At 41.7% G+C, this 243,793-nt stretch overlaps 2 protein-coding genes and 1 pseudogene across 4 annotated transcripts; 1 reads left to right on the top strand and 2 right to left on the bottom strand.

Annotated features, from left to right (window-relative positions):
* The first annotated feature begins 15,709 nt into the window (after positions 1 to 15,709).
* LOC307187412 (small ribosomal subunit protein uS2-like) lies at positions 15,710 to 16,836 on the top strand (annotated as a pseudogene). Its single transcript has one exon. The product of its transcript is annotated as a small ribosomal subunit protein uS2-like (transcript).
* Positions 16,837 to 91,814: 74,978 nt separating this feature from the next.
* On the bottom strand, positions 91,815 to 104,139 carry PSMG1 (proteasome assembly chaperone 1; the record flags this gene model as incomplete). Its single annotated transcript, XM_079923447.1, has 7 exons — positions 91,815 to 92,476; positions 95,241 to 95,377; positions 96,264 to 96,462; positions 99,099 to 99,161; positions 101,480 to 101,631; positions 102,595 to 102,701; positions 104,003 to 104,139. The coding sequence occupies 7 exons, from the start codon at positions 104,137 to 104,139 to the stop codon at positions 92,402 to 92,404; spliced, it is 870 nt and encodes a 289-aa protein (XP_079779573.1). The 3' UTR covers positions 91,815 to 92,401.
* An 8,611-nt stretch (positions 104,140 to 112,750) lies between these two features.
* Positions 112,751 to 233,206, bottom strand: BRWD1 (bromodomain and WD repeat domain containing 1). Of its 2 annotated transcripts, XM_079923445.1 has the most exons (41): positions 232,954 to 233,206; positions 232,802 to 232,860; positions 232,635 to 232,664; positions 232,422 to 232,481; positions 207,730 to 207,880; positions 205,566 to 205,664; positions 205,062 to 205,222; positions 203,686 to 203,907; positions 193,817 to 193,917; positions 192,591 to 192,661; positions 190,872 to 190,972; positions 190,031 to 190,071; positions 188,720 to 188,818; positions 185,702 to 185,852; positions 185,331 to 185,465; positions 181,416 to 181,544; positions 181,012 to 181,237; positions 175,510 to 175,695; positions 170,690 to 170,873; positions 168,291 to 168,384; positions 163,614 to 163,745; positions 156,976 to 157,070; positions 154,584 to 154,773; positions 152,814 to 152,939; positions 152,612 to 152,719; positions 149,855 to 149,979; positions 149,107 to 149,189; positions 145,806 to 145,917; positions 144,708 to 144,769; positions 141,919 to 142,074; positions 141,572 to 141,692; positions 140,531 to 140,656; positions 138,982 to 139,054; positions 137,840 to 137,881; positions 135,898 to 136,044; positions 134,990 to 135,142; positions 128,435 to 128,601; positions 124,955 to 125,181; positions 123,260 to 123,418; positions 120,255 to 121,157; positions 112,751 to 118,856 (listed from the first exon to the last, which is right to left on the bottom strand). In XM_079923445.1, exons 1-41 carry the CDS (start codon positions 233,000 to 233,002, stop codon positions 117,691 to 117,693), a joined length of 6,822 nt encoding a protein of 2,273 aa, XP_079779571.1. In that variant the 5' UTR covers positions 233,003 to 233,206; the 3' UTR covers positions 112,751 to 117,690. The 2 variants fall into 2 exon arrangements, with proteins under 2 accessions (XP_079779571.1, XP_079779572.1); XM_079923446.1 differs by lacking the exons at positions 232,635 to 232,664; positions 232,802 to 232,860; positions 232,954 to 233,206 and having other exon boundaries at positions 207,730 to 214,592.
* Between the last annotated feature and the right edge of the window lie 10,587 nt (positions 233,207 to 243,793).

Below are 243,793 nucleotides of genomic sequence, written 5' to 3' on the forward strand. Positions count from 1 at the left end.
AATCAAAATGAACCAACTTTGTTTGGATTTCAATTCAAATAAACTGTCGAAAAACGAAATAACATTCACAAGACATTAGGGAAAGGTAAACATTGACTCATTGACTGGGTATTTGGTGATTAAAGTTCTGATTTTAATTTGATTAAAACTTCGTCATTGTTTTTAGATGAGATAATGGTACTGTGGTTTTCTTGGTATTATTTAAGTTCTCAGTCTTTTCCTTATCTTTCAGTTACATACTGAAATATTTAGAGATGACATTATATGATTCCTGAAAAGTGCTTCAAGATAACTTTGGGGGCAGGGTGTTGATTAGAGGGGTTAAAAGAAACAAGACTGGCCACATTCTGATCATTGTCAGTGTTTCCAGTTCATGATAAACTGCTCTCAAATTTGGTACGCTTTTAAATTTCCACAGTAAAAAGTTTTAAAACCATGCTTACAAATAATCTTCAGTGACCTGAGAAAAATGTCATTATATACTATACACCATATTAAGCAGAAAAGCAAAAAAAAAAAATCAATACAGTAAGATCCAAGCTATATAAATCAAATGTTCTAGACCAAAATGTTCACAGTGGCTATCTTGGCTGGTGGGATTATTATTGTAAATTTCATTCATTACTCTATGCTCTAACTTTCCAGCCTCCTACCGTGGGCATGTATAACGGATAATTAGAGAAAACATATGTTTTTTAAATTTTAAGAGTAGAGAGCGATGAGCCACTTGAAGTAACACTCTTGAGTCTTCAGCCATGTGTTTGGGGAACATTCTCTCAGGAAGGGCTAATGCCATCCCATAATGTACCTTAGCACTTAAAATTCACACCTGGTGAACGTATCACTTGATTTTTAAAATAAGCCACCGTATCATGGAATTAAGGACTTATTTATGCTTCCAGAATTCCACTTCACGTTACCAAAGTCAGATTTGAGTACCTAGATGTCCCCAGAGGACCAGAATCTGGTTAATTATTATTAGGGAATCATCTTTCTAGAGATTTCTGTCCAGAGATGACTTGGGCATTTCACCTTTTTTGTTTTGCAGAAAGATATGATGCTGAGGATTCTACACACTCTTCTGACGCCTTTCTCCACAAGAAATCAGCCTTTGTGTCCCTGCACCATGGGGGAAACCTGCCTAGTGATATTTCTGCTGGCAGCCGTGCCCTCAGAGACCCGGCCCTGAGACACCTCCTACAGCAGGGAACTTGTTTTCCAGTGGGGTGTTTAGGTAAAAGGAATTTGTATGCCAGTGGCTTCTTAGGAATCTTTCTTTAAAATCATATGAAAGGAATACTGACAGAGACCTGAGCAAGGCTTTGTTACGCACCAGCCTCAAAAGTTCCAGAAGGGTTCGAAACGTTCCTACAGCCAACAGCAGCCTGGTCTACTCCCATGGGGTCATTTATACCCTGGGAGGGTCTGGCTGGAGTTTTTCCATTATCTCTTGGATTTCTTTATGTTTTTGTTTAATTTTGTTTTCCTCTTTTTCTCTACACTGCCTGAGGATCATATGACCTTTCTGATAAAATTTAAATTTGGGAGGTTCTTGGATTTCCTACTTGGAGATTATTACCGCAACATCTCTGTATCCCATCTGTGCGTGTGTGTTGTTTCCAGCACCTGCACTTCATTCCTTCTCTCCCTGGGTGGCCCTCAAATGTCTTCTCCAATCTCAGGAGAGACCCTCCAGGAATGTAAATTCCGTGTCATCGATGGGAAAACAGAGACACCAAGAGGCTAAGCGATTTGCTAGGCTCTCGGTTGCCTGCTTTTGCGGCTGGCTGTCCTTAGCGAGGGCCGACACCCACACACAGGAGCGTCTCTGACTGACCTCCAGGGAAGCCTACATTTACACGCTCCATCATCCCAAACGGGAGACCCTGGTATCTCCCCACCAGGCTTCATTTCCCAACCACGGCACGTCTGCTGTGACCACACCTACCCCGGGATCAGCAAGCAAATGAGTCAAAGTCACAGCCCTTAGACCGATTTTCCAACAAATTTTGCAAGATGGAATTTCCATTTACAAGGGTCCGGTATATGGGAATCTAAACTTACCCACGAAAGGGAGAAAACCGCACTGTGAAGTTCAAGCAGGGGAGAGCATCGTTCTTCAGGGAAGTAGAAGAAAAGCTTAGATGACCCACCCACCTCCCTGACCTCACCCAGATGCGATGAAAGAGCCGGTTTCCCGTGACCCAGGACACAGACATGGCTTTCCACACGCCAGGGCAGCCTCCTCTCCGCCTTGGTGCTAACAGCAAACAACAGTCCATTCACAGTTGCCGAATGTCCTGAACCAAAGTCCAGCCGGCTGAAGCCCCCATCGGAGGAGGAGGGAATGGAACATTTCTTTTCCCTTTTGCTGTCTGCAGGCCAGCTTTCATCCTCAGCCATCAGATAGGAGGGGGCACCTTCCGCAGAGAGCCCAGGGCAGTAGGGCTTCAACAGAGAGGCAGCTGAGTTGGGGGAGCCCAGAGTCCGGGTTGAGAAGCTGGGGATTGGAAAGCAGCTGCTGGGAGAGAGACACTGTCTCATCTCTCTGCACAGGAGGGTTCTGCCTCAAGGTAAAGGGACTGGGCAGGTGAAATGTACCACAGAGACACATCTGGCTAAAATGCAGGGGTTAACCCAGCAAGTGTGGGTGGGCCCTGAGGTTCTGCATGTAAACAGCTAACAGCCAGGGAATTCCCTGGTGGTCCAGTGGTTAGGACTCCATGCTTTCACTGCCGAGGGCACAGTTTCAATCCCTGGTGGGGGAACAAAGATCCCACAAGCCTCGTGACCAAAATTAATTAATTAACTTTAAAAAACAACTAAATTCTAGTTGATGCAGATACCACCAGTTGACCTGGACCATACCGACCACACTTAGAGGAACAAAGGTCCAGGGCTGTACCATCCAGTATAGCTAGGTAGCTCTAGCTACCTTGGCTTTGAGCATTTGAAGTGTTGTTGGTCAGAAATGAGAGTTGAAATGTGCTATAGGTATAAAAGACACAATGGACTTTCATTTAGAATAAAACAACGAATGCAAAAATCTCCATTTTTAGAGTGAATATATGATGCGATGATAATATTTTGGGTATACTGGGTTAAATAAGCTATATGATTAAAATTAACTTCACTGTTTCTTTTTTCCTTTTTTGGAATGTGGTCACTAAAAAATTTTAGACAACAAAAGGGCTCAGATTCTCTTTCTCTTGGGCAGCCCTGATCTACAGCTCTCCCCAAACTTTAAAGCTATGATTCTTGGAAGTATTCTTAAAGACCATTTTATATCCGATTGCCTCTTTTTCGAAAATCCACACAATTTCTCGGCGTGTCAAAACGGTCTTGTCATCCCACCTCTTCTCGCTAGAAAGGAGAAGGAAAGGGCTAATGGGACCAGATATTTATCTGCCACAAGTTATCCCTCAGCCTCGCCAAGGCTTCCTTTGAAAATTATCATGGTGGCCATTGATTGAACATATCCAGTTCCAGGTATCAGAGGCTCATCCTTTAAATTGATCTTTACGTCTATCCAACAAAATACTAACCTGCTATCACCCTCTGATAAAAGTGACAAGCGTGATTGGAGTCCCCAGCTGATACTTTGCTTGACCAACGTGATCAAGCAAATTGTTTTTTCCTAATGATACCTTCTCCTGTCCCTTTTGTTACCAAGTCCAAGCTTATACTGCTCTCTGCACAACAGGCCAATAAATCAAGAGCCAAGTTGATGGGGCAAGGAATATTGACTTTATTCAGAAAGCCAGCAGACCTAGCAGATGGTGGACTAGTGTCCCAAAGAACCATCTTGCCTGAGCTAGAATTCAGGCTCCTTTCATACTAAAAGAGGAAGGGGTAAAGTCCAACATTTCTGAGTTCTGGCCAGACTCTAGAGAGGATGTGTTACTTTCTTCCTTCCTGCAGCCATTCACAGGTAGGCCTGGTCAGGGTGTTTCCTGTGAGCTAAACAAAGGTACTGTAGCTTAATGCTCATTATCTGGGAGGCAGGGTTCCCAGAGATGGGCCGCTATGTATAATTTAAGCTTATAGGCAATATCCCTTTAGTGATTAACTTGTAAATAGAACACAAGGGCTCTTCCCTATTACAGGTTCAGCTGAAAATGAACAAAACATCTCATTAGCTGAGATTTTTTTTTTCATTTTAACATCTTTATTGGAATATAATTGCTTTACAATGGTATGTTAGTTTCAGCTTCACAACAAAATGAATCAGTTATATATATACATATGTTCCCATATCTCTTCCCGCTTGCGTCTCCCTCCCTCCCACCCTCCCTATCCCACCCCTCCAGGCGGTCACAAAGCACCGAGCTGATCTCCCTGTGCTATGCGGCTGCTTCCCACTACATTAGCTGACATTTTTATTGAAGTATAGTTGATTTACAATATTGTGTTAGTTTCAGGTGTACCGCATAGTGATTCAATATCTTTGCAGATTATACTCCATTATAGGTTATTACAAGGTAATAGGTAGAATTCCCTGTGCTATACAGTGAATCCTTGTTGCTTATCTATTTTATATATAACCAACGTTTCTGAAGCAGAAGGATTGTTTGTTTTAGGCTTCAAGACTGAGGCAAACATTTGTTATAAGGCTCCAAGAGATTTTGCAAACAGTTTCCACCCATGACTTCCAAAGCTTATGCAACATTTTGTGCAAAATGCGTGGGCCGCTTCCATGAAGAAAGAGTTTCCAGAGATGTTTACTTTGCAGAAGTAAGCATGCATGTTCGCCCATTCCCTTGAAAACTTCCACATGTCCACACAACAGCTGGAGTGTCGAGTAGACACACGCTCTCCTCTCCACAGATGGCCCTGGCCCTCTCCATGCCTGTCCTCTAATGAGCTGACTTCCTGTGACTTGACCCCTCTGGACTGGCCGTGGCTGTCACCTTGTGAACTGTCATCAGTTAAGACTGATTGTTCACAGGCCAGATACAGATGGGCTCTCCAGCCCTCTGAATGTAAGCCATCCAACCAAGTCTCAGAAAGGAAAGGCCCTGGACAGTCCTAGGGCCGTGTTATGGATCGAACTGTGTTCCCAAAAGAGATATGCTGAAGTCCTAACACCTATGCTATAGACTGAATATCTGTGTCTGCCCAAAATTCATATGTTGAAATCCTAACCCCCAAGGTGATGATATTAGCAGGTCAGGCCTTCAGAGGATGATTAGGTCATGAGGGTGGAACCCTCTTGAATGGGATTAGTGACCTTATAAAGAGACCCCAGAGAGCTCCTTCACCTCTTCCACCACGTGAGGACACAGCAAGAAGGTGTGGTCTGTGAACCAGGAATCCGGCCCTCGCCAGGTGCCTTGCTTTTGAACTTCCCAGCCTCCAGATGGTGAGAAATAAATTTCTGTTGTTTACAAGCCACTCAGTTTATAGTATTCTGTTATAGCCACCCAAACAGACTAAGACATCCCTGTACCTCAGAATGTGACCTTATTAAGAGAGCAGGTCTTCACAGAGGTAATCAAGTTAAAATGAGGTCGTGAGGGTGGGCCATAATCCAATATGACTGGCGTCCTTATAAAAAGGGGAAATTTGGACACAGACACACACAGAGGGAGAGCTGTGAAGAGATGAAGGAGAATAACATGAGAAAACTGGAGTTATGCTGCCACAAGCCAAGGACCATCTGTGGCCCCAGAAACTGGGAGAGATGCATGCATGGACCCTTCCCCAGCGCCATCAGAGAGAGCACAGTCCCACCGACACCTTGATCTCAGACTTCTACCCTCCAGAACTGTAAAAGAATAAACATCTGTTGTTCTAAGCCACCAAGTTTATGGTACTTTGTTACAAAAGCCCTAGGAAACTAACACAGACCAGAATTCCAACAGTTCCCATTATTGGTTTATTTTCCATCACTCAGACGTGTCAGCCCAGCTTGGGCTCCAGACCCACATCAGTGATTTGGCAGCTCCCATATATAGCCCTAGGTGTCCTAAGAATGCATTAGATATGGAGTTATCAACTTCATGAATAAAAACACAGGATACCCAGTTAAATTTGAATTTCAGACAAATAGTCAATACATTTTTAGTATAAGTATATCCCATGCAATATTTGGGATATACTTATGCTAAAAAATTATTGGTTGTTTTTTCTGAAATTCAACTTCAACTGAGCATCCTGTATTTTATCTGGCAACCCTGGAGAGGGAGCATCTTCGGAATACTTCCGACTCCCTAGAAAAGACATGTACTTGGTGCCACAAGACGAACTGGGAAAATTTCCACAAAGCTGGGCCAGAAGACAAGGCTTGTTGTTTGGCATCAGGTCACTGATGTTCACAAGATGAATGGCAGAAACTTAAGTGCTCTCAACTCTGGCATTTTCCATTTAGGCGACACATTTCTGTTGTTGCCATTTATCTTTTTTTTTTTTTTTTTGGCCATGCCACATGGCTTGTGGGATCTTAGGTCCCCGACCAGGGATTGAACCTGTGCCCCCTGCAGTGGACACACAGAGTCTTAACCACTGGACAGCAAAGGAATCCCCTGTTGCCATTTATCTAATACCTGTGGTGTAGTTCAAATTATAGAGCCCATCTCTGTGACCAAGTTATTCCACCTCAAATGAGAATAATCACCCTAGCCTGTTCAGAACAGACAGGGCCAGTCACACAGGGCCCCACGCTCAGAAGGGCCCACACAGCTGTTGCCATAGTGAAGTTCTTAATTTTTGATCAAGAGTCCCTGCATTTTTCTTTTGCATGGGGCCCACAAATTACATAACAGGTCCTGAAGACAAGTGTAAAGACAAGGAAGCAGGCTACACTAAATGCTTTCACGACGAACAACTGCCAGGTTGTGGCTTTTAAAGCACTGTTGTTGCTGGTAGCAACTTGGAGGCTGGGTGGAGATTCTCCTAAAGTCCCCTGAACCTGCAGATTTGGACTCTTTGTCTTCCCACCAGTGTTGATTCCCAAGCTGTGTTACACGGAACCAAGTCTCTACCATCAGCTATGATGGTTTTCCAATCTCTGCTTTCCCTTCCTTCCACACACAGCTTTCTGTTTTCCTCTCTTTCTCCCAGCCTTTCTCTCTAAATTTCTGACACACCCCTTTCCTTGTCCTTTCCCCATTACTAACCCCTTCTGTTATGCCTGTCTTTTTGCTTGGTTCTCTCTCCAACAAAGAAAACCAAAAGATGAAATTCAAGTGTTTTCTGCTGAATGTTAGCGTCCCTTAGTGTCTTGTCAAGGGCACAGTTCATGGGCAGAAATTATGAAAGTTGATTTTCCAATTCATTCCATTTCTATACCAACCTCTTCAGTGATTATATCATATGAAGGGCATCAGAAAAGAAAGACAGAATTATGACTCAAAGTCGCTGCTATGTAACCTTGGATAAGGCACTTAACCTCTTAGGATCCTGGTTTCTTCAGTTCTCAAATAAGGGTGTTAGATGAGATAATGATCTCAGATGAGTCTATAATTTGAACATCAAAGTTAAAGCTAATCAGTCTGGTGAATTTGTTTTCTCCCAAGACCACTATGTACAGTTGCTCAGGTTGTGCACTACCCAAACCCAGGGACTCCACGCATGTAGCCATTGTGTTATGGTGCCTAAAAACTGCACAACTCAGCAAGCATCCCTTCAACAAATTATCCCTCCCTGGTCTTCATGCTAACTGTCCACAGGGACCTTCTCTCTGACCACAGTTCTCAGCCTCTCCCATTCCCAGTGCCATCCCCATCCTGTCCCTTACAGAACCCTGCAACTGCTGTGTTAATGTATTTCCACCCCATTCTCTGCCTTCCCTGCCTGCCTACACCTCCCAGAAATGTACATACATCTAACATGGATGAACTGTGGAAAATAGGCTTCTATCTAAGCAAGGAAACTTTAAGGAGCATGAAGGTTGGAATGGGGAAATTAGTTGGTAATTGATGGGATCTACATGATGGAGAGATTCTGAAGAGGGATAATGAGACTCTGGTTGCCTACCTAATAGAACTCCACCCAGAGGAAACCATGTATATGGTGTTGCATTGAAAGGGACTTGGGGTTATCATAGACGCACAAGCACAAATGCATCTCAGACGCGGGGAGGCTGGCGCACCAAGGACTCTGAGGCTGCAGGTGCCCCTCTGGGATATACCGTACTGTTTAGCATCCCTGTCATTTTTTTCAGTTGAGGTGAAATTCACACAATATAAAATTAACCATTTGAAAGTGAACAACTCAGTGGCACTTAGTACATTCACAGTGTTATACAATCATCACTTCTATGTAGTTCCAGAGCATTTTCATCATCCCGAAAATAAAACCCCACACCCATTAAGCAGTCCTTCCCTCTTCCCCTCCCACACAGCCCCTGCAAAGCACTAATTATTTCTGTCTCTTTGGATTTACCTATTCTGGACATTTCATATAAATAGAATTATACAATGTATGACCTTCTATACCTGACTTCTTCCATTTAGCATAATATTTTCAAGGTTCATCCATGTTGTAGCGTGTGTCAGTACTTCATTCTTTGCTATGACTGAATAATATTCTATTGTATGGATATGTTACATTTCGTCCGTTGATGGACATTTGGGTTATGTCCACCTTTTGGCTATTGGGAATAATGCCACCATGATTGTTCGTGAACGACTATTTGTGGAGTCCTTGTTTTCAATTCTTTGGGGTCTATATACCTAAGGATGAAATTGCTCTGCATCCCCATCATTTTGATTTCACAGCAGACCCTGCTGAGACCTTACGTTTCAGTGTATTCTGTGTAATATCTGCTCATATTTTCAACATTTATCTTGAATCTTTTTGCTGTAGATCAAAGGTCAGCAAACTTTTCCTCTAAGGGCCAGATAAGTAAGTAGTTTAGGTTTCATGAGCCTTGTGACCTCTGTTGCAACTACTCAGCTCTGCCTTTGTAGCATGAAGCAACCACAGACCATACGTAAAATATTCATGGTGCTCCAATAAAACTTCATTCACAAAACTAGGCAGCAGGCCAGATGTGGCCCTCGCACGGGAGTGTGCCAACCTCAGCTCCAGGACGAGCACAAAAGGATGTGACCTCCTTCCAAGTGCTGCATCCTCCAAGGATGGACGGGACAGGATAGGACAGAACGCATGTACATATACACATATGGGTACAGGCGCAATTACATCTCCACTGCCAGGGAGGATGCCAAGGGAAGTGAACTTCACTTGTGGCAGATGGGTCTCGAGACAGCACCTTAAGAACTTCTTGATCATGAAACATCTGAAGTCCTGGGGTGTGTTCCCGACATGAACAGCTGAGTGAGTTTGAGGAAATGTGGCCACCCTCTGGCTGGGCTGGTTTTGAAAATGAAAGGCCAATGACTTCATTGACAAATCCCTCAATGTCTTTTCTAACATTCACCCTGTCTAAGATTCCTCAGGGCAGGAAAGGGGCGCCCAAGCTCAGAAACTCATTCATCCAACAAGCATTTATTGAGTGCCGACTGTATATAGGCACCATGCTACATTGAGTATTCCAAATCATGCATTCCAGGCGGTCTTCTTGGGCAATTTGGTTACTTCCAGTAGCGAGGAGCTCATGACTTGCACAGAGCAGCCTACCCCATGGCTGGACAGTGCTTTGCTTCCTCAGAAACACCTAAGCCTCCACAGCATGATTCCACGCTTGCCTCCCACCAGTCAAATATCAACAGGCACCCCCGCCATATACAGGTTTAAAGAGAACAGGCAAGGAAACAAGGAAATAGCAGGCAAACAAAGGCACACTGACAACAGCTTTTATCACTCCCGATGTTTTTAAAAGCAAAATCGATTTCACATCTGATGACTTCCTGGGAAGTTCCCTAACTCGGGCTGTTTCCCACGAAGAAGAGCACATCCTCCCTCCAAGGACACTGTCAGAGCCCTTCCCTTAAACAGTGGTTTCCGGGCTTCCCTGGTGGCACAGTAGTTGAGAGTCCGCCTGCCAATGCAGGGGACACAGGTTCGTGCCCTGGTCCAGGAAGATCCCACGTGCCGCGGAGCAGCTGGGCCCATGAGCCATGGCCGCTGAGCCTGCGCGTCCGGAGCCTGTGCTCTGCAAGGGGAGAGGCCACAACAGGGAGAGGCCCACGTACTGCAAAAAAACAAAACAAACAAACAAAAAAATGTGGTATCCAAAAAAGGCAAAGAGAGTCTGGATAACAGAGATGAAAACCACAGGCCTGGGGGCCAGGCAGGTCTGGGCTGGAGGGGCTGCCCTTTCCCCTACTTGCTGCAGGACCTGGACCCGGGGCGAGTTAGCAGCTGGAGAACTGGGTGACAACCGAGCAGCTTCACAGAGTTGCCTGGATGAGCCACCCCATCTGCAGGGGCCGCGAGGCTAGGCGCTAACAGTCAGAGGCCTTTCCCACCTGGCCGCTCACGAGAGGCTAAAGAGAATCCAGTGCAGGCCTGGGCAGAGGGGACCCCATGGAAACCAAGCAGCCGTGGGGTGAGGGATTAGGCTGACAGCCTGAGGTTAAAACAAAAAAAGTAAGCGTGATGGAAACAGGCAGACAGAGGTCAAGGCCAGGAGACAAGGGGAGGCGCCCCAGTGCTGAAGCCACAAGAAGCAGGCCCACCCCCCAGTCCAGGAATTCCTTGCCTGCATCACAAGCCTCCATGCATCCTGCCCACGCCTGTAAGGTCTGTTCCCCAGCAGCCATCTGTACGGGGGCTCAACCCACCAGTAAGTCATGAAACCAACTGAGATATCACAGCCAGCAATTGACAAAAATGAAACAAGAATGGACTAGAATAGAATATGTAAGAATGCATAGCATATGTAGGGTGAGTGTGTCGTGTTACACGGTTTCATGCACATGCACATGCATGTACATGTACATACATGTGTATACATACATGTACATACATGGATACATACATGGATACAGGTATACTCACATGGCCTAGAACCAAAAATGTCAGCATGTGTGTGTACTTTAATTTGCAGAAACCTCCCCAATTATACACACACACACACACACACACACGTATATGCGTATGTATGTATACACATATTTTGCTAAACTTTTCTCAGTTACAGCTGGGAAGGATTGGAAGCCTCTGTCTAATGCATCCTTCAGGACCTCTGGGAGCCAGTGAAGGGAAACACCTGTGGTTCAATTTCATGACCCCATCGTGCTGTCTGGGGAAGGTGGACAGGGCAGCAGAAGCAGACGGTAGAGCCAATCAACAAGTATTTTATGTATGGGGAGCCGTGAGGTGTTCATTTATTTCCTGAAGAGACAGGTTCATGAAATTAATTCTAAAGGCAACAATGAAATTCCACAGTCAATAGAAAAATGTGGAAAAGAGCTCTAATTGTTACCAGCCAGTGCCGCTTTGCATCTTTCCCAGTCCCATTGGCGTAAAGTGTAAGCCAAGCTTGTACCCGAGAAAAATCTGCATTTTCATAAACCCAGTGTTCACATGCTCAGGAAGCACAGATTAGAATATTGACTTTTCTAGCTTTCAGCAACAGCTAGCAGCACCTGGCAGGGGGCGGTGGGCGTATAAACTGCAACAAATCCACTAAAATATCGGCGCGAAGAATTGAATCCTGATTTTACAACACTCATGTAGAGATACCAAAACGTGTGGGCTTGTGAAGAATTTTCTAGTCACCAATCAGCCTGTTGTTACAGCAAAATACCCAAGTCTGAGGACCCCAGGCAGATGTCACCAGCCTGGGAAGCCCACAGCGAAGCAGGGCCCATGCAGGTGGTGCCCAGGGCTCCCTCTCAACCTGTCCGTTCATCGTGCTAGGGTTCTGAGGTTTGGGCTTTACGTCTTCCCTCTTTTGAGGCACTCGATTTTAAATCAGGTGACAAAGGGTGGGCCTCCTTTTAAGTGAGTTGCGAAGAAAATCAAAATCCCACAGGACTCCCTCCCCTTGAAGGTCAGGCTTGCAGCCTCCCACCCTCCACTGTCACCTGCCTTTCCTTTCCTCCTGCTTGTGCCCTGCCAATGCCATCCCACAGGGTGACGGTAGCTAATGCTTGCTGAGCACCCAATGGGGTGACCAACTCATCCCCATTTGCCTGGGACTATCGAAGTTCTAACCCTGGAAGCCCGGTTTCCAGAGAACTTCAGTCCCTTCAGGAAACCCCAGGAAGATCAAACAACTGGTCACCCTGACCATGTACCCAACGTTCTAAGCACTCCTGAGATATCAGCTCATTTGACCTGGGCCACCCATGGATCAGCCCCGATCTCCTCTCCTCTTAACAGGTATGGAATTGAGACAGCAGGCGGTGATGGGACTAGAAGAAATGATAATTATGGGATGTGGTGGAAGTGTTAGCTGATGCTACAGTGGTAATCAAACTGCAATATAAATGTATCAGATCAGTCTGCTGTACACCTGAAACTTACACAATCTGTCAACTATATCTCAATTTTTTAAAAAACAGACGTGTCTGGGTCACACCAGTGGTAAGGATGGAGTTGGGATTCTGACCCGGAGCCCAGAGCTCTACGGCAGGGCTCCTTCTCCTCTGCCTCCAACCCTGGCCAGCTGGGACCATGCCCCAGCCGCAGAGCTCCACGTGGAGGGCGGGGACCATGGTAGAACTCTTCTTTATCCATACCTGACATGGCACTGGGCTCACACGACACAAGCTGCCCTCATGCCTATAATCGAAGGAATTCGTTCCTTCCAGAAATATTTATTAAGGGCTATTTTGTATCAGCCTGGGAAAAATAGTGGGGAAGGAAGGGAGGGAGGGAAAGAAATGCACAACATGGTTGCAGGAAGCCAGGAGACATTCCTAGTGAGTAAGCTCTAGTTCCAGGGGTCCTAGTCAGGAGTGTCCATGGGCAGAACTTAGGGGGTCTTTGAAATTGCATAGGAAAATAATGACATTTATATTTTCACTAATCTCCAACTGAAAATCAGCATTTTCTTCATTACAAATGGACACAACAAACAGCACAGACAGAACCTGGTACTTGGTCATGGATTTGAAATCATAGATACTTTGATGGAACATTACAGGAGTTCCAGAAATCTCAGAACAGCACTGATTGCCCACCACTACTTTCGTATGACTGGTTATCAAAACTGCTGGTAGGTCTTATTACAACATACAGTAAAAATAAGAGCACAAGTTTTTTAATTTGATAACTGTATCGATACACTAATTGATTTCTTTCGCAATCCAGAGTGTTTTATTATTTTCTTTATTTTATGCATTTAAAAACATTATGCTAACAAAGGGTCCACAGGCTTCGTCAAAGACGTCATGGCACCCGGAGAGGGAAGAACCCCTGTCCTAATCAGAACCCAGCTCACAATAGCTGGGAGTACACCCAGGAGACCCCGAAGCGAGGCTTCGCCCCTCCAGGTGAGCAACTGAGCAGCTCAGACTCCAGGGAAGGCGGCGCGAAACGGCTGCTCCTGGGGCTTCCATCAAAATCTTCGCCACGTTCACACTTTGGTGTAACTAAACTGTCTCAAAGCTTTTCTGCAGAGCGGAGATGGCTGGTTATAAAGTGTTTCATTCTCACCTAACAGTTTACAGACAGCACGCGCGCCACGGCGCTACAACCCCGTAACTGCGAGGCTGGCAGCTTGGAGATTTTGCCATTTTTTAAATAAAGAAATCGAAACAAAGAAATACATTTGTGTCTTGCCCAGCATCACGCAATCCACGTGCCAGTGGTGGGGCGAAGCCTCACGCCTCGGCCTGCGTGGAGCTAAGCCCTGGACCTGGCGCTGGCCGCCCTCCGCCGGGGCATCCTTCATGCCTGCCTGCGCCGCGCATGCGCTCTGTGCGGCCGCCCAGCACCCCGGCCTCCCAGCACACCTGACTTTGACCGCCCCTCCGCCTGAACTTAGGTGGATGTGACACCACGTGACAAGGTCTGTTAGGACAAGTATGCCCTTGTTTATCAGCCTGGGTGTCCCTTGGTTTCTCAAAGCATGGTGCTACCTCCCCGTCTTCCGTTCGGGTGCCCTTGAGGATGCCATGAAAGCCAGGCAATGACAAATAGAATTGATGAAAATAACAACGGGGGAAGCACCCGGCCAGTCTCCCACTTCCTCCAGGATATTCGTAAAAGTACACATAAAAGGTCAGAAAGCATTTTGATTTCCAGATCCACTGCTGTCCTTAGACTCCTCGGGCTTCTCCAGATGGGTTCCCCATTAAAATCCGACACCTGAAGGTGTGTGGGAGGGGCGGGGGGGCTGCCTGATCCCAGCCACTGTCACTGGGGAAGACCCAGCAGGCAGCCTAGTGATGGTAACCCTCCCAGGAAGCAGCCTCAAGTACAGCGCATCCTCTCAGATGGCGCTCTTCAAGGAGCCAGAGAGACAGTTTCCTCTCGTTTTACAGATGTAGAAACTGAGGGACTCCACTCGGGTATGGGCGAGACAGGTTGGCGCCTGCCCCCTGTCCTGAGCTCTCTTTCTGCCCCCTCCCCCCCCATTGGCTCTGCAGAGGGGAGAGAGAGAGCGCACACAGGCTTCAGCGTTCTGCATGAAGCTCTGTGATCTACAGTCGTGATTGCCCCAAAATAGTCTGGCAGCAGCAAAGCTGCCCTTTGCCCTCTTACCCTGCCCTCTGACCTCTTAAATCTCCCTTCAGCCTCTGCGACTTCCTTGGAGGAATGTCCCTGAAGTACTAGTCACAGGATTGCATGGGGTGGAGCCGGAACATTTTGCTTAGGAAACCAGATCCTGTTTAAACTGCACAGTTTTGCAAGCACCCGCGTTTAGCATCCTTCAATCTCCTGAGTGCTGGGGTGGGGCACGGGGGGTGGGGAGGTCACTCAGTCCGCTAGGTTGCATAAACCTTGCACAGGAAAGATGAGAGAGAAGCCAGGAACACATATGTGCATGCGCATCTTCATATCATCAGCCGTTGGATAGCATCTCTGTTTTCTTGCGGATTGGAGGTAAGGATTCAAAATGCTGCAAATGGGCTCGCTGAGCCTCTTACCGAGGAAACAGTCAACAGCCACTGAAGTTGGGGGGCAGGGAGCACTGGGAGGTCCAGGACCCAGCCCTAATGAGCTTGAGCCAGGTCGAAATTTTCCTCACAGCTGCTGGGCATTTCCACAGTTGAGAATACCAAAGGGTGTGGGCAACTTACTAAGTGCCAAGCATAACAGGATGGACAATGGGCACCTCCTGGACCCACACTAGTGGCTGCACTGCTGCCATTGGGCGGGGAGGGGGAGGGGGGCTGGCAGTGGGAGGTGGGAGGCAACCAAGGCTTGACAAAGGGACAACAGATGCTTCCTCCCTGGTGAAGTAGGAGCTCCCACTCCGACTCTTTCTCCCCCACCTGGCCAGTGTCATCTGGTCCTTTGTAAGAGGCACAGGCGTGCTTGTTAAAGATGCAGGTTTGACCTTGAGGGGTAGGGTAGGGAGGGTGGGAGGGAGACGCAAGAGGGAGGAGATATGGGGATGTATGTATATGTATAGCTGATTCACTTCGTTATACAGCAGAAATTAACACACCATTGTAAAGCAATTACACTCCAATAAAGATGTTAAAAAAAAATAAATTTAAATAAATTTTTAAAAAAATGCAGGTTTGGACCCTGCCCCAGAGCTCCAGAATCCAGCTCTCCAGTGGCAGGACCTGGGGTGCTGCAGCAACAAGCACCCCCGTCCATATGCCGGTGGCTCACAGATATCAGATTCCCCAGGAACATTGTCAAAATGCACACACCTTCTTTCCACGCCAGATAAGGGTCCATACGGCTTTGTTCTGGATTCCCGTCATAACTTAAAGGGAAACTTTCACAATGTCCGGGGCCCTTGATGTCCTGCAAATGAAGGAGGAGGATGTCCTCAAATTCCTTGCAGCAGGAACCCACTTAGGTGGCACCAACCTTGGCTTCCAAATGGAACAGTACATCTACAAAAGGAAAAGTGATGGCATCTACATCATAAATCTGAAGAGAACCTGGGAGAAGCTTCTGTTGGCAGCTCGTGCCATTGTTGCCATTGAAAACCCAGCTGATGTCAGTGTCATATCCTCCAGGAATACCGGCCAGCGAGCTGCCGCCACTGAAGCCACTCCTATGGCTGGCCGCTTCTCTCCTGGAAACTTCACTAACCAGATCCTTCCGGGAGCCAAGACTTCCGGTGGTTACTGATCCCAGGGCTGACCACCTGCCTCTCCCGGAGGCCTCTTACGTTAACCTGTCTACCATGGCTCTGTGTAACGCAGACTCTCCTCTGCGGTATGTGGACATTGCCATCCCATGCAACAACAAGGGAGCTCACTCAGGGGGTCTGACGTGGTGGATGCTTGCCCGGGAAGTTCTGCGCATGCGTGGCACCATCTCCCGTGAGCACCCACGGGAGGTCATGCCTGACCTCTACTTCTACAGAGACCCTGAAGAGATTGAAAAGGACGAGCAGGCGGCAGCTGAGAAGCCTGCGACCGAGGAGGAATTTCAGGGTGAATTGACCGCCCCACCTCCTGAGTTCACTGCTACTCAGCCTGAGGTGGCGGACTGGTCCGAAGGTGTGCAGGTGCCCCCGTGCCTGTTCAGCGGTTCCCCGCTGAAGACTGGAGTGCTCAGCCTGCTGCTGAAGACTGGTCTGCAGTTCCCACCGCTCAGGCCTCTGAGTGGGTAGGAACAACCACTGAGTGGTCTTAAACTATTCTTCCACAAACTCTTAAAATGGAAATAGGTTGACGGAAAATAAAGAGTTTCTAAAAAAAATGCATGCATTTACCCCAATACATGACAGACTTACTGAAGTCGAAATCTCCAGAAACTAGGCCCAGATGAGTCTCAGGCGTCCAAAGTTTGGGACCCCATCTTAGACGTGTGGTTCTCAAAGTGTGGTCCCCAGACAAGCAGCATCAGCATCACCTGGGAACTTGTTAGACATGCAGGTTCTCAGGCCCCACCCCAGACTGGCTGAATCTGAAACTCTGAGGGTGCGGCCCCACCCTCCAGGTGATTCTGATGCAGCTGAAGTGTGAGAATCTCAGGGGAGACTGTGAGCTCCCAAGGGCATGGACGTGTCCATGGCTGCTCCAGAGGGGGCTGTCTGTGCCTCCCAGCTCCCAGGGCAGCTGTGTCTGCAGGGGAGACACTGCTGTGAGGGGAGAGAGCTGCCTGCCTACTGCTGTGGCAACCTCTTGAAGGTTCTGGTTTGGTCTGTCTTGCACCACATAGGCCCTAAAACCTGACCAGCGCCTTATGCATTTCCAGAGTCCCAGGAGTGCAAAGTCCAGCGTGGAATGTGCTTTCTCTACTTGTTTGACGAGTAGAACAGATATCCCCAGCTCCCAAATTCACACTCAGGGCCAGTTCTAGGGACAGCTCTGAACGAAATAGTGAACCCTATGTGGTCCCCATTGAATTGACTTGGACTTCACATTCCTGCTGCAATTCTGCTCATCCCCTGGGAATCACATGACACGTGGAGCCTCCCATCCCACACCCACCTGTCCCTTGTGCTTTGAAGCCCCGCTCAAGCTCTCCTGTCCATGAATCTTCTCTGGCTCTTTCCAGCCCTCACTGACCTGTCCATTCTCCACTCATGGAGACTCAGTTACCCTCAGCATTTGGCTCTTCTGGGGCTCTTGGACTTCTGTTTTATTTCCCCACTGAAAATACCAAGTCTGTGAGAGCAGGCCCGATATTCATATACTGGTTTTTTTCCCCTTCCTTCGAATTGTTCAGTACCCAGAAAGTCATTACCTAGGTGCTCAGCAAAGATCTGCTGATGACAGTAAAATCCTCATCACGAAAGGCAAGAAACCTGTGTCACTCTTGCTGCACGAAGAGCTCTAGCTTTACATGCACCTTAGGACGGTTCCAGATCAACAGGGCATTTGTCCTGAGGCCTGTGGGTGAGCTTTGGGTCCTTTATAAAGACAGGAAAGCAGTACCACCCGCTGAAAACCATGCCTCACGGTCAACCTGGCTCCGAGGGACTTCACACAAGCCCCCACACGTGCTCCTGTCGACAACGTAACAAGGGCTTGGGCGTCCACAGACACGGGTTCAAGTCCCAGCCTCACAGCTTATTAATAATATTAATATAACTGTTAACCAAAGGGGACCTGCTTCTCCCTGGAAGAGTCTGGCTTCACACACCTGGTGTCTCCCCTTCCTGCACCCATCCAGGCAGGTGTCCTGCTCTGGGAGGCATCTGAGTTTGGGAATCAAGAACTGGGAAAGCATTTCAGAGAGGAGACTCGGGCATTGGAAAGGTGTCCAGAGAAGAAAGCTGCAGTGCCCGGGAGAGGAGGAAACAGCAGGGTTGCTGGACGTGATCGACTGCAGCTCTTTCAAGTCTTTCCAGACCATGGATAAAGAATGGCATTTCCGGGCTTTCCTGGTGGCGCAGTGGTTGAGAGTCCGCCTGCCGATGCAGGGGACACGGGTTCGTGCCCCAGTCTGGGAAGATCCCACATGCCGCGGAGCGGCTGGGCCCTTGAGCCATGGCCGCTGAGCCTGCACATCTGGAGCCTGTGCTCCGCAACAGGAGAGGCCCCAACAGTGAGAGGCCCGCATACCGCAAAAAAAAAAAAAAGAATGGCATTTCCTGTACATGATCTTTGATGACCAGACTGTGCCTTCCACAGCGAAGCAACAAGAGGTCAGAGTGATGTAAGGGCTGTGAGTCAAGAATTGAAGGCACATCTGGAAGCTGACAAGGGGAAGAAAGGGGATTCTCCCCTTGAAGTCTCCAGAAGAAATGCAGCCCAGCCCATGGCTTGATTTTAGGCTTTTGACCTCCAGAAAGGTAGATGGAAGCAGATTACGAACAAGAACAGGAACAAGAAATGTGAACTTGAACGTGTTTGAGGGATAAGTCCTTAGATGCTACTGATTTTGGTGACCAGCCGGATGATCTGCCGGAAACCGATCGGTATATTCTGTCGAAGTAAATCGCGGTGGGTTGTTAAAGTAACGGAACCGATGAATTACACCTCCCAATGTTTAACTCCACATGTGGGCCCCCTCTCCTATTTAACTCCTGGTCGGGCCATATGATTTGCTTTGGCCAATGGGATGCTGGCAGACGTAACACAAGCGAAAGGTTAAAAAGAACTTGTAGTATATATCACATCTCTGAGATTGCCACGAGAAGGAGCCCAAGCTACCTCTTGGAGGATAAGAACACAGGGAGCAGAGACAAGCCATCTCAATGGAGACTCCATAGCCCGGGCAGCCCCAGCTTACGCACCAGGAGATCACAGCGTCGATAGTGACCCAGGCAGAAGAGCACAGCTGCCCAATGACCCCAGCCCAGGTGCTGGCCTACAAAAGCTAAGCAAATAAAATGGTTGTTGTTTGGCGGTAGTTTGTTATACAGCAGCAGATAACTGACATACTCCATTTCCCTAAATTTCAGGTCAAAGCTTAAGTAAGTTGAAATTATCCTTTAAAAATAGAAAAATTCTCAGGCAGACTCACAGCTTCAGTAAGGCCCCAGCATTGATAGCGAGCATTTACTGGGCATGGGAGCTAAGGGTCACACGTGATCACCCCTTGTCATAAGCACATTAAGGGGGTTCAAGGAAGCACAGAGAGGTTAAGAAATTGCTCCAGGTCCCACAGCTTGGCATGGCAAAGCTGGGCTGCGAGCACAAGCCTGTCCCGAGGGCTGTGCTCTGGGGCGGGCAGAGATGTGGACCCCACAAGCCAGCCCTGTCCACGTGGGGCTTCACCAGTTTCTCTTCTCCCTTCCCTAGAAGTGAGCCAGGTCCAGGATTGAAAGCCTGAGGCCGCCAGCCCTGGAAACTAAGCCCCGAGCTGACGTCTAAGGATCCTGTTTGCTCCGGTTCCGCCCCATGAGAAGCCAGCTGAGGTCTGAGCTGGGGCAGTGGGGACAGAGCCCCCCGGGGGGTCTGGTGCCAGTGAGGCTCCCACAAGGAGGGGATGCAGCCCTCGGGTGGAACGGAAACCAAACGGGGCTGTCAGAGCCGCAGGGTCTGCTGTCCAAGGGCCTGCAATTAATTAAGACAGAGGGGAGCGCTGAATGGCCCTTTTGTGGGTCAAAAGCCTTCACTTGGAAACCCAGCTGACAAACCCAAGAAAACCGACTTCACGGTTTCTTATAAGAAAACCATTAATACATCGTCGAGGACTGAAGAAACGCTTTGTTCCAACCTTCGTGTGACCACCAAAGATGCGGATTACAAAGCAGCTGGTACTGCCCAGTGACAACAGACATCACCTCGCAAAGCCAAGGCTGCCCAGGTATAAGAAAGCCAGAAATAACACATGACAGCTGACGCCAAAGCTAGGGTGCCCGCAACTGCCCTTTCACGATGTTTCATTTACCCAAAAAAAGATACACACACACCCTACAACTAAGGACCCAGCAAGGCTAGAAATTGCATCGACCCCCTCCACCAGGTGGATCCCCAACTGAGCCTGTCTCGGTTTAGATTTCTCAGTATAAAAGGCAACTGAAAACACAAGACTCCCTTGGGTTTTTCAACCAAGGCTGCATGTTGGAATCACCAGGAACTTTGAAAACTCCCAGGTCTGTGTCCCGGTCCCAGGTCTGGTGTAACTGACTTGGGGTGAGCCTGGACAGCAGGAGTTTTAAAACCCTCCAGGTGTCGTGAGCTGAGTGGTGTTGCCCACCAGAAGATATGTCCCCCGGAACCTCAGAATGTGACCTGATTGGGAATAAGGACCTTTACAGATGTAGTTAAGGTAAAGCTCTCTAGATGAGATTATCCTACATGAGGGTGGGCCTTCCATCCAATGACTAGTGTCCTTATAAGAGACAGAAAAGAAGACACACAGAGACACAGGACGAAGGCCATGTGAAGATGGAGGCAGAGATTGGAGTGAGGCGTCTACAAGCTGAGGGATGCAAGGATTGTGGGAGCCACCAGGAGCTGGGGGAGAGCCTGGGACAGAAGGAACCAGCCCCGCGGACACCTGGACTTTAGCCTCCAGAACCATGAAAGAATACCTTTCTGCTGTTCTGAGCACCAGTCTGTGGTTCTTTGCTACTCGTAGCAGCCACAGGACAGGATTCCGTGGATGAATGTCAGGTGCAGCAAAGGCTGAGAATGGCTGGCAGGTCAGGACTGAAGGTGACGCCTGGAGAGGCTGGGGGTCAGGGGGTGGCCAGGTTGTTGGCCGGATCTAAAACGCGCCGCCCACAGCTCCTAGACCAGTGACCTCTAAGCCTGGCTGTGCACTAGAATCCACTTTGTAAAATCTTGCTGTCCAGGCCCCCCTGGAGATTCTGATGACACTGGTCTGTGTCGGACTCTTTTGGGGGCACTTTTTTTTTTTTTTTCGGTACGCGGGCCTCTCACTGTTGGGGCCTCTCCCGTTGCGGAGCACAGGCTCCGGACGCGCAGGCTCAGCGGCCGTGGCTCACAGGCCCGGCCGCTCCGCGGCATGTGGGATCTTCCCGGACCGGGGCACGAACCCGCGTCCCCTGCATCGGCAAGCGGACTCTCAACCACTGCGCCACCAGGGAAGCCCGGGGGCACATTTTTAAAGCCCCCGAGGTGACACTAACGTCCAGCCAGGGTCAGTAGCACCTGCCAGAAGCTCAAGGCCGTTTGAAAGCAAAGCTTGGCTGTGTCCACATGCTGGACACCAGCGATCTGGCCCTTAACTAGCACGACGCACACAGAGGGACAGTTCCGGGCTTTCTTTGCTGAATTTCCCACAGCTTTTGCTGAGTTGAGCAACCTTAACAGCTGGAGAGGAAGCTTCTCTCCCCAGCCACTTCCCCAGTGGAGCTGGACCCAGAAGGTGTCCAGTTGTCGTTTCTTTGCTTTTTGCTGCTGCTGTACGGTTGGTTGGTTTTTGTGGGGTTTTTTCTTTGGATTCTGAGATGCTCCAAAGAAGCGGTGCCTGAAAGCAAAGCAGAAGAGCCGGGAAAGCAGAGCCGGTCAGTTTTCCCAGGCGGTCAACGCAGGCAGGCACCTGGCTGCCAAACAGTGTCCCACAGACTGAGGGGCTTAAACGACAGAAATGTACTGACTCAGGCTCTGGAGGCCAGAAGTCCGAGGTGAAGGTGTGGGCAGGGCTGGGTCCCCCGAGGGCTAGCAGGGGGGTCTGTGCCAGGCCTCCCCAAGTTTCCGGTGGTTTTCTGACAATCTTTGGCTTGGGAAGCATCACCCCAACTTCTGTCTTCCTCTTCACGTGGCCTTCTCCCTCTGCTTGTCTGTGTCCAAATTTCCCCTTTTAATAGGACACAGTCCTATTGGATTAGGGCCACCCTAATGAGCTCACTGTAACTTGATCACCTCCATAAAGAACCTGTCTCCACATCGTCACTTCTGAGGTACCAGGGGCTAGCATTCCAACATATCTTTTGGGGAACACAAGGCAACGCTTAACAGGCCCCGAGCTCACACACCCGCCCAGACCCCAGAGGCTGGCACTGGTCCTTTCAGGGTGGAGGAGAACAGGGCCCAAAGGACTTGTGGGATGATTGAAGGCCTCCAGGCTCTGGCCGGCTCCTGACTCATGGGAACCAGCAGCTTTGTTCGGGCTGTCCACAGGTCCCGGGGCCTCGGCCTAAGACCCCTAGCTTCGTCTTCAGGATCTCTGGTCCCAGGTTGAGGGTGAGTGAAAGAGGGGGTACCCTGAGCTCAAAATGGAGGTGACCCAGCTCCTTGGCAGGTGTTCGGGGGCAAGGAAACCTCGAGAAGGGGCTTCTTCCAGGGGAAACCAGAAGGTACATTCACTTACAACAGGGACTAGATTTCAGCTCTTTTAATCCCAACAAAACTCCCCACATTTTATACTGAAATAAGCTGTTCTCAAGCACTCTTACCAAAAGTATCTATTTTGATCCTTAAAACAGGCCAGACTCAAAAAAAAGTAGGTGCTCAGCTAAAGGCCACGAATGGGGATATTAAGCTCAAGGTCTGGTGCTGATTAGAGACAAATCCAGGTCCAGGTCCCCTGGGTTCTAGAAATCTCTGTGCTCAACACACCACTCACCTCACCCCACTTTTTTAGGAAGTTGACTCATGGCTCGGATGACACACTCTCCCTCCCCTTCCTCCCTCACAGCCCCTGGATGCTGACCATGCCCCCCCCCCCCCGCTCTCCCCCCTCCCATACTTCTACCCTTCCTGGGCTGGGGAGTGGGGAGCCAGCAGAGGGCAGCTCCCCTGGCATCTGACTGGTTCCTTGGCCGCAGAGAGAGTTTGTGAGTTTGGGCTGAAATTGTTCATGAATGGGCAACTAGCCCAGCTGGTTACTTGGAAGGTTCAATTTTGATTTTAATTTCTACGTCTCACAGTATTGCCAGAAAGAAACAAAAGCCTCTTTTATAGATTGAGACCCAAAAACACAGACCTACTCCTGAGCTAAACAAATACTGATTCATGGACACAAGGTGGGCATCATTTATAATAGTAAAAAAAATCACTGTGCTAACACCAGGACGTTGAACAAATACATCGGGGATAAAAATTAATTCCATATTGACAAAGTAAGTCGTATTGAAGGAATAGTAGCATAGCAAAACATTTTAACGTGGGAAGATGTTCATAATACAGCTAAGCAAGAAGAAAAGCAGGTTACAAGCATTGTGGGTAAGATGGAAATATCAACCCCACATCCTGGGCAGAGTATTTGACAGAAAGCAATGTTGACAGTTTTCCTTTTAATTGATCTATTTTCTGCAGTGAACAAACATTAATACTTTCATAACAAAATAGCTCTTTTCAAATAAAGTTAAAGGAAAAAAAAACTTCCATTCATCTCACTGACCCCTTTGGTTGTCCAGGGACCTCTCAGTGGAGGGGATTTAGAAACGCGACACCAGTCGAAAGACCAGCCGCCTTGGAGGGGTCTGAGTTCGAAGTGCAGCCTTGAAGAGGAAACCAAAGGAATGCCAAGTCCAAGACGAGCCTTTCATCCGCTCCCCGGGCACCCGGTCCCCATGCTGACCGAGCCTCTGACCCTTCCCACTGCCGGGGTTTTGCCATCCTGGCCTGGAAGGCAACGCCACCCTCCGCCCAGCTTGGTGCTGATTCCCCGTGAAGCGTGGGATCGGGTTCCAGCTGAGGCAGCCCCAGAGTCTCCGTGAGAAGAGTGCAGTGTTGGACGCTGAGGCCAAAGGGAAGGAAAAAGTCCTCTGTATCCAAGGCTCCTGATGCGGGTGGCCGTGTGGGGGGAGCCTCTGGACCCCTTCACGAAAGAATGTTCTCAAATACGTAAAATAAAACACGCACGAGTACAAAGGAAGCCCGTGATACCGACACATACGGTCTGATCAGAACAGTGTTTCCTTTTCTGGTATAGAAATAGATGTGCTATCTCTTAAAGATAGTTTTTCCTTGATTGTCCTACTAGCCTAACTTAGTCCCAATTTATCAGATTACCTTACTTCTTTCACAGAATAATAATAAAAACAAATATTATCTTTGGTGGGAAAAAAAAAAAATAGATGTGCTCCTTTCACTCATTGGATAACAAGGGCAGGCAGTGAGTCTAACACGCCCGCCCGATGTTTTGAAGGAGTAAAGGGTAAACCCAATTTCTCTAACTCTGTAGCAAGTGTACCACAGCGGGAAGTGACCTGGGGTTTCCGTGGGGACAATGTGGCAGGAAGTCCTGCCACCACTGCTGCTGGGCACTGGCTCCACCATGCAAGGAGATGCCAAATTTGGTCCAATTGCTGGTGGTGGTGAAAATAGGGATATGGTTTGTTCCCAAGCGGGTCCAGGACCCTTGAATTGGATCTGTGGTTGAGAAGGGCTCCCCAAGGAGGAGGGTGAGGGGCCCGCTGTGCTTCCTGGCCCCTCATCCGCCTTCCCAGCATCGCTACCGTCTCACGTCTCCTCCACCAGCCTGGCCGGGCACTCATGTACACGTGGGCCCCGGCTGAGCCCTGCCTGTAACCATGAGACCATAACGATGACTGGCCAGTGGCCCTGTGTGGACAGCATCTTTCCCAGAGATTCCTATAGTCTGTGCCCTCACAACCAACTCCAACCCTCAGCGAGATGGGGCAGCCAACAGGTGCAGATGCTACCCAACTTACCTGCCGCTGTGACAACAGGTGAAGTAGCCGCCCTTCCTGGTGACCCTGAGAAAAACTCAGGAGTTATCAAGGGAATAAGAAAGTGTCCAAGAGACACCTCTCCTTGTCCCCTTCTTGTCCCCCGTACATTGTAGCCCACTTGTAGAAACTGGCCAACATACACTTAGGAACTCCTGTTTCCCCAGGTGAAGGGAGCCTGTCCAGGTGAGGAACCCATGGAAAGGGCGACCCATTTTGGAAGCAGCTGAGAACAGTAGAAATGGCAGCTTGCCTGTCTTGAATTAAACTGAATAAGCAAAGCCATGACATCATTCGAAGCCACAAACAAGACACGCAGTGCTTAAGAGGACTTTTCTCAGCTTCTTTAATGTCAGTGGCCCATGGGCAGTGTTCCAACCATGGACCGTGGCTCTAGGTTTGGCAGGGGTGATCTTCAAACACCACAAGCAAGGCAAGCCCTGAACCCCAGGAGCCCAGGATGACACCTCATTGCCTCATTCCGTTCTTAAAAAGCCCTCTCAGAATCTGTGCTGAGTACCATCCTTATTTTAGATGCCTGGTTCACTGAAGGCATACGTCATAGTTCTATAGGCAGTTTGGGGTTTTTTTTTTTTCTTGAATTGAATTGTTCTGCTCGTTTGTTTCACTTCCTCTTTGGGGAATACCAGGGAATACAAGTTCCCCTTTTCCTGGTATTCAAAGTACGTCAAGTCTGATTAAATGACAAGTGAAGAATAAGAGGTTGGCTTCATTGTTTGGCAAATCACATCCGCTGTGAGATTTGGGAAACTACGGTTTGTCACTGCTTTCCTTTGTTTTCTTTTCCAAAGTGCCCTCAGAATATGAGTGAGTCTCTGAAGAGACGTCTGCACCTGGCAACACGCGGCTTCGATGGCAGGATGGGGGTCCAGGGACGTGTCTGCCCACTAAACTCCACAGCCTTGCAACCTCCAAGTTATAACCGAACAGAGCGTTCAGCTCAGCAGTGACCCTCTGTGCTTTCTCTGTCCCTTTAGGACCTTGAACCTTCTGAAAGCTTCGGTGTGAATAATGAATTCTGCACAGGAAGAGGACGGCTTCTGATCTATTCGTTTATACCATCTCAACATGATTCAAAAATAGAGTAGCAAGTATATTGATAAGAAAGACTGTTTAAATACACTATTAGAGTCAGAGAACATGGGAGGTATACGTGGACGGCAATTTGCATAAAACTGACATTTTTCGTGAGAGTTTTAGATTATGATTTTATTTTGTATTTTTGCCCAGAACACCACAGAAGTGATAACGTGTCTTGTGTGCTTCCAGCACCTGATATTCATTTGTTCCCTAGTTCAGGTGCTTTCTGCAAGGTTCCTCCACTATGCAGTTCATATATTGTATCTTTAGTAAATGTTTGATGTGATTCACTGAGAAATGTGCATGAACCGTCAAGGTAAATGTGGAAAATCCCGGTTCTTCTTAGTTTTGCTTTTTTTTTCTGCTTGTAGTTGGTTTGGAACATTGTCACCTTTGTCTACTAAAGATATTGGCTTTTCAAAAAAAAAATAAAGCCGAGTAGCAAAAACATATTTACCCCAGGAATTCCCTGGTGGTATAGTGGTCAGTGCTCTGCGCTCTCACTGCCGAGGGGCCGGGTTTGATCTCTGGTCGAGGAATTAGGATCCCACAGGCCATGCGATGCGGCCAAAAATTTTTAAAATGTACCCCTCAAAATGCCACATTATCCAATGTGAATGGCAACATGGATTTCCTCCCTAGTCCAGGACGGAGAAACAGAAGGGCTGTCAGGGCTGGATACACAGGCCCAGTATGACGGCAGATAAGAATATAATGTCTACGCGAAGAGCACAGTGTCACAGAGAGCTTCAGTGGATGAGATCCATGAACTCCAGTATCACACAACATATAAAGGCGCACCGTACATGTATGCATCACTTTACACAGGACCTGACAGACAGGGTCCTCCTGGGTGTCGGCGACCTTCAGATGAGGCCAAGTTCTAATCCTCCTTCACCAAGTCCTCACGAGCTTAAAATAATTGCATTTTTAAAAATCTGTCCCCTTTTGAAGTTTTCCCAAGCTCTCCCTCTCCTCTGGAAGAGGCTGTTTCATGTAGACCCCTACACGCTTCTCCCATCCAAAGGCTGGGGGCTTCCACGTGGGCCACCAGGGCTGCTCTGACAGGTGATTTTCTTCTACGTGTTCTCTTCCTTGGTATTTATCTCTACATTAACCTGGTAGTATAGGAACTCAGGACATGGGAGTCCCTTGTGCTGTGTAGCTGAGTGAGATATAGGAAAGCATGAGCACAGAGGTGAAGGGAGAAGATTTGGAAGCCAGACACACACGGCAGGCCTGGCTCTCACCGTCCTGCCTGACCATGGGCGACTCCTCTGTTTTCTCTGATGAAGGCAGATGACTCGTGTAAAGCCCTGACCTCTCTTTCCCTCCTGAGTCAGGACTCAGTAACAGCAAGCCATGTCCAGTGCTGAGTATTAACACCAAGCAGCCCAGGGAAAGGCTACAGGGGGGCCCCGTCAAGAGGCAGGGTCCTCCCCAGGCCAGGTCACCGTGGGAGACCCAAAAGCATCCCCAGGGTGAGTTTGCGATTGGAGGGGCCTGCTGTCCGGGCGGAGCCACCCTCAGAGCTCTCAGGGGCCAGATCGGAGGGTACTAAGGTTTGCTCTGGCTTCATAGAAGTCACCGCACACCTGGAAAAGTCACTGTCTCTCCAAGCAGTGGAACCACATACAAACGCCCTTGGCGGGAGCATGTCTAGATCCTTCAGAATCTCACTCTGTGCAGAGGCTGCCAACGAAAACGCATCGTACCACATCACAGTATGGATTTCAGAAGTGAAGACGGGGAGTAGGGGGGGTCCTGCTTCACAGGACCACCAGCGGGGGAACGGCAGCAGATAAAATGAGAGGTTCGAGAGACACGCGGTGGAAGGTGCCCATGGGGAAACTGTGACATCGAATATTAAACTGCAAAGGATGTGCAGCCCAGATATACACGATGAGCTAAGATCAGCTGAGGAAAGTGTGGTTTGCCTGGAGGAAACTGGCCCATTCACATTAATGCTTGTAAACGGGCCTCTTAATAATTTCTCCCAAAGGAAGGACCTTGAGAGCTGATTCTTCAGGGTGGCCACAGGTGAGATGACGTTCTTTCAAGTGACTGACTTGAAGTCTTTGGGCTCCTCTCCAGGCTCCCAACAGGGGGTCCGGAGGAGCTCACCAGCAAAGCCCACCCAGGTTTAATCTGGTTGGAAACAGACAGAAGCATCTGAAAAAAAATTAAAAGAATATACATGTGTTTGTATATATATAGATGTGTTTATATGTATATATGTGTGTGTGTTTATAATATTTGATTTTGTGTATTTATTTTATACATACACACTTTCTTTTTTTTTTTAATCACAGAAAGACATATCGGAACAGTTCTCAGAGCTTTCTGAGATGCTCTTCCCAGGTTATAATCCTCAAATTTGGCTCAAATAAAATTTTCCAATTATTTCTTTAAAAAAAAAAAGAGAGACAGTATATCTTTCCTGTAATATGGAATAAACTCTACTGATATAGATTCAAGTGGTCCAAAGGAAGGAAGGGGAACATGGAAGAAATTTCTGCAAAAGCATTCTGCTTGGTGAGAATGGGAAATGCAGGGAGAATGAGCTCATTAGGGAAGATGGGAGATGCACAGAAGTGCAATGAAGAAGACGAATCACCCATACCCCATTGCTCGAGCTGCTGCTCACATTTGTGTCTACATCCTTCCAGACTTTTTTCTGCGGTATGTGGGCCTCTCACTGTTGTGGCCTCTCCCGTTGCGGAGCACAGGCTCCGGACGCGCAGGCTCAGCGGCCATGGCTCACAGGCCCAGCCGCTCCGCGGCATGTGGGATCCTCCCGGACCGGGGCACGAACCCGTGTCCCCTGCATCGGCAGGCGGACTCTCAACCACTGCACCACCAGGGAAGCCCCTTTCCAGACTTTTTTATTGACTATATTTATTTCAAATGTTATATACACTTTTTCACCTAATATTCTATCACACAATCTCCCATATTATTGCCTGACCTTAGCAGCCATCATTTTCAGGGCCATGTAACATTTCATCAAGGGATACACCAGTGGACATTATCCATTCCCCTACTTTCAAATTTTGTTTTGAAATTTCTCCTGGTATTAATCACATAGCCATGAAAATCTCTAAGAAAAAAAAAATCTAGATAATTCTCAAGCCTGGAAGCTTGTCTTATATGTTTTCATATTCTCATCAGTATTGGGGGGAAATGAAGGGAAATAAATACATGAATAAAGGTTTGGATGGATGATTTGATAGATGGATAAATGAATGGATGGATGGATAAATTGATGGTTTGATATGGATAAATGGGTGGATGGATGGATAAATGGATGGGTGGGTGGATGGATGAATGGCCTGAAGGCTTCTTAGGCTTCTTTTGACTCAAAATTCTCTAACAAAATATCATCTCTCCAGCTAGGATATGGGTCACCTCCTATTTCTGATATGAGAGCCAAACCTCCTAGATATTTCTTTTGGAACACAACCTTCACGTACTCTTTTTTGAAGGTGAACTCTCTTGATCCCTTGAAAATCTGGAAGAGGATTCCACCATGTAACCCTTTTGTTCCTCCAGCTGACGTGTATTAAACACCTGTTGTTTATACTTGTTTGGACCAAGTACAAAGAGATGAAGGTGAAGAAAACCAGGCTGGTCTCTGGATAGCTGAGCAGCCCCTGGAACACCAGGTAGATCAAGGCTGGCTCCAACGTGCTTTCTGAGAAGGAGGGTAGTGGCTCTGGTGGCTAGAGAACTGAGCTATGGTCACACAGATGGGGGTCACAGAATTGACCTTTGGTCTGCGCCTGACGAACACAGAGGGCGCTGCTGGGCGTGGAGGGTAGTGAGGGCATCAGACAATGAAAAGCTGGCTGTAAAGACCAGGAGCGTCCAGAACACCCCAAGCGCCCAGTTAGGTGGAGCACGGGAACCATGGAAGGAGGGGGTGACACAGGGGAGGCCAGCAAATTGAGGCGGATCACGAGGGCTGCACAGAACAGGCGACGGGATCCCACCAAGCCTCGGAGCATGCGTACGAGCCCTGGGACTGTTCCCAACCCTCCCCGCAGAGGTCCTGGGCTATGAAAGGGAGGTTCTTCAAAGTCAGGCCAAGACTTGGCCCCTGAGGTGACCATGCCCCCAAAAGAAGGAAGACCCGCTGTCGTGGGTCAGTTGGTGCAGTGTCTGGAGCAGTAAGAGAGAGGACCCGCCTCCCTAAACCGCCACCATCATGGTAAACATAAAGGCAACTGGAATCTGTCCTGATTTCATCCTCTCTCCCCTCCCTCCCCTCCCCATGGCCTTCCTGCCTTGTTATGCTCAGACCTCTGCCGACTCCCAAGGTCCCTCTATATGTTTTCTCTGCCTGGATCATTCAACTCAAAAGTTCGCCAGATCAGTGCATTTCTCCACGGAGGCCAGGAATGCTGCTGCCTTTGAAAGCCAAATGTGCTTCTACAAAAGATGACCTTTGGCAAGAAACAATGTTTTCTTTTTCCTGTGGTTTTAACAAGATATTAGGGAAGTGAAAAAGAACAGTCGGCCGAGGAAGTGGAAGTAAACTTTGAGGGGAATCAAACAAGACTTGTAAGCCTCCAACTTAAGCAATAAACCTGAATGTGCAGTTTTCGTTTCTTGCCAAAGTGGTCTGGGCCCACCTGTGGGCTGGACACGCTCCAAGCCAGCAAGACATGTCCCCCGATGGCGTCCCAAGTTCACACAGGACCCATGTCAGAAAGTCATGAAACTGTCATTCCAAAAGCAAAAGTACCCTCTTATTCTGCCAGCTTGTCCCCTTCCAAGTAAGGAAGTGTCAAACATGCAAAAATCGCTGGCGTGATTTCTTGAACAAGCAACTGCAGGTCATTGGCAGCATTTCAAAGTGCCGATGAAAGAGTCTTCATTTAAAGACAGAACAAAAACAAAGCCTGCCCTTCCCCTGTGTGGCCTCCTCGGCAGAGCCCCCGGTCCTGTTAACGAGCTTTTCTGCAATTACATCAGTTCCATTTGTATCTGGTTTCCATCAGTAGCAGAAGTGTCAGCTCTCTTGCACCGGGGCCAGATGGTCATTACGCCTGGGAGCAGAGCTGTCAGTGACACCCGGCAATCTCTCCCCGTAAGTGCAGGGTCCGTGCTAACCACTCAGGGGACGGCCCCCACGTAACTGGGGTGAAAATCTAATAGAGCACCGTCTGGAAATTTTCCCCATACACCTAAGCCAGGGCTCGGGAATTAAAGTGTCTCTGACGTTACGCTGCCATCAAATCTCGTGCACACCTACTTGCAGAGTGAAAATGATCCTCGGTACAAAACCCGGCCCCGTCTGAAACCTACAAGGGAGTTCAAAAGAGACGTGACAGACTGCAGTTTCAGGTCAGTTGTATCGATGAAAAGAGAGCTTTGTAGGAAGGGGCAGACAGGAGGGGGGCAACGAGCAGGGCATGGCATCTAATTTTTAAATCACAATTTGGTGTGCAGATTCTAGAAAACCCGATTCTAGAACCCTGTGATCATATCCCCACATTGCTGTTCCCAAGTTAGGTCTCAGAAATCTGGAAAATCCTCATGCGTGGGGGACACCAGAGTCATCGATTAGAGGCCAACGTGGTGCATGTCAACCCCAAATTGGCCTTGGGTTTTCCAGCAGCAAAGCCCTGCTTAATTAATTATTCATGATATGAAGTGACCCAGCACAACGTAGGGAGGTATTGTGTGTCAGTGACCCCAGGAAAAGGACAGGGTCAAAAGTCATCCCAAGAGGAAATTTGGCCTTGGCACCCAAGGCCTCCCATCTCTGTCTCCAGGAAACTCACATCTAACAAATCAGAGATTCGTGCCATGAACCCTGAGTGAGACCCAGGCTCTGAACTCACTCAGCAACACTAGAAAACACTTGGAGTCATTTACTCCTCAGTTACCCAAGGGCCGCCACCGAAGACAGAGAGTGAGAAAAGGAACCACGCTGCAGGATCTTGGTGGACATTTTATGGCCATATTCACTTGTTGTTGGCATCTTTATCACTTTACTCCCCAAAGACAATCACTATGGCAACCGATGATTTTGCCTTTAGCCATTCAATAAATAAAAAGCCTTCTTTAAAAAATTGTTTAAATCTCTTTCAAGCTTCATGTCAATTATCTCAGGAAAAAAGTCTCAACTGCATTAACTGGGTCTTTTAAAAAAGATTCATTGGCTGTCGTAAAGTTCTAAATTAATCTGAAAAATCACGAGACATGTAATCCCAGCCAGAGCAAATGTGGACTTTCTGAAAAGGAGCCTTTCATCCCCAAAAGCCTCTGAGAATTTGTATTACACTGTTTCACCTTTATAGCTGGGAGAGTAAGCGTCTTCTACAGGCTGTAAAGAACTGTTTTCCTTGGTAACCTGGGGACTGATCCCCCCTGATGAAGGGATCACCCAACCCTGCAGGAAGTGTCCCCTGATGAATTCATCAGAATGAAGTGCTCTTAGGGTTCTTCCACATGCCTACAGCGCCTACCAAGTGCCGAGCCTTCACTCATTCATTCTTTCATTCATGCCTGCATCCAACAATATTTATTGAGGCTAATTATGGGTTAAGTGCTGACTGTATTCAATACAGGAGTGAAAAAGACACTCCTGCCCTCATGGGGTCGCCATTCCAGTGACAGGGACCAAATAATACATAAATACACATGTAATAATGAGTCAGGTAGTGAAGAAAAATAACACCATGGAAGTAGACAGAGAACCATGGGCAGGGAGCCAAGGGATTCCTAGGGTGGTCAGAGAAACCCTCTCTTAGGAGGTGATGTCTGAGCAAAACCTGATTGATGTGAGGGAAGAGGCCAAACAAATATCTGAGAAGAACTTTCTAAGGAGAGGGAACGGAAGCCCTGACTTGGGAACAAGCTTGTTGTGTTCAAGGAACAGCCAATCAAGAAGGCTGGAGTGACCTCACACCTGTTAGGATAGCTATCATCAAAAAGACAAGAGAAGGGCTTCCCTGGTGGTGCAGTGGTTGAGACTCCGCCTGCCAATGCAGGGGACATGGGTTCGTGCCCCGGTCCGGGAGGATCCCACATGCCGCGGAGCGGCTGGGCCCGTGAGCCATGGCCGCTGAGCCTGCGTGTCCGGGGCCTGTGCTCCGCAACGGGAGAGACCACAACAGTGAGAGGCCCGCGTAGCACAAAAAAAAAAAAAAAAAAAAAAGACAAGAGAAGACAAGTGCTAGTGAGGATGTGGGGAAGAGGGAACCCTCGAGGCTGTTGACGGGACTATGAATCGGTACAGGCTCTATGGAAAATAGTGTGGCAGTTTCTCAAAACATTAAAAATTAGAATTATCTTGTGATCTAGCTATCCTATTTATTTATCCTATTTATCCATTTATTATTTATCCTATTTATTTGGGTATTTATCCAAAGGAAATCAAATCACTGTCTGGAAAAGATATCTGCATCCTGTGTTCAGTACAGCATCTTTTACAATAGCCAAGACATGGAAACATCCTGACTGTTCATTGATGGATAAGTGGATAAAGAAGATGTGAAGATACACACACACACACACACACACACACACACACACACATACACACACATATATATATATATGTACAATGGAATATTATTCAGCCATTAAAAAACAGAGAAGGAAATCTTGCCATTTGTGACATCATGGATGGGCGGGTCTTGAGGGCATTATGCTAAGTGAAGTAAGTCAGAGAGACAAATACTATATGACCTCACTTACATGTAGAATCAAAAAAACTCATAGATACAAAGAACAGATGGGTGGTTGCCAGAGGTACAGTGTGGGTGAGATGGGTGAACGGGGTCAAAAGGTACACATTTCCAGTTATAAGATAAATAAGTCCTAGGGAGGTAATGTACACCTTGGTGACCCTAACCCTAACCAATACTGTACTATATATTTGAAAGCTTCTAAATCTTAAAAGTTATTATCCCAAGAAAAAGAAATTTGTAACTATGTGAGGTATAGTTGTTAACTAAACCTATTGTGGTGATTACTTAGCAATATATACATTCATCAAATTATTATGTTGTACATTGTGGACTAATACAATGTTATATGTCAATTATGTCTCAATAAAACTGAGGGATAAAAGGCTAGAGTGACATAAACAAGGTGGAGGGTTGCAGGAGATGAAATTGAATGGGGGGAACCAGGTCGTGCAGTCTTTGTCAGTCATTGTAGGGAACTTGGATTTGATTCTTTTGAGGTTTCCCTTTGTCTTTGGTGGCCAGCCATTTCACTGTAATGCACTTAGATGTGGTTTTCTTCCTCTTTATCTTGCTTAGGGCTCAGAGTCCTTCTGGAATATGTCATTTGATATCTATTTTGGAATTTTTTCTGTCATTATCTCTTCAAACATTACTTCTGCCTCATTTTCTCCCTTCTCTCCTTCTGAACCTTCAGATATATACATGTTAGAGCTTTCTCTACATTATATGTCTCTGGCTCTCTTCTGGTTTCTTTTCTGAGCTTCCTTCTAGATATTTCTGTTATTTTAATTCACTAATTTTCTCTTTAGCTGTGTCTAATCTGTGAATGAAAACTTAGTGTCTTAATTTGTTACTTTATGTTTCATTTCCAATATTTTCTTTTGATTCTCCTTTATAGTTTCTATTTTTCTACCAAAATCCTCATTTTGTATTCATTTCCTTGAATATATTAAGCATAGTTATTTTCCCTGTTGGTATGTTTCCTTTACCTCTTAATTCTCTCTTTTTTGAATATCATTGTTTTGTCTCCCCATGCACAGGTTATTTTGATTGAATGCCAGACATTGTGTATGAAAAACGAGATCTGGGAAGGTGTTTCCTTGGTCCAGCGAGAAATTGCATCTACTTATGAGAGGCAGCTGTGGGCACTAGCAATGCCTAATCTCCTTAATCCAATCCGGGATTGAAAAAATTCAAAGCTGGGCTTCATTTCTTCAAATGAATTTCTTGTCACCACCTCACTCCTAGACCGAAGCCCTGTGCCATTTTCCCAAACCAAACGCTCTAGGGGAATGGGGGTGTCAAGGGTCTCCAGTTCCTTGTGGGCCCAAAATGCCGATGTTTGTTCTTCTATCCCCATTTGTCTATCAACAGCTCTGTTAGCTTCTTCTTCTCAGCTTCTTTCTTCTTCTGGAAAAAGAACACCTGGGGGAAAGGAGTCACAAATGCTGGCTCACGTTGCTGTACTTTATTCTTCTCCCAGATCCTGGCCCTAAAATTCTTCACTGCTCTGTTAACTCTCCAGTACCTTCAAATACTTTTCCTATTGTCCTCATTTCCAGCTGTTCTCAGGAGGAGAGTTGGATTTCATTCTGTGTGTGTGACGGATTGCTTGCAAAAATAACCCAAATTCTCCACTCCTCCCTCTATAAACATAGACACACACAAACATATTGTTTATAAATTATCAGCATGCTCTGTTTTAGTAATAGATTATGTACATTAGCAAATGTACAATGTGTACATTTTTAAATAGATGGAAGGATGGGAAATGAGAAAATGTAAATAAAAGATTTAAGGGCTTCCTTTCCTCCCTACTCTGGAGACCACTGGTCTAGGAATATTTGAGGGATGGGATGCTAACTACTATAGGTCAGGTGGTGAGGGTGGAGGTGGTGAGAAGTTGTTGGATTCATCATGTGTTTTGAAGGTTGAGTTGAAAAGACTTGCTGATGAATTGGATGTGGAGTGTAAAGGAAAGAGGACAAATCCTGTTTTTGGTCCCAGCAGCTGGATGCAGGTGCTATTGAATGAGATGGGGAGGACAAGGCTCGGGGCGGGCAGTGGGTGGGAAGGGGAGGATGAAGAGTGTATTGTGCACAGTGAATATTAGCTTTCCCCCAAAGAATCCCTCTATCTGAAGTTGAACTCAAGAAAGTTGTTTAGGCCCCTCACCTTCTGAGATGGCCCACACCATGGAATGTGTTTCTCCCAGGCTGCTCTCGCCTTTTAAGATGGACCTCGTTCTGTCTATGGAATGTGTATCTCTCTAAATAAATTCACTTCTTACCTATCAAAAAAAAAAAAAAGTTGTTTAGACTTAAATCCCAGCTTTTCCAAAAACCCTCCTTGGACTCTTCCCACCACTTCCAAACTGTGCTCAACAGGTTTAGGACTTCCAGGCCAACATTTCCCAATCTGGGTTCTTCAGAATACCAGTTCTACAAGGAGTTAATATGTATCCTATGGTGAAGAAGGAGGAGGAGGAAGATTCTCAGGACCAAGTGTGGGAAATGCTGCACTAAGTAAACAGTGGGAAATGCTGCATAGGTTATTCAATTGCAGGACTTCTCAGAATCTTTGTTATGCTAATGTGTACCACGACTCTCTAAGAAGGATACAGAGTCTGTAGTAGTTCCCAAACTTATTTTTCTGCATGCCTATTAATAGCCCATGAAGTAATTTTGTCCTACTAACCAATTCAGGAGACACATCTTTAGACCAGGGATCAGCAACTACAGCCCACAGGTCGTATCCAGCCCACCACTTGTCTTTGTATGGCCAGCAAACTTAGCTGTTACATTTTTTAATGGTTGGAAGAAATCCAAAGAAAAACAGTATTTCATTACAGGTTAAAAGCATATGAAATTCAAATTTAGCATCTGTAATAAAGTTATGCTGAAACACGCCCATGCTCATTTGGTTATATATCATCTAGGGCTGCTTTCTTTATATATATTTATTTATTTATTTATTTATTTATTTAATTTATTTTTGGCTGCATTGGGTCTTTGCTGCTGCACACAGGCTTTCTCTAGTTGCCACAAGCCGGGGCTAATCTTCGTTGCAGTGCGCGGGCTTCTCACTGTGGTGGCTTCTCTTGTTGCGGACCATGGGTTCTAGGTGCATGAGCTTCAGTAGTTGCAGCACATGGGCTCAGTAGTTGTGGCTCGTGGGCTCTAGAGCACAGGCTCAGTAGTTGTGGTGCCCGGGCTTAGTTGCTCCGTGGCATGTGGGATCTTTCTGGACCAGGGTTCAAACCCATGTCCCCTGCATTAGCAGGCAGATTCTTAACCACTGCGCCACTGCACCACCAGGGAAGTCCTAGGGCTGCTTTCTTGCAACAATAGCAGTTGAGTAGCTGAGACAGGGACAGTATGGCTCATTAACCCTAAAATATTTACTAACTTTATAAAAGAAGTTTGCCAACCCCTGCTCTAGACTCCCAACACAATAGAGTATTAAAATATGTGCTCTCAGAGGATTTTTAGGACAACGAGACTGTTTGGTATGATGCTCTCATGGCGGATACATGTCAAACATTTGTCCAAACCCATAGAATGTACTGCACCAAGAGTGAACCCCAATGTAAACTATGGACTCTGGGTGATGATGATGAGTTAGTGTAGGTTCATCAATTGTAAACAACGTACCATCTTGTGGGGGATGTTGATAACGGGACAGATTGTAGGTGTGTGGGGCCAGGGGGTATATGGGAAGCCTCTGTACTTGTGTTCAGTTTTGCTGTGGACCTGAAACTACCTTTAAAATAGTGTACTTTTGATGAAAACTCTAATTCAAAAAGAAAAATGCACCCTAATATTCATAGCAGCGCTATCTGCAGTAACCAAGACATGGAAGCACCCTAAGTGTCCATCAACAGATGAGTGGATAAAGATGTGGCACATATATACAGTGGAATATTACTCAGCCATAAAAAATAATGAAATAATGCCATGGGCAGCAACATGGATGGACATAGAGATTATCATACTAAGTGAAGTAAGTCAGGCACAGAAAGATAAATAGCATATGACATCACTTATATGTGGAATCTAAAAAATGACACAAATGAACTTATCTACGAAACAGAAACAGATTCACAGACACAGAGAACAGACTTGTGGTTGCCAAGGGGGAAAGGGGAAGGGGAGGGAGCCTGGGATTAACAGATACAAACTACTGTATATAAAATAAACAACAAGGGCCTACTGTAGAGCACAGGGAACTATATTCAACATCTTGTAATAACCTATAATGGAAAATAATCTGAAAAAGAATATATATGTATACATATATATGTATATGTATAACAGAATCACTTTGCTGTACACCTGAAGCAAACACAACATTGTAAATCAACTATACCTCAATTTTAAAAGATAGTCTAGGGGCTTCCCTGGTGGCGCAGTGATTGAGAGTCCACCTGCCGATGCAGGGGACACGGGTTTGTGCCCCGGTCCGGGAGGGTCCCACATGCCGCGGGGCAACTGGGCCCGTGGGCCATGGCCGCCAGGCCTGCGCGTCCGGAGCCTGTGCTCCGCAATGGGAGAGGCCACAACACTGAGAGGCCTGCGTACCGCAAAAAAAAAAAGTAGTCTATGTTTTTAAGTGCATAATGTATTACCATTTGTGTAAGAGAGAGAAATGCGTGTATGTGTTTATTATATATATATAGTGCACATGTATATGTATTAACATATGCATATATTAACATGTATATATATATAATATGTAGAAAATACATATACATAAAACATCACTGGAAGAAATTAGCAAGATTGATTGCTTATGGAGAAGAGACCTGGGTGGCTGGAGGATTCGTGTTGAAGGAAGAGCCTTCTGTGGCTTATTAATTTTTTTTTTTTTTTTTTTGCGGTATGCGGGCCTCTCACCATTGTGGCCTCTCCCGTTGCGGAGCACAGGCTCCGGACGCGCAGGCTCAGCGGCCATGGCTCACGGGCCCAGCCGCTCCGCGGCATGTGGGATCTTCCCGGACCGGGGCACGAACCCGTGTCCCCTGCATCGGCAGGCGGACTCTCAACCACTGCGCCACCAGGGAAGCCCTGACTTATTAATTTTGAGCCATGTGATCACATTACCTATTCAATGTTTTTTTTAATTAAAATTGTTGAGAAGTAAATTTTTTAAAAGCATGTGCTCTCTCATACTATATTTCTTCCTCAGTTCTACTCACTACTCAGAGAGCAGGAACCATGTCCTATAATCTTCCATCTTTGGCAGAACCTGGCACAGCCCTGAGCACAAACATCCCTGTCGTGATTTTCTTGCCAAGTGTCCAGCATTTGTTAGGAGGCGGCATTTCCACAGGCCATGAGGAGGCACGTGAAGCATGGCACCTGCCAGAGTAGATCTATTAGGGAATCAAAGCCACTCTGTTCCTCAGGACTCAGGTCTGCTGCACGGAAGAACTCCCAGCGCTGGGTGTACATTGGCCCCATGTGTGCAGTGCCGTGATCATTTTTCTTCCAGGAAAGAAATTTAAACTACATGATGGAATTACGTGACGTGTTAGCTTCAGAGCATTCAATACTGTCAAGTGGGGAGTCATAGTAATACCCCGGTCTGCGGTTGCTTTGATAGTTAATAAGAGCAATCAAACGAGATAATATAAATTAAAATCACTCGGTCGATGGTTGAGGCACCATAACGGCAACTCAGGAGCACCATTCCGATTGGGCCCAGCCTTAACACTGAGGGGAGCCAGGCCGAGAACTAAAGTAGAGACATACAGACCACACATTTAAATATTTTAAAGGGATAAATCCAGTGGACAAAGTGTTCAGTTGAGTCCTAGCCTTCCACCCCAATAAATAGATCTTATAACAACCTGGAAAACTCAGGTTGAATGTAGACCATTCCCTCTCCCAGGGGTTCCAGAATCGGTGGCAGGGGAGCAGAGGGCCTCCATCCACCAGTCCAGGGCCCCTCCCTCACTCTGTCATCTCTATACCCCCACCCGGCTCCCTCCATCCCCTGCGAAACCTCCCAGCCACTGTAGCGGTCCATCTCACTTAGCTGTCCAGCATTCATTTCACAAACAGCCATCCCACAGCCTCCTCCTTGGGCCTAAGGGGGCACAACCTGCCGCAGGTTCACCCTGGGGAGGGGGGCAGACCCCAGGGAGATGCAGTCTTGGGACCACGGGGGTGGGAACTCCAGAGTCCCCGGCACCTGGAACAGGGTCTAGAAGGGGGGCATGGGCTCAGCCCCACAGATTTCTGACCCCACAGGGAAGCCAAGGTGGAGCCCTTCTTGTCCAGACCTCAGGGCAGGACTGATCATGACATGAAGCTCAGTGATCGTCGCTCATAAAAATCATAATGGGGCTTCCCTGGTGGCGCAGTGGTTGGGAGTCCACCTGCCGGTGCAGGGGACGCGGGTTCAGGCCCCAGTCCGGGAAGATCCCACATGCTGCGGAGCGGCTGGGCTCGTGAGCCATGGCCGCTGAGCCTGCGCGTCCAGAGCCTGTGCTCCGCAACGGGAGAGGCCACAGCAGTGAGGGGCCCGCGTAACGCAAAAAAAAAAAAAAAAAAAAAAAATCATAATGTCAGCAGCTACTTCCTGTGGAGGGCTCTATATGCCAGGAACCCGTGTGTGCGCTTCACACAAATTACCTTACTCCATAACAACTCTGACTGTCAAGTGACTTATCTGTTTCCATCTCAGCAAGACTGTCCCTTGGAAGGCTGTTCTCACTGAGAAGAAGGATTTTCTGAGTTCTAAACGGAGGGGGCGGTCAGATCATCACGATGCTTCCCTGGGGAAGGGAGGATCCCCCTTTCCTTGTGGCGACCAAGCCACGAGTAAGAGAAGATTGTGACATTGAAAATGACAAGGGAATTCCCTGGTGGTTAAGACTCCGGGCTTTCACTGCCATGGGCCCGGGTTTGATCCCTGATCAGAGAACTAAGATCCCAAAAGCCATGTGGCACGGCCAAAAAAAAATAAGTTTAAAATAATAAAAATAAAGAAGAGGTCAGAAACCCAGTCCTGCATCATGTGATCAGGGGTTCAGAGAGAGGAGGAAGTGAAAACCTGACCCCTTCTGGCCCACACCTCAGTGGCTGGGACACAGAGCCTTTAGAAAAACCCAGAAAGATACCTGGACGGCTTAGAATATCCCAGGCACAGAGGAAGGATTTCTTCAAGTCCCCTGGAGAACTCCAACCCTCAGCTCAGATAAGAAGAAGATGGAAGAGGAGGGGACCATAGATGGAAACCTAGATGAGACTGAGAAATGGCCCCCACGACCTGTGTACAGCGTGCAGGGGACCAAGTGCCCCAGTGAGGGGTGTGGACTGGCTGGGCGTGTAGGTGAGCTGGAAGGAAACTGGGGAGCAGCAGAGGTATCTTTTCCTCCTTGATAGTCATGTGAGGAGAAATGTGTCTGCTCTAAACAATCTGTATGTTGCAGTGATTGCTGGAGCAGCAGCAGCCATCTTTTGACCAGAAGAGGACAAAGGCTACGGAGCAGCAAATCCAAAGGGGAAAAGGATTCTGGTCTTTGATGACGTCTGTGGGCCACTGAGCCCCAGAAGTGCTGCCTCTGGGCTTTAGAGAAGTGGTGTTTTGTTTTGTTTTGTTTTCATATTTAAGCCTTTGTCACTAGGATTCTCAATGGCTCATAGCCCAAAGCTCCCTAAGGACAATGAACCCTTTCCTGGTCATACGTGGAAAGCTTCTTTCCTGCAAAGGGACTTAACATCTTTGATTTTTCTGGAGAAAGGAAAGGGAAAATAAACAGATCACCAGCAACCACTAGCGTATTTTGTGAGAAAACAATTGTCTAAGCAGGATGATCCTTGTGAGAGAGAAAAACACTTGAAAGTATTTAATGAAAAAGAGGACATCTGGTTGAACAGCAGCTTTGAAGGAGGCAGCCCGGGACGAGTGGTAAAGAAAAGAGGAGGATAAAGTGAGGAAGCCCAGAGCAGCCCGCCTCCTGAGCTGACAGATATGCAAGATGTCAGCTTCCCTCGGATCCCTGGCACTGAGATGCCAAGGGAGGCTGTGCAGGTCCAGTGAGCTCTCTGAGCTTCAATGTCGTCATCTCCAAATTGGGGCTAATGACAAAACCAGCCCTATCTACGGCAGGTGAGTGGGTGTCCCATGGTGAAGGATGAGTTTTCTTCAGCGTCCTTGGATGTGGAACCACTGTGGTCCACACGACAACCCTATCTAGCCACTGAAGGGCATGGGCGTTCATCTTCCAACCTGCTCTGATGAGGACAACTCAGCCGTTCATCACTCCTCCCCAGCGCCAGCCTGGGCCACGCGCTTTCCTGGAGCCCATGCCCCCTCTGATGAGAGCCCACCCCTGCCTCTGCTGCCCACCCAAGGACTTGGTGGGTGGGGGGGTTCTCGGGGTGTCTTGCCCATTCTGTGAACAAATCTTGTCAGATGTCCAATCACCACCACCTACATCAGCTGTTTCCTTCTCAGCTCCTCCTGGGGGCCCAGGTCCAGGCCCTACCATGGCCACCAGGTGCCACCTGCCCCTGGATTTCCTTCCCGCCATGTGTACCAGGTAGCGCAGGACGCCTGCAGCTGCCCCGTGACTGTGCACACTGGACGCTGAGAGCACGGGTCAAAGCCAAGGACTCTCTCACCGACACACACGGTAACACACGTAAAAGGAAGCCGTGAAAACAAATCCGTGTAAAGTACAAACATGGGTTGGCTATTCGAGCTACGGGGTGTTTGCAAGTGTTTATAAACAAGTAAACAAACTTCACAGTCCCTGGTTATTGAAGTAAACCAAGTCACTCTCCACTGGGTTTTGTTTTTAACTTTGCCACGAAGACAGCGGGGATCTCGGGCACAGTGAGGAACAGCAGCTTTCACACTGACCATTTTTCTTATAATCCCCAAATTATAAATTCCGTGTTGAATCAGAAGTCACTCATTTAGAAAATATCCCCGATTGATACAGAGACAGAAAATGCATTGTCCAAGCCTGGGCAGTGCCCGGCATACGGACGGCACACAAGAAAGTTGTGGTGGGAACTTCCCGGCTGGTCCAGTAGTTAAGACTTCTCGCTGCCAATATAGGGGGCACAGGTTCGATCCCTGGTCAGGGAACAAAGATCCCACACGCGTGTGGCCCAGCCAAAAGATTAAAAAAAAAAAAAAAAGATGTGGTGTCTCCTGCAATTTACAACTAATGCCACCAAGGACCAATGACGTGAGCTACCTAGAGGCACACAGTGCCTGCGAAATTTAAAAATAAATAAATAAATAAAAGAAGCTAGGGCTTCCCTGGTGGCGCAGTGGTAGAGAGTCCACCTGCCGATGCAGGGGATGCGGGTTCATGCCCTGGTCCGGGAAGATCCCACATGCCGCGGAGCGGCTGGGCCCGTGAGCCATGGCCGCTGAGCCTGCGCGTCCGGAGCCTGTGCTCCGCAACGGGAGAGGCCACAACAGTGAGAGGCCCGCGCACCGCAAAAAAAAAAAAAAAAAAAGAAGAAGCTAATACATGAATACAGTCAACTGATCTTGTCACCCACCATCTCAGACACACCAGGAAGACAGATAGGGTGGGGACAGAAACAGCAACGCTGATTCATTTCGTCTTGGGCCTCTGTTGTTTTGCTGTCCCAATAATACATTCTTGACTTGCAAGCCTTTCAAGAGAGGCTGAAAAGGAAAGGGGGAAAAGGAACAGCCTTGGATAAAACTTTGGCCACCAAGTCGAGAGGCTGGTCCACATGCATGTCTTTGTGTGGGTTGAAATCTATTTTCTCTGGGTTCCAAGGATGGTTATAGCACCCAACGTTTTCCCAAAACCGTCAGGCGAATTTACCACAGCAGTTAAGCTGTCTGCCATCTGCAAGAGGCCTGGCTTAAGGTTTCCTGAAGTAAAATATATTTTGAAAAGAAAAAAAAGTAAGTCTGTCAGTGTTTTGAGTATCAGTCAAGCCCAGCTGCGTGAGGCCTCGGGATTCTCAAGAGGGGGTCGTTCTCTCTAAAGGGGTAGGTTAGTGTTGGCACGTTGACATTTCAGAACACAAGGAACACTCTGAAAAATGAAGTATTCCTTAAGAAACACTTCACCTAGTCTTGGGATTGGCAAAGTTACAACGTCTCTAGGAAATTCGGCCAAGCAGTTGAGATCAACACTCTTTATCATCTTCCCAAACGGCAAGTTATTTTCAGAAAAAAACCAGACTCGAATGGTAGCTGAATCTCATATTCCCACCCCACGGTCTCTTTAAAGTAAATAAGTGCCTAAAACGATGACAGTAAGACCTGTGGTTTAACATTCTCAGTGTCCGCAAAATCTTATATTCTCTCAGCAAAATCCCGCGGCTGAACAAAAGCTTTCATGAGAAAGGGAGGGGGGAGGAGTGGTTTACATTTCGATAGCACATGTGCCTGGGAATATTATGATTATTTTCAGTTGCCCGTCTTTAACCCAGAGTTATTTATTTCTTTTTATTTTTTTATTTATTGAGAATAAAACGTTTATGCTTTATGGAGAAAGAAAATATTCCAGAAAGCAAAAAAGCATAGTCGATTTTATCCTCTGAACAAACGGGGGCGGGGTACGGGAATCCAAGCGTCTTCCTCATTCTCCTCCGGGAATAAATGACAGGAGATTTTTCTCATCTTCAAGCAGTGGTGTGTAGGTAAACCATCTCTCTGAGAGGAAAATTTGCTGCCTTTGCCAGTTTCCATGATGTAACTATTCCTACCATGGCCAATGTCAAGGCGTCAACAGTTTAACAATCAGATCCCTCAAATTCCTGAATATTTAATAACTGCTTCTCGGAAGAGGGTATAAGCCAGTGTCAGCTCACCGCTGTCTTGAAGAGAATTACTATTATTGTCCACAACATGTATTATTCATCTACGTAGCTAACTTTACGAGGCACTGGTAAAATCCTAATAGGAAAGATAGAATATAGGAAAGGTCCCTGCTGTTAAGAACCTTACAATTTAACGAGAGAAAAGACATACAATAGAGGGCTTGAAAAGCACAGCTGGGTAGCGTCCTCTTTTTATGCTACGTCAGTTTGGAATGTTCTCTCCCCTTCCGGACACAACATTTAAAGACAGTCATAGTATCCAAGAGTGTCCGGGCAATTAAGATGGTGCCAGGCATTGAAACCATATGGTTTGGGGATGATGGAGGAGAGCTAAGTGTGTCTAGCATGGGACGGAGGAGGTACGAACCCAGAGGATGCACTTCAGTACGTCAGGCAAAGACAAATATCACATGATAGCACTTAATGTGGCATCTAATTAAAAAATGATACAGGGCTTCCCTGGTGGCACAGTGGTTGAGAATCTGCCTGCTGGTGCAGGGGACACGGGTTCGAGCCCTGGTCTGGGAGGATCCCACATGCCGCGGGGCAACTGGGCCCGTGAGCCATGGCCGCTGAACCTGCGCGTCCAGAGCCTGTGCTCCGCAACAGGAGAGGCCACAATAGTGAGAGGCCCGCGTACCACAATGAAGAGTGGCCCCTGCTCACCGCAACTGGAGAAAGCCCTCGCACAGAGTCAAAGACCCAGCGCAGCCAAAAATAAATAAATTTTTTTTAAAAATGATACAAGTGAATTTATTTACAAAACAGAAACAGACTGTAATTTGAGAGTTTCTTCTCAGAATAATACTAGAATGTGCCACGTTGAAAGGTGACCACTGCTTAAAGAGCCTGAAGTGAGTGCAGTGCCTGGAGTCCCAGGCCAGGCACCCCCCTCCCAGGCACTGGATTGGGGGTGTGAACTGAATCCAGTCTACATACAGGCACAGTGTGAGTGAAAGAGTGTTCTCCTGGAAAGGGTCCTAACTTAGCGATTTAGACAACCTGAGTGGGAAACGACGAGTCAATGATAAGAGGCTCTGCTGAAGGGCCAAGGCCCCCGTGGACATAGTCCTGCAGGTGCAGGGATGCGTCCACCAGGGATGGCTCGGAACAGCTTTATCCCTCTCCTGGGGACACGTCAAGGTAAACATTCTACACTTGGAGCCACAGTCCACCACAAATGAAAACATTGCTCATTCAAAGATCACGAACATAATTCTGAGGAGAACAGTGGTTTCTTCTCTGGGGGTTGTTAAGGATTGTCACAGATTCAAGAAGTTTCCAGAACAAGGTAGACATTCCTCTCTCCGCACTGGTCCAGCCACTGCCCACCCAGCCGCCTGCATCCCAAGCCCTGCACTTAACCCAGGGCCCAGACGGTAAGACCACAGGCTCCCGACATTGGAGTCTCTCTCGCGAATAACTATCACTTTGTAGATAGAAATTGCAACGCACAAACCGATCTGCAGACCTCAGAATAAAACCTGGAGATCTTTCAGGTGGTGTTTTTAAGCTGCCAAAGGCACCCCTAGTTGGGATAATCGTACAGATGTTGGATGCTTCTTTGAGCTGACCGTGAACTCAGGACGTACAAGGCCAGCTTAGCCCTACGGTCCCCCCTCACCTCCCCACACAGCCATCCCTCAGGGGAGCTGACCCCGGCCAGTGAGCGCTGGTGGCCAAGCTTGCCTCTGGCGACACAGCCAGCCCCCAGCAAGGCTTCAGGGCCCCCTGGCAGGGCTCACCCCTGCTGGCACTCGTGCTGTGAGGTAGTGTCGCCACTCAAGGGCTAAATGTTCAGTGAGTGTCTTATCCTCTCAAAGACGACAAATGCATTACCCTACAGCTTGGGGAGCTCTGGGCCCTTTCGGACAATAGGGGAGTGGTGAGTGGAAAATGAAACCTCGCTGGGAAGGCATTGAACGGTTTCCAGATAACACAGTGGGAACTGACACAGAAAACCAGAATGTTTTCTATGCACACATGGGCAAACCCACACCAGCTCCTGGGGGAAAACAAGTCTGCACCACACTTTGCCCCTAAACAAGGTCTCTCATCTCTCTGGATTTGGGCGTCTGGAGATGGTTCCCCCTGGTGACTTGCCGGGGAGGATGGTGGAGCAGGAATGAGGCCTCCGCTCAGGCTGACGTGCTATCCATCCATCCCAATGTTACACCCCCCCTCTCCCACCTCCAGCCCCTGGGAAGGCAGAAAAGCTGTCGAAAATTTCCAGGCTCTGGGGGAGAGGGCAGCTTTCTACCAGCCTTGCCCTTTGTCGCCAGCTGAGGTGCGCTATGCGTGTCCCCCCTCCAGAGGGTGATGATGCTTCTCCTGCAATCATCGCCTTGCTCAGGATTCTGGAACCTCAGTCCTGCAGCCTCAAGAGCCCAGCGCTGGGGCCGCTATGGCGTCCCTGTGCACAGCACAGCTGCACACGGACCTGCCCACCACAGCAAGCCTCGGGGTCTTTCCCACCCCACCTCCTTGGCGGCCCAGGCCCAAGGCAAAGGCCAGGAGCCTTCCTGCCACCCACCACATGTCAAGCCTAATGAGACTCTCTTCCAAGTGGTTCTCCCCAGGCCCCAGGGGAACTGAGTCCTCAGGCTCCCATGCACTCCCAGCCCAATCATGCCTTGGTTACATTTGATTTTTTAATTTTTAAAATTGTTTAATGGTTACTGGTTGCGATGGTTAATTCCATGTGTCAGGTTGGCTGGGCCACAGCGCCCAGTTGTTTGGTCAAACACAGATGTGGCTGTGAAGGTATTTTTTGTTTTTATTGAAGTATAGTTGACGTACAGTGTTGTGTCAGCTTCAGGAGTACAGCAAAGCGATTCCATTATATATGTACACATATATATTCTTTTTCATATTCTTTTCTGTTATACATTATTATAAGATAATGAATATAGTCCCCTGTGCTATACAGTAGACCCTTGTTGTTTATCTATTTTATATATAGTGTGTATCTGTTAATCCCAAACTCCCAGTTTATCCCTCCCTCTCCCTTTCCCCTTTGGTGACCATAAGTTTGTTCTCTAAGTCTCTGAGTCTGTTTCTGTTTTTGTAAATAAATTCACTTGTGTCATATTTTAGATTCCACATATAAGTGATAGCATATGGTATTTGTCTTTCTCTGTCTGACTTACTTTTAGATGTGATTAACACTTAAATCAGTGCACTCTGAGTAAAGCAGGTTTCCCTCTGCAATGCGGCAGGCCTCGTCCAAGCAGTCGAAGGCCTTAAGAAATAAGACTACGTACGGTCCCCGGGGGAAGAGGCGGCTGCCACCAGACTTCCTTTGGACTCAGGCTGCAGCATCAACTCCTCTGGGAGTCTCCAGCCTGCCAGCCTGCCCTGCAGATTTTAGATTTTTAGAAAGATTAGATGGTTGGATAGATAATCGCTAGGTAGCTAGCTAGCTAAATGGTAAATATATATATTATTCATTAATTACAAAAATCCTTTATATATATGTTCTTTCTCTCCATATATATATGTGTGTGTATATATATGGAGCGAGAGAGAGAGACACGGAGAGACAAGTATTCACATCCTATTTGTTCTGTTTCTCTAGGGAACCCTGACACACATTGGTAGACATATGGGCCTCCCCAAAATGCTATCCGGATAGTAAGTCACGAAGACGCACAAGCTGAGTGTCTTTGACCTCTGTGACCCCCAGCAGGTGCCCAGCCCCCACCTTCCACAGGACAGACCCTCAATAAACACATATTGGACGGGACCGGCACCCAGCCTAGGCCGGGCAGGGTGAAGGGCAGGAGACCGGGCAGGGCAGGTTGACGCCCCGAGAGCCCGGGCGCCTCCCGTGGGGTCTGCGGGGAGGAGTCGCTGGGCCACGTGCACGGACGGCGCCCCTCCCCTCCTCCCCCGCCCACAGGGCCAAGCGCCTGGCTGGCACTGCCCTAAACGCTTGCGGTACCAGCTGGGCATGAACGAGGGCCAGGGATGGTCTGCAAATTTCAGCTGACCACAGTGTCCCAGGGAGTCAGAACCTTCCAGACCGCGCGCAGTTCTGCCCAAAGGCCGAGCGGTGCCCCTTTCCGACAGCCCAGGGCGGCCCGCAGCAGGCGCGGCCCTCAGCACGGGGAACGGGGACCCTGGCCTGGCCGCCCCAGCGCTGAAGCTTCTCCTCCACGAAGGATGTGGCCTCGGGTTCCCTCCATCCCGGCAGCGCTCACTGTTTCCCGCTAATCTGGGAGGAAACGGGTGCTGATACAAAACCCCGGCGTCGTGCCCCAGGGCCTCGCAGCTCCACGCACAGCTCACACCCCCAGGGCGCCCTCGAAGGTGCCTCCTGTCTTGTCACCGCTGCTCGTGGCTTTTCCTGTCCGGAATCCCGACAGTGGACCCACATCCTTCCTGGGGCCTGGAACGCTGGTTCTCCTTGAATCCGCAGCCCTTTGGGGATGGAGCCAGGGAGTCAGAAGCCACCGAGGCCTCCCCTGGCCCCGCCCCCGGCAGACCCCGGGTGTCCCCCTTCCTCCCCCTGCCCGCTCCCGTCACCACCACAGAGTAAGCAGGAGTACACGCGGTGTCGGCACAGCAGTGACTCAGGGATCTGAGGACATCTCACATCACAAGAGGCCATGAATGAAATTCTTGATCTGTTCATCGATTTGTTTGTTTTGGGCCGTCCACGCAAAGTGGAGAACTCTGGGGGCTGCCAGGCGCCTCCTGGGGACCACGCCCTGAGATCAAACAGCTGATAAAAAAAACTTGGCGGGTCTAAGAGCCCCTTCAATGCTGATCAAACAGCTGGTTCGGCCAGGTGGGCATTGAGGGTGGGGTGAGGTGACGGGCAGGTAGGAAAGCCGTCAAGGCCACGGCTCCCACATGGGGGCTGGAAAGGCACCTCGACTTGTGGCTCCTTCTCTCTCCTCAGAGCAATCAGGGCCGACCCCTCCCAGCTCCCCCACCAGACTTGCACTGCTCAGCTGAGGGCCGCAGGGTTTCAGGGTGCTCAGGGCCCCGAGAGACAGAGGGCACAGAGAGAAACCACCGCTATGCGCTCGCAAGCTTGGAGCCTGGGGCCCCAGCGTCCTTGTCCATCCCAGTCTATCCCCAACTCGGGGAGGGGGCTTTGAGCCAGCCTGGCTATCCCTGCAGCCCTGGAGCCAGGCCAGGGGAGCCCCAGCAAAAGTTGCCTTCCCCAGGCCTCCCCAGGGCAATTATTTGCAGGCTGGCTTCCCCCCCACAACATAAAGGGAAATGCTTGGAAGGAGGTGGGAGGGCGTCTGGGGGTGAGGGATGAGGCTGACGAGCCCTTTTCATACTAGAAGCTTCTATCTTCCTAAAACCCCAACGACCTCAAGTAGGCCTTTTATCCAGCCTCTAGGGAGACAATATCAACCTGCTGATAGTAATAAGGAGATAAGGATTAAGGAGAAGGTGAAATTTCAAATCCCCCAAAAGGAAAAAGTAGATTACCTACTGTGTTAGTTTACCTGGGCTGCCCTAAGGAGGTACCACAAACTGGGTGTCTCAGAACAACTGAAATGTCTTCTTTCATAGTTCTAGAAGTCCAAGATGAAGGTGTGAGTAGGACCAGCTTCCCTCTGAAGGGTCTAGGGGAGAACCTTTTCCAGGCCCCTCCCCCAGCTTCTGGTGTTTGCTGGCGCTCCTTGGCGCTCCTTGGTTTGTAAACACATGACTCCCATCTCTGCCTCCATTGTCACATGGCATCTCCCTGTGTGTCTGTGTCTCTTCTACTCTTCCAGTCGTATTGGATTAGGGCCCCCCCTACTTCAGTCTGACCTCATCTTAACTAATTACATCTGCAACAACCCTATTTCTAAATAAGGTCACATTCACAAGGTACCAGGGGCTAGGACTTCAACATATCTTTTTAGGGTACCCAATGCAACCCACAACTCCTACAAAAGGTCAAAACCAAATTTTCACAGAGCTGTCAATGGTGACAGATACAAGAGAACAGCAGAGAATCACTTAAATATTTTGAAGGAAAAGCATTTTCGCCTAAAACGGTATATCCAGGTTTGTGACGAAAACTAAATTATTACTTAACATAATAAGTAACATTATTCTCATACGTACGTGATTTCAAAGAATTTATCCCACAAAATCCTCTTTGAGAAAATCCTTGAGTTGTTGACTCTGGTAAGAAGAAGAAGAAGAAAAAAAAGGAATCCGGAAGAAAGCAGAAAGATACAACAAGTAGGGATCAGGATAAAATCTAGCAAAAGAAAAAAAAATGTTGTCAAAAATCATTAACTGTTACCAAGTCCAAGCTCGTACTGCTCACTACATGGGAGGCCAATAAATCAGGAGACGAGGTGTTGGGGCAAAGAATAGTGGCTTTATTAGAAAAGCCAGCAGACCAAGAAGATGGCATTTGCCCCATCCCAGGGCTGACTTTGGCCAGTGATAACCACCGGTGAGCTGATTAGAGCTGGATTCCGGCCACTCACAGCCTTTCCTGCCACGTACCCTCCCCCCACTCCTCCCGAGCCCCTCATATACCCCTTCCCAAAACCCCCTCTCCAAGGCTCTGCTTCCAGGAACTTGGCCTGAGGCACGAGGAACCTAATTTTATTTTTTGACATTTTAAAAAATTTATTTATTTTATTTATTTATTTTTGGCTGTGTTGGGTTTTCATTGCTGTGCGCAGGCTTTCTCTGGTTGCAGCAAATGGGACTTCTCTTGTTGTGGAACACAGGCTCTAGGTGCGTGGCTTCAGTAGTTGTGGCACGCAGGCTCCGTAGCTGTGGCTCGCGGGCTCTAGAGCACGGGCTCAGTAGTTGTGGGCTCTAGAGCAGGGCTCAGTAGTTGTGGCTTAGCTGCTCCACGGCATGTGGGATCTTCCTGGAGCAGGGCTCGAACCCATGTCCCCTGTATCGGCAGGTGGATTCTCAACCACTGCGCCACCAGGGAAGCCCAGGAACCTCATATTTTGGACTCGTGTAATAGGGAAGAACAAATCTAACTCCATATTGGATCTGTTTCTTTTACTTTAACCTTTGTATTCTGTTGCTTTTGCTTTCAGTTAAGAATGTTGCCTGTAGCCTGAAATATACAGGATAGCCCATCCTCAAGGCTCTGACCTTTAAGAGTATAATACTTTTCCATTCATATAGAGATAAAAAGTTGCTAACAGACAATAACATTTGTCTCATTGGAAGTTTGTGACCTGACCTACTTGGACAGATGAAAAAACAAAGGATTCCTGCACCAAGAAGTTTCCAACAACCAGCCACCCTCCCTCTCCTTTTAATATAAAAGAAGCCTGAATTCTAACTGGGACATCAGTCTGCCATCCTCTCGGTCTGCTGGCTTTTCTAATAGTCACTATTCTTTGCCCCGACACCTCGTCTCCTGATTTATTGGCCTGTCCTGTGGCAAGCAGTACGAGCCTGGACTCGGTAACAGTTGATGATTTTTGACAACATTTTCTTTTCACTCTGGAGCCGAGAAGCTCAGCCCCAAGCCCTCTCCCAGCTCTGCGGGCCTGAGAAGACCACCCTCCCCCAGAAGCAGTTCACCCATTACTTTGATGCCAGCACTGTGTTTGAGGGGCTTGTGAGATCCCCAGATCCCTTACAATCAATACCACACTCAGAAGGTCATCAGGGTCCACCAGTCTTGGGGGAGGAGGTCTGGGGTGCAGCCCTCCCGAGCAGGGGGTCTCACTGTGGATGCAAAGACGCAACCATCTTCAAAGATGCTCACATATTTCATTTTAAGAAAATGGAACCAGCTTGTTTCTGTCGAATTGAGCACACGTGGAACATTTCTTCATGCACCCCAGTCGGCTGATCTGCCAAAGTTAAAGACGTCAGAGGAAACAGAAAACTCACCCACACTCACAGCCAAAGATGTCATGAACATCCATGAAACGCAGGAAGGGTTCAACCAGCATTGCTCAGCCTCATGGTCAAGAAAAAGGCGGGCTTCTTTCCCACTCTGGTAACAACTGCTTTCCTCCAAATTGTCCCCCCAAAATGGTATCAAGACTTCTCAAACACACGCGTGCACGTGCACATGCACACACACCGGATCTGTGTCCCAGGAGAGCATGTCCCACTGGAGGTGGCCATGCACGTGCAGCTGTGAGTCCAGACACAGGCTGACGGGGGCTGCACGCTCGGGTCCCAGCACCTGCCCTGCTGGGAAATGACGAAAGCTGAAAACAGGCTGAAACGGAGACTCTAGTGAAAGAAAGCTGGCCTTTTGCTCCTTAGATAATTTGAGGGCAAGATATGATTTTTTGTCTGAGTATATTTATGGTATTTTTCCATTTGATAAACCATTAACAAAGGAAAAGGAAACAATGCTAAGAAACACTATTTCCGTTTTCAAGGGGGGGTGGGAATTCCTTTCGGAGGGGCTGTGCCCAAATCTGTAAATAGCCAACCTTGGAACGAACACAAGGGAAACCAACGTGCGTGCCTATGTGTGAGTGGGGGGCGGGGATCCTCACCTTCCAGAACGTCCCCACCCCTTGTGGCGGAGGGAAACCATCTACAGCTGGAAGGCTGCAGACCTGACAGGAGCCCAGGCATGAGGAGCTGCTCCTGGGGTCCAGGTAAGACCCTGTCCCACCACCACGAGCTTGCAGGCACGCGCGCACACGCGTGCACGCGCGCACACACACACACACACACACACACACACATTACATACACTTGTTTCACTGTGTTTCTTTCCACTGCAGGAAAGGGACAAGCAGAGGCTGGGGGCACAGTGTAAGGGACACTTGCTTTACACTGTCTATCTCTTTGTGCCTTTTGTGTGTGTGTGTGTGTGTGTGTGTGTGTCCTTCGGATGAACTGTTGTCTTCTAAGAGATTCTGGCTCTACTTCCTAATCTCCAGCAAGGACCCACTCTCCTTCTGGAACACAGCATGCCCTCCCCTCCCCACCCACTCTGACACACACACCACATACAGCACACACACCACCCGCACCCCACGTGCATGTGCACACACCCCTGGCCCGGAGGACACCTCCCGCAGAGTTTCTGAACCCAGGCGCTGGCAGGGCTCAGCTTGCAAAACAGGTCAAGCCAGGTCAGGATGCACCCTCGGATGGGACAGGAAGGGCCCTGCCGAACAAATCTCCAGGGTGCAGTGCCATCTAGAGGCTCCTCTGTGGCGCTATTTCCCAGCTCCGGCGGAAAGGGAACGCCAGCGCTTGGCGTCATGAAGCGGGGGGGCGGGGCTGGGATCCAGAGGAAGGCGCCACGTTTCCTAGGAGGACTCGGGAGCTGAGGCTGCCCCTTCGACGTGCTGGCCTGGCCACCAAGGCAGCCGGATGTGCTCCACACTCCTGCAATTTTGTGGCTCCACCTTTTATATATTTATAACTCCTCCTTTTACACACATGCACACACATATTTACATTTTTTTCGCATTATAAAAGTAAAGCATTTGAAAAGAGGCCAAATGTCATTAGTCACCGAAAAATGCAACCTAAAATCATACACTCCCACCCGAACGCTCATAGGAGGAACACTAAGTATTGGTGAGACCGTGAAGCAGCTAGACTCACACCACACACATCAGGGCATAAACCCAGTCACCGGCAGAAACTATGTAGTGCTTACCTGTGGAAGTCGAGCCCGGGCAGCCCTTGGCACTGCAGTCCCTCTCCTGCTGTACTCCTAACACTCAAGTGGGCACTCAGACCCGCTGCCCCCTCCCAGGTGGATAAAACAAGGATCTGGGGGACTTCAGCCCCCTCACTGGGCCCTTCACCCCTGCTGGGGAAGGTCCCCCCAGGTGCAGTGGCATCACGGGTGTGGCTGGCCCCCTCCACCTGCGATCTCTCCATCCCCTTTCGAGGCAGCAGTCCTCCACCAGGGACGGTTTGGCGCCCAGGGCGTCTGGAGACGTTTCCGGTTGGCAGCACGGGGGAGGACGTGCCTCTGGCATCTAGTAGGTGGAGGCCAGGGATGCTGCCCGACATCTTCCAGTGCACAGGCAGGCCCTCACCATCGAAGGCCCATCTGGCCAAAATACCAATAGCGTGAGGTTGAAAAATGCTGCCTGAAACGCCCAACTGTGGAGCAGTGGTGTAAATTATTACTGCTTTTACATAAATGAACGTTTTTGCTAAAAGTTTAGAATAAAAAACTCCTAAGTAGAATTAAGCAGGACACGGTTATAATATAAATACATTCAGTCTGTATCGAAAAGGACAAAGCTGCAGAACGACAAAGTCAGGGAATGAGAGCACGTGTTTTCTGGGGCTTATGTGCAACTTTTTTTTTTTTTTAAGAGGGATTTGTTTTTTTTTAAGATGTTGGGGGTAGGAGTTTATTAATTTGTTCATTTATTTTTGGCTGTGTTGGGTCTTCGTTTCTGTGCGAGGGCTTTCTCCAGTTGCGGCGAGCGGGGGCCACTCTTCATCGCGGTGCGCGGGCCTCTCACTATCGCGGCCTCTCTTGTTGCGGAGCACAGGCTCCAGACGCGCAGTTTCAGTAGTTGTGGCTCACGGGCCTAGTTGCTCCGCAGCATGTGGGATCCTCCCAGACCGGGGCTCGAACCCGTGTCCCCTGCATTAGCAGGCAGACTCCCAACCACTGCGCCACCAGGAAAGCCCTATGTGCAACTTTTAATGCTTCCTTTATCAGCGGTGGGGCCACTCTGGTCTCCAGCTAATACTTCTCTCCTTCACCTAAGGGCTGTATCTCTTTGGGCTTGTGAGGGTGTCCACATCCAAATGCTTCTATATGGAGCCATTCAAGAAATACATTTCTGTGTATTCTTCCCTCCCCTAAAGAGAGTGTCTTGCTCGACATTCCTTTTGCCTATTTGGGTAATTTGAGTGATTTAATTATTTTAACTCTGAGATTGATGATTGAAAGATCAACATAGTCAAAATGAACTAGTCATATGATCTATTATCATCGACATTAGCCGTGAAAATTGTTTCCACCCACCATGGAGTTATTAAACATTTAACTTAATACTACATAGAATTTACTGAATGCCATGGAAGACACAAAAAGAGTAGAAGACATGGTGTCTACACGTGAGGAATTGTGTGTGTTCATTTTTTGCCAAATGCTGTCTCGATTGTGGCTCTATTTGGTGTCTTAGAAACACTGAAGCCTCTTTCAGTGGCCTTTATTTGTTGATTCACATCATTCAGATACAATCCAACAAAGTTTCAAAATTTATTCTGGCTGTTTTGCTGTTGAAGAATTAAGTATTACCCTCTGGAAAACAGTTTTGTAGAAGAAACCAAAACCCAACAGCTCCAAACATCTCAGCAGAAACCAACATAAGGAATCAGTATAATCCTCAAGGGCTGGCCCCAGAGTAATCTAAGGAATCAATGTAGGAGAAAATCCAATCTCCTCATTAATAATTTGTTTTAAATTTTAGAAGTAAGACATGTACGTCATAAACTAAAATTCCAAACAGCACCAGAAAACATACAAACGTTGGTCTCCCCGTCATCTGATTTCCCAGCCTCCCTACTGTGGGTTTTTTTGTGTATTCTTTCAGAAATTCTTTATGTATACAAGAAACAAGCATACATGTTTTTATAAATTGGGGTTGTGCTACATATTATTTTTGCAACTTGCTTTTTTTCAACTTTTGATACGTATAAAATTTACCATATTAACCATTTTTAAGTATACGGTTCAGTGGCATCAAGTACATTCATATTGCTGTGCAAACGTCACCACCAACCAAATCCAGAACTCTTCTCGTCCTGCAAAACTGAAACTCTGTCCCCATTAAACAACAACTTCTCACTCCTCCCCTGGCACCCACCATTCTGCTTTCTGTCTCTATAAATCTGACTACCTTAGATGCCTCATATAAGTGGAATCATACAGTATTTGTCTCTCTGGGGACTGCCTCATTTCCCTTAGCATTATGTCATCAAGGTTCATCAAGGTTGTAGGATGTGTCAGAACTTCCTTCCTTCCTTTTTAAAGCTGAATAACATTCCATCGTGTGTATAGACCACAGTTTGCTTATCCATTCTTCTGTCTGTGGATAGGCGGGTTGATTGTACACTTTAGCTACTGTGAATAAATAATGCTGCTGTGAACATGAGTGTACAAATATCTCTTCAAGACCCTGCCTTGAGTTCTTTCAGGTATATCTCAGAAATGGAATTGCTGGATCATATAGTAATGCTATGTTTAATTCTTGGAGGAGCTGTCAAACTGTTTTCCTGGGAGGCCATACAATTTTACATTCCCACCAACAGCGTACAAGGGCTCCAGTTTCTCCATATCCTTGCCAACACTGGTTATTTTTTTATAGTAGCCGTCTTAACGGGTACAAGGTGGAATCTCATTGTGATTTCAGTTTGCATTTCCCTGATGACATAAAGATGAGTGATGCTGAGCATCTTTTCGTGTGCTTACTGGCCATTTGTGTGTCGTCTGTTCACATTCTGTAGATTAGAGCTTAGTCACATGGCAACATCTAACTGCAAGGGAGCCTGGGAGATGCAGTATAGTTGGGTTTGCATTAGCTATCTATTATGCCTAATAATGTTGCCATTAATTTAGTATCTTAAAACTAAACATTTCTTAGCTTGCAGTTCCTGTGGGTCAGGAGCTTGGGCACAGCTCAACTGGGTCCTTTGCAAGGTTGCGGTTAAGGTGTTGGCTACGGCTGCAGTCTCATCTGAGTCTGGACTAGGGAAAGATCTGCTTCTGGTTGTTGGCAGCTGTAGAACTGAAGGCTTCAGTTTCTTGCTAACAGCCCCATCTGAAGCTTCCTTCAGCTCCTAGGAGCCATGTTCAATTCTTTGTCATATGGGATTTCCTCGAAGCCAACAAAAGAGAGAGAGACTCCAGCAAGATAGGTGGTGCAATCTTACATACATCATCACTTGCACACAAGCATGTGTGTCCTGCTACCTTTGCCATATTCTATGGCTAGAGACAAGTTGCATGTCCTGCCCACACTCAAGGGGAGGAGACTATGCCAGGGCATGAACATCAGGGATTGTGGGCACAATTCTGGAGTCCTACTGAGGCCTCCCTAGTATTCCACAGCAATGGAAGAAAGAATACAGATTTCAGAGGGCACTGGCTATCAGCCCCCACCACGTTAGGTTGCAAATATTTTTCTTAGCAATGGAAAATTGCTAGATATTTTAGCAATTTTATATTTTAATATAAAATTCATATTTTATTTGATGGTTACTTTTTGGTTGATATTTTAAATTCATTTGTGGTACCCTTGATATAAAATCTTTCAAATTGCGTGAAGTCAAATGTATCAATATTTTCCTTTACAGCTTCTGAATTTTGTCATGATTTGTGTCATGTCATGCAAGACCTCCCCCCTTCCAAGATTATATAAAATCCCATTCACATTTTCTCCTAAAATAACTCATTATTATGGCCAAGCATCCCATTTGGGGGAATTTTTCTTCACTACTAATGTAATTTATGTAGACTGTTTTGCTGCTGACTTGCTTGAAAAGCTATTTGTTCGCAATTTTGCTAATCAGTGACTTTTTAAGGGGAAGAAGTAGGATTTCAGCAAATTATTTTCACCCTTTAATATACAATTCTTAGTGCGGTTCTCAGATAAGCACTAAAATTTGATGGGAAGCTCTTTTTTGGTGCAAAATCAGCATTATTCACATGTAGTCACTGAGACTGTTTATTCCAGTTCTGAGTTCTCAGCCTTTCTTGAACAGGGCATGACTTTATGTGCTCTGGGCTGTTTACCCTCACAGGTCACTCTTTTGCTGAGTGTTTACTTCCAACAGAAACTAATGATTGTGCCCATAGTATTCACTCAAATAAAGTCACCTGCCTCTCAAACAGAGGCTAAATCGTTTGGGAAATCATGAAGAAACAGAGTTTCCTTCTTTTCCCTCAGCAAATATTTAGTGCACCCCCGACTCTGGGCAAAGCAAACTATCCAAAGTGGGTAGCTGCTAGCAAAAAAAGTACTTTGAGAACTTACCACCGGCAAAGGAACCCCATAATTTAGTTCCACAGATTCTACACTCGTGTTAATAGTATAATAGCCCAGCATTCTTCAGACATCCAAGTAGCATGAGACCTTCAAGCGTGGCCACCTTAGGCCCTGGTGGCTTGAGTGGAGAATAAAAGGATAGAAAGAAGAGACCAATGTCTCCTGCATCTCTGTGTCTGTGACAGTTTTTGCATCTGCAATACTCATTATTTCGCCAGGCCCAGAACTGATGTCCATAAAGCCATGTGTAGTAGATACAAATATCGGTTGATAAAAGCAGGTGTAACTCTGTTCATTTCTCTGTAGCTCAGCATAATTTCCACCAATCGAATCCAGGTCCCCGGACTTTCCTGAGTTGCAGCTGAGTTCAAGGAGAAGTTCATGGTTCCCTGGTGTTGCAGAGGGGCTCAGGGGGGGTCATCTGTCCATGCTTGCCCCTGCTGAGGTGGCCTCAGGCCCACCCATCCTGCTGAGTCAGGCCCCTCTCCCCGGCCCAAGGCCCCCAGGGCCCGGTTTTCTGTCTGGGTCTCTCCCAGTGCTCCCACTCAGTGGTCTGCACAGAGGAGTCCTTTCTGACGCCCCCCAGGGTTGGCCCAGACCAGACTCCAGTTTTTTCTCTCTGTGGTCCCCTCCCTTCCCTGAGACAAAAAAAAACCCCACCTGAGTGAAGGATCAGAGGGCAAAAAGGAAAACATCAACTGATATTTCCAAATCATATGCTGCCACACTTGTCAGATAGGCTGACACACCACAGGGAGATTCAGACCCAAGAGCAAACTGGACTGTCAACCTACCGTAATGCAGAAAACTCCTTTTTTAAAAAAGGAGGCTATACACTGTTGCTTAACAATGCAAGGCTAGGTAAGCATTGATTTGGTTAAGTGTGATTAAAGTTAGCTTTCGGGCTTCCCTGGTGGCGCAGTGGTTGAGAGTCTGCCTACCGATGCAGCGGACGCGGGTTCGTGCCCCAGTCCGGGATGATCCCAGATGCCGCGGAGCGGCTGGGCCGGTGAGCCGTGGCCACTGAGCCTGCGCGTCCGGAGCCTGTGCTCCGCAACGGGAGAGGCCACAACAGTGAGAGGCCCGTGTACCGCAAAAAAAAAAAAAAATTTAGCTTTCAAGAGACCCTAAAACTTATTATTTTACATTACGACATAGGCTCATAGCTTTACCAGAGCTGTAGCCACATTAATACTGGTTTAAACAAGAAAGACTTTTCTTTTCTGTCACATCCGGTCTGGGTGTAGGGTCCCTCTGTCTCATCGCTCCATCAGTCCTGGAGGTGGCTTCAGCCGTGGCATCCAAACTGGCTAAGTACCACCATGGCCACCTGCCTGCAGGTAGTAGAGAAAAAAGGGAAGGGTGTCACTCCTGGGAGTTGCGTCTAATGCTTCCTCCCCTTGGCCACACCCAGCTTCAAGGAAAGCTGGGAAAGGTAGTCCTTAGGGAGCCCCAAAACTGGGAGTGTCATTACTGCAGAAGATGGGACAGTGGCTAGTAAAGGACAATTAGCAATCGGTGATGCCCTTCTATAATAAAACAGCTACTTTGCAAAAATGCTATCCATCCTTCAAAGCCTAGATCAGACACCTCCTCCCTCATCAGTTCTCTGAACTAAGTGATTCCTTCCCCCTCCAAACTATACCCACACCATTCATGTGACAATTACCCTCAAACAGCCTCCTCCCCACAAGCTGACCCCTAAACCTCCTCTATGTCCCTATATGGCAGCATCCACCTCTGACAGCACCCACCAGGGGAGGAAGGGTCGCCTTTCCCAATCACGTAAAGGGCCTGTTTATTGAGTTTGTGGCAACAGACCCCTTCTATTACCCGCCAGCATCCATTCAACACACACACACCCACACACTCACACTCACACACTTCTCTGCTAACAACCCCCCATGTCTTCAGCAAGCCCCTGCCCAGTGCTGGGGGGACCACGATGGGTCTAGACCCATCTTAGCAATTTCTTTCCACTCTGATGTCCAGATGTGGCCACGTGACCTGGTTCTGGCCAGTGAGATGTAAGGGGACATTCCCTCCAGGGGCTCCACCAAAAAGGGTGCAGCCTTGGCTGCCAACACCCTCCCCCTTTCCTTTCCCTCTTCCTCTGGCCTCTGTCCTAGAGGCACTTTCTGGAGACGCAACTGCCTCTGCAACCACGAGTGCCCAAGGCAACAGGCTGCAAGGGCAGAGCCAAAAGAGTAACATGGGTCTCTGAGCCCCTGCAGCAGCCCATGACCAACCCACTCGGACCTCTTGATAAACAGGACTATTCCATTCATCAGGCTAAGAAGAAATGCACTAGCACGCCACAAAAAGACATGCATGTTGCTTACTACTGACTGAAAGAAGTCAATCTGAAAAGTCTCACACTGCACCATTCCAACTCATGACGTGCTGGAAAAGGCCAAACTATGAAGACGGTAAAGAGATTAGTCTCCAGGGTCTAGGGGGAGGGAGGCATGAAGATGCGGAGCACACAGGATTCTTAGGTACTGAAAGTTCTATTCTATATGATTCTCTTTTTCTTATCAGAGCATAATTGCCTTACAATGTTGTGTTACTTTCTGCTGTACATTGAAGTGAATCAGCTATATATATATATCTATATCCCCTCCCTCTTGGATGGACCTCCCTCCCACCCCCCTCATCCTACCCATCTAGGTCATCACAGAGCACCGAGCTGAGCTCCCTGTGCTATATAGCAGGTTCCCACTAGCTAGCTATTTCACACATGGTAGTGTATTTATGTCAAACCTAGTCTCCCAATTTGTCCCACCCTCCCCTTCCCCGCCCTCCGCATGTCTGTTCTCTACGTCTATGTCTCTATTCCTGCTCGGCAAATAAGTTCAACTGTTCATTTTTCTAGATTCCACATACATGCGTTAATATACGATATTTGGTTTTTTCTTTCTGACTTACTTCACTCTGTCTGACAGACTCTAGGTCCATCCACATCGCTACAAATGACCCAATTTCATTCCTTTTTATGGCTGAGTAATATTCCATTGTATATGTGTACCACATCTTCTTTATCCATTCATCTGTCATTGGACATTTAGGTTTTCTCCATGTCCTGGCTATTATAAATAGTGCCACAGTGAACATTGGGGTAAATGTGTCATTTTGAATTATGGTTTTCTCAGGGTATATGCCCAGTAGTGGGATTGCTGGGTTGTATGGTAGTTCTGTTTTTAGTTTTTTAAGGAACCTCCTCCATACTGTTTTCCATAGTGCCTGTATCAATTTACATTCCCACCAACAGTGCAAGAGGGTTCCCTTTTCTCCACATCCTCTCCAGCATTTACTGTTTGTAGATTTTTTGATGATGGCCATTCTGACTGGTATGAGGTGTTACTTCATTGTAGTTTTGATTTGCATTTCTCTAATAATTAGTGCTATTGAGCATCTTTTCCTGTGCCTCTTGGCCATCTGTATGTCCTCTTTGCTGAAATGTCTATTTAGGTCTTCTGTCAGTTTTTTAATTGGGTTGTTTGTTTTTTTGATATTGACCTCCATGAGTTGTTTATATATTTGGAGATTAATTCTTCGTCCATTGTTTTGTTTGCAAATATTTTCTCCCATTCTGAGCGTTGTCTTTTAGTGTTGTGTATGGTTTCCTTTGCTGTGCAAAAGATTTTAAGTTTCATTAGGTCCCATTTGTTTATTTTTGGTTTTATTTCCATTTCTCTAGGAGGTGGGTCAAAAAAGATCTTGCTGTGGTTTATGTCAAAGAGTGTTTTTCCTATGTTTTCCTCTAAGAGTTTTATAGTGTCCAGCCTTACATTTAGGTCTTTAATCCATTTTGAGTTTATTTTTGTGTATGGTGTTAGGTAGTGTTCTACTTTCATTCTTTTACTGAAAGATGTAAAATGCAGCGGTCCAGTTTTCCCAGCACCACTTATTGAAAAGGCTGTCTTTTCATCACTGTATATTCTTGCCTCCTTTGTCATAAGTTAGGTGACCATATGTGCATGGGTTTATCTCTGGGCTTTCTATCCTGTTCCATTGATCTATATTTCTGTTTTTGTGCCAGTACCATACTGTCTTGATTACTGTAGCTCTGTAGTATAGTCTGAAGTCAGGGAGTCTGATTCCTCCAGCTCCATTTTTCTTTCTCAAGATTGCTTTTGCTATTCGCAGTCTTTTGTGTTTCCATACAAATTATGAAATTTTTTGTTCTAATTCTATGAAGAATGCCATTGGTAGTTTGATAGGGATTGCATTGAATCTGTAGATTGCTTTGGGTAGTATAATCATTTTCACAATATTGATTCTTCCAATCCACGAACATGGTATATTTCTCCATCTGTTTATGTCATCTTTGATTTCTTTCATCAGTGTTTTATAGTTTTCTGAGTACAAGTCTTTTGCCTCCTTAGGATTTATTCCTGGGTATTTTATTCTTTTTGTTGTGATGGTAAATGGGATTTTTTCCTTAATTTCTCTTTCTGATTTTTCCTCCCTCCCTCCCACAGTTCTAGGACCCACATGGCCCAGAGGGGGCTTCAGAGGGCGGAGGACCCGGCCCGGGAGCCCAGCAGCCTTCCCGGAGCCCGACTGGGCAGGGAAAATGCTAGGCGCACTCCCCCCTGATCCTTCAAGCCCCCGAGCATCCCTCCAGGAGTGGGAACCCCTCCCTCCTCCCAGCCACCCCTCAGGGGTGCTGGTCCTGTCCAGCCTCCACTTCTTGTCCCCCCTTACTCCCCCCCATGTCCTACCCAGTTGCTCGGGGGTTCCTCCCATCTCCTTGGGCGTTGAGGTCCCCCACCAGCATCCAGCAGGTGCCTTAGGTGTGGGCAGACACAAATTCCGCATCCTCCCATGCCCCATCTTGACTCTGCCCCTCTATATGATTCTACAGTGTGGATACATGTCACTGTACATTGGTCTGAACCCACAGAATGTACAGCACCCAGAGTGAACCCTAATGTAAACTATGGAGTCTGGGCGATGATGCCATGTCAATGCAGGTTCATCAATTGTAAAACGTCCCCCTCTGCTGGTGGGTGGTGATAGTGAAGGAGGCTGTGTGTGTGGGAGCAGGGGGTAGATGGAAGACCTCTGTACCTTCTGCTCAATTTTACTGTGAACCTAAATTTGCTCAAAAAAATAAACTCTATTTATTGAAAATAAATGTTTATGACTATTCACCCCTGTTTGCTTCCACCTCTGCCATCAGGTGTTCTGATACGAGCAGCCAGATGTGACACGAGCTGCAACCTGCCTTCTCTCCACCCTGGTGTGAATTCACAGAACCCACCAATCCCCTCCCCAGGCAGAAGGGCTGGGAAACAACCCACCTGAGTCCACTGGCACCCCATCTCCCTTGGCCAACCCCCTCATCTCGGTGGCCGGGGATGGCCCTGGGTTTTGTGGACAAGAGCTGGGACCCAGGTCGGAGCAGACCCAAGAGACCAGACAGCTCCCAGACCACAGCCTCGGGTCTCGTGACCACGTGAGTCCAAGGTGACCCAGGACTCCCTTCGCAGGGAGATCTGAACTCCTGGGGTGCTCCATGCTGGCCTTACTTCTGTGATGATTGGGTTAGCTCGCTGGGCCGCAGGCTCCCAAAGGGCGGGCCCAGGACTGGGCCGGGCATCACATCAGTGTCCGTTAAACAATATCAAGCCCCTATTGAAATTCTGCCGTGGCCTCAGACAAAGAAGAGAGCTCCCACACAGTCGTGAGGCAATTATACTCCAATAAAGATGTGGGGAAAAAAAAAAAAAAAAAGCACTTCCTACACAAAGTGAATATCTAAATGTTTTGAGGACCTTATTTCTTATTTTCATTCTTTTTACATATTAATGTTATAAATAATATAATATTCATTTGATAAAAGATTGCTACCAACCTTGAAAAAAAAAAAGAAGAAGAGAGCTCCCAGCAGGCCAAATGGAAGCCACCAGAGAGAACACGGAAACTGTCACCTTCCGTGTCACCGTGGATCCGGCCTCTTGAGTCTGCAGCCGCTCCAAAGAAAACCCACATTGATGGCTCGAAAGCAGGGCCCTGTGTGGGGTGCAGAGCTACCTGGAAGGAAGCCCAGCAGACACAGACAATTTATGGTTCCCGAGGGGGCAGCTGGAAGCCAGCCTCTTCAGAGGTGGCTGCGGGAGCATGTGGGGTCACATATGGAAACAATCTCGGCATGAGGTGGGGGTGAAGCTGGCCTCTGGAGATGTGGCCGGGCGGGGCGCGCAATTAACCCAAGAAGAAGCCTCGTTAACGGGCCTGCAAAACAGCACACGCAGCCCCGGGGTCCAGCAAGGAAGAAAACGCCTGGCGTTCCAGCAACTCCTAGGTCAGACGTCTCAAAAAGGAGCAGTGCAGGAATCCACGCACTTTGTTTTGATAAACGTCACCATCTGAGACCCATGCAGACCAGCATCGAGGGGGATGTGACGGGGCTCAGTTTGGAACAGGCGGCGGTGGACCAGGACATTGTGTTCTCGGCTGTCCCATTCATCAGTGACCGTTGCCCCTCAGAAGAAACTGAGGCAGCAACTGAAACATCCAAAATAACTCATTCTTGAGTTTCTCAGCCAACAGGCTTCCCCACAGATCAATATCTCCTCGGGAACAAAAATTCCTGAATCTTAAGAATATTAATGTCTCCGGGGCTGGATGTTCCAGCACTGCTGATAAAGAACAGCGTCTTCCAGGAAAGGATCACTTTTTCATCTTTGGTAATAATGAGCTAGAGTCGCATAAAAATTTCAAGAGAAAAAGAGTCCCTAAAAATATTTTTTAAAACAGTCAATAGACATTTTTATAAAGGTCCAATGCCAGATTTGGGGGGCATGTTTTTGATTGCTTCCGGGTCTTCGAAGAAAGAAGAACAAAGAGTATTACTGATACATAGACGTATTTAAAAAGAGCAGGTGACCAGCTCCAGGTTCAGCAGCCGAAATGAAGAATCTTTGTGGGGCAATACTGCCCCCTCGTGACCAACTTTTACTTAACTATTTCAGGACGTTAACCTCCGGAAACCGACACAGGTGCCTGATTTGTACAATCTGCAGGAATATATTTTCACCCGCGGTTAACGCTCCTGTACTCCTAAGGAGGTGGGCAGATACAGCACCACCTCTAAGTAAGGAGAAATTTGATTTAACAATGTCAGCAAAGAGTCACAATGGCGTTCCCAGGACAACTTTAGAAAATGTGGACTCTGCTGACATGGTGAAGAAGGCCTCACCTCCACCCCAGCTGTTTTTTTTGTTTGTTTGTTTGTTTGTTTTTTAACATTCCCCACAAATAAGGGAGCTGCAAATGCCTGAGGGATTTAAAGTGTAAATTCCTTCCAGCCCACATAACTCACCTGCTGGATTGTTTGCTGTAAGGAGAGACTGCTGTTCAAAACATTTCCAGCGATTTTTAAGACTGTGTAAAGAGCATTCACTGTGGTCATTTTGCTTGTTTGTTTGTTGTTGTTTGTATGTTTTTAACTTTTTATTTTATATTGGAGTATCGTTGATTAACAATGCTGCGTTAGTTTCAGGTGTACAGCAAAGTGATTCAGTTATACATATACATGTATCTATTCTTTTTCAAATTCTTTTCCCATTTAGGTTATTACATACTAACTATTAAGCAGAGTTCCCTGTGCTACACAGCAGGTCCTTTTGGGTTATCCATTTTAAATATAGCAGCGTGTACGTGTCAACCCCAAACTCCCTAACTGTGGTCATTTTTACCCTGTGAATAATGGGTAGTCACCCCTATGGCACTTAATCCTCATCTTCACCAAATATTTACCCTATTCACCAGGGACTTAACTGAGCATCTACTCTATGCCAGTGTCGCGGGGACGCCATGCTCAGCTGAGTCCGCCCACCAGCAGAAGCTTCAGCACTGGGAGCTTATGAGAGAGGCAGGATCACAGCCCCGCCCCTCCCCAGCCCCCGACCCCTGAACCCAGAGTCTGAATCTGCATTTCGACAAGATCCCCACATGGTTGAAGTTGAGCGTTTGGGATGCTCTGCGGAGGGGGGTGGGGGGTTCCCAGGTGTGAACAAGCTTCAGAATCATCCGGAAGGCGTGTTAAAACACAGGCTGCTGGACCCGACCCCGGGGTGCCTGACTCAGTGGGTCTGAGGCGAGCCTGAGAATTTCCAGGTCTAACAAGTTCCTGGGTGACGCTGGTGATGGTGGCCTGAAGACCACGTTGGTCCTCCAACCCGGCTGCCTGTTGGCATCTTCTGGGAGTTGTAAAAAATAATGATACCTGGGTCTCACCTACAGAAACGAATGTAAATAGTGTGGTGTGTGGCTTGGGCATCAAGCATTTGAAAAGCTCCCTGGGTGATTCTAAAGGCAGCAAAGTTTGGGAACCCCTGTTCTTTGTTTTGTTGTCTCTTAACCATTTTCTTACTGAAGTACAGTTAATGTACAATGTTGTGTTCCTTTCAGGTGTACAGCAAAGAGATTCAGTTATATATATATATGTATATGTGTATATATGTATTTTTTCAGATTCTTTTCCCTTACAGGTTATTACAAGATATTGAATGTAGTTCCCTGTGCTATAGAGTTGGTACTTGTTGTTTATTTTATATATAGTAATGTGTATTTGTTAATCCGAAACTCCTAACTTATCTCCCCCACCCCCTTTCCCCTTTGGGAACCATCAGTTTGTTTTCTGTGTCTGTGACTCTATTTCTGTTCTGTAAATAAGTTCATTTGTATCATTTTTTTAGATTCCACATATAAGTGATATCATATGATATTTGTCTTTCCCTTTCTGACTTACTTCCCTTAGTATGATAATCTCTAGGTCCATCCATGTTGCTGTCAATGGCATTATTTCGTTCTTTTTTATGGCTGAGAAGTATTCCATTGTGTATCTGTACCACATCTACTCTATCCATTCATCTGTCAATGGACATTTAGGTTGCTTCCATGTCTTGGCTACTGTGAATAGGGCTGCCATGGGGAACCACTGTCTTAAGGGATAAAAGGGAGAAATTAGAAATCCTTTATCACCAAGTTTCACTATGCTCCATGATTTTTTGATGAAAGTATTTCGATGGCTTGGTAAGGGCCCTCCAGGAACCTATATGTACCTCTTTGAGCGATAACACGGGACAAAACACAGTGTTAGCAATAAAGGGCCGTGTGCAATGCTCACCATATCCCACTATTCTCAGTTACAGTGTGTGTGAACTGCTATGTTTCACGCACTGCATGCCGCGGTCCTCACCTTTTTAAGGTGGCAGGTGAAGGACAGGCAGAAGGTTTTACTGGTGTGTCCCTGGATCATCACCTAGATCAATGCAGCCTCTTTTCTGGAACCATGGAATGATGGGCAAGCTTTGTCCTCCTGACTGAGAACCCTGCAACAAAGAAATAGATATGACCAACCCTACGTCACAGAAGAAGAGGTGCAGGAAGAGTAACTGTCCAACATCACTTAAAGTAGCACAATCAGTCTGCAGGGCTGATGGGTGGGCATAAGGCTACTGGGCTGAGGACAGAACAGTGTGGAAAGGCTTTGAGCTAGAAATCAGAGAGCCTGGCTCTGTGAGCTCTTGGGCAATGTAGACCAAGTCCCTTGGTCTCCCCAAACTTCTATTTAATTACTCATAAAATAGTGTTAAGAACTGTCGCCTAGCTCCCTAGGCTGATGCAGAAAGCACGTGGAAAACATCTATGGAAACACTTCATAATTGAGAGAGCATCAATAAAGTGTTTTCTGACTACACAGAGGCAACTAAGTTAAAATAAACACACAGCACATGAAACATAGCTGTTGCATACATTTTAACTAAAAATAGTAGGAAATTATATACTGCATATTCCCTTAAGAATCACTTTTCCCTTACAGTTTAGAAGGTCTTTGGGGGAAATTGTTCAATGGCAATGAGTTTCCAGAAGGTTGTCCAGGATAGTTTGCTTCATTAATTTCTTCATTCAACAAGATTTTATTGAATGGCATCTGTGTGCCAAGTGAAGTGATGTGTCCTTTATTCTTTGTAAATATCTTTATGACAATAACATTCAAACTATTGATGGGGAAATACATACAGAAAGTTCTGTGTAAAACAAGATACAGTTATTTTCCTCCTTCCAAGAACCCATTCAAATGAAAGCAAAGGATATTTAAAAGCAATAAGCCCATAAAAGCATTAAGTTGAGACCTCTCGTGGTAGAAATGAAGCAGACGAATGGTTTTCCCTCCCGGTAAATCCTCGTGAAAGGGAATTTATAGGAATATAGTTCACATAGAAGGCGTGTGATTTCAGATAAGAGGTCTAAAGAATGCAACAGGAACGGAGGACAAAGAAAGTGTTAAATGAGTGGGGAGATTTCAGTGACCATCAGTTATATAAATTGGTAGTAATAATAACCACTGGGTTTTTTAAATTTGTACAGGTAGACCTAAAACCCCATTTGATAGTCACATAAGTCAGGAGCATGAATAGGCTGACTGTTTCCTAAGATCTGTGTATTATCTAGGAGAAGAGTAAAGGTCTTCATACATTTTAAACAATAACTTAATTTTTTACATTGTAATTTCTAAAGTAACCACTAAAAGAATAAAAACAGACAGTATAATTTACAAACCAGTGAATGGGGAAAAAATGGAACAATATAAGAAGAACTCATTAGATGCCCAAAAATGCAACAAAAAAAAAAAAGAGAGAGAGAGAACACAGACAGCACAAAATAAGATGGCAGAAATAATCCAAATATAACAATTACATTAAGTGTAAATGCAGTAAATGTCTCACTTAAAAGGCCGTCCATTTTTTTAAATCCAATTTACAAGAGATGCAGCGAAAATATATATTTATATACAAACACTAAGCAAATACTAACCAAAAGAGAGTGAACGCCACTAATTAATATCAGATGAAATAATATAAGTCAGCCTTGAAATAGAGGGAATTTTGCCTTTTGCAAAAGTATGAATGGACCCTGAGGGCATTATGCTAAGCGAAATAGGTCAGAAAGAAAAAGACAAATGCTGAATGTTCTCACTTTTATGTGGTATCAAAAAAGCCAAACTCAGAGAAATAGTGAGTAAAACAGTGATCACCAGGGGCTGAGGTTGGGAGAAATAGGAAATGTTGGTCAAAGAGTACAAACTCCCAGCTTTAAGATGCATACATTCTGGGATCAAATTTACACACGGGGACTCTAATGAACAATACTGCATGATATACTTGAAAGTTGCTAAGAGAGCAGATTGTAAATAGTCTCACTACACACACACACACACACACACACTAAAAGTGTAACAAGTGAGGGGATAGATGGGTTGACTAACCATTTTTGTGGTAATTATTTGCAATATATACATGCAGAAATCATCACATTGTACACCTTGAACTTACATGTGTTGTATGTCAACGGTATCTCGGTACAGCTGGAGGAAAATAAAAATATAAATAAATAAAAGTAGTGGGTGAGGCACTTCCCTGGTGGCGTAGTGGTTAAGAATGTGCCTGCCAGTGCAGGGGACACGGGTTCGAGCCCTGGTCTGGGAAGATCCCACATGCCGCAGAGCAACTAAGCCCATGCGCAACAACTACTGAGTCTGCGCTCTAGAGCCCACAAGCCACAACTACTGAGTCCGTGTGCCACAACTACTGAGCCCGTGTGCCAGAACTACTGAGCCCGCATGCCACAACTACTGAGCCCACGTGCCACAACTACTGAGCCTGCATGCCACAACTACTGAAGCCCGTGCGCCTAGAGCCCATGCCCCACAAAAAGAGAAGCTACCGCAATGAGAAGCCCGTGCACCACAATGAAGAGTAGCCCCCACTCGCCACAACTAGAGAAAGCCCGCGGGAAGCAATGAAGACCCAATGCAGCCAAAATTTAAATAAATAAATAAATAAATAAAGGTAGTAGGTGAAAGTTAAAAAATATGTATCAGATAAAATATAATTTTAGTCAAAGGCATTTTTAGAGACAGATAAGATTGCTAGTGGAATGCCATTTTGGGGCAACGTCCCTGTATTTGACCTGGGTGTTCACAAGAATGTGTCCACTTGTGGCCGTAGGTTTATGATCTCTGCACTTTCTGTACAGGGGAAGGGGGTGCTGCTCTGGCCACTCCGGCCTCAAGTCTCGTTCCCTCCCCAGTGTGGCTAAAAGAGGACTTTCACAAGTCAGACTTGCACTTCGTGAAAAGACAGCATCTGTTCTGTGTCTAAGGTTTGGGATCCTAGAATCTCCCCCAGGTGTCCCTGAAATGCCTTGTATTACCGCTTATTTGGCTTTGCCTAATTAAGACTGCATTTGTGTGCCAACTGCATATGATAATTAAGGGCATAAACCGCCCCCCCCCCAAAAAAAGCACTAAAAGTGAAAAATAGGCTTCTAAAGTTAGATTTTAAGCCCCTATTTATATAAAAATCTTTTTAAAGAGATATACATGCAGAAAACATTCTAACCCACTGAATTTATAAGGTGATTGAAAGGTACATAATTTGTGGATTGGAGGGCCACATGCCTTGGTTCTCTTCTCGTTTCATGAGCAGAAAAGTGAGGTCACAAAATCCAGGACCTGAGCTCTCCTTGCAAGTCCTCTTTCCCCCTTGAGGACATCAGGGCCTCATGGGTGAGCCCCCTTTACCGAGCCCCACCATCCGTGAGCAGCGCTGCAGGTGCCCCAGAAGGCATGGTCCTCCCTCTATAGGAACTGCAATACCAATATGCTTAATCAACACCATTATCAATTGTGCTATAGGTGGCTGTCTCTAGGTACCTGCCTGTAGATGCAGGAAGATGCTCAGACATCACGACAAGGACCCTCGGGAAAGCAACATGCACACTTCAGAGCCGGCTGGTTTCAACCAGCTAGGAGGGAGACCAGGGGTCTTTGGGATACCCTGATGGAGGAAAGGGGAGCCCAGAGAGTGAGTGCAATCTGTCTCTTCCTCCCCTGTGTTCTACCAGAGCCCAGGTTTCCAAGAAAGCAGAAAGATACCACAGAAAAAGCCTTTGCGCAGGACTAACTAAACCCAAGTTTACATCCTGACTGTGTCACTTGCTAGTTGGTGATGGACAAGTTACTTCTCTGATCTGCAGTTTTCTCAATCATAAAAATGAGGAAACACTTACCTTAGAGAATTGTTACAAGCGTTAAATACATCTGGAATACCAGGAGCTGGGCTCATAGTAGACTCTCAGCTAAAGCAGGTCTCTCTGCTATTGGCTGATGACAAAGGGCCAGCAGACAGACAACCCACCAGCTTTCCTGAGGGTCCCAACACCCCTTTGGGGATCTCTCCAGACTGAAGACCACTGCCCTCCAAACCCATTCTACGTCCCCAGAGCGATCCCTGCCAGCCTGGCTGCTCTCTACCCTAAAGGTAATAGAACTTTCTGTGATCCCGGAAATGTTCTATATTTCCACCACGCAGTAACCCCATGAGGCCACTGAACATGGGCAATGTGACCAGAGCAACTGAGGAACGGAACTTCTCCTTTCCTTCATGTCACTGGAAAGAGCTACATGTGACCAGTGGCTTCTGTTCGGGACCGCTGAATCTTCACGAGCTCCGCTAGGCCCACGTGGTAGCTGGAAGGGTCAGACGAATTCCAAGCAAGGGTAGCCCCGCGTTAATTAAGCAGCTCATCCAGGGTGACGTCTGCACGAAATGCTGGATTCCATGGCTGGGAGTACAGACTTCGGATAAATATTTATTTTTACACTTTCATAAAGCAAGCCATCCTGATCGGACATGAAGCCAAACCCTAGCAGAGCCCAATCTTGATTCGTTGGGTAATTACGTCTAAAACACTTTTGTTTCTATCTGCATTGTTTCATACCCCACGTGTCCAACACACACACACACACACACAGGCACACACAGGCACTTGGAACCTCACACGCTCAGCGCTTGGATGTCCCAGCATCCTCCGTCTGCTCTTCAGCTGATGGCCAAGGCTGCTAAGCAGGCGGGAGCTGGGGTTCTGAGAGCTCGAACCCCGCTCGCCATTAAAAGCTGGGGAGAGTGCGTTTGTCCTGCTTCCTTTCTCAACCCCAGGACCTGCAGGGCCTTCCAGGACTGGCCCGGGCCAGGATGTACTTCTCCGCAACCAGAGTAATTACAAGATTTCGTTTGCTTTAAAGTAAACTGGTTGCCAGCCGCAAAGCGCAGCCTCCACTGTGAGCGAGTGGTCTATCATCTGGCAACTCTGTGAGCTGAGCACGTGCTGGCGCTGTCCTGGGTCGTGGGGTCTGGAGGCGGGCAGCGCAGACAGGGTCTCTACCTTCATGAACCCTCAGGAGGGCCAGGGGGCAACAAACAAGTAATAAATTCCAGGCAGTGATTGGAGTCATTGTGAAAAATAAAGAGGGGTGGTGTGATAGAGAACGACTGGGTAGGGAGGGCTCTCAGGCTCTTCCAGCCGCCATAACGCAATGCCTCGGGCTGGGGGGCTTAAAGGACAGGCGTTTGTCTTCTCACAGTTCTGCAGGCTGGAAGCCCAAGGTCAAGATGTCAGCAGGGTTGGTTTCTCTTCGGCCTGTAGACGGCTGTCTTCTCCCTGTGTCCTCACGTGATCTTTCCTCTGCACGTGTCTGTGTCCTAATCTCCTCTTCTCGTAAGGACACCAGCCAAGTTGGATTAGGGCCCATCCACAGGATCTCATTTTAACTTCCTCATCTCTTTACAGACCCGTGTCTCCAAATAGAGTTCCATTTGTAGGTACACATGAATTTGGCGGGGTGTAGGGGGCCCAGAGTTTCAGCCTACAGCAGAGTTTTAGATAGATGTTATTTGAGGTAGTATGGGAGGCGAAGAGGGAATCAGTTTGCCGTGGACCTAGGGGTAGACGAGGTCAGGCTGACTTCTGAACTTCACCTCTTGGCGGTAACAGATGAACAGAGCTGTGGTGATCAGCCTGGTCCCTGAGGTCAATTTCCTCCATCATCCCTGTGCCCGGAGGGAGATGGTGAACCACGTCTCCCACTGTGGAGGCCAGAGGCTGCCTGCACAGAAAGGGCTGGAGGGAGGATGTCACAGAAAAGGCACACATACCAAATTGCCCTGGGCTGAGGTCTTGGAAACCATCCCGCTTCTTTGTTGCTTAAAGTCTAAAGAAAAAAAACTGGCCCCCAGCAGTGCTTGGCTTTGGTTAAGTTTCACTAGGAAATGCATGCATTTTAGTACCCTTCACTAGAAGCTGAAGGAAGGGAACTTCCAGACACACCAGAGAAAGACCTCGAATGTTGCTGCAAGGATCAGGGGAGCACTGAGGGGGCGCACGGAGAGAGGGTCTCCGAGGTGCCAGAACCACGTGCTGAACGGACACCACAGGGTGGAGCCCAACGGTGCCCACTGGGCCCCCTCAGAACTGCAGCCCAGAGGGAATTCCCCCAACCAAGAGAAAAGGGAGACTCACTCCCAGTGGTTTTGCCATTTGGGGAAGAGGTATATGTTCATTTTGCTGGTTGGAGAGGATGACAAGCAATCAGAGTGGGGCTTCCCAAGCCCTGGGGGCACCTAAAGCTGAAATACCATCCCCACATCCCCACTGCGGGGTGTGGCGGGAACCACAGCGCTGTTCACAATCACCGCCTGCAGTGGTAACAGCAGTACTAAGTTCAGGGTGATTTGTAGAGCAAAATCTAATGCAGTCATAGAAAAATCCCTGTACAGTCCTCCACGTTTGCTCTTCATTCAGCTTCCAGCTGAAAGGAAAGGACTCTGAAGGTCTAGAGGAAGGAGGAGATACAAGACGGAAGAAGCTGGTCCCTGAGTCACCAGGTGAAGCAGAGTCTTCCCTCCCCTCCCCCAACCCACACAGGACTAACATGAGCAAGAAATGAGGGCTTCCCTGGTGGCGCAGTGGTTGAGAGTCCGCCTGCCAATGCAGGGGACACGGGTTTGAGCCCTGGTCCAGGAAGATCCCACATGCCACAGAGCAACTAGGCCCGTGAGCCACAACTACTGAGCCTGCGGGTCTGGAGCCTGTGCTCTGCAACAAGAGAGGCCGCCACAGTGAGAGGCCTGCGCACCGTGATGAAGAGTGGCCCCCATTTGCCACAACTAGAGAAAGCGCTCACACAGAAACGAAGACCCAACACAGCCAAAAATTAATTAATTAATTAAAAAAGAAAAAACTGAAATGAACATGTCTTCTGTCAAGGCCCCCAGGTAAGATGGCAAAAGAGTACCCAGGATCTTTCAGACCATGAACATGGTATATCCCTCCATTTTATTTAGGTCTTCTTTAATTTCTTTCATTAATGTGTTTTAAATTTCAGAGCAGGTTGTTTGTAATATTTTCTTGTTACCCAGTTAATGTTTTTATGATCTGTAGTGATGTTCCCTCTTTCATTCCTAATTGGTAATTTGTGTCTACTCTCAATCCAGATAAAGGTTTGTCAATTTTATTGATCTTTTCAAAGAAACCGCATTTGGTTTTTTTGTTTTTTTCTATTGTTTTTCCATGTTGTATTTTATTGATTTCCCTACTGATCTTTATTATTGCCTTCCTTCTACTTACTCAGTATTTAATTTTCTCTTCATTTTTAGCTTCCTAAGTTGGAAGCATAGTTCACTGATTTTAGAACTGTCTTCTTTTATAACATAAGCTTTTAAAGCTATAAATTTTCCATATAACCACTGCTTTGGCTACATCCCACAAATTTGAATATGTTGTGTTCTCTGTTTCATTGTTTGATGCATTTTCTAATTTTCCTTGTGATCTCTTCTTTGACTCATAAGTTAGTTAGAAGTGTGTTTAGTTTCCCCATATATTAGGATTTCTCAAATTTTGTCTGTTGTAGATTCCTAAAGTTATTTCCATTGTCATCAAAGAGCATGCTATATATGATAGTAATCTTTTTCAATGTACAGACATTTAAAATGTTTTCTCATCCAGCATAGACTTTATTTTGTAAACATTCCATGTACATTTGAAAACAAAAGGTATTCTGCTGTTGTTGGGTGAAGTGTTCTATAGATGTCAGTTTGCTCAATTTGTTTGATAGTGCTGTTCAAGTTTTCTGTTCTTACTGTTCTACTTGTTCTATCACTTACTGAGAGAACAGTATTGATATCTTCAGCTATAATTATTGGTATTTCTATTTTGTCTTTCAATTCTGTCAGTTTTTACTTTATGAATTTTGGAGCTCTATTTTAGGTACAAATAAATCAATAATATTTCATTTCTTTCTCTTGTATTGACACTTTTATCATTATAAAATACTCTGTCTCTAGTAATATTCATTTTTTTAAAGTCTATTTTGTCTGACATTAATAAAAAATCATTCATCTCCCTTCTGATTATTGTTTATGTATTTGCCTCCTATATATTATTCATCCATTTACTTTAACCTCTTTATGTCTTTGAACTTAAAGTGATCTCTTATAGGCAACAGCTCTCTCTTTTTTCCAGTCTGACAGTTTCTGTCTTTTGATTGGAATTTTTAGTTCATTCCCATAGTTATAAGTCTGTCTTTAGCTATTTTTTTCTTATTTGTCTCATCTTTCTCTCTTTTTAATCCCTGTTACTCCTGCATTTTTATATTAAACAAATATGTTTTTGTATTTCATTTTAATTCTTGTATTAATTTTCAAATTTTTTTAAAAATTTTATTTTGTTTTAGCTGCATTGCATCTTCATTGTTGTGCAGGCTTTCTCTAGTTGCAACAAGCGGGGGCTACTCTTCATTGCAGTGCACAGGTTTCTCATTGTGCTGGCTTCTCTTGTTGTGGAGCATAGGATCTAGGCGTACGGGCTCAGTAGTTGTGGCTCCCGGGCTCTAGAGCGCAGGCTAAGTAGTTGTGGTGCAAGGGCTTAGCTGCTCCACGGCATGTGGGATCTTCCCAAACCAGGGATCGAACCCATGTCCCCTGCATTGGCAGGCGGATTCCCAACGACTGCACCACCAGAGAAGTCCCTGTATTGACTTCTTAGCTATATTTCTTTGCATTAATTTTAGTGCTTTACCTAAGTATTACAATATACATCTTTTATTTATCACCATCTATTTCAAGTTAATACTGACTAACTTCAAATAAAATGTAGGAACTTTGCGTTTATATAACTCCATTCCCTTTTGTGCTATCTTTTGTGCTATTGTGGTCATATATATAATCTTTATATGTTAAAGCCCAACAATGTAGTATTATAATTTTTGCTTCCAATAGTCATATGTCTTTTTTAAAAAAGTAATAGAAGAAAAAAATGTATTATTTCCATTTGGGGTATTCTTTAGTCCTTCTTGAATCTAAGTTACTATACAAGTTACCATCCGATGTCACCTCTCTTTAGCAGTTCTTTTAGCACAGGTTTGCCAGCAACAAATTCTCTCAGTTTTATTTTCTCTCTCTTTTTTTAACCTAGAAATGGTTTTATGTTTTGTCTTCAGTTTTGAGAGACGGTTTTGTTGGTTATAGCTTTTTATTTTCTTTTATCATGTCACTAAACAGAATAGGCAATCACTAAAAAAGAATAGGAAGCCACTGTTCTTTCACAGAAAATGCAGCAAATTCACAAAGTATTTTAGGCTTTCAATGTCCTTTGGCTTCTGTTATTTCTATGAAAAGTCAGCAGTAAATTATATTGTTGTTCCCTGTGTAGAATGTAACATTTTTTTTTTTTTGCTCTCTTAAAAATGATTTCTTGGGACTTCCCTGGAAGTCCAGTGGTTAAGACACCATGCTTCCACTGCAGGGTTTTGATTCCTGGTCGGGGAACTAAGATCCCACATGCCACAGGGCATGGCCAAAAAATAGAAAAAAAATGATTTCTTTACTTCTAGCTTTTGGCAGTTTGATCATGAGGTGTTTTCTTTTTGTTCTTTGGATTAAATTATTTCTATCATTCTATGAAATTCAGCAATTCTTTCTTCTCACATCCCAAATAAACTCATGCCATGAATTTTTCATTTCAGTTAGTACAGTTTTAAGGTCTAGAATTTCCATTTGCTTCTTTTTTCCATTTCTCTGTTGAGATTCTTTGTTTATTTGTTGTTGGCATAGTTTCCTTGAATATTTTGAATATATATATTTTTTAACATCTTTATTGGAGTATAATTGCTTTACAATGGTGTGTTAGTTTCTGCTGTATAACAAAGTGAATCAGCTATACATATACATATATCCCCATATCTCCTCCTTCTTGTGTCTTCCTCCCACCCTCCCTATCCCACCCCCTAGGTGGTCAGAAAGCACCGAGCTGATCTCCCTGTGCTATGTGGCTGCTTCCCACTAGCTATCTATCTAGTTTACTGCTTTGAAGACTTCGTCTGCTAGGTGTAAGTCTGAGCTGACTCAGAGTCAGTTTCTATTGAATGATTTCCCTCCTTCCTTCCCTCCCTGGGTATGGAAAATACTTTACGTTTTCTTTGCCTGTCTAATAATTCTTTATTTAAAACCAGACATTGTAGGCAATATGTTGCAGCAATTCTGGATTCTGTTTTGCTCTTCTGAGGGCTCTTATCTTTAGCAGACAAGTAACTTGCCTGGATTCAACCTGAAAATCTATCTCACTTTCAATGGACAGCCACTGAAATCTCTGCTCATTTTTTTAAGGGGGTGGGGTCTGATTCTTAGGGGTTTCCCCTTCACCTGCATGGTTTTATAGTCACACAATGATTTAGGCAGAGATTATGCTCAGACACTTCAAGCCAGTAAGTCTTCCGCTCTCCGCTGCCTAAGCTATGTGTGGACTGAGGCATGTTCTCAAAAGTGCAGTAAAGTCACACATCTCCCAGGCTTTCGATTTTTGCTAGACCTCCTGTGGTTCCCATGTGCCTGCACTGTCTAGCAGTCAACCAGCAATGTGTGGAGAGACTTCCGTCTGTGCTCTTCCTTGGCTCTCTCACTTCCAAAATCTCACCCTTAAATTTCTAGCTGCTCTGTCAACTCCCTGAATCAAATCTGTCAAGTCCAGCTGGTAAAGTTGTAAGTTTTCCTCACCCAAGTTGGGTGAGATGGAAATGCCTCCAGACTAGAAGGTCACAGACTCACCACTCTTACCCAATGTTGTAACAATTTTCATGGGTAAATTCTTCTCAAGTTGTTGCCTATCTTTTGTCTCTTTCCAGTGACCTGAAATGATTGTCTTTAATAATTTTGTCAGTTTTGTACTTATTTTCTGCAGAGGGAAGTCACTTGATTTTCTTTCACCACCATTACCAGAAATAGCCCCTAGATTTTATCTTAAATGGAACAGGAAGTTACTGAAAGAATTCAATCTACAAAGTGACATGAGTCAGCTTTGTATTCTTAAGTGCGCACTCTGACTGCTGTGTGGAAAATCAATTGGTGGGAGAGAGTTCCAGTCAGGATGAGTTCCAGGGACAGGTCACAAGAAACACAACGCATTTAGCTAAAACAATGAAAGCGATTTGTTGTCACATAACTAAAAAGTCCAGAGGTACGACAGTGCAGCTGGGGCCAAATATTCATGATGTCTTCAGAAGCAGTTGTTTCTCTGGGATGCCCCTGGGTCTGTCTCAAGCCCTCAGGGTAGTGAGGTGTGTGTCAGGAGCCTACAGGCTCATGTATCGTCATTTATTTCCAAGCAGAGGGATCTTCTCTTTCTTCAACCATTGAGCAAGAACCCTGGGCTTCTCTCTGGTTGGGTCAATATGCTCAGTCTTAGACTAATCGCCATAACCAAAGAATTCAACGTGCAGATGGCTTTGATTGATCAGAATCAATCCCACCCAGTTCCCACATAGCTGGGAATTTCTGGATCCCATTAGTAAGGGTGGAGGGCTAAGTGGAGGCTGAGGAAGCTCCAGGGTACCAGAGTGGAGAAGCCCTGATTCCATTCTTCATTACCAGAGGTATTAGTCAGCTTGGGCGGCCATAACAAAATACCACAGACTGGGGGCTTAAACAATAAAAAAAAATATTTTCTCACACTTCTGGAAGCTGGAAGTCCAAGACCAAGGCATCAGCAGGGTGAGTTTCTGGTGAAGCCTCTCTCCTTGGCTTGTAGACGGCCACCTTCTCCCTGTGTCCTTACACGGCCTTTCTCTGTGCACGTGCATAGAGAAGGAGAGAGCTCTGGTGTCTCTTCCTCTTCTTAAGAGGACCCCAGTCTTTGTGGATTAGAGCCCACCCTTATGACCTCACTTACCTTAACTATCCTTAGAAGCCCAGTCTTCAGATACAGTCACATTGGGGGTTAGGGCTTCAATGTATGAATTAGGGGGTGAGTGGGGGGGACACAGTTCACTCTAACATCAGACAAGAAGCAAGGCTTTGGACCACCACTGCTCTCCTCCATCCTGGCCAACACAGCTGCAGAAGATCAGTAATGAGACCACACTCTAGCCCAGAGGCTTTGCAGTAGACTCCCAGGCCAGCCTGGTAGGGAAAGGAGGAAGGGAGAGTCACAAAACCCAGCGATTCTAGTAAATATTCCACTCAGTTAAGACTGAAGACTTGGGAAAATAAATCTTTCTTTGGTAATGAAGGGATTAAGATAGTAGTTGCCGTCTGTGACGCAAATGCAGTGGCCGTATCCCAAGAACTGTACGTTCAAGCTCCAAACCATCCGTAAGTCAGGGGGAGAAATGGTAAATGAAAATGAAAAACAAAACCTTATCTTAAAAAATAACTCATTTTTTAACCCACGTAAGAAGTTATAAATATAATTGGATTTACTCACTTGCAATGCGTCGCTGGAGTGGCAGCCTGAGGACTGCTCTCCACACCGTGGAAATGTGTATCCTCAGCAGCCTCCAGTCTCCCTCTCTGCACTTTCTTTCCATTCCTCCCCAAGGGCTGAGTACAGAATTATCCTTCCCTGACTATCTATAACTCCTTTTGCAGGCCTGCCCTGCAGGGCAATTGTTCTCCCTCATTGCTATGGGCTAATTTTTGTGTCCCCCTCCCCCAAATTCACATATTGAAGCCTTAGTCCCCAGTGAGATGGTGTCTGAAAATGGGGCCTTTAAGAGGTAATTAGGGGACTTCCCTGGTGGTGCAGTTGTTAGGAGTCTTCCTGCCAATGCAGGGGACACGGGTTTCAGCCCTGGTCCAGGAAGACCCCACATGCCATGGAGCAACTAAGCCCATGTGCCATAACTACTGAGCCTGCGCTCTAGAGCCTGAGAGCCGCAACTACTGAGCCCACGTGCCACAACTACTGAAGCCCACGTGTCTAGAGCCTGTGCTCCACAGCGAGAGAAACCACTGCAGTGAGAAGGCTGAGCACTGCAACAAAGAGTAGCCCCCGCTCACCGCAACTAGAGAAAGCCCGTGCGCAGCAACATAGACCCAACGCAAACAAAATTTAAAAAAAAAAAAAAAGAATAATATTAGAAAAAAAAAAAAAGATTTGCTGGGCATCCTGAACACACACTCTGAAATGAGATCCAAACCAGACATGTTTAAGATTGAAACAGAGTGGGTCTTTTTTTATAAGTCATTGGTTTGGGTTTTTTTCCCCCTAGTTATAAAAGTAATTCATGTTCAATGTTAAAAAAACTTTAAGTAGAAAACAAAAAACTACCAAATCCCCACCAAACAAAAACAGTTCTAAAATTTAAGTAAATATTCTCCTTTCTGCCCACAGTTTCTTGCAGTTTGACTCAGGTGTGTTTTCCTCGTAGATCCCTGCACCGCGGCCTCCCTCCGGCACTCCCTGCTTCGTGCCTCAGAGAATGGATGACATGGCAGAGCTCAGAGAACAGGAGGCAGGCTGTGGCATCTTGAGTTCTAAAATGTGAAGTCGGGCTTCCCTGGTGGCGCAGTGGTTAAGAGTCCGCCTGCCGATGCAGGGGACACGGGTTCGTGCCCCGGTCCGGGAAGATCCCACGTGCCGCAGAGCGGCTGGGCCCGTGAGCCGTGGCCGCTGAGCCTGCGCGTCCGGAGCCTGTGCTCCGCAACGGGAGAGGCCACAACAGTGAGAGGTCTGCATACCGCAAAAAGAAAAAAAAAAAAAAAAGGCTGAGGATCATATTTTTAGTGCCCAGATTTTTAATTTTTTTTTCAAAAAGACACATGCACCGCAATGTTCATAGCAGCATTATTTACAACAGCCAAGATATGGAAGCAACCTAAGTGTCCATCAACAGATGAGTGGATAAAGAAGATGTGATAGATAGATACGTGTATATATAGATTATATATATATATATATATATATATATATATATATATATATATATATATATATATGTGCAATCCCACTCCTGGGCATACATCTGGAGGAAACTCTTATACACAAACACACACACACACACACACACACACACCATATACAATGGAATATTACTCAGCCATAAAAAAGAATGAAATTCTGCCATTTGCAACAACATGGATGGACCTGGAAGGTATTATGCTTAGTGAAATAAGTCAGATAGAGAAAGATAAATACTGTATGTTATCATTTATATGTGGAATCTAAAAAATAAAGCAAACAAATGAATATAACAAAATAGAAACAGACTCACAGATATAGAGAACAAACTAGTGGTTACCAGTGGGGAGAGGGAAGTGGGGGGCAAGAGAGGGGCAGGGGAGTAAGAGGTACAAACTACTATGTATAAAATAAATAAGCTACAAGGGTATATGGTACAGCACAGGGAATATAGCCAATATTTTATAATGACTTTAAATGTAGTATAATCTATATAAATTTTGAATCACTATGTTGTGTACCTGAAACTAATATAATATTGTAAATCAACTATGCTTCAATTAAAAATTAAAAGAAAAAACACATAAAATAAATAAGCCATGAGGATGTTATACACAGCATAAGGAATATTGTGAATAATACTGTAATAATTTTCTGTGGGGACAGAAGGTTACTAGACTTATCGTGATCATTTCACAGTGTATGCAAATGTCAAATCACTATGTAGTATACCTGAAACTAACAAAATATTGTATAGTAACTATATTTCAATAAAAACCCTAGTTCTTTTTATTCCACACCTTGTGATCTCTGATGAACAGACTTTTCCCCACACTTAAAGATCTGTAAATTAAAATACATTTTAATTTAAAATATATTTATTGAAAATATCTGTGTATAAGTGCACCCATGCAGTACACACACATGCATGTGACCTTCTTCCTTTTCAAAGCTGCCCTGCACTTACAAAGTGTGTTCCGATATTTCTATTCTCACGCTTGCACTTTCACAGACATCTCTGCTCCCGCCCATGAGTTCTCCAAAATCCTCCCAGAGCATCCTGCCCTCACCCTCCAAGGTCTTCCCTCGCAGTGAGGTCCACACAGACAGCCCCGTTTCTAGGTAGACAGTCATACATGCCCTAGGGCTCTGCAAACATCCAAGAGCAGAACAGATGGCTTTCAGCTGAGCAGCTGGGGGCTGCTTTTGGAAAAGGCAGCATGTAGTTGAGTTTTGAAGAAAGGGGGTGATAAGGTGAGAAAGATAAGGTAGATCTAGACCGTTCAGGAGCCTGAAAGGGGACCAGATATTTGGAGTGTATCTTATAAACAAAGGGCTCCCACAGAAAAAAGAACCTTCATACACTGTTGGTGGGAATGTAAACCAGTGCAGCCACTATGGAGAACAGCATGGAGGTTCCTTTAAAAACTAAATATAGGGGGCTTCCCTGGTGGCGCAGTGGTTGAGAGTCCGCCTGCTGATGCAGGGAACACGGGTTCGTGCCCCGGTCTGGGAGGATCCCACATGCCGCGGAGCGGCTGGGCCTGTGAGCCATGGCCGCTGAGCCTGCACGTCCGGAGCCTGTGCTCCGCAGCGGGAGAGGCCGCAGTGGTGAGAGGCCCGCGTACCACAAAAAAAAAAAAAAAAAAAAAAACTAAATATAGGGCTACCGTATGATCCTGCAATCCCACTCCTGGGCGTATATCCGGAGAAAACTCTAATTTGAAAAGATACATCCACCCCAGTATTCATTGCAGCACTATTTACAATAGCCAGGACATGGAAGCAACCTAAATGTCCATCAAAAGACGAATGGATAAAGAAGACGTGGTACATACATACAACGGAATATTACTCAGCCATAAAAAGGAATGAATTTGTGTCATTTGCAGAGACGTGGATGGACCTAGAGACTGTCATACAGAGTGAAGCAAGTCAGAAAGAGGAAAAACAAATATCGTATATTAATCATATATGTGGAATCTAGAAAAATGGTATAGATGATCTCATTTGCAAAGCAGAAACAGAGGCACAGGTGTGACGAACAAACATTGGATACCAAGGGGGAAAGGGGCAGGGGTGGGATGAATTGGGAGATTGGGGTTGACATATATACACTATTGATACTATGTATAGAGTAGATTACTCAGTGCTCTGCGGTGACTTAAAGGGGAAGGAAATCCAAAAAAGAGGGGATATATGTATACGTAGAGCTGAGTCACTTTACTGTGTGGCAGAAACTAACACAACATTGTAAAGCAACTATACTCCAATAAAAATTAATTTAAAAAATAAAAGCCAACTTCAAAAAAAAAGAAAAACTGGGCTCCCACGTCCATGCGGATGTGGGTGGGGAAGGGGAAATGGAGGGGCCCAGGCTGAGAAGGAGACCAACGTGGTGACACGGTGAGCCTTCTGCTCACCTGAGACCCGATTCTCTCCGACGAGGCTCGTCTAAGAAGAGGCGACTGGGTATTTAGGAGGCGCTGAACCTGGTCAGCTAGGTGGTCTGACTGCGGCGTGCACCTCAGCAGACTATTGCTCCAGAAGCGCGAGAGGGCAGAGGACAAGAGAGGGGGTGGGAGCTTCAGGGAACAGCAAGGCTGGAAGAAGCCTGGAGAGTTCTAAAGCAGGGCAGAAGTAACCACGTTTGCTGATGGAAGGACAGCATCCCGGGGAGAGAAACAGAAAAAGGATTTAGTCAAAAATCTAACCAGATCATGAGTCCTAAAGCAGAATTCCTTTTGTGATTATAAATAACATTTCAAATTTTTTAAATTAAAAAGACTGCATCCGTTTAAAGTCCAACCGTTTCTGTGAACTTGCAGCCGTAACTGCAGGGCTTTTTAGCCTTTTCTCAGGATGCCTTTAAAGTGCACTGCACATGTGAGGATTCAGATGTAAATTCCCCGCTTCCCTTGAAATAAATATGCTTTGAGCTATTTTGGTATCAGTCGTGTTTAATATCGGTTTCACAGTGTGTAGATGTGAATCTATGAACCATCTCACATTTTAATATTAAGAGACAGAGCAGATGGCTGAGTTATTAATATGTGTTTAAATCCAGCATTCCAGCCTTTGGAAAACGTGCGCGGGATTTCTGAGTAATCACCGGCCATGCTCAGCAGTCTGGCAGCCACATGGCAACCCGAAAAGCGGGTTGTTTTGTTATAAACGTCAAAGGCCCAGGCTTGACCCGGTGGAGACAGGCACCACCCAGAGCATTCACTGGAGCAAGACCTCCATGGGGAGCTCGGAGTCCAGGGGTCAGAGGCCCGGGCCTTGCCTGCACCTCGAGGACAGGGCAGCCGGGGTATCTGCTCCTCCTGGGGCCTCTCGAAGCTGGAGGCATGCTGGGAGCAGAGAGAGAAACCCCACCTCTCCATGGGCGAGCCCAGAAGCCAGCCTGGGCGGCCAGGCCTGCAGAGAGGCTTGGTCTTGGCAGGCCGGCTGGCAGTCGGCACTGGCCGTCAGGTCTACGGCCAGGCCTAGCGGGTGATGCTGTCTGGATTCAGACTCGACGTGGAGGGTAGGCAAGCCCTGGGACGGCCACCCTGGCACTTCGGCCGCTCCTGGCTGGGCCCCACCGGTCTCGTCTCAGGAGTTGACGTGCCCACCAGACGGACTTCCAAATACCCTTTTGCCGTCGAGAGCCCAGTTCCGCTGCCAGGTCTCTGATCGGCGGTATATCTTACCCTTCACTAAACGCTTGCAGACATCCTCAGCCTGGCAGTGTGTGAGCCACAGCCTACGCGGCCTCTAATTCCCTTTCCACTAGGACCTGAGACTTGGACCCTTGCTCTGTCTGCCCAGCCAACTGCCCACGCTTTTCAAACTGTTGCAGCAGGAAACGGGTTCCTACAGAGACTGCCGTGTTCACACCAGGGAGGGACATCAGCAGAGACAGGCCCAGAGCTCTGAGCACGTGGCCCGCAGGCAGGCACCTGTGATGGGCACCCTCGGGCAGAGCTTGGAGAGGCCAGCACTGGGCAGCCTTGCCCCGTGTCACCCTGGCCTGGCCAGAGGCCGCCAGCCGGCGTCCAAGCGCCCCAGCTGTGGCTGAGATGGAGCTGCCGAGCCTGGGAGCCTGGCGCTTCTGGACGCTTTCCCTCCCAGCAAGGTGGAGCGCAGGCTCCGCTGGCAGCAGGGTTTCCGGTCTGCTGGGTGGTTCCAGCCGCGAGGCCCCCAGGACTTCGCGTCCCCAGCCCCCGGCAGGGCAGGTTGGCAGGATTGAATCCACTCCTTACCAGGGCCCGAGGCTGTGCTACTCGATTCATTTGTATTGTCAGCTAGGCTCTTCCTAGGCCTGTTTCAAGAGTGATATGATATCGGGGGGGGATAACTTAGGAGGTTGGGATAAACACACACACACGACTATATACAAAATAGATAACCAACAAGGACCTACTGTACAGCACAGGGAACTCTACTCAATATCTTGTAATAACCTATAATGGAAAGGATCTAAAAAAGAAGATACATAGATATATAGAGATATGAATCACTTTACTGTACAACTGAAACTAACACAACATTGTAAATCAACTATCAATATATTCCAATAAAATTTTTTTAAAAAAAGAAACAAGGGACTTCCCTGGCAGTCCAGTGGTTAAGACTCTGTGCTTCCAGTGCAGGGGGTGCAGGTTCGATCCCCAGTCAGGGAACATGCTGCACGGTGTGGGGAAAAAAAAAAAAGAGACACACACACACATACAAAACAACAACAGCAACAAAAAGAATGATGTGAAATGGCAAACATAACCCTGCCTAGGCAACGTCACATACAGTGTGAGGATTTAACAAGCATTAGTCCCCTGTGCTCTGGTTAATCGCAGTAGCTTCTTTTTAGGAGGGAATTCAGGTGGAAGGGGAGTAGACGCATCTCCAAACGGCACCGAGGATGGAGAAAGGAGAGGGGGGTTTAGTTCATTCTGTTCATCGTTTTTCTAAATAAGCGAGTCTGATGTTCCTGGCTGGAAGTTATCATTTCCCACAAGGAACAACACTGACCTGGCTTCGTTGGAAACCGTCCCCTCCCACCCCCCGTCTCGGCTCTGCTGGAGGAAAAGCCAGGACGGCCCAGATAACTCTGCAGGGAACTCAGGATCGCCTTTGCCAGACATATGAACAGTCATCAACATGATTTGACGTTCAGCTCCCCTTCTTTGCTTTTCGGAGGCACTAATGAAGAGCGACACTGCCGTGGGGTTTCACAAATTATAAAATATAATTTGCAGATTATGCCGAGACAGGGCTCCTATTTGTGGCCATAATGGAGTGTATTTAAGCAGCGTCAGGTAGTGCTTTGTTAAACAGGTCATGAGATGGGGAGCTGGGGACAGTGTTCATATTGCAAAATGGTTGTGGCGGCCGTATTTAATGGGAGGGGGTGGACCACAGACTGGATTACCAGCACCGAGACATTCTAAAGTTGGATGATTAGCTCAGAGCTGCACAGACGTGGGCGGCATGGCATGCAAACTGAGCTCCTCCTGTTATTGGAGGCTCTCGACCAAGCCGAATCTGAGCTGTTCTTGAGCCCTGATTTATCTGGAAAGTCCCAAAGGGGAATCCAAGCTGCATCACTCATCCCACTTCCCTAAGAACCCAGAATTCCAGGCCGCTCTTTCTCTTTTCATCTTTCTCACACCTTCCCCTTCTCTCTGCCCTCTCCTCTGCCCAAATGAAGATCGCGAAACTTTACAACTCAGAAATGAGTCTCCATTGCATTGAAAAGACAGAAATCAAAATTAGAAGTAATCGTTTGTGTACGTTCTGCTGTTTACTTTTCTTCAGAAACCACCACCATTCACATTCGTGATCCACAAATCCTAAACCTCAGAACAATTATTGATCTGTTACCCTTTATGAATCTCTGTGCAAAGTAAGGACTATGTAACTCATTCAACCAACCACCACACAGAGAAATCCAACCTCAGTTTCCTTGATGTGTCTTCAGCATGAAGCCCAGGTAACAGTTCTTCCTGCTTCAAGCACCTTCTTCACAGGCTTCCAGGAAACCATGGTCTCCCAGCTCCATCCTCCTTTACCGGCGGCCCTTCTCGGTCTCCTGGGATCTCCCTGACCACTGACACTGCAGGGCCCCGGGGCTCAAACCCCAGTCCCTTGTACACATTGCCCGGTGATCTCACCCAGCCCCAAGGCACTAAATGGTCCCTTTGCCGATGACTCCCATCTTTAGCCGCCAGCCGGGACCTGTCTCCCAAACCCCAGCCGGTGTCCAACTCAACATCTCCACCTGAACACCCAGCTGACACCTCAAACTTATACCCAGAACCACACTGAGCTTCTCTCCTTAACCTGCAAGCAGCCCCGCCTCGGCTGATGTAATCCCACTCTACTAGGTGCTCAGAACACAGACCTGGGGTTCACCCCGGCTCCTCCATCCATCTAAGCTGTTAGCAGATCCTACTGGCCGGATTGCTCAGTGGCTGGAGGGGCAGTGTAGATGCGAGGAGTGAATACTATTGGGAGAGAAGTCTCACACATCTGCACTTGTTAAGAGCAGAGATGCTATCTTTTCAAGGCTGTTTGTAGAGCAGACGGTCTTGGAAGACAGAGGTGGTGTCTCCTGGAGCAAAGGGCAAATCTGCTTAACGTCCAGTGAAATAATGTTTCCTACAGAGAAAAGACAGGTTTGCTTGCTGTCCATCATAAAAGATCTGGATTCCCTAAGCCTGAGGGTCCTCAGTGGTGATGCAGACCCACTGCGATCACAGTATCCACCTGGATGGTTCTGCATCATCCTTGTAGGACTTGACGGGGGCAGGTGAAACTGATACAAACAAGAAGCACAGGCTTCATGCTATGCTGTAATACAGTCCTTTGTCCCTATCCCAGGGTCTCAAGTCTATACCAGGATCCAGGACATTGTGGCAGGCTTACCTTTAAGTTTGCAAGTCAGCAAAATCCCTGACCCTTCACAGTTGTTGACAGTGTGATGTTTGGAGCATGGAGCAAACTATGATTATATATATAGAGGGAATTCGTGGTTAGGGCTCCACGCTTCCACTGCAGGGGACATGGGTTCGATCCCTGGTCAGGGAACTAAGATCCCGCAAACTGTGCAGCACAGCCAAAAAAAAAAAAGATACCTAGAAAACCCACAGTGTTTTAAGGGTGTTGTATTTCGGGCACTCATCTTTCTATGAATCAGAAAGCTACAGAGCTGCTAACAAAGCCCATTTCTTTGAGAGTAGACAAGGCATGAGATGAAAAAGGACACCTTAGATAAAGGCTGAGAATGAGACTGAAGAGGCTCTGCCAGAGGACAGAAACTGGGCCTCGTCAAGGAACACTTCTCACTCCCAGGGGAGGGGAGCTGGGCACTATTTGCCCAGCGGAATTTCAGAGTCGGTACAGACCAACGCCTACGGTCTAAGTCCTAGTCTTTCCTAGCCGTTTCAAGTGGAAGCACTTCCTGCAGATGGCCTGTCCCTGTCTCACCGCTGTGCACTGGGTGTGTAGAGAACAGACACCTTGTCTTCTTAGTTTGTTGGTTTCTGTAGAAGATGCATCTAGACCTGATCTAGGTTACAAGATTCTAGACTTCAAGCCGGATACTGGACGAGACGCTGGGTGTCCTAGGACTGGGACGCACATATTTTGCACGTGCAAGGGGCATGAGTAACTGTGGTCAGAGGGCAGACCAGGCAAAATTAACGGCCCCCTCGTCCCCGCCCCATCCACACCTTTTGGTAGTGCCCCCCTCCCCCATACTGTCTGGATGTGACCATGGGGATTACAGCAAACTTGATACAGAAACTTGAAGAAGCACTTGCTAGTTTCTGTTCCCTCTCTTGCAGCTCTGTAATCACCATGAGAAATGCCTAGACAGCCCTGACCCAGGCTTGTCTGCTGGGGGGACAGGAGTGACACATGGAAGAGAGCCAAACCACACCAGCTGAGGCCATCCCAGAGCAGCCAGGACCCCGTCAACTCACATCAGACGCCTGACCACAGATACAGGAGCCAAGACCAGCTGACCAGGATCACTCATCCAACCTGCAGACTCAAGAAATGGATCATGGCTGCATTTAGTCTCCAAGTTCAAGTGTGAGTATTAGGCAGTAATAGCTAGTGGACAAGTTATCATTTTGCTCTTATGTGCCTGGCACTTTGGCCTTTAGGTTCGGTACATCTAGCTTTCTATGTCTTCGTTCTTACCACTGATGGGGCTCTTTTAATTTACAGACTCAAAGTCTTTCTTCACTTCAGAAAAATCTCTGTTGTCGTTCATTACTGTCTTGATCTGATCCCTTCACCAGGACACTACCTACATGTTGGAGGCAAGCTATCTTGTGCCACCTTGGGTCATCTTTCCATTTCTGTCCTTCGGCAACTAAGGACACCACTTCAGCTTAGTCTGCAACATGATGGCGCTGTATGATATACTGTAATTTACATGTAACAGTATATACACTTCAGATGACATACTGCACTCGTTCTGCCCTTCACTTCTATACGATACCGATTTTAGTTCTAAAGTTAAAATCTTCTCTTTCAAAATCTTCTATGCAGTTCTCAAATTTTCCTTTCATCTAGCTTCATCTCATACATTCTCATTCTTTCAGAAAAATCCAAAGTCCCTGAATTCTAAAAAATAGCCGTTTTCTATAGTTTTCAATAGAATGCGCTTCTGTATTTTTAAGGCCGTTTCCTATCCTTTACATCACCAGTTCTCTTCGTGGGGCCCACGTATGTTGTTTCGGCTACTCCCCTTTGAATGGGAACCCTACCCAAGCCCGACGTTTACCCGGAAAAGGCGACCTCCCAAGTCCGCGAGCTCTGAGTCTCCCCCGACACCTCCCGCGCCCCCCGCACAGGGCTGTGGACCCGCACACCCTACACCAAGTCTCTGGTATCTCGCTTTTCACTGCGGCCCCCTCTGCTGCGCGGATGACCCATCTCCCGCAGGTGCCACCTGCTGCTTCTCGCAGAGGCTTATTCCTGGATAGCTGAGGCCGCCTGTGATTCTTTCTTTACCAGAATTAATGAGAAACCACCATCCCAGGGTATCTGTTTTTATGGTTTTCCCAGGATCACGCCTGATGAAACTTTTCCAACTACTCCACTCCTGGCCGCTCTACATCGCCAAGAATTGTGGTTCTCAGATTGGTGGGAGGAGTGCTGAGAAGGAAATGGCCTCCTCCTGGCTGCACCACGAGGTCGGCATCTTCGGCATGTGTGTACACGTGTGTGTGTGTGTGTGTGGAAATACCACTCTACTGTTCACCAAACGCATTTTTATATTTTTATTCTCACAACCACCCAACAATGTAAGCAGAGAACCCTCATCAGGCAGGTGAAAACCTGAGGCTCGAGGGAAGTAACAATGACGGCACATTTACATTAATTCATTAAACTTTGATTTCTAGTTTTGTTTTGTTTTGTTTTTATTTGGTTGTGCCAGTTCTTAGCTGCGGCACGCATGTGGGATCTAGTTGCCTGACCAGGGATCGAACCCAGGCTCCCTGCATTGGGAGCACGGAATCCTAACCACTGCACCACCAGGGAAGTCCCTGATTTCTAGTTTTACCTGCAGTTTACAGATGAGGAAACTGGGCATCTGCCCTGCTTGAAGGCATCTGCCTGAGGTCACCAGCCTGTAGGGGTTGCCCTGAGATCTGAACAGAGGTTCACTCCAGGATGGATCTTCCTTACTTTCCACACTAACCCTCAGGGCAGGAAAAGACTCCAGGTCCAGCTGGGGCCAGAACCCAGTGTTACCTCAGGGCTCTACAAACGCAGTGCCGGATGGATACATACATTCTTGCAAGAAGTAAAATATTTCAGTTTCTATCACCCGGGCACGTTGACGTGTGCTACGCACAAGCCTCACAGCACTTGACTACGAGAGAAACCGAGCTTACTTGGGGAGCCAACAGTCTCCCCTGCCCACCTCCAACCAGTAGCAACAAACACACTGAATCTAGAAGACAGAAATGGGTAAGCTGTCTCAATCTATAACGTATCAATGACTCAATAACGAAATAGGAGGAAAGGAAGAAGACATAAGAAGCACTTCTCCACTCCACCGTCTTAAAATTTATCTTCACTGATGCAGGTTCCAGTTTAGTTTGTGGGTCTGTGAAGCAGTGTGGCTCCTTGGAGCTCACGATCTAGTCACAGTCTAGTGTAATACTCTATCGTAGTAGAGCTGGGGACATCGACACATTAACCCTGCAAAAGAGCCCAGAAAGTCTGCGTAAAGAGGCTTCTGTGAGATATTACTGAAAATGAGGAAACACAAATTTTTTGGTTTCACTTTGAGTAAATTGATTTTTATTCACACACACAAAAAAACCTGAAGAACTCATAAAACAGAACCTTTCCAAATAATAAGAATCACCAATAGATCATCAACTTTCAGGTTTCATACAGAATTTTTGCACCAAAGTATATATTTTTCCATATTATAAAACCTGTCGTTATCTGTAGCTTTTGAACAATTTAACTCTATTACCTTAAAATATTCAAATAAAACAATACTCCCACCTAGTGGATAAAGAAAAACGTCTGACTTATTTCAGGTGTGAACAGTACCACCATAAAAAAGGAACAAAAACTACAATGAATTTAAAATAAGTTTATTCTGTTAACATCCTCAAAACACCTCCCTGAAAAAAAAGTAACCTACAAAACAGTGCACGCCGCTCCCCTTCTAGGAATGGATGGGTAATATACTCTACAAAACAATCTTTGGAATCATGTGTAAATGTTACTCTGAATCTCATTTGTTGTCATCAATTTCTTCAGTATCTCTGTGCTCTGGGGAATATTCTGGAAGGAGAGAAAAAAGGCGTTCATATAGTGAGGCTGAGCATTCAGTCAGGAGCAAGGCACACTCTCGAGGCAGAAGCAGAGAAGGGCACCAAACGTGACAGGCCCTGCCCCTCACCTCCTCGCTCCGCAGACACGACATTGAGCGTGTCCGCCCCCGCCCCCCGCCCGAAGCTCTACCGGGACCTCAGGTCTCCCGGGAGCCTAAAGCCCTCAGACGGACACAACACTCTGCTTGGCCCACCTGAGCTCATGCCCGTCTGCACCCCAATACCACGCTCCCCACCGCTCTCCTCAAACGCACCCTGAACTTGCCAACTTCGTGCTCACGCCGCCTCCCTCTGCACGTTCCTTCCCCTAGGACTCACCCACCCTTCCAGTCCAGCTGGAGGGCCACCCTCCCCGTGGGGCCTCTCCTCGGGTCAGCCTCGCCCCCATACCCCCGCCCTGGCTGGCACCTGGCACAGCGGCCGCCTGCGCCACCTCCAGGCTGTGGACCACCCAGCACCGTGGGGTCCACGGGGCAGGCGTGCAAGAGAATTCCATTTTGTTGACCAAATACCACTTTGAGAAGGACAGAAGAGATGACCTAAGCCAGGATGACTGTATCTGGTCATTAAGAAAACAGCACCCTTCAAAGAGCCACTTTAAAAAAGTTAATTAAATTTCCTCTCCAAAGAATATTTTTAGACACTGGAAGTTGACTTAAACCCCACATGGCAGATGATTTGCAAGTCTGAGAATGAGTGCAGATACTCCTGGAGCATCTGTGCCCTGAGCACCAACTGCACCACGAGCAGAACCCGCCCGGCCCTCCTGCTGAAGCCCCAGCTCCTCTCTACTGTGCGCACCGCGGGGCTAACTGGCCGCACGGCAGTTCAGCTACAAAAGACGAAACAACTGGCCGACAGTCTGGGTCTCTCTGTTGACACAGGACTCTCTAAGTCACTTAAGCCTTGGCCCTCATGATGGTGTGCAGGGTGACGAGCAGACCTGGCGTCTTAAAACAGGGGATCGTGACAACTATGCACATCGACTTGACACAAAATACGGTGACAAAACTTAGGGGAAGTGTGAAACAGGAGAGGATAAAGCCAGATCGTGTACTACACTAGAAAACGGTAACACACCAGTTCACAAATCCTTCGGTGATTTGAAGGTGCAGAGTGGAACGTCCACCAGTGGACATGTGACAACAGGCCAAGAACAAACAGTGCAGAAAAGGTTTCACAAGGCAATAAGGAGGCTCAGGTCACACATATGCATCCCAGGCTTGGAAACTGATATCTCTCTTAATGAAGGAAGAAATTTTGGTGAAAAAGAATAGGTGCAATGCTGAAAGAAGAGACAAATCAACAAGCCTGTGTGTGTGTGTGTGTGTGCACGCACATACAGGCGCACATATATGTATACGTATATATACATACGCACACGTATGCTCACATGTATGTACAACCTGGAAGACAAGAGCTTACGTACAACCCACAGAATCTGTTATTTGCACAGTACCGCCATAAATTTACATATTTAAATGTATTCAAATATTTTGTATTTTGCAATAAAATCTTTCTAAATTTGTTATTCATTTCTCATGTTTCACTATGTCCTTTTTAATGTCCCTCTTTTATTTTTCGTTATTTTATCTTTTATGGCAAACTGCCTTTCAGACAATTAGTTATGTGATGAAAATTTCTGCAGTGAACATGCTTGCAGCCACAATGTCTGTGGCAAAGATGCTCCAGTGAAAGTGCCCAGAAGAGACACAACGGCCATGGCCCCTGCTCTCAACGAAGTGGGAAGAGCCAATCGGTTAACTACAGATGCAAGCAGCACTATTAGTCACTATATCCTCGGAAGGAGATGCTAAATACAAAATAACTCAATTTGTCTGAAAGATTATCCATGACTCTAGCTCATCTGAAAGATATGCTTGAATTATACTAAGCTACAGTTTCACTCTTACTAATTCAACAGATGGTTGAGGGCCTTCTACACATCATATTCAGGATGATCTGGGGACACCAAAAGGGAAAACGTTCCCACGGAGTTGACAATCTAATTTATGACAGCTATGAAATGAGATGACGCCAACAGAACTTACAAGAAAAGCTGCCCTAATACCAATGGCCATTCTAGAATAAAACAAGGCTTCCAACTTGGAACAATGTTGTTATAATCTCTTCCTTTTAAGGAAGAAGTTCTTAAACCAGGAGTCCACGGACTTTCAGCTAATCTCTTAGGGAGAGGATTGGAGTTCCTAAACTACCTGAAATTACTGGCAAAACTTTTCTATACATGTTCCCATATGTATTTTTCTGGGAAAGGAGCCCACAGATATATCCAGACTGAGAACAGGGAACAGATTTATCTCATCTAGTCCCATGTAAAATTAAGTGAATAAACATGACGATAATTTGATCCATACTGTGCTCAAAAATGCCTTCTCAAAAATTACACCTTCCAAATTAATTAGTTACAGAAACTTCTTGAACAGTGAAAACATCTTTCCACACAAACATCTGGGGTTTAAAGCCCTGATCTATCCTGACAAAACATGATCAAAATATTCTCCAAGTTACAGAAGTATATGTAGAAGAATATGCGACAATCAAATTCAAACTGCCAGACCAGCAGTTTTCTCTTCACGTGGAGAAAAAAGGATCTCTACGTGCTGCTTAAGTTTCACACTGATACCATACATTTATGTTTGTTACTAAGTTCATTATAATAACTCAGCTATTAAGTCAATGAGATAAAACCTTACCTTAACCAAACTTTTCAAGCTTCTGGAAGAAAGTACAGGCTTAAAAGCTTCAACTGTGATTAGGTCTAATTTCATCACATCAGTATAACATAAGTACAGAATTGCAGAGATTTTCCATACTTGACAATAACTCAGAACTATGAATATACAAGAAAAAAAAATCACTTAAGTTTTCTGTTATATGATTTTGAAATTAAATACCTCTAACTCATAAAGGCTGCTTTTAAAAAGTCATCTCTGTTGCCTCTTTTAATCAAACCATTTACTGACATTCTGAACCAATTATAATGCACATTTTCTTTCAAAGCCAATTTATTTTCCTAAGTTATCTCTTGCTTTTACAATTATGTTTATTTTGCATTTTCTGAACATACTACTGAGACACAGCTGGGTTAGCTAAGACACAAGATTAAAATTTTGCTGACTACACTAAAGTAAACTAAATAATAAATATACAATGCACAATGTAAAATATTTAGCCAGTTATTCTAGTAAATTTAACATTTAAAGTTAAAAACATTTTATTTATTAACAAATAACACTGAATTATCTATTATAACATATTAGCCACTAAAAAGTGACAATCATAATTTGATATGATGTTAGGGTATAATTGGTAACAGGAATAAAAAATAAACTGTTGAAGCAACTACCAAAATTCAATATCTGAAGCTTCTATTCTGACAATTAAAACGTACTTTACCAACTTCTCATACACCAACAACTTACATCTAACACTGGCTTGCATGATGAGTTATCAAAGACCAAAAAGAAACGGCAACTCGGAAGCTAACAGTTAAGAACTCTGAGCTGCTCTCATACAACTGTGTGTCTGGAAAGTTTCAAGACACAAACCAAACAGAATATACCAGCAACTAGAGCAATTAGTGAGGAGAAACAGCAATACAATGGCATCAATCATCATTAACAAACGGCCTCAAAAAGATCCCTACTGGTCCAACTCATAACTATGAATAAAGTAATAACAAGATAAAATGTGAATGCTATGCACTGTAATACCACCTGCTGCAGGAAGGTCATGCACGATATTTGGTTGTTCTAGCAGTGAACAGCAAGGAGGCTCTCTGAAATTCTGTGTTTTTAGGGCTTTCAGGAAAGGAGTATGAAGACTGCTGGTAGATTCTGAAGTTTTATAGTCAGTAACATGTCGACATGTAAGAATAGTTACTTGCATATTCTTCCTTGGACAAGAGCCAAAAACCTAGCACAAAATTGATTTCAAATTAAAAAAAATATATATATATAATTTTGTGACAGAATAGAAACATCCCTCTAGTTGTTTATCTACACCATTCATATATATATACACACATACACACACACACACCTTGCAGGGGTGGAACTGTCCATGGAAAAACAAAACCCATGCTTTGCTGTGCCCTCACCTAGGTCTGATCTTAATTCTGTCACTTTCTAGTTGGGTAACCTTCTCCAAGTTACCTTCCTCACCTGTGAACTAAGGGCTACTTACCTGAGGGAGGTGTGATCTGGATTAAATGAAGTCAGGAACAAAGGAGGCAGAGCAGCTAACAGCCAGGGATGCCATGGCAGGTAAGGCAGTCACTCAACTATGAGCACCTGTTCGTTTACGCCCTCTCCCGCCCGCCACAGATGCCTGCAAATTATTCTTTTTGGTTTGTTCCAGTTTGTTCTGTTTCTAAGATCACTACTTGCAATCAGTGTTGAGAACAGTGTTACACTGAATAGAAGTGAATGGGAATGACACCCATTCTTTACTGGATAAAGTGACGTGATCAAGATCTCTTCTAACACAGGTATCTCTAAGAACGCTCCACTTAGACTAGTGTTGTATCAGCAACAGGAAGTGATCCTTTCACTAATATAATAGGTTCAAGAACACTGTATTAAGGATGTTTCTAAGAACATCACTTGCAAGTTGCACTCATAAGTGTTTTATCAGTGCAAATGATTCTTAAATTCGCTTTTAAATTTATTTCAATCGTAGACTAAGTTTCAATCGCTCAAGACCTCAATGTCCACCTAAGTTGGTATTTCATGGATTTCCAGGGACCCTTCCAGCTTTTAAAATCTTTGGTGATGGAAGAAAAAAAAAAAAAAGCAGCTATCTTTTAAGGAAAAAAAGAGTAGATTTTAGGTCATTGCACCTTGTTTGAAAATATTTTATGAAGAGAGCAAAATGGCTATTTCAAATAGCAAGGGAACTGAAGATTTTATATTATGTGCCGTAAGTGATTTATAAGGCGACTTTAATTGTAGTGTAGCTTTATAAATAAACACAAAACTTAACACCACATACATTTGTCAGCAGATACGTCCCATTTAAGGGCTATAACGTTACTCACAAGGCCTGATTTATCATCCTCCCTAAAATACTTATCATCTGAAGCCACAATACTTGACACCTGTTGGACTGTGTGTGATTATCAGGATTATGCGGCTGACGTGAACCCAACAGCAGAGGGACCCGAAGAGTATCCCCGGGGCGGGGAAAATACTGATTAAAAAATTCTGTTTTGGAAATGCATAATTCTACATTTTTTCAAGTCTGAGAGAGAACAGCTGTTCCATAGCACAAAAATAATAAAACGTCCTACATAAACTGACAATACAATCAATATGGCAGCTTCCCACCCTTCTGAGATCTGCTGAAAGCTATGGACCCTCTCTCTAGAAAATACACGTAGGTACACAGCATAAAATCATATATACAACCATAAGATTCACAGATCTTATTAGAAAATTCCTCATTTAATAAAATGCATTGAATAACTTTTAATAAATGTTTCTAAGTATGCCAATCTGGTTTAAAGCAGGTGTACATCAAATTTTTTATTTCTAATGAACTTAACTGTAATACCTACATAAAAATATGCCTAAGATTTAAGTTGCAATGTTGAAAAGACGTATATAAAAGGGCTATTTCATTTAAAAATAACCTGCAACTACCAACTGGACTTCCCTGGTGGCGCAGTGGTTAAGAATCCGCCTGTCAGTGCAGGAGGCACGGGTTCGAGCCCTGGTCCAGGAAGATCCCACCTGCCGCGGAGCAACTAAGCCCGTGCGCCACAACTACTGAGCCTGTGCTCTAGAGCCCATGAGCCACAACTACTGAAGCCCACGTGCCACAACTACTGAGCCTGCGTTCTAGAGCCCACGAGCCATAACTACTGAAGTCCGTGCGCCTAGAGCCCATGCTCCGCAACAGGAGGAGCCACCGCAATGAGAAGCCCACGCACCGCAACGAAGAGTAGCCCCCGCTTGCCGCAACTAGAGAAAGTGTGCACAGCAACAAAGACCCAACGCAGCCAAAAATAAGTAAATAAATAATTAAAAAATAATAACCTGCAACTACCAAAATTAATGATTACTCTCTAAAATTTCTAGCTAAGTTCTTCACTGAAAAATTTGTTTTGGTGGACACATACCATGTGCTCAATTTTCCCACAAAATGAAGCCTCAATTGATCCATTCTAATGCGACGAAAAATGGATGAAACCCCGGTGTGAGTGTCAGCTGAGCACCAACCCCAGGAACCCAGTTTCTCACCTCCCGTCCCTGTGCTTCCGGGCAGCATTGTCAGCACAGCCCATTTTCACCCGTGGCTGCAACCCTGCTCTGTTTCATGGGGGTAACTTGTTCCAACTATGTCTTATGTTTTTATGACCAACGATCTTTAGCACATTGCTGATCACATTTGCCAAATGAGTTCTTTTATTCTTTATATTCTGTAACAAACTCCTACTATATTTCTAAGGGAAAAAGCAAATACTTACCCCGCTTCAACATCTGACTACATAGGTTTACGTGTAAAGAAACGGAACCTTGATGAAGTAGCAACCCCAGAATCTCTCTTACCTTTTCCAGCCACTGATACTGCTGATCTTCAGCAACGTAGCAACTACATTGACAGAGCACAACCTGAAAATCAAACCCCGAGTTTTCTGTCAGGTCAAATAAATGTTACACACACCCCACACTGTCATCATATACATATCATGTGAATCCCAACATAACCTCTGGATAACACTTGTTTTGCTTAATCTGCTACTGCCTTCCTTATTTTTCTTTTTAAAATTTAAGAATCAAGCCACTACTGGCAATTAGTATCAGAGAAAAGTGCACATTGACAGAGCAACTGTGATGGCTGGCACAGGAGATTCTAAAGATACTATCAGTAAGTACTACCGGAGTCCTCTTTATAAAACAGAGACGACACCAGGCCTGCTGCCCATCCGGGGGTGGGTGGTGCCGCACACTGTGAAGATCAAACTCAGAAAGCGTTACAAAAACATTAAGTGCTATCAGGACAGCAGCCCAGCAGCATCTCAGCCCAGCGGCACCCTAGGACACTGCTGATGCCTGGAAGGCAATATTATTCTAGACACCATGTCCAGACCATGTGCTTGAAGTGAAAACATGCAATGCACAATGCTGTAAAAGGATGACATTCCGGATTATTAATGCTTGTGGAATGATAGCATCCATAAAAGTCAACTTTGTCTTCTATTGAAATATCGCCAGAAACACTAACACTTAATGACACAAGTGGGAAAAAATGAAACACAAGGACTTCCCTGGTGATCCGGCAGTTAAGACTCTGCACTTCCACTTCGGGGGCACGGGTTCGATCCCTGGTTGGGCGGAACTAAGATCTCGCATGCAGTGTGGTGTGGCCAAAAAAAAAAAAAAATGAAGCAGCAGCACAAGAGGGAAAAAGAGGGCCCAGGGACAGGGGGAAGAGAAAGACTAGATATGGAATTAGCTACACACAAAGATTCTGGATAGTCAAGAGACACTCAACCAATCAATGGTATAACTAAATGCAGTAACAGAAATTTCTACTGCTTGACCTCCATGATGTATTCTAGAGTGAAAACTTCCTACTAAGGATCAGATAAAGAACATGCTTTGGGACTTCCCTGGCAGTCCAGTGGTTAAGACTTCGCCTTCCAACGCAGAGAATACAGGTTCGATCCCTGGTCAGGGAGCTAAGATCCCACATGCCTCGGGACCAAGAAACATAAACCAGAAGCAATGTTGTAACAAATTCAACAAAGACTTTAAAAATGGTCCACATCAAAAAATCTTAAAAAAAAAATGCTTAGTTTCCTTATTACTTATTTCCTATAAATACTGGATGTTTACAAAAATCCTTATGTAAACTTTAATAACTTTGGATAACATATTACAAAAACAAACTGTAAGTATTACAAAATCAAATTTTATAGTTTTCAAGGCTAACATTAAAGTATTATGGAATTACTGACTTCTTGCATTGTCTGAATCCCTGCCCCTGGCCTCTGTTCAAGCACTCAGCAGCTGTGGAACGGCACTCTGTCAGACAAGCAGGTGGCGAGACAGACATCACCTGCCCGGCCACCTCACCTGCCTGACCTGTCTCCCAAACCGCCCAGGACACTCCTTTCTCTCAATGAACCCAAGGATAGGATTAGGACAAACGGTTCCAATGAAACCACTAGGCATCAGCTACAGAGTTATCTTTCATAACTTAAAAAATCGGGATGAATTAGGAATTCGCTGACGGTCCAGTGGTTAAGACTCTGCACTTCCACTGCAGGGTGCACGGGTTTGCTCCCTGGTTGGGGAACTAAGATTCCGAAAGCCGAGGGGAGCGGCCAAAAGAAAAAAAAAAAAAAAATCAGGATGAATCAGGTGAGGATGAAAGCTTAAGGTCAACAGAATTGTATCTAGAATGCACGAAGCATCCATTTGCTCAATGTTAACTGAGTCCCTAGGCTGTGCTCAGCATTGGCTGAATACCGGGTGGGTATACAGCGACAAAGCAGAACTCCCTGCTTCCACAGCGGGTACGCATTTTCCCATGTTTACCTTTGCCAGCTTAAATCATTCTTTGAATGTGGGCAAAGTTTAAATATCTAATGTTTCTGGTTTCTAAAAAAGTTATTTCAGAATTTCCTCAGAAGTTTACCAACACACCACGGTAACATTTATATAAACAAAAAAGTGACGTTGTTGACCAAGTATGCTTCAACAAAAAAAGGTTTTTTAATTAAAATTTTTTTTAAATTTGTTTTTAATTTTAAAAAATAAAAATAAAAAAACAAGAACCAGACAAAAAAGTGGTTACTAACACTGCCTACAGGCAGAAGTCCTCAGCCCAAAAGGAGACATAAAGGAACATGAAATTCAAAGGAACACTACATAAATGATGCCTAAGGAACCCCACTTACACATACAAGTCAGGCCCCACATACCGAGGGATTCGATTTTAGGTGATAAAACACACAAAAAGCCTCTGTGGGGGACAGGTGTGTAGTGTCCACTGTCCTACACCATTCATTCCAGAGTTTAGCACAACCAACTTCCTCCCAGACTCCTGAATTCATGATGAATGATGACAAAAATGCTGTGAAAAACAATTCGCATAAGTTAGTGTTTGGATCCGCAAGTTGCATTTTCTATTCAATAAAAAAGATATTCAGGTTACTTGAGAATCTTAGAGCTGAAAGAGCCATTGAGACCATCAACCTTATGCACACCATCATCTTGCAGGAAAACACGCTGAGGCCTCAAGAAGTTAAAGGCCACACCCTGAGTACAGGTGGTACTGGAGCCAGGAATCGAGAAGACAGGTTTGCTGACAGACTTTACCAGACACACACTGTAACACCCTTGTGGAAAATTTCAGGCCAGGAGAACTTCATGTAAATGAGTCAGCAGTTGTTTACCATGTACTCCTCTACAAGCACTAGGGGTACCTTACAGGGCAAGGAATCTTCACTGGGGTTTCCCAAGGCTCTCCTCCACGCCTGTGAACCCCCTAAAACGATACAGGTTTGTGTACTTGTGTGTGTGTGCGTTGTTCTAGCTGCACTCTGCACCGTTCTGGCTTTAACCTATCAAATGAATTCATATATGTGAAGATCTTAGAAACCAAGTACTGAAAAATGTAGCAATTATTATTGTCATTTTTAGAGTGCTCCATATGTTTTTAAAGGAGCTGGTTAACTCAAAAACATGCAAGGACCACTGTGACACGGGGGCCGTGTTGCACATGCCACCGCTGCCCTCCCAGTCTGGCCACGACAGGCCCAGAAGCCTAAGAAAACCTGTATACTAGAAACCGTGTTTCCTTGACTTCGTAAGTTCCCAAAGCCAAGAACATTTCCTCTAAATCTCATTTTTCAAGCTTATCAAAAAGACAGTGCCGCATGAGCAGGGACAGAATTCACTCAGATACAAAGTTACTCTGCTACGACTTTTTCTAAAAAAGTAACAGACATTAGAAATCTTTTATGGTGGAAATAAATAAGCAACTTCAGCTTTTGCTCTTTCAACAAAATGTGTCGTCTAATGCACTTGCACTTACCTACTGCATTATTTCCTATAGCAATTATAAACTTGGAGCAAGGATATTTTTCTAGCAGAGAAACTTCCAAAGTTGTTTTTGTTTGTCTTCGAAGGAGCCGCACCTCCCTAACACAAGAAACGAAAGACGAAACAAAAGCAATTTAAATGTAATCAGTACTATACTACGACAAAAAGGCTACTATAAGTATGATTTTGTATTAAGTAAAATGCAAACTTTAATTCTGTAAAGAACATAATTATAATCCTAAGGAAACAATGGATTCAGGCGACGATAACTAACAGGTAAAACCCTTTGCTGCAAAGTTCCTGGAGAACTGTACAAGAGGGATCAAGCTGTCCAGCTGACCCACTGATCAATCCATCTTAGAACCCCTAAAAGTGGGACAACTGGGCACAGTGTGCAGTGAGAAACTGCAAATACCACCTCCGAGGCATCCGTGCCAGCAAAATACTGACCAAGCCTCTTAGAAGGAGCTTCCCTTTACAGGAGATGCAGGTGATGGACACACATCTGCATAAATGACACCAAGAGGAAGCAATCAGGCAAATCCAGAGCATGGGACAGTCTGCAGGACAATCAGTCTCTCAGCCAGGGTGAAAAAGGAGGGGGGCTGCTCCAAACGAAAGGAAGCACAAAAGAAGAAACATCTAAATGTAAGGTGCGAGCCTGGCCAGGATTCTGATTTCCAGAAGCCCACTGTAAAATGTCACGTCTGAGACAACTGCATAAATCTGACCACGGACTGGCTATTAAACAGTATCCAAAAAGTATTATTAATTGTTAAGGAGGATGACAGCATACGTAAGACAATGCCTATATCGTTGAGACGCATTCGGAAAACTGTAGCGGTGAAAGGCCACGGTGACTGGGACCCACCTAGGGGGTGGAGGGAGATAAAATGAATGTGGCAAAATCTTCATAACTGTTGAACTTACGTGACTGGATGGGCTTAAAGTGTCATTTTACTATTTTCTCCAGTGTCTGTGTGTTTGGAAATAATCCATTTTTTAAAAAGACATATCCATCTGCTACTGATACATAATACTAACTGAGGTGTGCGGCGGAGAAGAAAGTTCTAAAAGACCTGTCTTATGTCCATAAACCAAAGACACGACAAACCTGGAGCGGGAAGACAGTCCTGCAGCGCTGGAAAACCTAACAAGCCCGCAGGAAACCACCTGCATCAAAGCTAAAGGATGCCTTTAAAGACGCGAGGATCTGACGGCTGCACGGAGCCTGCAGCAAGCCCCGCGAGCCGCCTCCACCCGGCGCCCCCGGAGCTGTCTGGACCCCCTGTGCCCCTCGAGGATCGGTGCCGAGCGCGGAGCAGCCGCGACCCCTGGGCCTGCGCGTCTGCTCCTGCGCCCGCCAGGCCGGGTCTGCGACGTCGCGCCCAAGACCTCACCTCTTCCGCGCCAGTTGCTGCCGGACCTCCCCGTCTTCGGGCGTCTCCCTCCTCCCCTCCTCTTCCTCCTCCTCCTCGTCCTCCGTCCCGGCTCGGCACGGCGCCCTCACCACCTCCCCGAAGAACGTGGCTGCCATAACCGCCCTCACACCCTCCCGGCCGAACTGCGGCTCCACAGCACGACGCAGGCGCCCCGCGCAAGCGCCCCTGATCACCACCGCATACCGCCCCCGCCCCCCCGGGGGGGGGGGGGGCACCACCCCCGCGCATGCGCCCCGGTCCTTGCGGCGGCGCAAGCCCGGAGCGTTTATTCTTCAGCCGCCTGAGCTCGGCGGGGCCACCGAGAGATCGGATGACTGCGGGCTAGAGAGGCGAGAAACGAGAGGCGAGCCAGGGGGCGGGGCCTCCCGTCCGGCAGGTAACGGGCAGGGGCGGGGCTCGGCTGCCCCAGCCCCAGTTTGTAGCGCTCCGGGAAGAGGGCAGCCAGGTTACCTTTCCTTCTTTAAATCCGTTTCCGTTTTCTTCTCCGTTAGGAGTGGCTGGGTGAGCTTTGGTTTATTAAGCACCCGGCTTCAAACCGCGACCGCCCCAGGTAGGTGCCAGCCCGGCGCGTCCTAGGGACAGTGGACAGAGGAGGGCAGGAAGAAATACAGTGCTTCGCGGTGTTGTAAAAATGAGCCTTTACTCTGGCAATAGGAAGTCACATTTCAAAAGCTGATGCTTGTCAAGCTGATCTAAAAGACTTAATGCAAAAATAGTTGCTTCTTTTTTAAGACTTGGCCATTTCTAATACAAAGTTTGTTTTCGTCTTAAATAGCCTTTCATTAATAAGCAAAGTATGTAATTTTTGAATTGGTTCTCATCTTTCAAATTTAATCGAGACAAAGTTAACGGAGCACTAATCCAAGCAGGAGAGAAAAGGGACACTATACCATAGTGTAAATGAAAATACCCAGTATTGCAACGGAAAAAAAAGTCCATTCACCTAGATTTAGTTGTGCTGAAACTAGAGGGCATTGCTTACATTCTGAAACCCTATCAATAAATAGTAACAAAGTTAAGTGCTAATTTGGGGTCGGGGGAGCCTCTTGAGATTAAAAAAAAAATCTCAGAAATCTGTTGCTAGAAACATCTTGTTTAAAGAAGTGGAACAAGCCTTTCCATAAAATCAGTATTTAGCAATTTTACACATTACTGCAAAATAATATATTGAGTTTTGAAGAAATTTGAACATTTAAGTATAAACAATAAGACCAAATTGCTATCCAGTTAGAGCTTAGGAAACTTTGGGTATAGCTAGCAAGCTAGAATATACAAGATTACCAGTGTAATATTTTAAAACTGCATGAACACTCCTGGGTTACTTGGTTTTATAGAATGACTGAATTGCAGAATAAAAGTTTGGGCATCACTTAGTCCTTCTGTTCAATAAAATAGCTTCATTTTTACCAGTAAGATCCTAAATTTGATTTCAATTACATTATGAAAAAAATCACTTGTGGAAAGCTGATTAAAATTATAAACAGGGTAATGATAGCACATTTAGCCATGATTAAAATTCTGCATACATTTCAGAGAGAGAGAGTTTTACAAGAATGTTAAATTTTAAACAAATGCTTACTTCATGCAGTTACAATAAATTTAGGCCAAACACTTAAAAAAAGGCACGTATATGTTCAAATTAAAAAGTCAACCAGAAAAGGGATTCCACTATGAAAGAAGGCTGATGATACAATCTCAAGTACTGACAGAAATTAACCCCACCACAGTAAGTTATAATTTCAAAATGAAATTTTCATGACACTGAACTTGTCAAAACACTTTGAATAAAATAGTCTTAAACTGAGATTTTTAACATTTTCATTTTATGGCATTTGTTGAGGACACAGCATACCCAATAAGAAGTTTCTATGAAATTAAGTGTAAATATGGGACTGAAAATGGGTTTAAACATTTCATTAAAGATCAAAAATCAAACCTCATGCACCTAAAAATATTAGCAGTTTATTAGGAATTCTTCCCTTTCTCACCTGTACTAGTAACAAGTTACTGGTATCAGTATTTCAGATGAAAATATACTATAAACAGAGCAAAGAACACAGACTCCGTAGGTTAGAAATACTCTGGCTTATGCTAAGAAAAAGAAAATGACAACAAAAAGCCTTTTTTTAAGCAGACATGCAACCACAAATTTCTCAAGTAATCAAGACACTCAGTTGATCTGTATAACCAAAAAATATGCACTACATTAGTCTAATGAAAAAGGAATAGAAACCCTTAAGTTTCTATATTTTACTTTCTCAGATTTACACATGCAAATCTTATATTAATATTCACAGATATTTTTAAATGGGAGAACAGCTTGCTTCTAACAATTCAGTTTTCCAATAGCATGTTACCATGTTAAAAAGATTTGACAGTGCGTTCATTTAATCTGGTGATTTTAATTTCAACTATTAACAAATTAAACCTCATTGCAAATAAGTTCTTTATAGTATCAAGACCAGATTTTCCAATCCTAGTGAAGGACTGAAATAGCCCAGACATGCTGCCATTGTGATGAGACTGTAATAAATTTGTAATAAGTTCATAAAGTTCTTTTAAGGTGCTATAGAGAAACATAAGAGGATGTGACTGTATCATCTAAAAATATGACTGTTTTGATCTATACTTTTTATTTTCTATGTCATTAAAACTAAGATCTGCCTCATAGTGAGGCACATTTTGGCCATCTCTGTAAATGCTGCTACATGAAAGTAAAAATGAGAAAAAGTTGTGATAGTCACATTCATAGCTTTCATAGAAAAATATATGTTCCCTGAATTAGTCATATCAAGTGGTCACCATTCAGTATGAATTCCAGTATTATAAACAAAAGAAGAATACTAATGGATTTTCTCTAATTGTCTATTTCCAACGCTCTACTTCAGAACTCATTTATCAACATCCCCATCATTGAACCCCAGGTCCTTCTATAGTTTAAGTTGTTTATACCTTTGGGGGCTGTGAATTATGGGGACTGGATCTTGTTAAAGTATTTGCTTCAATCAAAAGTCAAATAGGCTTGGACGTCCCTGGTGGCGCAGTAGTTGAGAGTCGATGCAGGAGACGCGGGTTCATGCCCCGGTCCCGGAGGATCCCACATGCCGCGGAGCGGCTGGGCCCGTGAGCCGTGGCCGCTGAGCCTGCGCGTCCGGAGCCTGTGCTCCGCAACGGGAGAGGCCACAACAGTGAGAGGCCCGCGTACCGCAAAAAAAAAAAAAAAAAAAGAAAAAAAAAGTCAAATAGGCTCAATGGCACTTCCTCTTGAAATGTGCCTTTTTTTCTCTTATTTCATTAATGACACTATAGTCATGGTGGTCTGAAATTTTATACTGTAGTGCAGAACGCTGAAAATTAGCATCAGGTTGAGATTTTGAAATCTCAAGCCTGTACAATTCCCATTATTTTCTTCCTCTGAAGAATCAAGAGATTTCTTCAAGGCCCTCCCTTTCTGGAAAGGAATAATCTCATGACAGGCCATTTGTCTTTTCTTTCCGCCTCTCCAGCTACAGGCTCCACAATCTATTTCCCCTCCAGAATTCTCTGTAACGTGTGTCTGTACGAGGGCTGACTAGGAGGAAGCCGTCCTCCCACTTTGACCCACTGGATTATGGCTTTTAGAAATTCCTCCGAAGGTGCCAACAAGGGATTAACGTTTAGAGCTAGGAGCAGAATGCAACTGCCAGTTTACTTGTGGCCCCTGGTTTTCAATTCTACTCTACATTTTCATAGTCACTACTGTGCTTTTTCTTTCCAGGATCTGAACCGCCTTAAAAAAGGCATTTTTCTATTAATATCTTCTAGCTCCTTTTCACTTTCAGAATTTATGGTTGTGTCATCCTCTTTATAAACATTCAGGAATTTTTCTTAGCTGCAGCAGCAGCATTTCGACGGGGCAGTCTTCTGCTACTCTCCCTAATCCACCCCTTTTCTGGTCCTGAAATCGTTTCCTTTAGATTACTCATTATTTTATTTGCAGCAACAGTGGCACATCTGCGGGGAACTTCCTCAGGCACCATTTTTGCTTTCAGAGTTTCACTAGGCATTTGCACTGCATCCTTCTGATTATGCATACATGTTCTCATTTTTGTATTGGGGTCTCTGTCTCTAGAACAGATTCTGAAAAATGAGTGAAAGTTCATATAAATGGAAAAATCTTGTAACACAAGATTTTACTACTACTTACATTCCTCAACAATAAATGTTAAAACTACTCACATTGCTAAATTAAAAAACATAAATGATCATCGTCAATGATACGTTTTCGACATTGATACAACCTTCCATTTCCTTATCTACAAAAGGAAGTCTTGGGTAGAAGCTACGATCCCTTGCACCTGGCATACTTTGCAATCTGGAAGGATAACTGTCACTCAAAGCAGTAGCAGACTTGTAAGAATGGAGTTAAGTACGTTCAGTCACTAACCTAAAGCTACTAACCTAAAAGCACTTTTTAAAAATCTGAATTTTTTCAATAGAACTTTGTAGGTTTTAAATTTTTGGTATCATTTCTAATACTCTATGTTGAATTACTTTAAAATACTCAATATGATTTCTGAAATAATTTTCCTAGAACCTAAACAAGGAAATGCCATCATGACTGATGATACAGCATCAGCCCTACTTCAAGATCGTTAAGGTTTTAGTTCCAACACCAATGTTTCCTTCAGTCAAAAAAAATTACATGGGTAACTAGTAGATAAAAAGGAACTGTATATTAGTTTTATATAACTGAAATGTGGTTTTCATCCTAGATTCATTTTTTTTCAAATAATTTCAGCATTTTATATAACTGAAATGATTAAATCCTAGTTTCACTATTATTCAGATACTTTCTGAGCTGGTATATGCTGGGCACACAGAGGATCAGGCTAAATATTCTAAAAGAAATGAACTCTACACACACAAGTATAGTTGCTATAAGGAAGCACAGGGTGCTGTGAGAAATACTCTAGAAACCTAACTTCGTAAGGGACAAGGAAAGCTTCCTTTGAGGAAGTGTAGCTGTGAGCTAGAAACTGTGACGGGATCCACCAGCCAAAAGGCAGGACAAAAGGCACACTAGAGAAGCAGGTCCTTCATGTGGCCTGAGGCAGCCTCCAAGGTAGCTCAGATGGATCTTAGTGGGGCTGTGCTGAGCTGCCCCATGGTGCTGGGCTACCACTGCACATCTACCAGCTTAGATGGGCTCATATCATTTTTATTTTTGCCAACATCTGAATGCTGTATTTTCAAGTTTCAAATACAAGATTAATGAGCAAAAGTATCTGGGGCAAAAATATCTCTTGATAAAAATGCATCTGAAGTTCATCAGCCCCTGAATATTGGGCCTTATCTGTTGGCAATCTAGTCTTGCTGCCACTGAGTCAAACTATCTAAAACTGTCTTAAAGGTTCACAAGTCTTGCTGGGGGGTGAGATTGTAGGACCCTGCCTCATGTTTCCAGACATTCGGCAGTTGATAAGGAAAGGCTGCAGATACTGAAATCACCACACGTCTGGAGGACTCACTTCCACTATATCCTCTTCACTGCTAAGGAGAGAAAGTAAGGGTTTTCTCAGCTATCAACACGGTTACTCTGTAGCAGTGAAACTACACATTACCAGCCTTCTTAGTTTTTCCTTTTGTGAGGGGAGATGTGTATCTTTCTGTCACCAAGGGCAAATGAGTACAGGTGAAAATGGCTTCTGTGGATTGACATGTTCATTAACAACAGAGCAAGGATTATGAGGAAGGTCTTCCACACTCAAAAGAAAAACCCTTCAGATTTTACCTTAAGTCTATGAAACTCGTTTCAAAGATGTGCTTTGTGCTTTCTCCAAGACCCATGAAAGTTCTCCCAAAGTAGATTAGGAACTACTCTGCTAAAAGCAACCCCCCACAAACGCCTCAGTCTTCTATTTGTTTTTCCAGTGAAACTCTATTTCTAAAGACATGATGTGCTCAGTATAAGTCCCACGGCATTGCAAAAATGGCATTTTAGCAGGCTGAGCTACTCAGCAGGGCGGGGCTCCATGCAGCAGGTCCACCCCCACCACCCCCCCCCCGCCCCCACTCCACACCCTTTGTTGGGCTCTGTGGAGTCCCCTGCACATGAAATTGGGGAGTGAAAGGAGGACTGGCTTAAAGTGGTATCTTTACCACTTCAAACAATGTTTTTAAATTATAAACTACTGTCTCAGCAAACCAACCCTGGATTCAAAGTGAATCTTTAGCACATTGAATCAATGTTAAGCAAATGCTAGAATATAAATGTGCTACAACAGATGAAGTTTTTAAAAATATATGGCAAAATTAAGGTGAAATTTGTACTTTATGGTAAGATAAGGATATGCTATTATCAGTCAACAAACTGCATCCATTTGCATGTTGAAAAAAATATTAAAAATAGACAATTGGGGCGTCCCTGGTGGCGCAGTGGTTGGGAGTCCGCCTGCCGATGCAGGGGACACGGGTTCGTGCCCCGTCCGGGAAGATCCCACATGCCGCGGAGCGGCTGGGCCTGTGAGCCATGGCCGCTGAGCCTGCGCATCCGGAGCCTGTGCTCCGCAACGGGAGAGGCCACAACAGTGAGCAGCCCGCGTACCGCAAAAAAAAAAAAAAAAAAGGCAATTGGTTCATTCCCAACAACATATCCAGTTGAATGGTATAGATAAAATCCTATTACACTAAAATTTTCTGTGGGACAAAATGATTTAAATTGCATTAACTAATTCCTTTTTATTTATTTTAATTCCTTTTTAATGTAGTGATGAAAGTACTTATACTGACTGACAACTTAGGAACCTAGTAATACCAACTCTTAAGACATTTGTAATCCAAAATAAGGGAAAAGTTAAGATTCTACAGAAGAAACTATAATTAGCCTTTTAAACATGCTTTAAGGAAATATGAACTATGTCCAGAGGGGAGAGAATACAGGAATAAGTTATACTGTATAAGCAACTTCAACTTGATAAAGCTGTTATCTCTGAAGACTTAGACCATAAAATGGGAATTTCATAAAAACAATCTGAGGAAGACAGAAGAATGACAGTGGTGAACTTTTTAAAATATAATAATAGATACATGTAAGTCAGTGTTAATTTTATTACTGAGAACTTAGTAAATTATAAAGTGTTTTATTGTCCTTGAGAAAATCACAAACAGTTTTTAGAAATATATACAGGATAATTCAGGGTTAGAGAGAAGTCCAATTTATGTATTAGGGTACAAGCTTAAAATTTTTGGAGGATACTGCTCTAAAAATACATCTGTGATCGTGTCATTTACTACTAACAAATCAGTATAATCCCAAAAGTCCTACTGTCCTAGATGGTCTTGGGTCAGCCACAGGTGTTGGAACAGTCACTGAGTGCTAGAGGCATTGTTGCTTTTCTGTAAATGATTCCCTATTTGGGTATGGTAAAAACTTCACTAGTAGAGTGAAAATTTACATCTTTAATAGTGCTCCATCACAGTTTACCTAGATGACCACTTTAAATTATAACTCAGAGATCACTATGTATTCTGATATAGTCTGTAGTGAATAGAAACCTAGATATAGACATTACAGTTCTGATTCAGAGCAGCAATCTCTAGCTTCTGTATTTTAAGGATCATTCATATTCCAATTATGATACTTCATGATACAAAATTGTATTCCTAAATCCAAAATAAACTTCATATCACTGCTACAGAAGCATAAACAATTTTAATCTTATCAGCATTTCAATTGGGAGTATTAGAAACAAATTTGATACTGGAAAAATATAAAAGAATGTCTGAATCAAAATGAAAATATGCTAGCCTATTTCATATACTTTAAGTACAGACATTATTGGTCACTGTGATTGGCGGATAAATCAAATCCCTATAAAGGGGAAACATTTTAGTTGCAAGTCATACCCTCTGTCCTGCAAGCCTCTTATCAGAGCAGATATGAGATGTTCTTTCTTCATTCTCTCCTTCATTGATAGGCAGTGAAATGACCAAAACTCAGGAAGCAAATAGCATTTACTGATATTCCTTACAGCGTAAATTTCCAGAAAGTCTCTTTAGAGAAGGGCTATAGAGTAGTGTTTTCTGTAACTCGCTGGGTTTAACATTTTTCTAGGGGGAGTTGGTAACACTGAGAAGTCAATGTCTGTAGTATGGCAGTGTCAGGTCAAGGGACTGTCAGAAATAATTCTGTAACCAAGAGCTGTTCTCTGTTAGTTTGGTCACTTCTGTGGTTGAACACATGAACTTAAGTCTTTAATTCATTCAATGATGGGTACATAGAACCTTGTTTTGTTTTGCATCTACAGCTAATCTGACTCTAGTTTTCTTTCATCTCTAGGAGCAATTAATTGGTAACAGTCATATAATGATTCTCACAAGAGTTGTGATGGCTACTGCAACTTTTTTTCTAAAAATCTGATAAAGACTATATGAAGTATGAATTCAGGGATCTTACATTTATCTGCTTAATGAATTTTTTCAGAGAGATCTTAACATCATTTCAGACTAACATAGGCAGGATAAGAAGATATCAGAAGTAAATACTGGCTTTTCCATCTACTTTATTAGTTACGAATGAAAAGCAGCAGGGCCACACAGTCCAACGGCAGCCCCTTTGCAAGAACATCTGACTCCCTCCAGTTTCCCCTGGCTCACAACGAACTGTAGCCCTGCATTCTGCCTGCATGAGAAGAAATCACAAATGAATAAAGGTTGGAGAGTTGCTTAAGACAAGAGGTAAAGATGAGCTGCAATGGAAATTGACTGGATGTTGCAGACCTCACAGACTTAACCAGCTAGAAGGCTCGTAGTAGTTTAAAAAAAAAAAAAAAAGCCTTTGCTTATAATTATGATGACTTAAATTTATTATACTCTACTACTTCAGTTGTCTAAAAAATTTGTTCCTAGGTGTCAATGCTGACTCAGTCGTGGTAACGAGCTAATTTAGAAAAAGTTAAAGTAGAGCTCTCATGTGGGAGTGAAAAATTAAAGATGTGCCTTTCTGACAAGCTCCACTAAAATGGTAGAATTTTACAGATGAACTGAATATGTCCATACAGTCCAAGGACTAAGGGTGGATCAAAACTTAGGAAATCAACTTCAACCTATTAAAAATTAAAGATTCCTTTAACATTTAACCACTGATTGAAAAAGGTAATAATTTCTATATAATTTTCCTTGTGGAACCAACAGTAAGTAGGGCTGGCTGCTGCAGTCCACATAGTCTGTGTGATCTCATTTCAATTTTCAGAATGCCTCTTTCTCTTTACAGTCCTAATTCCCATTAAAGATTTTAATAAATGATAAAACTTACCTTAAAATTAATGTAAAAACTAAGGTGTGACCAGACAATATGCTGTAGCACTGATAATTAAATTCAATGAAATGATCGGTCTTGACAAATAGTCTGTAGCGACTTGCATGCTGCCAAAGATAGAGCCTGCAAATCTGTAGGACTCAAATGCTGTGAGTGCCCCCACCCCTCCTCCCTCCATCAAATCCATAAAGGCAATCTTTGAAGAGATACCAAGTAAGAGTCTTGATATTCTTCTACCAAATTAACAACACATTAGGAACCAGTTTGGCAGATTATGAGTGATTGGTAAAAGTTTCTCTTAACTTTGAGAATTCCCATGTATCCTTAGGCAACATATACAATTTTAAGAAACAGCTATAAAAACTTTTCTTAAAATGTGAGAAAACACAACACAGCCCTCACCATTATACTTTTCACACTTCAGTTCGTTCCATTAAATTCACAATTTGAGCTATAAGTAGGATTAGCATTTACAAATCAAGTTGGACTAGATTCTTCCACAATGCTCCATTTTCTCCCTAGCTTTGACAAATGTATTTGAGCTGGTATGTGTGTTCCCGAATACTAGAATAAGAGACAGTCTTATTCTGTTAGGTTGCAAATTTCTTAGGGTTTCTGCTTTATTATTCCCTGATACCCACAGCAGAAGTTGAGAGATATAACTTAAATAATTAACAGGCGGAAAGTTCTTCTACAATGAAGGTGCTTTGTTAAACTCCATCATACTAGAATAAGTGAACTATAATTTCTATACAATGTACGTACTAAAGGATTTGATGACAACCACAAGATACCTGATAAAGTAAATATACTGACTTAGTATCAATGAAAAGAGTGGAGATGGCATTTCAGCTCTAAAAAGGCAGGCAAAAAAACCTTTTCTAGCCATTTAAATATTACTCAAAAAACGAGTACAACTGAGTAGAAAGGAAAACCAAAAATATTGTATGCACCTTTAACAATGTTCTTGCAATCTACTGATATACAAACCTCTCATTTTTTTCAGGTAACACAAATTCAATTTGTACTGACAGGAGAGATTAATAAAATCCTTTCATTTTAGTTTTTAATACCATACAGTGAAGTTAATAAATTCTGTGTTCTGATTATTCTAAAGAAAAAAAGGCTGGAAGAGGGACAGGGAACACAGTATGGACCCAACATTACTCTAAATAACAATTTTTACTTAAGAAGTCATCAAGCAATGGAGTGTGAAGGATTCAGTGACGTGTCTTATTTTTGGACAGTAGTTACCTTCAGATGGCATGTTTATTGGTTTACGTCTCCTTTTCCCATTTGCACTTCTAGGTTTTGAAGAGCCTTTTCCTAAAACATAAGTTATTTCCCCCCATTCTCTTATTATAAAACTAATTTATTTTTTAGGTACAACTCTTAACTATCTAGAAGAAACTTTTTTGTTGTAACTTAGAAGCTGTGAGTAAATAAATGCTTTATCATTCTTTCAAGGATTACTAAATTGACAAAGGGTTTAATCCCTAAAATAAAGGGAGAATGATTACCCTAGGAATTATCTGAAAATGGGATAAACTTTTCCTTTTATTCAGAAGTTACTACACATTGTCAGTATACCCTTTTTAAATAAGCAGGAAGTGGGGGAAAAAAAGCTTTTTTAAACCTCACCTTTTTTTTTTTAACGTCTGAAATCTTTTTGTCTTAATATGCTTGGTAAAATTAGTCTTTCAAAGGAATCAAAAATCAAATCTAAATACACCTCAAACCTTTTTTTTTTTAACCATAAATGAATAAAATCATAGGACTTTGGACATAAACAACCACAGTAGTCTTTTTTTCATATACATCATTAAGTTACTTCAAGTGCAACTGAAAGCTATAGCACTTACTTCTGGATCAGTTCACATTCACTTTGTAACCTTTTGTCTTTTTTCACAAGAAAAATACAAACTGATCCCAAACATATTAAAGTACATCTGTGCATTAAATCCCTGCTCATTTCACATAAAGTAGAAAAAAAGTCAAACATGTTCTAGTGCTCAATGTAAACATTTTGAACTATTAATTATTTATTAATTTTCCTTAAAGGTACTTAGCAGTGTGTGTCACATATTCAAAGTTAACCTTAGGAATAGCACCGTGACCAAAAAAACCCATAAAAATGATTCTTTCTATAATCCCTTAGTTTTACTTCAGAACTTGAGAAGCTACCATTGTCAACCATGCTTTCAAAGTCACCAGGCCAATTTTTGGGGGGGTTTGTTTGTTTGTTTTTCAGATGAAACCAAAATACTGCTTCTACACACAAAGGCCTAACCATTTTGGACAAAATGAACAATTATGAACGGTTGACCAGCCAATCAATTCAGTTAATTCAGTCCAAAAGATAAGACTAGTTCTATTGATGAAGCCTAAATGGTCAAAGTATCATTTTACCAAAAGAACTGATGTATTTATGAATATATTCCATATTTATTTATGGATTTTTTTGGTACCTTTTTCCAGGTGATGGTAAACATGGAGTTATAACCCTGAGAATAGATATAAAACAGAGAAGCTTAAGAAGAGTTAAAATAAATTAATGGATACGACATCTATCACCATTTCTTAAAATTAAGGAAGAGCATGCCATTAATTTTTTTCAGGTCAGTAGTCAAGGACAATTACCCTGACTCAATCTGTTAACAATACAGTTAACACGAGCTTTGAGAAGAAAAGCATCATAGTTTTGAAGTGGTGATAGCTCTCTCAACAACCAAAGGAGAGGTAGGTATACCACCTACCTCAGTTGGTAATGTCTAAGAACATCCTTCCCCTTATACCAGAGTAGAAAGAGAAAGTACCTTCTACCATGTCAACTGGAAAAGATAACTAAAAAGTAGCAACACTTAAGAACACTCTAACACTGATACCAGAGTCTGATGCTTTTCCTTATCTGCCACCTTAAGGATACACAGGAGAAAAGGGTTAATTTTGTCTGAAACCAAACACAGTTAGGGCCAATAAATAACAAAGGGTGGGAGTACTGTAACATACCCCTTTAGCTACGAAATATGTAAACCACTTGAATCAAGTCCATCTTCAGGCACAAACAAGCTAGGAATGGCCACCTATACTGTTTGGAGTAGCACAACCTATCAAGTAAAAATATTTGGCTCGAAAATAAGTGTACTATGGTATTTGATGATGTAAAAGTTACGCTTTAAGTGGATTTCAAAATTATTTTCCAACAACACATGACAGTTTCTTAGATTTAAACTAGAGGTCACTAATAAAGATACTTAGTTGCACCAGCAAAGAATGCTTGGGATTGCACATGGCAGCAGTAGACTAAAAGAGATGGAGAATGACATTTAACTATTTTCCTATATAAATGAGATTTGTGATTGCACTCTTAACAAAAATCAACTCTACAATTTCAAGAGATGGGGGGAAATTACACATAATTTACTCTTTTAGCCCTGTACACTCTATTAAAGAACACACTTTATCTAAATCTAAGGCACACAAACTCCTCTATTTCACAGAGTAAGACTATGGAAGACCAAGATTTTGGTTAAATTCCGTACATGGAAACCAGGAGATCTTGGAAAGACAAATTATATAGCATTTTGTTAGTGCACAATTTAAAAGAAAATGCTAGTACTATGGTCTGGCCTTAGAGGTTTATAATGCACAAACGTTAAAAAAAATAATAATTTACCAGCACTTTATAAATTCAAGTTTATAAAATATAATGGATGATATTTTCCTTAAAAATAAAGAAAAAGAGAAAGACCCAACAGGGCTTTGAAACAAAAATTGGAAACCATTTCAATGAAAATGACCAATCTGGTATAATGCATTCTACTCAAGTAGCCAGGGAAAGAAAAAAGTGGTAGGTACCTTGCCTACTAATCATGGTTACCCCTCCCACAATTGTTATGTCAGTATGCACAGAATATTTATGAAGAATCTGTAAACAAAGGTCACATGAAATTCATACTACAATAGGACTGGGATTAGAAACTACCACCTCTTGACGAATTCTGAAAATAACTGTATGACAATTGCTACCATGAAAGTAATGCTCATTGGTTTTGATAACCAGAATGTCTAGTGTTTAACGTATTTCAAACTCTTGCTATATGTAAATACTGTCAAAGTAGATCTGCCCCCAAAATGAAGCATATTTTGGCACCTGTGCTGAATGCTGCTACAAAGGCAAGCAAGTGCAAATAAAAATAACAGTCATGATTTAGTCACATTCATAACTTTTCATAGAAAAATATAAATATATTCCCTGAATTGTAGGACAAAAAATAATTTCAACAGCCAGCTTTCACTATAAATTCCAGTCCATTCCCTCTTTAAATGAACTGGTTTTCCCTCAAGGTCATAAGGTGCAATCATCAAAATCTAACACATTTTCTAAGCTTCTATCGTCATCCCCATCATGGTATCTCACGGTCCTCCTACCCTGATTTCTCGTCTTTATTTTTGAACGCCGAAGAACTCTTTTAGATTTTGCATAGTCCACATCCTCCCAGTCATTATCATCCACGTTTAACCTAGGACGTTTGCTTTGTCTTTGTCGTCTCACGGTTTTAGATACGTTAGCTGTAAAAGTTTTACCTTTTCTAACTACTTTTGCTTTTCCTTTCATTTTCCTCTTTTTGGTTTTTGTATCATCAGTAAAGTCAGCATCTGATTCAGGGGCAGACCCCAAATCTGAATCAGATTTGGGACTAGTGTCAGGTCCACACTTTGAGCTCCCTGTTGTTTCAGAAGCTTTCACATTTTCCAATTCAGGATGCAGTCTCTTCCTTTTCATTTCTGCCATCTCGGCTGCTTCCTGCGAATCCCGCATCACTTTTGTCTTACTGAAAGGAGCCTTCCCATAGGTCCTGAGTCTTCTGCCATTCCACCTGCGTAGCCCATAATTCAGTTCCTCTTCAAAGTTATTCTCTGCAGTAGCCTTTTGCACCGGAGTTGACTCAGAAGAACATTTTCTACCAGTCTCGTTCCCTGGAATATGGCTTTTTGAATCTTCCTCCGAAGACCCAATCAAGGAATTCTTTGTTTTAGAAGGTGCAACATTTGTTTTGTGACTACTAGTATGCCTGTTCTTGTGTCTTGAATTCAACATACCTTCAGAGTCTGAGTCTTCATTTAAAGACTGATTAATACTTTTTGTACTACCGTCTGAGTCGGCTTCAGGTGGCTTCCCTTCACAGCCATATTGTTCGTTTGGCACGTCACAGTTTACATCTCCCTCAGAATCACTCACTACCTTCTTAGCTGTGGTACATGCAAAATGGAGGGACTTTTTCCTTCCCTTTTTGCTTCTAGTACACACATTTTCTAAACCGACGTCTTCCACATCACTCATTAGCTTGATCCTAGTAGCAGCGGTGGTGGCACATCTTCGAGGAACTCTTAGGAGACCCGTTTTGGCTTTTGATGCTTTCTTAACCACCTTCGAACTGCTGTCTGAGTCACTGGAACAGACCCTCTTCCTGGCAACTTTTCTGCTTTGTCCATGGTCTTGTGATGCAGAGTCTAAAAATTAAAGAGTACTCTTTTAATCTTTAATAGAAGATTAAGTCTAAAGGAATTAAATGTTCAACATTTTAAACAACTGAAGTCCGAGATTCTTTCTAACTTGGAAAGAGGGTGGCGGTGAATGGGTTGGGCTTTTACTACTTTAGAACAGTGACTTTTTCAGCCTCAGCACCATCCACAAGTATAACATACTCCCATCAATAACATCCCATGCCTTTCTGTCTATATACACAAAGCACCTGACACTAGAGTATTTTATTTACATGAATACAAACTGCACTCTCTTCATCACTGCACTAAAGTATGCAAACTCATCACTCTCAGCCTCCCTGAAACTTCTTAACTTCACAGGTTCCATCACACACTACAGTTAGTCTTAGCTTTAGATGCCTCTTGCTCTTTAATACTTTTCAATCTCCATTTACCAGGACAATCTTAATTCAGAAAGTTATCTAAATTCTCCATGCTCCAGAGTTATTATCAGTAAAATGGACATAATAATAATAATAGTACTTATCTCATAAAAGATATGAAGACTAAACTGGTTCATAAATAAATGTAAAGCACTTAGAAAAACTTCCTGATAAGAAATAGCTTGGTAACTTGGTAACTGTTCTTAGCTGCTATTATTATTTTTGTTTGTTTGTTATTTTGTTTTGTGGTACGCGGGCCTCTCACTGTTGTGGCCTCTCCCGTTGTGGAGCACAGTCTCCGGACGCGCAGGCTCAGCGGCCAGGGCTCACGGGCCCAGCCGCTCCGTGGCATGTGGGGTCCTCCCAGACCGGGGCACAAACCCGTGTCCCCCGCATCGGCAGGCAGACTCTCAACCACTGTGCCACCAGGGAAGCTCCTGCTATTATTATTATTACTTATCACATTCCTTTCAACCCTTTTCTTTCCTCTCCTCAAACTATTATCACCAACAGCTTATAAATGTGCCGGCCTCTGCTTTTCTTAAGCCCATAGCCAATACAATATCCCCATTCCATTATAAGAACTGAAATCTCTATTAAAAACAGCTATGAGGCTTCCCTGGTGGCGCAGTGGTTGAGAGTCCGCCTGCTGATGCAGGGGACATGGGTTCGTGCCCTGGTCCGGGAAGATCCCGTATGCTGCAGAGCGGCTGGGCCCGTGGGCCATGGCCGCTGAGCCTGCGCATCCGGAGCCTGTGCTCCGCAACAGGAGAGGCCACAACAGTGAGAAGCCCACGTACCACAAAAAAAAAAAAAAGACAAAAAGAGAAAAAAAACAGCTATGGCCAAGGCTTCCTGTTACATAAGCAAAACTAAACAGGTGGCAAAGAAAAGTTTTATGGGGGGAAAAGACATGTATGCTATAAAAAAAAAAAGGACAGTGAGAAAAATCAGTGAACCAAGGTTAAATGTTTTGAATTACCTTTCATAAAATTGTTTGGTTTTTCTTTTGTTTTCTTGTCATCATCTGAATCCAGATCAGTTTCAGATACATGATCTGAAAAACACTGGGACCCAGCAATAGGTTCACACTTCACATTCCCTGAACTCGGGTTAATTTCCATTTTATGACATCTACCGTCTTCTCCATCTTCTGCTTCAGATTCAGAGTCCTCTGAATCACTGAAGATTTTTGCTTTTTTAAGGAAAGCAGCATTCTTGCGACCTGTGTTGTACCTCCTACCACCATATTTTCTTGGTTCAGAATTTGCTTCCTCCTCTTCCTCTGAGATGCTTTCTGCCTTAGGTTTCTGCGAAGATGTTGATGGGCCAGCAGTTCTGTTACGTCCATTATCTGAATCATGACTTTTAGAGTCTTCCTCAGAAGACTCTATCTTAAGAAATTTTGTTTTAGAAGTTGCTGCAGTTTGGGACTTGTAACCATTAGCATGCCAATTTTTCCGCGCTACCCGCAAATCACTTTCTGACTCTGAATCTCCATTTTCTGTATTCTGGGTAGCATGAGAACTGGACAATGGTGATGGTTGATTTTGATCTTTTAGTTCCTCTTCTTCAAGTTCTGACTTTAAGCTCTGGTCATCCTCAGAATTATGTAGTAACTTTTTTCTAGCTACAGCAGAAGCATTGCGGTGAGGCAGCTTACGGCCAGAACAGACACTTTCAGAGCTAGAATTCTCCTCTACGTCACTCATTAACTTTATCTTATTGGCAGCCACAGCAGCACACTTTCGTAGCACTTTTCGGTTACTTCCAGCTCTGGCTTTTAGATTTTCACCAGTCTCCAAAAAATTGTTATCAGAGTCACTTAAATAGACTCTCTTTCTAGTGGCTCTTCTACCACATCCATTTTCTAAAGAAACTGGACCTAAAAATAAAGTAACAGTAAAATTAGAGAGGTCTTCCTTATTTCAACATTTTTAAATGACTTCATTTTAGTACTGATGTTCCTTATTTTTTTAATGCCAAAACAAGTTTACCTTTCTAAATTTAAAAAGTTTAAAGGACAGAACAGAGAGTCCAGAAATAAACCCATGCATATATGGTCAGATAATTTACGACAAAGGAGCCAAGAATATAAAAATGGTAAGGGACAGTCTTTTCAATAAATGGTGTTGGGAAACTAGACAGCCACATGCAAAAGAATGAAACTAGACTACTATCTTATACCATACACAAAAATTAACTCAAAGTGGATTAAAGAATGTAAGACCTGAAATCATACTACTAGAAGAAAACATGGGTAGAAAAATCCTTGACATCATTCTTGGCAATGATTTTTTAGATCTGACTCCAAAAGCAAAAGCAACAAAAGCAAAAATAAACAAGACTACATCAAACTAAAAAGCAAAGGAAATCATCAACAAAATGAAATGGCAACATACTGAATGGGAGAAGATATTTGCAAATCATATACCTAATCAGGGGTTAATATCCAGAACTCATACAACTCAATAGCAAAAAAACAAACAATCCAATTTAAAAATGAGCAGAGAATCTGAAGAGGCATTTTTCCATAAGAGGCATACAGATGTCCAACAAGCACATGAAAAGATGCTCAACATCACTGATCATTAGGGAAATGCAAATCAAAACCACAGTGAGATATCATTTCACACCTTTTAGAATAGCTATCATCAGAAAGACAAGAAATAACAAGTGTTGGTGAGGATGTGAAGGAGAGGGAGCCCCTGTGCACGGCTGGTGGGAAAGTAAATTGGTGCAGCCACTATAGAAAACAGTATCGAGGTTCCTCAAAAAATTACAAATAGAAATATTATATGATCCAACAATTCCACTTCTGGCTGTTTATCCAAAGAAAACAAAAACATGAATGTGAAAAGATATGTGCACCCCCATGCTCACTGCAGCATTATTCACAATAGCCAAGATACGGAAACAACCTAAGTGTTCGATAATGGATGAATGGATAAAAAAGGTACACACCCACACGAATACTTCTCAGCCATAAAAAAGAATGGACTCTTGCCATGTGCGACAACACAGATGGACCTTGAGGGTATTATGCTAAGTGAAGTAAGTCAGACAGAGAAAGACAAATACCCTATGATCTCACTTATGTGTGGAATCTACAAAAACAAAACAAAAAACAAGCTCATAGATACAGAGAACAGACTGGTGGTTGCCTGAGGGTAGGGTGCATAGGGAGTGAGTGAAATGGGTGAATGGAGTCAAAAGGTACAAACTTCCAGTTATAAAATAAATAAGTTATGAAGATATAATGTACAGCATGGCAAGTATCGTTAATAATACTGTATTGCATATTTGAAAGTTGCTAAGACTAAATCTTAAAAGTCCTCATCACAAGAAAAAAGAAAATTTTGTGACTATGTATGGTGACGCACAGTAACCATTCTGTAAAGTACACAAATGTCAAATCATTACATTGTACACCTGAAATTAATATAATGTTATATGTCAATTATACCTCAAGAAAAAAAAAAGCCTAAAGGACATGTAATCATGTGCAGATGCATTAAGTCAGTAAACCATCCAGGACTTGCCTGGTGGTGCAGTGGTTAAGAATCCACCGGCCAATGCAGGCGACACGGGTTCGATCCCTGGTCCAGGAAGATCCCACATGCTGCAGAGCAACTAAGCCCGTGTGCCACAACTACCAAGCCTGCACTCTAGAGCCCGCGTGCCGCAACTGCTGAGCCCAAGCGCCGCATATACTGAAGCCTGCACACCTAGAGCCCGTGCTCCCTGCAACAAGAGAAGCCACCGCAATGAGAAGCCCATGCACCGCAACGAAGAGTAGCCCCCACTCGCCAAAACTAGAGAAAGCCCACGTGCAGCAACAAAGACCCAATGCAGTCAAAAAATAAATAAAAATTTAAATTAAAAAAAAAATGTTTTTAAGTAAATAAATAAATAAACCATCCAATATTTAGCTTTTGAATTCTCTTGATATACATTTCTCCAAAGTACCACTGAGCCTCTTCTCACCAGTTTTTCTTTTAGCGGCTCTGGTTCTGGTCATCCTGCTCCTGGCCAGCCCACTACGTAAGGAGGATTCACGAGCTCCTGAACTCTCTTTGCTTTCCTCTGAACTATTTGAAGCTGAAGATGATGAAGAGGTACCTAAGGAATCTTCCATTTCACTTTCTAAGAAAAATGAAGCATCAACAGTTCATTACATATATTCTCCTATCTTTACACACAAGCAGTTATTTTGTAACAATAGACTAAAAGCAGATTCTTAAAATACTCTGAAAAGGAGAGTATATTTTTTAAAACCGTTCCAAAGAATAGCTGATAACATTTTGGTATTAAAAGGTACATAATCAGCATCTGAAATCAAGTTTGTTCTCTTATTTCTGAAAGTAACATGTTAATACTGGTTTGGATTCAGAAAATACAATTTATATATTTTATAAACAAGCTTTCATTAAAAATTTAATTAGCTCCACTATCTTCTTCCTTCTGTTATGAGACAGGTATTTCCTATAGAAAAGACAATCATTTCAAGTCCAGTATTTCAGTAGGCTTTCAGGTCTCTTTCTAGTAGCCCTTCCTAACAGCATAGTTGTACCATACAGGCTTCCAAGCTCAAGAAAGAGCATTTCAACACACACACACACACACACAAAAGGTAGAAAAGGTGTGAGATGAATAATTTAAATAGTACAGGTCATTTCCCCCCACCATAATACTTAATGAGTATATGCACAAGTGTAGGCACAAGATAGGAAACCAAATTTCCTGCTCCTTCATCCAGGCTCAGTTCTTGCATGCCTATCACAAAATAAATATTGCATCAAAATGAGTGGGAACATACTGCTGAAAGACAAAATTCTGCTCCATATTACAACCCAACTCTACGTCAAAGAACAGAGTGGCTGTTAGAGGGGTATCAGTCACCAAATCGTGTTCCTTCCTTTGAAATTGCTCTGCAGTTTGCCCACTCTGCCTGCTCCTACTGTATCCCACTTCCCATCATGTTGACTATGTTTCCAGATTCTTCTCCTTCCCCACATATCACTGCCAAACTGATTAATCTTCCTGAAACAGAATTCGTCATGTGATTCCTTCACAACAAGGGACCCTATTAAGTAATCCAAACTTTTCTGCAAGACTTGCCAGTCTCTAAAATTTGGCTGCATTTTACCTGTTTGATCCTACTATTTTAAATCACAACAGTAATCATTATACCATCATCACAAGTCACCAAAATCACTCAGAGCAATATGCAAGTATGTACACACCATGGCCTCATTCGCACAATGCTAACAAAGGGTCAGCGTCAGCTACAGTTATACCACCAAATAGTAATAAAATAAACAGTTTAGAATTTACTAGGTCATCAGCTTTAAACTTACATGATTACCAAGTCCTTTTTTTAATTTAAAGAAATTTTTAAATGTCAAATTTTGCACAAACAGTGGTACTTATATCACATTATTTAAAACCTGAATGATTCAAATTTGCTTAAAATGTGGCTGCACCACTTGCAAAGAACAGTATTTATCAAATATAATCTAATTATTCCATGTATTACTTAAATCTCTTCTGTTAAATTTAAGTTCCTTGAATGTCAAGGTCATGTCTTACTTCTTTATTCTCTCCTCTAAACCCACAGTAACTACCAATGTTACAAACGTGAGTGCTCAACAGGTGAATATATAACATTCCATTTCTCACCAGATAATGTAGAGCCATTTGTTAGAGTGACAGGTGTATTTCTCCTCATTCTTTCTGATGATGCCGCTGAATCTGAAGAATCACCAGAAGTAACACCCGAAGAGACACTAGCACTTGTCTTGTGGCTTGTAGAATAAGCTGCCCTACTTGAGGTAGACTGGACAGGAGAACCTACCAACTCAGGAATTACTTTTGCCTGAGATTTTAAGCGCTTCTGCTTGATATTTCTGGTCAAAGAAAAAATAAAACAATATTTAACAAAACAGAGGATGCCTAAATAAAGTGTATTATTACTTAACCTGAGAATAACTTTATGATCAAGACATTAAAATATTCATTATTAACATCTTATTCTAGCATGGATTACTGTTCTCTTTAAACCTGACATCATTTTATTCCAAATTTGAGTAATGAACAAATGATCCAAGTAAACAGAATTACAGAAAATCATGCTGAATACCTTAGATTCTTTGGATTAAATGCTAAGAGGAGCCAACATTTATGTAATACAGGCATTCATTCATATTACAAATTTTTTTAAAGTTATATCTGCAATAGAGCTTGTGATGTGATGTGATTTTGACTGACTGATTGATTTTTGGCTGCACCACGGCTTGCGGGATTCTCAGTTCCCTGACCAGGGACTGAACCCAGGCCACACCAGTGAAAGCCTGGAATCCTAACCACTTGGCCACCAAGGAACTGCCCATATTACAAATTTGAGTCTCAATACGACAACATTCCCTCTAGGCTCCTATTTATATATTCCTAAAGACAGTATAAAATTAGGAGAAACTGACAAAACCTGAAGAGAAAGAACAGCGAGGCAAAAAAGAGAACAAGCTAGTTTTTTCCTGAGACCAATCTGTTTACATCTAAGGGCCAATTCACCAAAATTGGCCCCTGAGCCATGGATTATGGTGAAAAACAGTGGAAGTTTAAGATAAGACAATCTTTGGGTTTAAATTACAGATCTGAGTAATATTCATGTTTTTTAAAGATAATCCTTTAAAACAAAAGGATTTGGTTTTGTTTTCCTTTAAAACAAAAAGACAAAGGAGCTTTTAGGAGCTTAAAGATAACCACAATTAATCAACTATACTTCAATTTTTAAAAAACACAGTTCTTTTAAGCAGTTATTGTTTATCATAATCAAGAAAATTCAAGTTTCCAAATGTAAACAGACCAGGTTTAAAGACAAGTAGTCTTTCAGTTTCCATGTGTTAAATCCAATCTGTCAGCTACAAATGGGAGGGGGACAAATGACTGTAAAACGTAACATCTTGGTTTCCTCCTTTTATTAAAAAATAAAAATAAAAAAAGGAAAACTCAAACTTGTTATGTCAAAATTTTAACTTCCATTAATATCAGCTGAAGGGTAATACAAAAAGAAATAATTATATGCTTATATACTTATCATAAGTATATACATATTTATTTATTTATTTTTGCGGTACGCGGGCCTCTCACTGTTGTGGTCTCTCCCGTTGCGGAGCATAGGCTCTGGACGCGCAGGCTCAGTGGCTATGGCCCACGGGCCCAGCTGCTCCGCGGCATGTGGGATCTTCCCAGACCGGGGCACGAACCCGTGTCCCCTGCATTGGCAGGCGGGCTCTCAACCACAGCGCAACCAGGGAAGCCCATAAACTTGATTTTTAACAGTAGACAAGGTGATAGTAGCTCAAGAGTGAAAACTTTTCCTTTTCATCCTATCCTTTATGAAGAAAAAAAATGCAGAAGGCCTCAGAGACCTTTGGGAGACCATTAAACATACCAACATATGGGAGCCCCAAAGGAGACAAAAGGAGCAGAACAAAGTATCTGAAGAAATAATGGCTGAAAACCACCCAAATCTGATGAAAAACATTATACATCCACAAAGCTGGACAAATTTCAATAAGGATAAACGGAAAGAAATCCACACCTACAGTCATTTGCAAGATGAAGACAAAAAGAAAATCTTGAAAGCACCAAGAGAAAACTCCATATGCACAAGGAAGGGAACCTCAGTAAGATTAATAGCTGACTTCTCATCAGAAACACTGGAGGTCAGCAGGCAGTAAGATGACATATTCAAAGTGCTAAAAGAAAAACACTGCCAACTAAACTAGTCTTAAATAATAAAAGTGAAATTAAGACATTCCCAGATAAACAAAGATTAAGGGAATTCACTGCTCGCATGTCTGCCTTACAAGAAATATTAAAGGACTTCAGGTTGAAAAGAAAGGACACCAGAGGGTAACTCAAATCTATAAAAAGAAATAAAGACCACTGGGAAAGATAATTACATAAGTAAACATAAATAACAGTATAAGTAATTTGTTTATTCTTATCTGATTTAAAAGACAACTTCATAAAACAACCTATAAAGATATAAACTGTATGACAGTAACAGCACAAATAAGAAGGGGAAGGGAGCTAAACTGGAACAGAATTCTTATATCTATGGGAATTAAATAGTATTAACCTGAAGTAGATTGTTTTCAATTGAGATGCATGGTGTAATCCCAAGAACAACCATGAGGAAATCCATCAAGGGTATAGCGCACATTCAAAATGTACATGATGGGTTTCCCTGGTGGCGCAGTGGTTGAGAATCTGCCTGCCAATGCAGGGGACGTGGGTTTGATCCCTGGTCCGGGAAGATCCCACATACCATGAAGCAACCAAGCCCGTGAGCCACAACTACTGAGCCTGTGCTCTAGAGCCCACGAACCACAACTACTGAGCCTGTGTGCTGCAACTACTGAAGCCTGCGCGCCTAGAGCCCGTGCTCCGCAACAAGAGAAGCCACCACAGTGAGAAGCCTGCGCACCACAACCAAGAGTAGCCCCCGATCGCCACACTAGAGGAAGCCCACGTGCAGCAACAAAGACCCAATGCAGCCAAAAATAAATAAATAAAATAAATTTATAAAAAAAAAAGTACATAAAAACAAACTAAACACTGAAAAACTCAATTTCCATATTTCTACATGTCAAAATATCTATAAATTTGATAGTAATGTAAGCTACATAGTCATAAATGGCAAAATATAAATTAATATTAATTTACTATAAAGAGAATAAATCCTTCATTTTATATTTCTTCTCTACAACTAATCCCCAGTGAAAATAGAGTGCATTACATCTAACTGGCATTTTCCCTTACACGATCAAATGCTCAATAGCCATACAGAGTAATCATTTTATCCTCTGCATTAAAAACAAAAATTCTTATGCAGAAGACAAGAAATATTTTGAATAATCCTTAGTAAGATTTAGTTGATGCTTTTCATTAAATGCTTACAAATGTATATAATTAAAAATTAATGCAACAGCTCTATATGCAGAGAATGCTTTCAAGCCATAAAAAACAATGACTATTCTTTAGTGAATATACTGTAAAATGATTAAGAATTTTTAGCTTAATAAAATCAAAGAGGTATCACAACCTGAAATTTTTAAAAACTGCACACAAAGACTGCAATAACCAATTTACCTGATATTTTTGTTAGACTGATTGACACGGTTACAATTTTGCCGTCTCTTGAACCTCTGGCTTCTTCGAAGTTTTTCACTGAATTTTTGACCAATCTTAAAATCAGAAGAGATTTTCTTCATTTTTTCTTCAAATAAGGCAGACAATCTCAACGTCATACTGTAAATCTGCAAGGACATGAAAGCAAAACTAGTACTATAAAATATCTTTTAAAATATTTTTACAAGTAAAATTATAGTCATTGAGGCTACTTGTAATCTATTATATCACTGTTATAGATAAATGACTGTTCCTTACTTCATTTTCCATCGCTTCCCTGCAAGGACAGTGGAAGTATCAAATACACACTTCTCCGATGAAAAGAAAGTAATTTTAAATCAATCAACCCTAGGGTTGTATCTAGGATTTATGTCTGTATGTCAATGGTTCTCAACTGGTTTTTTCCACATCTACCTGTACAAATCCCCAAAACGCCTCCTTCTCCCAAACGTAGATAGGAAGTTGGTGGTTGTTTTTTTTTTTTTTTTTTTTTTTGCGGTACGCGGGCCTCTCACTGTTGTCACCTCTCCCGTCGCGGATCACAGGCTCCAGATGCGCAGGCTCAGCGGCCATGGCTCATGGGCCCAGCCGCTGCGCGGCATGTGGGATCTTCCCGGACCGGGGCTCGAACCCATGTCCCCTGCATCGGCAGGCTTACTCTCAACCACTGCACCACCAGGGAAGCCCCCTGGTTGGTTTTAAGGCTGCTATTTAGGCAGCAGAAAAGCAGTGTCTCCTTGGGGCAAGGGAACAAAAGCACTTCTACACTACTCTCTACTTGAAATCTGACTGCCTCTGATGCCACTTAGATTATTATTGGGAAAAAAACGATTGCTTACATCCAAAAGGAGACATTATGCCCTACAACTTTATATAAGATTGTGTTCTAATAACTTTTATAATTAAATAACATCAAATCCTCAAAAGAACAGCAATGTAATGTTGAGTGCCGCTATAAATAACTTTTTGGCACAGCTCTGTATTCACAGGAAGTACTCTTTACTCATCCACAATCATTCCTGTAAAGTAAAAATCTAATATTCAAAAGCTAAATATCAATCATTCGGGTGCATGGTAGAGGAGGGTGAAGAGACTAACACTGGGGAACCTTTAAAAAGTATGTAAAATGTATGAATTTGCCATATTCATATATATATATATATATATATACACACACACACACACACACACACACACACACACACATACATATATACACACATACATATACAGGTATCCCCACTTTCAAAAACGCTACTTTCTGCCACTTCACTTTTACAAAAGACGTACTTTATTAGTACTTGTTTTCGCTAACTGAAAAAAAAATCCAAAGGAGATTTTCACTTCTATGAAAAAAGGTGAAAACAGAGTTCAGCATTTGTCTGCAGCAAGCTGTTATAGAGGTAGTGCGTACCCCAAACAGCAAGAGTAGCACCGCCAAGCTCCTTCCCCAGCAACTACACTCAGCATCTCAGCATCAGGTCACCTCAGTTTTTTGTTTGTTTTTTTAGCAACGTCCCAAACCAGAGAGATATATTTATTATGGTTGCTGAGCTTGCATTGACACGTTATCACCCCAAGTCCATCAGAACCATTAGGGTTCATTCTTGGTGTTGAATATTCTATGGGCTTTGACAAAAGTATAATGACAACAGATTTTCCCTTTCGGCACTTTGAATATGTAATTCGACAGCCTTCTGGTCAGCAAAATTCGGGCAGAGAAATCAGCTGACAGCTTTAAGGGGTATCTATTACGTTATGACTCTTTGTTTTTCTCTTGCTGTCTTTAGAATTCTCTCTTTATGCTTAGCTTTTACCATTTTAATTATGATGTGTCTTGGTGTACATCTCTTTGTGACTCATTTTGTTTAGGCAGGTCACCACAGTTTTGAACTGTATCTGTGAGCATCTGTGCTTTATCTTGATCTATTCCGTGTATCTGTTATCAAGATGTGTCCTAAGGTAGCTGGTTCTTCACCTAGAAATGGGGTATGTTCAAATACAGAAGGAAACCTATATACACATACATATAATAAGTATATGTGAAATCTGTAATCCCTCTTTATCTTTGAAGTGGTCTTTAACAGTTATTTCCAGTATTTTGTATATATATTATTCTTTTCCCTCAAACCTGAACTCTAGCATAAGTCACCAATTTTAACAAGAGTGATTTTTTTTCCTCAATCGTATTAAGTTTGAAAGCTCTGATACTCCTGAGTACCACCACTTTCATCTGAAAAATTCAATAATACATTTGAATTAAAAATAAAATTGTTTAACAAAAATGAGTGCTAAAATTATTGGTTCCTCAACATGAAAAAGGGCATGTGTGAAAAACCCACAGTTATCATTATACACAATGGTAAATGACTGAAAATCTTTCCCCCTTAGATCAGGAATGATACAAGAATGCCTGGTTTCACCACTGTTATTCAACACTGTACCTTAAATTCTACCAGAGCAATTAAACAAGAAATAAAAATAATTCAAATTGGAAAGGTAGAAGTAGAACTATCTCTATTTGCAGATGAAATGATCCTATATATAGAAGCAATCAAAGATTCTACAAGAAAGCTATTAGTGCTAACAAATTAATGCAACTAAATTACAGAGTATGAGATTAACACACAAGAATCTGCTCTGTTTCTATACACCAACAATGAACAAGCAAAAAAGGAAATTAAGAAAGCAACTGCAGGGCTTCCCAGGTGGCACAGTGGACAGTGAGAGGCTCGCGTACCACAAAAAAAAAAAAAGAAAGCAACTGCATCTCAAATAGCATCTGAAACAATAAAATATGTGGGAATAAATTTAACCAAGGAGCTGTAAGACTCTCCACTGAAAATTACAAAACATTGCTGGAAGAAATTAGACCTAAATAAATGGAAAGACATCTGGCGTTAAAGGATAGAAAAACAGTAGTCAGGACGTCAATACTGCCCAAAGCAATCTACACATTCAATTCAATCCCTATGAAAACAGACATGGAAAAAGTCAATCCTCAAATTCATAATGAATTGCACCCCCTGAACTGCCAAAACAATCCTGAAAGAGAACAATGTAAGAGGACTCAAATTTCCTTTACTGCCAAACTTACTACTAAAGCTACAGTAAACAAAACATTATAGTACTGACACAGAGACAAACACTCATATGTATAAACCAATGCAACAGAACTGAGTTCAGAAATAAACCCATATATCTATGGCCAACTGATTTTCAAAAAGGGTGCAAGGCCATTTAATAGGGAAAGAATAGTCACTTCAACAGATGTTGCTGGGACAACTGGATTTCTACATGCAAAAGAATAAACTGGACCTCTATCTTACACCATACACAAATATTAACTCAAAATGGATCAATAGCTTACATAAGAACTAAACCATAAAACTCTTAGAACACATGAGGTGAATCTTCATGACACTGAATTTGGCAGTGGATTTTTTTTAAACTATTTTGAACACTATTTCCAAACATTTGCCTCTATAAATTACTCCTTAATATATATGTTTTGTGCAAGTAGTCTTTTCCACAGTTAACACTGTCTATAAAAAATAATTATTAAAATTAGAATTAATGGGGCTTCCCTGGTGGCACAATGGTTGAGAGTCCGCCTGTCGATGCAGGGGACACGGGTTCGTGCCCCGGTCCGGGAGGATCCCACATGCCGTGGAGCGGCTGGGCCCGTGAGCCATGGCCGCTGAGCCTGCGCGTCCGGAGCCTGTGCTCCGCAATGGGAGAGGCCGCAACAGTGAGAGGCCCGCGTACAAAAAAAAAAAAAAAATTAGAATTAATGGGTCAAATGGCACTTAAGTTTCTGACACATATTTTTCAAATTGCTCCATAGTAGTGTTGGGCATCTTACAGGCTGTGTGACGCTAAGTAGCAATGGGTTCTTAAACATGAAACCAAAAGCACAAGAAACCAAAGAAAAAAAATAGATTAATTGGACTTCATCAAAATTAAAAACTTTTCTGCATCAAAGGACATTATCAAAAGTGAAAAGACAACCTACAGACAAAATAACTGGAAAACATTCATCTGATTAGGACTTAATATCCAGAATATATTTAAAAATTCTTACAACTCAACAACAAAAGGACAAAAATCCAATTAAAAATTGGGCAAACCACTTGAATAGATATTTTTCCAAAGAAAATATACAAGTGGTCAATAACCACATGAAAAGATACTCAACATCATTAGTGTACTGACTATATTTTCTTATTTTCTGTATCATTGATGCTCTGGCATTTGGAGCCTTGATCCTGGAGAGACTACCCCATCCCAGGGCTAGTTCCCAGAGATAGCAAGTGGCTTTTTTTTGCAGGTGTACCTCTGATACAGAAAACAATCAATCCAGAGATCAAACACCTAACAGGTCTTCTTTATCAAACTCTCATACACCAAGCCAATATTCCCCCTACCCAAATCACCCCAGGGCCAGGAATCAGACATCTAGAGACCACCCCTACAAATCAAAGCTCCAATTACTACAAACTAGCCAATCCCAGACTGTTTACTCTGCCCTGCCTTGCCGTCCTGTGAAAACCCCAATCTAAGCTCTGCGCCATACTCTTCCCTTCCCTCCTCTCCCCTCTGCCTACTCATCAACCTTGTATCACACACTTCTGTTTCTAGGGATCTGTGAGTATAAACTTCTTCCTTCATGACAATTCATGTCTGCATGTCTTACTATATCTGATTTAAATAAATTCTAGATATAATTTTTAATAAGTCATAACATAAATACAAATCAAAACTACAAGGAGATAACACTTCACAGTTACTACAATGGCTATAATTTTTTTAAAAAACACAGAAAATAACAAATTTTGGCAAGTATGTGGAGAAACTAGAATCCTCGTACATTGCCAGTGGGAATACAAAATGGTGCAGCCATTATGGAATATAGTTTGGTGGTTCCTGAAAAGGCTAAACATAGAATTACTCTATGAACCAGAAATTCCACTCTTAGATATATACCCAAGAAAACTGAGGACAAGAACTCTTACAAATACTTGTATTGCCATTAATCACAATAACCAAAAAGTAGAAACTCAAGTGTCCATCAAAAGATGAATGAGCAAAATGTCATATACCCATACAATGAAATATTATTCAGCCAAAAAAAGGAATGAAGTTCCAATACAGGCAACAACATGGATGAACCTTTAAGATACTATTTTAAGTGAAATATGCCAGACACAAAAGCCAAATATTGTGTGATTCAATTTGTACGAAATATCTACAATAGGCAAATTCAGAGGGATACAAAGTAAATTAGAGGTTACCAAGGGCTGAGGGAAAGGGAGAATGTGGAGTTACTTGCTTACTGGTGACAGAGTTGCTGTTTGGGATGATGAAAGAGTTCTGGAAATAGCAGTGATGGCTGAGCAACACTGTGAATGTAATTAATGCCAGTGAACTATACATTTAAAAATGGTTAAAATGATAAATTTTGTTTTATATATATATGTAACCACAATTTTGAAAATTTGGTAATATACTAAAGCCCACTAAATTGTGCACTTCAAATGCATGAGTTGTATGATGTATCCTCAAACATATTTTAAACAAAAGGGAAAAAGACATGAATGAAATTTATTTTCTGTCTGGAAAGAAAGTCTCGCAAATGGTGAATACTGACAACACAAGCTTGGAAAAATGTTAGACTTGTATGTTAAACTGATCCAATAAGCAATTTGGATACTGAATGCAATGAAAAGGTTCTCAGATTAAGAGAAGAATTAATGCACGCAGTCTGATAATAAGTAATGAGGGAGAAGTGAAATTAAGACAAAATGGTTAATTAGCAGTGATAGTCACTGATGGTAGAGAAAGTGCTGTAACATCAAGCAAGGGCTTTATTTTAAAGTCTTACTCTCAAATTATTGCTTTTTTTTTTAATTACCCAGCACACTGGCTACAAAGGTTTATGAATATTCACTGAGAGTACGTGTATCCTTTTGTGTATTTATTATGTTTCAACAAGTTTTGAAAAGTTATCCAACATAGAACATTTGAACAAAAATTTAGGAATGTCCACTCTACTTGTGTTCTTAACTAATCAGATGGCCGATGTGTTTCTTCTTCAGATAAAAAATGTTAGTATGCCATCAGTAGTCCACGCTCACTTCAGATTTTCCTTTTCTTACTTTTAATATTCTTCCAGCCTCTATCACTAAGTTCCCAATCCACTTTTCAAGATTCCCATATGTAAGAAAACACATTTTTCTCACTCTATACATCAAATACAAATTTGTTCATTTTTCACTGGTGTCCTCACTCGCACCAATACTCTTTTGTTTATAAAACTTGAGGAAAGCGGAACAGTGTCACAAGGAAATGATGTTTCCTAAGCAGATGCCTGGGCAGTGGCACTCTATGCTTAACAGTGGTTTTACTCTACTCACTGATCTTTTATGCTCCCACCTCTACCAAACACTAGAAAATTACCATCTACACAGATCACACGTACTTTTTTTCTTTTTTATAAACCACTTTCAAAATTACCTTTGATCTTTTATTTGGTGTATATGCTTTTGCATTGCTAAATATCAACCGGATGTCTTTGCAAAATTCCAAAGGGCTGTCATAATTTCCCGCTTCTAAAGTTTCCCTTACTGTTCCAAAATCCATTGGAGTATCTATAATATCTCGGTAATCCTAGGTTTTAAAAACAATAATTAGTTCAAAGATTCGATTCCCGTTTTTAGAAATGTAAGTGCATCAAATCTCTAAAATATTCAAAATGACAGAAGAAAAAAGGGTACAAGGATCTTAAGAATCAACAATAATTTTAAAGAAGACATCCAAACATATGGACAAGAAATATAACAAAATTATATACTTGGCAGCAAGATATGAAATTGTTTTTATTTCCTTCTTTATACCCTTCTATAATTTCTAAGCTTCCTACAGTAAATTTGTGCTAATTTTTTTTTTTTTTTAGGTCATTTTCCATTTCCCTATTAGAAAGTAAAGACAGACACTTTTAACCAATTCATAGTTTTCCTGGGGCTGGGCCTACTAATCCTCCAATTATATTACGTAACACTGGTTAACTACGTCTTAACCCAAGTTACAAGGGTGTCTATTAATTCAAGAAAACTGTGTAAAACAACTCTTCCACAGCTGAATTAGTGGTCAGAGACAAAGTTAACAGGAAGCCTAGTCATCTTACTTTTTGGTTGCTGGGGGTTTTTTCTTTCTTTTTTTTTTGGGCCACGCCACGTGGCTTGCAGGATCTCAGTTCCCCGACCAGGGATTGAAGCCGGGTCACGGTAGTGAAAAACCCAGAATCTTAACCACTAGGCCACCAGGGAATTCTAGACATCTTACTTTTTAATTTGAATACCTCTATCCCAATCTCCTCTACACCAGCAAGAAAAGCCCCAAATATTCAAATAATGACAACTTACTGGATATTCAACCAAATCAACAGGTTGTCTAAATGGTTCAGAATCTTCACATTGAAATATTAAGTTCACTAGTTCCTTACACTGTTTCTTCCAGTTGCTTTCAACATAATTGGTTGCTTTGATGCTCCTTGTTTTCCAATCATGAACCTAAAAATACATTCATAACATTAAAAGTTTTTTCAATCTTGGAAAAGCCACACTATGGTATGATATAGTATAATGGTAAGAATGCAACTGAGCTGTTGTCTTCTGTATTATGTCATAATATGTCATTACATGATTTTCTATCTACTTGGGGAAAAAAATCCACTTTTTTAAAAAACCCAGTGTCACATCTGTTACTCTAAAAACATTTTCATTCCACCACTTATCTCCTAAGTTTAGAAAATGTTCTCACAGAACATGAAGTATTACAATGGATAATGCAGTAGGCAGAATAATGCTCCCGAACACGTGTACATCTTAGTCCCAAGAACCTGTGACTATGGCAAAAGGGATTCTGCAGATATGACTAAAAGAGTAGATAGACTTTGAGATGGGGAGACAGTCCTGGATTATCAGGGTGGGCCCAATGTAATCACAAGGGTCCTCATACAAGGGAGGCAGAAGAGTCAGAGGCAGACTGGAAGATGCTATGCTGCTGACTTGAAGATGCAAGGGGACCATGAGGCTCCAGAAGCTGGAAAATGGAAGGAAATGAATTCTACCCTAGAGTTTCCAGAAAGGAACACAGCTATGCTGACACCTTGACTTTAGTCCAGTGAGACCCATGCCAAACTTCTAATCCACAGAACTACAAGGTATTTTTATTGCTTAAGGCACTAGATTTATAATTTGCTACAGCAATCACGACAAATACTAAACAGATACTAAATACTTAGAAGTCTGTTTAGAAATGAAATTATATGAAAATGGTAATAATTCGAATCTTAACTTTTCATTGTTATTTGAGGCAGCATATTATGAAAATTGATGTGATAAACAGCTTAAATTTAAGCATTTGAATGAAATATAAGATAACACTATTAAGCATTTTCCAATTAATAAGCTTTACTTTTAATTAACATTTACATAAGAGCTTCAAGAACTGCTGATGACACCACAATTTTAACTACCCAATATCCAAAGCTTATTTCCCACTTTGTTCTCCCCTATCCTCCCAACAAATCCTCATTTTTAAAAAAGGTTCAGTCACCAAATCCTAGTTAATTTTCCCATTAAAAGGTCTCATCTTCTTTCCTTCCTCTCTATTGCAGGCCAACACTATTCTTTTGTTTTTCTTTTTTAATGGCCACGCCACTGTGCGCTTGTGGGATCTTAGTTCCCTGACCAGGGACTGAACCCGAGCCCTCGGCAGTGAAAGTGCGGAGTCCTAACTGGACCGCAAGGGAATTCCCAGCCAGCACTATTCTTGACTAAGTTTCCCACCTTTTCTCTGAGATTCTTGCAATGAACTCCTAACTTTAATACAAATCTATCTAACTTTAATCAAAATCTGTTTTGGCTATGGAATTGACTCTCTACTGTAAATTTAAAAGAAATCTTTGGTTTACAATATCACCATAATCTGCTCCCAACGTAACAGCCAGACGCAACCACTTTGCTCACTCCAAAATTCAATCCCTACGCCAGTCAGGCCAATGCTCTCAGTAGCCCACTGACATGCCACACTTTCCTACTTTTTTAGCTTGAATCATAATAACCCTTACTTTTCAAGTGTCCTCTTCTTATTCTATCTCATTCTGAGGACACAGTCCAAATCCCAACCCTTCCACTAAACCTTACCTAGCCATCCACCTTACAGTGATTTCTCCCATTTCTCTTATAAAATATTCAATATCAATATCAATGTAACTTTTCAAAGACAACACCTAAAATCTTATGTTGATTTTAAAACACAGAGTAAATAAACAACTAAGGTTAATCACACAAATTAACTTACTCTCCTTCTTCCAGAAGATGTTTTAGGAAGATCACTATCATCCTAGGAATAAAAATCAGAGCATTTTAAGTGTTAATATTTTCATTAGATATGCAATAATCTTAGCATATCAAAGACATTAGGTTTACGAGGGTTATAACTTGTTAACAAAATCTCAAAATACAGACTATCAGATGGTCTTTGTGGCACTCACCCTCCAAGAAACCAACCCTTATTCTTATTCTTAATAACCACTTACATTCCCTAACGTAAACATGCACTAAATCCAAAATATAGCTATAAAAAGTTGCCATGTGCATGTCCACAGAAGACATGCCCAAGGAGCTTTAAATTTGTGTTTTTACCTCTTCCATAAAACTCAGAAGAGTCTCCCACAGATTCCTACATTTTGTACGCTACACATTTTCTTATTCCCTAAATCACATATTAGCATCCCCATTTTTATTCCAATGAAAATCAGTGAAATACAATGATAGTTTGTGTAGAAACTGACACCACACTGTTTTTAAAAAAATATCCTTCCTGCAACTCCATACAACAACCTGATTTTCTCTGAAGTGAAATTACACAACATCAATGATATCTGCCTTTACTTACACTTCAACACCATATTGAGTGAAGGATTTTAGGGTACTTACAGCATGGTAAAGTTCATTAGTTTTTAATTACAATTAAATCCAACTCTCAGATACTGATTTTTTTTTTTTTTTGGCTGTGCCACATGGCTTGTGGAATTCCAGTTCTCCAAACAGGGATTGAACCCAGGCCACAGCAGTGAAAGCACTGAGTCCTAACCACTGGACTGCCAGGGAATTCCCTCAGATGCTGATTTTACCAAAAACATATCCAAGGTACTTCTTATAATACACCTTTCTCTATCTCAAATTTGGAAAGAGAATATATTCCACACCTAAGTTAATTCACTTAGACATAACTTGTTTATTTAATATCAATTATTGGCTATTACCTCATTGATGATCTAGATAATTTTAAAATGTAGTTTTATCAAGTGCCCTATTTTCATAGTTCATTGGAATATAGCAAGAATTGATTTAGGTAACCAACGTTTTCTACTTCACTCTTCATTCTAAGTTATCATTTGAAATTAACAAAAATCATTATAAAATTGACAAACTTCATACCAAATCCCCGGCATTTTGCTCATCATTTTCAGAAGTGTTAGAAAGTTCTGAGATATTTGTACAGTCTTGACTCCTAAAAGACAATTTTTTAATTTAACAGTATGCAAATGTAGTCCCTGTCTCCAAATATTCAAACTACAGATTAAGATACAAACAGTTCCCCAACTATGCAAACAGTTCCTATGCACACCTAATTTCAAGCAGTAGAATATCAGGTTTTTACTCTATCCTCTGTGGAAACAACTGACCATACTAGAACACTGAAAGTTAATTTTTTTTTCAATTTAAGTGTGTACAGAAATACTATATGTATAGCCTCAACTGGATGAATACATGGATGAGTTTTTCAAAGTTATCATCACTAGTAATATTTGTACAGTGAGTACCAGGAAAATGGTTGATTTGAGATAAAAAAGAATAGAAGCAAAAAAGGACGTAAAAACTAAAATAAATTATATCTTAACCTCACTGTAAACACAGCAGAAGAAAGAATCATAAAATAGGGGTATCTAGACACAACGGAGATGAAAATGGGTATGTGACCTTCCTGAAGTAGAAAGAAGAAACTTTGGGAGGAGAGGCAATAAGTTTGAGTCCTCCAGACATCAGACAGATTCAGCCCAGGAGAGTGAAACAGCTGCAATCAGTTATTCCCCAGTTTGTAGCCAGATACTGAAAATGATGTCAGAGTTTATAAATTATCTTCTCCAGTATATAATTCTTTCAAAGAATTTTTATAACTGGGGGAAAGGCATACAAGGTCATATAGCAAAATCATTCATTTTAAAGGAAAGAGGCTGAGTAATGTGTGCAAAGTCACCCAGAAAATTTCACCAGAACAGATTAGGTTAGAACCTGGATCTCAACCTGCAGGTCAGTTTTCATCCTACTAGTCCAAATCGATTTCCAAATGCAAGAAAAGTGTGGAATATTCACAGGATACAATCCAAAACAGATTAAAACTCAATCTAATCATGAGAAAATATCAGACGAGCCAAATTAATTACACACTACAAAATAAGTGTCCAGCACTCATTAAAAAATGATGAAGTGATAAAAGAAAGGAAAGACTAGAGAACAGATTAAAAGAGACTAAGAAAACAAAACAGTGAATGCAGTGGGAATTCTGGATTGGATCCTGAAACAGAAAAAAACATTGATGTAAAAGCTGATGAAATCCAGATAAATTCTACACTTTAGTCAATAGTACTGTATCAAGGATAATTTCTTAACACTTCATAAGGACACCACAGTTGTGTAAAATGTTAACCTAAGGGGAAAACAGGTGAAGGGTATATGTATACATAGGGCAACTCTCTGTAGTATAAAATTATTTCAAAATTTTTAAAAATAGAAAAAATTGGACTATTCAATTTCTCATTCCTTTACCTAAATTACAATCACAAAAGAAGAAATGTAAAGAAATGTCATTTAATGTAACACATTAAAAGGGTATAATTCAGAGAGCACAAATTAAGAACTGGATAGTTTTAAGAGCACAATATGCAAAGGCACTTTTCCACAACATCTATAATATGAGGTCACTTACTTGATAAATTTCAAAAGCTGGTCAGTTATCTTCTTAGCTGATCTTGCAATTACACTCTCAGGTTCATTAAATGTTCTGGCATTATGTTCTATATATCTGACTTCCCAAACTAATGCAGATAGCCTCCTTCAAAGTAAAAAACAGGCAATTTAGGGCTTAAAAAATGAAAAGACAGAAACCAAGTAAAAAAATCCAGCATGTTAAGCCAGCATGATATATTAATTAAACCATAAGTGTAAAGTTATAATGAATAACTTTCTAATACTGTCAACTTGATCACAGTCATAAGCAATTATACTGGAAGCTGAACTGCAGAGAATACATTTAAGCACTGAAAGTCGTAACAGATCACTTAATCACATCCAGAAAACCAAAAGGGCAACCCTCCCTTTTCACACTGCCTATAGGTATATTTGAAGCTACTGAGACTCAATGAAGAAAATGTGTTAAATACCATCAATCCTAAGAAAGTCAATCTGACTATAAACTCACAAACTGGTTTCTGAACGAATGCACTACAGAGGTAAATTAACATCAACAATGTGAACTCAAGAAGTCAGTTTTTTGTAAATATAATTTCTCAAAGCAGCTGAATCATACAGAATACCATCACCTGCTTTAAAAAAAAAAAAAATCACTGAGAATGGGAAATTTTATAGTTTTCAAAGCTCTAGAAGCCAGAGATAAAAAGTTGATGACTCTGGGGATTTAATCTTTCAAAGGCCAAAGTCATTACTAACTAAATTTTATATTTAAATGGAGCAGCTTTTGCAAGAAAACAGACTACTAAAGACTGAGGAATGAAACGTGGTACTTCTCCTTATCCAGGTTCTATCCATACCTACCCACAGGCATCTAACACACTGTCTTACACAGGACCAAGAAATGACTATAACAAAAGAAGAGAATGAAACAGAAAATAATGTCAATCAGCCCCCACTCCACCACTGTCACTATCAGCCACCATTACCTCTGTTAACTCTACCTGGTTAACTGGCCAAATATCTTTTCAAATTTTTTTTAAAGTAGGTTTCTACTGACCTGTAAAATCGATTAACAAGTCTCATTCGAATTGTGTACAGATCAGTTGGATAGGCCACTACAGTACAGTACTTTGGATATGTACACAGATCAACCGGACCTGCAAAAGCTGCTGCTATATCTGTAATGGCAGAAGGAAGAATTTTCATCAAGAAATTCATTACCTCTAAGTGATATTTCTCTACAAATCATTCATAAAACAGAGCTACAATTAGCACTACAGGCTTACCCAAAAAGTAATAAATACAAATTGTAATAAAGAACACAACCACAATTATGCTACTGTTTTAAAATACTTTTGTGGAAAAGAATCTTGAACATAAACTTGTCACCGTAAAAAAACTTACCAAGATTCAAAAGTTGATCTATACCACTAATAATTCGTTCACATTCTTCATCTCTCGATTTCTGACCCCATTCACCATCTTGGGGTTTGTAGAGCAATTTCTCTAGCTCATCTGAAGTGACAGAAATACTGGCTCCTAATTCTTCAGGTGGATCAACTATGAGTCCATCAAAAAAGAAAAAAAAAATCAAACCAAACTAAATATACACTATATTTAAATTCAGTTGTCCAAGTTCACATACAAGATACTAATCAAAGGAAAAAGAAGTTACTTTATAGCAGAAAAACCTGGCAGACACCACCTGAATTAAATGATTAAGGTTAATATTCCCAGTAACAGGACAAACTGCTATCACGTGCCTCCTGATATGATGCACTGAGAAAGACACAACGTCACTTCTCTGACACTCTTGCCAAATATGCAAACTCTGGACTTAATCATGAAATATATCAGACAAACGCAAACTGAGGGAAATTCTGCAAAGTGGCCAGTGCTCTTCAGAAGTGTCATGGTCATGAAAGATAATGGAAAGATTCAGGGATTCCAGACTAAAGGAGACGAAGAAGACATGGCAATGAAATTCAATGTGTGAAAGAACATTAGGACCATGGTCAAAATTTGAAAAAGGTCTATAAGATTAGAATTGTATCAATGGTATTTCCTGATTTTGATAAATGCACTATACTTGTGTTACGATGTTAACATTTGAGAAAATTGGGTGTTCAGAAATGCTTCGTACTCTTTTTGTAATATTCTTAAGTTTGAAATTATTTCAAAATGAAATGTTTAAAAAGTGCAGTAAAAATTGATAATGGAAGAGTATGCACATTTTTAAAAAGAAAAAGAGGCAATGTAAATATTCAGAGAATAGTTTCTTGAAAACTATTTTTTTAAAAAAGAAAAATGTCAACAGAAAGAAGACAAACGTATCAATCTAACAATCTGATAGGTAAAACGATGTTTTAATATTTTAAATTATTTAAAATATTATTATTTTAATATACCTTTCCGAGACTGATAATGCAAATGAGCTTTTCTTCATATGCTTCCAAATTTATTTTTCTGCCTGTTCATGTCTTTTGACAACTCTTCTAAAGACTTATTGGCCTCATTAACATGTAAAATCTCTTTATGCAAGTGCTTTTATTGATTTGGTATCGTTTACAAAGCGGCAGCTATAACTAGCAGTTAAAAGCACTGGTTGGTGCCAGATGGCTTAGGCTAGAATCCAAACTCCTATCCTTTTTAGAGGTGTGTGACTTAGCTAAGTTACTGAAAACGCTCTGAGCCTGAGTTCCTTCATCTGTAAAATTAATAATAGAGCATCACCTCAGAGTAAGATTAAATGAATCGATACATATGAAGTTCTTAGCAGCAGAGTAAGACCTCAAAAAAATGTTGGTTTTCACTTATCTATGTATGTTTTATACAACGCAAAATGTCATTTCATATTGCTAAGTGTAGTTATTTAGAAAACATTTTTTTGAAAAACACTCCTTAGTGGGAAGCAGCCGCATAGCACAGGGAGATCAGCTCAGTGCTTTGTGATCACCTAGAGGGGTGGCAAAGGGAGGGTGGGAGGGAGACGCAAGAGAGAGGAGATATGGGGATATATGTATCTGTATAGCTGATTCACTTTGTTATACAGCAGAAACTAACACACCATTGTAAAGCAATTATACTCCAATAAAGATGTTAAAAAAAAACAAAAAGAGGAAAAAAAAGGAAAAACTCCTTATTTCCAAAGTAAAGCAAGGCAACAGTTGATGGAGATATGTCAGAGAATAAAACACAAAGGGGGCTTCCCTGGTGGCACAGTGGTTGAGAGTCCGCCTGCCGATGCAGGGGACACGGGTTCGTGCCCCGGTCCGGGAGGATCCCACGTGCCGCGGAGCGGCTGGGCCTGTGAGCCATGGCCGCTGAGCCTGCGCGTCCGGAGACTGTGCTCCGCAATGGGAGAGGCCACAACAGTGAGAGGCCTGCGTACCAAAAAAAAAAAAAAAACACAAAGGAAAAAGGGCTTGACCCTTAAGGCAGACACAAGCAAAAAACACAGGGCAAAGATTTCATGTGTCAAAAATGGTGGATGTGGAAGGACACAAGTTCTTGCATGTTTTTATGCTGAATCAACACTAATATAAAAGAAAGCTTGATGGTGGAAAGATGGGAGCCAACAGATATACAGGGTACCCCTTCAAAAAGTTCAACAAGAGTGAAGTAATTCAGTAGCAAAATGTTCAAGAAAATGAAATGAAAGCTGTTTTAAGGTATAAGACACAAATCCAAACTTGAATGGAGATAGGAAGGAGGAAACTAAAATTGTTGGAGGGAATGAACTAAGTGTAAATACCAGGTCCAAGAGAAGTTCAAAGGAGTGGGACAGCAAGCACTGGAGACGATACGGCCTTTGGAACAAAGAACTCTACTTCTCAGACAAGTTGAGGTAATGCAAAAGACAGAAGTCAGGTTAGAGCTCTTCTCTGAAGAAAGAACAAGGGTAAAAGAATAAGGATGAGGAAAGAGAAATGGAGGCTAAGTGAAGGAGATCAAGAAGAGACTAAAGCACAATTACATGAGAAATGACAGTTGGTGACTAAGATACAGCGAGCAACAAGCTGGAAACAGGATAAGAATTAAGGAGCCAGATACACATAATTCTGTTCACTTGTTTTAGTAAAGCTCAGTTACCATAAATTTAAAAATGTTTCTCAAAGACCACAAATGTGCTCTATGTGCATTAGTAGCATAAAAACTTGAAAATGTATTTTCATTGTTTAAAAATTACATACCATTATCAGGTATTGGTTCCATGTCCCATGGGCTAAGTTTTTCAATTTCAGTATTGTCCCACCTGTTAAAACCAAAAAAAAGTCTGGTTAGCCCTTCATAAAGACAATTGATAGCACGTATAAAATAGATAACTAATGAGAACACTGTGTACAGCACAAGGAGCTCTACTCAATGCTCTGTGGTGACCTACATGGGGAGGAAATCCAAAAAAGAGGAGATATATGTATAGTTGATTCACTTTGCTGTACAGCAGAAACTAACACAACATTGTAAAGCAACTATACTCCAATAAAAAATAAAAAATAGGGGCTTCCCTGGTGGCGCAGTGGTTGAGAGACCGCCTGCCGATGCAGGGGACGCGGGTTCGTGCCCCGGTCTGGGAGGATCCCACGTGCCGCGGAGTGGCTGGGCCTGTGAGCCATGGCCGCTGGGCCTGTGCGTCCGGAGCCTGTGCTCCGCAACAGGACAGGCCACAGCAGTGAGAGGCCCGCGTATCACAAAAAAAAATAAATAAATAAAAAATAAACCTGTGGCTAATAACTAGGTACCCACTACAAGAGTAAACAAAAAGATAGAAAATGCAAAAATTAACCTCACTGTAGCAGTAAGTTTAAATAGTATGGTTTTTTTCGAATAGATTATAACAAACAAGTATAAAAATGTATGGTGGATTCAAGGACAAAACCAGAAATGCTGTGTGGCCTGTACCCAGGGTAAGTGAAGAAAGATAGTGTGAAGGCCTTGAATGCCACACTTCAGAATGTGGACTTTGTTTCCACAGCCAATGGAAAGGCAGCAAAGACTTTTTTTGAACAAGGGAAATGAAGTAACATGTGCTCCTGAACAATGATCCTGCAATATTGGGTTGAGGAAATATTAGGAGGCTACAAAAAAGGTCCCAGGGAAGCAAGCAGAACCTGTACCAAGGCGGGTACTAGTAACAGAGGCATTCTAGAGAGATGCTGCAAAGGTGAGACTGACGTGACTTAACAACGAACTCAATGGTGTTTTTTTTAACCTGAAACACGTCATTCATACCACAACCTGCCGCAGCGAACAAATGTTTGCAGATGACTGGTTTTCATCTGCATACATACCTAACAATGTAACACTGGAAATGACTATCAGGGTACTGTGGCTGATACGGCTCTTGACTCAGCACCGTTCCAAACCACCAAGCATCGTCAATGATAGAACGAAACCTGTCACCTGTAAGAGAGACGACCAAGTCTGAGACATCAATTTGCTAACATTAACATTTTTAACTTACAAAATACCTATGACAGATAAAACAAATCAAATAATATTTTTATCTTAAACTTAGCCATTCTTCACCACTTACCTGCAATCTTTAGTGATAAAACATACGTGAAAAAGACATAGTACTACACTCGGCAATTTACCAAAGGTATAAAACCATATAATATAATTGATGAAAACGGTTTATGACTAGGTTCCATTATTTAATGGATCCAAATGCCCACTCCAAAATAAGTTCTATTACAAAGAACAAAATTTAACAAAACTCAAAAATCTTTTACAACGATGTATACAAATCAATAAATATTTAATAAGCATATTAAATGTACTTATGAAATATGTAACTTTTCCTGAATAAAACAAGTTATAAACGTATGATCAGAAGTTAATCCATGATTCTTCTAAAGTTGCTGCTATATAAATATCTCCACATAAAACGGTGTTCTAATTCTTAAGATCTCATAATAAAAATCAGGTCTAAATGTACCCTTAAAAATACGTATTTATTATTTAAAAGATTTAAACATCCACATACCCCATTATCTCAGCATAATATAAAAGCAGACAAGCAGAGCTTAGGAGAGCTCCCTATACAAACCAAAGTAACTGGAAAGAATACTTCAACTGACTTCAGTGATTTTAGATTATACATATACATTTCTAAATATATTCTATAACTGTTAACAACTTCTAGAGAAAGAAACTGTATTCGATCTTTGTTTTACATATATTACAAAAGAAACACAGACTGCTGTAATAACCCTATCTCCTCCTTCCCATCCATCCCATCATTTTCAAAACAAAATCAATATGAAAAAAAGTTACTTATCCTTCATTAATAATTCTTTGGTAGATTAACAATTCCTTCTTTAAGAAAAGTTTTACAGAAATAGTATCAATCAAAATTAAAGCTACATATCACTCCCAAGAAAGAGAATATTCCCCACAAATGGTCTTGACTAAAGAAAGTATGCTTTCAATAAATTCTGTAAAACTGAAAAAAATAGCAATATCACAACTATTGGAGCTACATGTTTTGAGGTTAATGTATTTTCAAATTTATATAAACATGATCTTTAAGTATATTTTACTTCAAAATCATTAGAAACCCATAAGCCCCTCATCCCACCACCCTTCTACCATTAATAAAATTCAACTTTTGACAGTATTTCATTAATACAGATATTCCAAAACACTTTAACTTTAAAAAGAAGTCTTAATAAATTTTAACAACAAACCTTTTTAATAGAAGGAATATACCAAAATTTTGATGTAACACCAGGATTGCTGTCCAATTCTATAATGTAAATAACCTAATTTAACAAATATCAATTATAATATTTGTTACAATAAGTATTACTGTAATAATAACAAATCCAGGGGCTTCATTTTGAGAAACCTAATACAAAAATATATGGTTACTAAGTGAGCCAGTCTTTGACACCAAGAATTAGTTAGGTAATATTTTTCTTCCCTATTTATCTATCATTAGAATACTTTCAGTTGAGATAAAAATAGTTCTTTGGTAAAGACTAAAAACTTTAACTTAAAAGGAGGCTTAAAAAATTCATTTTCTCATGGTAAAAATGGGCATTTCTATTCCATTAAGATTTTTCAAATAAACCTATTTTGGCTAGTCAAAAGCAGGATAAACATCTGCTCAGTAAAAAGTTCTCACAAGCAACTTCCTATAATAACTGCTCAAACTTCAGCAGAAGAGGTAAGATTTTTATGGGGGAGCAAAAACAAATTAATTAGCATAGAAGATATGATACAATAATTTCACAACCTCAAAAATAAAACAAAACCCACCAAATTACAAGGGGTAGTCAGGAATCAATCTCTAGCATTTACTTGTAGAGAATCGAGGTTAAGAAATCTTTTTGAATGGGTATGTTGGTAGAACAAAATGAGAGCTTCTAATTTACACATCATGGGGGTTGAAAACCAGACTGGCTAGGAAACTATAAAGTTCTTTGGAACTTGGCTGTACAACATTAACTTCTACATACTCCAGCTGTTTGGTTTGTTTTTTATTTTGTTCTGTTTTGTCTTTGGTGGCTAAATGCTTCTCTTCAAGAAAACTTTCCTTTACACCTCCAGTCCCCAAAATAACCCTGATTACTTGTGTGGACATTACCATTAAAAATAGTGTACTAAAAAAAAAAGTCTACTAAGAGCAGCCACACTCTCCGATAAGATTTCGTTTCAAATAGGGACAACTCAGGGAATTTATTTACCTGTTTCTACTGCCTGCAGAAAAAGGCTGCAGGAATTACGAAAATTAATGAGGTCTGAACATCATTTATGAATGTGTATACCAGCTGACACAGCCTAGGTAGAACTCAGTATTTCACTAAAATTGATAAAAGGAGAATGACTTTTCATTCTCCTAGGTGACTAAAGTCAAACTCAATACATGAGCTCCCCGGACAGCATTACATACTGGAAAGTAATACATATACACCTGTGAAATAACTATTACAGTTGCTGGCCTAATTACAGTCATCAATTATATCCTGAGGAGATTAATAACCTACACAAGTCTAAGCAAGTGAGCCTATCAGCCTGCCTTAAATAGTCACCATGAAAACCACACTGAAACCACATTCAAAAAGCCACATTCAAAAGTTAGTGCCCACCTTTAGGTGATTTTATTTTTTCTGTCGACCCATACAATGCATGGATATAAAGCGTTAAGTTTTACACAAATTTTTTGTTTTAAAGGAATGGTTACCTCAAGTCAACCTATTTAAGTCTGGGTTGATATGATTATCAAAGGTAAGATATTCTGGCATACCAGAACATTATTGTGTTATTTTTCAAATTTCTTATTGTTTTACATTACAGGTAATTTTGTTAATTATACCAGTGTCACATTAAAGATGGAAGTAATGCAGTGTGGACAAGTCTGAAAGGAAATAGAAGGTCTATTCCAGGAGTAAGAAATCATGCTTCCAAAATGTCACATACCATACCAAGCCCTAAGCAAAATATACTTAGCAGTCTTATATTTCTTTCCAGAATTTACATGTTTGCATCCACCATAATAAGCAGCACCACAATCAAAATATTTAGAGCAATAAAATGAGAGATTCATTTCTCAGGGTATATAAAATTCAGTAAGGACAGACTTACAAGACTGCCAGTTCCTCTGTCTTGCTTCATCGTAAAATTGACGCAATACAAGAAAGTCAATAACATCTGGCATATCATGATATCTAAACAAAAATAAAAGACTGTTAAATTTCCTGCACAACAGGTTATAGTCTAGAGCAGCAATGTCCAAAAGAAATACAATGGGAGCCACATATGTAATATTTAATTTTTGACTAGCCTTATTAAAGTAAAAAGAAACCAGTGAAATTAATCTTAATAGTGTATTTTATTTAACCCAATATATCCTAAATATTGTTTCACCACATAATCAATACAAAACAATGAGATATTTTACATTCTTTGCCTTCATACCAAGCCTTCAAAATCCAATGTGTACACTTACATCACACTCAATTCAAATTAGCGACAGTTCAAGTACTTGGCAGCCACACGTGGCTAACGGCTACCATATTGGACAGCACAGGTTTAGCAAATTATTCTAACATTTTCTCAAAAACAAATGCGGAAGCAATTTCCACTACAGGCCAGAATTCTCTACACATTTAAGTGGCATGAAAAATGTATAAAACACGCTCCCGCCTAATTGCTGCTGCAGTACCAGTATTTTTACTTCCAGTGGGTCCCATCTATCAGAACTTCAACTTACATCTTGGGCTGTCCACAGTGCTCTACTATTTACCCTGCAGCTGAATGCAAAGGACATGCTGATCAGCGAGAGGGAAAATCTAAATTTAAATAATTCCATTTTTTAAAAAGTAACACATACCTAATAGAGAAAGATTTGTCCATAAGTTTTCCAGTCGCAGGATCTATAAATGCTAGTTTGAGGCAACAAAGTGTAGGGGGCCCAACCTCATATCGTATTCCAACTATTTTGACCAACTCTTGATCCTTTAACAGATATTTTTAAAAGAATAAATGGTTAAAATAAAGCAATTCCTCAAGATTATAATTCTCCACATATTGCCAAATTAAGTCAGCTCACAATTTAGGATTCCAAACCAGAAGAGGGGTTTAATTTACCATTAATTACAATTGTTTTTGCTAAATCTTCACATCTTTTTGAAGACCGGTATTTAACACTGTTTCTAACGTAAGGAATATACCAACTTTAGAAAAAAACACAACAAATGTATAAGAAGGAACACACAAATCACCCATCAGCTCAGTATCTAAACATAACCACTGTGCACAATCAGAATTTCCTTCTGGCTTTCTTCTCTTCCTAAAGAAACATTTTCATTTATTTAACTTTGTATTATGCAAATCAAAATATGTAAGCGTTTGGCTTATTATTCTTCAAAAACTTGACAGTAAATTTCTACCTAATACATTTCAATAAATATTTGTTGAAGATCTATGTGCCGTGACCTATTCCAGGCAGTAGGGGTAAGACAGGGAATGGGAGAAACTTCCTACCATGATAGAGCCTCCTACTCATTATACTGTAATTAGCCTTCCCCCAATACTTGTTTCCTTAATACTAAGAATATGAGATGATTCATCCATTTATTCACTGCACAAAATATTATTGTTATAATGTGCCAAAGTGCTAAAAATACAGTTGGTTCTCATTATCTGCAGCATTCTTACTATTCTATAGTGCCACCCAAAATGATGAATTAGTGAGTTCCCAGTGAACACTGAACCACTGCTCCCGGAGGGAATACAAGGCTAGGTGGCTACAGGCCCCCAGTCGTAATATTTCAGTCACCTAATTAAGACAGTATCTTGTGTAATGTGAATTTCTATGTAAAGACACGTCTTTTTTCTTTTTTTGCGGTACGTGGGCCTCTCACTGTTGTGGCCTCTCCCGTTGCGGAGCACAGGCTCCGGACGTGCAGGCTCAGCAGCCATGGCTCACGGGCCCAGCCGCTCCGCGGCATATGGGATCCTCCCGGACTGGGGCACGAACCCGTGTCCCCTGCATCAGCAGGCGGACTCTCAACCACTGCGCCACCAGGGAAGCCCGAGACACGTCATTTAATCTACGTTGTTGAGTCATTAACATTGAACTCACAACCAACAGCACTATGACTCATGCCTAAAAGAAGCTTATCTAACACACAGATTTTCTCCATAAGGTACATCATCACCTTCTTGTACATAGTAACACAAGACAGCACTTTAGCACTATGCTAGGCGGCCATCTTAAACAGCAAGTCACCAACACAAAAATCTGGAAAAAAAAAGCACAAAAATCCGAAAAATGTTTAATGTGGCACTGAATAGACTGCAAAAAGAACATTTATGTACAATATGAGAGCTCAAAAGAAGGAAGTATCACCTTGTTCAACCTCAGCTGAGAACATGCTGGGCAGACAACTTAAATCTTTTGCCACACTGCATGTCTGCAAATGACTAGAAAGCACCTTGAGTAGTGATTTTGGTGTTACAAATAGCAAACAGTGAGAAAGGCAAATTCGTAAATACAGAAAACAAGAAATATGAGGATCAGCTGTCCTCAGGTACACAGTAATAAGTGAAAGAGACACAAATTTGAATGTATCTAAAGCCAAATTCAAAGAAGTAGAGCCATTGAGTTTTTTCATCTTCTAACAGTTAATGAAAGTATCAAAAATATGAAGTATAAAGATTAAAAATCACCTGTAATACTACTCTACATGTAATCACCACTAACATTTTAATGTATTTATTTTGGTTGACCATATATGTCTTTAAATTTTTATCATAACCAAAACCAGAATTTCACATTCCGTTTTTCCTCTTAGTAACACACTGTGAATACGTAACATTCATTCTACAAACATTTTAAAAGCCTCGGTTACGTGGTGGGCTCTACATAGGAGCCAAATGTGTGAATATATCATGGTTTGGTTCGTTCAGTACTGTGGGATATTTGGATTTTTTCCTAATTTTTTGTTTTTATAAACAGTGATATAGAATTTAAATTTGTATGCACTTCTGGTTGTTTCCTAAATTACCAAAAGTAGAACTGCTGATTTAAAAGGTCTAAATATTTTTAGTTTCAATTCCAACTGCCAAGATACCCTGTAGGGAGCCTGCACCTGTTTCATGCACCCTTATCACCAAGTTGAACAACTATTAACAAACCTAAACCTTTGCTACTTGTTAAAACATGGTATTTTCTTTAAGTGTTAAAAATACGTACATACATAAAATTGGTTAAGTACAGAGAAGCTAAAGTTTTTTCTGTATTTTATTACATGTGAGGTTGAACCTTTTTCTCCAATTTGTGTTGGTTTCTTTGAAAACTTGCACTTCTTTTGAAAATCTGTCCTGGGTACAATCATTTTAAGATTAATGATATATACAGCCAAGCTGCCTTCCAATAATGTACAGAGTGCCCAGTGACAAGCATGTCTTCTGACTAGACCTTAATGCTTAGCAGGTAACAGCAGAAATGTTTTTAAGTTGGAAATTAACAGAAAGGTAGTAATGAAGTATGCCTCCAGTAGGTTATTTTTAATGGATTTATAAATAATTTAACTATACATGTATGTGCTAAATGTTTAATGATTTAATAATACCATCATCTTACCCTAAGATCCATTTTCCTCCATGGCTCCTTGTTAGGGTTCAGTTCATAAATGTTATTTCTTCTGACAGCCTCAATATAAGCTTCATGACCCTGTCGAAAATATATTACCTACAAAAGGGAAGTATACGTTTAAAAATAAAAACCTAAGAGTAATATTAATTTTACGTTCCATATTCACATTTTTAAACTTTATTACTCTCACCTCATCACCCATTTGAGGAACAAAAGGAGACTTCCGAAGTGTGGTGTCAGTTATCCAAACCGGAGGATGGAATTCATATAAACGTTCCATGTTTGCAAGCTCTGCCTGAGTCATCCTCCGCAGATTCTGCCAAGGGGAAGAAAACAAAGTTTAGTAGAATAGAAAGGGGCAGCATGCACTGTTTCATTGAAAAACAAAAGACTTCACCATTCAGAATGGCTGTTTTATTAGCATGTCACCTAATGATTAATTTTTAAACAGCATACATAGGAACATTATCAGCTGTGCAAGCATTGTATATCTACCTAGCACTTTCCTAGCATCTCCTGAATTTCTAACAGATTCTGCATAGCACTTTACATCCTATGAAGTGGGTCTAATTTCCAGCTGGATCGTCTTCACACTAAGGCTGCTTTGCCAAGACTCCACAGTGAATTTCACCACAGACTAATCATCTCAGGGAGTCTCCTCTTGATTTGAGGTTTTAAGACTGGTAATCTTACATATGATATCACATGTGGAATCTAAAATATGATACAAATGAACTTTTATGAAATAGAAACAGACTCATGGACATCGAGAACAACTAGTGGTTGCCAAGGGGGAGGGGGGTGGTACAGGGATGGAATGGGAGTTTGGGGTTAGCAAATGCAAACTATTATATTTAGGATGGATAAACAACAAGGTCCTACTGTATAGCACAGGGAACTATATTTAATATTCTGTGATAAACCATAATGGAAAAACATTAAAAAGAAAAGACTGGTAATTTTAAAATACAACCACAAATTATTTGTACTCCTCCTTTCCTCTCTAAGAGGTGGAGCCTAAGTACCCTCCACTCAATGTGGGCTCCAACTACTTCTAACAAATAGAAAAAAGCAGAAGTAACGATGTGCGACTCCTAAGACTAGGTCATAAAAGGCTTAGCCCCTGCTTAATTTTTGGATCACTTGCGCTGGGGACAATCAGCTACCATGTCAAGAAGACACTCAAGCAGCCCTATGGAGAGGCCCATATGGTGAGGAACTGAGGCCAGCAGCCAACTGTCCCATTAACAAACTTCAAAGATCGACCCCCAGTCAAGCCTTTAGACAACTGTGACCCAAGCTAACATGATGACTGCAACCTCATGAGCCAAAAATCAGCTGATCAGTTCCCGAATTCCTGATTCATCAAAACATGAAATAATACATGTTTCTTGTTTTTAAGCTAAGTTCCAAGATGATCTGTTACACAGCAATAGATACCTAATACAAAGACATAGCATCTTTAAATAACAACAGCTACCTATATGACAGGAGCACATGTAGCACTGTACATGGAACAAGGTATAGCAATATTACAATTAGGAGAAAAGTATGAAGACAAAACATGTCAAATGAAAATGGGAAACAGGACAACAGCAGACAAAACAAGAAGAAAGGATCTTAAAATGCCTTGAAGTATATTTTTGGTGTTGGAACTGGAGGACAAAATAAGAGTTATGGTGGGGATCTGAGCAAAATAGAGCTTTCCCTCTAAGTTACAGATTCAGAAAGGTATAAGTGCCAAGTCCAACTCAGAGCAGATTAGAGAAGTTTTAATAACAAAGGAAATTTTCCAAAAATAAGTTTGTTTGCATTGTACATTTGACTCCTGATGATGTATATCGATCAAAAAAATAATAATAATAAAGCCTCCAAATTCCCAAAGATTTCTATTTCTAAATATGGACAGAAACTATAAAAGTGTAGATAGATGGTATTTTTAAAGATATACTTTTCTTACCTCTTTTTTAGGCTTATTTTCTTTCTTTCTCTTTCGTCTCCTTTTTGGAGGAGATAAATTCTCAGTAGACATTTCGTCCTCTGAACTACTACGAAACCGAGTAATTCGTCGACGGGATGACGTTCGTAAAGGAGGCTGCAGATTGATGCCTGCGTCAGCTGTCCAATCAGAATATCTAGATGAAGAGCCACTAGGGAGGAAAACAGTTTCAGTCATACAGAACCAGAATCTAAGCCCTAAGAGTAAATTCATCCTACAACCTTAAGAGAGGAGAGATAACAAGGAGGAAAGAAAAGATCCTGGGAAGATTGGACTGCCCTCCCTATCAGTGCATACTGAAATGACCAAAGACCATGAGAAGGAGAAAAATCTTCACTGACACTGGAAATTAAGGATATAAGCCTGAGAAATTTTTTGAAGTATAATTTGGATGAGACCTCATAGAAGACAACATCTAGCGCCAACTAATAATACCCTTTCCAAAAGTGAAGTGTAGCTACGAAAGCAGGAGAGACTGTGCAGAAAGGCAGCACACCCCCTAAACCGCAGGAGGCTCCAAAATGGGACTAGAATTTGTAAGTAGAATGACAAACTGTCAGTGACTACACTGAGAGCCACAAGGAAAGCACAGAACAGAAAGCTCTAAGTGGACAAAGCTTCTTGCCAACAGGGGGACTCTCCCTGATATGAGAAAAGATCCCAGAGAGGGCCTAGTCCTAACCTACCCTGGAGCAAAAGCAGAGTCAAACAGGAAACTAGGAAACTAGCCCCTGGCCCACTCCCAGCTTTAGCAAACACAGAAAAGGATAAAAATCCTCTACTGGGGCCATCATTGTCCAACCACATACCTCTCAGGCTTGATAACACACAGTTCCAAAAGCTATTTATTACAAATATTATTTTTGTATTATATTTTATGTTATAAAAAGAGCTGTTTTAAAAATCTTAAGAGCATCTGCTTTGTACAATAAAATTCAAGAAAAATTGAATTAAAAGATAGTGAATATAGAGACAGGAAGGACAGTGGTGGTTGCCAGGGGTGGGTGGGGTGGAGTGGCGAACTGCTGTTTAGTAGGTACACAGTCTCGGTTTTGCAAGACGAAGTAAGTTCTGGAGATTGGGTGCACAACACTGTGAATGTACTTAACACTATTGAACTGTACAATTAAAAACAATTAAGATGGTGAATTTTATGTTCTGTATATTTCACCACAATTAAAATTAAGTTAACAAACAAAAATAAGGGTAGACAAGTGCTCTAGAAATCACTCCAGCTCCTAAGCATAATGGAATAAAAGAAGACAAGAAAGGAAGCCAGGAGTATGGGATGGTGTTCTGTAAAGCACAGTATCAATGGAAATTAAAATAATCTGAGTCATATTTAGAAGGGAGAATTTTCTAGACTTGGTGATGGAAATGTTATGAAAAGAGAATGATATCCAGGTTTCTGGCTGAAGCATCTGCCAGGACAAAGTTGACATTTACCAAGACAAGGAACAGATGTTAACATCTTAGTCCCATGAAATTTGGATACCAAAACTAAACAAAAGGTAATACGTATGATAAAATAAAATTTATATTTTAAGGCAGGACAAGAAAAATGAAACATAAAATTCTCTCTCTGTGTCCATTTGGGCCTCCACCCTCCCTAATGTGCAGCGGGCATCGGCATTACACATTAACCAGAGCTGCTCAAAGATGGGAGTGCCTGCTCGACAGCAAAGATCAAATTTTTTCTTTCTTCTGATGTTAGCAATTTAACTTCTTAAAAGAATAACATTCTTTCCCAGCTCTGTAGGGGGTCATAGTGCTTGGTGCTCACTTTGCAAAAGTTTATCTGGACTATGTATCCTTCGTGAACTTTATATAAAATAGCAGTATGTCATCCTGATGTACCATCATTGAAAATGTATATGACTGTGCCTTCAGCTTCTAACAGGTGGAACAGTTCTCAGAGCTTCCTGAGAATCTGCTTCCCGGTTATAATCCTCAGTTTGGCTTGAATAAAAGTCCCTTTTTTTTTTTTCTTCTTGATAGTTAATTGAACTTACATCAAGGTATGCAGTAACTAGTAATAAATTTAACTGTGATTTTACCAAACAGACGTTGTATACTCCTCTTTATAAATGTAGCCCAAGACTAAATTGATGTTTTGAGTACACATACTTACACTGTTGGCTCAAATGTTTTATAGTCCAAAAAAAAATACCCAAAATATTTTCTATAGAAATAGCAGTTAATCCAGCTTTCTTCTCCTTTTAAATGTATTAAAAACTCAATGTTAGTTGTTCCACAGTTGGAAGCTCTTACACCTTGAATGCCATTCAAGTATGATTCCATTCAACGTCATGACTAAAATGCTTAGAAGATTAAAACGAGTAAAAACAGGTACCTTGAACTTTCACTGTCACTTTCACTTCTTCTATCACTTTTCCATTCTTCTTCTTCAGAAGAACAAGAACCTTCACTTTGATCACAGGAAGTCTCCTAATTTTGTGAGGGGGAGAAAAATAAAATAAAAATCTTGATCTCTGAGATTAAATAACACAAGGCAAGAGAAACCACACAGTCATTCTAATCATCTCAGGAGTAAGTATGGTAACCGGGTAATAAAATAGGTAAACTTAAAACAAAAAGCAAGTGTCTTTACTACATCCTTTTTCTTATCAAAAAATTAGACAATAGAAAATATTTGTGAGACTTAACACTACTACTATTAACAAAAGAAACTGATACAAGAGGCCATTCTCTGAGCAAAGTTAATAAGTCAATGTAAATGTTCTCAGTGTTTTGGACTCAAGCCACTGTAATAGGTGGGCAGTGGTATCTCATTTTACTTTCAATTCTCTAATTACATATGATGTTGAGCACCTTTTCATGTGCTTATCTGCCATCTGTATATCTTCTTTAACGAAGTCCCCGTTAGATCTTTTGTCGATTTTTAAATTGGGTTGTGTTCTTATTGAGTTTTAAGAATACAAGTCCTGGGCTTCCCTGGTGGCGCAGTGGTTAAGAATCTGCCTGCCAATGCAAGGGACACAGGTTCGAGCCCTGGCCCGGGAAGATCCCACATGCCGCAGAGCAACTAAGCCCATGCGCCACAACTACTGAGCCTGAGCTCTAGAGACCGCAAGCCACAACTACTGAGCCCATGTGCCACAACTACTGAAGCCTGCACGCCTAGACCCCATGCTCCACAATAAGAGAAGCCACGACAATGAGAAGCCCGCGCACCGCAACGAAGAGCAGCCCCTGCTCACCGCAACTAGAGAAAGCCCGCACACAGCAACAAAGAACCAACACAGCCAAAAATAAGTAAATAAATAAATTTATTTTTTTTTAAAGAAGACCTTCCCAGTCCTTTTCTCAAAAAAATTAAAAAAAAGAAAGAATACAAGTCCTACCACCTAGAGAGGTGGGATAGGGAGGGTGTGGGGAAGACGCAAGAGAGAGGAGATATGGGAATATATGTGTATGTATAACTGATTCACTTTGTTGTAAAGCAGAAACTAACACACCATTGTAAAGCAATTATACTCCAATAAAGATGTTAAAAAAATTTTTTTAATAAAGAAAAAAGAATACAAGTCCTTTATCAGACATGAGTTTTACATGTATTTTCTCCCAGTCCATGGCTTGTCTTTTCATTCTCTTAACAGTATCTTTCAGGCTTTTCTATTTGTCAAGTTTTTCTTTCATGGATCATGCTATTGGAGTTGTATCTAAAAAGTGATCATCACACCCAAGGTCACCTAGATTTTTATTATATGTTATCTTTTAGAAATTTTATAATTTTGTGTTTTACATTTACATTAAGTTTATGAGATATTTTGAGTTAATTTTTGTGAAAAGACTGTGTCTAGATTTTTTTTTTTGCATGTGGATGTCCAGTTGTTCCACACCACTTGTTGAAAAGACAACGCTTTGTCCATTGAGTTGTCTTTGTTCCTCCATCAAACACTAGTTGAGTATATTTGTATTGGTCTACTTCTGGGTTCCTATTCTATTCCATTGATCTATTTGTCTATTTTTTCACCAGTACGACACTGTCTTGAAAACTGGAGATTTATACTAAGTCTTAATGTATCTATCAGTCCTGCACCTTTGTTGTTCTTCAGTATCGTTAGCTATTCTGGGTCATTTTTTTCTCCAAACAAACTTCAGAATCTCTTTGCCAATATCCACAAAATAAACTTGCTGGGATTTTGACTGGAACTGTGTTGAATCTATAGATGAAGTTGGGAAGAAATATCATCTTAAAAAGATGTGAAGCACAGGAACTCTCATTCACTTTTCATCAGAATACAAAATGTAACACAACCACTATGGATAATAGTTGGGCAGTTTCTTACAGAGCTAAATATAGACTTATCATAAAGGAAAATTAAACTCATATTACTAGAAAGTAGTCAATGTGAAATGGCCACCTACTGTTTGATCCAACTATATGACATTCTAGAGAAGTCAAAACTATGGAAACAGTAAAAAGATCAGTGGTTGCCCGTAGCTCAGGAAGAGGGAGAGAGTGATGATTAAGTACAGCAGAGGGGGCGTTTAGGACAGTGGAACTATTCTGTATGATACTATTATGGTAGATACATAACATTATGCATTTGTCTAAACCCATACAACACAGAGTGATCCCTAATGTAAACTACAGAATTTAGTTAATGATAATGTATAAAATTGGTTCATCAGTTGTAGCAAATGTACCACACTAAATCAAGATGTTATTAATAGGAAACACTTAGGGAAACAGTATATGGGAACTCGCTGTACTTACTGTGTAATTTTTTTTAAACCTGAAACACGGAAGTCTTTAAAGGAAGAGAGGGGAACAAGCAGCTAATTCCCACAACCCTAATAGCTGCCATCTACTTTAAATTCTGGTCTTGGATACTAAGCAGGTACTTTTAAATTGAGATACAACCTTTTCCTGTAACAGCTACTTACATTAAGTGAATCATAAACGGATGATGAAAATGCCATGGAGAAACAAAACTAAAAAGATGGAACTGCAAGGAAATAGCTATTTTGTTTACTTCATTTGAGTAGGCAAAATGCAAAGTAAACATATTCTTAAAAAATGTTCCTCAAAATGTGAGCCCAATGCTATTCAAGGAGTACAGATTCCTAGGCCAACCACACTAGATCTACTCAACACGAGTCTGCTTTTTATGCTCAAAATAGACTTCTAAAAAATCACAGTAATAAAATAAACTCTTAAAATCTACTACCTGGAAACCATGCATTCTGGGAAAAAGTTTTAAATGTTTTATCTGCATTAACTCTCAAAATACTTCTGTAAACAGAGGCAGGGTTAAGAAAAAGCTAATGAAACTTAAGTTTCAGAGGTTTTCAATTTAACTTGCCTACCAAGGCCCTGTGTCTATCTGTAACTTTGAATTCTTTTTCTAAAGAACGTCCCTAAAATTATACAAGATTCAAACCCCACAAATCTTGGATCCGTCTTGCCAATTTGTTTTGTATTATCTCAAGTCACTACCTGCCCACTACTACCTTTTCATATATAGAGAAACCCAAGGCTAAGAAATGTAAAGAAATACGCCTGGGGTCACAGAAGAGTAAGTATAAGAAATGGAATCAGAAACCAGGCCAACTCTAAAACCCATACTTTTTCTACTATCAGTGCTTTCCAAACTAAAGCGTAATGGAACCAACATACACATATACACAACCGTCTCCACCCATCTGCAACACTCAGGAGAATGAATTCATACCACTGTAGGAGGTAAACTACCATAACACAAAATTATGACTTATCTTAAAAGATCAAGTAGATTTAACATTCTACATTATACTTGTGTTAATTTAAAAGTACCCCATTAATTGCAAATAAACCAAATTAAGACATAAAATCGTAAGATTAATACTACTGATCTAAAAATTAAAACTCAATCTATAATCATTCCTGATTTTTCAGAAACACTTAAGAAAATAAGAATTAGTTGCTATTTCCCTAGCATAATATATATGTATACTGTAGAAACCTAAAACAAAGCATCTTACTTATTGTGAAAATAGCAGACACATTTCCACTGACAACAGGAATATGGTCCACTATCTCACTAGTATTCAACAATGTACTGGAAGTATTAAACACTGCAATTAGACAAGAAAAATCAATTAAAAGTATAAAAATTAGAAGAGAAGTAGTAAAACTGAATACTGTATAAATGAGAGTGTACCTGGAAAACTTCACAGAATCCAATGATAAAATTAACTCAAAAATACAGTAATGTAGCAGGGTGGAAAAAATTAAAACTTGAAGGGGGAAAAAGGCCAAAAACACGATAGAAAAATGGCCAAAAGACATGACACACAATGCACAAAGATGAAAAAGACTCTAAATATATAAAAATATGTACAACTTCACACATAAGAGAAATGTAAACTACACTGTAAATAAACCAAAGACAAAAGTACAAATATTGTGATTCCACTTAAATGAGGTACCTAAAACAGGCAAATTCATAGAGACAAAGTATAAGAGAGGTTACCAGGGGCTGGGAAGAGAAGGAAATAGGGCGAGTTCTTGTTTAATGAGTACAGAGCTGCTGTCTGGGATGATGAAAAAGTGCTAGAAATGAAGAGTAGTGATGGTTGCATACATCTGTAAATGCAGTTAATGCCACTGAACTGTATACTTAAAAACAGCTAATTGTAAATTTCATGTTACATATAATATTCTATCACATAAAAGAATAGCCAAAACATATAAAAAATAAAACTAAGATACCATCTCTCGCCAATTAATTGGCAAAAATTAGAAATTGTAACACACTGTTAGTAAACAGTAAGAAAACGGACACTCTCCTACGCCACAGGGAGGAAAGCAAGTTGGAATTCTCCTTTATGAGGAATTTTTATCAGCATCTCATAAGATGCAAACGTGTTTATCTTTGGGCCCAGCAATCCCATTTCAAGGAATGCTCCCCCCCGCAATAACATCTCCATCATTAGACAAATACATACATCTACAAGATTATTCATTGTAGCATTATTTAAAATGAAAACGCTGTAAACATCCTACATGCCCATAACCAGGAGAGTGGTTAAATAAACTGTTACAATCAGATAACTTAAATATGATGCAACTCTTTAAAAATAAATAAATAAATAAGGAAGGCACTTATGAACTGATATGAAGTGATTTTAAGAATATTTTAAGTGAAAAAACCCAAGTGCAAAAGACTATCTGTGGTATGCGACATTTTGTGTACAAAAGGAGAAAAAATATACATGTATCTAATTGAGTATATAGGGGAAAGAAGAAAACACAGGAAAGATATGCCAGAAACTAGTGAGGATGGATGGGAACATTTATCGTAATTATCCTGAATCATTAAAGGTTAAAACATGCTCAATACATATAAAGAAGAAGAAAATAAATAAGAAAGGTGTTAACACAAAATCATTTAAGTGAACGGTTAGCAGCTAACATATTGGATATTAGGCACTGTTTTAAACACTTTACATGGTTAACTAAACGAATTCTCACAACACCTCTGAGGGACATACTATTAATTACTTTTACAGATATAGGCAGAGGCACAAAAGTTTAACCAACTTGTCGAAGTAGAAGAATTTGGATTTAAATTCAAACCCTATGTTTGAATACTACCTTAATGCTTTACAGAGGAATTCAAATTGTTCATCCTTATGTAACATTTCAATCCTCAAAACATTACTGATTAGAGAATACTAACATTCTAATATTAACCTTTAAAAACTCTTTACAGAAATACTGGTTTCCCCCCAAAAAATCAAAAAGAACAGTAACTTACATATGATTACTGTAAGTCAAGAAAAGGGTTAAGACAAAGACTTCTTAGATATGATGGCAAAAGCACAAGCAACTAAGGAAAAAACAAACTAGACTTCATCAAAATGTAAAACTTTTGTGCTTCAGTGGAAACAAGCAAAGAAGTGAAAAGACAATCCAATAAATGGGAGAACATATTTCAAAGTCATACATCTGATATAAAGGATTTGTATCCAGAATGTATAAAGAACCCTTATAGCAATAAAAAAGACAACCAAATTGAAAAATGGGCCAGAGATTTGCATAGATATTTCTCCAAAGACATACAAGTGGAAAACAGCACACGAAAACATGTTCAACATCATTAGTCATTAGGAGAATGTATCAAAACCACAGTGAGATACCATTTCACATCCACCAGGACAACTGAAATCAAAAGGACAGAACATAACAAGTGTGGACAAGGATGTGGAGAAACTGGAAACTTCATACATTACTGACTGGGAACATAAAATAATACAGCCACTTTGGAAAACAGTCTGGCAATTCCTCAAAAGGTTAAAATACAGAGTTACCATATGACCCAGCAAACTGACTCACAGATATAAACCCAAATGAATTGAAAACTTATGGCCAAACAAAACCCTGTACATTAATGATGATAAGGAACAACATCCGTAACAGTCAAAAAGTAGAAATAATACAAATATCCACCAGCTGATGAGTGGGTAAACAAATTGTGGTCTATTCATATAATGGAATATTGGGCAATGAAAAAGAATGAAGTATTCATCCATGCTATACATGGAATCAGCCTTAAACATTACATAGTAAGTGAAAAAAGCCAGTCACAAGATCATACTGTATGCTTCCATTAAATGAAATGTCCAGAATACAAAAATCCATGGGGATAGAAAGATTAGTGGTTGCCAGGGGCTTGGGTGGAGTGGGAATGGGAAGTACTTGCAAATGGGTACAGGGTTTCTTTTTAGGTGATTAAAATATTTTGAAATTAAATAGTGGTGGTGATGGTACAATTTTGTTAATATACTAAAACCACCAGATTGTACACTTACATGGTATAACAAAGCTGTTCAAAACTGTTAGAGAAATTCAAATGTGAAATTTCATCTTAATCTCTAGAGAATACTATACTTCCACAAAATTTCAAGGTAGATTCAAAGTAAAGAGTTAAGACAAATTATTCAAGATTATTTTATATATTTTAAAGTTATGAAACTCACATGTCTTACGGAGCTTGAAGATTCATTTCCAGAAGACAACTCAAACCGTCCAAGATTTCTTCTACCATAATTTGGATATTTACGCCTACATGTCCTCTGCCTAGACTGTGACATCAAAGCCACGGAATCAGACTGAAACACAAACATGCAGGTGAAAATCAACTCTTAAATAAGTACAATCTTCAATAAAGTATTTCGCACTCTATCCAATCCCAAAAGGATTTAAGGCAAAAATAATAATAATAGTTCAAAAAATAAAATATTCTTGAATGGGTATTTTTGCCACATACTGTTAACCAAGATTGGTTTTTGTTACTTTTAAGATATTTAGAAAACATGGCTAAATTTAGGCACATTAGATCATCATTTCCCAAACTAAACCGTAAGTTAATTGGCTTACCATAAATTAGATAATAATAACTATAATCCAAAAAAGAAATCACTTTAAAATATATATCTTAGAAGTGAAAATATATATTCATATATTATGATGCAGTAACCAACCTTAAGGAATATATCACTGTGTGAATACACAGGTATAGAGAAATATCTGAAATGATCCTCAAATATCAATCCTAGTTATTTCCAGGTTTTAACTTTTTGGATGATTTGTTGTCAGTACTTTCAGTTGTGCTTGAATTTTTTAAATATCTTTTTTTTAATTAAAACAGAATAATTAAATAATCTTTTAAAATCAGCCAAATAAAATAGCTAGATTGAAACGGCGGGGGGGGGGGGGGGGGCGGGGGAGGGCACATGCTATTCCTCCAACACCAAAGTCACGTATGCGAGATCACTCAGTGAAAGTACATATTCCCAGAACTGATATACAAATCAATTTTCACGTTAGTGCCATCTGTTTGATAATCATTGAGATGTTTTATCATTTCAACATATCCTGAACAATATACCCTGGCTGATTTTAATACAACTCTTCTTTCCTTAATTTGTCAGTACTTTTTTTGTTAGGGCAAAAACTCCTATTAATGAATTTCATGACTAATAATATGTAAATTCAGATGGACCAAAACTACCACTAAGAAGAACAAGAAAATCTGTCAAAATATGTATTTTTTTAAAAAACGGTTTGAGGGCCCTATATACCTAACAAGGCTATGAAGATTTACAGGACCAATACACGAAAAAGGATACAAGCAATAAAAAAGAACCCTAGAATTTCACTCTGGAAGAGGAAGCTGAAAGGTTTAGCAGGTAAGCAAAAAACTGACAGACTAAACTCTTGAGTTATGCTAACAAAAATTACAATTCGGAGTCTCCTATGTATAGGCAAACACCTCAAGCTTCAGCTGTTAGCCCAAAGAGCTATAATCTAGACCTATAGGTAAACTACAGATAAACAGTAATCCCAAGGAACTAAAAGCCCATCCTTGTCTGGGTGAAGGTGATACAGGCTTGAGAGTGGCCTTAGTAGCCTACCAGAAGCAAATTAAAACCTTCTCTGGAGAAGAAATGCCATCCTAGGCTTCAAACCATCTCTAACATCTAATATTCAATCAAAAATACAGGCAACAAAGAAAATGTGATTGTAATAAAATGAGAAAAAAATCAACACAGAATGCAAAGAGATTAACAGGGGAACAAGATAATGAAATAACCAGAAATGGGTTTTTTAAATAACCAGGGCTGATTTTCAAGGAATTAAAATAAAGAGAACTTCAGCAGAAAACTAAAAACTCTGGAAAATTCTGAATAGAAAAATACAATAACTAAAACTAAGAACGCAAGGTTATTAGCAGGATACACACAGCTGAAGAGAACTAACTGAGTGGAATATATTCGGTCAGAAAAAAATTCAGAACAGCAAGAAACAGCCTAAAAACAAAAAAGACAGAAAATAGGGCTTCCCTGGCAGCGCCATGGTTAAGAATCTGCCTGCCAATTCAGGGGACACGGCTTCGAGCCCTGGTCCAGGAAGATCCCACATGCCACGGAGCAACTAAGCCCATGAGCCACAACTACTGAGACTGTGCTCTAGAGCCCGCAAGCCACAACTACTGAGCCCGTGTGCCACAACTACTGAAGCCCGCACACCTAGAGCCTGTGCTCCGCAACAAGAGAAGCCATTGCAATGAGAGGCCCGTGCACCGCAACAAAGAGTAGCCCCCGCTCACCGCAACTAGAGAAAGCAGCGCACAGCAACGAAGAACCAAAGCAGCCAAAAATAAATAAAATAAATTAATTTTTTTTAAAAAAAAGGCAAAAGGGAAAGACAGTAAGTATAAAAACATGTACTATGCAAATGCTAGCCAAAAGAAAGCTAGCATAGCTACATTCATATACAAGAATTTGAAGAATAAAGCATTACTAGAGATAAGTTCATAATGGTAAAAGGTTCAATTCAGTAGGAAAAAGGGAAATTCTAAATTTGTACACACCAAATAACATAGCTTCAAACTACACAAAGCAAAGTAAGTAGAAACAAAGAAATCTACAAACATAGTGAGACTTTAATACTTATCTCACTATAAGCAAGAGTGCAATCGTTTTGAAACCACATGTGGTATTAACTACTAAAGTTGAATATACACATATCCTATGCTCCAATAATTTCACTCCAGTACATATACTCAAAAGAAATACAGACGGGGCTTCCCTGGTGGCGCAGTGATTGAGAGTCCGCCTGCCAATGCAGGGGACACGGGTTCGTGCCCCGGTCCGGGAAGATCCCACATGCTGCGGAGCGGCTGGGCCCGTGAGCCATGGCCGCTGAGCCTGTGCGTCTGGAGCCTGTGCTCCACAATGGGAGAGGCCACAACAGTGAGAGGCCCGCGTACCGCAAAAAAAAAAGTAATAAAAAAAAGAAATACAGACAGATACCAAGAAATATGTACGAAATGTTGTTCCTAACATACTATTCCTAATTCATATTCCTAATATGAAAACAACCCAAATGTCCTTTAAGAATAAACAGCAACATTCTCATTAAGGAATACTATCCAACAGTGAAAACAAATGAACTTCAACTACTCACAACAAAGACAGATCTCACAAGGGCAAATGCAAGCCAGATACAAAAGATTACATATACATACTGTACGACATTTAGATCAGTGTTTCTTATCCTTTTTTTTTCTTTTTTTTTTCTTTTTTTTTGCGGTACGCGGGCCTCTCACTATTGTGGCCTCTCCCATTGCAGAGCACAGGCTCCGGACGCGCAGGCTCAGCAGCCATGGCTCACGGGCCTAGTTGCTCCGCGGCAATGTGGGATCTTCCCGGACTGGGGCACGAACCCGTGTCCCCTGCATCGGCAGGCGGACTCCCAACCACTGTGCCACCAGGGAAGCCCTTCTTACCCTTTTTTTAGCATTACCACTACCCTATAGGAAACTTGACTTTCTCCTAATTTGCTCCCTCGAATTGTAATACCACAGACAATACATACAGTATGTAAACACTTATGTAGTATATCTGTACTTTGTACATCAACAGATTAAGTATAAGGCTTAGCCTTCTTATCCAATACAGGGTTTAAAATAGATAACATTTTTAAGACAAAAGCTAAATTGAAATTTTTAAAGCTCTCTGCATTTAACTTTATAACTTTCTTGAATAACTTTTGATGTATTTAATTACAGATTGTATCAAATTACATATCCAAATTAGAAATTTCTGAATACATAACAGCAATCAAATGTTTAAAAATCTTTCAAAATTTTTCCAGCAAAAATAAAACAAATGAAAAAATTTCTTAAAAATTTTAGTAAATTTAACTTTGAAGGCTTTTTATCATGAGAAAATATTCTAACTATAGCTGAAGATAGTCAACATTTTTTTCTTTTCAGTACTTGACGTAATAGATTTGAATTATTTTTAAATTAAATAAGATAGAAACTATTTTTATTTAATTCTCAAAGCCCAAGTCATAAGCAAAAACACCATGCATCAAGGCAGTTAATGTGGCAGACAGGCATGCACAGGCCATTTCTCACAATATGGCTAAAAAATTGAATGACCAATTGGGAGAATATCTTGCAAACACAACCATTTTCACCATAGTTTTGTAGCACTGATCGTGCATACATTTTGTATAAATTCCATTAACTTGTTAATACTTCACATATCATGGTCAAGAAATTAAACACTAAGGAATAAGATTTTCTCAGGTAGGGTTGGGCTTTGTCGCAAACCATTGTGACATCTAAGATTTTTTATAAATGCATGATTTGGAAAACATCAGAAACAGACAAAGCTAACCAGCATCTTTAAAAGTCAAACAGTTGGTTACCTGCAGGAGAAAGGAGAGAGTAGTGATTGGGAATGGATACAAAATGCTTTTGATGGGCTGGCAATGTTCTAGGGGTTGTTAGACAATAACATTTTGTTTTTAGGCCGTGCCGTGAGGCATGTGGGATCTTAGTTCCCCGGCCAGGGATCAAACCCGTGCCACCTGCATTGGGAGCTCAAGGTCTTAACCACTGGACCGCCAGGGAAATCCCAACAATAATTTTCTAGAATCCTTCATCACTGTTAGGCATCAGGCTACTTCCCGCAAGTTTCAAGCCACTTTTCCTAACACCTGTACAACTTTACGTCTACTACTTTAAATCCCAAACAGAAGACTAATATTACTAATATTCTCAGTGATCAAAAGGAAAACTATAAATTTCAGTTTAATTTCTAATTTGTTTATTCCTAAGGAAATGGAATTTAGGTTACCTTTTGTGAAAGATGGAGAGTCTTCCTCTTTCTTCCAATTATATAAAGATTTCTTTCTTCTTCACCTTTCTCTATTCTGAAGTCTTCCAACTTCCTACAAATTTAAGTACCCAGTTATATTAATTGCTGATAAATAAAGGATATATAGAGAAAAAAACTAATCATTATGATTCTGGGAATCATAACTTAAGTATTTTTTTAATTAATACAGAAAATTCCTAAACTTATAACAAAACTTAAGGCAAACTACACTTTTCTAGAAATTTAATATAACCCAAATCTCAGAGGCAGCTAGTAGGTCCTATTTTTCGTATTTAACACAGAAATATTCATTCATTTGTATTTTAATTGGCCCTATGAGGACCAACTCAAACAGAATCTCTCGTGTTAGCTACTCAGAATGTACCTATGATTTTCCAAGATTGCAAATCCATTCTCTAAAGGATTCTACTGTATCACTCAGCATCTCCTTCATAAAAACTCAAATGTATTTTAGAATAGAGTTCTAGAAAGAGCTATGCTCTTCTTTGGGAAAATTATACTGCAGCGGCTAGCTGACTCACAAAATCCATTCTTCTTTCTTCCTTAGAAGCAAAATCTCAATTTTCATCTAGGCTCTTTGCTGCTCTAAATAGAGACTGTATTACCTTGCCTCCTCTGTAGCTAAGTGTGGCCATATGAGGACATTCTGGTCAATGAGTTATGAGGAGACATGTCATGTGGGACCATTAAGTCTGCTTAAATGAAATCCCTTCAACTAGAAATGTCCTTTTTGCCGCCGGGGAAAATGCTGGGGAACCATGATTCTAGCCTTAAACTACTTCCAGTCTTCCTTTATGTTAACAAAATAAATGCTCGTTTAAGGAACTATTCTTCAGGACTTTCACTCCTGATACCTATTTGCTTCCCTTGATTTTGACAACAAAAAGTATCCTAAAATGACACTTTCAGTTCTGATGAGCACGCAACTCAGACATAATTTTAAGGCTTAATTATAGAATGCTGCATACACGACAGTGATTTTCTGTATTTCTCATCCCAATTCCAGATTTTGCTTTTCATTAGTTTATCATATACTTATAAATATCCTTAAGTTCACTGTATGAAATATAAGTATTATCCAATATTACTCCACCAATCAACTGACTCTTCTGGCTAAACACATGAAAACTTTTACAAAATTATCTTCAAGGTATTAGTTATTGTGAGACACAAACATGACAGAATACTGAAACATTTTAGATATCAATGAAAAACAGTATTTGCTGCCTCCATTCTGATAACTTGAAAATCAGTACATCACAATTCAGTACAAGGAAAACCCTACGATCCACACTATACTTATGAAATATCATTTCTCACTAAAAGAAAATAGGGCTGCTTAAGAGAAAAGACTAATCCTAAGTCTAGGTCAAGAAATTTACAAGAAGAACCTATAACACCCTGCCACGCCTGACAGCAAAGATGCTACACAAGGCTACTATATCATTTCAAAAGGACTCAGGAGCCAACCTGAAGAAGCTCCTCCTGGCCAGAGATAAAAAAAATTTAAACATTAACAAGGACATTAGAAATAAGCTAAATCACAGCAGTGTAATTAATACAGTGAACAACACAAACACACAAATTGGCCACTGCGGGAGAATATAAAGGAATAAATCTTTATTTTGAAGGTAAATAAAGCAAAATGAGCAGGCAGCTATCCTGTTTTTTATACAGAAACTTGTTTATTATATACAAACTTTACTACTGGATAATCAAATAGTAGATGTGGGTAAATTTTTATTTGGAAGTAGCCAAGATAATAAAGACTTCAGAGCTGAAATATCACTATTTATAATCCCTAATGAATTAATGAACCTGGGCAGTGAGTATCAGTTCCTGCTAGCATCACAAAAAAAAGAAAAGAAAAGAAATAAAGAAAAAGATATTATGTGCCTTCTGATGGAATTTTACCACTTACGAAATACTCTTGCAAAAAACTAAAAATATGACATTTGGAACAACTGGAAATTTAAACACTGGCTATTTGGTTCTACTGAGGAATTGTTTGTTTTTTAAGATATGACAATGGCATTATAGTTATATTTTAAGACAATTCCTTATCCTTAGAAATTACATACGAACATACTTTTAGACAAAATGATATTAATGTCTGGAATATCTTTCAAAATAATACTGAAGGGAGAACAGGGGGTGTTTGTATAGATGAAACAAGATTGGTTATGGAGTTAGAGAACAATTTTGACATCTTCCTACCACAATTAAAATACATCCCAACCCATTACTAAAATATATGTATATGATTATTTATACCACTAATGATTAAAATGTGTAAATAACCATATAGATATATTTTCACAGATATAAACAATATTAATAGATATCCTAAAACAAACCTAAATATGCCTAGTGGTACCTCTGGTACAACCACTCTTCGCTTCCAGGCCTGCAGGTCACGCTCTGTAGCCATCTGACTACGTGGAGCATTCTGGTGCATCTGACGAACACCTTCCACTTGACCACTACGACGCAGACCAATATTTGGAGGGGACTGGATGTCTAAGCTTAGTCTTCTAAAACCTAGGGAAAAATTGTCAAGAATGATTACAAAACAAACTTCAATCTAATATGCATATACATTTCTCCTACTAAGACACAAACCAAAAAAAAAAAAGATCTACTGAAAAAACTTTGGAAAAAAGAATCTTAATGTGACTGAGATCAAAATGTAGGCTACATGGGGACTTCCCTGGTAGCGCAGCGGTTAAGAATCCGCCTGCCAGTGCAGGGGACAGGTTCAAGCCCTGGCGCGGGAAGATCCCACATGCCGAGGAGCAACTGAGCCCGTGCGCCACAACGACTGAGCCTGCGCTCTAGAGCCCGTGAGCCACAACTACTGAAGCCCGCACACCTAGAGCCTGTGCTCTACAACAAGAGAAGCCATCGCAATGAGAGGCCCATGCACTGCAATGAAGAGTAGCCCCTGCTCACCACAACTAGAGAAAGCCCGCGCACAGCAACGAAGACCCAACGCAGCCAAAATAAATTTAAACAGATCTCTTTAAAAAATGTAGACTACAAACACTAACATAACTATTAAGCTCAATTTCCATTTTTATTAGACTTTCTGAAATTTAATGTACAAGCATTTTCTATAATAATGTTATATTTGCAGCCCTAAAAACCTCGCCTTCCTCAAAACTGCAAACTAAAAACACATCTTTCTGGAAAAATTAGCACAGCAAATAGATGCCTCAAACTATGGTGGCTTTATAATAAGAGCTCTAACAAAAAACATTATTTATGACCTAAAGAGATAATCTAAGCCACTCAAGCAAGCAAGTTGCCAGAGCCCATTATTAAAAATTCACAAAAATGCAAAGTGGGGAAATGCTGGCAGCACCTGAATTGGAGCTAGAAGAGTGGGTAACAGGGCAATGCAGACCACATCAAGCCCTAAGCCTATGCAGAGCTGATCAGGTAGACACAGGAGGCAGGGCAACCTCCCAAGAGCTGGAAGTCACAAAGGATGGAGACCACCCTGGGGGGATGTGGAGGGAATCCCAGGCAAAGTACTTGTTTTCTTGAACCACAGGGTGAAGGGGATCCTGCTACTAAGGCAACAAAAAAAACCGGGGGCTATATCCTTTCCTACGGGAGGCTATTAAATTTTACTCCAAATACACCAGCTCTCCGTGCTTAGGGTAAAACTCAAATATGAATGAACAAACCTCTGCATTCTTCTATGTACAACATTCTGTTCACCAATCAAATGTGAACCAATTTGCCCTGCACAACATATTATACTCCATCTATTAAAAATGACATTAAATGCCCCTGCTATTAATCCAAAATTTGTATTAAAATATATTGATGTTTAAGAAACACTTTTTGAATTGAGAACTAAAAATAAATTCTAAATTTTATGTGTGTGTGTGTCTGCAATGGGTCTTCGTCGCAGTGCATGGGCTTTCTCTAGTTGCAGCAAGTGGGGGCTACTCTTCATTGCGGTGGGCAGACTTCTCATTGCCGTGGCTTCTCTTGTTGCGGAGCTCGGGCTCTAGGCACATGGGCTTCAGTAGTTGTGGCATGTGGGCGCCGTAGTTGTGGCTGGTGGGCTATAGAGCGCAGGCTCAGTAGTTGTGGCGCACGGGCTTAGCTGCTTTGTGGCATGTGTGATCTTCCCGGACCAGGGCTCGAACCCATGTCCCCTATGTTGGCAGGCAGATTCTTAACCACTGTGCCACCAGGGAAGCCCTAAATTCTAAATTTGACTGCCCAAGTCATAGTATTATTCTCCAACAGTTTGAAGAAAATATATGTATCACAACATTACTTGTAATAGCAAGCATGAAAAATAACTTAAGTGGCCATAAACAGATTAATTACAAAGACTGGTTATTCCACACAGTGGAGTCCTATGAAGCTATAAAAAGTAATGAAGACAAGCTCTGTGAATGGAAAGAGAGTGATTTCTAGAATATGCTGTTAAGTGAAAAAAGCAAGGTGCAGAAAAATGCATACATATCTTGTGCCTCTTGCTCTGATGCGCTGAGAAGAACACAGCAACTATGCAGTATTCTTACCTAAAATGTTTAACCTGAATCCAATTTTGAGATAATCAGACAAATTCAAATTGAGGGAAATTCTGTGAAACAACAGGCCTGAACTCTTCAAAAGTACCAGTGCCATGAGGGAACTGTTCTAAATTAAAAGAGACTCAATAATTAAACACATGGACCAAGGCTTGATTAAACCCTAAAATTTTAAAAAGCCATGAAGGACAATTTTGGGACAAGTGGGGAAATGTAAAGATTGTACATCAGAGAGCAGTACTGTATAGTCTGTACATTGTGTAGTACTGTAAAGTCTGTTGACTGTGACCATTGTATTATGATCATATAAAAGAATGTTCCAGTTCTTGGAAGATATAGAATGAAGCCTAAGGGATAAAGTTCACATCTTACTCTAGAATTTAGGAAAAAAACATACCTGAGAGAGAGAAATTCTTTCAAGTGTATATGAGACCTATACAAGACTGTTAATAGCATTTCTGTTTGAGATTAGCAAAATCTCAAAACTACCCAAAAGCCCATCAAGAGAATGAATTAATAAAATCAGATATACAACAGAGTACACAATAGTCAAAATTAATCCAATGTGACAACTGAGCAATCTTAAAAATACAGCACTATGTGAAAAAAATTAAGTCGCTTTATAAACCTTTTATAAACCTTTTGATAAAGTTAACCTTTATAAACCTTTGGATAAAGTTTAAAAACAAATGTTTTTTATTCATACATTTAAGAGTGTCAAATCTATTTTTTAAAAGGCAAAGAATCAACATGAGATTCAGAATAGTTGTTATCTTGGGATAGGGAAACAGGACAGGACCACATAAAAAGATGTAGATTATTATCATGATTTAAAACAAATAAAAGAGGAGCATGTGTAAATGAAAAATAAGAGTATGTCAATGGGCTTCCCTGGTGGCGCAGTGGCTGAGAGTCCGCCTGCCGATGCAGGGGACGCGGGTTCGTGCCCCGGTCCCGGAAGATACCACATGCCGTGGAGCGGCTGGGCCCATGAGCCATGGCCGCTGAGCCTGCGCGTCCAGAGCCTGTGCTCCACAACAGGAGAGGCCAAGACAGTGAGAGGCCCGCGTACATCAAAAAAAAAAAAAAAAAAAAAAAGAGTATGTGAAGAACAAAGTTTTGATAGACCCAATTCTGTGCTGCTAGAATCCAAAACAGTTAAATGTATAAAAGAAGTAAGACTTAAAGTACAAGGCACTAATTTTAAAGTCATATTTTAAAAAGAAAAAAATGAAACTTGTAGACCTAACAGTCGCTGCAAATAAAAATCTAAAGCACTGCGAGTTCCCTGGCGGACCAGTGATTACGACTCCCTACTTTCATTGCCAAGGGCCTGGGTTCGATCCCTGGTTGGGGAACTACACAAGCTGGGATTTCCTGGTGGCACAATGGTTAAGAATCCACCTGCTAATGCAGAGGACATGGGTTCGATGCCTGGTCCGGGAAGATCCCACATGCCACAGAGCAACTAGGTCTGTGCGCCACAACTACTGAGCCTGCGCTCTCGAGCCCGTGAGCCACAACTACTGAGCCCACGCGCCCAGAGCCCATGCTCCACAAGAGAAGTCACCACAATGAGAAGCCTGCGCACCACAACAAAGAGTAGCCCCCACTCACCGCAACTAGAGAAAGCCTGCGCACAGCAATGAATACCCAACGCAGCCAAAAAGAAATTAAAAACAAACAAAAAAGATCCCACAAGCCATGCAGTCAAAATAAAAAACAAATAATAATAAAAAAATCTAAAGCCCAGTTACGAGGCAGATTAGATGAAAGGAAGATCAAGAGTGAAAGGGCAGGGCTTCACTGGTGGCGCAGTGGTTGAGAGTACGCCTGCCAATGCAGGGGACATGGGTTCGTGCCCCGGTCCAGGAAGATCCCACATGCCGCGGAGCGGCTAGGCCTGTGAGCCATGGCCGCTGAGCCTGCACGTCCGGAGCCTGTGCTCCGCAACGGGAGAGGCCACAACAGTGAGAGGCCCGCGTACCGCAAAGAAAAAAAAAAAGAGTGAAAGGGCAGAAAGAGCTGAAGAAACTGTTCAGAACACAGCACTGAGCGATAAAGAGACAGGAAATTTTATAGCATTTTACAGCCTCTCAAATCTTCTCTTATCTTCCACAAGGTTTTAGCTTTTCTAGAGTAAGTTTTCAGTTGCATAACAATCGCCCATCTCTTCTAGATTATTTCCACTAACATAATTATTACCACATTCCAATATCAAGTACTTTGCCCTGAAAACTCACTTCAAGCTTTCTGATTCAGTAAGAAACGTTAGGGCTCTACTCAATTCAGTTTTTTAAGGATTATAAAGGAAAGGAAATCTAGTGTTTCCTTTAGAAAACACTTTGTTCTTTACTCTTATTTATTTAATGTAATTTTGTAAATACTCTTATTTTAGAGCAAAAAGATTTCAATAGCCTTTCATAGTACTTGAAATTCAAATGTCCATTTGTTAGCCCATCAACCTTACACCTAATAAAGCTACCTCCAGACTACTACTCAAGTTGTAAGCGTACATTGCTTAAGGCTTTTTACACTGCATGTAGGGGACAATGACTTCATTTATTCTTCAATTTCAATCCAGCCATATTAAGGCAAAATACCTCTCATATATTTATTACCTCTTCGGGGTGTTTCTTCCCCATTTGAAAGTCCACTTTGAACAGCATCTTGACCTGCTCCCATTCTCTGATCTTGCTGCTGCTGCAACTGTCTTATCATTCCATCAAGAACACTGGACTCTGGGCTTCGTTCACCATTGTCATTGGTTTGTAGGCTTATAATTTGTTCAATTACCTCTCCATCACCTGCAAATTCAATGAATGAATATGAAATCATAATACATATGAAGAGGAAAAAACTTTCAATAGGCTACAATTAAAATTACATTAGCAATTGTCAGAATTCTTGTTTTCCAAAAATAATCAATTAAAGATATGCTTTATATTCATAACTAATTAAGTCACAGAAAAAAATTCAAAACAAACTTTAGGGTACTAAGTACCACAAAAACCTCAACAGAGGTTCTGAAATCCTTAGCAGTGAGCACCTGGAAACACACTTGAGTGAAAGTGAAAGTCTTGTTTTTCTGTTTCACATTAACGCCCCTCATTTATACAAGTATTTCATTAAAATCTTATCTCTCAAGGTCTCTCTGACTATAACAACCAATAATGTGCGATTTCTGATGTAGAGAAAAGCAGTGGCATTTCTCTGTCTTATGAAATAAAAAAAAGTAACACCTTTTAGGCCTTCAACAAATGACCACTCCCAACTCCAGCTCTCTCCCACCCCAAGTATGCACAGTTGAGGGAGGCAGTTTCCACATGCCTCTCCCACCAAGCTTAAGTCACTCTTTCAAATAAGCTTTAAGCATAGCCATAATCTTCCACGTACAAAATCAGATATTTTTAAGTGTCTTTGCTTCTTTATTTTTCAAATAATACATTTTCAGAGATATTTAATAGGTTCAGTTAGTGTTCATGGATAAAAAGTGTTAGATGGTTGTGGGGTCTTGAAATTTACCTAAACATTGACATTTTCATGCAATCAACTCGTTACATATCCTCCCACCATAAAACGCATCTTCTTTGAACATAATAAATAACATGGACCACCCCCCCACCAGTTTATAAGCAGAACCTTAACAAATTGAAATTAATAGGGTATTAGGCAAAAAGAATGCAAAGATATACTTCCATCCATAGTAACACGTCAGAAACTGAAAAATGTCATATACTATTTCAGGGGGAAAAATACTTCTATTCTACTAATCTACTTTTAGATCCCTTAAATCTTATTGATGACATCTCCATTTTACTGTGGAAATCAATGAAGAATTTAGAAGAGCTAAACAAAATCCACGGAAATTTTTTGACCACTGTCAAAAAATGAACTAAGACAGCAAGAAGTGGAAGGATAACAAGGGACTTCCCTGGTGGCACAGTGGTTTAGAATCCGCCTGCCAATGCAGGGGACACAGGGTCAAGCCCTGGTCCGGGAAGATCCCACATGCCATGGAGCAACTAAGGCTGTGCACCACAACTACTGAGCCTGTGCTCTACAGCCCACGAGCCACAACTCCTGAGCCCACGTGCCAGAACTACTGAAGCCCATGTGCCTAGAGCCCATGCTCTGCAACAAGAGAAGCCATCGCAATGAGAAGCCCTTGCACAACAACAAAGAGTAGCCCCCACCTGCTACAACTAGAGAAAGCCCGCACACAGCAGTGAAGACCCAACACAGCCAAAGATAAATAAAAATAAATAAATGTATATTTTTTAAAATTTCGTAAAAGGATAAAAAGACTTTAATTAGGACGAGGAATAACATAACATCCCTAAGATCACAACATAGAACCAAAGGGAAAACAGCAGAAAAGGAGACTTCTAATCCTCTCCCCTCCCCAAAAAACCCTATGTAACTTTTCTTTCGCAGCACTGAATTTAAACGTAACTTGGGAAATATCAAGAATGATACCTGTTTCTACTTGGCATAATGCAGTCACCATTCAAATACTAAAGAAGGGTTCTACACATAAAGGCTTAAGTACTACAGTGCCCTTCCACTATAAACTACTACAACACTGGAAAAAATATATATGAAAGAAGGGCTTTCAGATATTGGATAACAGCACAGGACTGTGATCCCTGAGAGAAGACAATGGAGCCCAATCTTTTGATTGCTCCAGGTAACAGCCTGGAGGCAATCTCCAAACTACAGAACAAGGAGAGGGAACCCAAGTACCATCCAGAGGTCACAATGAGTTGAGAGACAGAGGTCAGAGTTTGAGAGCAGGGGAAAGACTAAAATATGCAAGGCTGAATATCAGAGAGGACTGGATTGCACAGAAAGCTCAGAGGTACACAATGAGGAATCGATTCTTTGGCTAAATAATATGTACACACATTGGTTAAAACACCATGCTGGGGAATAAAACATGAAAAAGCCAAGCCATTTTTTAATGCCAAAAAATTGCCAGAACTCTCACAGGGCTGGCAATAGTACACGTTCCCACTCGTCAGTACAGAGACTTCAGACACAAACAAGAACTGTTTTAAGCATATTTCCAATTTTAACACTCAGAATATTTTAAAATGTGTGTTCAAATCAGTGGAGAATACAATGACCGCTAGCAGTTTGGTGCCACGGCCTTGATTTGTGCTCAGGTACCAAATGTTTCACCCACCACTGCTTCTGTTTCATCAGTGCAAATGTCAAAGGTAAATAATAGTTTCATATTATTATGAAGATAGTCATAACCTCGAAGACCCCATAAAAGGTCATGGATAAAACCATGGGTCTGCAAACTACACAGTGACAATTTAGGCCCTAGAACAACCATTAAAAATAAGTAAGACTAACAGGTATTGCTAATAAAACATTAGTGGCAATAATGATAAAACACTAAAAAATAAGCAACTTCAAAAAAGTTTGGAAAAAAAGGAGAAACGGCACAAAGAACAGAAAGGATAGACAAAACAAGTAGCATTATGTAGAGCTTTAAGCCTGACTACGCTAATAATTATATTAAATGTAAATGGTCTACACAGTCCAATTAAAGGACAGGTTGTCAGACTAGATTGCTGCCTGCAAGAAATCTGTTTTAATATAAAGACATATTGGTTAGAAGAATTGAAAAGATACAACATGATAACACTAATTTTAAAAAGTTGGATTATTTACTTTAATATGAAACAAAGTTAATAGTCTTCAAAACAAGAAATACTCCTGAGGATAAAGAAGGACATTTCATAATGATGAAAGAATTAATTCAGGGCTTCCCTGGGGGCACAGTAGTTGGGAATCCACCTGCCAATGCAGGGGACATGGGTTCGAGCCCTGGTCCGCGAAGATCCCATATACCGCAGAGCAGCTAAGCCCGCGGGTCACAACTACTGAGCCTGTGCTCTAGAGCCTGCGAGCCACAACTACTGAAGCCCACGTGCCACAACTACGGAAGCCCGTGTGCCACAACTACTAAAGCCCGCGCACCTAGAGCCCATGCTCCGCAACAAGAAAAGCTACCGCAATGAGAAGCCCGCGCACCAGAACTAGAGGAAGCCCATGCACAGCGAGGACCCAACGCAGCCAAAAATAAATAAAATTGTAAAAAAAAAGAATTCACCAGGAGCACAATCTGAAATGTGTAGGTATATAATAACAGAATTTTAAAATACATACAGAGAAAATTGAGAGAACTGAAGAAAAAAATAAGACAAATTCACAGGATAGTTGGATATTTCAGCACTCCTTAAAACAGCTACAAAATGGAAAAAAGACTAATGGTTTTCAGCTACTAGTGAATAGATAAATGATGGTATATCCATACAATGCTGCACTATCAATAAACAGGAAAAAAACAACTGATACCTGCAACAGGAATCTCAAAAGAACCATGTTAAGTTAAAGAAGCCAGACACAAAAGACTACATATTGTATGATTTCATTTATACAAAATTTCTTAAAAAGGAAAAATCAAAGTGACAAAATAAAACAGTCATTACAAGGGGCCAGGAGAAGGGAGAGGACTAATTCCAAACAGGCCCAAGAGAACTTTTGGGGGCAATGGAAATGTTCTGTATCTTGATTGTGGTGGTGGTTTACATGACTGTTTAACATTTCTCAACTCATATGAATTGTAGACTTAAAAGTGGTAAATTCTGTTGTATATAAAGTACACTTCAATCAAACTAATAAAAAAATTTGAAAGAGTAAACATATAGTGATTTACATTAATCTTTAACCTTAAGGTGATTTAGTTTCAGTAAATTACTCCTCATCCAAACAAAATAGAAGCATCTTTTTTCTTCATTTAATAATATTAGGGCTTCCCTGGTGGCACAGTGGTTGAGAGTCCGCCTGCTGATGCAGGGGACACAGGTTCGTGCCCGAGTCCGGGAAGATCCCACATGCCACGGAGCAGCTAGGCCCGTGAGTCATGGCCGCTGAGCCTGCGTGTCCAGAGCCTGTGCTCCGCAACGGGAGAGGCCACAACAGTGAGAGGCCCGCGTACCACAAAAAATTTTAAAAAATAAAAATAAATAAAAAATAGCATTTAATAATATTAGGGAAAAACATTACACTGCCATGAACAAATACAAAAGCAAACAAAACAAAAAACTCTGTACTTGGCTAGGACAGGCAAAGTACAAGACGGGACTGGAACATCTTTTGCCAGAAAGTAATGAAGTGCTCAAGGAATGATGGGGACTTGGGAAAATACACAAAACTCAGCTTGAATGGACTCTCCCAGCCAAATCCAAGGATAATATGAGCAACTAAACAATGATAGTACTGGATTGTAACCCACTATATAACAACCCGGAAGTCCATACTAAAACTTAATAAACGAAATAAATAAATAAATGGGAGAGTAGTAGATGGCCAGCTAATGATAAAATGCAGATGCAATGATAATAGAGTTAGAAAACCATTTTACAACATTCAGAGTAACAACTGATTCAGGCAAATATTATCAATGGATCCTAAAGGTCTGAAATAGAACAGGTTATTTAAACCACAAGCTACTTAATAATTACAAAGAGAAAAAAAAATTCATAGTGGAAAACCTTGGCGGATACCAAGTGTTCAAAGTCAGCGCCACCAATAAGTGCACAAAACACAATCATGAGCATCCTTACATGATACTCCAGGAAGGCTACAACACCATTTATGTTGTCTTCTTTCCCAAATGCATAACCTGAACTTAATCAATGACAACTGAATTTAATGTGCAGTCCCAAGTTAAAATCTACATCAAGGGAGGAAAAAAAAAGCTATAACAGGCATTATTAGAACAATAATATTTGATTACAGACTATAGATTTGATAACAGTATTATATAATTGTTAAATGTCCTAATTTTGATAACAGTTTATGATTACATAAGAAAATATCTTTGTTCTTAGAAAATACATACTGAAGTATTTAGGGGTAAATGGACATGAGGGCCAGAACGTAAGTGTCAAATGGTTCAAAACAATAATATGTATCCAGCGATACAATAATAAAACAAAATATTAAGGACTGGTGAATCTGAAAGTACAGAAGTTCTTTGTATTATTACTTACATTTTTCAAATTAAAAATTAAACAAAACAAAAAAAAAGACTTAGAACTTACTTGTTGCCACATAACCTAGCTGTGGAACCAAATGTTCATCTGCAGAATTTTCTCGGCCTGGTACTAATCTCTGATACTTAGTTGGATGAGGATTTCCATCTACATCTACCAAGAATGGTGGAGGCATAAGATGAGGAGCCTGCTGAGTTTGCTCATCTAAGACATAATTATTAGAATCCCTAATCAGTGGCCGATAGTCAGTATGGAAGAACATCTGATCGGGAATCTAGAAAAGGCAAGTTTACAAATTGATATTTTGAGGTTTACACATGTTAAAGAAAATAAATTATTAACCAGTTAACTTTGTTTGAAAAGACAAAAAAAAATAAATCAATACATCTAACCTATTTTCAAAACATCCTTTATAACTATTTTACATGCTGTGAGAAAGTATATGAAATGACCTTTTCATATGGCTTGCTGCATCCAAAACCAAATATCAGAAGGTGACCGTGAGAATCTGTACAGGCAAAATGCTGTCCATCCTGTGAAAACTTACAGTCAAATACAGCTCCATGTCCTTGTCCTTCAATCTAGGAAACACAGGGAAAAATGTATGACCATTTCTGTGTAAGAGCTTTTGCTATATCAACTTCTGAAAAACCAAATTTTTAAACAAAGTTTTCGTTAAGCACATGTTAATATTTTCAGAAAATAAAATTCATTTTAGATACCACTAGCCTAGAAAAAAATCTCAAAAGATCTTCTAAGAATTAGTTCTCAAATTGATCAAATGAAGGATCATAAACCAATCCAAAATGGCTTTCTTTACTTCTTACATGTGAATGACAATTTCACAAACTTTTCTTTCAATATATAACAAAAATCTTTTGATTAATAACCTACAAGGGAGGGGCTTCCCTGGTGGCGCAGTGGTTGAGAGTCCGCCTGCCTATGCAGGGGACACGGGTTCGTGCCCCGGTCCGGGAAGATCCCACATGCCGCAGAGCGGCTGGGCCTGTGAGCCATGGCCGCTGAGCCTGCGCTCCGCAACGGGACAGGCCACAACAGTGAGAGGCCCGCGTACCGCAAAAAAAAAAAAAAAAAAAACTACAAGAGAAATGATTAAAGATTAATAAAGTTTGGAATTCATGAACTAAAATCAATACTTTTATGGAGTTTAAGCTTTCCACTTAGATGACTAAGTGGAAACGCAAAATTTGTAATGCTGCAAAGTCTCAAGGGTGCATATGTAAATGCCTGCACCTGCAACTACCTTATTTCAAACTGCCACAAATTTCAGAAAGAATACTCTAAGTGCATCATGAATGTTGCCTTAAAGAGATAACTTTTAAACTGTTTTCTGTTTTATTCTTTTTTTTTAACTGTAAATTATAGTAGTTTAGTATTATCAATTTATAGTTAAATGAGTTGTTTCATTAACTCAATAGTGTAGAGCTATGCTTATCTGTTGTCTCAGCCTATAACGTTCCAATAATTAAACTTTAGGACAAGTTAAATCAGCGTTGGAAAAAGGATTCATCCACCAAGCTAACTGCCAAAACAAACTCACATACATACCTAAATACCCGCTCGAAAAGCAATAATTCACTACTGCTATACCACACATGACTGAGTGCCAATTAACAAAATGGGGTGGGGGGGAGGAATTAAGGTATTGGGATATTTAGGAACTTGCTGAATAAGATAATCCATGTATACAAATTTGCATTCTCTCATAACATAAAAAGGAAAAAAATGTGTAAATATTTTCCCTCCTATTACACAGATTCACCCCCAGGGTCCTTTGAAGAGCCACCTCCACCACAGCCCAACCTGCACCCTGGCACCACTTCACACCTCTGGCCTGAGACCTTCAGTCCAAGTAAAGCAGAGGAGGGTGGGGAGGGGAGAGCCCTTGGCTGGTAAAGCAAAGATGGTGGCAGCTACTCTCCTATCATACATGTGGAACTTACTGCACCAAAAGCTTTGCTCAGGGTACCTGCTGAGAAGGAAGTTTTCCCAAGTGGGCAAACCTACCTAGGCAGAGCAAGACAGACTCCGGTTTTTACCTGCAGTCTGAAGAGTCCTACACAATGATTCCTGACAAAATCCGACCTTCAACTGTGCCTGGAGAACACTTCAGTGTCACATTATGTTAACTATTTACTTAATGAAATACTGTTTTTGTTAGTAGTTTACAACCCTACGTAATTTGTCTAGCATTAAAGAATTAGGAGACTCTCAGCTGAGCAGTAAAGGTAACAAGAATTCAGTATACAAGGCCAATTTTTGGTGTCTGACTGGAAATAAGATCATCGTTGCCCATTTGAGACTTTTTTCAGATTACTCTTTGGCTTAGAGGTTATTTTAGCTTATATTCTGTTTAAAGCCTGAATTAATGTAGTTTTCTGTTTTAATAGATTAAATTTAGTATGTAATGTTCCTATTGAGTTTTAAAGGCTAATTAAAAGATGGATGTACCTATGAATTTTAAGGCCATAGAAAAACTGAAGAAGGCTTAGTTCTTTTTCCAGTAATTTGAACAGAGATGCAAGTTTCAGAGATGCCCAATGATGTACTTGGGTCAGGCTATTTGAGTTGTTTTAGTGCACTTAATGTTAATAAATAAAAAACTGTATTTTAAACTGTTTGTTGAAGAAACTGTCCAGTGTAAGCACATTGAAGTGAAAATTTTAAGGTCAAAAAAACCCAACAAAAACATGGAACACATGAACTAAGATGGTCTTCAATCAAATATCTAAGAATCATTCACCTATAGGATGCTACTATATTGCCTCAAAAATTAATTATAGTTTGAATTGGATCTCAATATAAACTGAAGAGTAATTTTATAAAACCTATCATATATATATGATATATATATATATATATCATATATATATATAAATCAAAAGTCTTAACAATGTACAAGCCCTTTTACACATTTCCCTCAGAATTTATCCCAAGGAAATAATCAGGGATCTACCTAAACAGCCAAGTATAAAAACATTCAAAGTATTGTTACTGTGCATATTTTAGAAACCACTTAAATACTCAACAACAGTAAATTAAACATATAGGTAACATACTTCTAAGATAGGCTGAATTTACCGTCAAAAATACATTTGCAAATTCTTAAAAAATATTTAAGGGTTTGAAAAACATTCTTTACATAAAATGAGAAAGGATTACAAAACTATGTGCAACAATGCCAACTACTAAATATGTAAAGAACGATGCCATTAGAAAGCCTTCGATGGATACTGATATTTGTGAAAGTTTCATGAGGAACCAGACATTTACATAGTCTCTGAACAAATCAGTTTAAAATTTACAAAGAAAAAACAACTATTTTAAAAATCAGTGGGGAAACTTGGCAGATGCCACCTTAACCAAATATTAATAATTACCACCATATAACAGTGGAACATAAATATCATGTGCCGTCTAATATAATGCATGGACGGCACACTATCATTTATGTTTTATTACATAAAAAAAATGTGAAACAGTATTGTATCATGAAGAAGTATCAGACAAAACAGAGATATCCTGTAACATTATTTGCCTGTAAAAGGGCAAGATATAGGGGAAAAAAAAGGCAGAATTATTGATCTTACAAAACTAGGGATACATAACTACTTAATACAATGCATGATCCTGAATCAGATCCTGGTCCAAGGGGTAAAATATAACTATAAAGGCATTATTAGGACAACTGACAAAATTTGAATGTAAACCTGGATTAGATAACGCTACTTTATCAATGTTAAATTTGCCTATTTTGGTAACTGTATTGTAGTTATGTATAAGAAATTCTAAAAACATGCAATAAGATCGTAATCTGGTTTTCAAATATTCATGTGCAAAAAGCAGAAACACTGAAAAACAAACAATGATGTTCGATTCCCTAGATGACTCTGAGTATTATTTTTTATTATCAAATTTTTTTTTTGGCTGCACCACGTGCCATGTGGGATCTTAGTTCCCCTGCATTGGAAGTGCTGCATCTTAACCACTGGATGGCCAGGAAGTCCCTATTATCAAATGTTTTAATAAATTTAAATAGTGAAAAAGTTGTGTGAATTACCATAATTTTGCCAATTTAAACACAGACAGGGAAAATTCACACACACAAAGCTAAATAAATAAATTTTGAAAATCTTCCCCTCATGTGAATTAGTTATACAGATTAATTTCACATTTGTATGTATGTACGTATATATGGCTATCAGATATTTATCAGACTAGGTAGTACCCTGATTTCTAGAAATATAAACTGCCAAAATATGCAGATAGGTTTCTGGCTACACTTCATTATCCAAATACTTGGAACAAATGCAAACATGCATAAAGATACCTCTCACTCCACTTACCATATTAAAATAATGTTTCATCTTGGTGCCTTTTGTAATATCCCATATAAATATGCTGCCATCATGTCCTGCAGATAACATAATTCTGGAATCAAAGGGATGTGTCTCCAAAACAAATACTTCATCAGCATGTCCCTTTATTCAACAAAGTCATACAGTTAAGGAGGGTTTGCAAGTTACAAGTTTAAAATTAAAAGCCCATATTGTCACAGTGTATAACAGTTTTTAAATATGTATTAATGACAGTAATTTATACATTAGTATATATACAAATTTCTATTCATTTGATAATATAAATGAAACATGTTTATTAAAAATAAAATTATAGTTCAAAAATTTTTGATTTGTTGTATGTTATAAAAACTACCTACCAATAAGTTATGAAGCAGTTGTCCAGTATAAGAATTCCACACTTTGAGGACATGATCATTCACAGCTGTGACAACAATGCTATCATTCTGATTCCAAGCTATCATTGTTACTTTGGGTTTCATAAACCTTTCCTCTTCTAAAGATAAATCTCTAAGAAAAAAAATATGAAATGTGCAATGCTATATGTGTAGGAGGCTGTACAATGTACACAATCCCTCATCAATACAAAAATAATTGAAGTAATCCAGCTCATGTCCATACCTTACCAACTCGATAGAGAGTTCATCACATCTGACCCGCAAAAGATTATCTATAAACAGATAAGGGCAAAATCCCGAGGGGTAAGGGATGATTTACAAACAGTTCGGAGACTGAATACAGGCAGATTTCGGAATACCGCCGCTGCTCATAAAAGCAAAGCTTTTTCTCTCTACCTCTTTTCTAATTATTCCCTTCTCCTGACCCCAAGCCCTATAAGTAATACTTTCAACTGCTTCACTCTCTATAGATGACAAAAAACTTCAGGAAGACAGAAAGAAGGTAATTCATCTTCATGACCCCAATGTCTAGCAAAGTGCCTGACACAGACTCTCAATTTGCTGAACTGTAAATGAGCTGCATTCATCTCTTTCTACTTCCCTATAAACTGTTCCTACAGGTCCTTGCCAAGAACGGTCTTGGATACACGTCTGCAGTGTTTTGCTGCCTTTATGAAAGCAATATGCAAAGCTTCTGTATAAAATACAGCAGTCAGTAGTATGGGGTTGGGGGGACTGGGGGGACCTAGCTGCTTCTGAAATCACAGAGCACATTCTAAGAAATGATTAAGCATATAATAAACATGTATTTTAAAGAAAACGGCTACAAGAATATGGAATGAGTGCTATGTAACACCTATCTATGTAAGCACCATGGAACACAAATGAGAGAATAAATCTAACTAGATTGGTCAGAGGAAGTGTAACATAAAAGACAAAAGGGGACTTCCCTGGTGGCGTAGTGGTTAAGAATCTACCTTCCAATGCAGGAGACACGGGTTTGAGCCCTCGTCGGGGAACCAGGATCCCACATGCCACGGGGCAACTGGGCCATGTGCCACAACTACGGAGCCCGTGCGCCACCACTAGAGAGAAGCCTGCATGCCGCAATGAAGATCCCACATGCCACAACTAAGACCCAACGCAGCCAAATAAATAAAATAAATAAATGACAAAATGGAATACAGGCTAAGACCCTCCACACTTCATTTGAATTTACTAACAGACATGTTGCATTTCATCAAGTTGATTAGCCAAGATTAGAACACTAAAACAAATATATCCATCAATTTTTACACACAGAAAACACTGCCTTTCAAGATTTGAAATAAGTAAAACTTTAAATGAGAAAAGAGTATTTCCACCATGAGGGAAAATACAAGAAAAGTTCTCTCCATGAAGAGAGGGTGACAACAAGAAAAATATATAGTTCTCAGTCTCACTTAAAACTTTTTATTCAAGTTTTTACAATGGTATTCCTATTTTGCCTAATAAAATAATTATTCATGGGCGAATACCATTTCAAATGTTCTTCACTGCCATTCTTTCATTATTATTTACTTTCACACTAAGATGCTTCTAAATATCCAGATCTAACATTTTTAAATAACTGTAAAGATTTGTTTGTGAACAAGGATTATCAGATTTCTAGTATGTATTCTTTCCATTCTCTACCACAGATCATTCCACAAAAATATTAATATCAAATTTATTTTGAAATCCAGTACAACTGTTTGAGCCACAGCAGAGAATGGGTTAATTTCTCCTACTATTACTAAAAATAAAGCAGACATGAAGATCTAAAATGTGTAACATTTCTCAGAAAAACTCCTAAGAATATTGATATGCCTACTCTAGACCAAGCAGTGCTGGAAATTTTCATATGATTTAAAATTGCCAACAATACTTAAAGGCAGGTAGTCTCACTTCCCAGATGATGAAACAGATTAATAAATATTAAATGATGTTGTCAAAATTATATAGCTTTAAACAGTGTAAATGGTATTTGAGCAAAGGTCTGACTCCAAAACACATATTCTTTCTACCACCTGTACTGCCTCCCAAAATATACAAACCAAAAAAGCAATGTATTTGAAATTTGTAATATTTATCTTGCAAAGTACTAAACTTATCTCAAAGATGCTAAAGATACGTTTTTGAGACTTTGGAGGTTGAGGGAGGGGGACAGACAAACTTGCCTTCAATGCCACTTTACAAACCAAAATTTCAGCATACAAAAAGAAAAATTTTCACTCCCACTGGAGCCTAATTTTTTTAAACCTAAATAAAGTGTGTTTGCTTTTTTCGCCAGACGTAGCTGTGTCTTCTTAAAAATTCCAAAAATCCTACCTTCAAAAAGTAGAATTTTCTGAAAATTTTCACATTTGATATACTTGAGTTATTTTTATATATTTTTTGAAATAGTAGGCGGGGATTTCCCTGGTGGCACAGTGGTTAAGAATCCGCCTGCCAACACAGGGGACACGAGTTTGAGCCCTGGTCCAGGAAGATCCCACATGCCGCGGAGCAACTAAGCCCATGCACCACAACTACTGAGCCTGTGCTCTAGAGCCTGCGAGCCACAACTACTGAAGCCCATGTGCCTAGAGCCCGTGCTCCACAACAAGAGAAGCCACTGCAATGAGAAGCCCATGCACTGCAACAGAGTAGCCCCCGCTCGCCACAACTAGAGAAAGCCCGCGTGCAGCAACGAAGACCCAACGCAGCCAAAAATTAATTAATTAATTCTTAAAAAAAAAAGAATATATGAGGTTTAAGTATTTAACTGTCAGATGTGCAGGAGGGAGCCATTCACTTAGATCGTAGCTCTTCTAATAGGAGGTGGCTCCAGTCCCCTGAACAAAGCGATCAACCAACCAGAGAGAGAGAGAGAGAGAGAGAGAGAGAGAGAGAGAGAGAGAGAGAGAGAGACCAAGTACTTAGGATGCACCTACTTAGAAACAAACCATCTCAACTTACCCTGAGATTCTTGTAGCCATATCCAGTAAGATGCTTCTCCATTCTAACTGCTCAAATCTCCAAATCCGTGCTGTTCCATCTCTGCTACCACTTAAAAACCTTAAAAGAAAAGAAGATCTTCTACTCACATACGTGCTACCAAGGGCTACAGTTAATATTTCAAGTGAAAAAATTTTTATTGTAGCTATCTTGACTGCAGGTAAATCTATAGGTGTTTATTCCAAAAGACACGGAATTTAGCACGTATCTAAACAGAGAAAATCTGGTTTGCTATGATTTGCCTAGCCCTATTAAGTAAAGCACATTTCAAACTCAATCACTAGCTTCTCGAATAGATTGAGTTTTGAAAAGACAATGTACAATAAGTATTTGGAGGGGGGGTGGGGGGGAGAAGGACAATTAAAGATGTATGGAAGATGGGCTTCCCTGGTGGCGCAGTGGTTGAGAGTCCGCCTGCTGATGCAGGGGACACGGGTTCGTGCCCCGGTCTGGGAAGATCCCACATGCTGTGGAGTGGCTAGGCCTGTGAGCCATGGCCACTGAGCCTGTGCATCCGGAGCCTGTGCTCCACAACGGGAGAGGCCACAACAGCGAGAGGCCCGTGTACCACACACACACAAAAAAAATGTATGGAAGAAACAGTAAGACCAAAAGCACCATTATAAGCATTTTAACTCTAAACTCAAATTAATTCATGCTAGCCATGTGTAAAAATAAATCATTTAATAAAGTTAAGTGTTAAAAAATCACAGTTTAGGAAAGGTACCTGAAAAGACACTGGGGACCATAAAGGATATAATTTAAGTGATAATTCTGTTGTACTACATCACAGTGATTGGGAGATTAGAAAAGATTTTCTTTTAACTACTCAAATATAACAAATTTCTTTATCTTTACACCTAATTTTCCTATAAATCAAACATTTAGCCAGCAGCGAGATAAAGAAAAACTACTTTTTGGTCATAGGAGGCTGCAGAAACTACAATTCTAAAAACTTACATTTAATTGTTTCCTCCCTGCCCCAGACACTTTTCCTTCAATTATTACATTTACTAACAAGTACCTGCAATATGATATATACCTACAAAGTGATATATTAGTTATACTAATAGGAAGCATAGTATATTTACCTAAAAACACACCCACAAATACAAACACGGTGGGGGGTGGGGGTGGGGTGGGATGAATTGGGAGATTGGGATTGACATGTATACACTGATGTGTATAAAATGGATGGCTAATAAGAACCTGCTGTATAAAAAAAATTAAATTAAAAAATTTAAAAAAACAAACACACACACACTTACTTACCGATCACCATTGTTACAAAATTGGATACTATCAACTTTATCCTAAAGAGGGGAAAAAACCAAACACAAAAGTAATCATCTACATAGTCTGTACACAAAGAAAACCCACTCAGTTTTACAGCCAGAAGCATATTTGGTTTAAAGCTAGAGATATGCACTTACGCTGCTTAACCCTGCCATTCAAACATATATTGTACGTTTAAGTGCAAAGAATCTAACTACAAACCTAATAAGACTAAGATACAGCTCTTGTCTCAAAGACAGACACATGTGGTAAAAAGAAGCCTACTTCTAAAATTAAAGCAGTATTTGCAATTAATTACATCTGTATAAAAATTGACGTGTAGATAGTGATCAAAATAAAAGGTTTAAATAGCTGAAAACAAGGCATATTCACTTCGATGATTATGTGCAAAAAATAATAATAATAATTTCTTTTAAAGTGATTTTTTTTATCAAATAACTTCACAGAACTTCCTATAGGAGAAAAGATGACCTGACCGCTAACCAGCACTCCAGAATACTGAAGAGTTATCTATCTTAGTACACATTGATAAAACAGCATTCTAATTTCATGAGTTTGGTTTAGATAAATAGACCCAATTCAAACCTAATCACCCAGATTAATTATCATAATCAAGAGTTTGGACTTAAAGCTGAAATAACCACTGCAAAGTATTTGGCACCATAAGGTGCTGAGTTTGTCAATATCATGTTTCACCTCCAATTCCCCCTAAATTTAAGTTAAAATTAAAATCAGTAACAATTTCCCTTAGCAATATGAGGCTATGTACCAACAGGAATATTAACAATCTACAGAATTTTAAAACGTGAATACTTACAGTGTGACTTTCAAGTTCTGCGATTTTTTCAGGTGCTTCAAAACCCAAAAAATACATTCTGATTACATGATCAGTACTACCTGTGGCTAAAAACATACCACCTGAAATAAAAATTTTAAGGTTTAAAAAATCCAGTTTGTAACAAATATCTTAACCAAATTTCTATATTAAATTAAGCAAGCTCTCTATGCCAAAACTAAATTTATCTCAATAAATCTGTTTTCTAATTCATTATATAAAGAACTTTTAAAATTAATGCAGTGTAATGCTGTGACTTTTAGGAAGAAATACATATTTGGTCTTCATCCCTTTTTCTGGCAGAACTCCTCAAACCCTTAGAATGTCCTAAGTGAAGTGATACTGGTGTCTTGATTTTCATCAAACCCATTTCAAACACAACAGAGTTTATGTTAATGAGGTGACTTTTGGAAAGCATCTATGGATGGGAGCTAACTGCTAGGGGAACCAACCATGTGATAAGAGACCTGGGAGAGAGCTGAATCAACACTGACGACCAATGATTTAACCAACTGTGCCTATGTAATGAAGCCTCCATAAAAAACTCAAAAGGGCAAAGTTCAGGGCTTCTCTGGTGGCGCAGTGGTTGAGAGTCCGCCTGCCGATGCAGGGGACACGGGTTCGTGCCCTGGTCTGGGAAGATCCCACATGCTGTGGAGCGGCTGGGCCCGTGAGCCATGGCCGCTGAGCCTGCGCGTCCGGAGCCTGTGCTCTGCGACGGGAGAGGCCACAACAGTGAGAGGCCCGCGTACCGCAAAAAAAAGGGCAAGGTTCAGAGAGATTCCAGGTTGATGGACAGGTGGAGATCAGAGAAGAATAGCACACCCAGAGAGTGCCCCTTCCCATGTACTTTATCCTATGCATCTCTTCCATCTGGCTATTCCTGAATTATATCCTTTTATAATAAACCGAAAATCTAGTGAGTAAAATGTTTGAGTTTTGTCAGCTGCTCTAGCAAATTAATCAAACCCAAGGAGGAAGTTGTGGGAATCTCTGCTCTATATAGCCCATCAGTCAGAAGCACAGGTGACAACCTGGTCTGAGGCTGGGGGTAGGTGGGGCATCTTGTAGGACTGAGTCCTTAACCTGTGGGATCTCACACTATTCTCTAGGTAGGTAGTGTCAGAATTGAGTTGAATTATAGGACACCTAACTAGTGTCGGAGAATTGTTTGGTGGTGCTGGGGTGGGGGGGGAGGGCAGGAAGCACACATCAAATGAGGCTTAATTTTTAAAAGTTAATTCAGACTGGAAATGTTCACTATCTCCTTCTGCTGTATTAGTTGTGACAATGACTTTAAGATGCTGCGGCTCTGAAAATGCATGAAAAGGGGCTCTGCTTTCCGAACAGCTTTACACACCTAAACCTAGCTTTGGAATATAAAGTTCACTTGTTCAAATTTTCAGACTTCTATGGGGAAAGATCTTTGACCTCTCCCAAAAAGAAAGGTTTCACACAAGTCCACTGTACAAGAAAATGGAGAATAATTTCACAAGATGTGTGGAAAACAAATTTAAACTACCAAAAACATGCAGTTCAGTTAAAAGAACCACATTCTTGGTTTATCATACACACAGGGCACATGGCACAAGAACTGCTCATATGGACACTTTAAGCCTCCTTTCTGCCAGCTCTCTCTCATAATGTGGTCATTCAAAATGCTAAAATAAAACTAAGAAAAAAACACTAAAGTTATCTTACCAACACTAAAAGAAGAACAAAGCATTTGAACGCCTGGTCTAGGCTTTTCAGTGAACTTCAGGGGACGTGGACTTGAAAAGAAAAATACATTAGTTTAGCACATTAACATGGTTTAAAATATTGGTTTTAATCTAGCATATTTAAATGTTATAATCTTATTTCTAGTACCTCACAGTATACCAAATATTTCCACATATGCTGTTATAGCTGGATGGATTTCAGAGAACTGTCCAATCCCCAAACTTATACAGAACATAGTATACAGAAAGAGCAAGCCTACTAACCCCCGTTCTGTAACTTAGGTGACTAAAGCTCAGACAGTGTGAGAGAATCCATTATCGAGGCCGCAGAGTAGGATGTAGAACCACCGGGTGATAGCATGGTCCAACAGAAAGGGCATGCGAGCCACACGTGTAACTTTAAATTTTTAGTAGCCACATCATTAAGTATAAAGATAAAACTAGGGTTTTTTAGTAGCCACATTATAAGTAAAAAGATAAAATTAGTTTTACTTCATTTAAACCAATATATCCAAAATATCACATCAATGTTAGTAAAATTTTATTGAGAACTTTAGGTTCTTTCATATTAAATCTTTTAAATCTTCCAGATCATACTAGACACTAATAATACATCTCAATTTGAACAGTTTTCATCAAAAATACTTGATCTGTACTCAGATTTCATAAAACTTATAGATGAAAAACTAAATTCACATATTCAAGTTGTTTGAAATACGTTTAAAAGTTTTGTAATAACTGAATCGTATCAGTTAAATTTAAATTAATAATTCGATTCCTCAATTGCACTAGCCACACCCGAAGTGCTCAGTAGAGACATGTGGCTAGCGGGTAACACACTGGGCAGTGCAGGGCTATGATCCAGGTCTGATTCTTAAAGGATCCTTCCTAAATTTCTGCCCATGTAATTATACTTTTCTAACATTTTTCAAAATGTTCACATATATACTATCACTTTTTCTTTTTCAAAAAAATGTGCCCACTAAGACAGCATGGCTATGCTCCTTTTACATATCCAACTATCTAAATCGTACAGTGTAAACAGTAGTCAATATGGCACATATGCTGTGTTTAACAAAAATTAAATTCAAAAGTAAAAACGGAACCACAATACACAATTTCTCTTTATAATCAGATTTCATTTCACTAGACTAAACTGTAACAACATTAAAAAAGAAAACTTATTACACAATTAAAGTCACTTACCTGAATTTCAGGGATTCTAAATCCCACTGCCAAAAACAAACTGTCCCATCAGCACCAGTAGAGACCATGTATCTTTGAGAGCCTTTGGCCATTGGGCTAAACTAAAAAGGAATAACATTTGCAATTCAGTTTCCTGAGCTGCTACTGAAGTTAAACAGTTTTTCAAAGTTAACTTCAACTAACACTTTAAGTAAAACACAAGAAATCCAAAACATAGGTAATATTATTGCAGTGAAAACTCATAACCTGTAAAAAATGAAGTCTATCTCTAATTTGTAAATGTAATGTGATCTCAATAAATGATTATTTTCAAAACTAACAAGAACAGTCAGAAAAACTTTTACAAAGAGAAAAGTAAAGATCTAGTCCTATCAATGTGAAACCGACCACAAAGCCAATTAATTAAAACTATGGGGCACAGTAGGTACACAATGACAGAATGACCAATGGAAAAATGTGAAGTCCAAACTGGACCCTAATACGCAAGACTTAAGATAAAGGAGCCATCTCAATCAGTTGAGGAAACAATGGATCGTAAATGCATAAATGGTAAAGGGACAACTGTGCAACAATCTGGGAAAAAATGGATCCATTCTTCAGACTGTAAAGCAGGATAAATTCCAAGTGATCAACACTTTAAATATTTAAATAACAAAACCATAAAAGTATTATAAGAAAACACAAAAATTATATCGTAACTTTGGAACAGGGCTAACATTTGTGCTACACAAACAAGCTAGAGAAAGCAAGATCAATTTGGTCCAGAGACATCCTGGACCAAAGGCAGCTTTTAAGGCAGCTTAAAAGACAGAAAAATATAAGGAAAACAAGAAAAACGCACTAGGCAAAGGAATAAGACGAACAAAAATACAAAAGTGAGAGGGAATGTGATAGTTAACAGAAAGATCTATAAGACTAAGTGTTCATTTTGGAAGTGGTATGGAAATGGGTTAAATGGATAGAAAATCTGGACCCAATAACACCAAGTTAAGAGGTTAACTGTAGTTCTCAAGTAAAACACTGAAGGCAACCCAAAGATCTGTCTGACAGCAGTATATAATATTGATTGAAAAGGAACAGATAAGATAAAGAACCAAGAATCAATCCAATTGATCCAAGAACCTTAACTGGACGGCAGTACCCCCTACCTTCATGAAAGAAGCAACACAACTTGCTGACTCATGAGACATTCAAGATAAAGGAACTTATGCAAAAGGAAGACCAGTATTGCCATTAAGAGAAAAGGAAGTGTTGGGAAGAAATGGGTTGGTTTTGTTTTTCCGTATGAGTTACATACTTACTTATCATTACAACATGCCAGAGAGAGATAGTTTATTATCTCTGTTTCATGCTTTTCCCCAAGGTTATATACACTTTGTAAGAGAGATAAAATTTGAACCTACGACTTCTTCAGTGAAGCTTCTTCTAAGCTCCTTCTCTTCGAATATATGAAATCAAGGGTTTTTTAAGTGATTATTTACATCTAAGTAGATATGTTTCAGAATATGGACTAACAATGAGTTTTAGAGAATATCCCATTAAAAGTAGTAACTGAAATTATATTAACAATTGGATAATTCTTGTTAATTAAAACAAGGTAAAATTTGTAACCTTGCAAACACAGAGTAAAGAATTTTAATTAAAATTAAAATTAGTTAGAACACAGGTCACTTAATATGACAGATACACAAGACGTTTGTTGCTCTCTATTTTGTCTCACTGATGTCTTTGTCTAGCCCTGGGTTGACACTATACTGTTTATAACATCTTTTAAAGCATTTTTAAATACCTAGTATCGCAAAAAGTTGAGGGTTTTTTTTGAGGGATTGGGTGGGTGGTTGGCTATTTGTGCTTATCTTTCTCTTTCTAAATGAACTTGATAACATGCCAAGTTCCATTAAAACAAAGCAACTGGGATTTCAAATGTAAATACACTGACTTTACACCATGATCTGGAGATGTGACAGCTTTACAACATTGAATCTCCTGATTCAGGAGCATGGTAGAAATTTTCACTTATTTAGACTATTCCCTCCCCACCACCCAAGGTTCTGCCATTATTTTTAAGACCTTTCCCCGTCTCCTGGTAAGTTTACTCCTATGTGAAGCTTTTGTTGCTATTATGAATTATGTACTTTTTTCATTATATTTGCAAACTGATTATTGATGGTTTATAAGAAAGTTTTGGTTTTAGGACATGGGTCCTATATCTAAATGTTTTACTAAGCTCTCAGCAGTTCTAATAGGTTTTATAGAATTCACCAGGTAAATCCTCTTAAGTTTGCGTTTTAAGAGATTTTTTTTTTTAGTACCCAACAGGCATTTTTAACTTTTGAAGCCTTCCTTTTACTGTTTCTAAGTAACAACATTTCCTCAAATGCAGTATCGCTGACATATAGCCATGTTTTATTAACCAACCTCAAAGCTACTCATCGATGACTGTAACATGCACCTCTAAATAAAGGAAACAGTAAGAACTGCAATTTCTCAAAGTCCCTTTTGGCTTTGTGATTCTGTACTGCAATCTCACATGTCTACTTCCAAAGTCAAAACAGTTTTCCTGAAATCACACATCCTGAGTAACTGTCTAGTATATAACATGTGCCTGAGAGCATAATAACTTCTACTTTTACAACTTATTCAGTGACAAAATAAGCAGTCTTTAATATATGTTGATCCTCTATTTTGCTATTAAAGAATGCATTATTTAAAGGTAGTAAGCCGTCCTACTAACTGTTAAAATGCAAATCTTTCCTGTGTGCTCACATGTGCATTCTAGACAGAGCTATTAGCATGGGGGAGTGGAGGAGGGGGTAAAATTCACACAACGTTAAATTCACCACTTTAACCATTTTAAAATGTATAATTAAGTGGCATTTGGTACATTCACAATACTCTGCAGCCATTATCACTATCTAGTCCCACAACTACTGTAAGATTAAACTGAAATCTGTCAAGGCATTTTCCATTGATTCTCTTGGCTTTTTCAAGTAGGTAATCAAACTGTTTGAAAAATGAGAATTTGGGGGACTTCCCTGGCAGTCCAGGGGTTAGGACTCCATGCTTTCACTGCAGGGGGCAGGGGTTAGATCCCTGGTCAGGGAATTAAGATCCCACATGCCACACGGCACGGCCAAAAAAAAGAAAATGAGAATTTTTTTCTCTTTCTTTCCAATATTTATACATTTTTGTTTTTTCTTGCTTAGTAGTACTTGCTAATGTTGAACAGTTGCAGTGATAGTATAGCATTTGTTCATTTTCCCCAAATGTCGCTTTGCAATCTTTCAAATCTGCATAAAAGCTGCAAGAATAGTACAATGAACACTCACATACCAGTCACCAAGATTCACCAATCGTTAATATTTTGCCACACTTGCCCCTGGCTACTGGATGGACTTGAACCATCTGAATCTAAGTTGCAGACATCATGACACTTCAACCCTAAAATCCTCAGCATGTATCTCCTAAGAACAATGATATTCTCCTACATAATACATTTATTAGACTCAAGACATTTAATATACAATTAATATTGAAATTTCCCCCAATTTCTCAGATGTCCATTATAGGTTTTCTTTTTTTTTTCCTCTCTTAAAGACAGGATCCAAATCACATATTTATATTTGTCACAGTTTTTTACTTCCCTTATAAAATAGTTCTCCCACCTTTTGTCTTTTTGAAACTAAGCTTTTGAAGGATATAGATTGCTTTCATAAACTGTTAATTTGCATTTGTCTGACTGCTTCCTCATGTGATTCAGGTTAAACATTTCTGACAGAAATACTAACAGGTAGAGAAAGAATTTTAACTACAGATTCAATGCATTTTATAGTTACAGGTCTATTCAGATTTTATTTCTTTCTGTGCCAGTCTTAGAATAATTCACTTTTTCAAATTTTCCATATAAAACTTTTAAAATATACTTTTTAGTGTCTGAAGGGTCTATAGTGATTCCCTTTTTCAAATATGATAATATTTATGATATTTCTATTTTGATCCTAAATTAATCTCAGTCTTACACCACTTTTAGTATTTCATTCAAAGAACTTCTGGCTTTGTTGATACTCTTTACTGTTATGATTATTTTTTCCATCCTTAATTGTTTCCTGTTCTTTTTCTAACTTTCTGAGAAATACATCTAATCACTGAATTTCAGCCTTTTCTTTAATATATGCATTGAGGGCTATAAACTTCCCTTTCAGCACTGCTTCAGCTGGGTATTAATTATCTACTGTTGTATAACAAACTATCCCAAAACTTAGCTACTGGAAACAACAGTAAATATTCATTATTTCACAGTCTCTAAGGGTCAAGAATTTAGAACAGCTTAGCAGGGTGGTCCTGGCTCAGGGTCTCCTGAGGTTGAAGTCAAGATGTCAGCCCAGGCTTAAATGAGGATGGAGGACATGCTTCCAGAAAGGCCAACTCACACGGCTAAGGTAGGAGACTCCAATTATTCACCATGAAGACCTTTCCATAGGGCTGTCTGAGTGCCCTGTCGACATGACACAGCAGGCATCCCTCAAGACAAGTGAGTCAAGAGAATAAGACAGATGTTTCCATTCACGTCAAGAGAATAAGACAGTGACTCCCACTGTCTTATAACCTTTCACAATCAAGCAATGGAAGTCACCCTACATCACTTTCCCAGTATCCTATAGGTTACACAGGTCAACCCTATTCAACAAGGAGACTACCAATGGGTAACAGCATGAGGAGGGAAGAATCACTGGGCACCATCTTGGTGGCTGGCTACCAAACTCTATATCCCACAAGTTATAATTATAATATTTTCATTATTAATCAGTTCAAAATATTCTCAAATTTTTATTGTGATTTCATCTTTGATGCATGGGTTACATAAAAGTGTATTGCTTAATTTATAAAAGTGAGGATTATTCTATTAATTCTGGCTGGTAGTTAATTTCCAGCTTAATAGCACTACTGGAGAATATACTTAAGATTATTTTCAGTATTTTCAAATTTATTGAGAACTTAGTTTAAGGGTTGGAATGTGGACAATATTTATATAATAATCCACTTAAGACTGAAAAGAAATGATGTGAATATAATACGCAGTGTTCTAATGTATCATACAGATCAAGCTTATTATTTACATTGTTCAAATCTATATTCTTAATGACACAGATTGTTCTTCCAACTACTGAGAGAGTCAGAGATGTGCTTATTGCCCATTAATATTATGGAGGTCTATTTTTCCCCATATGTTCTATTTTTGCTTAATGTATTTTGAGGCTGTGTTACTGAACACATACAAATTCAGAACTCTTCTTCCTGCCTAATGAAACATTTAATCATTATAAATTGTCCCTCTTTATCTCTAAAATTGGTATTTGCCTTAATGCCTTTTTATCTAATAATATTAGTATGTTATACCAGCCTTCTTATGGTTAATTTTTGGATAATTGTTTCCATCCTTTACTTTTTTTTACATCCAGACTCCCTATACCCTTATATTGAAGGTGAGGTTTGTTTTTCAATTATGTCTGAAATCTTTCTCTCTTATCTGGACCATTTAATGCATTTACAAGTAATCTATGATTACAATGCCATTTAATGATATCCTAGTTTCATCTCAGTACTTTTCCTACACTCTTTTTCTTTCCTTTCTTGCTTTTTTATTATTCCATATTTCCCCCTCTATTAAGCTTAGTAGTTATATATTCTCTTGCTAGTCTTTTAATTATTTTAGAGATTATGAAATGCAAAGATCTAACAAATACTAAAGTTACCTCCTCCCTATATACAAGCTATTACTACTGTTAGTTTAATTCCATACATAATTTAAAACCCTAAGACATTACATGTGTTGCATGGAGTCAATGTTTATTTCCATTTGCTCACACACATTGTTTTTTTAATTCTTCATTCTTTCTTATTCCAAGCCTGGGATCACATTCCTTCTCTGCCTAATAGATACTATTTCGAATTCCCTTTAGTGCTGTTCCATCATAAGAAACTCTCCATTTGTCTGAAAATGTGTTTATTGTAGTTCAATGGTATTTTCAGTAGGTTCAGAATTCAAGACTGGCAGTCACTTCCTATTAACACTTTAAGAAGAGTACTCCTTTGTCTATCAACTTCCACTGCTTCTACTGAGAAGCTAGCCGTCAGTTTTATTCCTTCTTTATTTTCCCCTCTGGTTACTTAAGATTTCACTTTGTCTTTGGTTTTAAAGCTTTTACTGTAATGTTTAGTATGTCTGTATATTTATTCTGCCCAGGATCCTTAGTGTTTCTTCAATCTGTGGCTTTATTTCTTTAGCGTATTTTGCAAAATTCTCAGCTATTATCACTACAAACAAAGCTTTTGCTTCATTCTCTCCTCTTCTTCAGGAATTCCAATTACACATATGGTATATATGTATGTATACACGTGTGGAATCTTTTCAGCATTTCCTGTCTATTTCTTAATCTCTTTCAGTACATTCCAAACTCTTCCCTCTGTGCTTCCATCTATTTATTTTCTTCTAACCCCATTTCCAGCTCATTAATTCTCTCTTTGATTTCTTCAGTTGCATCTAATACACTGTTAAAACCATCCACTGAATTATTAAATTCAGTTATATATTTCAATTCTAGAATTTCCTTTTTACTAACTTCTAGTTCTGATGAAATTTGCATATTTATTATGAATTTATTATGCATACATACTTCCAAGATATATCCTCCCCAACCCTACAAGTCTGTCAAAATTTCAGCTAAGCTTCTCAGCCACCTCCTGTGAAACTGGCATATGCCTTCAAACTCAAGTTCCTCTCCCTGGGCTTTCCTTATTTACTGTATCTTGGTCCCATAATTTCTCATTCTATTAGTACTTCAGATACTTTTGTCACCCTCATCCAGCTTTTCTATAGTTGCCAGCTCTGCATTATGTCTTTTACTCCTGAAGAATGTTCACTTGATCCTCTTAGATAGACAAAAGGTTCTACCTCTAACCCAGTTAAGTCTAATACTAACATTTTTGAGAATGTAAATTATATTAAGTGACACTGTATACTGCTACCCATGAGAAAGGTGTGTGCTAAAATACTGAAAGTGATTATTTCTAGATGGTAAGATTATGGAAGTCTTTAATTTTATTTGCTATTAACTACTGTCTAATTTTTTTGCAAACCATATTACTTACATACCATTTTTTTAATAAAAAGAAAACCTTTACTAAAATTTAAAATGGTTTATACATGCCAGTAACAACAAGGCAAAGAACATGAAAAAGATTAATAACTAAAATCATGCATTTGCTTGACTTTGAACTTCAGAGTAACCACTAGCAAGCACAGATAAGCCTTCTGAAGTATAAAAACCTATCACCACCCAAGGAGAGTTTTTTGATATATTCAGTAGGTAGTAAACACATGTGGGCCCCCATTACCAAAAGAATGGGGCTTTCAGTGAAGTCCAGAGCTCCACTTTCACACTGAAGAATTCCCTAATGGTTTTAAGACAGACACCCTCAAAAAGTATTATAAATGTTCTTATTTGCTGTTATGTTGCCTATAAGTTCATACCAAATAACAAAATGAAAAAAATTTTTTTAACCTCTAGAACATAGCTAGGATTTGAATTAATTTTTAACCTATGAAATCCTCTAGAGAACAATATACTCCTTGCCAAAAAATAAACAGGCAAATCAAAAATTTTGCTTACATTTTCAAAGTAAAACACAACCCCAATTAGAGTTGTCATCCTTCAAAAATAAGTCTGCAGTCTTTATTCTTCAAGAATATTGGCCACAGGAATTGAGAAAAGTCACTTCTATCACAGAACTTCACACCAAATCTACTTATAGACCACTTAACATATACCCTAGGTAAATTCACATATGAAAATGAAACCACTCTGCTTGTCTTACTCAAACTCAAATCAGAAGCACCAACATGTCTTAAAAGGCCTTACAAATCATTATCTACTAACAAAACGTAATTTTCAAAAAAAAAAAAAAAATGACTGAGTAGCACCATTCTCAGTACTAATGGATCTAAGACGACTGCAGAGTCCACCAGACGTTCAATGCCTGGAAGAACATACCTCAAGGTAACCAAGCCTCTCGATCAATGATCCTGAAAGTGTAGTCCCTAAGGGGGAGCAGGGCTTCCCTGGTGGCGCAGTGGTTAAGAATCCGCCTGCCAATGCAGGGGACACGGGGTCGAGCCCTGGCCCGGGAAGATCCCACATGCCACGGAGCAACTAAGCCTGTGCACCACAACTACTGAGCCTGCGCTCTAGAGCCTGCATGCCACAACTACTGAAACCCGTGCACCTAGAGTCCGTGCTCTGCAACAAGAGAAACCACCGCAATGAGAAGCCCACGCACTGCAACAAAGAGCAGACCCCGCTCGCCGCAACTAGAGAAAGCCTGCACACAACAACAAAGACCCAACGCAGCTAAAATTAAATAAATGAATAAATAAATAATAAAATAAAAGATACAATGAAATAAAATTTTTAAAATAATAATAATATATAAAGGAGAAGCAGAAGCAGCACTCGAGAACTTGTTATGAAGGCAAATTCTCAGGCCCCGCCTCCAACATTCTGAATCAAACAAAATTTCTGGCACTGGGGCCTAGCGATCTGTGTTTTTTTGTCTTTTTTTGTTTTTATATAAATTTATTTATCTATATTTGTTTTTATTTTTGGCTGCGTTGGGTCTTCATTGCTGCATGCGGGCTTTCTCTAGTTGCGGTGAGCAGGGGGCTACTCTTCGTTGCGGTGCGCAGGCTTCTCATTGTTGTGGCTTTTCATTGTCGTGGCTTCTCTTGTTGCAGAGCACGGGCTCCAGAGCGCAGGCTCAGTAGTTGTGGTGCACGGGCTTAGTTGCTCCGCGGCATGTGGGATCTTCCCGGACCAGGGATCAAACCATGTCCCCTGCATTGGCAGGCGGATTCTTAACCACTGTGCCACGAGGAAAGCCCCGCAATCTGTGTTTTAAACAAGGCCTCCAAGTGATTCTCATGCACATTAAATAAAACTACTGCTCTGGATCCAACAACCAACTTACAAGAAATACAAAGAAACATGTTATCTACTCCACAAGGAAGCAAATGGTACCCAAACTGTGGGAACTCTATAGATAAACCCAACTTCCTCAACAAAGAAACTGCAAGTGGTTATAAAAAAAAAATTGGACAACACTGTGCAATTGTTTTAAAATTCTTTTAATCTATAGCAATTGTAAGGTACAGGCTTTGTCTGATTCCTAATTCAAACAAACTAAACAAAATAATGCTATTTATGAAACAACTGGAAATTTGAACATCAACAAACAAGTGTGATGATAATGTTTCTAATAAAACACAGTATGTCTTTTAGGAAGACATACTGAAGTTTTTTACAGAAGAAATGATATGAAATCTAGGATTTGCTTTGGGTACAAGGTGAAATGGCTGAAGAAGAATTGGCCTGAGGTGATGGGCACATAGGGGTTCATCATACTATTCTGTCTACTGTGTATGTGGTTCAAAATTAACATCCCCCATGAAGGAAAAAAATTAATATATTTCAGCAAATTTAATCCACTCATCAAAATCCACAAGTCTTAAATTGATGATTTTTCTCCTTTAACACCATGAGTGTGTAATGACACTCATTCAGTTCAACTATAAACCTTACGGAAACAATAAGTCATCCATCAAGCCTTTATATACAGCTCTTAACTGCATTACATATTTGTTACATCACCCTTCTAAGATTCATGGAACTATGATTAATTATATTTCTCTTCATTACTAAATTTAAAATAGAGCATATAACTACTAAGCATCTTACTATTTCTCATCTCCAAAGAAAAAGAGTTTTAAAGGAAAAGGAGATAATACACAAATGTGAACACTAAAGCTGGTTTACCTGTAAAGATGTAATTGACCCCGTGTGTCCTTGGAGCACAGCAACTGGAGCACAAGTTCTCAAGCACCACACTCTAATTATTTTATCACAGCTCCCTGCAGCAATCATTGTATTCTCATAGTTTACTGCCATATCTGAAATTTCTGCAGAATGACCTCTTAATGTGGATAATAGGCGGCCATTGTGTGTTGACCAAATCTTCACCAAACAATCATCTGAACCCTGAGAAAAAATACACCCAAAAATAAAATGTTAATACAGCAAGGCTTTTTTATCATTTAAAAAAATACCATTTACATGTCACTCAAATTAAGTGTCTATAACTCCTCCTCTCTTTCCAACTGTAGAACATTCTGCAAATTATGAATCTTACAGCCAACAACACTTACAATAGTTTTTTCTGACAGCCAAGAACACTTATAATAGTTTTTTCTTCAAATCAAATAATAAAGGTACCTTGAAGTTTTCATTTCTATGGCTTAGACTTATTATAAATACTATTTTCCCCAAATTCTCTGCCATGGAATAAGTCCAACTAAAAGTTCATGGCTCACCCATTTCAATTAACAATGGTTAAACGTTCGTTTAGCTCACATCAAGCTAAATAATTTGACAAATGTTAGTTAAGACTGATCTATGTTTCACAAGTTGATTAAGTGGCAATTCCAAAAACAAAAAATAATGGGACTAGAACACTCATTTTAAATAACTAAGCAACAGAGTCTCAAATTTATAGTACCAGCAAGCATCCATCCATTCAGCAAATATTTGAGTATCTACTGAGTCTCAACAACTGAAAAATGAAATTTAAACTTCTTACCCACCTTAATTTTCCCTTAAAACATTAAAATGGTAAATTAAATTCCAAATATTTACATATAGTTTTACAACAATTATAAAATAATCTTTCAGTGTTAATCAATTCCCCTAGATCATGATTAATCAATGTGAATATGAATCACCTGTAGAGATTTGGATTTGGGGGAAGGGGGTCTTTTTGATTAATGTAGAGGGGTTTTGGGGGGATTGTTTTTGGTTAATACATACTATAACCTAATTCAGTAGGTCTAGAATGGGCTGGAGGGGAAGTACTAGGAATGCATATTTTTAAGCATCCTTGATGATCATGCTCAAGAACCACTGTTCTAAATCAGTTTATCACAAAAAACACACAAGGCCTGATTATCTGCATCTGAATCACTTGCGATACTGAATAAAAATGTAAATTCATGGGCCCCACACCAGACCTACTGAGTCAAAATTCCTGACAAAGAGGAAAGATAGAATCTACATGTTTTATAAGATTTTCTAGATAATTCTGAGGCACACTAAAGTGCTCCAGATGATACCAAATTGAGTTTAAAATGTTAACTCACTGTAAAGATTCTATGTCCTGTCCTATCAAATGCTACACAGTAAACAGCAGATAGATGTCCGAGAATCCTTCTGTGCATTTTTATATGCTGATACATAGTTCCTGGAAATGCTGTGCTAAAAGTGGAACACCCTGTGAGTTGTTTTCCTCGATGTATCTCCACTAGGAAATAAAAACAATGAAAGTGGTTAAGGGGGAGCCAATATGTAAAAAGCTAAGAAAACCTCCAAAACAATTTCTAGAGGGTCACAAAAATCAATGCTCGAGAAATCCTAAAGACGAAGTTTCTTCCCAATTCTCTTCTACTATAAGCACTAGTACACACTTCTTATTAAAATAAGATTGTTTTCATTGACTTTTATTACTTTTAGTAATAATTTTAGGAAAACCACAAATCTGAAACAACATTACCAGTACTACCTTTTAAGTTTTAATATAGAAGTTACAAAGTTGGTCAAGAAATTTAAAAATGGTTTTGGGCCTCTAAAAAGTCAACCTCACTTACCAAGATTTGGTGGGGAACCATAATTCACCGGCATTTCAGGAGGTCTTCCTCTATGAAGAGCAGCAAAGGCAGAGCCCTTCCAAACTGTGTGCCTGCAGTCTTTAAAATGAATTTTAGATACACATAAAATCTTGAAAGTTAACCCCAAGAAAGATTTTATAGAATACTTACGTATATTGTAATAAACTGTTTATTCAAAGGTTTACCAACTAATATACTTTAACAGAAAAGCCCTAGAGGTTTATTAGACTATTTCTGAAGGAAAAAAAAATTTAAGACATCTCAGATACAACAGCAACAACTAACATTTGTGTAGCACTTTACAATTTACAAAGTGCTTTCCACATACATTATCTCATTGAATCCTCACAACAACCCTGTGAGGTAGGTATCATTGCCAATTTACAAGTGAGGTAACTGAGGCTCAAAGGTTCCAGGACCTTTAAAGAGATCCACTGTAAATGATTAGTCAAGATGGACCATAAAACCAGATCTTTTGACTCCAAGTCCCACTCAATGCCAAACAGGTTTTTATTTTTCATTGCAGAATTATACCATACAATTATTAATGATAAAGGTCTTAATCACAACCGATCCAACTCTCCAAAACCAGAAATTTTTGTAAGGAAAATTTCAATTTTTTTGGTTTATAAGAAAATCCTGACTTAATTAACTTATTGAAATGTTACTGAGTTTTAAAAATAATGATGGCCAATATTACCATGATTTTAATCTCCTTAGAAAGTACTGACAAAATTAAATGACTTTCCTCTTGTTTTAGGATCATAGATAATCCTTTACAAAAGAGCATATGTAGGATCTTTGAGTCTGAACACTAATTCTCAAATCCTATCCCTCTTAGCAAATATACTAAGAAAAACTGTCTACCCCCTCTATAGGAGATAGCAGCAGAATACAGATCATGCTGTGCTAGAAATGTGCTTCTTCACAACTGAAAGAGGAAGGTAAGAAAGGCATTATATAAACCCTCTACTGAGCCTCGGGTGCCCCAAACTAACAGGCATATCATGTGTTACATGAATGAATTCATTACCACTATCATTATCAAAGAGCAGTTACAAGGCATCCTCTTGCGTCACTAGTACAAAACAGAGAAATATGGTCCCTACCCTAGGACAGCTTGCTGAAGTTTCTTCTAAGGTCTGCCAGTTCTAAAGCAGTGCTCATCACAAAACGACATTGAGCTTGACACAAGTAAAGAAAACAGGAAAACAGGCTACCCAGGCAACTACTATATAACAACCTAAAACAGAATAATTACAAGGTGAATAGGGACACAGAAAAAGGAAGAATATGAACAGTTTCCTGATTCAAGCTACAGTGTGGCATGACCATTAAGAGCACTGAGAAACAACTAAAGCTGACAAACCAGTCTGGCATGGAACCAAGAGGAAGGGTTGTTCTTTCTCAGTCAAACTTTACACTGGTGGAGCATCTAAGAGGCAGCATCACGTCAGCAACAGATCTTAAAAATAATCATGAGGGATGAACTTGACGTATACTCAGGATCAGAAGAGCCAACATTCTTGCCCATTAGCAGTTAAGCCACGTTGTATACATAGATCATATCACATACATATACTGAGTCTAAGTAATTTATACCAAGCTAACAGAAAAAGAACAGCAATTCCAAACATTTTGCTACCACATAATTTCGCAAAAAAAAACTGGTGAAAAAGAACCATGCATTTGTACATTTTTGGTGCTCATTTTCAAACTGCTACCAAATTTAGAAAATCACTTCCCCTTATAAAAGGGCTTCAGAATCTAAATATCAAGTGAAATACTTCTAGCATTTAAAGAGTTTATTAGACACATACAATTACATTCAATGAAGTTATAAGTGAGCTACAAAATGGAAAAATAAGAACTCACATTGATAAAACCTCAAACACATCTCAGAATAAATTCAAGCTTTTAAGCTTAACATCTATACCTTTATCATTTTTTTAAATGCAGAAGGACCCATTAAACACTGATGTAATAAAATTCAACATCTATGCTAAATGCAGAGAATTTTATAGTCCACAGCATGGTTTTTAGTTACATATCACCTTTCTTCCACAATGCTTACATTACTTCACAATTATAATAATTATTAAGCTAGTAATACAAAGCAGAACACTTCTTCAAATTAAGGTACCTTTTGCTGTACGTAGCAAAGACTGCCTTCCTGCACCAAGTAAAGAAGTGACTCTTGAAATACTGGGTGGAATTTCTTTATCCAACATGGGACCGATGCGCTGGCAGATTTGCAACAGATGATCAGGAGCCACATGCTTATTGGACAACACCTGATTGGAGAGCAAGTTTCAAAAACAACATTTTTTACAAGAGTTTCAAAAAATATAAATACTTAGGGATAAGTCTGATAAAACATGTGAAAAACATGTACAAGGAAAACTACAAAACACTGCTGAGAGAAATTAAAGAATGAAATAAGCAGTAAATTAATCTACAGATTCAAAGCCATCCAATCAAAATCCCAGTAGGCTTTTTCTGTAGAAATTGACAATTTTATTCTAAAATGTATATGCAAATGGCTTAGAAAAGTCAAAGCAGCTTTGAAAAAGAACAAAGTTGAGGGCGAACAATACCTGATTTCAGGACTTGTTATATAAGAACAACTGATTTTTGGCAAAGGTACAAAAAAAAGATAATCTTTTCAACAAATGGTGCCAGAACAAATGAATACCCATTTGCCAAAAAATAATTATAATATTAACTTTAATGTATACATCACACAATAAATTAAAATTATCTCAAGACAGATCATAGATCTAAATGTATCATCTAAAACCGTAAAATTTGTAAAAGAAAACATTGGAGAAACTCTTTATGACGTGATGTTAGGCAAAGATTTCTAAAATGACACCAAAAGCATAATCCACAAAAGAACAAATAGATAAAATGGACTTCAGCAAAGCTAACAACTTCTGTTTTTTCAAAAGGTATTGTTAAGGGAATGAAAAGACAACCACAAACTGAAAGAAAATATTGGCAAAGCATATATCTGATAAAGGACTTGTATCCAGAATATATAAAGAACTATCAACACTATTTTAAAAAACCTAATTTTTAAGAATGATTTGACTAGACACTTCACCAAAGAAGACATACAGATGGCAACCAGACACATGAAAAGATGCTCAACATCACCAGTAACTGATGAAACACAAATTAAAATCATAATAAGCTATCACTACACACCTATGAGAATAACTAAAATTAAAGACTAACCAGACCAAGATCAGCAAGAATGCAGAGAAACTGCTGGTGAAAATGTAAAACAGAACAATCACTGTGGAAAACAATGGGGTAGCGTTTTTAATAGTAACACATACATTACCATATTATCTAGCTATAATACTCCTAGGTGCTTACCCAAGAAAAGTGAAAGCACACATCCACATAAAGGTTTGTATGTGAATGTTCTTGAACAGCTTACTTTTTAAGAGCCCCAAAGTGAACACAATCCAAATGTCCATTAACAGGTGAATGCCTACACACATTACTGTATGTCTGTACAATGGAATACTATTCAGCAATAAAAAAATTTAATAACACACAACGACGTGGATGAATATCAGAATAATTATGCTGAAAGAAGCCAGAAAAAAGAGCGCATGCTATATGATTTCATTTATATAAAACTCCAGAAAATGCAAATTAATATATAGTTACAGAAAGCAGGTCACAGGTAACTGGGGGCTGGTAGATAAGCAGGAAGAATTATAAAGAAGAGGAAACTGGGCTTCCCTGGTGGCGCAGTGGTTGAGAGTCCGCCTGCCGATGAAGGGGACACGGGTTTGTGCCCCGGTCCAGGAGGATCCCACATGCCACGGAGCGGCTGGGCCTGTGAGCCATGGCCACTGAGCCTGCGCGTCCGGAGGCCGCGGCCGTGAGAGGCCCTCGTACCGCAAAAAAAAAAGAAGAGGAAACTTTTGGGTGTAATAGGTATGTTCACTATCTTCACTGAGGTGTTGGGGCACGGTACACGTAACACATCTAAATTTATCAACTTGAACACTTTATGTTCAGTTTATTATGTCAATAATACCTCAAAAAAATAAATAGGGCTTCCCTGGTGGCACAGTGGTTGAGAGTCCGCCTGCCGATGCTGGGGACATGGGTTCGTGCCCCAGTCCGGGAGGATCCCACGTGCCGCGGAGCAGCTGGGCCCGTGAGCCATGGCTGCTGGGAGCCCGTGCTCTGCAACGGGAGAGGCGACAGCAGTGAGAGGCCCGCGTACCGCAAAAAAAAAAAAAAAGAAGACTTCAACATAGGCAAGTAGATAAAGACAAAGTCCAGATACTATAGGAACACGGACTCCATCCGGCAGCTATTAACTCCCATAAAGAGAATTACAGATTCTCTGCTTTTCTGAGGATTCTAACAAAATCAAATCAAAGATCGGGGTGGGGGTGGGGTTATCCTATTTTTGTACAAAATAAGGTGTATCTGAAAAATAATATGGTTCTAGTCCCAATACAGACCAAAAAAAAAAAAGAAAAGAAAAAATGGTCCTGAATTTTTAAAAATATCATAGACAAAAATCAATATAATAAATAGCTAATTTTCCTTTAATATTTTCAAGTCCTAGATATGAACGTTAGTAACAGTTTCTAACAGCAACTTCAATGAGTAAGCCACAGTTACACAAGGTCCTCAGAAGTAAAGCCAGAAACAAAGTCCCTTCAATGGTCAAACAGCCCATCTCTCTACCATCTTGTTTTTCGCAGGCATATTCAGTCTCAGAAAGTTTATCAGCAACAATCCTAGAATCACTGTATTACTATCATTATCACCAAATACTGCTGTGAGCATAAGCCCCTTCAAGCCCTGGGTAGCAGTTACAGAAAGTGGTAGTAGGGTCTACATAACCTGACTAATTAACAAATTGAAGGAAAAAAAGTCATATTAACAAATTTAAGGAGAAAACCCATATGATCATCTCAATAGATGCAGAAAATGCTTTGGACAAAATTCAACACCTATATATGATAAAACTCTCCAGAAAGTGGGCATAGAGGGAACCTACCTCAACATAATAAAGGCCATATATGACAAACCCACAGCAAACATCATTCTCAATAGTGAAAAACTGAAAGCATTTCCTCTAAGATCAGGAACACGACAAGGATGCCCACTCTCACCACTATTATTCAACATAGTTTTGGAAGTCCTAGCCAAGACAATCAGAGAAGAAACAGAAATAAAAGGAATACATATTGGAAAAGAAGTAAAACCGTCACTGTTTGCAGATGACATGATACTATACGTAGAGAATCCTAAAGGTGCCACCAGAAAACTACTAGAGCTAATCAATGAATTTGGTAAAGTTGCAGGATACAGAATTAATGCACAGAAATCTCTTGCATTCCTATACACTAATGATGAAAAATCTGAAAGAGAAATTAAGGAAACACTCCCATTTACCATTGCAACAAAAAGAATAAAATACCTAGGAATAAACCTACCTAGGGAGACAAAAGACCTGTATGCAGAAAACCATAAGACACTGTTGAAGGAAATTGAAGATGATACAAACAGATGGAGAGATATACCATGTCCTTGGATTGGAAGAATCAATATTGTGAAAATGACTATACTACTCAAAGCAATCTACAGATTCAATGCAATACCCATCAAATTACTAATGGCATTCTTTACAGAACTAGAACAAAAAATCTTAAAATTTGTATGGAGACACAAAAGACCCCAAAGAGCCTAAGCAGTCTTAAGGGAAAAAAATGGGGCTGGAGGAATCAGACTCCCTGACTTCAGACAATACTACAAAGCTACAGTAATCAAGACAGTATGGTACTGGCACAAAAACAGAAATATAGGTCAATGGAACAGGATAGAAAGCCCAGAGATAAACCCACGCACCTATGGTCAACTAATCTATGACAAAGGAGGAAAGGATATATAATGGAGAAAAGACAGGCTCTTCAATAAGTGGTGCTGGGAAAACTGGACAGCTACATGTAAAAGAATGAAATTAGAACAGTCCCTAACACCATACACAAAAATAAACTCAAAATGAATGAGATACCTAAATGTAAAACCAGACACTATAAAACTCTTAGAGGAAAACATAGGAAGAACACTCTTTGACATAAATCACAGCAAGATCTTTTTTGATCCACCTCCTAGAGTAATGGAAATAAAAACAAAAATAAACAAATGGGACCTAATGAAACTTAAAAGCTTTTGCAAAGCAAAGGAAACTACAAACAAGACGAAAAGACAACCCTCAGAATGGGAGAAAATATTTGCAAATGAATCAACAAAGGAGTAATCTCCAAAATATACGAACAGCTCATGCAGCTCAATATCAAAAAAACAAACAACCCAATTCAAAAATGGGCAGAAGACCTAAATAGACATTTCTCCAAAGAGGACATACAGATGGCCAAGAAGCACATGAAAAGCTGCTCAACACCACTAATTATTAGAGAAATGCAAATCAAAACTACAATGAGGTATCACCTCACACCAGTAAGAATGGGCATCATCAGAAAATCTACAAACAACAAATGCTGGAGAGGGTGTGGAGAAAAGGGAATCCTCTTGCACTGTTGGTGGGAATGTAAATTAACACAGCCACTATGGAGAACAGTATGGAGGTTCCTTAAAAACTAAAAATAGAATTACCATATGACCCAGCAATCCCACTACTGGGCATATACCCTGAGAAAACCATAATTCAAAAAGACACATGTACCCCAATGTTCACTGCAGCTCTATTTACAATAGCCAGGAGATGGAAGCAACCTAAATGTCCATCAACAGACAAATGGATAAAGAAGATGTGGTACATATATACAACAGAATATTACTCAGCCATAAAAAGGAATGAAATTGGGTCATTTGTAGAGACGTGGATGAATCTAGAAACTGTCATACAGAGTGAAGTAAGTCAGAAAGAGAAAAACAAATATCGTACATTAACACATATATGTGGAACCTAGAAAAATGGTACAGATGAACTGGTTTGCAGGGCAGAAAGTAAGACACAGAAGTAGGGAACAAACATATGGACACCAAGGGGTGAAAGCGGCAGGGGGTGGGAGTGGTGGGATGAATTGGGCAATTGGGATTGACATGTATACACTGATGTGTATAAAATGGATGGCTAATAAGAACCTGCTGTATAAAAAAATAAATAAAATTCAAAAATTAAACAAATAAATAATTGGAACGTTATGGGGAAAAGTAGCTTTTTCTGTAAAGTTTGGGATGCTGTAATCTAATCAGGATCTAGAATTAATATTTAATATCTTTAATATGTACCTGTCTAATCTTTAGCTTTCCCTCAAATTATTTTAAGCTACACCTAGAAATCCTACAACAGAAAACGTGTAAGTAAACTACCATATCATAATTCCTATAACAATGAAAAGTACAGTATAACAATGAAACATAAGAAGTGACAGAAAGCACTGCCTTTTATAAAAAAAAAAAAAAAATTTGGTGTCTTCTTTGCTTAAGAAATTCCCCCCAGCTTCTGATGAGGCAGACATTCTTCTTTATTTAAAAAGTGCAAGTTTAGGGACTTCCCTGGTGGTCCAGTGGGTAAGACTCCATGCTCCCAAGGCAGGGGGCCCAGGTTCGATCCCTGGTTGGGGAATTAGATCCCACACGCATGCCACGACTAAGAGTCCACATGCCCCAACTAAAGATCCTGCGTGTCGCAACTCAGTCATGGCGCAGCCAAAATAATTTTTTAAAAAATTTTAATAAATAGGGACTTCCCTTGTGGCGCAGTGGTTGAGAGTCCACCTGCCGATGCAGGGGACACGGGTTCGTGCCCCAGTCCAGGAAGATCCCACATGCTGTGGAGCGGCTGGGCCCGTGAGCCATGGCCACTGGGCCGGCGCGTCCGGAGCCTGTGCTCCACAACGGGAGAGGCCACAACAGTGAGAGGCCCACGTACCACAAAAAAAAAAAAAAAAAAAAAAAAAAAAAAATTTAATAAATAAATAAATAAAAAGTGCAAGTTTAGTAGTCAATGGCAGAATATTCCTATATAAATAAGAGGAAAAAGGAGCTTAACAGTATTTACAAAAGGACCTAGGCAGAGAAATGTTCTAGTGCTGGCATGAAGATCCTTCATTTAAAAGCATTTCAATGTATTTTAATTCAAAAAAGTTAACCAGTTTTAGCTTCCCAGAGCAGCGACTGCCTGCTTAGCCAACAATGAAGTCAGCATTAATAGCATTTTCCAGACAAGCCTCACTTTACTGAGATGGTTGGTGGGTGACTTTGTTACAGGTATTCAGATTGGTGGACATGCTTTTATGATTTGTAAGATTGCGCAGCACATGAAAATAGGCTGTTGAATACTCCATTTGCTGCAAAGCAGTGGCTTAAGTAATAATAAAGATATGTAATGGTGTCTTACAAGTCTGTAGATGGAATCGATGCAGTGATCTAATGGTGTCATTAAAGAGCGTGTCTTTCTGCTTCGGCAGCCTTGACATTTTGGCTTTTTTCCCCTCAGACTCTTAGTTTTTACGTTGCTGGATGGTTTTTGCAGCTCTTGCCATCATACCCTGGAAATGCTGGAAGGGGAGGATTCTTTCTTCCTGTGACTATTTTATTAGGGAGGAGAATTTTTACAGGAACGGTCCCCTGCCTCAGGAGATTTCTTCTCAGTTTCATTGCCCGGACACATCCTTAGTTAGCATTTCTGTGCAATCTATTAATATTTTCTTCCTCCCTTAGCAAAACAATGACCCCTGTTTCTAGACCATATAAGCTTTTCCAACTTACAAACTACTCAGGAGAAAAAAAAACTAAAACTTCTGATATTCTTTTTTGTTTGTTTGGTCAACACGCAGCTTGTGAAATCTTAGTTCCCCGACCAGGGATCAAACCCGGGCCCCAGCAGTGAAATCACCGAGTCCTAACCACTGGACCACCAGGTAATTCCCATAAGGTTTCTGATACACTTGACAGGGAGTTCTCCTGCTGTTTCTTGAACTACCATCAGATCACCTGAAAAGAATAAAACACAGAATGCAAAATTCTCAGGGACTTTAGACATAAATCACCTGACTTCTGAAAAGAAAACACTCATCTTGAGATTTTTGTTGTACCAAATCAAAATGACAGAATTTTCTTAGCAGAATGATCAAAATGTGCAAAGACTAATTAAAGTACGGATCCTATATGGCAGGGGTCCCCAACCCCCACGCCGAGGACCGTCAGAGGGCCACAGAGCAGGAGGTGAGCAGCGGACGAGTGACCAAAGCTTCATCTGCCGCTCCACATCACTCGCATTACTGCCTGAACCATCTCCCCCTACCCCGTGGAAAAACTGTCTTGCATGAAACTGGTCCCTGGTGCCAAAAGGTTGGGGACCGCTGCATATGGAACTTAATGAAGACACAAATATTCCCAAAGAAGTTAAACTTCATTTTCTAAAAATACTGTTTAACAAGATGTATTAAAACAGAAGAGACAGGCACACTTTTTTTTTTGGTGCCACGCATCTTGTTGGATCTTAGTTTCCTGACCAGGGATAGAACCTATACCCCCTGCAGTGGAAGCACAGAGTCCTAACCACTGGACCGCCAGGGAATTCCCGAAATAGGCACTTTAAAATGCATGAATTTTACACATGTATAGCCTACAGAAGATATGAAATAATAAATGTTCTTGGTCAAATAACAATTTCAGCCACATGTACATAGTAAAGACCACAGATTTCAACATCAATGTAAAACATCTCCTAGCCAGACTCAGTTATTTCACCCAGAAGTCTGTCCTATTCCAAATGGCCAAAAGAAATAAAACCTATTCATTTTACCTATGTCTTTAAAACAAATTCATAAAGTGCAATACAAACATAAATCAAGAGAATACAAAGAATCAAATAAAAGAAATGTACTTGGTGGAGAGTCAAAGGTTCAGGTGCTGAGCCCTGAAATGTCTAAAATACTTAAGTAAATGCAATTAAATAATTTAGAACAGAAATATTATTTCCCAAATACAAGGCCAGAAAGCGTACATGGCTACACAGCTATTGGTTAAGGTATAGTTCAAAACCAATTCCTTCCTAATTCCCTAGCACCTTAAAGCACAACACAATGTATTTAATGACCACCTTCTTTTTGACCTACAATGCTGACTATATATTAATAAAAGTTCAATCAACTTACCTCAACATAATAAAGGCTATATATGACAAACCCACAGCCAACATGGTTCTCAATGGTAAAAAACTGAAACCATTTCCTCTAAGATCAGGAACAAGACAAGGTTGCCCACTCTCACCACTATTATTCAACATAGTTTTGGAAGTTTTAGCCACAGCAATCAGAGAAGAAATAGAAATAAAAGGAATCCAAATCGGAAAGAAGAAGTAAAGCTGTCACTGTTTGCAGATAACATGATACTATACATAGAGAATCCTAAAGATGTTACCAGAAAACTAATAGAGCTAAACAACGAATTTGGTAAAGTAGAAGGATACAAAATTAATGCACAGAAATCTCTTGCATCCTAATACACTAATAACGAAAAATCTGAAAGAGAAATTAAGGAAACACTCCCATTTACCACTGCAACAAAAAGAATAAAATATCTAGGAATAAACCTACCTAAGGAGACAAAAAAACCTGTATGCTGAAAACTATAAGACACTGATGAAAGAAATTAAAGATGATACAAACAGATGGAGAGATACACCATGTTCTTGGATTTAAGAATCAACACTGTGAAAATGACTCTACTACCCAAAGCAATCTACAGATTCAATGCAATCCCTATCAAACTACCGCTGGCATTTTTCACAGAACTAGAACAAAAAATTTCACAATTTGTATGGAAACACAAAAGACCCCGAACAGCCAAAGCAATCTTGAGAAAGAAAAATGGAGCTGGAGGAATCAGGCTCCCTGACTTCAGACCATACTACAAAGCCACAGTAATCAAGACAGTATGGTACTGGCACAAAAACAGAAATATAGGTCAATGGAACAGGATAGAAAGCCCAGAGATAAACCCACACACATATGGTCACCTTATTTTTGATAAAGGAGGCAAGAATATACAACGGAGAAAAGACAGCCTCTTCAATAAGTGGTGCTGGGAAAACTGGACAGCTACATGTAAAAGAATGAAATTAGAACAGTCCCTAACACCATACACAAAAATAAACTCAAAATGGATTAAAGACCTAAATGTAAGACCAGACACTATAAAACTCTTAGAGGAAAACATAGGCAGAACACTCTATGACATAAATCACGGCAAGATCCTTTTTGACCCACCTCCTAGAAAAATGGAAATAAAAACAAAAATAAACAAATGGGACCTAATGAAACTTAAAAGCTTTTGCACAGCAAAGAAAAACATAAACAAGACAAAAAGACAACCCTCAGAATGGGAGAAAATATTTGCAAATGAAGCAACTGACAAAGGATTAATCTCCAAAATTTACAAGCAGCTCATGCAGTTCAATATCAAGAAAACAAACAATCCAATTCAAAAATGGACAGAAGACCTAAATAGACATTTCTCCAAAGAAGATATACAGATTACCAACAAACACATGAAAGGATGCTCAACATCATTAATCATTAGAGAAATGCAAATCAAAACTACAATGAGGTTAACACCTCACACCAGTCAGAATGGCCATCATCACGAAATCTACAAACAGTAAATGCTGGAGAGAGTGTGGAGAAAAGGGAACCCTCTTGCACTGTTGGTGGGAATATAAATTGATACAGCCACTATGGAGAACAGTATGGAGTTTCCTTAAAAAACTAAAAATAGGCCTTCCCTGGTGGCGCAGTGGTTGAGAGTCCGCCTGCCGACGCAGGGGACACGGGTTCATGCCCCGGTCCGGGAAGATCCCACATGTCATGGAGCAGCTGCGCCCGTGAGCCATGGCCACTGAGCCTGCACATCCGGAGCCTGTTGCTCCTCAACGGGAGAGGCCACAACAGTGAGAGGCCCGCGTACCGCAAAAAAAAAAAAAAAAAAAAAAAAAACACTAAAAATAGAACCACCATATGACCCAGCAATCCCACTACTGGGCATATACCCTAAGAAAACCATAATTCAAAAACAGTCATGTAGCACAATGTTCCTTGCACCTCTATTTACAATAGCCAGGACATGGAAGCAACCTAAGTGTCCATCAACAGATGAATGTTTAAAGAAGATGTGGCACATATATACAATGGAATATTACTCAGCCATAAAAAGAAATGAAATTGAGTTATTTGTAGTGAGGTGGATGGACCTAGAGTCTGTCATACAGAGTGAAGTCAGAAAGAGAAAAACAGATACCGTATGCTAACACATATATATGGAATCTAAAAAAAAAAAAAAAATTGGTCTGAAGAACGTGGGGGCAGGACAGGAACAAAGACGCAGACACAGAGAATGGACTTGAGGACACGGGGAAGGGGAAGGGGAAGCTGGGACGAAGTGAGAGAGTGGCATGGACATATATACACTACCAAATGTAAAATAGATCGCTAGTGGGAAACAGCCACACAGCACAGGGAGATCAGCTCGGTGCTTTGTGACCACCTAGAGGGGTGGAATAGGGAGGGTAGGAGGGACACGCAAGAGGGAGGGGATATGGGGACATATATATATGTATAGCTGATTCACTTTGTTATAAAGCAGAAACTAACACATCACTGTAAAGCAATTACACTCCAATAATGACGTTAAAAAAAAAAAGTTCAATCATAAAAATAGTACAGAATGTCACAAGAACAGAAAAAGTCCATAGAGGAAAGTCAGAAAGAACTTAGAAAATGATAATGACTGCATTCTCTGCAGAGAAAGAAGATGACTCAGATGTTACCTGCAAACTGACTGACAATCTGGAAAAGGCTAGATTCATATATCATACCAACCAAATGCTAAAATAAACTCTACATAAAAACATTTAAAAAGAAATTATGGGCTTCCCTGGTGGTGCAGCGGTTAAGAATACGCCTGCCAATGCAGGGGACACAGGTTCAAGCCCTGGTCCGGAAAGATCCCACATGCCGTGGAGCAACTAAGCACGTGCACCACAACTACTGAGCCTGTGCTCTAGAGCCCACGAGCCACAACTACTGAGCCTGCAAGCCACTAGTACTGAGCCTGTGAGCTACAACTACTGAAGCCTATGAGCCTAGAGCCCATGCTCCGCAACAAGAGAAGCCACCACAATGAGAAGCCCGTGCACTGCAACGAACAGTAGCCCCCGCTCGCCACAACTAGAGAAAGCCCGCGTGCAGCGACAAAGACCCAACATAGCCAAAGATAAATAAAATAAATTTATTTTAAAAAAATAAAACGATAAAAATTTTTAAAAAGAAATTATAAATGACCTAGGAAAAATATAAATGAGTAAATACATAATATTGCCTTTATAATTTTCTAGTATAGAAAGTATGGTTTAAGAACAACCATAAAAGCAAAATAAAGATTAAGACATGTAAAAAGTTAAAAATCTTAAACCTCTAAAAACAAAACCTCCAAAGAAAACTAAAAAGCAACTTGCAAACTGGAAAAAGGAATTTAGAATATGTGACAGACTAAAGAATAACCTAACATATAGAGAATTCTTGCAAAACAATAAGACAGCAGGAGAAAAGCAGGTAAAAGATATAAAAAGGCAGTTCAGAAAAGATGAATTATCAACCGCCAATAAACGTACTTCCTTAAAAAAATAGTCCTGGTGCTTCCCTGGTGACGCAGTGGTTAAGAATCCACCTGCCAATGCAGGGGGCATGGGTTTGATCTCTAGTCTGGGAAGATCCCACATGCCACGGAGCAGCTAAGCCCATGCACCACAACTACTGAGCCCACGAGCCACAACTACCGAAGCCCACACACTCTAGAGCCCACGTGCCACAACTACTGAAGCCCTCAAGGCTAGAGCCCATGCTCCGTGACAAGAGAACCACTGCAATGAGAAGCCTGCACACCACAACCAAGGGTAGTCCCCACTCGCCACAACGAGAGAAAGCCCGCGCGCAGCAACGAAGACCCAATGTAGCCAAAAAAGAAAAGTGAGAATTTATTTTAAAAAGATGTGATGTGCTATAAAAAAAAAACTTTGAGGCCTATCTATTTAAGAAACAAAGAGTTATGTGCTATAACGCTTTTGAATTCCTATATGTTTTCTTCACATGGAGCTTACCTAGTCCATGACTACATTTCCCAGTGATTCACTATTGTGTAAGTACACATTTGGTTCAGAAATCAGTTTTTATTTCTCCCATTTCTTGTTTTATCAAGATTTTGTTGTTGTTGTTCCGTGTGATTTAAAACACTATCATTTGAATATACATAATTTTAAAAAAATGCCATTTCCCCATTTCCATATAAAAAAGGAAAGATAATAAACAATCATTGAAAAATTCTATTTTGTAGGTTCCTAATGAAATGGATTAAGGAGCTTTAAAAAAAAAGGGATGTATAACTTCCATGTATCTCGTGACCATTCGGTGCTAAACACTGCCCTACCTGCCCTACAAATGAAGTACACTTCTTAGAGAAATTTTAAGAACTCAAAGATCAGACAAAACACTATTTAATAACCAAACTGTTAATGACTGGTTCTCAGTAAAAAAATATACTAAGCATTAAACATTAATTATTTCGATAAATACTGAGCGCCTACTATGTGCCAAGAAATATAATTAGCTGTACCTACAAATAACTACAGGTGATTGTATGTCCCACATAAATTAAAAAAAAAAAATTATGTTTGGCTGCATTGGGTCTTCGTTGCGTGCGGGCTTTCTCTAATTGGGGCGAGCGGGGGCTACTCTACGTTGCGGTGTGTGGGCTTCTCATTGCAGTGGCTTCTCTTGTTGCGGAGCATGGGCTCTAGGCATGGGGGGCTCAGCAGTTGTGGCTCGCGGCCTCAGTAGTTGCGGTGCATGGGCTTAGTTGCTCCACAACATGTGGGATCTTCCCGGACGAGGGCTCAAACCTGTGTCCCCTGCATTGGCAGGTGGATTCTTAACCACTGTGCCACCAGGGAATTCCTGTGCCACATAATTTTTAAAAGTCAAAAGTAATCATTTATCTATTCCAACTATTTCAAAGGAGATAATGCAAGAAAAACCATTGCTCTCACCTTAAAAATGAGAACAAGCTAGATTATCTACCCCCTTCACAGGGCTAAGGAAACAAATCTAAATTAACTGTACCCCAGGAACTGATGAGCCCTTCTGTGAACAGAAAAAACACTCACAGCTGTTTTCATCCATAGCAGACAGGCAGGAAGAACTAACGCAGACATAAGGAAAAAGGAAAAATCTATCAAATTTTTAAACAGCCACCTGTGGGCTGACGACTGATTAGAACACTAAGGAGCCTCCTCAGAGTGAGTTGCACCCATGCCAATTCCCTTCCACAGGCCTTCACCAACTGCACAGGGCCAAAAACTGGATGCAGAGCAGCTGGCTAGGGATAGGACAACAAGGTAGAACTGGAGAGCAAAGAGAACTCTTCGTGAACAAAAATGTAGGCAACTGGACTATAAAATAGCACAAGATCTTACAAATTTGGAAAGCAGGCAACTCAGCTATAAAGTATAGACCTCTCAAGAATCTCACTGGTGGGACCTCCCTGGTGGTCCAGTGGTAAAGAATCCACCTTACAATGCAGGGGACACAGGTTCGATCCCTGGTTAGGGAACTAAGATCCCACATGCCGCAGGGCAATTAAGTCCACACACCACAACTACTGAACTCACGCGCCTCAACTAGAGAGCACGCACACCACAACTACAGAGCCCACGTGCCACAACTAGAGAAGAGAAAACCCGCATGCCACAGCTAGAGAAGCCCATGCACCGCAAAGAAAGATCCCACATGCCTCAACGAATATCCCGCATGCCATCAACTAAGATCCAACGCAGCCAAAGTAAATATAATTAATTAATTTTAAAAAAAAGAATCTCACTGGTGCCCAAATTCCAAACTCTGCTGCAAGAGTCTCAATCCCACCCTCAAAACACGTGAAGCCAGTTATGAAGTGAATGCAACTAAAGCTGCACCAAAGGTCAGAGATGATCAGCAACAAATCAGACTGACCCAACCCCACAAACTAACAGCTATGAGAGAGGAAAAAAAGCACATCCTTTACTGAGACTAACTACACTACTCTTTTAACGCAAAAAGGCCCAGTAAACTTCAAAAGATGATGAGACAGGGTTTCCCTGGTGGCGCGGTGGTTGACAGTCCGCCTGCCGATGCAGGGGACACGGGTTCGTGCCCCGGTCCGGGAAGATCCCACATGCTGCGGAGCGGCTGGGCCCGTGAGCCATGGCCGCTGAGCCTGCGCATCCGGAGCCTGTGCTCCGCAACGGAAGAGGCCACAACAGTGAGAGGCCCGCGTACCGCAAAAGAAAAAATGATGATGAGACATACAACAAAGCAAAATATGAGACCCAGGGTCAAGAGAGGGAGTGGCGAAAAGCAGCAGACCCAGAGATGGCCCAGATGCTGGAAAATGCTCAGCCATTGTCTCTTCAAAATACTTATTCTGCCCTATTCTTCTATGCTTTCCATAGGAGACTTTAATTATACAGTGAACTACTTGATATACTACAGATTCAAGAAGCTCAGAGAACCCCAAGCAAAGTAAGTGCCAAGAAATCTACCTAGGCACATGTGGTAGGCAGCTTCTGACATGGACCCCAACATTCCCACCTTCTGGTACTCAGACCTGTGAAATCCCCTCCCCTTGAGTAAGTTACTTCTAACCAACAGAACACACTAACATTGAGTAACACATCCATTATTAGGTTACAGAAGACTGTGACTTCTGTCTTGCCTGCAGACTACTGCCCTCTCTGCCTTCATCTTTCCATGAGGCATGCTGTTATGTTGGAGAGATCAATGTGGCAAGGAGCTGAGTGCAGCCAAGAGCCAACTAGGAACTGAGGCTCTCAGTCTAACAATCCATTCCAGGAACTGAAGCCAGCCAAAAACGATGTGAACTTGGAAGCAGATCCTTCCACAGTCAAGCTTTCAGTTGAAACCCCAGCTCTGGCCAACACTTTGATTGCAGCCTTGAGAGAGACTGAGACAGAGGATTCAGCTCAGCTGTGCCTGGACTCCTGACTTAAACAGAGACAATAATAAATCTGTGAGACTTCCCTGGCAGTCCAGTGGTTAAGACTCTGCTCTTACAGTGCAGGGGGCACGGGTTCGATCCCTGGTTGGGGAACTAAGATCTCACATGCTGTGTGGCGCAACCAAGTAAAAATAATTAGTTAATTAATCTGTGTTGTCTTAAGTCACTAAGTTTAGGATAATTTTTTATGTAGTAATCGATAACGACTACAGTATATCATAGTAAAACTTCTGAAAATTAAAGACAAAATGAAAATCTTAAAAAGCAGCCAGAGGAAAAAACATTATCTTGAAAGAAGGAATAGTAAGACTGCTGGCTTTACACTATTAATGTGCTGAAAGAAAAAAACACCAGAACCAACCAACCAACCAGAATTTCACAGCTTAAAAACAAAAAAAATCTGGGGCGCTTCCCTGGTGGCACAGTGGTTAAGAATCCGCCTGCCAATGCAGGAGACACCGGTTCGAGCCCTGGCCCGGGAGGATCCCACATGCCATGGAGCAACTAAGCCCATGCACCACAACTACTGAGCCTGCGCTCTAGAGCCCACGAACCACAACGACTGAGCCCACGTGCCACGACTACTGAAGCCTGCGTGCCTAGAGCCCGTGCTCCGCAACAAGAGAAGCCACCACAATGAGAAGTCCACACACTGCAAGGAAGAGTAGCCCCTGCTCACCGCAAGTAGAGAAAGCCCGCGCGCAACAACGAAGAACCAACACAGCCAAAAAAAGCAAACAAATTAATTAATTAAAAAAAAAAATCTGGGCTTCTATGGTGGCGCAGTGGTTAAGAATCTGCCTGCCAATGCAGGGGACACAGGTTCAAGCCCTGGTCCAGGAGGATCCCACATGCCGCAGAGCAACTAAGCCCGTGCACCACAACTACTGAGCCTGCACACAACTACTGAAGCCCGTGCACCTAGAGCCCATGCTCTGCAATGAGAAGCCACCACAATGAGAAGCCTGCACACCACAACCGAGAGTGGCCCCCACTCGCCACAACTAGAGAAAGCCAGCGCGCAGCAACAAAGACCCAACACAGCCAAAAATAAATGAAAAGAATTTTTTAAAAATATTTTTTTAATAATAATGAGTAAAAATTATTTAAAAATAAAAAAAAATACCTTAAAAATAAAGTCAAGGGACTTCCCTGATGGTCCAGTGGTAGAGAACCTGCCTTCCAATGCAGGGGAGGCGGGTTCAATCCCTGGTCGGGGAACTAAGATCCCACACGCTGCAAGGCAACTAAGCCCACGCGCCACAACTATTGAGCTCACGCACCTCAATGAGAGAGGCCAAATGCCGCAAACTACAGAGCCCACGTGCCCTGGAGCCCATGAGCCACAACTAGAGAGAGAAAACCCGCACGCCACAACTACAAAGAAGCCTGAGCACCGCAACGAAGAGACCGCACGCCACAATGAAAGATCTCACGTGCTGCCAACTAGGACCAGACACGGCCAAAAATTAAGAAAATAAATAAATCAAAAAAATAAATATTTTTTTAAAAATAAAGTCAAAACAAAGAAGTTTTCAAACCAAAAAAAAAGAAAGAAAGAAAAAGGAAAACTGAAGTCACTGCCAACAAACTTTCATTAAAAGAAATACCAAAATAAGTTGTGGAGACTGAACAAAAAATAATCACATATAAGAGGCATGGAAAGACAGGAAGGAATTAAAAATACCAGGAAAGATATACCAGTGGATAAGCAAATGAAAATTGACTTTAAAACAACTACAGGGACTTCCCTGGTGGTCCAGTGGTTAAGACTCCGCACTCCCAATGCAGGGTATGCGGGTATGATCCCTGGTTGGGGAATTAAGAGCCTGCATGCTGTGCAGTGTGGCCAAAAAAAATAAAATAAAACAAAACAACTACAATAACATCTGGAAAAATTTATAACATATGTAAAAGTAAAATATGCTAATAGCCCAAAGGACAAGAGGGTGACAACTAATAGTTTTAACTCCATTTATATGAGAAGTGGTTAAAGTACCTAAAGTAAATGGTAATGCATATTATAATCTCTAGGGTAACCACTAAAACAATAAAAAGATGTATTATGGAAAAGCAATAAAAAAAATAAACAGAATAACAGCTGCTTAATCCAAAAGAAAGTAAGAGAGGAAAAATAAATGGGACATATATAAAACAGATACTTGGTAGGTCTAACACAATCATGTTTAAGTAATTATATTAAATACAAATGGTTTAAACACTCCAACTAAAAGACTGAATAAAACTACATGCTGTTTCAGGAGACACACTTTAAAAATGAGACCCCAGGAATACCAAAAGTAAAAGGATAAAAAAAATATATATACCATGCCATCACTAACCAAAAGAAAGCTGGGCTGGCTACAATAACACGAGGCAATGTTAGACTTTAAGCAAGAAGTATGAAGAGAGAGTATTTCCTAATTTTTAAAAAAAGGGTCAGGGCTTCCCTGGTGGCGCAGCAGTTAAGAATCCGCCTACCAGTGAAGGGGACATGGATTCGAGCCCTGGTCCAGGAAGATCCCACGTGCCACGGAGCAACTAAGCCCATGCATCACAACTACTGAGCCTGCACTCTAGAGCCCGCAAGCCATAACTACTGAAGCCCGCGTGCCTAGAGCCTGTGCTCCACAAGAGAAGCCACCGCAATGAGAAGCCCACACACCGCAACGAAGAGTAGCCCCCACTCACCACAACTAGAGAACACCCGTGTGCAGCAACAAAGACCCAATGCATCCAAAAATAAATAAAAATAATATAAATAAATTTTAAAATAATAAAAATAAAATAAGGGTCAAATTCTGGAAAAGGTGAAACTATGGACACAGCAAAAACATTAGTGGAAGGGAGGAAGGGAGGGATATTTAGGCAGAGCACAAAGGATTTTTAGGGCTGTAAAATTACTCTATGATACTCTATTGGTGGATACATGTCATTGTACATTTGTCCAAACCCAGACTATACAATACCAAGAGCACTGAATGTAAATGTAAGAGAACACTAACATAAACTATAGACTTTGGATGAGCATGGTATGTCAAAATAGTCATCAACTGCAATAAATGTACCACTCTGGTGGGAGATGTTGATAATGAGGGAGACTATGGGAGCAGGAGTATATGGGAAATCTGTATCTTCCACTCAATTCTGCTATGAACCCAAAACTGCTCTAAAAAATTAAGTCCATTTGAAAGAAGGAGGGGGATCAACTAAACAGGAAGATAAGTTTGGAATTTGTATGCACCTGATAACATAGCTTCAAAGTAAAGAACTAAGGGAAAAAAAAGAGAGACAGATAACTCCACATAGGAAGGAGGTTTTTTAAAATCTGTAAGGATTTAGACAATTTGAAAGGAAAAACGTCACATGACCTTTGTCCTTTAGAGCAGCGGTCCCCAACCTTTGTTGCACCAGGGACCAGTTTCGTGGAAGACAATTTTTCCACAGACGGTGGCGGGGGAGGGGGGGGTTGGTGGGGGGATGGTTCAAGCATAATGTAAGTGATGGGGGGGAGCAATGGGGAGCGGCAGATGAAGCTTCTCTCGCTTGCCTGCCACTCACCTCCTGCTGTGCGGCCCAGTTCCTAACTGGCCTCAGACAGGTACCAGTCTGCAGCACAGGGGTTAGAGACCCCTGCTTTAAGGAAAGTAACTGTTATGATTAGATGAGCCTATGAAAACAAAGTAACTAATAACTATTCTCTTTTAAAGTAGCATAGTCAAGGGACTTCCCTGGTGGTCCAGTGGTTAAGAATCCGCCTTCCAATGCAGGGGATGCGGGTTCCATCCTTGGTTGGGGAACAAAGATCCCACAAGCCACGGGGCAACTAAGGCCGTGAGAACTGCTGAGCCTGTGCGCCACAACTAGAGAGAGTTTGTGCGCCACAACTAAGACCCAACACAGCCAAAAAATTAAGTAAATAAATAATAAAGTAGCAGAGTCAAGGCTAAGTGACTCAGATAGTGACACCACTACCGTTATTCAGCACTAAGGTATAGAGACTGCCGTTCCCCTTCCTACTCTGTGGTCATCCATAAGGGTGAATACCAGGTATCATTCATACAAGTGTTAGAGCTCATAAAGACTGTATTTTGTTATTTCATAAGACCCTACAAATATAAATTAGGTGAAGGGGAAGTCTAACAATATTATGACTTACTGTCCTATCAACATTGTTACTAATAAACACTGCAAAATCATTTATTTCCATATAAGGTTCACAACACTTTGATATAATTATTATTACCCTTGTCTTGCAGATCGAGGAACTGAGGTAGAGATTAAATAATCTGCCTTGGAACATCTAGTAAGTAATGCTAAAAAGTCAAGATTACAGCCTAGCCACCTGGCACCAAAACCCAAATTTCTGATTTAATACTGCTCTATTGCTAGACTGTAACTTATCATCACACTACCATGATCATTAAGTGTTCCCAAGTGTTGTCAATGAAATGCCTGTAGAATGATAGATCTCTATAGTCAAGTACAAAGAAAATGCAGAGAGGAAAGAAATAAGCTGCACTCAGGATGAAGGGTCTTTAGAATCCCACAATGAAAATAAAATGGTAATGTGACTAATTGCAACACAGGTGGGGAAAACAGAGTTTTATTTATTTATTTTTGGCCGTGCAGTACAGCATATGGGATTTTAGTTCCCCAACCAGGGATCAACCCCATGCCCCCTGCAGTGGAAGAGGGAATTCTTAACCACTGGACCGCCAGGGAAGTCCCAGGAGTTGTTTTGTTTGAAATGGGTAAATAAGTAGCCTTGCTATTTTTTAAAAAAAAAGGCTCAATTTGAGACTACAGTAGAGTCTATGTGGCAGTGCACCCAAATTTCAAGACCTGAGTCATAATCTTCAATCATAACCTGAGTCCTTAATCCAGTAGGGAGCTCAAGATGGTAATACCACTCTCCCCTTGGTTTGGACAGTGAATGCATAAACCGAGGAAGGTTGACAAATAAGTAGAGATGAAGAAAAGAAGTATGAATACACTTGTGCAAGTTATAGTTATTCTGATATAGTAATAAGTTTTGTAATAACTGAACTATTTTTAATGTTTGTAAGAGTAAAAAAGAATAATTTGCTACAATAAATTTAAAATACATTTACGGGACTCCCTGGTGGTCCAGTGTTTAAGAATCCACCTTCCAATGCAGGGGACACGGGTTCGATCACTGATTGGGCAACTAAGCCCACGCACCACAACTACTGGGCCCGCAAGATCTGGAGCCCGCGCGCCACAATGAGAGATCCCGTATGCTGCAACTAAGACCTGATGCTGCCAAATAAATAAATTTTTTTTAAAATAAAAATAAATAAAATAGGACTTCCCGGGCGGCACAATGGTTAAGAATCCACCTGCCAATGCAGGGGACACGGGTTCGAACCCTGGTCCGGGAATATCCCACATGCCGCGGAGCAACTAACCTCACAACTAGTGAGCCCAGATGCCACAACTACTGAAGCCCACATGCCTAGAGCCCGTGCTCCGCAACAAGGGAAGCCACCACAACAAGAAGCACTCATACCACAAAGAATAGTAGCCTCCGCTCGCCATAACTAGAGAAAGTCCGCACGCAGCAACAAAGACCCAAGGCAACCAAAAATAAATAAATTAAAATGAATTTATAATAAATAAAATAAAATAAAAATATACTGGGAATTCCCTGGTGGTCCAGTAGTTAGGACTCTGCACTTCCATTGCAGGGGTCACAGGTGCGATCCCTGGTTGGGGAACTAAGATCCTGCGTGTTGCATGGAGCGGGCAAAAATATAAATAAATAAATAAATAAAATATACTTACAACAGTTAAATTCTTAGAAACATTATGCTTAGATCTTATGTTTGCCATCTTGAGACATCTATAGATTAAAATCATCATCTATTTGCATATATAGTGTGGAAACCCCCAAGGAAATTTAATTAACAATATTAAGTTGGTGTTAAATATTTTAAGATTTAATTCTTGTGACAAATTAAACACTAATCAAAATGTAAAAACAAATATACTTGTTTCTATATGTTACTAGACTTCTAAAATTTGTAAATGAACGTAAAAGTTTAAAAACTATGACCACTTACAATTCTAATAAACCAGATACTGATTTCAATACAAATAACTCTGAAGACTTTCCCTCACACAAAAGGCCTACTCAAACATTATTTTAAAAAATATATATATCAAGGGACTTCCCTGGTGGCACAGTGGTTAAAAATCTGCCTGCCAATGCAAGGGACACGAGCCCTGGTCCGGGAAGATCCCACATGCCGTGGAGCAACTAAGCCCGTGCGCCACCACTACTGAGTCTGCGCTCTAGAGCCCGTAAGCCACAACTACTGAGCCTGCGTGTTGCAACTACTGAAGCCCATGCGCCTGGAGCCCGTGCTGTGCACCAAGAGAAGTCACCGCAACGCTCGCCACAACCAGAGAAAGCCCACGCACAGCAACGAAGACTGGACGCAGCCAAAAATAAATAAATGACAACTTAATGACGATAAATCCCCTAATGTTAGGCTACACTATAAGAATCTTCTGATTTTTTTTTTTTCTGGTTAAGAGATTGCCTACAAAAATTGATCTATCATGTTACTCAATCACAAAGTATATCAAATCACTTTCCCCTTTTTAAATACACCCCTCCTTTTACAAACCTAGTCCTTCCCAATTCCCATGCCCAGTTCTATACTTCTATTTCACTCTTCCCCTTTCTTCACCACCTATAAATCATAAAAATTCCAATTAAATTCACAGGTCCAACTGCTAATGCAGGGTTAGGTATTGAGAGATAACTAGTCTCAATTCTCCTGAGAAGTATCAAAAACATTCTCACTTCCAAAGTACATGCTGGAATAACAGCATGGTCACAAGTCTAAGATAAACTGTAGCTTTATAAACAGTGATATGGGAATCACCTGAAAGGCTTTAAAAAATAGTAATGTCCAGCCCCACCACAAAGATTCTTATTTAACTGGTCTGGGGCATAGCCTGGGCATCCAGATTTTATAAAGCTCCCAGGTGGTTCTGATCCAAGAATGCGAACTACTGAGAAAAAGGAATAAATTAAACAAAGTAAAGAAACAAACAACATTATAAGAAACAATCAGACAAAACCAATATGTGAAACATTCTACAGAATAACTCAGTCTCTTCAGTAAATCAACAGCATGGGGAAAAAAATACTATGCAAGATAAAAAGAGATTTAATTTCGGCCCAATGCATGGAACTTGTCTGAAGCCCAATTCAAGCCAAATATAAAAAAATAAATAAGTATAGCAAATTGGGGGACTTCCCCAGGGGTCCAATGGTGATGCCTCCGTGCTTCCACTGCAGGGGGCGCAGGTTCAATTCCTGGTCAGGGAAGTTCCACATGCCACAGGGTGAGGCCAAAAGACAAAAAAAAAAAAAAAAATTGCTAATGAATTTGTTTATGATATATGCAGATTCATTACATTATTCTCATTTGTGTATATTTAAACACTTCTTAAAATTTTTTTTTTTAAAAAAAGGAGACTTTGTTGGAGAACTAGAAGCTACTCATACCTTTGACAAAAGAATAATTCTCTATACAGGAAACTCATCCTCTACCATTTAGTGCTGGGAGAGGAGGAGGCAGGAAGGTAAAGGAGGAAGAGGATACCCATCAGACAAATCATCCAGACAATGAGAAGACATATGTCGCAGCCACATCATAGGGATATATCACAAAGAGAGATTCTGAATAATTTAAAGCAGAATTTTAAGTTTTAAGCAATTCTACCAGCAAAAGCCAAAAAATATACAAATCTATTTTTAAAGAAACTTTTCCAGTAGTTACAGCATTACGCTTATTTCAAAATGTAAGCAATTTTCTCTTCAGCAGCATGACTGCACTGTCATGTCAATGATGCTTTTCTGGGGAGGGAGGTGGGAGAGGGTTGGATTGGGAGTTTGGAATTAGCAGTGCAAACTGGTATATATAGAATGAATAAACAACAAGGTCCTACTGTACAGCACAGGAACTACAGTCAATATCCTATGATAAACCATGATGCAAAATATGAAAAAGGATGTATATATGTGTATAACTGAGTCACTTTGCTGTACAGCAATAATTAACACATTGTAATTCAACTATACTTCAATAAAAAATAAATTTAAAAAATATTAATGCTTTTCTGCTTCACTGACAACACTGTTTTCACCTACCAACAGGAGTAAAACAATAAAACGGAGCACTCCTTCAAACATTTCCTTAAGTCTCAAAATGTCAAACTCAAGAAAACATAAAAACTGCCATGATACAGAACCTTTAGAGCTCACTTGCTTGAAAATATTCACTTTTAAGTGTTTGCTTCAAAAAACTCTAGGAAGGCAAATATTAAAACTGACAATTGAAATAGAATCTTTTGTTACATTCAACCAACTTTAACTGTTAACACTGAAGTGTTCAGTATCTACGAAAACAGAAACAGACTCACAGAGAACAGACTTGTGGTTGCCACGGGGGAGGGGGAGTGGTGGAGGGAAGGACTGGGAGCTTGGGGTCAGCAGATGCCAACTATTATATAGAGGATGGATACACAACAAGGTACTACTGTAGAGCACAGGGAACTAGATTCAATATCCTGTGACAAACCATAATGGAAAGAAACGTGAAAAAGAATGTATATATAACTGAATCACTTTGCTGTATAGCACAAATTACCTCAACATTGTAAATCAACTACAATTAAGTTTTTAAAAAAATACTTAACTGTTCACATACAGATAACAAATCCCCCTATTTCTGTTCTTTTGTATAATTCAACAATGGTGATCATATTCTACCAACTTCTGCTTGCAGGTATTAGAACTGTGGTAAAAAATCATTCAGGAACTCTTTTTTTTTCCCCCCCAGTTGTTTTGTGCATACAAGATGCTGAATATGACCTGGCAACTAAAGAAATCCTTTGTCCTAATATACAAATTGGAAAAATTTTTTCCTGAAAAATGTTTTATTTCACTAAGGACAAAACGAATGAATCAAACCAAATCATATATACTGTGAGAGCAACTAAAAAAGACGACAAAATACAATGGAAAGAGAACTGTAATCTATGTTAAATGGTGCTCCAGAAAGAAACTGCGTATTTAGAGCCTATATTAAGTAACATACACTAAGCAGCAACGTAAAAATTCATCACATTAACTTTCCTAAGGCATTCAACAAGTGTAGCACAGTTTACAGCGGCACAAGTATTGGAGGAGCGGCACAGTCTCACAGCAGCCAAGATTTTTTATTACTCTGCTGAGGGAAAAAAGAGGAACATTTCTCCACCTTTCAGACACCGAAGCTTCTATTCCTAGGAACAAGTGGTTGGAGAAGATGGGCGGGGCAAAAGGAGGAAGACCAATCACAGGTCGAGTTACAAGTCGGGTTCAGGAGAAACACGGATGAGAGCAGCTCGCTGAATGGCTGGCGCGCCCCCGGCTCTCACCAGAAGCACTGCACCTGGGGACCCACCCCGCCACCTCGCCCCCCGCAGCCGTTTCCTACCCAAACAAGCCCGGCCACCCCAAAGCAAAATACTACCTACAGGGGGGAGTCCCGTCGTCCCGGTGACGCCCGGGCCGCCCTCCCGCCCCCTCCGAGCGCCGCTCGGTCACTTCGCCCCTCCAGCAGGAGACCAGAAAAGGGGGCGGGGGGCGGGCGCTCGGAAACACCGGGATGGAAATGTCAAAACTCTCACCAATTCCTCGTAGCTCCTGTTGTGCTCGTTGCCCTCCCAATCCAACCTCTTCGGCAGCAACTGCAAAGACCCGAGACGCACACGAGTGACCACCGGGCGGGGGGCGGGGGGCGGCGGGGCGGGGGACGGGGGAGCCGGGCGAGCGGCCCCCGGGCAGGGCCGGCAGGGGACGCAGGGGACGCGGCGGGCCGGGCGCCGCCGCGCAGCACAGACCTGGTACTGCTCCAGCTCCTGCACCAGCACCTGCAGCCGAAGAGACGCGCAGTTAGAGGGGCGGGGGCCGCACCCCGGGTCCGCCAGGCGCCCTCCTCCCGCGACCCCAGGGGGCGGCGGGGCCGCGACTCCCGGAGCGCGGCCGCCGCCCGCGGGCCCGCACTCACCTGGGCGGCTCTCCGACACGGGCCGGCCGATAGGTACCGAGCGATAAGGAAGTACAGCTCTGCGGGGAGACGGGGAGTCGGGTCAGGAGCAGGCGCGGCGGCGGGGAGGGGGCCGCGGCCGGGGCGGGGGCGCCGCGGGCGGCGCGTCTTACCCGACTCGATGAGGGGCACCGGGCGTCGGGCGGGCGAGGACTCCGCCATGGCCGGGCGCGGAGCCGGGGCGGGAGCGGGTGAGCGAAGCGTGTAGGCCGTGCCGAGGCCTGACCGGGCCGGCGTCTCTCTACCTCAGGCGCGCCGCCGCCGCCGCCGCTGCCGCCGCCATGCCGTGCGCGCCGCCAGCGCCGACGCCTCCGCGAAGTAGTACCCCTGAGGGAGAGAAAGTAGTTCCTCCGTGGGGGCCGCCGGCGCCACCGGACGAACGGCGGTCGGGCCGCGGCTGGAAGAGCGCGCCTCGCCTCCCTCTCCTCCGCTTCAGGGGGCGCAGGGCGGAGACTATGTGCGCCAGGGGCCGAGCCCCGGAGGAGGCGGCGCGTGGGGGAGGGGAGCGCGCGTGGCCGGGATCCCTGCGCGCGGTGAGAAGGCGCCCGGCCATTGTGAGGCGGCGGCCCGACTGCGCTGAGGGGAGGGCGGCGGGGGCGGAGGTCGGGTGGGGGTCGTGCTGGGGCGGGGGCGGGAGAGGGACAGGTCTCCGCTTCGAAGGCCGGAGCGGACCCCCCTCGACGCGGAAGCGGGGGTCCCAGGGCGCGCGGCGAGTGCGGCGCGGTCGCCAGCTTCGGGTTCTCGGAAAGGACCTCACGGACGGTCATCTGGGGCCAGTGTGTTTACCCCCCACGGAAGATCGCTTGCTTCGAGGACGCGAAACCCTTACAACTGAGAATCGTGTCGCCCGCAAAGAGAAGGCCGGCCGAGAAGCTTTCCCCCGAGAGTGGAGGAGGGATGTGGGGAAGTCACAGGATGGGAGTGGGGACCGGGGGGCCGCGGACACTGAGCCTCTGTAGCTTGGAGAGCACAGCAAACGTTTACTAAGAGTCCACGTTGCCGCATGCAGTAGAAGAAGATAGAATCATGAGGCCGAGCCGCAGTCCTAGGAGAGCCCAGCAGTCTTGTAGAAAGGGTTAAAGAAAATGCAGTACAACGCTGAGGATGTCAACTTCGCTAGTCTGGGAAGGCAGTCCAGGCCGGCGATGACTTAGCCGGATAGGAAGGCGGGTGGGAGGAAGCGGGCAATAGACACGCAGCAGCCCAGTCCCTTGAGGGACACCCGGGGCGGGGCGGGGCGGCGGCGGGGGGGGGGAACCATGCGTCACTAGGATGCTCTTGGAAGACAGTAGTAGGATTTGAGGCTGGAGCAGTGCACAAGGGTCCAGAAAATTCCCTTAATGCCGTGGTAGGCTGCGGATTCATTCACTCGGCATAGCCAACGAGCCCTATTCGGAATCCTAAGGTACAACAGCGAGCAAAATACTGTCCTCGTGGAGAGGACGTTGTAATCCCAATTCCTACGCAGTAGAATAACAACCACAGCATAGAAAAGTTAAAGGTAGTGGTTTAGAGCAGACCCTGGAGTGGGACTGACCCTGGGCCTTGCCGGGCTGTTCAGTGTGTGACTTTGAGCAAATCACAACCTCTGAGCCTCAATTTTCCTCACTTGTAAACTGTAGATAATATTTGTGCCTACTTCATAGGGTTGTGAGGGTGTAATGGGTTAATATGTGTTCTTAGCGTACAGCAAGCACCCTGTACGTGCCAGCTTTTAATTATTTAGACACCACATAGCAGAAGTTTTTATATATGTTTGTAAGGGAGCGATCCAAACGTGTTTGAACGAGTGCATCAGCAGTCTTTTCTTGTATCTGTTGGTTCAGCAAACACTGATGGGGATTGAGATGAAGGAATGAGTTACAGCTTTGCCATCCAAGATTTCAGTGTCTTTTAGGAGAAATGATGCTTACATCGTTGCAAAGAATGACAAGAAGGAAGGTTAACCCACCTGTGGGAGGGGGAGATGGTAGAAGTTTGAGTCTTCAGTGTGTGGAAAGGGATTCCAGGTACATGAACAACAAAGGGCCAAGACATGAATAACATTCCAAGTTTAAGGAATTCAAGTTTAATATGACTACTTGGGGTGACTTTGGAAGTATGAATGGGACCCATTAAATCAAAGTTTAAATTGGGGGGGGGAGTTAAAATTGGGAACAACTGAAGGGCTCTAAGCCAGAAAGGATTCTTTTCATTGTAGGATAGATTTGAAAGGGTTAAGACCAAGAGGCAGGAAAATCACTTAGTCGACCCCGAAAATAGGAAAGAGATGAGATGCATTAGGGCAATCATTGTAAAGATGGAGAGAGAGACGGGTTCAGAAATAGGAAGTTCAGGGCTTCCCTGGTTGTGCAGTGGTTAAGAATCCACCTGCCAAGGCAGGGGACACGGGTTCAAACCCTGGTCTGGGAAGATCCCACATGCCACGGAGCAACAAAGCCCTTGTGCCACAACTACTGAGCCTGCACTCTGGAACCCGCGAGCCACAACTTCTGAGCCCACATGCCACAACTACTGAAGCCCGCGCACCTAGAGCCCATGCTCCACAACAAAAGAAGCCACCGCAATGAGAAGCCCGCACACTGCAACAAAGAGTAGCCCCTGCTTGCCACAACTAGAGAAAACCCGCGCACAGCAACGAAGACCCAATGCAGCCAAAAATAAATATAAGTAAAATAAATTTTAAAAAGAAGCTCAGAAATAGGAAGTTCAATCAGTAAGATGAGGTTGAAGTGGAATGAGAGGAAAAGTCACAAAAATCTCAAGTTTGGGGCTTAGTAGGTCAAGGTTGTGCCACCAACTGAGATAGGGCATCCAGGCTAGTTAAATTGTTACGATGGATAACTACTTGGAACAACTTGATTAGTTGAAGTTACAGCGCATATATTCCTGTGGGACAGTATGATCTGATGCTACAAGATTACCAAAGTTAGCAAATAACAAAGACATGAAGAGAAGAGAATTTAACCTTTCAGAGATAGACGAAGGAGTTGCATATTTCATTTTGTAGCAAAATCATAAAAGTAAAAGCCCCAAAACATGTTACAAGAATTTATATCCCAAGCACTGGTCATTGTCCAAAACTGCAATTCTGGTGTGGGCAGCATGGTAACCATTACAAGAGGTCAGAAAAGATGACAGGAGTTTTCCCTTGTACAAGCGCTACTAGTTCCTTTACAACTTACCCTGAAGTCCATGACAAGCACTGTTCCTAGGTTTGGAATAGACGCAAGGATTTCTGACAAGAGGCAGAATATCTTCCCCCTTCAGCTGTCAAGTGACAGAAACCCAGATTTGACTCCCACTTACAGACAATGAAGAGGAGGAAAGGGGAGAAAACTGTCCATCAGCAACTCCATAGTTGGGACCTGCCTTATTTGAAGTGGTCTCCAAATAAGGCGAGAATCATGTTTGGGTCCCTCACGCAATTGAATCCAAGCCATCCCAAATGCACACACTAAGGTTTGCTTTTGGGTAAATGGAAATAGCTTTTGAATTTCACCACAGGAAAGCTACATGGAAAACTAAATTATCGAAAAAGTGCTTTGTAAGCAAGGGTTGGAAGATCTTAATGGCTGGTGACATCAGCTATAATGCTGTCACCCATCTCCACTAAAAGGGAACTACTATGATGTTTTAGTCCTTGGCAAGCATCCTGGATACACATCACTGATCTTCACAACGGTCAGGTGCTGTTAATATGCTAACTTCACAACTGAGAAAGCTGAGGCCCAGAGAGACTGAGAAGCGCCCAAGGACATGTAGCTGCAAGCCCGGTGGGACAGTACTACCTTAAACTGAGCACAAGCACTGCAGAATGCTTTCTGCCCTCGCCACATTTCATAAAGGAGGAAATCAGAGCCCAAAGACCAGGGGGCCTAGACAAGATCACACAGCTAGTACATGAGAGAGCTGAAATTTGAAAATGCATAATACGTGCATTATCTCACCACAGGCAAGTCTGAGCTAGACTCTATTATTCTCATTTTAAGAATGAGGAAACTGAGGCTTAGAAAGTTTAAGAATTTGCCTAAGGATGAATCATCATAAAAAAAAAATTCAGTGGGGCCTTCCAAGTCACCATTTAGGAGTCACAAAGGTATTAAGTGTGAAAAACACATCTGGAAAATGGTGAGCAAACCAGACTGTTTCCAACAGTTCACATAGAGTGGTCCAAAATGAGGATTAAAGAGTAGATTAGGGTCAATTTTAAAAGTGAAAAATGAGGTCGGTCTGTGAGCAGTGGAGATTATGCAAAGAAAATTATATACATCATTCAGATTCTAATATCAATATGTTAATGCAAATGTCCATTATTAACTGAATTTAGATTCAGCTAGCAGACATCAACGATGCAGGCACAGTATCAGCATAGTTCTGAGGGATGTAAAAAAGTAGATGACGTTGGACCTACAGAACAACGATCCCACAAAACTGAATCAGTACATGGAAGTGAATTCAAGTGCACCCAAAGCCCTGCATCATTTCATTCATTCAACAAAAAATGAATTTCTCTAAGGCGGGCACCATGTGGTAAACACTGGCTCCCGGGCTTCCGTAAGATAAATCCCTAGAAATAAAAGAGTTAACATCTTGAGAGACTTCCAGAGGACTTTTTTTTTTTTTTTTTTTTGGCTGTTTTGGGTGTTTTTTGCTGTGCGCAGGCTTTCTCTAGATGCGGCGAGCGGGGGCTACTCTTCATTGCGGTGCACAGGCTTGTCATTGCAGCGGCTTCTCTCGTGGAGCACAGGCTCTTAGGCGCGCGGGCTTCAGTAGTTGTGGCTCGCGGGCTCTAGAGCGCAGGCTCAGTAGTTGTGGCGCATGGGCTTAGTGGCTCCGTGGCTTCCAGAGGATTTTAAGAGGAAATATGAATGAAGGTGTCTGACTTTGGGATCAGCCCCTAGTCACTCGCAGACCTTGCATCTAATTCCCAAGGCCCTTCCTCCCCCTTCTGGCAGTGTCACCTTTCTCTCAGGGCCTCTTCTTCCCTCTAAGTCTAACCCAGCCAGCTGTCCCCTTAATGCAACTTGTCCCTGCCTCCCTCAGCAAATTGTTTCCACATTTATCTCTTGCCTCTCCAGTTCTGCCTCTCCCTTGTTGTTGGCTTCGGTCCCTAGTGTTCCCACATTGCAGGCATTGGCCCGTGTCCGTCTCCAAGACTTACCAGTTCTTCCTTTGAAGTGTTTCTCAGGGCGTTGCAGAAAACACAGGTTGGACATGACCTTGGGAATGTGGGAGCCAGAATCAGAATGCCCCTGTGTTTGAACACCACTTACTAGTTGAGCAACTTTTCTGTGGCACAACGTTTGTTTTTGGTTTTTTAATCATCTTTAAAATGGGGATGACAGCTAACAGATAACACATGTTGAATGTTTCTATATCCTGGGCACTGTGCTAAACCACTGACGTGTATTCTTTCACGCTCATGCAATGGCTGGCGTTGTTTGGGAGTTCTGCCAGAGAGGATGCCTGTAAAACGCTTTGAACACTGCCTCTCTCTTAGCATGATGCTATCACATAAAAATGAGTATCTTTCTCTCCATTCCCTCGGTCACCAAAGAGCCTCCTCCTTGACTCCCCGCCCAATGAATCCTATCACAACTTTTACATTTTCCGAAGCACAACTTGGCATATTCTCTAATCAAGCCGTTCTTGGTCCCTATCACCTAAAGCTGAACTCCTGGCTTGTTTTGAAAGCTGGGTGGGCTTTCAAGGGGGGCTATCCAGGCTCTACCCTCCCCCGCACTGCCCCTGCTGCACCCCCAGCTGACTGCACTAACAGTTAAGGGCTCTCTTGCCCTCTGGCTTCATCCAGTAGGAGGCCCCAGCGGGAGATGGCAGGGGTGGGTTTCTATTTTCCCAGCTCCCTTCCTGCCAAGCTGTAGGTTAGTGGCGGCTACTGTTCCTCTCCTGGAGGCCACAGTTCACGAGGGACAGCCCTCTTTCCACACAGCAACAATCTCGGGGTTTTGATACCCCTACCTTCCCTGGCCCCCCAGGACTTGGGCTTTGTCTTCTGAGTCAGATGGCCATTGGAGGCAGCCCAGGGCGCTGTGCCATCCTTTGCTGATTTATTTTAACCGCCCACACCCTCGTAAATAGCATCATTAATGCTCCTCAACTATCCCAGCAGATTATGCATTGTTTTCTTCCAGAACTCTGATAGGTACTAATTCTCTCCGTAATGATTCCTACCCTCCACTGTAACCCCTGTGGCTGTCCAGAACACCTGCTCTCCAGGTCTCCCCTCTGCTCCCATATTTCTTCCTTGTCTGTATATATCTGTCCTCTAGCCTGAAAGAATCCTTCTAGATCCCCAAACTCCTTCCTTCACAGAACCTTTCTTACATCATTTGGGTCCTGGTTAATCTCTTTTCAAAAATCTTAGAATCATCTGTCTTTTCTATCACACGTGCAATCCGTCAGTAAGCCCTGATGAGCCCACCTTCAGAGGAGATCTTGAATCTAACCACTTCTCACCCAGATGAGCACAGCAACCTGCTAAATGTCTTCCTCCTTCTGTCTGCATCCTGTTACCGCCCATTCTCAACAGGCAGCTGAAGGATCCTTAAAACCAGTCAGGTCTGCCCTCCTCTCAAAACACTCCGATGGTTCCCATCTGACTCAGAGGAGAAGCCCAAGTCCCAGAGGCCCCAAGGAGCTGGCCTTCCTGGTACTTCTCTGACCTCTTGTCCCACTGTTCTCCCCTCCTTTGACTCTGCTCTGCCTACACCGGCCACCTTGTTGTGCCAGGCACGCTGCTGCCTCAGGGCCTTGGTACTTGCTGTTCCTTCTGCCAGAACCCTCTTCCCCTAGAAAACTGCATGGCCCAGTCCCTCTCTTCCTTTAAGTCTTGGCTCAAATGTTACCTTTCCAGAGAGACCTTCCCTGACTACCCTAAATAAAAGTAAAACTTACCCTCACTCTGCACCCCCATTTCCCTTTTCTCCTTCCTGCTTTCTTTTTTTCCTTAGTACTTTCGACCTTCTAACCTACTGTGAAATTTGCTCATCTCTTTTGTTTATTGCCTGTCTCCTCCCACTCTATGAGAGTAGGCAGAGATTTGTGTGTCTTGCTCTCTGAAATCCCTCTAGAGCTACAACCAAGCCTAACATATGGTAAGTACACAATAAATAGTTGTCGGATGTTTAATGAAAAATTCCTTTTGACCAGACAGTTCCTCAATATGAGATAGTTATGCTCTCAACATTCACTCATAAACCTTTTGGATGGTGTGGTGGTTAGACCTGGGGACAGCCCACAAAGTCCTCTTGGCTCATAACATACCTGGAGACCGGGCCCCCAGCCCAGGCTGTTGCCATGAAGACAAGGCCAGCACGAGTAGAGCTTGGAAGGCCGGGAATGCCTTGTCCCTCTCCAGGCCCCAGCCCACAGTGACCCCGTGAGGGAAGGGCCTCCTGGCTTCCCTCAAAGGCAGGAGGAAAACAAAGTTTCAAGAGATGAAGGTGAGTGGAAAGAGAATTTTCAGGAACAGGATTGGAGGCTGCTTTGGGGAGAGGACTGAGCACTCCAGGGATGGAACATTCTGTCATGCCTTTCCCGTGGGCATGGCGTGGCCTCTGCTTCCCTGGCCACACGGCGCCCCGTGCCCCCGGGACCAGCTGGCTCACCGCCAGCAGCCTCCGGCCTGAGCCCCAGCTGAAACCGTGCACCTCAGATTGAGACTTGGACCCACGTGCCGGGACTCAACCCAGCCTAAAGCCAGATTTGGACTTGAACCCGGCCAAAACCCACAGTCTTCCAACTGAGGTCACATACCTGGTTTCAGGACTTAATGAAGCTCAGGTTCTTGATGGCTCATCGCAGAAAGTACTCAGCGGGAGACAAAGTGATCGGTTAGAAATGGATTTATTTAGAGAGAAACACACTCCACAGAGCGTGGGCCATCTCAGAAGGTGAGAAAGGCACCAGGGTATGGGGGTTGTCAGTTTTTATAGGGGTGGGTGATTTCATAGGCTAATGAGGGGGAGGAGTATTCCAGCTATTTTAGGAAGGGGCGGGGTTTCCAGGAATTGGGCCACTGCCCACTTTTTTTTTTCTTTTTTTTTTGTGCGGTACGCGGGCCTCTCACTGTTGTGGCCTCTCCCGTTGCGGAGCACAGGCTCCAGACGCGCAGGCTCAGCGGCCATGGCTCACGGGCCCAGCCGCTCCGCGGCATGTGGGATCTTCCCGGACCGGGACACGAACCCGTGTCTCCTGCATTGGCAGGCGGACTGCCAACCACTGCGCCACCAGGGAAGCCCCTGCCCACTTTTTGATCCTTACGGTCGGTCTTGGAACTGTCATGGGGCCTGTGGGTGCGTCATTTAGCTTGCTTATGTGAGCGTATACTGAGGCTCAAGGTCTAGTGGACATGACTTGTCTGCCATCTTGGACCCATTTGTTTCTAATGAGTTTACGTCATGTCCTCGGGCTGTGTCATTCTTTCAAAGGTTGTGCCCTGCCTCCTTCCCTCCTGTTTCCCAAGACAGAAAGCACCCCCTCCCCCCTCCCCCATTCTCCAGCCTCTCCCCTCAAGCTGGCACCGCCTTCTGGGGTTTCCTCAGGGCTTCCTCAGGCAAAGATGAGGAGACCAAGGAAACTGGCTTCGGGGCCCGCCCGACAGATGAGCCTCTGGAGCTGCTGGGAGGGAGCGGAAGCCCTGGGCAGGAGGAAGTCTGTAAAGAGGAAAGGACGAAGGGTGGAGGCTGGGGTTGAAGGAGCGCTCCAGGGACCCCGGGTCACCTCGCTGGGGAATACCGCCCTCCTGGGTAGTGCAGGTGGAGTGTAAGCTGGGTGCCTAAGGGAAGACTTCCCGTTTTCTGTGATGATCTTTGACACCTAATTGCAGTAATAACTTCCCTGTTTACAACCTGGAGAAAGCTTCCTGGTCCCTCATTTTCACTTACGGGCAAGTCTGGCCTAGAGCAGGTCAAGAAACCCACAGTCTAACACAAAATAATGTTAATTAAAAAAAAAATTAAAGCCACCAAAGGTTTAAGATATGAATGATGGCAATGATGAGGTTAAGATAATGTTTGAATTAAGAACCCAGAATCTTTCTAGCTACGTGAGAGGGAAAGACTTTATCAACCTACTCCCCATAGGACCCAGCCTAACCTCCAGAAGAACTGGGCTTTGTGTGGGGTTAGACAGGGGTTGGTTTCTTTCTCCAGGCCTTTAAGAGAGCAGAGGCTAGAATACTGACCAGCCCATGGATTCGTACTACTCACACAGAAACAAAATTAATGCAGTCATAGGTAGTGTGAGAATTATCCCAAAGTGGGTATGTTCATTACAATTTTGTGAGTAGATTTATTTTCCATAACAATAACAACTAAAAGATAGAATTTCCTACAACAAACCGATTAGACAAGCTTTGCCAAAATCTAACCTCACAAAGGTTACACATCCCACAGAATTTAATTATAAAGACTTTGCAGAGAGCAGAATATGACAAAAGAACATCTTGCTCTTTGCAGTAAAATATTCAAAAACTCAATTTTATGATGACAAGGTACACTATAAATTAAACGTTTACCTTGATACAGATCTTGGTCCGACATGGCTAACACTTTCTAATTAGTAACTGGAATTACTAGAATATAAGTTCTTCAGCTTTCTCTTTTTCTCTTTATAAAAAAAAGGATAATGACCAGCCCAATACTCTGAATTCTCTACAATCTTACAGCCTTTCAAGGATTCTAACTGCATGGTTGTCTCATTAAGATGGGGATGGATTGACCTATAGGTATAAAGTTCCCCCAGTGGCAAAGAACACAGAACTAAACTTTGCCAGCTACATAAAGCAGGAGACACACAAGCTACCTGCTTGCTACCAGCCAAGCACAGCTTTCAGAGCTTCCTAAGTTCCCCGCAAGAGCCTAGAACCAGCAAAGATTCCATCAGGTGGAAGAAGCTATTTATTTTTTGCCATTCTCCTGGTTGTTTTTTTGTTTGTTTTTTAAAAACCTTTCTGATGCTCTTTCCCACCTGACACTTGAAGCTTTAATGCCCTGCCACCAAGTACAAAACACCCCAGTCGTCTTCTGAATGCATGTATTTTAACACACCATTGGCATGCACCTTCATTTGACCCAAGGGACATTATGTCACAGCCTAAAATAAATAGACAGTTAACACTTGCATCATTTTAAGAATCAACCAAGGCATGCATGAAGTACCTACATTCATCTGATCCCTCAGCTTCATTCCAGAGCTGAACTTTACCCCGTCGCCAGTTCCTGGGGCATAGGGTGTTGGGAGGCGGGATCAGAGGTTGCAGAATAACAAGGAGGTCAGGGACAGGGGTAAGGGGCAGCCTCAGGAATGGGAGGGATGCGGATGGAGCAGAACTGTGTTTCTGAAGTACCTGGGGAAGCTGAGTGTATGCAAACCCCGTGACCCGGCAGTCCCATTTCTCAGATTACACACAGCAGAGATGCATGTTTGTGTTCATCAGAAGACACGTGCAAGTATGTTCGTGGCAGAACTACTTATCATAGTTCCCAACCGGAAAACATCCAAATGCCCAACAACTGTAGAATGGATAAAGAAACTGAAATTTATTCATAATACTGGTAAACTATACAGAAGTGAAAATGGATGTTCAACATAAATGACTCATAAGGATTGAGCAAAAGAAATCAGACGGACACAAGCGAATTCCCTGGCGGTCCAGTGGTTGGGACTTTGCCTTCCAGCGCAGGGCGTATGGGCTCGATACCTGGTCGGGGAGCTAAGATCCCACATGCCTTGTGGCCAAAAAACCAAAACATAAAAACAGAAGCAATATTGTAACAAATTCAATAAAGACTTTAAAAATGGTCCTCATCAAAAAAAAAATCTGACACAAAAGAGTGCATACTATATAATTCCACTGATGTGCAGTTCAGAACCAGGCAAAATGAGCCTGTGGCATTAGAAGTTAGGACAGTGGTTGCCTTTGGGGGT

Source organism: Stenella coeruleoalba (genome assembly GCF_951394435.1).
Source record: "Stenella coeruleoalba genome assembly, chromosome: 5".
In the NCBI taxonomy this organism is placed as follows: domain Eukaryota; kingdom Metazoa; phylum Chordata; class Mammalia; order Artiodactyla; family Delphinidae; genus Stenella; species Stenella coeruleoalba.

What these genes read in the sequence shown, in the direction of transcription:
- BRWD1 (XM_079923445.1), bottom strand. Translation starts at nt 233,002, where the DNA reads ATGGCGGAGTCCTCGCCCGCCCGACGCCCGGTGCCCCTCATCGAGTCG. An exon ending in CAGAACTTGAAAGTCACACT is followed by an intron (nt 190,072 to 190,871) that starts GTAAGTATTCAC and finishes TCCCCTCTTTAG; the next exon opens with GATAAAGTTGATAGTATCCA. An exon ending in GGAAGAAACACCCCGAAGAG is followed by an intron (nt 170,874 to 175,509) that starts GTAATAAATATA and finishes ATTTTTCCCTAG; the next exon opens with GTTTTAGAAGACTAAGCTTA.